Genomic DNA, 275,599 nt, shown 5'->3' with positions numbered 1-275,599 from the left:
TTTACTTCCATCTTCTCACGTGTTCTATGGGAATGTTTTGATTTTCTAGCAGGACATCGTTCAAAGCATTCACAGGCCTGGTTTCGGGACCCAAAATATGACATTATTAGATTGGCCAAGATATAGCCCTGACCTAAATCCAATAGAAAATGTTTTGGGACTTATGAAGGAAAGTGTCAATAAGACAAATCTGACAAATATTGCTGAAATGAAAGAAGAGGTGGTCCGATATTGGGACAGCATGGACCACGACTTTCTAACTTCTTTGATCAGAAGTATGCCCCGCCGCATTGAAGCCTGCATTGCTGCCCATGGTGACTTGACAAAGTACTAACTGTTCACCTGTCTTTGAATCTGGAGTTATTTTCTGCTAATATTCACATTTAATACGTGAGTAATGAGTGAAAAAAGAAAAAAAATACTTCATCTTAAATTCTCAATACATATGCCAGTGAGACACAGTAACGAGTGTGGCCACCTTGTGCATCGATGCAGGTCTGAGGATACTAAACGTCGTTCTGGGGGAAATCGTTCCATATCCGAGGAAGGATTTGGCGGAGCATTGCAGCATTGTTGGAGTATTCCGATGACGTAGTAAACGTCATCCCAGACGCGTTCATTGGGTGACAAATCGCAGGATCTTGAGGAATACCGTGATACATGAACATTGTCCTGACTAAGACACTGTTGTACAACTCGAGCACAGCCACTCATGGCTGATCTGCTGCAAAATCTCGTCTCGGTACCCCACAGCATTCAAGTTCCCCCAAATCACAACAATTGGCGGCAGGTGTTATCCCACCCCATAACGCCCCATGTTCGAACAACCCTCTTCAAGAACACATGGCCAGATTCATCTGAGTAGGCAAAGGGATACCTATTTTCGGTTCAGCAAAATCCCATCTGATAGGACATGTGTCAATTCATTGTTTAGTTGCATGGGCAGCTATCCACGACGTTCACAATCAGCTATGTCACATTTCATGACAACAACTGATGTAGTTCTGGTATTTCAGGCCTATCGCGGCTTACGTTATAAGGACTGAATGAACATTATTCAAATGATGTTCGCATCAAGTCCGATGTTTTGCCTTGTCAAGAGCTCTGCTCTTCAGTGACTTATAATCACCAGATGACGTTTTACAGCTGACATTTCACATGTGATCTATTTATAAAAGGTGTAAATGATATGAGCGTAAACTTGTGTCTCAACATCACGGCTAATAGGATGCAAGATGTCGTCCAAACCTCTTTGTTGTTTAGTAATGGGCATTTCTTCGTGAGATAACACATTTAACTAACTAATGCCATACTAACGTATATTGTTTCATGCGTGTGGGGTGTTAATGCCAGTGAGTATCTTGCTGCTCATTCAGCATAAAAACATGTCATACAATTTCGACAATATTTTGGCCTATACTTTACATATTGGGGCATATGTACTCACTTTAGCCTTCCTATTGATGCAAAAACGACATATTGTCCCTTACGACTGCAATCGATAAGGGACATAACTCTATGGGGTTCGCATGAAATTACGATCTACCGGTAGAGGGCGCGAGAGTCGATGTATTGTAACGTTGCATTACTTCATTCGAATATTTTAATGTAACATTGAAATCTAAATACGTAATTTGGGGGAATAAATTATTTTGTAGCTTCCCTGAGGGCTGATAGTTAGCATTATTGAGAGAAATGCATTATTTATGTTTAGAGAAGTGTGGTGTAATATAGTGCCTTTAACGTTATTCTGCATTAATCCTTATCGACTGATGAAATATTCTTTGTCTAAATTAAGTTCACGCATCTATAGGGCATCAATACTTTAAATTTATTCCTGTTTACAGATAGAAAATCGTATGTTTGTAGGGTCCAATGGCGCCCTGCAATTTGCCTCCTACTACCAGGACCACATGGTTCTACAGAGAGGTCCTCAGCGGGCCGTCATCTGGGGACATGCCAACAAGATATGGGACACTGTCACAGTTGCCATCGCTGGCCATGGCTCGGTCACAGGAACTGTCACCAAAGATGCTGCAGGACATGGGACGTGGAAGGTCAAGCTCCCCGCTATGACGTCCAAAGGTCCTTTCACTGTGTCCGCTACTTCGAGTGAGGGGTCAGTGACCATCAAGGATGTCCTCTTCGGTGATGTTTGGCTCTGTGGTGGTCAAAGTAACATGGAGTTTCAACTTAGATATGTCAGTAATATATTTATAATGGTTACGCTCATAATCGCTTTACTCTAAACACATTCTATTGTAAATTCACAATGTAATATTTTCACCAATCTTCAGTGTCGGTAGTTTATTTCTTTTATTGACAGTTTGAAAACCACACTGATTTGCCACCGATATATAATACGTACAAATATATTACAATGACACTACCATATCATTAAAGAAATGGTAAAGGACACAAGTTTGGTGCAACTAGCCTGCTGGAGGCCACTCCAAGTGCCCAGGGCCTTCGGGAAGAGGTATATGGTCAGGGCACGGTCGTTTGTCAGAGTATAGAGATACAGTACTAGTTAAATGAAATTGACAATACTTTTCTTTTCAAAAATATATGTGTACTTCCATGACATTGCGTTCTTCGCTTCAATGTTCTTCTTGTTCTTCAGGTGTTAAATTCCACTGCCGAAATACAAGCTGCACTGAAGTATACTGACATCCGGATCATGCGAATAGGTAACGCTCAGTCGACAACACCTCATTCAGAAGTTGTACCCAATGGAATATCTCTAAAGTGGACGCAGCCAACCAAAGGTATTCTAACATAAGCAATACAGTAAAGGTTAAAGCCTAATATGAATTTGAAAATACTTGATTCTCGTGGTTTCAAATTCCAGTAACCACCTGTGACTGCAACATCCCCATTTGACGAAGGCATATATTAATGGAAAAGTGTTTCAGTCCGCATCAGTATCTATAGGACTCTCTAAGTATTGAAATGTACAATTATAGGCAACAACGATCAGTATCCTGGTGACACTGGGAAAATACACTTGTCTAATATATATGGTGGCTGATTAGGGCCATCGCTTTCTCGTCTTAAAATTCGGAGGCGAGAAAGCGAGAAAGCAATATCACGAGACGAGAAAGCGATAACACGAGACGAGAAAGCGATAGCACGAAAGCGATGGCCCTAATCAGCCACCATAAATATAGTGTATTTCAAATTCTAGGCAGATAAGAGTGGTTAAAATCTGGCCGTTTTACTACTCTTATACTAACACATGAAACCTAAAAACTAATTGGCTTCAATAAACCTACCGGTAACGTACCGTTACAGTACGTATGTCTGATAATTAAATGCTCCATCTGAATTGTGTACATGGAAACTGCATACTCTAATATTTGAATGACAAAAACATCGCTTACACTACACAGGTGCTATAACGTATTTCTCTGCTGTGTGCTGGTTCTACGGCGAGTACCTGTACCCTGACAGAAAGTATCCTATTGGTTTGATCGAGTCCAACTGGGGAGGTACGCCCATCGAATCCTGGTCCTCTCCCGACGCCCTATCGGCATGTTCCCATCACACAAAGCGGTAATAATTGCGTTCCGTAGACTATTTTATAATTTATCTAACATTCATATCAATCTGTTATGCTATTATGAATGCGATAGGTGTATCAGATATAGTACGTGACCACACATACCAATCCCCAAGTTGTTTTCCAGGGGTCCAACCGCACACTCTGTTCTTTGGAACCCAATGATCAGGCCTCTACTTGGTCTTACCATATATGGAGTCATATGGTACCAAGGTATAAATCTTAAAACTGTCTCTATATGTTATTGTAGGATATCCAGCTATCCTTAATGCCCCAAAGCTAATGTTAATGCTGGATCAATGTTCATTTACCATCTAATTCCTACCAATGTTCACTTATGTCCTCGCTTTATGCGACATGTAAACCCAGATATCTACTTTCAGGTACATTATATATTAATATGTTTGGTGTAACATTTCTGTTCCAGGTGAAAATAACGCTTGGCAGCCTGAAACGTATTCATGTAAGTTCCAGGCACTGATCAACGACTGGCGACAAAAGTTTCACACGTCTTCTTTGGGGGAAACGAGCGCTACCTTCCCATTTGGTTTCGTTCAGGTGCGTCATTACAAACTGTGTATGTTTGCTTCAATAAATTTACAGTCAAACCAGTGAGTGAGTGAGTGAGTTTAGTTTTACGCCGCTTTTAGAAATATTCCAGCAACATCACGGCGGGGGACACTAGTAATGGACTTCACACATTGTGCCCATGCGGGAATCGAACCCGGGTCTTCGGGATGACGAGCGAACGCTTTAACCACTAGGCTACTCCACCGACCCTCAGTCAAACCAGAAAATTTTTATGCTCCACAGTGAAAGCCAATCTCCCCATATGTACATTGTTGAACTTTATAACTATATAAACTTCTTTATTGCAATGAGTGCGAGGTTTCGGTGTAGGTGCTAACACCGTTATCAAGCAAGTGATGACGTCGCACTCATTGCAGTAAATAAGTTGAATATGCATAGAACTTGGTTTTCCTTCATCACTTGCTTCAGAACTAACTTCATACCTTGGAACACATTAATGTAGATAGGCTAAGACTCACGTTTTGTCGTTAGAGATGACTCACGGGATCGGGTGTTCGGATTCGCTGACTTGGTTGATTTATGTCATCGTATCCTAGTTAAATCGATGCTTCTGCTGTCAGTCACAGGATTGTCCTGTCCAGACTCGATCGTTTATATGCCGTCATCATTAAGCTGGACTACTTACGAGTGTGGCTTTAAGCCATAAATAGGCTATATTTCAGAGTTACTGCTTTGTAGTTGGCAGGGTATCGTCAGAGCGCTACAATGATCGGAGGGTTTCCTGGACTGAGATGGGCCCAAACAGCAAACCATGGCACTGTTCCTAATCAAGATCTGAAGAATGTCTTCATGGCGGTCGCTATGGATCTACCTGACTACAGTTCGCCAAAAGGATCGTACGTCACAGGTTTAGCTTTCTATTATGCGTCACTGATGAAAAGTTAAATCCAGAGCATTGTTCTTAAAAAACAACAAACGTGTTCATCATTCAAAAGGATAACTGAAATGACTTGTTTAAAGTCCCACAAAATATTAATATTGCTGTTCACATTATTTATTTACTTCATATGCAGTGTTTCTGATCAATGTATGCATTTATTTACACTATGATAGCATTCATCCCCGGTACAAGCAAGATGTTGCTAAGCGACTGGTTCAGGCTGCACGAGCAGTAGCCTACAACGAGCAATGGGTGCACTACCAGGGTCCTTTTCCCAAGACTGTAACAGAAAATGGAGCACAACACACAATGAACGTCATCTACAACTATGGTCCCATAAGAGTCAACTCGAACAATGGATTTGAGGTGGGTTTACTTCATCAAAAATCTCCATAGTAATTCAAATCTGCCAATAGTCTTTCTGGAACTAACAATCGATTCCCTAAAACCTCAAATTTCAAATTTCAATGACCTCAGTATTACACAAAGCCCGTCTATGTTAGAAGATTAAGTTCCATGTACAACTGACTAAAATCTCTCAATATGAGAGTACTTGTAAAATTACAAGTGACATCAAATTTATTAAAAATTTAGTATTCAAATGTATGAAGCCTTATGCAAACAGATGTGTTCAATTTACTTTTTCACATACATAATAATATTATAAAGAACGTTAGAATGCAGCAGATGTTAATGGAATCACAGATTGACCATCCCTGCCAAATGTTTGCACTTTTCATTTTACTCCACCAAAATCTCAAGAGCATCTGAACTGACTAAGTCTGATTACTCTGAATCTGTAGGTCTGTTGTTCGACTGATGCAACATGTGGTCCTCAAGATACATGGGTGGCCGCAACGATCCAGTCCCACCAAGACAACGAGGTGATTCTCTCCACAAGATCTTGTAGCCACAAGGTCGTGGGTGTGAGGTACGCCTGGAGAGAGAGTCCCTGTGACTACAAGAAGTGCGCCATATATGGAAGGGATACGTCCCTTCCGGCTCCCCCATTCTTACACACCAATACGTTTGGGCCTGGACAAATCATTGGCAAATAAATCTTATAATGTGCTGAATGAGTTTGTTCCTTCAACCAAGCCGGTTATTCGTCTGGATGTGTTTATTGAAACACATGAAGTGAAAGGAGGTCCAGCTCAACAGCACGGCATTTCCTTCGAGCGGCCCTTCCTGCTCGCTGTCATACCTGTACATGCACTTCGGAATACCAGACAGTATCGAAAGAGAGAGAAAGAAAGAAGAAAACTTGTTTATTACAGTGTGTCATACCCTGGTATAGAGTCCGGCCTCTTTAGGCCTATGAGACACAAAGAGACAAGAATAAAACTCATGATAGCATTAAAATGGCACTCATCTAGTCAAAACACATACTGTAACAACAACCATACAGTGGCACAAACAACCCCCATGTATACACAGTTACTGATCTGTACATGATACCATACTTCATAACACCCCTCATAGGAACAGCTTCTTACATTCCTTCACATTCAATGTCATCCACATGCATCCAAGTGCCACCACACCAACTTACCTCCCCCCATTCATTCAACAGTCAGACTGCTTAACAAATAAAATACATAAATAATAGTATTAAAATGTGTGTGTGTGCGCGCACGCACGCACGCACGCACGCACGCACGCACGCACGCACGCACGCACACGCACACACACACACACACACACACACACACACACACACACACTGACCCCATCTACTCCGTAACCCTTGCATGTCAGTCTTCCCCCAAACATATACGATGAACAACACTAGACAGACCGAAGACAATCGTATTTTCCTTGAACATGCGACGTGTGATTACAAGCACGGCCCAAGGGATAACCGAGCCAGTCTTACTCTAAGGCTGTACTGAGTGCTGAGCCAATGGGTATATAGTAATTCTATCCTTTAAAGAGGCAAATCTTGATACGCGGACAGTACATAGGGACACCAGTCTAGCTATCCTTCATGAAATGTTAATCAACACGGTACAAAGTGTGAAATATAGCACCTAGTGCTGTTATACGATGCTGCCCATTATGTGGGGGTAAAATCAAGTTAATCTGTGAACCATGCAGCGTTACAACATGGATATCCTACTTCGGTACGGGACTTTGTACCGACTTTGCCGGATCTCTGTTAGGCCGAGGTATATTAACAACACAGAAGTTATAACTGTGACATGACTCATCCTGGTCTACAAAATGGTGTGCAGTCTGTTAAAGTAGCAATAACAATAAAAATATACCAAGGTTACGTGGATGAAGGGGAAATGTGGAACCATAATGTATACTCCCCACCAGAAGTTTAGACTCACTCAGACCACTCAATATATCTCAAAGCAAAATCGTAATTGTGTAAGATAATCATAACAAATCACAAAATCAATCTTTTATCCGTTTTAATCCATGTTCAAAAGAAAGTCAGGGTCGACCATTATTAAAGCAGGATGGCATATTGGCCGATACCATGAAAAGTGTAATCTCAAAAGTCAATATCGGGTATGTCCACCCCTGGCTCTCACGCAGGCATTGCATCGACGTCGCATGCCACGAATCAATAACCCAATCTGTCTCTGGGAGATGTTTTGCCACTCCTCTAACAATGCGTAAACACGACGTCCAAGCACATCCCATACGTGCTCAATCGGGTTCATATCGGGCGACAATGCTGGCCAATCCATTCGATGAATTCCATTCTGTTGCAAACAAGCCGTCACGATGTGAGCTCTGTTAGGCCGGGCATTATCGTCTTGAAAAATCACGCGACCAGGCATAGCCCTTAGGAACGGAGGAATGGGAGTGATGATTTCGTCCCGATATCTCTGTCCGGTCAGATTTCCCTCCACTACCAACAAATCTGTGCTGCCATTCATGGTGATACCTCCCCAAACCATAACGGATCCACCTCCAAACCGATCGTGCTCCACAACTGCAACATCAGCGTAACGCTCTCCCTGACGTCTGTACACAGGGAATCGGCCATCATTGAAATGCTGGTTAAACCTCGAATCATCCGAAAAGGGTACCCAAGCCAATCTGTGCGGACCCCAGCGCAAATGTTCATTTGCCCAAATCAGTCTGGCCTGGCGGTGGTGTGGTGTAAGAGGGGGTCTTACAGTCGGACGACGTGCACGCAATTCGTAGTGACGTAATCGGCGGCGTATCGTTGATACAGATACACGCCTTCCTGTAGTTTGTTGGAATTCACCGTTGACTGCTGTAGCTGTGATGTGTCTCCTCCTGAGAACAATCAAACGGATGTATCAGTCATTGTGTTGTGATGTCACCCTGGGCCTACCCGATCTGGGGCGATCTGGGACAGAGTCAGTCAGTTGGAAGCGTAACCAGAGGTAGGATATTGCCTTTTGGGATACCCCAAGACGTCTAGCAACATACCGCTGTGATCGTCCATTTTGTAGCAGTGCCATGGCTTGATGCCGTTGATCATTACTGTGACTTTTGCCTCTACCCATGCTTACAACGAAGATGAATTTCTCCATTAACATCGGGGAAGCAACTGCAAACCTTTTTGAAGATGATTTGCATGAGGATCATGCATCACATTGCTGAAAAGCATGCGCAATCTCGTGCATGTGAAGAGCTGCGTTTTGATGTAAAGTTTTGTTAAGAATTCGAAAATTATTACTTTTTTTTCGTGCTTTATTCAACTCATAACAAAAATCTTTTCAACGTTGCGAAGATGGTTTACAGTGAAGCAGTTCATGTGTAAACAGTGCCGTTAAACAGTGTTAAATATCATGCACAATCGAGTTTGGAACCGTTGACTGAAGTTAGTGGCTATGTTTACACTAGTGAGTCTAAACTTTTGATGGGTAGTATATATTGTCACATGTCGATTTCCAAGTTGAAACAAGATCGAAGTTGAACTAAATCTACTCGAAACAATTCAGTGGGAATAAAAAACTAACAAAGAAAGGTTATGCAATTAAGCGTAGTTTTATTTAATCATGTTGTTATGTAGGTTTACAAATAAATACATATAACTGCAAAGAAAACTGACAAAAGCAGTATAGTATGAGTGAGTGAGTCTGGTTTTACGCCGCTTTTAGCAATATTCCAGCAATATCACTGCGGGGACACTAGAAATGGACTTCCATTTGGGAAATCCATGTCATGTTTGTCCAGTATTTCATCATATATTGTATATGTATATGAAGTATGCAGTCTGGTTTAACATTGGTTGGTTGGTTTGTTGTTTTACGCCGCACTCAGCAATATTCCATCTATATGGCGGCGGTAATTAATCGAGTCTGGACCAGATAATCCAGTGATCAACATCATGAGCATCAATTTACTCAGTTGGGAACCGATGACATGTGTCAACCAAGTCTGCGAGCCTGACCACCAGATCCCGTTAGTCGCCTCTTATGACAAGCATGGTTTACTGAAGATCAATATTCTAACCCGGATCTTCACGGGTCTCTGGTATAACAATTTAACACGATAAAATATTCCCTTCGATAAATGCGCACAAAAAGAAACGTTTCTTTTCTTTTCTCGTGATACAAATAAATTATTAAGTATTTTCAGCTTTCAAACATCCTCTGACTACGGAAGGGGGACCTCATGAAATATAATTTATCTTGAGCGCACAAGTTAGTATATTGAGCGCACAAGTTAGTATCTTGAGCGCACAAGTTAGTATCTTGAGCGCACAAGTTAGTATCTTGAGCGCACAAGTTAATATCTTGAGCGCACAAGTTAGTTATCTTGAGTGCACAGGTTAATATATTGAGCGCTCAAGTTAGTATCTTGAGCACACAAGTTAGTTATCTTGAGTGCACAAGTTAGTATCTTGAGCGCACAAGTTAGTATCTTGAGCGCACACGTTAGTATGTTGAGCGCTCAACTTAGTATATATTGAGATACACTGCTTCATAAGCAGTTCATGTGGAAGCAAGGAGGAGCGGAAACGCGAACTGATTCATGCTTATTTCAGTCTTGGGTTCCAATACAAACACATAACACATCTTCTTGTCAAAACTCAGGGTATAGTATAGTACGCCACTTGAAAGCGTATTCTGAGGTGTATGTCCCTCTCGTACCAGATACCAGATTTGCTGATGTTACAGTGAATGAGTGAATACGGTTTACACCGCTTTTAGCAATATTCCAGCAATATCACGGTGGGGAACACGAGAAATGGGCTGCACACATTGTACCCAGCTTGGGGAATCAAACCCAGGCGTGACGAGCGGACGCTTTAACCACGAGGCTACCCAACCGCCGCGCTGATGTTACATACTTTATTGCGGACGACTTCGACGATCTGAACAAAGACATGGTTATCGTTGATGCATCAAAAATGTATTCAATGCGGTTTAATCGTGAAACAGGATACTGTACGGTCGTTGTTGGACCCGAATGGTGTTGAATTTCGCTCAGGACACTGTCTTCATCGACGTCTTTATTCTTCAACTTCCTGTGTTGTTAAAACATGTTAAATAAACTACAACACACATACGTATACATAAGGGATTGATACGGAAGAAGTGAAACGGGGAACACGGTATTTTAGTAAGAAATAAAGTCGGTATATATGCTATACGTGCACATACTAATGGATCAAATAAATCAGGCGGGTTTTAAATGATATTGTACAGAGTTAAACTGCCATTGTACCCACGTTAGGAAACATTACTGATACATGCAAACCAAGACTACAGACTATAGTTCCCTGAAAGTGGTCGACTTTACTTCCAATACATCCGACATTAGTTTTATAATTAAGATAATTAAGTATAACACTCAATGTTTACATTTTTCATGGTCATGTAATGCTATATATACATAATAAAGCCGTAGCAAAAAACAAGTTATCCAAGTGTTCATAATTCTATGTACCAATATAAGAAGCAAGTAAAACCACTATTCATCCCTGCAATAAACTCCTACTCATGTTTATGTTTTAATTCTTATTATGACATTACACATACCTAGGCCTGCTTTATGTAATAAAGCAAAAAGTGGTAAAATCAGATACAAAGAATAGTATTGACAAGCATAAAGACGATGAACGTTTACATGATAAACATTATCAATGTTCATGATACATTTGCATACTTTTACATAGTCTCATCATAAACACCTATTGTTATCTCCGACTTTGCATCGTTTGAAATCTTCCAAAAGGATATAAGTTTGTACATTTTAGCCAGCAGTCAAGCAAATGTGCGTTCCATTAATGCCATTAGATGCTAAACACAGAGTTGAGCGCTCAAGATATTAACTTGTGCGCACAAGATACTAACTTGTGAGCTCAAGAGATATTAACTTGAGCGCTCAAGATAACTTAACTTGTGCGCTCAAGATACTAACTTGTGCGCTCAAGATAATTAACTTGTGCGCTCAAGATATTAACTTGTGCGCTCAAGATATTAACTTGTGCGCTCAAGATATTAACTTGTGCGCTCAAGATATTAACTTGTGCGCTCAAGATACTAACTTAACTGCGCTCAAGATAACTAACTTGAGCGCTCAAGATATTAACTTCTGCGCTCAAGATACTAACTTGTGCGCTCAAGATAACTAACTTGTGCGCTCAAGATAAACTTGTGCGCTCAAGATATTAGCTTGCGCTCAAGAACTTCTGCGCTCAAGATACTAACTTGTGCGCTCAAGATAACTAACTTGTGCGCTCAAGATAAGTAACTTATGCGCTCAAGATATTAACTTGTGCGCTCAAGATACTAACTTGTGAGCTCAAGATAACTAACTTGTGCGCTCAAGATATTAACTTGAGCGCTCAAGATACTAACTTGTGCGCTCAAGATAACTAACTTGAGCGCTCAAGATATTAACTTGTGCGCTCAAGATAATTTTATTTTATGAGGTCCCTTCAGCGCTTCCGTATCTGACAGTATGAAAAAAGTAGAAATTAAATGTTTTGATTCGAAATATTTTCTGTCGCAAGAGAGCGAGTTCTCGGCGCTAAGTCGAGGAAGAATTACCTCCCTTCGTAAAGCAAACTCACCACGTTGCGCTTCAACTCGCATGACTCTGCAGAATAACATTGATTGACACACAAATAGGTCGTCTTCCTACAGTGGACAGTCATATGGTGGAAGTTCACGTGGTGGTCCACAGATTTGTTCTATGTGTGTTGCTCTATGCACACGCTATCAACACTGCAACCGACAGGGTTAGTATTCACTATTTATCCGAGTTAACACGGGGTCAAAGTTTGCCGTATTCGATCGCATGTGAACGTATAACTGGGAACAGGTGTTCTGTACGAGCATATGTAAACGGGCGCAGGTACGGTTGAGGTCGCCAGTTAAATACCCGTATATACTTCAAGTGTGCATATGTATGTTTGATTATATATAATTTGATAACAGTAAGTGTTATCATACAGTCCTGTCATCTGGTGTTACCGTATTACCTCTGTTGGATGTACTGGCCTCTATTAACACAAGCCGCTGACCTGGCCTCTGGTTCAGGGGCAACTCACTTACTTACTAAATCCAGATTATGCTAAGCGTCTATATGCAGGTCAGTCTGGATATCAATCACCAAGATATCACAGATATAAAAGGGGGCGATGGGAAAGTCTAGTGGTTAAGGCGTTCGCTCGTCACGTCGAAGACCCGGGTTCGATTCCCCACATGGGTACAATGTGTGAAGCCCATTCCTGGTGTCCCCCGCCGTGATATTGCTGGAATATTGCTAAAAGTGGCGTAAAACTAAACTCACTCACTCACTCTCAGATATAAAAGTTTTTTACACAACAGCTAACTGTGTTCATGGAAGGAACGTTTCAAAGTGTGTCCAATACTATTCTACTAGCTATACATCATCCGTGCACTTGGGCCCAGTGGATCTGTACCTGAACTGTTCTGTTATAAATGCATGAAAATTGTTCTATTTCTCGTCTTTGTAAATACTTACTTGAATGGTTCTTAACAATTGGTGTTATTGCTATCTAATAAGGTTAATCAAATGTGTTAATGATCTAGCCCTCAATCAGTTACGGCTTGCTGCACACAGGTGCCACACAGGGAATCAATCGATTGATTTGCCAAGAGCCACAGAGGGCATAAACCGCTGAAACCAGTATAAAATGTGTAGGCGTCCTGGATGTTATCGCTTATCTACACCTGGAGATGCCAGGAAAGACGAGAATGCTTGTCAGCATTCCCCTGTTGGTCGGTCGGTGCTCGTGCTATCAACCACTACCTGTTTTTCTAGACCTGAATATCTACCGGCCTTCGCGATAGAGCTGGAACATCGTGGCTCGACAGGAGATAAACTTTGTGCTTCATTGTGGTATGGACATTTCTGGCTACATAGTGAGGTGAGGTGAAATTGGGTTTTACGTCGTACTTGAGAATATTTCTCTCATATGACGACGTGCATGCGTGTGTATGTGTATGTGCGGCTGCTTGTACTAGCCTAGACCTCAGCTGGTTTTATAGTGCTAGCCCACTGAGATACCATGCCGCAGTGAAGCATGAATACCCCACTCAGACACATTATACTTACTCCGAGCCGACCAGTCCTTGTTGTACCCATTAATGCCGAGCGTCAGGCAGGGACCAACAAGTACCATATTTTAACGTCTTTTGGTATGACTCGGTCGGGGATCGAACCCGCGACCTTCCGCTCTCCGGGCGGACGCTCTAACCACTACACCACGGAGGCGGTCTGGCTACATAGTAATACGTCACTCATCATTTACTTCCTGTTTCTCCGCATAACTTGTATCAGAGGTAATGCGGAAAATATATAAGAACTCTATCCGATGCATTATTGAAAAGTTGCAGTTTCCATGTAAAGGCTCCTATTTTCACTTTATTCCCATCCTTGTTATGCTCGGTATAGCCCAGTTACACACGGATGCGCGTGCTAGCTGATGTGTACAGTATACAGAGGTAACTGACCAGTCCGTACCACAATGATACGGTGTAGGACACTATTCACCCACATGGCGAAACAGGTAAAACAGGTGTGTAGATGATAAGACAATACTTGTTTAGTGTTTACGGTAAAACACAAGCGTCATTATACAACCAAAATAGGTATTTTATGCCACGGATTCCGGCAGTTAAATATTGGTCCCAAGGAACCTATGCTTGTCGTGAAAGGCGTCAAGGTGGAACGGGTGGTTAGACAAGGTGATGTGCTGAATACACCATGGTGACAGGTAAAGGCGATATGTATGAAGTGTGGTTTATTCTGATGGTGATCTTTGTCGGCATGCGTAATCGTAATGAATTCTCCCTCAGGCAATGTTGTCGGGTTGCTGTGTTAAACTAGGTACGCTTTACTGCCCTGGCGTCACGGGGTGTATTTTATTTTCTTACTTGCACAACTGTTCTGAAACACTGGCGTACAGAACTCTCGTTTTACTGGTTAAATACAGCGTTTGTTATAAATGTTACTGTTCAACCTTACACAATACTATATATGATAAATGTAGTCTACTGTATTTCCTGTAATAAGACCTCGATGGCTTTTTAATTTCACTGAGCCGCTTTAATATTTCGTGTCTTACCTCTTGCGTCTCTACAACGAATTGGATCCCCGTGTGCCCAACACTCTTTTTGATGAGGCGACTACATGTGTCGGATGGCCGGTCCCGGTGCTGTGGTTGATTGATCATAATATCCATCTCTTATGTCTTGTGTGTGTTCAAACGCGTTCGTTTACACACTGCCATGATAAAGGTACATGTCTGAAAGTTCACATCCCAAAAGGACGCGCTGTTCCACATTTTGTTCTTTTGAACCTCAATAACTCATTAACTGTTTATGAATGAGTCCTATGTAGTCGGCTCTTATCACTTATGTAGTGTGTGTCTCCATTTTCACCCGAAACCAACGATGATGCAACTGAGACTAAGAACAGAGAACGGGAGACCAACAGTAGCTAGTATCAGGGACCAAAGGTTCATACGATAGGGTCCAGTGACTGTTAGAGCCGGGGACCAAATGTAGCCATAACCAGGGATCGAGAATATCTAGAACCGGAGACAGCTTTTATAAGGCATCAAATCGATGTAATTACCTGGTATTGCAGATGATGCGAGCAGCTCAGTTTGAGAAGGGTGGTCCCGAAAATCTGTACGTTGCAGAGGTAGCCAGGCCTGCTCTCGGTGAGAGACAGGTTCTTATCAAGGTGCATGCCTCCGCCATCAACAGAGCCGATACATTGCAGGTGAGTGACAGTTATGACAGGTATCTGGAATCACTATGTAGCAAATCTTAATATTTTGTGTCTCTGAAATTGTCAAAATCCCATTATAGGGCCCGTAAGTCTCGCGAGGCGCTACTTCCGGTGATATGCATTCAAGAACCAGTTCTGTTGACAGATATGCACGTGGTATTCATGCAACATAGTCCAAGTGTTTTTGTAGCCTGTTGCATGTCACAGTTTTCTAAGTCAGACAGCTTGTGTCGAGTATGATTAGCCAGGACATGCCCCTTGTAACAGTGCTGTCGCCTTTGCCGTAAAACGGAAGTACTAAAGTCTCGCAAAGTGCCGTGACGTACTACCCTTATTCTCGAACCTTAAGGTAATAGATGCAGATGTATAATGAATACCTGTATGCACGCGACTTGACTGAAGTTCAGAGATTCACATTGAAAGACTGGACATTCAGACGAATGGGTTATTTTTACCATACCCATCTTCATCCATAAGCGTTCGCGAGCAATGTTAGAGGAGTTGTATGCCAGATTTGTGGTCATTGGTAGTAACACGTAATGCCCATAGCGGCAAGACGTGACCAGTACCCATGTGAAGCTCTGAACATATCAATCAATCCTTGTTTGGGTACATTCCCAAGGCCATTCAGAAATATACATTTGGAGAAGAAGTAAACTAAATTGATATTTGCTTTCGATATTGTTTCAATTTAAGAATGCTTTTGACATGATTCCTCAGAGAAAGGGTCTGTACCCACCCCCTCCGGGCGAGAGTGACATTTTGGGTCTAGAGGCCGCAGGGGTCGTGGATTCTCTTGGACCAGGATGTTCTGAGAAATGGAAGATCGGCGATAGAGTTATGTCCCTTTTGTCAGGTACGATCCAGCCATTATTTTGTCATAGTGATTCGTTCTATATTATGATCACACATATAACGTTAATAACAGGAAACTGCATTATTATCGTGGAATACTTTCTTAATCAATTATTTCGTCGCAGTTTTGTCTAAAGGTTGTCAGAGCACTCCTTACTAATACAGAGGAAGGTGGTATTGGGTAACCAAGGACCAAGATCGTGACTGTTAAATATACGATATATATGAAACGCCATGCGACTAAATCACTACGAAAACAAACTATAACAATCATCTGTAAACATCCTGTGTTCAGGGGGAGGTAACTCTGAGTACGTGGCCACTCCCGAGCAGCTCCTCATGGCAATACCGGAAGGGATGGACTACATTCAGGCCGCAGCGATCCCTGAGGTTTGGCTGACTGCTTACCAGCTGCTGCACTTTGTGGGTAAGACTCTGATAAGTACATATCTCAGACGACCACTTCTTCTACTTCGTTGGTAATGCGTTCTGATGTAGAATCAAGTGTGTTTGACAACACAACTGTTCCTTCACATTTGCTGATTTGGAAGCACATCTGTCTATGCAAACATGCCGTCTCCAACAGACGAGATTCTGATCAAATTCATGGCCTAAATAATCTATAAAAGATCCCAGACAACCTACTATAAATATAAACCGACAAATTTTGCACCTTCTTGGGATCGTTGCAGTTGCACAATAATAACGCAGTGCTTTTAGGGGAGACCTCTTAATATTGTACCTGGTCAATGCATGACTTCTTATGGCGCTTTCTTCTCCAACAGGCAAGGTCCAGTCGGGGGAGACAGTGTTGATTCACGGGGGAGCCAGTGGAGTGGGAACGGCTGCCGTACAGCTGGTATCCCTGGCTGGTGCCAAGTCCATAGTGACAGCAGGGTCAGAAGCCAAGATCGCGACTGCCGTATCCCTTGGGGCCTCACAGGGGTTCAACTACAAAGAGGGAGACTTCAGTCAGAAAGTTCGAGATGCAACAAACGGTTTGGACTATTAGCTCTACGGTTTTCGTATCGATAATTTAAGTCAATGAATGGGTCATTACATGTAACGTTTTAGAAAACTAGCAGCTCCTTTTGCGCCTGAGACCGGTCCACAGATTCTACCACAGGGGCGCATCTAGGATTCTTTAAGGGATGATCTGTTTAAGTAGGATCTTTACAAAATGGATGGTTCAGAAGGGCATTTCAAATTCTGAATTATTGCCGTTAGTGGGAGGGACGGCAAAGCCGACAGTCAGATGTAATATGTAGTCTTCTCTAAGTAACATAAAGTAACTCGTGATTTCCGGATGGCAATGGCCTTTTATCCCAGTGAGTGAAACATTTAATGAGTGAGTGAGTTTAGTTTTACGTCGCACTCAGCAATATTCCAGCTATATGGCGGTGGTCTGTAAATATTCGAGTCTGGACCAGACAATCCAGGGATCAACAGAATGAGCATCCATCTACGCAATTGTACGATGACATGTGTCAACCAAGTCAGCAAGCCTGATCCCCCGATCCCGTTAGTCGCCTCTTACGACAAGCATGGGTTACTGAAGATCAATTCTAACCCGGATCTTCACGGGACAATAATGTCACTGGTTGCCTATCTCTACATTCGATTGTCACGTGCAGGGAATCTAAACAATAGGTCCCAAGTACCTCACTCTTGTGTGAAGCGGATTTCATGAGGATTTGGTGGTCAAGTGCTTCAGTTTCCGGTTTAACCTGGCCCTTCAGTTTCCGGTTTAACCTGGCCCTTCAGTTATACCTGTTGATAACAGGGGCGTCAGTCAACATTCAATCACTATTTCATTTGTTTTTTCATTTCTAACCATCGACTCAGTGACTCATATCCGTCTGTACAATGCGAAACATAATGAATGGATTACATTTTAGATGGTAGTAGCATTTACATTTTTCATTTTAGCACATGTTCTTCATCCACAGGCAAGGGAGTTGACGTCATCCTTGACTGTGTGGGCGGGTCCTACTACGAACAGAACATGAACGTCATCGCCGTGGATGGACGATGGGTGCTGTATGGGTTGATGGGTAAGGATGGAGGAATGCTGAGTAACCACCAGGGCATGAAGATGGGGAGGCAGCAACATGGTTCAACAACAAATATATAATACAGGGCATGCACATCTGCAGGAGGCAACACTGCATCAGGATCTGAACACATAACAATTCTATCCAGCTCCATGAATGAAGGGAAGTCGTAATGTATTAATGACATCAAATAACGGGCAGATCATCTGAAGATCCGGGTTAGAATTGGTATTCAGCAACCCATGCTTGTCGTCAGTGGCGACTAACGGGATCGGGTGGTCACTGACAGGGTCGCTGACTTGGTTGACACACGTCATCGTATCACAATTGTGTAGATCGATGCTCAATCTGTTGATCAGTGGATTATCTGGTCCATGCTCGATTATTTACAGACCGACACCATATAGCTGGAATATTGCTGAGTGCTGCCTTGAACAACAAACCGACTAACCTACTAACTAACATTGATCCAACATTCCTGCCAGCCATATATCATGAGTAACGTCCCTTTGAACAAATCCGTCCAAATTCGTAACTCAACTGCGGAGAGGGATCGATACTCATGATGTCGATCATTGGATTGTCCGATCCAGACATTACCGAGTGCGGCGTTAAGCAACAAATAAAAACAAAGCTAAAATATAAAAATAATTAAACCACAACTTATGAGCTTTTTAAAGTTTATATATTATCTTGTTGCATTTGTAGTCCCTTCAAAATTAAAAACCTAAGAATACAGTCTCTATCAATATGCTCAATTGGTCCAGGGATATTTTGGTAAAAAGAACAGGACAGATGCTAAGTGACAGAAACGGTTGTTAAAACTCCCACGCATATGTTGCAGTAATTATAGAATGCATTTTCTGTTGTCAGGGGGAGGCAATATCAGCGGGGACGTGTTCGCAAAACTGCTGCGTAAGCGAGTGTCTGTTACAGGGACAACCCTCCGTGCTCGATCTCTTGAGGTAGGAAATCTAATACAGGCAACACAAAAGTCATCTTCTATGACAGTCCTCTACACGACAGTCAAACACTATAGTCATCTCCTATGACAGTCCTCTACACGACCTTCAAAAGCTATAGTCATCTTCTATGACAGTCCTCAACACTGACAGTCAAACACTATAGTCATCTTCAATGACAGTCAAACACTATAGTCATGTTGTATGACAGTCCTCTACACTGACAGTCAAAAGCTATAGTCATCTTCAATGACAGTCAAACACTATAGTCATGTTGTATGACGATGTTGTATGACAGTCCTCTACACTGACAGTCAAACACTATAGTCATGTTGTATGACGATGTTGTATGACAATCCTCTACACTGACAGTCAAACACTGTAGTCATCTTCAATGACGGTCCTCTACACTGACAGTCAGACACCGCCAGCGGTCTTCACTGACAGTCCTCTCTGTTGACAGTCAAACACGGACGAGTCGTATTCACTGAAAGTCCTCTCTGTTGACAGTCAAACACGGACGAGTCGTATTCACTGACAGTCCTCTCTACTGACAGTAATCTCCTCGGACAGTCAAACACTGACAATCCTATCTGACTGTTACCGCCAACCTTGCTACTGTCGTATCATTAACAATCTATCTTATTTGCAAATTATTAAAAGTGACCTAAGCAAATATGTTGCTTTTTAATATGTCCCACTTAGCTGATATTGTGTCATTTCAGGGTTGCTTTCAAAACCTGTCCTCTCTGTGGGGATTTTGATGACTTGCTATGCTAGTTAGAATCGGCCAGAATGGATAATCCATGGATCATCAGATCCTGTTTGCGTGAACCGTTGTTAATGCTTACTGTAACTGGTCTGTTTGGCCCAGACCCGTTTCATTTACTTGTATTTCTTGGGTTGTTTTTCAGTACAAGACCAAGCTCGTTGGAAGCTTCATGCAAGACGTGCTTCATCATTTCATCTCAGGCAAGGTGAAGCCGATTGTATTCACAACATTCCCACTGGAGAAGATCGGAGATGCCCACAAAATGATGGAGGAAAATAAGAATACAGGGAAAATAGTCATAGAGGTTAATCAAGATCGGGATAAGAAAGATGAACTGTGATTAGTCCGATATATGTAACGATTATTGTTTGCCACTGTATTTACATGTTCAGAAAATAATTAGCATTGATGTAGGAAATTAGAAAATATATTTGTAAACAATATCGCCATGATATGATTGATAGAATATATTCAAGAGGATTTGTATACATTTTACATTGTGCATGTATATATAGATACATGAATATATTATATTTGATATCTTGAATAAACATGATACAAGACTAATGCTATTTCATTCAGCATTTCATGCCGGCCTGTGACTGATACATCTGGACCAGGTAATCCAGTGCTTGATATTATCAACTTCCACTCCCGATCCATTAGGTGGCATCAGTCATCACTATAGGCTGGTATTGACTCATCTTAGTCCTGTTTTCTGGAGGGATAGTGGCGGTGGGGTAGCCTTGTGGTGAAAGCCTTGCTCGTCACGCTGGACACCGGGTTCCATTCCCCACATAGGTACAATATGTGAAGCCAATTGATGGTGTTCCTCGCCGTGGTATTGCTGGAATATTGCTAAAAGTGGCGTTAAACCATACTCTATTATTCAGGAATGAATCAATATTTCAAACCAAGGACAGTTGTGCCGATGATAAACTACTCGTCTACAATATACGTACATGTTTAGTACAAGCAGCGGTGTTTCTATCAGTGGGGCACTATTTGTACAAGAACAGGGATCCACCTATTATCAGCATGGAATTATATGTCATCCATTATGTTGGAATCGGCCTTCTGAATTTACAAAATGATAAATCAAGTCCTAAGTTTGGACAAACGACGGTTTTTTTAAATGTGTGTGTCAGGACACTTTGTTTAGAATGCTGAATAAAACTCATAAAAGAAAATATACCGAAGGCATGGTTAAACACTTATCAATATGATTTATTTTTTGCCTCATGCATATTGTGCTTGTATGTTTACCAACACATTCAGAAAGAAGCATTTCTCTGTACAAACAAACTTGAAAAGTGTCATCACATTGCTGATACTACCTTCAGGGGCGGTGGAGTAGCCTAGTGGTTAAAGCGTTCGCTCGTCACGCCGAAGACCGGGGTTCGATTCCTTACATTGGTACACTGTGTGAAGCCCATTTCTGGTGTCCCCGCCGTGAAATTGTTGAAATATTTCTAAAAGCGGCATAAAACCATACTCACTCACTCATTTTACTTCCTTCATGTGAATTCATTGGCTTTCCTTTTGCTTCATTAAATTGATAACGGTGTTACAAACTGTACCAAACGATGGACCAGTCAATCCTCCAGTTTTGACCATTGTGTCAGTAACCTAGCGTGATTCCGGGTAGGGTTAAGATCTACAACAATCCATGCTGGTGGTAGGAGGAGACTGAATGGATGGAGTCAGTGGCTCAGTGACTTGTTTCACTGCGTGTCATTGTAACCCGATGGCGTGGGTCGCTGCTCACAGTATCGACCACTGGATTGTCTGGTCAAGACTCAAATACTTTCAGGCCAATATCATATAGCTAGAATATACCTGGGTGTGTTACAACAAACAAGCACGCATGCACGATCATTATGTTAATTCCAGAGATCCCGTTTTCAGCCTGAAAATATATGCATAAAATCTACACTTTCACTATTTTATCAACGGAAGAAATAAAACTGATTCAAAGAAGACATTTCTCCGAACATCAGATCACCACGATGATAGTTAAACTTCACATGTACAAAGCACAAAAAACATGACTAGGATCCCTGTCTGCGATAAGGAATACATTTGTGAAAATGTTCACTGGGGTAATTTAGGTACGTTGGAAAACCAGACTTCGTCTGGGGCATTGTGGTCTTGGTGCATAGCTAAATATTATTAAAGATATTTCTGCAAATTGCACAGTGTGTAATCAGCTAGATAACGTGGCTCATTATTTACTGCATTGCCAAAAATATGTAAAACAACGTAAGGCGATGGTGGAATCTCTTACATCTATCAATATTGACATCTCATTGAATGGACTGTTGTGCTCAAGGAATATCACTCGCAATGATATCCAGAATGTCATTCTTGATTATATACATTAAAGCATGTGGCAGCACTACTACTAGGGCTGCGCAATATAACCGGTTTACCGGTATTTACCGGTTCAGACATGAAAACGATACGTATTGCAATACGCTGATCGAAAACCGGTATTTTGACTTGCATTCAGAAAACTTCGTAACACTCGGAAATCTTCGGATATTTCCTTGTTTCATTTGTGCCAATTATTATTCACATTTTTATTTTTAATCATGAATACAAGTTGTCATAAAAGCTTAATCAAGCACAGTGATTTTGCTCTGTATTTGCTCTATAAATCAAGCATTACTTACTACTACTATTTCTGTTAAATATTTACCCGTGAAGATCCGGGTTAGAATTAGTCTTCAGTAATCCATGCTTGTCGTAAGAGGCGACTTATAGGATCGCGGTCAGGCTCGCTGTCTTAGTTGACAGATGTCATCGTTTCCCACTCAATGCTCATGCTGTTGATCAGTGGATTTTCTGGTCCAGACTTGATTATTTACAGACCGCCGCCATATAGCTGGAATATTGCTGAGTGCGGCGTAAAACTTAACTCACTCACTCACTATTTTTTATTCTTTACATCCTCGGGGTTAACGATATCCAGTCTATCAGATGTTGTGAAACTCATAAATGGAATCTAAGGAGAAGGTGTAATGGGTGATAGAGTACTTCACTCGAATCATGGCTTTACCCAGTCAGGGGTTCTAATTCACTACATCCTGAGAAAGACACAACCTTAACAAGAAAATGTCAAAGAGAGAAGAAATGCCGACTGTCAGACAATAACCTGGGACTCGGCTTGGGGGAAGTAACTGGTGCAGTACACGTCTGATCCCGCTTCGTTGTAAATAAAGAAACACTCCCTGGGAAACAGAAAAACCTTTTGATCAGCTGCCAAATTGTTTGAGTTGTTGATAAATGCCGAGTTAGAGAACTACGCGGACGATTCAACAACACATGCCGTGTATTTCGTCAGTGGATAATTTGCTTGTTTGAGATCTCAGCACACAGTGAAAAAGCTAACAGCTTTGTACATTGCATGGTGGTGCAATTTGTGTTGGATCCATTTGACGAAGTACAAGTTGAAGGGATACAGACTCCGTCGCTAAACACAAAAAACATTATTTAGGTTCCACATCTTGGGCTACTCCACAGCTTGAGGTCGTGATGTGTCGTCTTAGATGTGTCTTCAGCATCCCATGCTTATCGTAAGAGGCGAAAAATGGGATCGGTTGGTCAGGCTTCCTGACTTGGTTGACAAATGTCATCGTATCCCAATCGTATTTCATGCTGTTGATCACTGGATTGTCTGGTCCAGATTCGATTATTTACAGACCGCCGCCATATCGCTTGAATATTGCTGAGTGCGGCGTTAAACAACAAGCAAACATGTACATTCTCTGAACATAAATCACGATATTTAGGTAACATGGGTAGACCACTTTTATGAAAGTAAATGAGTGAGTTTAGTTTTACGCCGCTTTTAGAAATATTCCAGCAATAACACGGCGGGGGATACCAGAAATGGGCTTCACACATTGTACCCATATGGAGAATCGAACCCGGGTCTTCGGCGTGACGAAAGAACGCTTTAACCACCAGACCACCCCACCGCCCCTTTTCTGAAAGGGTGTGGTGCAGTTCATAAAATTCTACGTGTGTGTAATGTAAATTTTAAAACAAAAAAAAATGTATCAGATAATCAAGACGCCATCAGCTGCTGTATTACGAATACGTGTTACTCAACGTTACATCAAATCCTATAGTCTTAAACAAAGAGATACTCGGAAATAGCTTAATGTTTCCAAACTTGTAAGAGATATTAGTTTCTGTTATAAGTTGTTTAGGGAAAACATTAGGTATGGCAGCAAAAGTTATAACCGCTTACGATCTTAACGAACGATAGGGCTGAGGTGGGAAGCTTCCTCCTTGAGGGTTTTGAGATCAGAAAAGATCAGTGAAGCACCCTGAAAGGCTTCCACTTGGCGGGACTGGTGTGTTTTCAGAACACACTGCGTTTCTTAACTAGGGGCGGTGGGGTAGCATAGTGGTTAAAGCGTTCGCTCGTCACGCCGAAGACCCGGATTCGAGTCCCCACATGGCATGGGTACAATGTGTGAAGCCCATTTCTGGTGTCCCCAGCCGTGATATTGCTGGAATATTGCTAAAAGCGGTGTAAAACCATATTCACTCGTAACACTCAACAAACTAAGAGAAAGGTTCGGTCACGTGATATGCAAATTTTCTTGTGGCAGGGGTGTCATGCTATGATAGTGTGTGATAGTGTTTGCAAGCGCCTTGTGATATTTGTTCATGTGCGAATGCAGACAGAAAGTGATCGTAAATTAATGCCACGCTTGTCTAAAAACTTAGGCTTCTTTTGATACTATACCAGTAAGCGTGTTGGCATGGAAACTAGCTACCGAGTCGTGCTAATTTGTAGAACAGTAATAGCAGTTGTAATCGGACTTGGATGGGAAACACAATGCATCCCTTGTGTGTATTCACACGGTGTAGACCTGTAGCTTCAAACTTGACACGTGCTGAAGATACGTAAACACTTGAGTGAGAGTAACGCATAACATCCCATGGATGAGGGAGGGAGAAAAACGGAGGCATATCATGTTCTCTGTGTAGTACGTTTTACACGAGTCAGCTGTAGACTTGCCAGATTGTTTCTTCTCAGGATAGCGGTAGCGAATGAGTCTTACCGTAGTTGTCATTAATAACATAATATCAAGATGAGTTGATGTATCGGGGGAAAGGATGTGTTGGCAGTAAATAAGGAATTCGTTTAATTCATTAATTAGGTTCATATTAACCAGCCCACGGGAATGAATACGATTTCGGTTCCGTCAACAATTTCCAAAATGTTATAAATATATCGACAGCGGACACCTATGATTGGTCAGGAAGTCTTTGAAGAGTAACCTGTTAACACATGTTGTGTTACGCCGCAGGTGATACCATTTTAAAACCTACTACAACAACCTGTTATAAGGAACATACGCAAGGGTTCACTCCCTCAGGTTTTCGTAACACAACACAAAATTCGATCCTAAAGTTAGCCGCGGCTTGAGCAGTGGAATCTAGACGGGGAGATGTAAGAAAAAAGGACCTGAGACATCAGTCAAATACCTTCCACATAGCTGGAATATTGCAGAGTGCGGCGTTAAACAGCAACAAAAAAAGGAAGAAAAAACCCATGATGTTTGATGATAGCCACCTGTGTGACAACACAATGTAAATTAACCAGTTTGCAACAAGCACCGTGCAACAAGCACCGTGCAACAAGCACCGTGCACAAGAGAAAGGTTTTGCTGCTTCCATCATTATTCTCAAATTATCGCGCTTGCAATTTCATTAAAGTCGTGAAATCAAATCTTTGAGCTCGCTACTGCTTCACAAACATCTGGGGACATCCCATTGGAAGTCAGAACGACGTTTAGAGGACTTTGAGAACCATTGAAATGACTAACTGGATTCGGCTTGAAAGGGTCTTCATCGACCCATGTGTTTCACAAGAGGCAACTATGCTTGTCGTAAGTGGCGATTAAGGGGATCGGGTGGTGAGGCTGCAGTGATCGGGTGGTGAGGCTGCAGTGATCGGGTGGTGAGGCTGCAGTGATCGGGTGGTGAGGCTGCAGAGTTGGTTCATATATGTCCTGGCATCCTAACGGCGTAGATCTATACTCATGACGTCATTCACTAGACTGTCTTTCCCGACTCGACTATTTACATATTGCAGTCATACAGCTGGAATATTGAGTCAGGCGTTAAACAACAATGAAAACTACCTAATAGGAAGTCGCCAACGAGAAGGCAGCATTCCCGAGCTTTGGTGACTTCATGCCAGGCTATGCTTTACGAACGCTAAGTTCTCGATTTAAAATTTAGGAACTGGACATAAGAAAATGTTAGGATGTCCAGCAGTTGGCCATCATTGTATTTTAGTACTTCCCAGGGGCTATGGAAAGTCTCTTCCGTTTAAATGGATATCCAACATTTATGAGGATTTGCCATAAAGTAACAGAATCGAACCCGTCCTTTAGCGACCCGAACTAATGCATTGACGACATGCCTACACTGTAATATCGCTGAACAATATATCTAACACGTTGGAACGTTAGTATTCCTTCCAGTGAACTGACATTTTATATATTAACTCGTACATTTGATAGGCTGCGTATCACTTCAAACAAATCGACCAAAATCCAAGAGGAGAGAACTCCATGACATCTGTCAGATGGCCGACATGATATAAGTCACTTTATGAATTACTTTAGTTTGTGTGTTTCAAACCTAGGTCTCATTCAGGTTTCAGGGGCTCGTTCATGCTAAGCCACCGTGGTAAAGGCATTTCACAAACTAAATAGTTGGCAGCTGGTACACATTTTCTTTTACGGTTCTCTTTCTTTGAGGTAATGTTTCTCCTCGCGTACGACAGAGCATAATTCACAGAGCAACATCACTAGTGTTAGAGATTGCTCCAAGTATACCTTAGAGTATACGTTATTTTTTAGCTATTGGGTAGCCTAGTGGTTAAAGCGTTCGCTCGTCACGCCGAAGACCTGGGTTCGATTACACATATGGGTACAATGTGTGAAGCTCATTTCTGGTGTCCCCCGCCGTGATATTGCTGGAATATTGCTAAAAGCAGCGTAAAACTAAACTCACTCACTCTTGCATACATGGGGAATATAGTGACAGGAACCTGTGAAAGCGCGACCACACTTCAGGACGTCGCAGTTGGCTCTGAGTATTACCACACGCAGATGTACGGCACGTTAGGAATAGAAACCAACATTTGCATATCGTTAAGGTTCGCATGCGAGAACAATTATTTTTGTAATTATAAAAAGTACGTATATTTTTCCTCCTATTTCAAGCTTGAGCCTAAACTGTTAACATTGGAGCATACTTTCAGGGTAGAGTTTCTTGAAAGACTCTATCGAATGGCGATGTTTGTTTGACTTTGCTCGTGTGGATAACCTCAAAGCGAATGTTTTGTCACGAAGTCTGTTGGAGGTAATCACAAGCTTGACTTAACACGCAACGTGATAGCCCTCATGTCAGAAGCAAGATCTGACAGTTTCCTACACATCGTGCTGTGACAATTGCCTCTATCGTAGACATCGAGTGCAGTCCGAGCTTTCACGTCAGTTGGTTTTTCGGCTTCATGAGAATCAAAGCATAGAGGACGACGTTAATGTCTATTTCTGTTATTCAAGAACCACGTCATTATGAGCAGGTGAGGTGAGGTGAAATGTGGGTTTAACGTCGTGCTTGAGAATATTTCGCTCATATGACGACCATTATCAGCAGTACCCATACACATACATGATAGGCCAGTGCGGACTCGCAGTTGCGCCCCTTGGCAAACACAGGATCTGGTTCCGAAACTCGCATTTGCCTCGAAGCCTTGTTGTGTTACCTAGAAACGTGATCTGGACAAAGATAAGATTCCAACTCTATGTAACTGGTTTCGTGCCCCGCCAAATGATTCAACTCAGCGGCGTCCTGGGAATACCAGCACTGCCTTATCCCACCCTCATCCCTTCAGGACATATTCATGCTCCAGGTTTGGCAACTTTTACTGATTCCCCATGTCTGCATCAAGGGATACATGCAACCACACCAGTGTTACAACACTGACGGGGCGGTGGGGCAGCCTAGTGGTTAAAGCGTTCGCTCGTCACGCCGAAGACCCGGGTTCGATTCCCTATATGGGTACAATGTGTGAAGCCCATTTCTGGTGTCCCCAGCCGTGATATTGCTGGAATATTTCTAAAAGCAGCGTAAAAATAAAATCACTCAATTTTGCATACATGGTGAAAATAGTGACAGGAAACTGTGCACGTGAGTTCAAATTCCAGATTTGCGTTTATGATGTTTCTCAGTTTTTAAGCAACATGATCGTGCTAAGCTAGAGATTTTCTCCAACAAAGAGCTGACACACACTGGCAGAAGTGATAATGTTCAAAGCAGCTCCACACACAGCTCGCTCTCTCGCTCACAAAAATTACATTCTTGGGGCCTGTTTCACGAAGCGATAGTAGGGCTACGATGTCGTAAACCAATGTTAAAGTATGGGAGTTACGATCACCTTAGCGCTACAAGCGCTTTGTGAAATGGGGCCCAGGTATCTGTACACCTTCAGCCTTGGCTTCCGGTCCACAATAAGACTAACATCTATTCTCTGAAATGAACATCTTTTACAGAAAAAAATAGTTCATAGTAAAAGAATAAAATATAGAGAAAAGGAGCCCTGCTAGAGTTGCGCTTTCTTGGATATACTTGCTTCAGGGTCTGTATGACAGACTAGTCTACACAGCGAACGTAGGGCTACGACTGTGGTAGGGGCATGTTAAAGTGGGGGAGCCACAACCGTCCTACGGCTGGTTTGTAGGATGGGGCACAGCTCTCTCCAGTTATGAGGGATGGTGTTACCACTGTGTCAGACAATGCCGAACGCAATCCCACAATCAGGAACTAATCACTGCTCTTCTCACAGATTCAGTCAGAAACTTTGTTCTCTGTGTTCCTTTCTCATCATTTAAAAAACATTTGGTCTTCACCTTGAATTAGTGTTAGATCTGTATGCGCCTGAAGATATTCAGGGAGATCTGCCAACGTTCGTGACATGGCATTTTGTCTGCGCTCACCAAAACAACCCACCAAATCAGCTAATAGGAGAAGAAGAATTTAACATTCAGACACACACCCAGGGCATATTGTAACCCAGATTAATTATGGTGGATATCGGAGTAGTAAACCTCCGTGTTATCCTAGTTTGATAATGAACTTTACATTTCTGCGACCGGCTTGTTCCGATCTGTGTTTGAATAATTATTTTGTGATCGGGTGGTCAGGCTCGCTGACTTGGTTGACACATGTCATCGGTTCCCAATTGTGCAGATCTATGCTCCTGCTGTTGATCACTGGATTGTCTGGTCCAGACTCGATTATTTACAGAGCGCCGCCATATAGCTGGAATATTGCTGAGTGCGGCGTAAAACTAAACTCACTCACTCACCTTGAACACCTGAGGCGGTTTTACAGCGATCACGTTCAACAGCAAAAGCAGTTCCTCAAGAACTGACACTTCGAAGCATATGTTTTCTCTTCCAAAATGATCTCAGAAAACTAGAAAATATTCTCTGGCAGACAGCTTTATAATTAGATCAAGCGAAAACTCAACATAGATTTTATTCTTCTCAATGCTCACTTTATACTAATTATGTATTTGCATCGCCATACTCATCCTGCTCGCTTGGTCCATGCACTGAGAGCGAGCCAGGTCGAGGTGTCGTGTGAGGTTAGTTCACCTGTATATTCTCACAGGGAATAGCTGATAGCAGAATGCATGCACCGAATGCAAATATTGGTACACAGCGGAACAAATCACGTCCTGATCACGTCTAGCAGTTGACGCGCTACGTCAACAGAACGGAATGTCGGAATGCACAGTGGGCCCTGGTGCAGCTGGTCGTAATTCGGTGATGACATACGGACACAACTGTCGCCTACGTTGAGACACATTTTCATTCCCCGCACTCAACTCCGGATACAACTTGCAAAACAACGCTTTTAAGATCCGCCTTTCTTCGTACACATAAACAATAAATTTTGTCTCCACGACAAGGAGCTACAGTTAAGTTAGCCATATCCTGCTTCTGTGAGCCCACGTAGGTATTCTGAGTCAGACTGATTCCATGTTAACCATTGGTGCTGACGGAATGTCACCGTACCCTGGCTTAACGTATAAATGAATCCTTTGTTTCGCCCACACTTATTGACAGGGCGTTGTTAGGTGTGGTGTAAAACCTTACTCTCTCAGATGTTAGTGACGAGTGAGTATGGTTTTACGCCGCTTTAAGCAATATTCCAGCAACATCACGACGGGGGACAACAGAAATGGGCTTCACACATTCTACCCATGTGGGGAATCGAACTCGTGACGAATGGTTTAACCACTAAGCTACGCCACCGCTCCTCAGATGTTAGACTTGGTGTGGAGGGTCCAGGCCCCGATTTCTCGAAACAAACTTAAGTATGAGTTTCGACTTAAGTTAGAATTTTTACTCAAATTTGAGTCCCAAATTTGAGTCCCTGGATGAACTGAAATCGATACTAAACTAAAATTTCAGTTTTGTGAACAGAATAGTTAATTTGTTTGTGCCTTTTTATTTTATAAATGCAGCTGAGTTAAAATTTCAGCTGTTTCAAATTGTCAAAGTCAGTTTGAAATTTGTTACAAAAATTAAGTTTGTTTCGAGAAATCTTAATACATTTTGGATCGGAGGATATGTTGCGAGGGTGCCCAGGTGATCTTTTCTCAGGCTATCACCCACTATACTGTGTTTGGTCCGGGTTCGAATATTCAGTCGCAGCATAGTTATGATAGTGCTGATTGTTGCGAAACACATGGACCCGTTCGTGGTAAGGTCAAGAATAGGAACCAGTGGTTGATCGCAGGATCTACTGGGGAACCTCTTTGAGAGGCATTTCAACCATCAACAGACTCAGCAACCTGGCACTTGCTTGATAACGGTGTTAGAACCTACACCGACACGTCGCTCTCACAGCAATAAAGAAGTTGTTCATCCAAATATTGTTATCCTTCCTCTACTGGGGAAAACTGACAAAATTAACATATGCATTCGTCCTCAAGTCTAAAAAACGTAAAGTCAAAACACGGCTCTGTACGATTATTTTGAGGGCAGATTTTGCGAAATACAAATAGTTTACTTGTTCACATTAGAGTAAGTCCCATTTGGAGTCCGGTATAGTAATTGTCCAACCTTTCTACTTACACTTGTCGCAAATAGTGATCAAAATGGATCAGACTCAACGGCGAGGTTGAGGTTTTCATTAACCACGATTAATGTGAACTACTCTTGATATCAGTCACTGGCTGGTCTGATCCAGGCTTGGTTATTTAGTGGCCGCTGTGATGTAACACATATGCTGTAAACTCCCGCGTACATCACCTGTCCCACTCACACTGTCCCAATAAAACTGTAACTGCAGACAAACTCCAAACTGTCTCCGGCTCTACCATGCTTTCCGTTTGACGTAACGGTTAAATCTGTTTTCCTTTACATAAAGGTCATGCATAACACTAGGCCCTTTCGAACAAATTGTGCTTTTCATCACCTACCCCAGCTTTTGACAATTCCTAAGCATGCCAAATCAGTTCCGATTCAACCTTCGGAAGAGATTATCCATTGTCTTTATCCAATAAACGTCTGGATTTTAGCATTCTGGCGATTTTTAGGACCTTTTTTACATCAATGTATTCAAAATATTTTAATGTGGCCTTGTGTATATAACCAAGGGGGCGTAAGTTTTTAAACCCATTCATACTCCTCTAAGTGATCTGCGTATGTATTTGCTCCAGTGTTAAATGTCATGATATAAGAACAAGCCCAAGTCCAGAAGAGCTATAAAACAGCTCCCGAGGCCGAGGATGCGCAAGCTGTGAGGTTACGAACAGACTGACTGTATACCTGTGGTACTACTCCAGGGGACTGAGTGCAGCTCCCGTAGTGGTTATTTTGGCCCACTTGCCTCCACTGATTGCTGATTACCGTCGATAAATGTTTTGACTGCTGTAACAGAATCCTTACCAACATCCTGTGACAGGTTATCACATTCTGTTTGGTTGGTCGGTTGTGGAGAAAAACAAAGGTAGTTAATTTTAGCTCTATTAACGGTACCTGAGATAGAGATTCTACTTTTTGTTGTGAATTTTAGCAAAGAAATATCTGTATATATTACACTAAGGTTGGCGCATGATGAATCTTAGACATATTTAGCTTCAGTAACGCAGTCGACAAAAACTTGAAGCTTATTATTTGATCATTAGATGAATATGTGTGTCCTAATCTTCCAATATTCTTTTGCAAAATAATTGTTTGTTGCATTGCTGACTGAAATAGTCACACGTTTACTATGCGGCAAATACCAATTATTGTGCAGTGCAGTGAATGGACGAGGGTGTAGCGCATGTCTGTGTGTGTGTTCCATTACAGGAATCAGTGCAATTCCACACAGAAACAGCTGACCGCATAGATATTTCCCCCGACACAAGTAAGCAACATCTCCTACATTTTATATACCGTGATACATCGTGTCAGTCTGGAGAAAGACCAAGTTGGACCCGTGTAACTACTGCAGCATGCTCGACAAGCCCCAGCCGTTCGCATCAAGCGGTGCGTGAGACATTTGGGCCGCGGTTTCCGAGTGGTTCCGGAACTATCAGAAGTATCTTCGGAAGTCTGCGGGCTATCGCCAAACCTTCAGACATAAGTCGGGATCGTGGTTCGGAAACCGCGAGATAGCCAACTTACATTAGACATCATCTGTCGGCCACAGTCCGTGTCTGCAGTGGACAGTGGTGACATCTTGGAACTGGACTGTCCAAATCATGGCTGGACAGAAGAAAGTTCTCCAGCAGGTAAAGTAGTCTTTTTATTTATTTTTGTTTATTTGCATTGATAAACCATATGCGGGGGTATTTTTTATAATTTGCAGTTGTGGGTTGTACATTTTTGCTCATATATATCCATAATATGATCTTAAAAATATAATGTTAATCTTTTCTGTAGTAAAAGCGAATAAAAGCGAAATGCCTATTTTTCGAAATTTAAAAATGGAATATTTTGGCGCAATACAATAAAATGAATATTTTAAAACAGCAATCATACACTATACACAATTATTTCCAGCATTCTTAATTAAATAAACCTTTAAATACATATTTTATGATGTGGCAAAATACATTAAATTATTTGTTTGTTTTCGAAGCTTTGTATGCTTACATTTCATCTGTAATTATTCACTTAGAATCAACAATGATAAATTGAAGTATGGACTGTGTATCAAAATGCCACGAGGACTTCTGGATGTATTTTTACGTAGTCATATATTGGGCCTGATACACCCAAAACCTGATCAACATCTCATGAGTCACGTTACACACCTGACATGAATGTATCTATTACAATAACCCTGTGATCTGGGAGGCTACGAACGTTCAACACACACAGAGAAAATATCTACAACAAAGCCACAATATGCTAACTTCATTTATCATATCGGTTTCTTCGCGTACAACCATCACTGTTCTCAAGCCGAACAAATTACGTTCAAGGACAGAAATAAAGGGTGTGTTTTTTTCCAGCTGCTAATATATCGTAGCTACAGGTGTCGGGCGTGAGCGGGGGCATTCGCTGAGTAGAATAGAGCGCTTGCCATGCGGGTCTCAGAAACATAACAACCGATTGTTGTTATGAGTGCTGACAAGCTGAAATATCAACTATTTCGTTTATTTCTCTTGTCATTTTGACAGCAGGGGACGTGGGTCTTGTTTTAGCAACGTTTCAGATTCTTTGTTTCCGCAGTCTGCACGTAATCGTTGTTTATGTACACTACGTGTAGTCTGTCATTGAGTGTGCGAATAGTAATGGTTAAAAATGTGGAAACGTAAAATCCTTATGTAATATACGTCACGAAAGTGTTCTCTCTCGATCACTTTGTAGCCGATGCCACTATTCACTACCGTAGACCTGTTTGCTATTTGGGAATTTTGTATTTTCAATCCACATAACTCTGTGAAGGAAATGTTTCCAGTTTTATAGTCGTACATTTACGGATAACCCATCCATATGTGTGATGAGTTACTCAGTGTCGTGTTTAACGAGGTCTCGTTGTTCTGGGTATCTCTCCTCCCCAACACACTCGTTTGTGCTGTGAAACTGTGAAATTGATCCAACAAGTGAACCTTTCGAATGAAAAATTCTGCAAAAGTTCATGAACACTAAATATCTTGCTGAGAAAACCAACAATATCGCTTAATTGCAACGCTGCATAGTTTTAGAACGTACTCAGATATCAGCGATCAAGGGCATTGTTGAGAACTTCAGCACATTCCAGGTTATTTATTGAAAGGATATCTCACTTAATGTATGGAATTTTCTATTAAGTAAGGAATAAGAAATAGTCATACTTTGGAATTACTTCGATTAGTTTCTGTTACGGCTGTTCAGAAGACCGGCAAGGTACATGCGTTAATTGGGGATAAATGAATGGTTACCATTTCAGTGGTGGGGAAACCTACAGCGAAGCTGTTTGAAAGGTGGAAGTAATTATGTTTCAAACCTCATGACCCCATTATCCTACACAGTGTAATGCTTGGGTGGAGATTATTATGGAATAAGTTACTTGCAACTGGTTTGTCAGCATAGACGATGAATCTTCAGAACTGACTGTCCGTGCGTTATTACACTGTAACAGCTACATGGTAGGGCGCATGTCAGTTTTTACATATTAGTATTATACTAATATTAGCAAGAAACTAGTCGATGGGCGACATTAGGGGTATACTTTCAGCTCTCTGTTGGTCAACATTAAGGAGATATCTGGAGATCTTTGTAGACAGCTCTCTGTAGGTCAACATTATGGAGATATCTGGAGATCTTTGTAGTCAGCTCTATGGGTCAACATTAAGGAGATATCTGGAGATCTTTGTAGTCAGCTCTCTGTAGGTCAACATTAAGGAGATATCTGGAGATCTTTGTAGTCAGCTCTCTGTAGGTCAACATTAAGGAGATATCTGGAGATCTTTATAGTTAGTTCTCAGTAGGTCATCATTTAGGAGATATCTGGAGATCTTTGTAGTCAGCTCTCTGTAGGTCAACATTAAGGAGATATCTGGAGATCTTTATAGTTAGCTCTCTGTTGGTCATCATTAAGGAGATATCTGGAGATCTTTGTAGTCAGCTCTCTGTAGGTCAACATTATGGAGATATCTGGAGATCTTTTTAGTCAGCTCTCTGTAGGTCAACATTAAGGAGATATCTAGAGATCTTTTTAGTCAGCTCTCTGTAGGTCAACATTAGGGAGATATCTGGAGATCTTTGAAGTACTGAATCTGAGTTCCACTGCTGTAACACTTTTGTGGTTGCATATAATCCCTTGATGAAGACATGGGGAATCAGTAAAACTTGCCAAACCTGCAGCATGAATATGTCCCGAAGGGATGAGGGTGGGATAAGGGATGCTATTCTCAGGACCCCCGATACACGTATTCGCCAGGATGACTGAAGTCTCAAGCGCCACAAGCGGCTGTGCAGAGCTGGGTCATTTGGCGGTGCACGAAGCCAGTTACATTGAGTTGGAATCTTATATTTGTCCAGATCACGTTTCTAGGTAACACAACAAGGTTCAGTTTCGAGGCAAATGTGAGTTTCGGAACCAGATCCTGTGTTTGCCAAGGGGCGCAACTGCCAGTCTGTACTCACCTATATGTCTGCCGTGTGTATGGGTACTCCTTATAATGGCGTGGTTCCTATATGAAAGAAATTGACATTAACGTCGTCCTCTATGCTTTGATTCTCATGGAAAAAAGAAAAAGAAAGGTCTGCACTCGATGTCTACGATAGAGGCAATTGTCACAGCACGATGTGTAGGAAACTGTCAGATCTTGCTTCTGACATGAGGGCTATCACGTTGCGTGTTAAGTCAAGCTTGTGATTACCTCCAACAGACTTCGTGACAAAATATTCGCTTTGAAGTTAATCACAAAGTCAAACAAACATCGCCATTCGATAGTGAGTCTTTCAAGAAACTCTACTCTGAAAGTATGCTCCAATGTTAACAGTTTAGGCTCAAGCTTGAAATAGGAGGAAAATATACGTACTTTTTATAATTACAAAATAATTGTTCTCGCATGCGAACCTTAACGATATGCAAATATTGGTTTCTATTCCTAACGTGCCGTACATCTGCGTGTGGTAATACTCAGAGCCAACTGCGACGTCCTGAAGTGTGGTCGCGGGGCCACTTGAAAATAGTCTAACTTGTCAACATCCGCATAGCTTACATTCTGTGTACTACGGTTCCAGTTGTTGTCTGCATGAGCATCGATCAACAAGCCTTTAAGCTGTACTATGGTTGGCATCAAGCGACACATGTTATCGCTGGACGTTAACGCTTGGATTGGTTTGGTTCTTGTTTAACGCCGCACTCAGCAATATTCCATCTTTGGCGGCGGTCTGTAAATAGTCGCGAGTCTGGACCAGACAGTCCAGTGATCAACATCATGAGCGTCGATCTACGCAATTGGGATACGATGACATGTGTAATGACCCGTTAGTTTAATGGAGATTTGGTAGCAGACTGGGTAGCATCAACGTAGTCCCCCAGACCTAGTATGTCTGTCGTAGGGGTAGACTCAAGTAGAACTATCTCACAACCCCTGAACCATATTACTTTCCTCCCGCTCAACACATTCACGATGAAAACCCTGAAAGAAGCAAGTCTAGAGTTTCCCCAGCTTTTGAATCTCCCAGCTGACTGGGGCTCTTTTTCAGTTTAAATGTATCAGTTTGTATATTATATATTAATATATATTTTCAGAAACTAAGCATGAGTGTAGTGGAATGAACGTGGTGACCTTATTTGACAATGTGTGCCATGCTACCCAGTGTCCATCTTTGACAGACCTCCATTACACACTCATATACTTACTCATCTCTATAAGGGGCTGTGGGGTAGCCTAGTGGTTAAAGCGTTGGCTCGTCACGCCGAAGACCCAGGTTCGATTCCCCGCATGGGTACAGTGTGTGAAGCCTATTTCTGGTGTCCCCCGCCGTGATGTTGTTGAAATATTGCTAAAAGCGGCGTAAACACTCAAATCCATAAAATCCTTGTCTTCCCACTGGAATGGAAACGCAGCTAGTCGAGTACAAAACAAAACAGCGGGTAATGTCAGCCACGACCCAACATCGAGATACGACCACACACACATCCATCTACATGACACGGATCTTCCCCATAAGTACTATATTGTACTGTCTGTTCAGTACTATTTAAGTCCGGCTTCGTGTCACACCGATCCCCAAATACCCTACTGTTACTTCAAGCACAGAATACGTACCCTAAGGAATTACAGCTGCAGATCTTCATAGTTAGAATGAGCTCAGTATGTAAGCATTTAGAACTATCTAACACATACCTTACCCTCAGAATCTACAACCTGCCAGATATACAAACACACTGTTCAAGGGAACCATAGCGCGACAGTTTCACTTATAAGCTCTATACTACTTGGATATTGTGTTTGGTGGTTTTCATTTTAGGCGTGTCGTTGAAACACTTATGTTTTGAATCATTAGCTAATCTCCAGCAATAGACTATTTATTCTACCTCAAACAAAAATAAACAAGCGCAAAACGAGATACAATGTTGCCACTTCCGAGCAAAGGTTGAGCATATGGTTGTTATGTGTTGTGTATGTTGACCATATGCTGCAGGCGAGTACAACCGCCGGGGAGGCTGGCATGGCGGTCGTGATGGAGATGTGAAGTCTCCCTAGTCGTTCTATCTGACGTTCAGATTTACATACAAGACTCTTAATAACTGCTTCTGATCAACTAAAATGTGTTTTAATAATCAGAAATATCTAAATGCACGACATACAGAATGAAGGCAAATGTTTATTACACTGATCAGTGTCCAGATAAACAGAATGTATACAGATGATATTTAGATATAGTAACTTAGGATCTATGTGATGCATTTATCAAATTAAGAGAATTCAGTCAATATTCATAATTTTCTTGTTGTATCTGACAAAGTTTCAAGGAAAATAAACTCCTAATTCTATTTATTGAATCGCAGGACTATATTTCATGGCGTGTAATTTCGCTTGATCGAAACATTTAAGTTTGTCTTAATAGAGCCCATGGACTTCTTGATCTAATGAGAGTGAGTGAGTGAGTTTAGTTTTACGCTGCTTTTAGCAATATTCCAGCAATATCACGGCGGGTGACACCAGAAATAAGCTTCACACATTGTACCCATTTGGGAAATCGAACCCGTATCTTCGGCATGACGAGCGAACGCTTGAACCTCTGGACTACCCCACCGTTCCTCCAGTGACAGATGCGTTTCTTGGTTGTATCTTCAATATTAGATAATATAAGGAAGCTCCTAAGAAGTCGCGTGAATTGTTCCCTATCATATCATCCCTTACACACGCGCCTTGCGTTTGTCCAAAGGGAGAGCAGGCTCGCTGACTTGGTTGACACATGTCATCGGTTCCCAATTGCGCAGATCGATGCTCATGCTGTTGATCACTGGATTGTCTGGTCCAGATTCGATTATTTACAGACCGCTGCAATATAGCTGGAATATTGCTGAGTGCGGCGTAAAACTAAACTCACTCACTCACTCACTCCAATGGGACAGACATTTGGGCTTCGTATGGCAGTTTTGTTAGTTCAATGACCTCTCTCCGCGGCAAGTGCCCCTATCCTGAAGTGAACAATGGCAAGGATGCTACTCAGACCCGAGAGAGGGCCAGATGGGACTGCTCCGTCCATGGGCAGCGGACATATCCTGTGTGATAAGCTGGGTGTAACATTGAGTATGAACAAAGTTATACAACTGCAGTACAGGGTCACAACATAGGTTTACATGAACACTGGATATATATTGATGTTTATCTTAAACCCATTGTTATTCTGAATCGTGAATACCGACGGAGTGACCAGCATGTTATCTTTTGAATTATTTTTAAACATTTACTCTCTAAACAAAGGACACCAATATTCAATGGTATTTGTGGAGAACCTTGTATCTCAGGATGTACAAACTTCAAAATTAATCATGAATAACTATGTAAGATTAATGGAAGTGAATAAATCATTACTTTAAACTTTGATGTTTACGTTATAGTAAAGTGGGGTGAAAAGACAGAAGACTGATCATACTGGCGTCTAAAGATTTTTATAAGACGCAGAATGATTCGTCTGTCAATGTTCTTTCTCTGAAAGGCCATCTAGCACGTCCAGTCCCAGGCATCGTTATTCGTCTCCAGTCATTTTTTTAATATATGTTTCAAGAATATATTTCGTTAATTTACTAACCCACAATGAGAAACAGAACACTCGAAAGCTCATCTTCTCTGTCGTAATTCATTCTTGTAACCTTATAACATATATTCTCATCCCATAATATCTATAACTGACGGGTACTGTTCAGGCAGGTCTTCATACGTGAAGTGTCACTCTTCCAGTTTCTATGACAAACCTGGATAACTGAATGGTCAAGGAGCAACTAATGTCTCAACACTGATGCGGACATACGTTTGGTTCTATGATAGCCAGTTACCTACTCTGTCGGGGCGGTGAGGTAGCCTAATGGCCTCCTTTCACAAAGCACTAAGGTGATCGTAAGTCACTTAGGTAACCTTAGTGCAATGTTAAAGGATGGGAGTTAAGGTTAACCTTAGTAAAGGTTGCTTCGTGAAAGGAGCAGCTGGGGCTCCTAAGTGACGTACGATGATATTAGTGCTTTGTGATAGGAGGCCCTGGGTTCGATTCCTCACATGGGTACAATGTGTGATGCCCATTTCTGGTGTCCCCCCAACGTGATATTTCTGGAAAAGTGCTAAAAACGGCTTAAAGCTTACTCACTCACTCACATACTCTGTCGACTGTGTGTTAGTGTATTCTGTAGCTACTTCCGCACAATGACCACTAAGAACACAATGTAGTAAAAATGAAGTTTTTAGAACTCACACTTCTATTCATGAATGTTGGAATTTGGTATATCTTGTATATATTTTGTGATATTTTTTGTTGTTTCTGAGATGTTTTTCTTTAATTCCAAAGCATCACACGTCATTTGTTATCAATGCTACTGAAAAAGTACAATGAAAGAACAATTTGATGACGTCACAATAGTATCCGACATCTCCAGTCTTTCACTGTTATATTATCTTCCAGCTTCTAGCTGCTCTGGCTGTTGCTTGTATCGTCGACCACACTGGAGGTAGGTTCAGTATTGTTATTGTTCAAAACAATCAGACAAGTAAAGGCAACATGGATTGGCTACAATGTTTTGACCTCTTTCAGTAACATTCAAATCATACGACGGTAGGGGACACCGTTAACACGTTGTGAGGGAATCCGTGGTACCCCACAGGCGCTTAAATACGTCATAGTACCAGGGCATGTGTACTATTTTAGTGACATATGAAAGAAAGAAAAAATGTAAGAAGATTCACTGGGGTTTTGCGCATGTATATATGCATAAATATGAAAAATTATGTTAAATAAACACTCTTTATTTTACAAAAAAAGGTTGATTTAAATCTTCATCTTAAGCCTGTTCCTGAAGGGAGCTATGTGAAGTTATTCCCTACATATGAAGGTCACTGTAAGTATCGCCGGTGTTGTTTCAGGTAGTGCAAGTTACCGCACTCAGGACGCCAGTGAGGGTCAGGCTGGTTATGTCCAGGCTCAGGGTGCTGGCGAAACACACGGTATGGGTCAGAAGTCACACGCCAGTGAGAGTCAACAATCACACTCTGGTATGGAGTCCCGGTCCCAGGGGCTGAAGCAGTCCAGTCAATCCTACAGTTCTTCATACAGCAGCGGAAGAAGTTCCAGCAGCCAATCCTACAGTTCATCTAGCAAGCAAACACATGGTGATGCCATGAGGAAATCCAGTTCCGCCTTGGAAGGCCAAGGTCAGCCAGACCGCGGTGAAGGTCAAGGGGGTTTAAGAGGTCTATCCAGCGCTTCTGGAGCCGGGCAATACAGCTCAAGGGGTCATGGGAGTTCCAGCAGACAGTCGCATAGTTATAGTGGTCAAACTCAAGGCGGTTCTACGGGAAACTCCTCAAGCTCAGGGGGTCAGAGTAGTTCCAGAAGACAATCGTATAGCAATGGAGGTCAAACTCAAGCCGGTTCTATGGGCAAATCCTACAGTTATGGAGATCAAGTTGAAGGAGGTACCATGGGAAAATCATATCGCTCTGGCGGCCAAATTCAAGGCGGTACCAGAAATCCATCGATGGGCAATCGGGCTCCACTGGGAAGTCATACGGCTCTGGGATCACAGTTGAGCGTCAGGTTCATGGAGGTTCCCGTGCTGGGTCACAACTGGTCAAAAAGAGCGATGGACAGTCTTTGTTATTTAAGTTGGAGTATACAGACGAGCAGAGAATTCAGCATCTCAACAGCCAGCGTGAAGCAGCCAGGAGAACTGGAGGAGGGTACAGTGTAGGGACTGGGGGCACACTGGAAGAGGCTAGACGGCAGGTGGAGGAAGAGAGAAGAAGAAAGGCAGAGGAAGAGAGGAGACAAGCTGAGGAGGACAGGAGGAGACAAGATGGGCAAGAGAACAGACAAACTGAGGAAGAGAGGAGGAGACAGGTTGAAGAAGAAAGAAGACAGGTAGAGGAAGAGCGGCGAAGACAGGTTGAGGAAGAGAGGCGTAGACAGGTTGAGGAAGAGAGGAGGAGGCTTGTAGAAGAGCGGAGAATGGAAAGAGAGAAGGAAGAAAGAATGCGCGTGGAAGAGGAGAGAAGGAGAGAGGAAGCTAGGGTAAGGATGTGATAAAATATCGTGTTAGGAGCATGTATCTCAGATTCCCTCAGCAATATAGTCATGCACCAATATAGCATGCACCGTCCATTAAATGTTAATGTACAGTAATCCACTGCTGCCCTTTTAAGCAAAATTCGTATGACGTACAGCATTACACAGATAAACACCATATTCCAGTGAACTCCAGTGACTGCTTCTGTAAATGATGATACTTGCTTACGATCTAAAACGGCTCTAAATTCATGAAACACTTCATTTTTCGAGCATCATTAGTGAGTGTTGCTGTATTAGCAATACTGATATACCGCGGCGGGATGTAAATATTAACACCTTAGGCCAGCAAAGTAAGGGTTGACAACGTGAGCAATAAACCCATGTTAGTGAACTTAGAGTGTTTACGAAGGGCGATCAAAAAGTATGTAGAGTCCCCAAGAAAACGATACAAATGCAGTTATTATTATGTAATATTTTTCAACATATTATCTGTCAAGCTCAATCCATTTGGTTTGTTCCAGTCTCACGATCCCCGTTTTGTTTGACCTTTTAGCTTGGTACCCTCAAAAAACGCAAACCTACAATAAATGCATAAAAAACTTCAGGAAACAAAATATGCAAGAAATATTTTGTGTGTTTGAGATTGATAGAAGTCCCCTAGAATCACACCTAGATATTAAAGTTCATAAAAAACCAATTTGAAATTACAATCGCTTGTTAAAGCGACTCCCGCCTTCATGTTGACTGAAAGAGCTTGTTTTGTAGACACTATCCATCCCCTTTCAGATGACGTTATGATAAGGACATAACTTATTCTAATGTTTTCACTTATTCATACATGATGCCAAGGGTTTAAACTAAACACTGAATGGTCACACAAGTGTCAGCTCACAATATATTGTAAACAGTACCAGCTTGAATATCTGGACACAATGTTTTAGGAAGATTGAAATGGGGGTGTCCTTAAAAAAACAGCCCTCGACTAAATGTAATTTAAGCAATCCAAATCTTTGACTGTTGATTATGACGGGAAGTCATCCAATTCTATACTGAACATATTTGATATGATATACTCTGAGGGCATCCCATTATCCAAGAGGTACCACATGACAGGTCGTTTTGCATTTTCTGCAGTTTTTGTTAGAAATATTATACCCCAATATGTTGTGATGACTAATATCTCGTTAACCAAATTACCCACATATGTGAAATTTTGGATATGACTTTGCTAAAGATTCCTTCAAAATAAAATGGAAGCTTTTCAAACATTGGACATCGAGAATACAGTTAGTACCTTTTGATCGACCCACGTACTCCACAGATGTTCTTGGGTTAATAGGCCACACAGTCTAGTACGCGTACTCGCGCCCTCATGAAAGTAAGATTGTTACTAATTGTAGTGAAACAGGGTGTATGTGGGGATGAGTTTTGGCAATAGTTTATGATAAATGTAGCTTCCTTAATTGTTTCTTGCCATTCATGCTAACATACGTAATGTCATACAGGTGCAAGCTAGGCGACAACAGGTCGACCGCCGAGACGGTGACGAGTCTGAGGCGGAAGAGAGACGTCTCATACAAGAGAGACAAAGAGCTGAGGAACAGAGGAGGATTGCTGACCGTCAGGAACAGGAGAGGATCGAGGAGGAAAGAGCTCAGAGGCAGAGAGAACTCGAGATGCGACGGGTGTCAGGTGAACCAGGCCGTCAAACCAACGTGACTCGAAGGCCAAGGCCAAGGCCAACGCCTGTCGCGAGATCATCTGGTGCACGACGTGATAGTTTAGTCAGAAGTCGTGAGTAAATTCTTTACTTCTTCAGTTTATTTATCAACTACCTGCGACTAGATTCTTAAATAAGAACATTACATTACTAAATAAGCTCATAACTGAGCTAGGCGAGAAAGTAGTATGATAATTTGACCAAGATATGTAATTTCAGGTATCTATGATCTGGTTATGATCAATAACTATTAATGTGCCAATTCCTTCCACATATGGACCGACCTGAACTTGACATAAGGACGCCAGTGAGATCGCTTTATCTGTTTCTAAATTTTGCACATCACTAACTAATTAATGTCCGATGCAATTCCTTATTTTGTTTGTACCATGTGTTTCTATGATTGCCATGTCTTGTAGGGAATCGAAACGGGGCGTGACGACCGAACGCTTTAATCACTGAATACCTACAACGCCTGATTCGCTATAACACAGCGGCCAGTAAATATGCTGGAGTCTGATCCAGCCCCTATTCACTATATTGCGTGCTGAAGACTCAGTTAAAGACACCTTTGAGAGGCATTCAGACATCTCCCTCTTATAGCGTGGATAAAGCTGAGTGCGGCTTTAAACAACAAACTAGCAAAAAAAGAAAGCTTTGCTATGCTGTACCAAACGTCAACCAGGTCCTCGTTGTCCTGGGCCCTGTTTCACAAAGCTCTCGTAAGCCTAAGATCTAGTAACTTTTCTCGTAGCATTCGTACTCCCTATGTTACAGTATAGGAGGTACGAATGCTACGAGAAAAGTTACGAGATCTTAGGCTTACGAGAGCTTTGTGAAACGGGGCCCAGGACAACGAGGACCTGGTTGACGTTTGGTACAGCATAGCAAAGCTTTCCTTTTTTGCTAGTTTGTTGTTTAAAGCCGCACTCAGCTTTATCCACGCTATAAGAGGGAGATGTCTGAATGCCTCTCAAAGGAGTCTTTAACTGAGTCTTCAGCACACAATATAGTGATTCATGTCCTGAGTATCGATCTACCAGATTGGGATAGAATTGCATCAATTAAATAGGCATGCCTATCACTCGTCCCCGTTAGTCACTTCTTCTGCCAAGCTTTGGTTGCTGAATCCTATCTTACCTTCACAGGTTTCTCGTTTTTAGCTCTTGGAATAAGCAACAGGATCGATCGACTTATTCGTCTGTATCGTCAGCATTTTGGGATTACATATAGTTGGTGGGGTACAGTAGTGGTATTGACCTTGTTAAAGCCTTCGCTCATCACGCCGGAGACCCGGGTTCGAATCCCCACATGTGCACTTGCGTTGTCCCCCGCAATGATATTGCTGGATTATTGCTAATGGCGGCGTTAAACATCTTCTCACTAACCCACATACAGGCGTACTCGACCTATGGCATACCTTTAGACATGTTCAAGGTTACCCGTTCGTCCCTGTTGTACAGAAAGTTCCAAAAAGAAAAGACCTACAACGCAGACTCAAAACACAAAGGACCTTTCTCAGGCTTGTCACTGTGCAAATAGTTTACTGGTTCGCACTGTATGTCAAAGTCTGTTTTCTTTACATCAATGTTACCAGTTAGCTAATTATGGAAATAGGCAAACTATGTTGACATGCTGCAATGTGCGATACAAAGATGTAATCATTTCTTTTCATCACACAAACGTAAAAAAAGGACTGGTGAAGTGGGCGTTATTGAAATTCCTTCCAATGAGTGTTCCAATTAGCTTAAACATTAGCTTACAGCCATGGGTGTAGCGGCCATAAAGTTTCCGAGTCACGTGCTTGGACTAAACAGGATAACCCCATCAGCAAATTAACCCAAGGTAACTTTACTAAATTAGAAATAAACAAATCAGATCACCAATCACGTGTGATGCCACCTCAAATCATGAAACTATTGTCCAGATACTGTCATAGCCCAGAAGAGTTGTCCTGACATGCGGCTCGCCTCTACGTATCCTTGCCCAACCCAACCTTTGCCTCTATTTGTAAGTGTTAGGGTCAGACCCTTCACAGGACATCCTGCTTTCAGTCGGGCTCCTCAGGTCCGACATGTACCGGAAGTTGTTAAAATTCGCCTTATCGTTATAGAAGAACAAATTTGAATCTATTGCGAGTTTTCAATTTCGGTAGTGAAGCGATATTGCCTTGGTGTGGTGTTTTAGGCATGCCACGCTTTGGTTTGTGAAACATTCAGGCAACTTGGGACATTAACGTATCCTCATTCAGCCGTACAAGCCATTTTGTCTCTTCATTGAGATGGTGTTTGGAAGGCATATTTTAGCATGAGCTTAGGACAGCGCTAGCATCAGTGCGAGTTCTCTTGTGGACGAACGCGCTTCGCAATTTGTGTGCACGTGCATCACGTGGTGCCCATGCAAGATCAGAAATTGATGTGATGTTGTGTTTAAAGATGGTGTGCCACAGTATTGTAAATGTACGCCTCAACCACAGCTTCATTGTTATAATTAGTTCCCTCTTTCGTCGGCAGCATATTGTTACGTAACAAAATATGACCACCTTGTTTTAATTTTTTTCAATCACTGGAATCACTGATGGTTCAGCTTAAGAGTATACCCCCAGTAACCCATGCAGGTCGAACTAAAGAACTAGACAGGTCCGTTGGTTGACTGGTTGATTGCCACCGTGTGAGACGTTGTCAGTTATATCAACCACTGGTTTATGACTGTATTTGCAAGACGTTCCGAGGTCACCTCTTAAAATCATCACCATCAGACACACCCCACACTGTAGATGTTGTCTACACCAGGCAAGACGTGCCTGTAGGTGACGTTGGAGCAAAATTGGACGTATTGCAGTCCGTTGAGTCCGAATTTTGTGCTCCATCAGTCGGTTCCGTACTGTCCTGGAACTGATTGGACGTGAGCCAGGAATGGTCCGAGCAGTCAAACTGGCAGTCTGGAATCGATTCCTTAGATGGGTCAGTCGAATGTGGTTGTTTTGCTGATGTGACGTCACGCGTGGACGGCCGGTCCGAGGCAAATCTCTCCTGCTCCCATTATGTTGAAAACGTCTCCATAGAGATGAGATCGTGTTCCAATGGACACTGATTTTCTGATAATCGTGGCATGACGCGCAGTTTGTGCTGAAAATAACATGTTTTCCACAACATATAGAGGCTAGAGAATAATCAACCTTTCTTCAATTTTCAATATATGTACATGAATTTCAGGTGTCAATAAGCATGCACAAAGTGAGTGAGTGAGTGAGTGCCGCGCGATACGTGACATCAAATTTCATGCAAAGTGCTTTGCTACATGTATATTTAGGACTATTTTGATAATTTTTCAAATAATTTATTTTAAGCAATTTTATCTTGTGCACAGTTACTTTTTTCCGTTAGTATATATTACTGGTTTTGGGGCAATGAATTTGTTCAGAGGGTGTGTAATACGCACATACAACAGGATGTCAGTAGGTTGCAGATTAAAGTCGTAACAGCCTCTGTAGTGAAGTGCGCCTCACAGAGGGAACATATGGTTCTCAACGCACAGGTGCGTTTCAGTATTACTTCAAAAGTAAACATTACAAATTTCTTTTGGTTTCTTTGGAATTCCTATTTGTTTATTTGATTCCCCCAAATAAATACTGGAAAAAGATTCAATTGCATCCTTCACCTTTCAATCTTTTGTTTGAAATTCGCTGAGGGATGATTCACTCTTCAGCTATAGGAAGAAAGATCACAGTTATCACATACATCTGTTCGTGTTGCTATCATGTTTGTTGTTCAGCATTGTGGGGAAATAACACTGCCCGCACGAAGGCCCTGTCAACAAAGACATCGGCATTGAGATGACACCGGTTCATGAGCCATTACTGTTTCTCGTGACTTTACCCAAGTGTTCAAGAATAGGGAGATTTTGATGTTAGTAGACAATGACGATAAGACCAGGTTCCAGTGCGTAACACACACTAGATTCTTCTTAAAACATTTTCAGCGAGTTATAGACTGTGCATTTCAGAGTCTGTTAATTTTGATGATAGAATATACTTTAGTGTCGCACTTCATTTACATGTTGCTAATGTGGATGTGGAATTTCTTTCCAAGTCACTGATATCATTTTAACATTTAAGGACTAATCCAAAATAGATCCTTTAAGTCCAGTTTTGTACTCTGAGGAATGATAAGAGCGTCGTGGTAGGAGCGCCGAAAAGTGGGTATGGGGTGGTCGGATACCAGTTACTTGGCTGCTTGGCGCACCCATCTGGCATTTCATCCCATACATTGAAACTGCTTCCTTTGGGTTTTCAGGTTGCACTGATTGTCAGGTTGGGAACGAGACGTTCCGAGGTCACTCCAGGTTTGAATACACGGAGAACTGCCAGAAGTACCGATGTATCTGCCACTGCGACGGCTCCCACGACTGTCCGGCTCACTACACCGTCAACGTCTGTGACCAGGGTGAAGACAAGGAGCGGCGGCGTGAATCAACCTGCAAGACTTGTGACGCCAAGGGAAAGATCGTCAAGGGCAACAACTACTTTGATCTTCAAGATGGCTGCATCCTCCATAAAAACTGTAAGTGCTTCTGCGATGGGAGGTGGGAGTGTTCCGCCAACAGGACTGAGAACACCTGCGTCAAGAAAGTCGGAGAAGGCAGTTGCGGAGAGTGTGAGGTTTATGGTAGCTTCCATCCAGGCAACTCCAGGTTTAAGTATGAGGAAGGGTGTTTTGAGTATAACTGTGACTGCAGCTGCAATGGGTCTTGGTCCTGTCCACCTGACAGAACAAGAGACATCTGTCAGAAGGGATGTGGAGAGTGTGAAATACGAGGCGAATTCTTCGAAGGCAACACCTACTTCAACCACGAAAAAGGATGCCTTGAGTACACCTGCTTCTGTCATTGTAACGGATCATGGAACTGCTCTGGAGATAGAATAAAGAATATCTGTAAGCCGACTGAACAGCCTGACAAATGTAGTCAGTGCCAAGTATCAGAGACAAATTCTTATCCTGGCAATTCCACTTTCCAGTTAAGGAAGAAGTGCATCAGCTACGAGTGTTCATGTAAGTGTGATGGAAGCTGGGATTGCCCTGGAGTGCTAGCAAGGAACATCTGCAGGGGGGAAAGACCAGGAGGGTGCAAGAGCTGCCAGGTGTCTGATGAAGAATTCTACCCAGGAGATTCAGACTTTGATATGAGAAAGGGGTGCATTCACTACAAATGCAATTGCAATTGTGACGGAAGTTGGAGCTGCCCAGGGGAGAAAGCTAGGGATGTTTGTAAAGGAGAAGTTCCCGGTGGGTGCAAAAGCTGCAAACTGTCAGAAACAGAATTCTACAGGGGTGAATCTGACTTTCAGATGAGGAGGGACTGTATTCACTACAGCTGCCACTGCAACTGTGACGGAAGCTGGAACTGTCCCGGAGCAGCTGCGAGAAATGTCTGCCGTGGTGAGATTCCCGGTGGATGCAGAAGTTGCCAATTATCGGATGGGAAAGTATATCGAGGGAAAACCAACTTCCGTCAAACAAGTGGTTGTGTTGTTAAGGACTGCAGATGTTCATGTAATGGAACGGTTGAATGTGATGAAGAAACTGCTGCTAACGTCTGTACAACTCCAGCTCCAACAAGGCCACGACAGAGGACTGTCCGACCCAGACAAAACATAGACAACTGTCAGAAGTGTATTGTGGAGGGTACTGACTATGAGGCCAACTCCAATTTCAAACTGAAGAGGGGTTGTTACGTCTACCCATGTCAGTGCAATTGTAATGGTAGATGGGGCTGTAACAGAGATGGTGCTACTGATGTATGCGCTGGTAAATCAGCAGCCCAAGGAGGGTCACGCATAGGGCAAAGCAGCTGTCAGAGATGTATTGTGCAGGGCAGAACATATCCAGGTGAAACTGACTTCCGTCTCCGGAGAGGCTGCATCTCGTATAAGTGTAAATGTGCCTGTGATGGGCGCTGGGAATGTCCTGCTGGCAAAGCATCAAACTTCTGCCCAGGATCAAGGGAACCAACTGTTGGGTGTAAGCGGTGTGAAGTGGATGGGCAAAGCTACTCTGTAGACAGTAACTTTGATATGAGACGAGGCTGTGTCCGGTACAAGTGCAAGTGTAGATGTGATGGCTCCTATGGCTGTCACGTCACGCAAGATAGCGCTTGTACTATTGGAGAACGCCCTGCTACCTGTGGTAACTGTGAAATCGGTGGATTCGTCTACCCAGGCAACATGGGCTTCGTTATCAGAGATGGCTGTATGCAGAAGGAGTGCAACTGTTACTGCAATGGGTCATACATTTGTCCTGATGAAAACAGAGTAGACATTTGTCGGAATAAACAGGCTTCACGGCTTCTGAGGGATGGCACATTCACAAGCACTGGAAATCTGGGTGAAACGTTTGGAAGTGGAACTCAAGTGTTTAATCAAGGCGGCCAGCAGTACACTGTAACAAGAAGAAATCAGTTTAGGGGTGGTCAAACTGGCAAGGTTGGACAAGTCGGCCAAGTTGACCGATCTGGAAAACATATCCGGACTCATGGAACCCAGTTTCAGATTCCTGGCGGACCAATGTTCCCACAAGGAGGAAGGCCCTACGTTTTGAGAGGAAGCATCCCACTGGGTGGACCTATTTCTCCCGGTCAGATCGTCACTCGTGGAGGTCAGCAGTATGTCCTCAGGGGTATGAGACAGTTTTTGGTACCAGGTAGAGGTCAGTTTACACCCATGGGAGCTATACCAAATCCAGCACAAAGAAACTTTTATCAACAGATTATAAATCCTGCATTACGGGGTCAAGGGAACCCAGGAATGGGTGCTTCCCTGGGAGGTGCCACTGGTCAGTATTCACAAGCCCAATACGGTTTAACAGGGCCACGTCCAGACGCTGCTGGGAGTCTTCATGGTGGTGTACCCACATACAATGTAAGAACATCTGATGCCACGGGCGGTTCCAGGACTGTACACACTGCTAGAACCCATGGCAACCAAGGGGTGCTGGCAGAATGGCATATGGATCGGCAGTGTTCCAAGTCAAGGCTCCATACGCCCCTGGTAAACGTACAAGACATGTAGGGCAGGTAGCTGTGAACCCTAGACCAGGTTGCAATAACTGTTCGGTTGAGAGGCAGAATCACAGAGGGGGCTCCACATTTCAAATCACTAAGGACTGCGTTCAGTTCAATTGTAGCTGCGAGTGCAGTGGATCCTGGACATGTTCAGGGGAATTCTCCACTGGCTGCAATTCAACCGAGCCGAGCAGAAAACCCCAAGGAGACGATGCCGGGACTTGCAAGAGGTGCTCCCTAAAGGGCAGTACATATCCTGGTGACAGTACCTTCCAGCTGGTTCAAGACTGCTCAGAATACACCTGTACATGCACATGCTCGGGAAAGTGGTACTGTCCAGTACAGAAGCCAAGAAACATATGTGACAGGCCCCGAGGCGAACTGCGACAGAGGACAGCTTCTTGTCAGCTTTGTGACGTCAGAGGGACGGACTATCCACCTCACTCTGAGTTCTTGTTGAAGGAAGGCTGTGTGCAGTACAAATGCACATGCAACTGTGACGGTACCTGGGTTTGTCCACCTGCAAATTCCGTGAACGTATGTCAAGAGGACAGAGAGGAGGAAAGAAGAGAACGTGAAGAGGCAGCCAGAAAACAGAGATACACAACCAGGCTTCCCAAAGCTGGGGAAACGTATTCACCACTAACGTTCCAGTGGGCCAGGGACCCAAGACCAGATACTCTAACACAAGGAACGGCATTTCTTACAAACAGACCTCCTGCCAGAGCTGTGTTGTCAAGGGCAAGTCTTACATCCCTGAAAACGAGTTCAAATTCCGTGAAGGGTGCACCCAGTACAAGTGTCAGTGCTTCTGCAATGGTACATGGGACTGCCCAGCACAGGACACCATCAACCTCTGTCGCTCCCCTGATTACAGAATCGACGGATGCAAACAATGTGAAGTAAAGAATGAAACGTATCCTGGGGGCAGTCCATTCCGCTATAGGGAGGGGTGCTGGGAGTTCAACTGCTTCTGTGGCTGCAATGGGGAATGGAGCTGCCCAGCTAACCGTACTACTGACATGTGCAAGCGCTCAGGGTCAGTGTCCTCCAAATGTAAACCTTGCATGATAGACGGCAAAGTGATCAGGTCTAAGAGCAACTTCAACATGAGACGAGGCTGTTCCGAGTTCCTCTGCGAGTGCAACTGTGATGGGAGCTGGACCTGCCCCAAGGACCGGTCTCTCAACATCTGTGAAGGAGAAGGAAAAACACCAAGTCCACATTACAAACTGAAAGGTAAGGCAGAGATTCATTTGCAACCGACATGGGCACATGAAATAGGTCCTACTGAAAAAAAGAAAGAATTTTGTAGAGGAAAGGGCCGTGATGATTCCGATAATGTCAAGGCCTCTTGGACCTGTCTTTTTAATAGCTGTGTCGGGAATAACGAATTACAAATAATGTTTGTAAGAACAACACCGTACATATCGGAACCATTTTCATAAGGCTGCAGAGTCTAAGCGTCTGTCATATTTATAAAGGTTATGTTTCATATATGTGTGGTTCTTTCTGTTCGTGTTCGATTCACTACATGGGCACAACGTGTAAAGCCCATTTCTGGTGTGACCCGCCGTGATATTGCTGGAATATTGCTAACAGGCGGCGTCAAACCCAACTCACGCACTCTTCCTGTCCTTGGAGCATGTGCCTGGTCTCCCTGGCAATGCAGAGTTGCGTACCTCAGGCGTGCCAAGAACTTGTGTTTGGTACCAGGGTTTTCCTATATGTGTCGAGCTTGTTCAGCACCATACCCATGATGGTTGGTTTTACCAAAATGATAAATGTCAAAGATATCCATCACTCTTAGGTTCCCTCCCACATAGAGCTGACCCGCTATCATGTAACTGAAACTATGATGGAAGGTTAGGTTGAGTCAGCTGAACCAAACTCACTCACTCGTATTCTTTTAGGTTGTACTGTCGGCAACCGGACGTTCTTCAGCCGACTGTTCGCGTATACAGAGAACTGTGTCCGCTACATGTGCATCTGCTACGACAGTGGTGCCTGGAAGTGTCCCGCACAGAAGAGCAAGAGAGTGTGCTGATCGTCACAGATTAAAGATGCGATAAACGTCATATAACATCGGTGCATCAGGTCGTCATGCACAAGGGACATTTCCTCCGTTAAAGCACGGTGATATCATTCTACAACGGCAATGTAAAAGTTGCATCTTTGGTTCACTTTTTTGTTTGAACATCATTTCCCTGTTGTAAATAATTCAACCAAAATCATATCACTTTTACGCCTGTCATTAAAATTCGGTTGTTATCTTTTTTTAACTTCGGAAACACACTTTACTTCGTAACAAATGACGGTCAAAGTATTGTTGTCTACACAGGGGCTTGTAACGCTAGAAACTGCCATCAAGGTATACACTGTTATATAAAAGAATCCTTTTATATAGTAACTACCCCGTTAGTAACAGTAGATACATTGGTCGCAGTTTTTAGCGTTACAAGCCCCCGTGGTTGTCTATACCACCGAACATGTCAAATGGCCATATATGTAACATGAATATTTTGTCTGAACATGGTCATCTAAACTTTCATTGTTGCCTTCAGCCAAAAGACGGGTGCTCTCGACAAACTGATCCCTAAGAGATTGAATGAAGGGTGCTTAAAATCACTACAAAAACAATAGAATATTCTATCAATTTTTCTTCTGCCTAAGCATGGGGTATAAATATCTGTGTTATTTTGTTATTCTGTCGTATTCTTGAATATGTTATAGTTGTACACTCTATATCCAAAATAGCCGTCGCCCTTATTTTCAAATGTTATATATAGCTGCGTGGTCCTGGTGAGAATAGACACAAAATGCAATATTTCCCTGCTTACGTGCCGACTAATAGATCATCCTGGTGGTGGTGTTTCCAAAAAGTTATGCCCTGTTTTGGTCTCTAACGGAAATACCAGACAAGTCCAATGATTAGCCACCCAACGTTGTACAAAACCTATTTTAATTCAAAGGCTTGAATATCAATTTATCCAAAATTTATTAACAAATTGATTTCATAAAGAAAACTGGAAATCATTTGCGTCTATCGATGTACATTTGTATATATTAGTATACTCGACACACGCACCGGCGTATATCAATTTATATATGTGGTGGGATAGTAGGGACAGTATATTTTGTTGACCTTGGATCTGTATAAGTTCATACGTCCAGGATGAACCTTTGTCATCTATAAGCGTAACGTGCCCTCTGCATATGGAACAGTGTTCTCTCCCTAAGGACGAATGATGGGATATTATCTGGGCAAAATGTCTATGAGGGATAGACTTAAGGGTATTTAATCAGCCATCAAACTGTTCAACTGCTCCATGGTGGTACTTCTGTTGGAAGCGGGTCAGTGACGTCCCTCCACGCAGTATACATCGACAACATACACATCGCTCTGTTGTAAATGAAAGAACATCCAGTGATTACCTATTGCATTTAACGAACGTGGGGTACACACAATACACACGTCTGTGAAGTTATCGTCTGCAAATCATTTATGGGGATACATGCCAATGTATGGGTGCACAGCGAGTGATCAGATGCCGACACGAAACTTCAGCTGTGCCTTAACACACGGCTAAAGAAATATAAGAGTGTGATTACAGTAAAGGTTGCGTTTGAATGTGAAATAATTAATGTTTACATTTCTGCATGCTCTACAAATGTCATATCAACGAGTTTTTTATGTTTGTAACGTCTTGGATATTGTTGATTTTATAATAAATTACCAACCATTTCTTCCAATGTGTGCTTTTTTATCTTGTTTACAAACATTGAAATATTCGCTTGAGATTAATCAGTCAATCAACAACATTACCTGGTGTATTACCTCACATTCGCGTGAGTATGATTCCACTCCGTGGTATACAATCAGGTGTGGGGGGCACTGTGAGAGTGGGAGGTGGTGTGGCTGTAATATCACATCTATAATCACCCTGACAAAACCAGTGATCAAGGAACCCTGTGGGTATTCCTGGTCACAACTGGTCCCAATCTATCTGTGCCCATCCTACAACACAACTTCATGGGTGGCGAGGTCTGACTTAGTGACATAGTTGATAATCCAACAGCTTTGTCTGTACCTGTATGCCTGGTCCACCCTGGATTACTTACAGGTCGTGGTCCTTTTGCTGAAATAATGCTGAATGTGGCGTCCACCAACAAACAAATGCAAAACAATGGTGTCATACGTAGGAGAGAATTGTGTCATTCCAGCTCACAATTAAGCTATTGGTTGAACTTTCCACAGCAGGGGAGTTAACTGAGTAAAGAAGTCTCATTTTCCAATGAACTTCAATAGTAAGTTAATTCCCTTGCCTACAGTGATAGTTGGTGAATTCCACTTTGAACAGTATTTCAGTTATATTGAAACGTGGAAAACCCACAAAATACAAACGTTTCAATCTAGAACTAAAACCCCAAACAAGCAGACCATGGAATAGAAGAAAGTTGCAACATAGTTGTAGTGCTTTGACTCCAAGGCTACCAAAGCAAGATGTCGGTTTTCTTCACTGTGTAGTGGACAGTCACAAATAGAAGCCAGTCATTCAGACCACCCATGTATGTAAGGAGGTAGCTCAGTGGTCAAAGCATGGATTCATAATGCCAAAGACCAGGTTTGACTCCCAACATAGGTGCACAATATCAAGCTGAAAGCTGCAAAGAGTATTGCAAGCATGGATGATAAGATGTGGGGAGAAGTCATGATGACAGCAACATCACACAACTTATAGTAAGTGAGTATGGTTTTACGCTGCTTTTAGCAACAGTGAGTGAGTGAGTAGCCGCTAGGCTACCCAACAACCCAACACACGTTATAACAAAAACTGTAATGTTACAAATCCAGATATCCAAGCTGCAGATACAGAAACATTACAAACACCAATATTATACAAAAATACTTTATAACATTGTAAACATCCAACCTGGATGAAGTGACAACAAGATCACACAGAAACATAAGAAACCCAAAAATTATACCAATATACTTTATTAAATTGTAAACACCCAAAATGGATGAATACAACGAGATTACCCATAAACATTACAAACACCAATGTTATACCAAAATACTTCATGTAATTGTAAACATCCAACCTGGATATATACAGGAGATAACCCAAGCAGCAACAACCACACATTGCTGTTTACCACATCAATAGTAACAATAATATACTTCATGTATGTACCTTATGAAACAGGACATTGGAAACAGATATTCCTGGGGTTTGTAGGAAACAATGGATTACATTTTCTGTAGGAATGTAAAAATACATAAAGCATATAGCAATAAGAATGAAAGGAGCTTCAACACAACAGGATTATTTCAATAACCTGGTAATAACAAATTCAATATGGCTGCCCTGATGCATCAAAATGGGATGGGAACAGCAGTTACTAGTAGGTTGTAGAACCTCCATCGATCATATTAAAATCATTTCACCTTCTTAAAAATACATGCACCCAAATTAGGAGGTTCAGAAATGCACTTCATAAAAAAGCTGTTGAAAATGCAAAAAATGTACAATAACAGGGTTATTTCAAAATAGTGAAACATTAAACCATGTAAAGAAACATATGTAAGTCCTCACACCACAAACCTGCTGCATGTCAAATTTACAATAACACTCATACAATCATACTCGCTATCTCTGATAAATCTCCACTAGCAACCTGGATGCACCTACTGCTCGACCCGATAATTGCATTACCTCCCTTTGCTGGGTCCGCCTTCTCACAGCAGCCAATCAGGTAAGCCTTATCAGCCGAGCTTGCCAGTGCCAACAAAGATGGTGGCCGCAGCCGGGAAGGTTAGCTTGCTGTGCTCCTCAGATTTAGAGAAAAAATCATACAGACAAATTGACAGGTCTGAAACCTTCAAAAATATACATGTGTATGCAAGAACTCTTCTACCTCTTTCAGGGTACCTCTGCAACAATTGTGTTGCCAAGTTTAATCGGTTAGATAAAGAAGCGGGAGTGAGTTATGATAGAAGACTTGTGATTGGTCCTCTCAACTTCCCAGCATCTCTCAGCTTCCCAGCGTAGACACCTGATTGGATAAAAATACAGCAAACAGAGGTAATATGAGTCTTGGATGCATCCTGGGTACTAATGCAGTTTTATGAAAACTTATACCCTGGAGATTATCAAGGATGGCATAAAGTGAGTAGTGAGTAAAAGCAAGAACTGATAGGACAAAATCAGCAGAGAGCTATAAAGAGACTACTTGCTAAGTAGGATACGTATGGGAATTTCTTCTGATTATATGCACTGTGACATGATTGATAATGTTACCAGGGCCTAGATTTCGCTACGATTGTCGTAACTTAATGTAAATGTATGGCGCTTACGACTATCTTAGCTCTAAGAGAGCTTCGAAAATCTAGGCCCTGGCCTCTAGATTAATATGGACACCCAACTACTCAGTGAAGATACTATGGTTCAGTAAAGTCACATAAAAATTAATATAGTCAGTTATAAGAAATTCTGTGATCAGAATCGAAAATATAAGCCTCATCAGTAAAATGATGATAAATCAATTAACATCTGATTCAACACAGTGTAAAGATAACAGAACTGCACCTCAAAAATGCTGTTGTAATTCAGATCCAATTGCTCCATCCCCAACACATGGGATTAGGGACGTACAGACATCTAACTTCAGCATGTTAAGCATATCAAATACATTCAATAGCTCCATCCCCATCACTATCACATGGGATGGGGGACATACAGACATCTAACTTCAGCATGTTAAGCATATCAAATACATTCAATAGCTCCATCCCCATCACATGGGATGGGGGACATACAGACATCTAACTTCAGCATGTTAAGCATATCAAATACATTCAATAGCTTCACCCCCATCACTTGGGATGGGGGACATACAGACATCTAACTTCAGCATGTTAAGCATATCAAATACATTCAATAGCTTCACCCCATCACTTGGGATGGGGGACATACAGACATCTAACTTCAGCATGTTAAGCATATCAAATACATTCAATAGCTTCACCCCCATCACATGGGATGGGGACATACAGACATCTAACTTCAGCATGTTAAGCATATCAAATACATTCAATAGCTTCACCCCCATCACTTGGGATGGGGGACATACAGACATCTAACTTCAGCATGTTAAGCATATCAAATACATTCAATAGCTTCACCCCATCACTTGGGATGGGGGACATACAGACATCTAACTTCAGCATGTTAAGCATATCAAATACATTCAATAGCTTCACCCCCATCACTTGGGATGGGGGACATACAGACATCTAACTTCAGCATGTTAAGCATATCAAGTACATTCAATAGCTTCACCCCCATCACTTGGGATGGGGGACATACAGACATGTAACTTCAGCAGTATACCAAGTTTATTCTACAGGTATCAAATATCACAAGGGTGGAATGTTGCATTAAGAAAGTATATGCCAGATTGTCGACGCATAACACAAAAATCATGTGATATTTCCTGACTGCTTTTACCACCAAGGTATCACAACTAGATTTGACATCACAAACAATGATGTACAGTGTATCGAGGTAACTCATTGTTTCTTCATTCCTCGTACAATCTAGGTATTAATTTGCTTGCTACAAACTCACACAGTTGGCTGGCTGGTATGGAGTTTGATTCAGCCTTACTTGCCACAATTAACTTCCAATTACCTTCCATCAGATCTGCTTGTGGTTGCAAGATAGGTCTATTATCCAACATTAATATTTCACCACAAATAACTTCCTGGAACTTGAGGAATGGAACAACATTGTTTTGATAGGAAAAAATGGTTACTTGAGTCAAAAGTACCTCTTACAGAGTTTAAAAAGCTCAAATTGCTCGCCTGTGAAAATATCAGTCAAATGTTGCTCTATTATGAACTTTAACAAGTCCCTACAGTATTCTGATGAGGTGTAGTGGGGCTAGTTAATACGTTTATACAGCGTGAAAATAGTAAGGTCTGCTCTGTTCCTGTAGCTGGTCAGCCTTTAGACTGGTAACACAGTAATGTGTCACAAAGAAGGACACTGAAGTGAGTGAGTGAGTTAAGTTTTACGCAGCACTCAGCAACATTCCAGCTGTATGAAAGCTGTAAATAATCGAGCCTGGACCAGACAATCCAGTGATCAACAGCATGAGCATCGATCTATGCAATTGGGAACCGATGACATGTGTCAACCAAGTAAGTGAGCCTGACCACCCTATCCTGTTAGTCGCCTCATACAACAAGCATGGTTTACTGAAGATCAATTCTAACCCGGATCTTCACAGATGAAGGACACTGAAATAGTCAGACAAGATGTGCTACTGGGAGTGAATAGCGTGCCACTTGGACTACATGATGTATTGCCAGGAGTAACATAACATGCATTTGATAACCGTAACATGTGTCAAAAGGAAAATCGATAATTAGCAGTAGCATACAAATAACAGTCTATCGCAATCGATAGCACTAAACACCTACCACATGAATATGAAAACATGTTGCTGGAATGTGATGTGATTGAGTGCTCAAGGAATAGCTGGCAAAGAGATAATATAAACAGTAATAAAGAATGTAGACATACCTGTAGATATTCTGGAGGATAAGATAGTATTTATCAACAAGATAACAACTCAGACCTTATCCATGAACTTGATGCCAGTGTTTGAAATAAACACTTGCCCATAGGCCTGTGGTATGTAGATTTAATGTTGGGCCTGTAGTTTGAAATTTGTATGGGTCCTTATGGACTGCAGTAAATTTTCTTGAAGTATTTGTCTCTGTGAGCTGCAGGGTGTCATAAAATACCGTCTGGGCTTGCAGCCCTCTCAAGTCTGTAGGTCCTTAAGTTAGGCTGGCAAAGGATATTTCAAACACTGCACACTTCCAACTAGACATGGAGTCAGTCTACAAAATAGTGTTTAAAGCCTATCTGACTGTGTAAATTCTTTAATTGTGAATGACAGTCGGTGTGTTCCAGTCTATGACATGAACTGTCCCGGCCACTCCGCTCATCTCCCGGTACACCAGGAAGGGAGGTCCAGGGAGGAGAGGGTTTTCAGCCGAGTACACCGTGCAGGTCTTGAAGGCACAGGGGGACTCCCTCCAACTGTATCTGAGTCCCAGGATAGTCTGCCCCTCCCCACACACTAGGGAGAACAGTGTGATGCTAGTAGGGAGGGCAGACAGGATGGGGGTGGGGGTCCAGAATGTAATGCTGGATTTGTTTACAGTGCAGAGAACCTGAAATATAATCATGTGAAACAAGTTTTAGCCTGCACTTTCACCTTCTGATGATGGTTGAACATCTTGTTAACATCAGGTATACACCTATCTATTTGCCAATTTACCAGGTCTTTCCAGAAACAACCTTAGTTCTTAAAGTGTTGACACAGGACAAGCCTCAGATCAAAGAGCAGCATTTGTTTTTTCTAAAAAAACATTCCATGCTTTATATGGACTAGTAACTATTATGGAAATGACCCACTGATCTAGACACCTACTTCAAATCCGACCATATTGTTGTACTTGATCTTCTCTGTGTACATCAGGGTGAGGTTTGTCGTGCCTTCTTGTATCTGTGCTGGTAGAGGTCCCTGAGTTCCCTCCCCTTGCTGGTTGTAGGCGACACTCATCCCACTGACGGCCAGCCTGGCAACAACATCCTGTTTGTCTCGGGGGTGGATGCTAGAAAAACACACAAAACACATTAGCACCAAACACTAACAGCTCTTATAGTGGAAACTATCATTACAAGATGGCACTCCATCCATGTTTCATGAAAAATATTCAACCATCAAATGATGCCTTACAGATAGAGTGAGTGAGTGAATATTGCTTCACTCGGAACTCAGCACTAGACAGTTTTGCAGTAATTTGCAGTGAGACCTTACTGAGAGAACAACAAAACAACACTGTCAGATTTGTAAGCATATACTTTTATCGACAACATTGAATTTTAGGCCAACAATTTTGTAAACCAACTAGCAAAATATGAAATGCCTGATTGTCCTTACCTTCCATAGGGAGAGGCAAAGTCTGGGAGATCCATGGCAACAGACATAAAGACATTCTGCATCCTGGGATTGGGCACATAGCCGTAGTCAGCTGTCTGGTGCCACCGGATCTCCGGGAACGCCGGGTCCACACTGTCAGGTCTGTAGGCAGCCAACTGGAACCAAGCAATGGTAATTACGTCATAGTATATGTAAATACACTTAGACAAGTATTGTTGAAAAAGGCTCCCACATTGTTGAGCTAAGGTCTCCTAGAGTTCTCCTGTTGGTCTAGTTGTGACGCTGGGCGGTGACTGCAGGTTTAGATGATCCACTAGTGACTTAGAGATCAAAGTCTCCAAGAAAACATTACTCTGAGAAATGGTATTAAAATAAAATATTCTTCTTCTTTCAAGATTTGTTTTTTAATGAACTATTTCAATATGGACACATTTCAAACAGACTGATGTAAGTTCAAGTATAAGAGTGCAAGTGTACCTGAACAAAGCCAAAAGGAAACACAGGATCAGTTTCTCCATCGGATGCGTTGTGGAACTTCTGTCTCCAGTCATCTATCATGCTGGGGAATGTACAGTTGTACTTGTGGAGGTTCTTGACTTCGTTTGATTCACCTACACAGAGATTACAAGGAACATATTTGAAAGAAAAGAAGTGCCACAGGGAGACAATATTCCAGTTACCGAAGGTGGTCTGAGAATAATCAACTCTGGATCACAAAATCCAGTGACTGATGCAATCAACAGCATCATCAGCATATGATGACGTGTTATCAGACACAAGCATTATGGCTAACGTGGAATGTAGGTCGGGTGATAGTCCATTCACAGGAACATGATGAAGACAGATAGACAGATAATAAACAATTCCTAAGTTATGATCTATGAATGCTTTTAAATAATGTGTGTACCGCACATTGTCTATACATCAAGCATCCTTGAAAAAGTCACATAGGGTTTACTGCGTTTTCACATTTTGCGCCTGTCACATTAACTTTTCTACGATTGTTCTGCATTTGAATTACAGAGACTTCGGAAATGTCAGCTGCTTGTTCCATGTGTTTTAGTGCATACTAAAACCTCAGAGTCTCAGCAGAGACTGGCATACAGCATTCGTTTCCTGGTTCGATGCCATCACTATCATCTTCCACATGTTCCACATCTGTATTTTGGGATGTCATTGATTCCTCAATTAGTTCTTTGTCCCCCTGCTTCCCAAAACAGGAAGATCGTCGTCGATTGCATTATACAATTCCAGTTTCGAGATTGTTGATAGGGGCATTCTTTGCTGCATATTCCCCGTACTTCATTAGTGCATCAGTTACGTCTTCTGGGTGAAATCCAAGGAAGTCGTCATCAGTGAAAGCTTCAAAGAGCACCTTGCTCCAGCACTTTTCGATCGATCGCTGCGAAACACTTTGCCATGCCATGTGGGAGGTCATGATAGCATCTTTCACCGACGCGGTCCTAAGGAAATCCACGGGAGTGAGTCCAGATGTAATAGCACTATTCACTAGCCCTCTCCTGTATGATGTCTATGATCCACTGGTTGAAGGAGAGAGGGAGTATTCTTTGGGAGGACTGCTCAAATTTTTCCATCATGAGATATTAGCATGGTCATAGGTGGGTGGGTGGGGCAGTCGTCCATCAGGAGTATAGCCTTTTTATCTAGTCGCAATGATTGTAAGTACTCTGACTGCAAGGATGAAACCATTCCTGGAAGATAACTGCAGTCATCCAGGCATTCATTGAGGCCGTGTAGACAGCAAATGAGGTGAATCGGTTAACATCGTGGAGACAATAATAAGGGGCTTCAGCTTGCGCTTTCCTGTTTTATTACTTGTCAGCAAAAGGTCACACGTTGTTTGGCCATCTTGAACCAGCTGGACGTTTATCTTCTGGCATGGCCAAGGTTCTATCTTATAATACTGCCCAGTCTCGTCACAGTTATAAATTTGTTCCGGGCCCAGGCCTTCTGACTCTATCAAACTCCGCAGTTCAGCCGGATAATTGCTTGCTGCTTCCTGGTCGGCAGATCGAAAATGACTTTTGCCATGACGGTGTTGGAAGAGCCATAGCCATCCAGAGCTGATCTTGAACGAGTCTTTAGATCCATGAATATGTCCTAAAAACTTCAGTGTTTGAATCTCCATAATCTGTCCAAATACAGGTGTGTAAACCACAAAAACAGAGCTTTGTCCAGCGTCGTATCATATGCCATCTGAGCCTTCTTCAAGCTAAGACACACAAACTTTTATAACGACAATTATTCCAGCACTCACTTCTCCTACTTTGAAAGTAATTACAGTTTAATTTAAACTGTTACAAAGTGCTTTGTTTCAGGCTGTCTGAGCTGAGAATGTGTTTTTTTAATTCTTCAGGTGATTCTGATTTGTTTCCACTTATTGTCTGGAATCCACTCCGGCTGACACAGAGCATGCATGCACCACGTTGTTACGCCAATGACAACACCTGGCATGTTTGATGTTCAAATTAGTTTTGAAAGTTCAAAAAGCTGATCTCAGAAAAAGCTGATCAACAGAGAATGCAGCAATATATAAGGTAGATGTTTGTTTAACAATTAAGGATCAATTGATGATCCCAATTAGATGTGGAGAACACGCATTGTAATAGATGGATCATTAGGTCATCACTGTACACTCATTACACAACATGTAATTACATGAACTTTTGGGGAACCATGCTTTACCCTGCGGTTTAAACAAATCCGCAGTATCGCGAAGAGAGTTATTGCAAGGGATGCCTGTATTTGTGACTAAGAATGTGAAGTATGGCTTAACGGTTCCAATCCTGAAAATTCTGCAAAATACAGATAACCCTGATCTTAATCTTGTTCATAATAATCAAATACCCTGATAAACCATTTCTTTGTTCTGAGCGGGAATGTACTGTGATATAACCTTCACCAGTACTGACTCTAGAAATACATGTGACTACCGTATCTGAGATTATTGTAGTTGGCATTTTAACTTGCTTTCGCAGAAATCTTTTAAGACCTAAATTATAGCATAGGGTCATTTACCTTGATACCAGATAGCTCCATATATGGTCATATTGAGGAGAGGGAAGACCATTCCATTCCACAGAACAGAGGAGGCGCTGGGTCCTCCAAAGCCTGTTGCTGGATCAAATCCTAGTTGATGGTCACTGAAATCCTGTACACTGGTAAAAAATACATAGAAAACATACAAAAATGGACAAAGAAGTGGATTTAACACAGCTCCAATATCATAGCTCCAATGTCCTAAGTTAATAAACTATGAAAACTTAAATAACCTTCTGCATGATGTTTGACGCATGAATGATAAATGAAAGATAAATTGCACAGAAAATGACAGCTCACGCTGTGAACAGCACCAGTCATCGTGTTTGCAGCTCTACAACGTTGCTGTTGTAACTCCCATGTCCAGACAACTGATCAGGCCAAAATGGCTGATGTTGAAAACACTCAAAAATGTGTGCCAGTTTGACAAATATAAGTTAGTTCTTAGGAATAAACACACTAACAAAATGGACAGACACTTCCATCTAATGAATAACCAAAGTCAAACAGATATGACTGGGGTGTAATTCACTGATCTAATGGGTCAAACACAAGGTGACCAAAACCAACGTGAATGTGATCAAATAGCTGACAGAGCTGTCAAAATATCTCTATGTGATGAGGATGTGAAAGGATAAAACATTCAAACTTTGTTGTCTAACACCACACAAAGTAATATTCCAGCTATAGTATACGACAGTGGTCTGTAAAACATTAAGTCTTGACCAGACAATAAAGAGATCTACACCTCTGAGTGAGTGAGTTTAGTTTTACCCCGCTTTTAGCAATATTCCAGCAATATCACGGCAGGGGACACCAGAAATGAGCTTCACACATTGTACCCATGTTGGGAATCGAACCCAGGTCTTTGACTATGATGAGCGAACGCATTAACTACACAACCAGATTTTCATGGCTATGTTCACAGGCAACATTATCCAACATCTGGCATTTTCCTCTGCTGCCAGTTTCTTTGATACAAAATATACAGGACACGCTCAGTATTACGTACTCATCTGTTTCTTCGTGCAATCCACACTTCGCCAAAGCATCTGTAGATGACCACGCCTCCACCGGTGTCCCTCCCCAAGAGGTGTCGATCAGGCCGATGGGGTAGCCCAGCTTCTTGTACAGGGTTTTACCAAACAGCCAGCACACAGCAGAGAAGTACTTCCAAGGTTTCCCACCAACTGATGCTGTTCAAACCAACTTATAGTATAGGATATTTATATAGCGCACACACCCACGCATCTAGTACATCCCTCGATCATTGGATGTCAATCTCAACGGCACATCGTTATTATCAATGTCAACTCTGTGAGGATCATACAACTCTTGCAGCCACTATGTGCACCACGTTAGAGTGGCTTTACCATCCTTACAAGGTACCCATTCACAGCTGGGTGATACGTTCGTAGCCCAAAGAATTCTTAACTTTGATTGTAGCCAATGTATTACAATTGGGCTTAAGAAGTTTGTAGGGATACGAACGCTTCTAGAATAGATAGCCTGGTCATCTACCAATGGATTTGTGAGTTCTTTTAAGTGCACAGGGTTGTGTACTGTACACTAGGGGTTGTGACAACACTGAAAGAGCCTGCACACAAAGTTGACTCCAAGGTTTTTACACCCGGTCACAGGTGGGCTCGATCCTGGATAACTAGCCTGGCGCCCTAAGGCAGCTCGCCCACCACAACCCCATTAGAGTGCATCTCTAATGTGCTAACATTCAGCTTGAAAAGGCACTAATAACTTCTGTACAGGTTCTATTGTTACTGCTTAGACATGTCCTCTCCTGAGAACAGAGCTGTGAACCAGTGAAAGCAATCTTATAATTCACTAATTTACAGTTGCACTGACAATTTTACTTTGTTCTCTCCAGTCAACAAACTACCAAGAATCACCTTAACCAAATGCATAGCCATTTCCCACGAAACACAAGTACCACAAAAGGTAGCCGTGAACACAGTTATCAATTATTCTTATTTCATTATTTGTCCTCTTGACTCCTGCAGGCAAAAACTGATAAAAAATAATTAATACATCAGACCTTATCTGTTCATTAAGTGTAGATGTATGAAAAGGTTATTCAATTACAAACAAGCATTGTCACTAAGGTGACATAATCCCACGCCGCAAATTATCAAATCAAACTTATAAAGTAATGAAAGTTTAAGTTAAATGTCAACAAAAACATGACCAGTCAACCTCCCTTTAAAGTCTTGCTCTTTAGGTGTTCAAACACACACATATTTTCAAGACTGACTTTGACATGAATGTCATAGTGTATGAAATATGCAAAAATAGTACTTAAGAAATTGCTTTTTGAAAAACATTTAAGGGAAGTCTTGAAAGTCTTTGAAGAAGATCCAGTGAACTGTTTTTGAAATATCTTGCTGACAATTCAGGTTGACATGCTCAAATCTTCAAAGTGTTTCTGTGACCTTGAAAATTAAGTGAAGGTCACCAAAATCGACTGGGCCCTGCGCCTTACCTAGATAAAGCTTTGTATTGAATATGAAGAAAATCCAGATAGCTTAACATGCAGGTTCACATGAGATCATCAAAGCTTAAAACTATGCGAAGGTCCTCAAAATCGATTGGGCCCTGCGCCTTACCTAGATAAAGCTTTGAATTGAATATGAAGAAAATCCAGAGAGTGGTTCTTGAGATAGCTTAACATGCAGGTTTACATGCTGAAATCATCAAAGTGTCGCCATGACCTTGAAAATTATGTGAAGGTCATCAAAATCGACTGGGCCCTGCGCCTTCCCTAGATAAAGCTTTGTATTGAATATGAAGAAAATCCAGTGAACGGTTCTTGAGATAGCTTAACATGCAGGTAAAACGTTTAATACCCCTTATGACCTTGAAATTAAGGTCAAGCTCACCAAACCTGACTTAAACCTTTCTGATACTGTGATGTAATTAGGTTCCAATAATGAAAAGAATCTAGTGAACGGTTCTTAAGATATTCCAATTCGTACGGACGGACGGACGGACGGAGGGACGGAGCCTAATACTATATCCCTCGCTTCGCGCTAAACGCGCGGCGGGGGATAATAAAAGTATTTACTAAAGAGTCAGCAGGGAAGGGCATTGTAACTATATATCATCATATCACAACTCATGTTGGAACCCGTGAAGATCCGGGTTAGAATTGGTCTTCAGTAACCCATGCTTGTCGTACGAGGCGACTAACGGGATCGAATGGTCAGGCTCGCTGACTGGGTTGATACTTGTCATCGTATCCCAATTGCGTAGATCGATGCTCATGCTGTTGATCCCTGGATTGTCTGGTCCAGACTCAATTATTTACAGAATATGAAATATTGCTAAATGCGGCATAAAACTCAACTCACTCACTCACTCTCATGTTGGCGGCCTTGTGGTTAAAGCGTTCACTCATCATGCCAAAGACCAAGGTTCGATTCCCAACATGGCTACTATGTGTGAAGCCCATGTCTGGTGTCACTCACTCAATCACATGTAGCACTTCAAAGCATAATTGGGGCGGTGGGGTAGCCTAGTGGTTAAAGCGTTGGTTCGTCACGCCGAGGACCCGGGTTCGAATCCCCACATGGGTACAATGTGTGAAGCCCATTTCTGGTGTTCCCCGCCGTGATGTTGCTGGAATATTGCTAAAAGCGGCGTAAAACCAAACTGAGTCAAAGCATAATTACACTTGACAGCCTGTATAATTAGGATAAGAGTGGGCCATTTAGTAAAAGTCAGCTAAAAATACCTCACTGAAACACATCAAATAGACTAACGCTTAGTCTCTGAATACAATATTTTTCAAGCAATGGGCACCAGGAAATCTTGTAATTGGTCCAGTTCATTGTGTACCAATACAAGCTGAGTTCTCAGCTGCAGCTGCTAGCTGCCCTCTTTCCTCAAGCTCCACACATCATTCCAATACGTAATAGTTCTCTGTAGCTGTAGGGAGCTATATACCTGATTGGTTGGTTGGTTTGTTGTTTAATGCAATATTCCTGCTATATGGCAGCAATCTGTAAATAATCGAGTCTGGACCAGAGAATCCACAGATCAACAGCATGAGCTTTGATCTACGCAACTGGGATATGATGACATGTGTCAACCAACTCAGCAAGCCTGACCACCTGGTCCCGTAAGTCAACATCATACGACAAGCATAGGTTGCTGAAGACCAATTCTAACCCGGATATTCTCGGGTCTATAACCCTGAAGGCATATGTCACATTTACACATATGAAGCAGTAGTGCTTATACAAGCACTGATAAAAAGGGATAGATTAATATTTATACGAACATTTGTCAGCAACAGCCCACTGTTCCCAGATGCCGTGGAGGTCAGGGATGGGGAGTGATGAAATAACATCGCCAACGGTAAACAAACGGATGTTGGGGTAGTTGCCGGCGTCAGCGATTTCCTCACTTGCATTGAATCCCTGAATCAAGACAGCAGTGTTGTGTAAACTTAAGAGTGGATTCAAATATATGAGAGGAAATTATTTTCAAACTATATGGGTTTGTGTTAAACTTGCCCAAAGCTTGGTTAATGTGAATTATATAAAATCAGTAGGGAGGTAGTTAAATTCCAAGTACAGTTCTGAGCTTCAAATCTCAAGGTTAGGAACTGTGGCAACTACAAGCAAAAGGAAGCACCATTGAGCAGTGATATATGTTTGTATTGGGTGTCAATTTTTCTGTTTAAACCTGAATCAGGGACAGAAACTAAATTTGACGATAGATGGTGGTGAAATATATGAATATAATGAAGGCAAATCGTTTTGGAAAGCTGACATCGGGCACAATACTCCATGTATCTTTGATTTTGATTCAACAGTCACATTCACTCAGGATTCGACTTAGATAACCAGCTATGGAGATTTGACAGATTATCATAGCAGTAATAAATCTGAGTATAATATTTGAATGTCATCTTTCTCCCACACATACTTGGATCATAGTAAACTGCATGTTGGACTGCCCTGAGCACACCCAAACATCTCCAAACATCACGTCAGTCAGTGTGATCGTCTTCTCGCTGGATATGGCAGTGATCGTGAAGGGCCCAGCACTTGACTCTGCAGGGAGTTTTAGTTTCCACACCCCATAGTTGTAGAGTGGGTCCAGGTACACCTTGGTTGTGTAAATCCCTCTCTCGCTGACTTTGATGATGATTCTCTCACCAATGTTGGCGGCGTAACCCCAGATGGTTGCTCTCTTCGGTGCCTTCTGTAGAACCATGTGGCTGGAGAAGTAGGAGGCGAAGGCAAAGGACTTGGTAAGGCCTGGAAGTCGGGACGCTGCTCTCTGCTGTTCTTGGGATGCTGAAATTTGTAACTCATAAATATTCTATGGTTTTACTTGCCATTTCCTTCTCTGTCTATGCAAAAAGTCCCCTTAACCCTACTATATACTCCCAACAAGCTGACAGCATATAGAGATCCAGGGCTCCAGATAAGGGCCGTATCGGCGTATGTATGGATAAAACACATGCACGATACGGTAGGAAATAATTTAGAAAACGCAGCAGATACGCACCACAGCAATGGTGTACGGTCTTAGAATCATTTATAGACGTATTTATCTGAAAAAGTATTGTATTGTTGTTTATTGACCTGTTTACACAAGAATAGCAATGTTGTGGTGCATATATGAAACGAAACACAAGATTACTGATACTCCATTAAATACCATTCAGTACTCTAAATGTACACTTAAGTTTTTCCAGTACTCCTATATTGAAAAAATAAGGAGTACGTACTCCAGATGTTGAAAAATTATCTGGAGCCCTGGACATCAAAAGACAACTAATCACCACTTTAAACTAAAAATTGAAAAGGGAAATTGCATTTCAGTATTAACAAAGATCTTCGAACATTCTTTGAAAATAAAAGATTTTATGGTTTCTGAGGTTAGTTTATTCTCCTGCTATGGTGGCCATTTTGAACTTTTTGTAATTGAGTAATTATTGCTGAATCCTGTATTAAACATATTGATACTGATATACACATTACAAACAATTGTTTTTCAGATCAGTGCTAACAGACAGACAGACAATGAAGGATGACAGGGGTGGACTGCAGAGTATGTGGTTTACCGTTTAGTAAGGAATAAACTGATCATATTCTGTTTTTACAAAATCAAATTTTCACATCACCATCTCTTAGTTCTAAGAATGTAATCTGTAAATATTTGTGCGTTTGTGTTGAAGACTATTTCTAGACCCTGTATATCATCATGATCAGACAACAGGGTCATTCATTCAAGAACCTCTAAATTACAGGACCAAAATAAACTCATTCTTCTTTAGCACAGAGCAAAAATCTCACTAAAACAAACTTGAACTAAAGTTTGAACATAATGAATGCAAAGATGCAATGAGAGGCACCAAAAAACAACTGCTTGGCTCCCTTCAGAGAATTAACTTATCTAGCTTGGTATTTCACACACACAAATATCTGTTTCTGAAAGAATAAAATAGTATGTCTTGAGGCAAATATTGTCCTTTCATAAAAGAATACGTTCTTTAACTTTTGTTATTAAGCACAGCTAAAACCTTTCAGGTACAGACTGAAAAAGGTTGGATTGGTGACAACTGAAGAACTATTTTTCACATTGTACAATGTGGGTCAACAAAACATCTCACTGTGGTATGCTTTGTTAATTAGGAGATAAACATACTGATTAAAAATCTTAATAACGCGGTTATGGTAGAATGGAGATAAACATACTGAGTTCGAAAATCAGAGGTATACAATGTGATTATATACCTCTCAAGGGATACGGAGAAAATGGACACCAGCGAAAACAGACCCCCAAAAAATTGAGAAAACGTCCACCGCACTGGAGAGAACAGCCACCAAACCTAGAGAAAATGGCATCTGTGCCTATAGAAAACGGCCAACACAGTTGCAGATCAAACGAGATTATGTGATTAAATATATCCTAAATAATAGAGATTTTACTTCATTGCGGATAAACTTTTAAAAATTGATTGTTTTTGTTTCGATATCCACAGCGGTTTAACCTTTGAAGATTGATGGGTTGTTTCGAGAGTTACGATGAACAAACCAGTTGATTGATTGTAGATTTTACAGGCAAGATTAGTTGATGATAGAGAGTAAAAAGATAACAAGGCAGTGTTTATATTTACGAACGGATTTGTAGAATATTTAATTACATCAAATATGAATAAAAAAGTCTGTTTTAACTAATTCTGACGTGAGAGTGAGAAAACAGGTTGACAAAAGAATTAATAGATCATCTTATCTAATATTTTCACCGACAACCACTGAGCAATGATAACATCTTCTCGTGTTTATTCAATAATCAACTGTTGACGGGTGAAGGCGCAAGCCCGAACTAATCCTTTCTGGTCGCCTGCCGCTACTGTTTAAAGAGGTGATGATAGACATGCTTGGTCATGATCAGCCAGCCAGCGACCACTTATATCTCTTTAAGAAATACATGAAATACTATTATTTGATAGATAATGTTCTTATTTATTCTGTTTATCTCTTCAGTACACGTATCATCATATTTATTATCAATAACAACAAACTATGTAAAAAAATTATAGTATTATAATATATATATTGCATTTTTCATAGCCAAACAAATGAAGAGTGGTTTGACGAGCATTCTACGGCAAACAGTATAATATAAAAATACAACTTGTAGATGCACAACCAAAACTTTGCCATGACTATGTTATCATTGTGGTTGCCTTCTTATTATGATATTGATTTAGAGATGATCAAAAGCAAAATAAAATACATGTAGTTTTCTGTTATATCTCTTGGCCCAGAGGCCAATTTCTCTAGTAGTGGTGGCCGTTTTCTCCAGGGTGGTGAGCGATTTGCCATTTTCGCTGGGGTCCGTTTTCACTATAACGCACCTCTGAATGACTTTTATTAACCAATAACAATCCAGTATTTACTGAAGTCATGGTAAAATTAGGAGATAAACATACTCTGTTGGAAAATCAGAGGTATATAACGAAATTAAGATAGCTCTTAAATTTGACTTAAAACTGAAAGCATAGTGTGAGGTTTCAAATCCTGATTTATGAACCAGAACAGCTGATAGAGATGAGTATTCAATAACACCAGCAAATTTCCTTTATCTGCCCTAGTACCATCATTCTGGTAACTGGATAAACATTCATGAATGCATGCAATACCTTCTGGCCACCACCACACAGTGCATTGGCGGATCCCTTTGGCGGATTTGTTCGAAACTAAACAAGCTCCAACGTCTTTTATACCTCAAAGTATTGCAATTTTAAACAAATTTTGAATGTCCAGTTATCATCTTATTCATTCAATTATTTTTAAGCACATATATTTATCTCTTTCCATGTTTTAAGAAATTTCATGTTTTATGTTGACATTCATTTCTATTATTGTCAAGCTCTGTGATCCAAAACGAATTCCTTTTAAGGTACTAAAGTATTGCCTGTCTGTCTGTCAGTTGGCAAAATCGATCTACGTACCATTACATTCTGAGAATACATAAAGAGAACTTATTCTGTACGTAAATATTTATATGCACAGATAATAATAATAATAAAATAACTTACACACGATTTCTCCCAATTCTTTTGACATCTGTTCTATATACTGTCCTGAAGCTGACCATGATGACAAAATAAAAACACATCCAAGAAACAGGTTTTTAACGTACGACATTGTGAGCTTCGAACCGTGTTGTTATACTCCAGACAGAGCCTAGTTACACTGAAGCAGCTACCCAGCTGTCAATCAAGGCTTCGGCAACCACACCACAATACTTGGGTTTACTTTGCATAACACGAACAGATTGTTTCACTATTAAGGCAGCTGACGTAGCAGATCAGTTCCTTTGTGCTTGGTACAAAGTCACATGTTCTCTTCAAGTATGAGTATCACCATTAACACAGATAATTGTCATCTCGTGACACCGAATGTTGCCTCCCCTGTTGGTCTGGTGTATTTCGACGACTGCTCTTGTTTGAAAACACATGTTCTTCGTTTTCGAGCGTGTCCTCAAAAGTTAGTATGGAATCAACACATTGTTAACCTGCAAATCACTTGTTCATGTAAGGATGTCTTCTTCAAATCATAGTACATGTTCTTGTAATAAACGGTATCAACATCACATTTATTAATATATATACGCTGTTCAAAAACTTATAAAGTTGTATAGGAGCTTATATATGTATGACAGATTTACGTTTACCAGAAAAACTGGGGTTGTAGTCGAATGGGCCGAAGGACAAAAGGGCCGAAAAAAAAGTCAAATAGGTGAAGAAGGCTGCCACACAAGACCTGTTCAAGTCTGCCAGGTCCATAGCTGAGGATGTTATTGATATTGTTATGATATTATGTTTTAATGCTATATATGTTTTCAAAAAATGAAACACATTTGTAAACTGTTTTTATGTTCGGCCCATATGACTAATAATAAGGCCCTTTTGACATTTTTCCACGGTCCATTTGACTTTCACCACGGCCCATTTGACTTGGCACTTATCGGCCCTCTTGTCCTTCGGCCCATTTGACTAGATCCGGAAAACTGTATATTAATCTGACGAATGTTTCATGTTAAAACTGATTCGGCTTCATAGGCGGATCCAGGGGGGATGGGGGTTCAGGGGTGAAAAACTTTGTGCCGAAAGTTTGTTAAATGACCATTCAAACCCGGGTGAAAATTAAATGTGCAACCCTCCTTTTCTCAATAGTGTGCATCCTCCCCTTCTCAGAAAGCTGTATCCGCCCCTGGGCTTCAAACCTTGTGTTGTGTACAGAATATTGGTTGTGTTATTACATAGTTTTTCATACGACCAAAATGTACGTATGAACAAGACTGGCATGACTTTCTTGAACATTGTCCTTTATCACTGAACAAAATACTTTCCATTTTGAAAGTGACATAAAATATATTGTTTTAAACATATTTTATTCACTGAGAAAAGAATTAGGAACAAGTTCTCCAACTTAGAATACCCTCTCCTTGGTATGTACATAGGTAATTTAAATTTCCGCAAATAAAGATGACAGATAGTGGACAAGAAAGTAGAATAAGTAAAAAGAGATAGAGCTTATACAAAATAATATCAAAATGCTATGCAAATCGTTTTGTCTCACAAATGAACGATTGCCTTAACTTGAATACTTTTGCATTTTCACATGATGATAGGTCTGCACTTCCTTCTAACACAAGTTTAAGGTCGACTGAAATACCTGCTGATGAACAAATGCGCTTAACTGATAACATGAAGTTAACTCTTTGTTGTTTGTACAATGGACATTCAAACAGATAATGATACGAGTTCTCAATAAATCACCACATATACAAATAGGATCAGCTTTCATTCCAACTCTGTACAAATCAAAGTTCAAACAACTAACAAAATAACGCAACTAGGTATGATTATTATTTAATTTTCTTTTACCACACGAATAATACTGAGGTGCACATGCATGGTTATCAGTTATACATGATTTAAAAGTTGAAACACTTTTTGAATTACGAATGATAGTTGGTAAATTGTTCCAAGAGCATATTGTAGAAGGAAAGAAGGATTTATTACGGTTAATACGTTTCGTCGAGTTACCCAAGTTTCGATGTTGTCTACACAAATGCTACATAAAAACAGATAGTTATAAAAGTTCAGAAGACAGGATTTGTGAAGTATGTAACTGTGGATATGTAGAAAGCTACTATCACGTTTTGTATATTTGTGAAACTTAAGCAGATTTGCGTCAGATTTAACTTAACAAGAAATACTTTGTAGATCAAAAGTACACACAACAGAACTATAACGCAGTTATTTCCGCTGGTAACTTTGAAACTGTTGTGCATTTGTAACTTAAGGTTTTTTTCCTAACAGGCAGACACAATAGCAAGAACTAGATTAAGGAATACCTGCAGCGTGCCTCTTAATCGGTGCAAGGACATGAACTGCCGAGCAACACAAGAATTTACACTTGAAATTCTATTGACCAAATACGTAGAAAACGTATCAAAACGTTACTTCACTGAAACACCTCAAACTAAGACATATCTACTGGGCCTGACCTATTTGTATCACCATCGAATACCTTTTTCTTGTTAATATTTCTTTCACCTGTTTCTTAAGTCTGTTTGAATGCAGCCATCAACAAACTTTCTTAGCCCGCCAGTTTGTTTCAACTACCATTAAATCGAGGTGCGTCTTATTCAGTTAAATTTTCGGTTTAATATTTTTTTTAAAGGAATAATAACTGAAAAATTTTACCTCATAATTCAGTTCTCAACACAGTTCACCCACTTCTTATTCCTAGTCCAATCACTACTGTCCCATTAATCAAACGTAAACGATTGCACCAACAAACACTTTCGTTGTTTTAAGACAGTTGTATAACATGGTTCACTGTTCCCGGTAGAAAAGAATTATTATATGGTCAAAATTTTTTTTATGTCTCTCATAATTCTATTTTGAATGATTCTGTACCCGTTTATAAATGAATTGTATGTACAGTTGTGTGTATATTTAGCTTTGTACAGAAGTGAGACGTTAATAAACTATTGTCTGTCTGTCTGGTTAATTTAGATGGGTTATAGAGACAACCCCACATTGCAAAATTGGCCCCCAGGTACTATAATGAAAATGGCCACTAATTTCAAAGAAAATGGTCCCACATTTGCGAGAAAATCAGCCCAAATAAATTCAATGGTTTAACTGGGCTCGTTGGTCCTTGTGAACCTTCTCCGGAATAACAGAATTGATCAAGTCATTAAAGAGTTCCATGGGTAATCACTATGCATACGGATTCTAAGATTCTCAAGTACATTAACGGGACCAAATTAACATGTATGTATTAAGACCCGTGTATCTTACGTGTCCGTGTCAGTTACGTTCTCAAAATATTCATGGTTGTCCCACGTAACTGATACACATTGAATGAATTCAGGCCCGGTATTATGCACGAGCTTTATTCGATACGGGAGAAGAATATTAAGTATTCGAAGAATCCAGCTTAACTCATGATATACTATGTCAGGATTTGTCGGAAGACCATTTTGATTTGGACAGGCGTCAATCTTATAATATATCATTTTCTTTTTTAATAGAAAACACCCCAGAATATCAGAATGATTATAGTCAGAACAATTTCCCTCAATTTTTAACAACTTTATTCCCTCAGCAGAATATATTATGGGCATGTTCAAACATACCAAGAACAAATATTGTATGGTGAATGTTATTACATATATCTTTCACCTGTTTCTTAAGTCTGTTATTCAATGAGAAACAATTCCTATCGGACCGCTTTTTTCCGATCCTCTTAAAAATTACAGTTTGTCATTATCCGTAAAGATGGTATTCTACAAACTCTGCCTGTCGAATGAGGCCCTTCAACTAGGCTCCGTCTCTACACGTTACAAATTAGACGCACCGTTGGAATCCGGCAAGTACATTTTATTTACAATGTTGGGTTTTATTTTTTATTTTTATTTTCATAATATTCTACTGAAAGTAAATGCGAACATTTCCATAGTGTAGAAAATCTTTCAGTAAAAAGCTATTTCCGGTGTTGCTAGGGCAACAGTTGCTGAGTTCAACACCCGGCTCTTACGATTCTTGTGTACAGAAGCGTATCGTTGCCATCAAAGTTGTTTTTTCAACAGATTCCATCGACTATTTTGAGTTTGAGTACCTACTTGCTACTGCAGATAGGTTTGTAGATGGTATTTTGTACATAAGCAGTTTGTTTTCTCCCGAAATGCTTTCAGATTTGCCATTCTTGGCACAGTAAACAAAATGGGCCCCCCTTGACAACCAGCAAATATTTAACAATTTGAGGCCTATATTGAAGTCAATTCTCTTTAGATTAGTGCTGAATTGTACATTCTTTAACTTTCCTGTTTGTTTCCACGAAGGTTATGATCAATTCAGTTCATACAAGAGAAACCACGGCTGTTCTGACGCCCCAAACTCACCTAAATTCTGATCATGTTAGATGAACGTCCCCCACTCTATAGTATTACGACTACTGTAGTATGGCTAACCTAAGTCCGTAGCTCAAGACCAATTTAAATTACTTCATGTACTGTAAGATTTGCTAATTAAGGTTAACATTAACACAAATATCTACTGAAAATGGCGAAGGGTAGGGTAAAACGCCCGTGATTTCTGCAAGTGAAAAGTCTACTGTAGATCCATGAAAATGTTTTCAAGTGACATTTTTTGACAGGCAGGCAAATGGTTTTTGTGCAGACTGTAAACCACACTGCGATATTTACCAGTCCCTATTGATTTGTGTGTTTTGAGGAATTGAGAATGATGTTTTTTCACGCACTAATCATTGAACAAAAGACCAAATTGAATAATTTGTGCAATTTTAGTCTGCAAATCTCAGCTAGTAATTCCATATCAAAACACAAAACTCCACAAACATGATTTCGGGGAAGGCAGGAAGTATTGGGTTCATTGATTTTAGTGTGATCTTCTCTCCATTATCATTATTATTTGCACATTATTTGACAAAGAATGTATTGAATATAAAATAGAAGTGTTCTATTCAAGTAATCAATAATTCAAGTAAAATTATATAAAGGACTAGAGATATTTTCTTTGTGGACTACCACTGTGAACACAACAGATAGCTACTTCTTAACATAAATATACTCATGCCAATAATGGTTGTCACCACCCTCCCCACCCCAACCCCACCCCACACCCTGTCTCCAATTAAAAAAATTGAAGGGGGTGACAACCATTATTGGCATGACTATATTTAAGACGAGACCAAAAAAATCTGAAAATATGCTCAAAACATAAAATCAACTATGTATATATAATAAATCCTATATGAAAAGTAACTTCATGTATATATTGTTGACAGGTTTCTGACCAGTTTGGAGTATTATCTAGATTCTACAGTATATCCTGTGTTTCACTTTGATCTGGTGTAAAGATCAACTGAAGAGGTATTCTGATCTTAACAACAGACATTACGACTGGGTTAGAATTCCAAACCATTACTAGCCCGAATCCAGAAAAAATGCCCCTGTAAAGTTAACACAATGGGGAAATTAGAATGAGTTCACAGGAATCTGTACTGGCATTGGGCTAGTGTTTAAGTTCCAACCCTGAATATGAACATTTCCCATGTCAAATATAAGTACACCAGCTTTTACATTCATCAAGGCAGGGTTACTGACTGTCTTTCACTCTGTCCTACAGATGCTTTTCAAATTAGACATATAGTAGAATATGTTTGATAAAAAATCATGAAAATTGCCAAACACCATTTGTATCTAGTAATGTCCCTGTATAAAGACCCAATGCAAAGCATTCATATAAACAAGACTAGCAATACCAGTATATCTTCCATTTTGTGAAAGGAATCTAACTATGTCCATAATTGATACTTCAGAAGCACAAGATGCTGCGTCCCAATGAGAGTTGGGTGAATCTGGTTGACCCCACCTGCCCTGACACTTATGCTGTCCTCCCCTCCAGTCCTCGCACCACAAGCCCATCACGTCCAACCCCTAGATCCTCAAGCGAGGATATGTATTTTCAGGATGATGGTATTATCAGTCCAACTGTTGGTGTCTTTTATTCAGAATATCCTAAATTTCAGTCTTGCTCCACTGACACTAATAATTATACTTCTTTGGGTTTTGTAGTGAGCAGACCTATATTGCCCGACCCAAGTGACATGTCCCTCCCAGGTGGCTCAAGTGCAGGCACATTCCTCAACCTAAGTGACATGTCCTTCCCCAGTAGCACCAGTGCAGGCATATTCCCCAGCCCAAGTGGTATGTCACACCCAGCAGGTACCAGTACATTTGCAGACCCAAGTGATATGTCCATCCCAGGTAACACAAGTGCAGGGACGTTCCTCAACCTAAGTGATATGACCATCCCAGGTAGCACCAGTGTAGGCATGTTCCTTAGCCCAAGTGGTATGTCCCACCCAGCAGGTTCCAGTGCAAGTACATTTGCTGGCCCAAGTGATATGTGTCTCCCTCCCAGCACCAGTGCAGGTATAACCTCAGTCAGCAGGGAATTTATATCTTCACTCTCACCACCTCATTTCATGTCTGTTACTGTCTGCAATGAATCAAGTTTCAGTCACATCTCAGTTGGCGGACATTTCTATGTTTCCACTTGCAGATTTTTTTCCCACAGCAGTGAATGCAGCCTAGATCAAGGAACACTCAGCGAGACATCACTGGATAGAGATCTTGAAGAATGTGTTTTCAGGCCTCTGCCAATTTGTAGTGATTGCAGCCTAGATCAAGGAACACTCAGCGAGACATCACTGGATAGAGATCTTGAAGAATGTGTTTTCAGGCCTCTGCCAATTTGTAGTGATTGCAGCCTAGATCAAGGAACACTCAGCGAGACATCACTGGATAGAGATCTTGAAGAATGTGTTTTCAGGCCTCTGCCAATTTGTAGTGATTGCAGCCTAGATCAAAGAACACTCGGCGAGACATCACTGGATAGAGATCTTGAAGAATGTGTTTTCAGGCCTCTGCCAATTTGTAGTGATTGCAGCCTAGATCAAGGAACACTCAGCGAGACATCACTGGATAGAGATCTTGAAGAATGTGTTTTCAGGCCTCTGCCAATTTGTAGTGATTGCAGCCTAGATCAAGGAACACTCAGCGAGACATCACTGGATAGAGATCTTGAAGAATGTGTTTTCAGGCCTCTGCCAATTTGTAGTGATTGCAGCCTAGATCAAGACATCACTGGATAGAGATCTTGAAGAATGTGTTTTCAGGCCTCTGCCAATTTGTAGTGACAGCCTAGATCAAAACACTGCCGGACACTCGATGAGATCTTGAATCACTGGATAGAGATCTTGAAGAATGTGTTTTCAGGCCTCTGCCAATTTGTAGTGATTGCAACCTAGATCAAAGAACACTCGGCGAGACATCACTGGATAGAGATCTTGAAGAATGTGTTTTCAGGCCTCTGCCAATTTGTAGTGATTGCAGCCTAGATCAAGGAACACTCAGCGAGACATCACTGGATAGAGATCTTGAAGAATGTGTTTTCAGGCCCTCTCAAGCCAATTTGTAGTGATTGCAGCCTAGATCAAGGAACACTCAGCTGGACATCACTGGATAGAGATCTTGAAGAATGTGTTTTCAGGCCTCTGCCAATTTGTAGTGACTGCAGCCTGATCAAGCCACTCAGCGAGACATCACTGGATAGAGATCTTGAAGAATGTGTTTTTCAGGCCTCTGCCAATTTGTAGACAGCCTCATCAAGGAACACTCATACATCACTGGATAGAGATCTTGAAGAATGTGTTTTCAGGCCTGTTTTTTGTAGTGATTGCAGCCTCTCAAGGAACAATCAGCTGGACATCACTGCAGCCTTGAGATCAAGGAACAGGCCTCTGCTTTGACATGCAGCCTGATCAAGGAACACTCAGCTGGACATCACTGATAGAAAGAATGTTTTCAGGCCTCTGCCAATTTGTAGTGATTGCAGCCTAGATCAAGGAACACTCATCGAGACCTCATTGGATAGCGATCTTGATGGATGTGTTTTCAGGCCTCTGCCAATTTGTAGTGATTGCAGCCTAGATCAAGGAACACTCAGCCAGACATCACTGAAGAGAAGACTTGATGAATCCAGCAACATGCCTGTTTCCATTTCCTGTGAATGCAGCCTAGATCAAGAAACACTCAGCCAGACCTCCCTGGATACACATCTTGATGAATCCATGAACATGCCTGTTTCCATTTCCTGTGAATGCAGCCTCGATCAATCATCAATCAGCGAGACATCACTGAAGAGAAGACTTGATGAATCCAGCAACATGCCTGTTTCCACTTCCTGTGAATGCAGCCTCGATCAAGGAACAATCAACCAGACTTCACTGAAGAGAAGACTTGATGAATCCAGCAACATGCCTGCTTCCATTTCCAGTGAATGCAGCCTAGATCAAGAAACACTCAGCCAGACCTCCCTGGATACACATCTTGATGAATCCACCTCTGGGGATCTTTCAGAATGCAGTCTTGCTGATCAACCAACACTCAGCCAGACGTCACTAGGCGGAGATTTAGATTCTACCATCTTCAGACCTATTTCTATGAGCAGTAAATACAGCCTGTCCGAAGTCATCAGCGAGACATCAATTGATGAAGATTTCTGTGAATCCATCCTCATAGCCTATTCCTTTCAGCTGTAAATCCTGTCAACAGACATCAGCCAGCATGAATGAACGTTTTTGAAATACCTCAATTTGTAGAGAGTTTTATGACTCAACATGTTTATAACAGCAGAAAAACACATTACTATACATGTATTTACCACAATAAACAAAACTACAAAATGTAGTGGGGATTTTTTTGTGGGGCTTTATATGTATTTGTATTGGCATGTTGGGAATAAAGTCCACTGACCAGCCCTTTCATCTAAATGCTCTTCTGACATTTCTATAATATGGCCGGTTTCCACATTTCAGGGTTCTTTCAGACTTCTACATCCTGATTTCTTGCATTACTTTTTCCTGGAGTAATAGTGAACTTAATGCAGGAACATTTTTGCTTCAACTCAAATCCTTTTGCACATCATACCAAAATATAATTCAGGTGTCATAACTCTGTCCAGCAACAATAATCCATCATCAAGTTCCAGCCTAAACTCCATCTGCTCTGGTGACCCCTTCCCCACTCAAGAATCAATGTGAGCACCATATCTCTTTATATTTACCATGCACCAGTTATACAAACAAATATTTCAGGTTTTCCAGCTGTGTCAACTAATCAACTCATGTTTCTTCTCTCTTCACATACTGTACCTCCTCAACACATTTCAGTGTTGCTCAAGACTGGCGACACACCTCTTCCTCCTCCCCAGTGAGCAGCTTTCCACTGCCTGGTCCATCTTGTCAAACTTATGTGACAATCTTTCAGTGTGAATGATATCTGTCATGAGATGTGACAATCTCTCAGTGTAATGATCTCTGTCATGAGATGTGACAATCTCTCAGTGTAATGATCTCTGTCATGAGATGTGACAATCTCTCAGTGTAATGATCTCTGTCATGAGATGTGACAATCTCTCAGTGTAATGATCTCTGTCATGAGATGTGACAATCTCTCAGTGTGATGATCTCTGTCATGAGATGTGACAATCTCAGTGTGATGATGATCAATCTGTCATGAGATGTGACAATCTTTCAGTGTGAATGATCTCTGTCATGAGATGTGACAATCTCTCAGTGTAATGATCTCTGTCATGAGATGTGACAATCTCTCAGTGTGATGATCTCTGTCATGAGATGTGACAATCTCTCAGTGTGAATGATCTCTGTCATGAGATGTGACAATCTTTCAGTGTGAATGATCTCTGTCATGAGATGTGACAATCTCTCAGTGTAATGATCTCTGTCATGAGATGTGACAATCTCAGTGTGATGACCTCTGTCATGAGATGTGACAATCTCTCAGTGTGATGATCTCTGTCATAAGATGTGACAATCTTTCAGTGTGAATTATATCTGTCATGAGATGTGACAATCTCTCAGTGTGATGACCTCCGTCATGATATGTGACAATCTCTCAGTGTGATGATCTCTGTCATGAGATGTGACAATCTCTCAGTGTGATGATCTCTGTCATGAGATGTGACAATCTCTCAGTGTAATGATCTCTGTCATGAGATGTGACAATCTCTCAGTGTGATGATCTCTGTCATGAGATGTGACAATCTCTCAGTGTAATGATCTCTGTCATGAGATGTGACAATCTTTCAGTGTGAATGATCTCTGTCATGAGATGTGACAATCTCTCAGTGTAATGATCTCTGTCATGAGATGTGACAATCTCTCAGTGTGATGATCTCTGTCATGAGATGTGACAATCTCTCAGTGTGATGATCTCTGTCATGAGATGTGACAATCTTTCAGTGTGAATGATATCTGTCATGAGATGTGACAATCTCTCAGTGTGATGACCTCTGTCATGAGATGTGACAATCTCTCAGTGTGATGATCTCTGTCATGAGATGTGACAATCTTTCAGTGTGAATGATATCTGTCATGAGATGTGACAATCTCTCAGTGTAATGATCTCTGTCATGAGATGTGACAATCTTTCAGTGTGATGATCTCTGTCATGAGATGTGACAATCTCTCAGTGTGATGATCTCTGTCATGAGATGTGACAATCTCTCAGTGTGATGATCTCTGTCATGAGACGTGATAATCTTTCAGTGTGACTATCTATGTCATGAGATGTGACAAGCCATTAGACCAAACCATGCCTGATGATCTTGTCTATATTGGCTTGTATTTAGTTGTCAGCCACATTCAGGGGACCTGGAACCTACCACCTACACAAAAAGATATTTTCGAGAATTGACTCAAACTGACTTGCTTTGTTTGAAGCACTGATTATGTGCTGACTGGCTAAGTATCACAATAAGGTGATTTTGAAACTGGCTTTACTTCCTTCAGTACTGAAGAAACCTATTGTATTCAACGGGACTTGAAGGGAGGGTTGGCAAGGAACTGTTGGACAAGGGTCAAGACTGGCGGAACGGTTTCTCTGCATCTGGCAAAGGATTGCATAACCACTGCCCAGCCACAAGTGAGGGTTTGTGCATCTGTCTCCCTAACTTGCACTCCTGCTTGGCTGATCTGATTCTGTAATCACTAATCAGTAACAACATGTTATTGTTGGTGCAAAGTGGAATGAAGTGGAAGGACGCACAAACAATCATAGATGGTGGGCTCCAACCACATGGCCAGGACATGGCCACATAACTTGTTGCTGAAGGGCACCAGTGTGGATGGAGCCAAGATTTTATTGTTGGTGCAAAGTGGATTGAATTGGAAAGACGCACTCACAATCCAAGATGTTGGGCTCCAACCACATGGCCAGAACATGGCCACATAATTGTTGCTGAAGGGCACCAGTCTGGATGGAGGCAAGATGCAACCAACTGCCATGTATATATATTGGCCTAAAAGCACCATGTCCCCATCAGTGGTAGCTGCAAAAAATTGCAACAGTAGATGCAATTTTGGCCATTCAGTGGTAGCATGCCACAATGTTTTTGCAATAGTATTTGCAATTTTAGCCAGGCGGTGGTATTTGCAATGGTAGTTGCGGTCTCTAGTTATAGCAAGGTAGTGTCCACTGAGACAATTAATGCTCTTGCAACAGCATTTGGCCAGGCAGTGGTAGTTTCTACCTATGCTGCCTTTGCTGGTAAGCAGTAGTTGCCTCAGTTGACCATTAGTATCTGCTACCGTATATTACCGTAGATAACCGTTTGTTAAGCTTGAAGACATCCTTGCTGAGTGGATATTGGAAAAGAGACAACTTGGCTTAATTGTCACAAGGAATATGATTCGTCACCGAGCACTGACCGTGTACAAGGCAAAGAAGGAAGAATTAAGCTTGTCCTCACCATTTAAGGCATCGTCAACTTGGTGCTCAGGTTTCATAGACAGGAGAAATCTGGCCCTAAGGGTCAGAGAGAACATATTGCTCAGAAACTTCCAGATCAAGTGAACACTAAAGTGTATTTATTCCACGCATTTGTGATCAAGGAACGAAAGGCAATCAGCTATGATCTATCGCAAATTTGATATGCCTGGTTCATAGACCGTGGATGTAAAGGGAGCTAAGATGATATCGATGAAAACAACGGGAAATGAAAAACAACATTTCGCCGTAGTGCTTGCATGTATGGCAGACGAGACAAAACTGAATTCCATGATTGTTTTCAAATGGAAAACAATACCGAAGGAGAAATTTCCGACAGGGGTTATTGTGTCAGTGACCCGTGAAGATGCCGGTTAGAACTGATCTTCAGTAACCCGTGCTTGTTGTAAGAGGTGACTAACGGGATCGGGTGGTCAGGGTCCCTTACTTGGTTGACACATGTCATTGGTTCCCAGTTGCGCAGATCGATGCTCATGCTGTTGATCACTGGATTGTCTGGTCCAGACTCTATTACTTACAGACCGCCGCCATATAGCTGGAATATTGCTGAGTGTGGCGTAAAACTAAACTCACTCACTCACTATTGTGTCAGTACATCCCAAGGGATGGACAGGTGAGACATCAGTATATAGATGGATTGAGGATGTGTGGTCTGTGAGACCAGGTGGTATCCAAGGATGCAAGTCGCTTCTTGTATGTGATATGTTCAGGGCATTTGTGCCTGTCAGTGTAAAAACTTGGTGGAAAAGAAGACGCACCAGGCCGTTATACCAGGTGGATGCACATTGCTTCTACAACCACTACATGTGTCATTGAACAAGCCTTTCAAATTGAACGTTCAGAAAAAGTGGTCAGAATGGATGGTGGATGGCGGACACACCTTCACTAAATCGACGCTATGAGGAGAGCTCCACTTCATGAGGTGGCAAGATGGGTCAAAGAATCATGGGGTGAAATCCCATCGGACATGGTCGTGAACTCATTTCTCAAGTGTGGCAGTTCGAATACAATGGACGGCTCGCAGGACAAGAAGTTGTTCGAGGAATTCATAACATATGAATCAAGAAATGTAGAAGAAGATGTCCTTGCCTGTGAGAATCTTCAGGACTACTACGATGATGAGACCAATTAATTGGCATGGCAAACACTGGCTGGCGAAGACATGACACAGAATTTGAAGGGATTACTGCTGAGGACTTATAAATTACATCGCTTGACCACAATCAAACATGCTCTGCCCTCATGTATAGATGTACATGGAATCTTCATGGAATGTACATGTTATTATGTTTTACAGATTAAGGTTCGGGTGATCCTGGCAGTCAGGCTGGTAAGGCTCATCATCAGCTCAGGGCCTTGCCCCTTCTACACACAGCCCAGACAGAGAATGGGACTTCTCCCAGGAAACGCTGCCTAGTCGAACCCACCAAGAACTTTCTGGAGAATATGTAGACTCCCCAACACTGCAGTCTTCTGCATTACCCAGAGTGTCAGAAGGGCTGTGCTCCCGGTGGAGAACCCGGGCACTCTCCTGATCTCTCTTTGAGATCAGGAGGTACCAAATCAAGGGCACTGAGAACAATGGGGAGTCTGACGACAGTGTACTTGGGATGCAAGCGAGACATTTCAAAGGCAAGGTCCGCTTATTTAGAATGCTTTTCCTGAATCTTACCAATCACGTTGCTGTCAAAAGGGACATAAAGTTGATATAATGAAATAAATGAATTCATTGGCTTTATCAAAAAGATAAAGATCAGGTTCGTTGGCTGGAATTCTTCTGAAGCTGTATTATTTTTATTTATATTATTATTATGCATTATTGTCAACACAGACAAAATAATATAATGTTTTGAATCAAAATTGACTTCAGTTTTATTTACTGTGGGTACATCTTCTCATGGGTTCATATTTCTATATGCACCAATTTCACAAAATGGTGTCTCGTTGTTGATACATACATACAGTGATCGTTGGGATATAAAAAGGAAAATAAACACAGAATAGAATAATGGTCAGTATAATCTATATTAAATACTATTCTCACCAAACATACTTACATTTTACATCCAAGACAGTAACTGCCAGATGTCTTGTGGTCTGAGTTAAGGGTCAGCATGTGTAAGAAACATACCATTTTGACACTGATTTTAAGGGTCAAGTTAGGGGGTCGACTTATGGGGTTGGCTTATCTACGGTAATATACGGTAATGAACTTTTGCAGAAGCAGTTGGTTGCTTTTTAACTAGTGGCTTAGGAGACAACTAGTAACTACACACCCTTATTTCGGCGGATATTTTTTGTAGCTTTTAGCAGAGGTGAAGGCCAACTTTTGTAAAATTCTTCTTTCTGGTTAGTAATAATTAATGATGTCATTAAATTGGTTTTACTGCACACCTTCACGTTTATTTAGAAAGTAACTGATAAAAAAAGAAATAAGTTTTTCAAGTCTGCAGATATGGCCTGTCATGTTTTCTACACTAATCGCTCTCTTGGTGTTAATGTCATAGTGACCTTCTAGAGGTAAACAGAACATGTGTAATCTACAGTGAAACCTGTCTAAACCGGCACCCCATGGGACCGAAATAGAAAGGCGGTTTAGACAGGGTGCCGGATTAGACAGTGACGATCATTTTCCAACATAATAGTGCTGCCATTTACACTTGTCAGTCTCTCAATCTAGCGTCCCGAGAGGAGTGTATTGGATTAAGCGACCTTGATTGGACTGCTCATACCCATGCCAGCTTTAAGCGTTTGATTCACCGTGCAATCACTACTTCCTGATTACCTAGCTGCCAAGAGGATTAATTAGTGTATTGGATTATTGGTCCTTGATTGGACTGCTCATACCCATGTCGGTTTAGACAGTGTTAATTACAGTTAAAATTGCTTGTTGGGACCGGAAAGTCATGCCGGAATACGGAATAGACAGGTGCCAGATTAGACAATGTTTTAATTATCATAATATCGTTGTAAAATGGCGGGACCAAAATTTTATCCCGGTTTTCACAGTGTGCCGGATTAGACAGGTGCCGGTGTTGGCAGGTTTCACTGTATATGGTATCACAACAATGTTTAGACTGCATGTTGTCTGTTCTTATTTCTATTGATATGTTTTGGTGGAGAAGGCGTGGCTGTATGGGGAGGTGGAGGCCAATTTTAGATTTTAATGATAATAATTGTTTTGTCTTTAAATTAATGACATTTTGTTCTATAATATTAACATTCAAAATGCATCTATGTTTCTGAAAACATTTTTATGAGCTTATAAAATAAATTTAATTTTAGGCACCGATTTGTCTTCTGTGTTTATTCCAATAGTCAGTCAGTGAGCGAGTGAGAGAGTGACCTGAGTTTAACTCTGCTTTAACCAGTGTTTCAGTCATGCCGCAATGTGTCTGCTCTAAGTCTGAGACTATTGTTGAGGTTTCCTTCAATTCAAATGCATGACCTGTTATAGTTGAACAGTAACAAAAGTGAAATTTGAACCTATGGTAGGCGGAGACTGGCATGACTAACACCACTGGGCTATACACAAGTTTGTCTCTGGACAGAGAATCAGGCAGAATAATTAGATATAATTAGCCAATAACACAACTGGTTATAATTTCCATTAGCAGTGAATTAAAAGTACAGTGTCCAGATGACAGAAACCTGTGAAATGATCTATCAGAGAATGATGACACACTAACAGCACACTGAGAACCTAACAACCTTATCATGTCATTCAGTTGGCTAGAGGCGAAGTACAAAATCACCATTGTCATAATAATTTGTCGATTCTCATTCAGCAGTTCATCAAATTTCAAAGTCGCAGAACCATTTCATGCTGAAAATAGGTAGGACTGCTGTAAGATGTTTTGTTGTGGATACACGACAGATCGATTGTTTCAGGTGTGATACACATTGATGGAGGTAAGGTGACACACACTCAGTAAGGCCTGAAGACTGTACCAGGCTGATCATGAGTTTGAAGTGTTATCCACATGGAAGTATGATAACACACACTCAGTAAGGCCTGAAGACTGTACCAGGCTGATCATGAGTTTGAAGTGTTATCCACATGGAAGTGTGATAACACACACTCAGTAAGGCCTGAAGACTGTACCAGGCTGAGCATGAGGTTGAAGTGTTATCCACATGGAAGTGTGATAACACACACTCAGTAAGGCCTGAAGACTGTACCAGGCTGATCATGAGTTTGAAGTGTTATCCACATGGAAGTGTGATGACACACACTCAGTAAGGCCTGAAGACTGTACCAGGCTGATCATGACTTTGAAGTGTTATCCACATGGAAGTGTGATGACACACACTCAGTAAGGCCTGAAGACTGTACCAGGCTGATCATGAGTTTGAAGTGTTATCCACATGGAAGTGTGATAACACACACTCAGTAAGGCCTGAAGACTGTACCAGGCTGATCATGACTTTGAAGTGTTATCCACATGGAAGTGTGATAACACACACTCAGTAAGGCCTGAAGACTGTACCAGGCTGATCATGAGGTTGAAGTGTTATCCACATGGAAGTGTGATAACACTCACTCAGTAAGGCCTGAAGACTGTACCAGGCTGAGCATGAGGTTGAAGTGTTATCCACATGGAAGTATGATAACACACACTCAGTAAGGCCTGAAGACTGTACCAGGCTGATCATGAGTTTGAAGTGTTATCCACATGGAAGTGTGATAACACACACTCAGTAAGGCCTGAAGACTGTACCAGGCTGATCATGAGTTTGAAGTGTTATCCACATGGAAGTATGATAACACACACTCAGTAAGGCCTGAAGACTGTACCAGGCTGATCATGAGTTTGAAGTGTTATCCACATGGAAGTATGATAACACACACTCAGTAAGGCCTGAAGACTGTACCAGGCTGATCATGAGTTTGAAGTGTTATCCACATGGAAGTGTGATAACACACACTCAGTAAGGCCTGAAGACTGTACCAGGCTGATCATGAGTTTGAAGTGTTATTCACATGGAAGTATGATAACACACACTCAGTAAGGCCTGAAGACTGTACCAGGCTGATCATGAGGTTGAAGTGTTATCCACATGGAAGTATGATAACACACACTCAGTAAGGCCTGAAGACTGTACCAGGCTGATCATGACTTTGAAGTGTTATCCACATGGAAGTGTGATGACACACACTCAGTAAGGCCTGAAGACTGTACCAGGCTGAGCATGAGGTTGAAGTGTTATCCACATGGAAGTGTGATGACACACACTCAGTAAGGCCTGAAGACTGTACCAGGCTGATCATGACTTTGAAGTGTTATCCACATGGAAGTGTGATGACACACACTCAGTAAGGCCTGAAGACTGTACCAGGCTGATCATGAGTTTGAAGTGTTATCCATGGAAGTGTGATAACACACACTCAGTAAGGCCTGAAGACTGTACCAGGCTGATCATGACTTTGAAGTGTTATCCACATGGAAGTGTGATAACACACACTCAGTAAGGCCTGAAGACTGTACCAGGCTGATCATGAGGGATTGAAGTGTTATCCACATGGAAGTGTGATAACACTCACTCAATGGAGGCCTGAAGACTGTACCAGGCTGAGCATGAGGTTGAAGTGTTATCCACATGGAAGTATGATAACACACACTCAGTAAGGCCTGAAGACTGTACCAGGCTGATCATGAGTTTGAAGTGTTATCCCACATGGAAGTATGATAACACACACTCAGTAAGGCCTGAAGACTGTACCAGGCTGATCATGAGTTTGAAGTGTTATCCACATGGAAGTATGATAACACACACTCAGTAAGGCCTGAAGACTGTACCAGGCTGATCATGAGTTTGAAGTGTTATCCACATGGAAGTATGATAACACACACTCAGTAAGGCCTGAAGACTGTACCAGGCTGATCATGAGTTTGAAGTGTTATCCACATGGAAGTGTGATAACACACACTCAGTAAGAGCCTGAAGACTGTACCAGGCTGATCATGAGTTTGAAGTGTTATTCACATGGAAGTATGATAACACACACCTCAGTAAGCCTAAAGACTGTACCAGGCTGATCATGAGTTTGAAGTGTTATCCACATGGAAGTGTGATAATACTTGCATGATAAGGCCTGAAGACTGTACCAGGCTGATCATGAGGTTGAAGTGTTATCCACATGGAAGTGTGATAACACACACACTCAGTAAGGCCTGAAGACTGTACCAGGCTGATCATGAGTTTGAAGTGTTATCCACATGGAAGTGTGATAACACTCACTCAGTAAGGCCTGAAGACTGTACCAGGCTGAGCATGAGTTTGAAGTGTTATCCACATGGAAGTGTGATAACACACACTCTGTAAGGCCTGAAGACTGTACCAGGCTGAGCATGAGTTTGAAGTGTTATCCACATGGAAGTGTGATAACACACACACTCTGTAAGGCCTGAAGACTGTACCAGGCTGATCATGAGGTTGAAGTGTTATCCACATGGAAGTGTGATAACACACACTCTGTAAGGCCTGAAGACTGTACCAGGCTGATCATGAGGTTGAAGTGTTATCCACATGGAAGTGTGATAACACACACTCTGTAAGGCCTGAAGACTGTACCAGGCTGAGCATGAGTTTGAAGTGTTATCCACATGGAAGTGTGATAACACACACTCTGTAAGGCCTGAAGACTGTACCAGGCTGATCATGAGGTTGAAGTGTTATCCACATGGAAGTGTGATAACACACACTCTGTAAGGCCTGAAGACTGTACCAGGCTGATCATGAGGTTGAAGTGTTATCCACATGGAAGTGTGATAACACACACTCTGTAAGGCCTGAAGACTGTACCAGGCTGATCATGAGTTTGAAGTGTTATCCACATGGAAGTGTGATAACACACACTCTGTAAGGCCTGAAGACTGTACCAGGCTGATCATGAGGTTGAAGTGTTATCCACATGGAAGTGTGATAACACACACTCTGTAAGGCCTGAAGACTGTACCAGGCTGATCATTATTGTAAATCCGTGAACATCCAGGTCAACATACTCAGCATAACTTCTGAAGTGTTAGGAGTGTACAGCTCTCAAAAACCCTCTGTGCTGTTTTCCAAGATATTGCAGAAAATTAGAGCCACAACAAGTTAACTCTGACTTTGGCTTGTGGAACTCAGAAGTCTGGCAGACACTCAAATTGCCAGACTGGCAGAACCTCCTCATCGGCCTGCAGTCAACTGCTTCACTTGCTACCAAGCTGGTTACATCTTCATTCTAGGTCCTTCTTAGAGGAGTCCTAAGCACCAAGGGTTATTTTTCAAAGCTGCAAAGGCCTTAACTCACCAACCCCCAACCTGAGGTTTATATGAAATTAATGAATAGAAGCTCTTTCAAAGCTTCATTTTTCTAAAAACTGTACCAAGAAGACAATCTTCTTATTGACTTTGGGAAGGCTGCCTGTCAGTCAACTCCATGCTGTTGGCATCCCAAGGGTTCACTTTGAGCATGGTGCATAGGGATCCATTCATCAGGAGCTGTGATGGATTTTCAAGACTAAAAATAATGCTTACGACAGCCTGATAGAACTTTCTCCTTTTCACCTTTGTCTTTGGTTGTACTGTAGATGCTGACGGTGAAGACATTTCTTTGTGTCCTCATGATATTTTTCCTGCTTTTCCAAGAATCTCCATGAAAACCAGAAACGACATTCTATTCCGCTTTCACAGATGTCTATATCAAAAGTTAGTCATAATACCATATCTCTATGATTGCATGCAAGACTGCTGGACAGCCAGGTTGATCCACCCCAAGCCAACAATCCACATAAGATTAGAGAAGTTCTTTCCGTGAGGATTCTTCCCAGCAACTCTTCTGTTCAAGCTATCATGGCGCTGTAGTTCAGGAAATCCAACAGTTTTCACCAACCATACCATGCAAGAAGTAGGGTTCCAAACCAAATTCGTAACAACAGACAGAAGTGCTGAACCAAGAATCAAAATCGAGACACTGATATAAACCAACTGGAGGTGGTGCTGGCAAATACATATCTGATGAAATTTAATAAACAGAGGTGCTCAACGAAGAATCATAATCGAGACATAAAAATGTCGGCTTCAAACCGATGACAAGTGTACCCGGCATCATATTATGGATGCAACACTACACATATGAATGTTTTTCCTGAAGCGGGAGTGACCGAGAAGGAAAATATCAATAAGACTTACTTATATGTTTGTTTCTCCAGTCCACGCATGACCAAACTATCTGTAGATGACCAAGCCTCCACCAGTGTCACTTGCCAGCTCATGTCCATTAGGCCAATGGATTATCCCAGCTTCTTGTACAGGGTTTTACCAAACAGTAGAGAAGTACTTCCAAGGCCTTCCACTGACTGATGCTATTCTCAAATAGAAGGACAAGATATATTGTGTGGCATATACATTACAACACTGAACTAAACTCCATAAATACTGTCATATGAAAATAATGTTATTTCTGCCACAATAATTTAGCAATATGTTTCTAAAAATAATGCAATAAAGCTCACCTGGATATGAAACAACAAGTTTCTCAGTCTTGCTATTTAAGGTGAAATAGCAAACAATGTCACATTTGTCATGAGTGAATTGTAACAGCCCCAGAATCTATGAGTATGGGCAAAGTGCAAAGGTCTGAGCACTAAGATTTTAAATTATAACAAACAAAAAAACAACATTTATTTGGAACCTCACTGCTAAGTACATGTACACCAAATTCAATTACATTTTGAACAAATGTGTCTGAGTAATGGCCTTTATGAGTTTTCAACCATCTTGAAATTAGATGTGAACCTCTTCAACAAATTGAGGTGTCACCATTGGTAAACTATCAGCTTCATTTATCAAGACATTTCATAGGTGGCAGACACCTGCCAAGGCTTTCAGTCAGGTGAGCTAAAGGAAGACAGTTCATGGGGCAAATGAAAAATGTGAACATGAGGTAACAATTGTTTAAACACTCACATAAAAAGTACCTACCTCCCAGTTCCTAAATAAAAACTCTTATTTCCATATACATGGACAGTTGGTATTTTCGCATTTAATACTGTGAACTGCCACCAAAGTGCAGTTTGGAAGACTTAGTGAATTTGGTAAAATGTCAATTTGAAGAGTATTCCAATTATATCACATTGTGACATCTCGATGTGGGAGAAAAGTTCAAAGTGATGTTGTTCTTAGATGTGGGTCATGTTGGTGAAACCCTTGGGAAGCACTGGCATGGCGCTGGCAAACCTCGAAACATACTCAGGGCAACACAGGAGGAGAACAGACAGGTTTCTTGAACACATTTATAACACAACATGTTAAATAGAGGACAATAATGGTCATCTGTACCAACTTTTGCCAGCGATGGTCCACTGCTCCAAGATACCATTGAGATCAGGGATGGGGAAGGAAGCTGGGACATCAGCGACGGTGAACAACCGGATGTTGGGGTAGTTGCCAGCGTGGCCAGTTCCTCACTAGCATTGAAGCCCTGAATCAAGACAGGGGTACATGTGAAGTCCTGGTAAAGGGATTCAACTCATAATATACGGAATATATCTGTTTGAAGATGGCTTAATTACAACATGATACCATATCTATACTCAAAGAAAGGAATGTCACATTGTTGTACCAGTAACTGAGCAAATGTTCTGTACTCACAGGATTCTACCTGCAACATAACCAGCCCACCCATAAAGGGAGACTAATTCAAGCAACTAAAATTCAAATTACTCAAACACCACTTATCTCCTACTTCAATTTTATGATGTATCTCAATATACATCATGATCAGACGACAGGGTCATTGTATTATTTAGGAACCTCTTAGTTAGAGAACCAAAACAGACTCAATCTATCATTTTGTGTCTATTATAGGAAACGCACAAAAATGAACTGATATAATTTGAACATCATCAATAACAGACTTCATAATGAATTCTTGGTTTGAACCTGAAACTAATCGGTCATCCATGCATATTACATTGGAACACAACCTGAAAAAGAATTCGAGGATCATAAATCATTATCAAACATCAACATATCACTTGAAGTAGTTGATAAATAGTTGTATGAATGTTAGTTAAATATTTAAAAACTATTGAATGGTGGCACATATTGTGAATGTGCTGAACACCCTCTTATGTTATCTGTTTAAAAGGTGCATTTAGAACTAAACATAACATAACTGCAGCTAACATTAACAAGATATTCACATCAGTGTCATGTAATGTTGAAGCCACAACCCTACTTTGGCAACAAATGTTAATGAATTACTCTTTTTATATGGTATAGCTGGATTAGTATGGATGTCACTCTTTTTATATGGTATAGCTGGATTAGTATGGATGTCACTCTTTTTATATGGTATAGCTGGATTAGTATGGATGTCACTCTTTTTATATGGTATAGCTGGATTAGTATGGATGTCACTCTTTTTATATGGTATAGCTGGATTAGTATGGATGTCACTCTTTTTATATGGTATAGCTGGATTAGTATGGATGTCACTCTTTTTATATGGTATAGCTGGATTAGTATGGATGTCACAAGAGGCGGCAGATGCAACATTATTCTTCAATGTATTCAAACAAGTGATGAAGGATAATTTTTCACAAGATTTGCATAATTTACGATTTTATCCTTCCTTCAAATTCTGTCTTGATTGTGAAATATGCTTGAAGTTGAAAAACATTTACAACCTACATTACACAATGGCATTAAGTACCAGAAAATGTTAGAGTGACTGAATACAGATTTGCATAGATGCCTGCAGTGTGCTGTAGATGATCTTGCAGTTCTTGTGAAGTGTCCACTGTGTTTAATCTCTTTTTTAGTTTAGAAAAAAAAATCCCATTTACTATCTAAAATCATCTGTAGAAAGAAGTCTTGCTTAAAGAAATAGAGTAGATATCAGTGTCTCATTTGAAATGAAATAAAGGACATTTTGGTTGACTTCTATAGTTCATGAGTGAGTGAGTGGGTTAATATTTAATGTCACATCAGCAATATTTCAGCCATATGGCGACAAGAACATATTTGACATTGAAATGTAATATGTGTATATTATAAAAACCTGTCTGCAAAGGACAGTAAAACAACTAGAATATCACAATTACAACTTAAACTAGTGTGGAAATCTAAAACTAATAGCACCATTTGGACAATACAATATAAAAACTGGCTATAGATCGCCAACAACTGAAGGTAGATCACCATACCAGGGACCATGGGGACTTACAGTACTTTTGCTACCTGCATGGACCCTAGCTGGATATATATACCATCCCTGCAGCCGCTGGCGTGTGAAGTCAAATTTAGCCTAAATTAAAATGACAAAATTACTACATTTAAAACACCTGGCAAATTTAAATTTCCTTTGAATGTTTCGGGACTTACGTACCCTCTCAGGAGGACAATAATTTTACGCTACTTCAACCAACACCCCCACCCCACCCCCACCCCTTGAGGGTACAGCCACTAACAATCTCAGTTACTAATCTAAACTACCAATATTAAAATATGTATCTACAGTACAACCAGAAATTATTGAGAATTTAAAGATTGTGATTTGTTTTATTTTTTTCACTCATTACTCACGTATAAAATGTGAATATTAGCAGAACATAACTCCAGATTCAAAGACAGGTGAACAGTTAGTATTTTGTCAAGTTACCATGGGCAGCAATGCAGGCTTCAATGCCGGGGGGCATACTACTGATCAAAGAAGTTAGAAAGTCGTGGTCCATGTAGTCCCAATATCGGACCACCTCTTCTTTCATTTCAGCAATATTTGTCACTTTCCTTCATAAGTCCCCAAACATTTTCTATGGGATTTAGGTGAGGGCTATAGTTTTGCCAATCTAATAATGTCATATTTTGGGTCCGAAACCAGGCCTGTGAATGCTTTGAACGATGTTTTGGGTCGTCCTGCTGGAAAATCCAAACATTTCCATAGAACACGTGAGAAGATGGAAGTAAATGCCCCTCGAGAATATCTGTGTACCGCTCACTGTTCATATTCCCTTCAAATACACAGAGGGGCGTTGCCCCTAACACAGATATGCCACCCCACACGTTAAGTTTCGGACTGTACTTTGGGCACTGATACAAAGGTTTTTCAGTTTGTTTGGTCCAGAATTTCATTGTATTAGGAAACAGCCACACAGAACTTTCATCTGAGAAAATCACATTGTCCGAGTTAAAATGTCTATGCTGTAAGCACCAGTTCAACCTTCGCTCCTTTTGTTCAGGTTTCATGATCGGTGATGGAATTCCTCAACTTTTCTGCCAACCCATTGCATGCAGCCCAGTTCTAATTGTCTCCTTACAGACAGTTCCTCTATCAATCATATCCAGCCTTGTTTTCTAAACTCCTTCTTTTGATTTTAGAAACAAGAATACCAAGCCGCCTCCTGTCACCGACAGTCAATTTTCTGGGCCTACCTGCGCCTCCCTGGTGCTCAATGCCATATCCATTTGCAATATTTTTCAAAACACGATAAACAGTGGACAAAGGGATGCCTGTTCTACTTGAAATCACTTTAGCTGATCTGATGTCCCTGTTATAATACTCTAAAATCAACTTCCTCTTCTCTAAATCATCCATACTGAGGATCACTGAAAATGTCGTCTGCTAGCAAGTAAACAAAGGGGGATAACACTTCACAACTTCCGGGATTAACGGAGTTGTCTCTCTTGAATGAAACCAAGCACTTGATAGCTGGTCAAGGTTGTTTATACTAGAAATCCAATTAAACATATTCCTAAAATTCTCAATAATTTCTTGTCATACTATATTTACAAATCATTTACAAATCTAATTCTTTTAAAAATGCAATTAAATCAGAACTGATATTGTTAAAAACATTCTTCATGGTTCGTGATTTGAAATTGTTATCCCTTGTGATGGAGTACTCAACACAGTCAAACAAGACATGCTTGACCGTGATTCGTTCATCACAAGGGATGCAAAACGGAGGATCCTCACCTTTCAATAGGTATTCATGAGTATATCTTGTGTGGCCAAAACGACATCGTCGTGTGATGACCTCTTCAAATCTGGACTGACAACCCAAGTAAGTATAACCAATATAAGGTTTTATTGCATGAAATTTATTAATACCTACTTGAGTGTCCCACTTCTTCTGCATCAGGTCACGGATATAAGATCTGATGTTAGATTTATAATCAGAGTATGGAATAAGAAGTGGTGTCACAGATCTGTTGAATGCTGCCTTGGCAGCAAGATCGGCCATTGTGTTCCCGGAAATGCCAACGTGGCTGGGTAACCAACAGAAGACGATGTATTGGCCAGTAGCATGATCATTCAATAATTTCTATTAAAAGTGGATGTTTACAAGAAAGATTTTTAATCGCCTGAAGGCAAGAAAAGGAGTCAGAAAAGATTATATATTGTTTATATTTAGGGTGTGTATTAATATATTTTAAGGCTGTCAATATGGCATTAGCTTCCGCTGTGAAAATAGAACTGTTATCAGGCATGCGAGAAGATATTGTTCTGGACCCAATGACAGTGGCACAAGCTACAGCGACACCATCCTTGGATCCATCTGTAAATAAGGATTTATATGTATTATATTTATTTCTTAATTGAATAAATTCTTGTTTATACTGTAATTCATTTGTTTCTGATTTTTTAAATGTGGTTAATTTTAGGTCAACTTGGGGCCTAACCAATTGCCAATGAGGAGAAGAAAGAAGACGGGAAGGAGCTATATTTTCCAGCTCCATGCCGGCAGCAGAAATGAATGGTTTAATTCTGTGCCCAAGAGGCGGAACAAGAGAAGCTTTTTGTTGTATAAATCCTCATAGAGGGGATTAAAGACACAGTTATATGCAGGGTTAGATTTGTTAGAGTACAGTTTAGTAATATACTGTAAAGAGTTATATACGGCGTTGTGCAAGAGATGGTTCATCTGCCTCAACGTAGAGACTGTCAACAGGAGAAGTTCGAAAAGACCCAAGACAAAGTCTTAGGCCTTGGTGGTGGACAGAATCAAGAAGTTTTAAGTTGCTTTTGCAGGCTCCACCATATACAATGGAGCCATAATCAAGCTTCGAACGGACCAGTGATCTATATAGATGCAGGAGGGTAGATTGATCCCCTCCTCACTTAGAATTGGAAACGACTTTTAATAAATCGAGTGTCGTCAGGCATGTATCTTTAAGGGATTTAATATGCGGTAGAAAAGTTAAATGGGAGTCGAAAATTAGACCCACGAACTTGGCCTTTTTGTCTGTAGTTCATGTTAGTCAACGCTACTGTATGTATCCTAGCTACTGAAGAGAATATTTGCCACCACGTATATGTCAAAAACGTTATTTACTGTTTCCATGGGATACGTGGCTTGCCTGGAGTGGGCAGATATGAAGATGGAGTTGGAATACCGCTCATCTTCGTCGCCAGCGTGTCGAATGGGATGAAGAATAGGGGAAATCTTAACATTTTGCTAATGAAAGTGAGCACATAGCTGCAGAGACGCCATGTTGGAAAATCAGGAGTTATTCCCCTTCGCCCAAGGGTGCGCATAACAAAAAATCCTGAGTTTTCTCCCTTAGACCATTGCCTAACCTATGCAAAAGTGAGACTGACTGACCAAAGACGTATATACACGTATATACGTCTTTGGACTGACTGACTGAGTTTGGTTTTACGCCGCTTTTAGCAATATTCCAGCAATATCACGGCGGGGGACACCAGAAATGGGCTTCAATTATTGTACTCATGTGGGGATTCGAACCCGGGTCTTCGGCGTGACGAGCCAACGCTTTAACCACTACGCTACCCCACCGCCCCTGCAGAAGAGAGAACATTTGATATATATATAACTCTATCATCCCGGAGGAAATTTTTTTTGGCATCAAAAACGGCCTCAAAATGAATATATGTACAAAATTCACAAAAAATATACACGATTACATGCGCAAAATGAATGTTGATGATTCCATACAATTAACCACATAGGTAGAGAGGCTGAGTTAGTAGTTGTCCCATGACTGACGACTATTCAAAAAACACTTGATGCATTAATAACACGAATACTGGATGGTATGAAGGACTGTCGAGCTCTGTTTGTTTTAAGCGAAGGTAATCGAAAGCGGCTTCCAAATGGTGACACAAAATATGTGAACTATCAATTCTAATTCTAGTTGCCTGTTTGACAATCTGGCGCTCATAGATAAAGAGAATATACTCGAAAGACTCTCCAGTAATTTTGCTGGCAGTATTAACAATTTTGAAAAGTTTGTTTCTGTTGTGAGCAAACAGACGTACCCCATACCAACATAAATAGTTTAGGTTACCACACTTTGAATAAAGGTTTGACAAAAAACGGTCATTATGGTTTTGTCAATAGAAAGGTTTCTTAAGCGGCGAAGAAAATCAAGTCGCTGTTGGCCTTTTTTTTGAAAATGTGATCGATGTGTTTTGAAAACGAAAGTTTTGAATCTAATTAAAAATAACACCGATCGCGAGATATGTGTAATGGTTCACTCTTTCAACTTCTGCTTTATCACTTATAAGAGGATGTAAAACATAAGAACTGATATTAGTATCACCTGTGTATGTCTATTTACCGACAATTTTTGTTTACCGACAATTTCTGTTTACCGACTAAAGCAGGACAGTATGTGTTACCAGCATCATTCATTGCACGTTACCGACATCCAGACTTTAAGTTACCGACATCCTCGCGCCATTTTAAAAATGCCTCATCTTCAACACATAGACATTAATAAGCAAATTCAGTGCATTCAATGTATTCACACCCACAGGGGCTTGTCACGCTTAGAAACAGCGTTAGAAAGACATATAGGTATATAGACCCTACCCTAGTACTGCTTGTCACGCTTAGAAACAGCGTTAGAAAGACATATAGGTATATAGACCCTACCCTAGTACTACTAGGGTAGGGTCTATACTCAAGAACGAGGATACACGGCTAGAAAACTGTGAAATATGTTTATAAGTAGACGAGTTATCCACGTCCCTCGTATGGAAACAATGTAAAAAATCGACGTAATATCTCGTCCATCGAATTCAGAGGCTACAGCTGAAAAAAGAATCTGCTCGTATGCAAGGGTTGTGGATGACAGGACGTAATATCACGTCCTTAAGATATATATGCAGCTGTGAAAATTTTTCGTCGTATGGAAAGAGTTAACCCATTTGATAATGTTGCTATTGACAGTTTACTCATCAAAGGTGTGGTTGGATGGTACTGAAGGCGGAAGAAAAATATTTTTAAAATCTTTACATAATTGTTACAAGTCTCCAGATGAGAGTAAATATTTTTGCAAGAAGGTTAATGTTGCGTCCTACGTTTCATGCTAGAGGATCTAGCAAAGGACTTACATTATCAAGTAACAATATTTTGATAACCCGTGCTAAACACTTCATCGCTATCGATGTCAAAGCAACTGGCGACCTATAATATGGCATATGAGTAATCACGATGTACCGTTCCCTAATCATAATGATTACTCGTAAAATATCGAAAAACTTAGAAAAAATTCCATGGTAGAAACACTTCAAAGAAACAAACTATACTGTGACCCACCTGGCAGGCAGACAGGGTGACCGTCATGTAACGCACGGGCAGTACATGTCAGAGACCGTCTCAAAATATCAAGTATCACTGCTGGTCGAGGACTCGAGCGGAATTACAACAGGGGCAACTCGGCTGACGGTAACGCCGTCCCGCAGACGGTATTCGTCCTCGATTTTGACAACACTGTCTTCAACCGTTTGCCACACTTCTGGGGTAATTCTCGCAAAAAGAAGTACAAACTCTTTCACGTCTGAAAGCGTGAATGTGGAATTTTGCGAGCAATAAAATTCTTACAGTTACCCCATATCAGCTTGATGGGATTGAGCTCACAGTGCCGCACTGGTGTACGCAGAACTGTATGTGGCCTTGTTTTGCAGCTAGTTCGTGAGTGATGTACTGGATTGGCTTTTTGTGCTGCCGGATTTATTCCATGAGCTGGGGCTTTGTTTCTGATTGCCTGTAAGGCACGTTACAGGAAATGAGAAAATCCTGCAACTGAGCCTTGAGATTGCTCATGGTGGGTGTGATGGTACCAGGGACACGCAGGTTATGGTAACTGGCGTTATCCAAAATGATAACGCTTGGTTCGTCCAGCTGCGGTAAAAGCTGATGTTCGAACAAATCCAAAAATACCTGCCCATTCATTCCGCTATGGTAATCACCATCAGATTTCTTGGCCTCTAAAACAAAGTCACAACCCCCAATCAGTCCCTTGCTACGGGTACCAGCATGCAAGATGATCAGGCGTCTACCTTTGCCTGATGGTGACAATTAGAACAATCTGAAGGAAGCCACATCCGATCGGTTGAGTGATTTTTATTACACCAGGTTTCATCAAGGTATATAATTTGAAACCCCCAAATTGCGGTATTCTTCAACTGTTCTGAGATAAGCTGATCGCCTGGACAGGATTGAGTACATTTCTCTAAACACAGCTCTGTTATCTCCCCTTTTGGTGTACCTGAACCCCATTTCTACCAGAGCTACAATAAGTGCTGTTTTCGAGACATTTATTGTATCTTTGATCTTATCTTGTATCTTAGCACACGTCGGTGGGATTTTGCGTTCATACAGTTTATAAACTGCACGGCGTATGACACCCTTATCAAAGCTATCCAGTTTGTGTTTCCTATCTGGTTTTGATTTTGACACGACCCCTGAGGTAACTGATTTGTTTACAACTTTGTAAACCTGACCATATGTCAAATGAAGGGCTTTACACATTCTATAGTAAAACCTGTCATAGCTGACGAGAGGTTTCTCCCTTTGTTTCTCCAGTATGAAATACTGGTATAAATTTGGAATTAATTGTTCTTATTAATTATTAAGTTGCATGTTGTCAGTTCAATGCTCATACACGAAGTGAAACTTCTATGGGTGAACAAAATTATCTATGCGATTTGAATTAAGACTACTACAAGAGTTCCATCTTTTTCACATATAGATGTTAAAAAAAACACAACTTTATACAATCATTTATGTAATTCAATTAGTTGAGGCTATATGAATAATTATAGTCTGTATTTCAAAACTACAGTTTATACTTAGAATATTTACGATTGTTGTTAAAACGTCAATATTTCCTCTTGTGAAGTCACCCCTCAAGTGCATTTTTTTCATCTGAGCTTTAATATCCAACGAGGTAGATTCGTACAAGTATCATATATGTGCTTTTATCTTGTGTCAAATTCATCATATTGATATTGAAGCCAAAAAGCATTTTCCAAGCATTTCTGGCCTTACTTTAATATCATATCATATTGCGTCACGATTATGTAACAAAATGTGTTTATGAACAAAACAGGCATGTCACATCAACATGTGGTAATAAAACATCGTCACTGTATGAATATTTTCCCCTTTGAACTGGACATAAGGTATGATGAAAAGGATTCGTCGAGCGTTATTCCAGTTTCGATGTTTTCCCATACATGAAACATAGAAACAGATCATTATAATTAAGAAACATTTTTTACAGTATTTTACTATGGATGTGTTGAAAATGAGTATTATTTAAATAGTTGTGAATCTTATGCATATTTGGGTCAATTTTTTTCTTTTTCTTCACAAGAAATACTGTGTACATCACACTCAACAGAAACAAAAGACTAATTGCTGTTGATAACGCTGAAATTGTTAGACATTTCACAATGTTTGTACTTCATGTTATATTAGAGTTGAAGTATATACATCATGTACATCAGGTAATGCTTAGTTGTATTGTATTTTGTAACCTGAGCTGCAGAGTTCCATGACTTACACCCATGCGCTGGTGCGTCGTATTCAGATAAATTATGTATGTATATATATATTATCATTATTTTTTCTGAAAAAAAGGGAAGAGAAATTTGTCCTTTCAGCTTCTAATTCAGGTCTTCACACCAGGTCAGTTGTATAACGCAGTTTACTGTTCCCTGTTAAAGTTTCTGTTATAGAAAACATTCCATCTTTGAATATTGTCCCCAGACCAGATACTGTAAAGAAAATCGAGACTAATTTCAGTAAAAATTGTCCCAAATTTGGGTGATAATCAATCCAAATGAATTCAAGGGTTTAAACGGGTACGTCTTTTCGTTAATCCACCGGAAGCATTAGCCTGTCCGGAATAATAGAATTGATCAAGTCATTAACTTTGAGGTCAAGTCGTAATCATTTTGGTCAATACATACGAATTCTAAGCGGTAGACAAATACATTAACACGTGTGTCTTAAGTCCTTGAACTTCATGTGGCCGTCTCAATTATTTTCTAAATTCACTCAAACTATTCGTGGTTGTCCCACATAACATAAAATAACGAAAATATCAGAATGATTATGATCAGAAGAATGTCCATGTTTACATTCTTTGTAGTTGTATTGGCACATCCCCAGAACAAATAATTTGTGGTATATATAATTACATCACATGTCTTTCATAATATTTATTTCTTCTTATTTTTTCTTTTTGATAATTAATTAGAAACATTCATGTCGGACCACGTATTTCTGATCGCCATTAATTTTTAATAACAAAGAGGTCATTAAACTAGGCTCCGTCTCTACATGTCATAAAGTTGACGCAGCGTCGGGATCGGGCAAATATATTTTATTTTCAGTGTACGGTTTTAGTTTTATTGTGGCGATTTTATAATATACTGAGGGAAGGTAAAATCACATTTCCATATTGTAAATACTAAAAATCGTTCACTTAAAATCTATTTCCGGTGTTGCTAGGGCAACAGTTGCTGAGTTCAACACCCGGCTCTTACGATTCTTCGTTCACAGAAGCGTATCGTTGCTATCAAAGTTGTTTTTTCAACAGATTTCATCGACCATTTTGAGTTCAAGTGCCTTCTTGCTACTGCAGACAGGTTTGTAGATGGTATTTTGTATGAAAACAGTTTGTTTTCCCCCGAAATGCTTTCAGATTTGTCTTTCTTGGCACAGTAAACAAAATGGGCCACCCTTGACAACCAGCAAATATTTAACAATTTGAGGCCTATATTGAAGTCTATTCTCCTTAGATCAGTGCTGAATCCTTGACAACCAGCAAAAACCTTACAATCTGAGGCCTATTGAGAATTGTTTTACTCTTTAGATTAGTGTTTCTTTAACGCTCCCGATTGTTCCACAAAAATATAAGTATTTCAGTTCATATTGGAGCCACCAAGTCGGTTTTGACGCCCCAAACTGACCTAAATTTGATCATGTTATGAACGTCCCAACTCTAATACGACAAAAGCTATCCAACATTCGTAGCTCAAGACGAATCAAATAACTCTCTGTATTGTACCCGTAAGCTTTGCTAAGCAAGGTAGATCTATACATTAACACAACGATCTACTGAAAATGGTGGCGTGAAGGCTAAAACGGCCGTGATTTCTGCTAGTGAAAACGTCTACTGGAAATCCATAGAAATTTTAAGTGACATTTTCGGACAAACAGGCAAATATTTTGGTGCAGACTGTAAACCACATTACGATATTTCCCAGCCCCTATATATTTGTGTGTTTTAAGGAATTGAGAATGATGTCTGAGACAGTCTCACCAAACATTAATAACTGAAAGTAAGATCAGGCAGGAATAATTTCTGCAAATTTGCTCTGCTAATCTCAACTAATAATTCCATACCATAACACGAAACTACACTAAATGATTTCTGGGAATAATTGTAGACAGAAGACTGGAAATATTGGGTTCATTGATTTTATTGTGATCCTCTATATGTTATTATATTGGTATTATATATTACAAACAGCCAAAGAATGTATTGAATATATATCACAAGTGTTCAAGATAAGGTTATGCTCTCTTCTGGACTCAAGGCATATCTTTGTGGCCTACCACTGTTAACATTAGGTAGATAGCAACCCCTTAACCTATTTATTGCAGACTAGAAAAAATCATCCCTCTTTATTAATTAAACCCTACTATTAATACTGATATAAAATGAAGATGTTATGAAAAGTAACTTCATGTATATATTGTTGACAGGTTTCTGACCAGTTTGGAGTATTACCTAGATTCTACAGTATATCCTGTGTTTCACTTTGATCTGGTGTAAAGATCAACTGAAGAGGTACATGTATTCTGATCTTAACAACATACATTATGACTGGGTTAGAACTCCAAACCATTACTAGCCCGAGTCCAGATAAAATGCCCCTGTAAGGTTAACACAATGGGGAAATTGTGGAAAATTGTAATAGTCCACAGGAATCTGTGCTGGCACTGGGCTAGTGGTCTAGTGTTTTCAGTTCCGACCCTGAATATGAACATTCCCCATGTCAAATACAAGTACACTAGCTGTTACATTCATTTCAGATTGGTTCATTTACAGGATACTGACTGATTGTTGTTTACTCTGTCCAACAGATGGTTTTCAAATTAGACATATAGAAGAATATGTTTGATCAAAAGTTGCTGAAATCATGAAGTTGCCTAATGCCATTTGTCACTAGCAATGTCCCAGTATAAGGACGCAATGTAATGCATTCATATAAACAAGTCTACCAATGCCAGTATATCTTCTATTTTATGAAAGGAATTTAAATATATCCATAATTGATACTTCAGAAGCACAAGATGCTGCGTCCCAATGAGAGTTGGGTGAATCTGGTTGACCCCACCTGCCCTGACACTTATGCTGTCCTCCCCTCCAGTCCTCGCACCACAAGCCCATGTCCAACCCCTAGATCCTCAGTCTTCCGCACTAGCTTCCTTGAACAGTGCGAACAACCTATGCCATTCCCATCTTCTATCTCAAGCGAGGATCTGTATTATCAGGATGATGGTATTATCAGTCCAACTGTTGGTGTCTTTTATTCAGAATATCCTAAATTTGAGTCTTACTCTACTGACACTAATGATTATACTTCTTTGGGTTTTGTAGTGAGCAGACCTATATTGCCCGACCCAAGTGATATGTCCCTCCCAGGTGGCTCAAGTGCAGGCACGTTCCTCAACCTAAGTGACATGTCCTTCCCCAGTAGCACCAGTGCAGGCGTATTCCCCAGCCCAAGTGGTATGTCCCACCCACCAGGTACCAGTACATTTGCAGACCCAAGTGATATGTCCCTCCCCGGTAGCACCCGTGTAGGCATGTTCCTCAGCCCAAGTGGTATGTCCCACCCAGCAGGTACCAGTGCAAGTACGTTTACTGGCCCAAGTGATATGTGTCTCCCTCCAAGCACCAGTGCAGGTTTATGCCAAACCTCAGTCAGCAGGGAGCTTGTATCTTCACTCTCACCACCTTATTTAATGTCTGTTACTGTCTACAGTGAGTCAAGTCTCTGCCACACCTCAGTTGGCAGACATTTCTCTGATTCCGCTTGCAGACTTTTTCCCTACAGCAGTGAATGCAGCCTAGATCAAGGAACACTCGGCGAGACATCACTGGATAGAGATCTTGATGGATGTGTTTTCAGGCCTCTACCAATTTGTAGTGACTGCAGCCTAGATCAAGGAACCATCAGCCAGACCTCACTGAAGAGAAGACTTGATGAATCTGTGAACATGCCTGTTTCCATTTACAGTGATTGCAGCCTAGAGGAAGGAACACTCAGCCAGACCTCATTAGATAGCGATCTTGATGGATGTGTTTTCAGGCCTCTGCCAATTTGTAGTGATTGCAGCCTAGACGAAGGAACACTCAGCCAGACCACATTGGATAGCGATCTTGATGGATGTGTTTTCAGGCCTCTGCAAATTTGTAGTGATTGCAGCCTAGACGAAGGAACACTCAGCCAAACCTCATTAGATAGCGATCTTGATGGATGTGTTTTCAGGCCTCTGCAGATTTGTAGTGATTGCAGCCTAGATCAAGCATCAATCAGCGAGACCTCACTGAAGAGAAGACTTGATGAATCCAGCAACATGCCTGTTTCCATTTCCAGTGAATGCAGCCTAGATCAAGAAACACTCAGCCAGACCTCCCTGGATACACATCTTGATGAATCCACCTCTGGGGATCTTTCAGAATGCAGTCTTGCTAATCAACCAACACTCAGCCAGACGTCATTAGGCAGAGATTTAGATTCTACCATCTTCAGACCTATTTCTATGAGCAGTAAATACAGCCTGTCTGAAGTCATCAGCGAGACATCTGTTGATGAAGATTTCTGTGAATCTATCCTCATAGCTTATTCCTTTCAGCTGTAAATCTTGTTTCCAGACATCAGCCAGAATGAATAAAATGTTTTTAAATATCTTTGTTTATAGAGAATTTTATGTCTTAACAAATTATAACAGCAGAAAAACACATTGCTATGTATTTATATAAATAAACAAGACTACAAAATTGGGAATTTTGTTTGTGAATTATTTGTATTGGCATGTTTGGAATGAAGACCACTGACCAACCCTTTCAACATTTCTAAATGCTGTTCTGACATTTCTATAATATGGGCCGGTTTCCACACTTCAGGGTACTTTTGGACTTCTACACCCAGATTTCGTGCATTACTTACTTCCAGGGTAACATTGAACTTTGCAGGAACTTTCCTGCCATGAACCTTGGTTTCAACTGAGATAATATTTTCACATTAGACCAAAATATAATTCAGGTGTCTTAGCTCCAGCAACAATAATCCAACATCAAGCTCCAGCCTAAACCCATGTTCTTTGGTGACCCCTCAATGGATGTTTCACGAACTCCATGTGAGCTCCATGTGGCTGTCCTCCAACAGTGATCTGGCTGTAGCCAAAACTTTACCTCTTTTACTGACTCTTTTACTGCTCTATTCTTTTCAGAAACTCCCAAACAGTCATCTGCTCTTCCAAATACAATCCATTCACCAATCAAAATATAACAAATATTTCAGGTTTTCCAGCTGTGTCAATTTATTAACTCCTGTTAAAATCCTCTCTTCACTACTGTGACTTCTCAACTCATTTCACTTTTGATCAAGACTGGCACCACACCTGTTCAGAACTGACTTGCTTAGTTTTATTTACCATTTATGCATTTCATGTAATAGTATAAAATGTATTTGAGCATTGTTTCTTTGCATTTTTATGTTTGTGTCTGGCAAAGAATTATGCAAAGGATTGCAAAACCACTGCCCAGGCCAAAGTGAGGTTTTGTGCACTTTTTCTCCCTAATTTTCATCAGTAGGCAGTCGAATACCTTCACCTTCTGTGTATTCTCAAGAGCATGTTTCTTAATCAAGTTGATGGCATCAGTTGCAATGTACAGGATAACTTGACATCACTTTCAAAAGACGATATGCCAATGTCATCACATTTTCTACTGTCCACAATTACCTCTCCTTTAAAAGGCTTAGGCATACAAAAACATGAATACTCCTGGCTATTCTTCTCTTTCTACATTCTTTGTGTAGAAGTCAGATTGTGACAATTCTACATCCTACTTCCCTCAAATTTCATGACATGCAACTAGAATTTAAATATTCTATCCAGGGCAGTTACTATTTGCCTATTTTACAAATTGGATGGTGGGCTCGAACCACATGGCCAGGACATGGCAGTACCTGTTGCTGAAGGGCACCAGTCTTGATGACCCAAGAAGCTGTTGTTGGTGCAAGGTGGAAAGACATGGAAGGACACGGGACACAGTAATAGATGGTGGGTGCCAGCTACATGGCCAGGACATGGCAGTACCTGTTGCTGAAGGGCACCAGTCTGGATGGACCCAAGAAGCTGTTGTTGGTTCAAAGTGGAATGAAGTGGAAGGACACACACACAATAATAGATGGTGGGCTCGAACCACATGGCCAGGACATGACAGTACTTGTTTTGCTGAAGGGCTCCAGTCTGGATGTACCCAAGAAGCTATTGTTAGTGCAAAGTGGAACGAAGTGGATGGATCTCGACACAGTCCCAGTTGGCAGGTGCCAGCTACATGGCCAGGACATGGTCACATACTTGTTGCTGAAGGGAACCAGTCTGGATGAATCCAAGATGTTATTCTTGGTACAAAGTGGAATGAAGTGGATGGACCAGAACACAATCCCAATCACTTCATCTCATCTGATGTAAGAATTATCATTTCCATAATGCTGCCTAATTGCTACTGCCATGATGCCAAGCACGAAGGAACAGATATAACATTAGCAGAACATTAACAATAGGCTAGACAACAGCATAGATCTTGGTACAGGACAGGACGTGATAACCTGGGAGTATGTCCACCTCAGAAAAAAATTACTATTTTTCAGACAATTTGATGTCATACAATATGCAGGTGGCAAAGGCAAGTTATTTTCCGTGCTTTAGGCAAGCTGGACGGTTATGCTGTTTCTGCATTTTGCATGGGTGTGCTTGTTCGTTATCACTTTAGAGCTGTCTGTGCTAGTTCCTTTTCGACTAAAACCTAATCATGGTTACCAGGTGCCCTCATTCATTGCTTTTCAATCATGGAATCACATAATACAAATACAGTTCACCTTGGGCAAGCATCTGCCACCTATTTATTTGCCTGAAAGTGGTAGATACCATATCCCCCATCAGCAGTAGTTGCCACAATGCTTTTGCAACGATAGTTGCAATTTTGGCCAGACAGTGGAAGTTGCCACAATGCTTTTGTAACAGTATTTGCATCTTTGGGGAGGCAGAGGTAGATGCCACAATGCTTTTGCAACGATAGTTGCAATTTTGGCCAGGTAGTGGTAGCATCATACTAGCATGCCACAATATGTTCGTTTCACCTTTTAGCAGAGGGGAAGGCCACCTTTTGTTAAAAATATATTTTCTAGTTGGTAATAAATAATGATCTGTGATTGAATTGGCTCTTAATGCCTTAACCTTAACAGCCATAATGAACCTCTGGTGTTCAGTTAGAAAGTAAATGGTAAAAATAAAATAAGTTTAAAAGTGTGCAGATACGGCCTGTCATGTTCACTGCAACCCTCTCTTTCTTATTGTTAATGTGTTAGTTTGTTTGAAACATGACCTTCTAGAGGTAAACAGAACACGTGTGATCTACATGGTAAGTATGACAACAATGTTCAGACTGCCTGTTGTCTGTTTGAACTGCTAGTAATAACCCTGGTTATTCTTATTTCTATTGATATGTTTTGGTGGAGAAGGCGTGGCTGTATGGGGAGGTGGAGGCCACTTTTAGTTTTTAATGATAATAATTGTTTTGTCTTTAAATTAATGACATTTTGTTCCATAATATTAACATTCAAAATGCATCTATGTTTTGGAAAACATTTTTATCAGCTTATAAAATAAAATAAATTTTAGGTGCCGATTTGTCTTATGTGTTTATTCCAATAGTCAGTGAGTGAGCGAGTGAGAGAGTGACTTGAGTTTAACTCTGCTTTAACCAGTGTTTCAGTCATGCCGCAGTGTGTCTGATCTAAGTGAGAAAGGCTTGTTGAGGTTTCCCACTATTACAGTTCTGAGGTCTGTACAACATCCATAGTGTGAAGTGTTATCTACATGGAGCCAGGAGGTATGACTACATGATCAGTAAGTTCCATAACACTGTACCAGACTGTGAAGTGTAATCCAGATGGAGGTTTGACGTACAGTCAGTAAGATCTGAAGCCTGGACCAGTTGATAGTGTCAGTCTGTCAGTTATGGGTGCTGGGGACCCACATTGCCATGATCTGAAGCCTGGACCAGTTGATAGTGTCAGTCTGTCAGTTATGGGTGCTGGAGACACGCATTGCCATGATCTGAAGCCTGGACCAGTTGATAGTGTCAGTCTGTCAGTTATGGGTGCTGGGGACCCACATTGCCATGATCTGAAGCCTGGATCAGTTGATTGTGTCAGTCTGTCAGTTATGGGTGCTGGGGACCCACATTGCCATGATTTCATCAGCACATTATTTTCATTTGAACATATTGTCATAGCCTGCTCAGACCACTTTGGGGAACTGGCACCACATATGTATTAACCACTGCAGGGATAAATATTCCATTTACGACTATGCATACACAACTCATAAATGTACAAGAAGTGAGTGAGAATGTTTTTCAATATGCTGCAGTTAGCAGTGTACCAGTTTTATAATGGCAGCCTGTACAAGTCAGGGCCCTGTTTCAGAAAGCTCTCATAACGCCACAAGTCAATGTTGCAGTATAAAAAGTATGAATGCTACAAGAAAAGTTAGCTTTGGGAAACGGGGCCCTTGTTTGTAAACCAGAGGCTGGACACATGAGCAAAGATCCATGCCATCTAGGTACAACCATGTACAATGAACCAAATCACAACCTGTCCACCAAATTGAAATTATAGAGTGAGTGAGTTTGGTTTTACGCGGCTTTTAGCATTATTCAAGCAATATCACAGTGGGGGAAAGTATAGAGAAAGAAGGATGTAATGTATACTGGGTTCTTGCTCTTGAGGTAATCAATAAATTATAAACACAGTATATTTATGAAACTCTTTGTCATCCTGACAGTCACTAGTTTCATCATCAATGTCGTGTAAGTGGCGTTGAGATTCAGCTGATGATTTCACAATCTTCAGGCTACACATATAACTTTTGAGACATTAATCTTACATCTTTTATTGTGTGGGTCTGTTAATAAGTTCACATTTTAAATAAAAACTATGGTAAGAGAACAGAATACGACTCAAATATGTAATTTCATAACAGTGTAATAGTTTCCTTTGATGGGCACAAGGTGTATAAGCATTTTGTATAAGTATAAGTATTTTGTATAAGTATAAGCATTTTGTATAAGTATAAGCATTTTGCTTCAGGTACACATCATTAAAACACCCTCCACAGATGTCTGTAACATGTAAGGCACTATATAGATGAGTGATCACATGAAAACCACATACAACTGCAGGCACTACTGTCTATTATCAGATTAGATCACCTTTGTTCACACATCTACACCCAATACAAAACACACTGACATGCACAATGTTGACGGGTAGTACACGCAAGGTGTAATGTCAAAACAATTTCAATTTGTGCTCAAACTTTTGTTAATTTATATAAATACATATCAAATTTCTGCCCCAAAAAGAGCAAGTTAACCCTAAAAAAACTATTTAAAAATGAAAACAAAATACTACCCAAGTAAATGAAAACAACTCATCCAAATGTGAAATGGCATGGGAAAATATTTACCTTTCAATTCTGCTGAAGTACAAAAATCTGTCAATGGTGTGATTAGGTCAAGTTCATGAAACCTCCATTTAAATGCAAGCCTGCAAACAAGCTGTTTTTATGCCTAGTCATGAGGTAGGATATAATCCTGCATCTCTGATGAAATTGAAAGAGAATCAAAATGTGGTGGGCATCATGACTAAAATGTTTTGTTTGTTGTGATCACAGGAATTTGAGACAAATGAGACAAAGTTATACACAATAGTACACAATAAGACAAAATACATCCAGCTGTCAGTACCGTTTAAAAGGGAAAAGCAGGAACACACACACATTGATAAACAATATGTAATATGTAAACATCAATAAGAAAATAACTATCTGGAATGTTCATGAAAATCTGTCCCATCTATATATATATATATGATGTAAAAATCATTGCAAAAACCTGAGATTATATATTACTTGGAGCAACATTCAAGCAGTATCACATCAAAAAATGGGCTTGACACCCAATACCAATACTGGGAATCAAACCTAGGAATTCTGTGAGACGAATGAAGGTTTCAACCACTGAACTACCCAACTGCCCTCTACATATTTGGGACCCGTGAAGATCCAGGTTAGAATTGGTCTTCAGAAACCCATGCTTGTCGTAAGAGGCGACTAACGGAATCAGGTGGTCAGGCTTGCTGACTTGGTCGACAAATGTCATTGTATCCTAATTTTGTAGATCGTTGCTCATACTGTTGATCACTGGATTGTCTGGTCCACACTTAATTGTTTACAGACCGCCGCCATATAGCTGTAATATTGCTGAGTGCAGTGTTAAACAACCAACCACCAACCAATCTACACATTCGGATATCTTGTAGAGAGGAGCTAACATTATAAAATTGATAACTGGAAACAGGGTTTCTTACTGTCATGCACAAGCCCTATTCTTCAGCTTGAACCATTATGCACTATAAGTTCAAGTGATATGTGAATACCAGTGCACAAACTACAATGAGAAATATAACAAAGATATTCAGCTTTTTTCAACATACACATCTTATCCTCCAATTATGTACATCTCACTTGTGAAGATTCACCACATATGTATATGCCTTCTTTGTTCATGATACAGGATATATTATACAAGATACCCAGGTTACAGTATACAAGATACCCATGATACAGGATACATTATACAAGATACCCATGATACAGGATACATTATACAAGATACATTATGCATGGTACAGGATACATTATACAAGATACCCATGGTACAGGATACATTATACAAGATACCCATGGCACAGGATACATTATACAAGATACCCATGGTACAGGATACATTATACAAGATACCCATGGTACAAGATACATTATACAAGATACCCTTGGCACACTGTACACCATGATACGGTGTACATTATACTGTACATCACCAAATGTGCACTGTGCATTATACAAAATTTGTGTGTCTGTGTGTCGATCTGTTTGTTTGTATATGTCTGTCTTCATAATTCTTTAATTGTGAATGGCAGTCGGTGTGTTCCAGTCTATGACATGAACTGTCCCGGCCACTCCGGTCATCTCCCGGTACACCAGGAAGGGAGACTGTTTAGTGAATGACAGATGGTGTGTTCCAGTCTATGACATGAACTGTCCCGGCCACTCCGGTCATCTCCCGGTACACCAGGAAGGGAGACTGTTTAGTGAATGACAGTCGGTGTGTTCCAGTCTATGACATGAACTGTCCCGGCCACTCCGGTCATCTCCCGGTACACCAGGAAGGGAGGTCCAGGGAGGAGAGGGTTTTCAGCCGAGTACACCGTACAGGTCTTGAAGGCACAGGGGGACTCACTCCAGCTGTATCTGAGCCCCAGGATATTCTGCCCCTCCCCACACACCAGGGAGAACAGTGTGATGCTAGTAGAGAGGCCAGACAAGATGGGGGTGGGGGTCCAGAATGTAATGCTGGAGTTGTTTACAGTGCAGAGAACCTGAAATTAATAAGAATAGAATATAACATCAAGCAAAATATACACAGCACAATCAGAACACTTGAACACCAGCAGTCATCTGACATATCCGAGAACAAACTTTACCTTTTGCAGCTGTCATATAATTTTTCTTACTTATTGTGATTCAGATACCAACTGAGGATTGACAGCATAAAGATGTCAAAGGTAATGATAACAAGATGGTTTCACTTACTATCAAAACAACTTCATCAAAGAAACAATCACATCAGGAAAGTGTTTTATCTCTGGCTTTCATGGCAGAGCACTTCACTCAGAATTAAACTGATTCATAGACAATTGATCTATCATTAAGTGATTATTTAAAAATGAGACAACATTAAAAATATCTTTGGTCCTGTTTCACAATGTTATGATAGTGCTACAACTGCCGAAGCTCACATATTTTAACAGTTGTAGTGAGATTGTTTTGAGGCCGATCCTCAGATAAAACAAGCATTGTCACTAAGGTGACATAATCCCCTGTCGCAAATTATCAAATTAAAAAGTAATGAAAGTGAAGGTCGTAGTTAAAGATGAAGTTAAATGTCAACAAAAACAGATATCTTGCTCTGTAGTTGTTCAAACACATAAATATTTTCAAGACTCATTTTAACCTTGACATAAATGTCAAGGTGCATGAAATATGTAAAAATAGTAATAAAGAATTTTTTATCAAAAAACATTCAAGAGAAGTATTGAAAGTCTATGAAGCAAAATCCAGTGAACCGTTTTTTGAGATATCTCGCTGACAAGCTTAACAGGCAGGTTAACATGCTGAAATCTTCAAAGTGTCTCCATGACCTTGAAAATCCCGTGGAGGTCACCAAAATCAACTGGGCCCTGCGCCTTCCCTAGATGAAGCATGGTGTTTAATATGAAGAAAATCCAGTGAACGGTTCTTGAGATATTTTGCTGACACGGGTAAAATATTTAAGTTCCCTTGTGACCTTGAAATGAAGGTCAAGGTCACCAAACCTGACTGGGATCTTTCACATACTGTGATGAACCTAGGTACCAAATATGAAAAGAATCTAGTCAACGGTTCTTAGGATATTCCAATTCATACAGACAGACAGACAGACAGCCAGACATACCAACGGATGGAGCCTAAGACTATATTCCCCGCTGTGTGTTTAGCTTGATCTAGGCACTTACTTCAAACCCAACCAGGTTGTTGTACTTGATCTTCTCTGTGTACATCAGGGTGAGGTTTGTCGTGCCTTCTTGTATATGTGCTGGTAGCGGCCCCTGAGTTACCTCCTCTTGCTGGTTGTAGGCGATACTCATCCCACTGATGGCCAGCCTGGCAACAACATCCTGTTTGTCTCGGGGGTGGATGCTGGAACAAAGATGACCCGCATTGACATATATGTCTGAGATATTCCATGAAAACATTAACTGCACTTCAACCAGGAACCTGAAAGTCATATGTCCCTAAATTATAATTCTGGCACGTGACTGCTGAAAACACATCTGGAATGCAGTATACATTCAATGTTTATAACCATCATCCTCAGCCAATGAACTGCTTGAACATATCTTGCCTCAAACACCTTAAAAACACATCATATCAATACAAGGGGTTCTACATTAAAACTGACTGACTGAGTATGGTTTCTGAGAAGACCTCTACCAATATGATCAGAATATGCAAAAGACATACAGTCATGACAGGCTGTACCAAACAATCGCGATTCCAGTGCAAGATTTACTTCTACAATTTCAGTTTCATCCTTCATTTTCAGAAGAAGACAGACAGACTATGTGCCATGCCTTTAGTTCATTGTGATCTTCCATCCTGGGGAACTAAAACAAACGTAACTTAATCCGACTTCACCTCCACAATCAGGGTGTTCTCAACAAGCTCAAAACTGAAATTCAAGTATCTGAACTGTGTTCACTTAGTGTAGGCTAGCTCAAATAACCGAACTGAGTTCACCAGGATCCGGTTGTATCATTGCTTCATTAACTAATGTCAACATTAAATCCTAATGATACATTAAATCCTTAATGCATCATTAGTTAATGGCATCATTAAAAACGGTTGTATCAAACACTTATTAGCGTATCATTATCTAATGACGTCATAATGTAAATATTTTCATTAAATGCGTGGATTCCCCTAAATATTTCCCACAATTCCGCGACATAAACATGTAAGTGTTACTCTTGGTCGTCTGTCAAAATGGCATCTTTACGGCTAAACCCTCGGAACAAAATCAATAATTTCAAGTGCAGTGAAGAAACACATCTCAATAATTCTGAAATGGCGCCGATAAACCTAGAATCGGTTGGGATGTTTTGGAAAATACATGAACACGATTGCCGAAGTGAGCTTTCTGCCATATTGGATAGTGTTTACAAAATCAAGTTTCACCAAGGCCGTTGATAGGACAAGTATATATTTCATATTCAGTTGTGACAAATGCATCGGTGAATTCCTCATACATTGTAGAATCAACTTACAAATGGTCTGTGTCACTAAAACCAAGTGTCTAGACAAAAACTAAACATATTGGGTGTGAAAACGGAACGTTGTGCTCATAACACAGCGCTTGCTAGAAATGTAAACAAATCAAAAATCAGATTTTACGCTGTGCAGCATTTTCTCAATGTTATAGACATCAGTTTGTCTACTCGTAGCATGCATGAGCTCAATAGTTTAAGAATATGCACGGAAAGAGTATCATAGCAAGAACTAGAACATTAAATACGGATACAATACAGTAATTTGATATATTCATATGAAATTCTCTGCAGCGTGACACCATGCCAGACGCAAAATCACGGAGAACGACATAGACAATTATCGGCATTTCTGGCTTTTTCAATGAAAGCAATCAAATGTACGTGATACATTCTATAGCTTAATTGGCTATAGAAATGTCATTTTAACGCATCGTTACACACGATTGATTCTGAGATCCAGTGAACCATTTTTGAGCTAGCTGAGGGTAAACCCCCCCAATCCCATGCATTCATTGAGCTCACCTGCCATAGGGAGAGGCAAAGTCTGGGAGATCCATGGCAACAGACATGAAGACATTCTTCATCCTGGGGTTGGGCACATAGCCGTAGTCAGCTGTCTGGTGCCACCGGATCTCAGAGAACCCCGGGTCCACACTGTCAGGTCTGTAGGCAGCCAACTGGAACCAAGCAATGGTAATTACATGTACCTCATAGTATACATAAATACACTTGAGCAAGTAGTGTTGCAAAAAGGCACACACATTGTTGAGCACAGGTCTCCTAGAGTTCTCCTGTTGGTCATCTGGTTGTGAAGTTGGGCAGTGATTGCAGTTCAAATGACCCACAAGCGACGTAGAGATCAAAGTCTCCTAGAGTTCTCCTGTTGGTCTAGTTGTGAGGCTGGGCGGTGACTGCAGGTTTAGATGACCTACAAGCGACGTAGAGATCAAAGTCTCCCAGAAAACATTACTGTGAGACATGGTATTGGAATAAAATATTCTTCTTTCAACATTTGTTTTCAAATGAACTATTTCAATACGGACACATTTCAAACAGACTGATGTAAGTTCAAGTATAAGAGTGCAAGTGTACCTGAACAAAGCCAAAAGGAAACACAGGATCAGTTTCTCCATCGGATGCGTTGTGGAACTTCTGTCTCCAGTCATCTATCATGCTGGGGAACGTACAGTTGTACTTGTGGACATTGGTAACCGTGTTGGCCTCACCTGGAGAATAGAATTTCCTATGGATTAAAAAAGATCTGAAATGAAGCAGGGTCACTAAAAACATTGAATAGCTGGGGGTGTAGTGGGAGTTTAGTGTGTGTTTGTTCTTCCAAATTTATTGCACTTCAGAATTTTTTTTTAAAAACAAACATTTTCAGTAAGCATTAGTAGAGAATATATCCAAAACATCCCAGTATTCTCCCAGTTGATGTTCATAAGCTAAAACACAGGTGCAGGGGCAGATTAAGAAGAAGCCTCAACAGACGGAATAGAAAGTTTAAGATTATACTGAAGAAGACTTACATCTACATTTATGGATGATCTGAACATTATGAGAAACTCTGCACGTTCAAACAGACTTAAACTGATGGTCTCAAAATCTTGAAGTTTTACAAAATGTTAGATAAGGCAAAATGTGCAAAATCACTTCACAGGAACGCAGATGCATATGGAAAATGTCATGTGCCAGGATTCAGCAACATACAAAACACTTGGCATGTTCAGGATGCTCGAATCACATTCGACAGTCTATGGAATCACATTATACACATGATCATAGTTACCTTGATACCAGATAGCTCCATATATGGTCATATTGAGGAGAGGGAAGACCATTCCATTCCAGAGATTGGAGGCTGAGTCTGGTCCATCCAAAGGATTTTCAGGATCAACTTCCATATTCAGCCAAGGAAGGTCCTCAGTTCTGTTAATGATAAGATCAGTCAGTAATTATCTCAGCCATCTTTCAAAACATCAACAGTTGTATATGGTTTGATCACTATACAACTTCCCTGAATTTATTTATAAGAAGTATACATGATTTGCTGTGGAAACTTTCAAGAATCACAAGCCAAACGAAGGTCTTACATTAGATACAAAAACCTTCAGCAACATTTCACATGTAATATTAGCAATGCATTTAAGTATGCTTTAAATGACCTCATCATCTTCAAACCATCAGATTTGTTTATTTCTTGTGACTGACATTACAGGCATCGACCTATCCAATTGGGATACAATGACCTGTGTCAACCAAGTCAGCGAGCCCAACCACCTGATCCTGTTAGTCGCCTATTACGACAAACATGGGTTGCTGAAGACAGAATCTAATTCAGATGTTCATGGGTTAAAATCATCATAACTATCACCATCAGCATAACCATCACCATCTCATCATAATATAAACAAGTGTGATGTAAGTCTGCAGTGTTGTATATTCAAGAGCATGTACTAATCCACACTGTGTGGGGGGAAAACCCAAAATGATATATATAGCAAGTTGAAGAGCTGAACCACAAATGAGACACATACTGCAATGTTTTATATTCAAGAGCATGTACTAATCCACACTGTGTGGGGGGAAAACCCAAAATGATATATATAGCAAGTTGAAGAGCTGAACCACAACTGAGACACATACTGCAATGTTATATATTCAAGAGCATGTACTAATCCACACTGTGTGGGGGGAAAACCCAAAATGATATATATAGCAAGTTGAAGAGCTGAACCACAACTGAGACACATACTGCAATGTTATATATTCAAGAGCATGTACTAATCCACACTGTGTGGGGGGAAAACCCAAAATGATATATATAGCAAGTGGAAGAGCTGAACCACAAATGAGACACATACTGCAATGTTTATATTCAAGAGCATGTACTAATCCACACTGTGTGTGGGGAAAACCCAAAATGATATATATAGCAAGTTGAAGAGCTGAACCTCAACTGGGACACATACTGCAATGTTATATATTCAAGAGCATGTACTAATCCACACTGTGTGTGGGAAAACCCAAAATGATATATATAGCAAGTTGAAGAGCTGAACCACAACTGAGACACATACTGCAATGTTATATATTCAAAGAGCATGTACTAATCCACACTGTGTGTGGGAAAACCTAACATGATTTATATAGCAAGTTGAAGAGCTGAACCACAACTGAGACACATACTGCAATGTTATATATTCAAGAGCATGTACTAATCCACACTGTGTGGGGAGAAAACCTAACATGATATATATAGCAAGTGGAAGAGCTGAACCACAAATGAGACACATACTGCAATGTTATATATTCAAGAGCATGTACTAATCCACACTGTGTGGGGGGAAAACCCAAAATGATATATATAGCAAGTTGAAGAGCTGAACCACAACTGAGACACATACTGCAATGTTATATATTCAAGAGCATGTACTAATCCACACTGTGTGTGGGGAAAACACAAAATGATATACAGTCAGACCTCGTTAATACGAACACTTTGGTTTTATAAAAAAAAACGTTCGGAAAAAGAAACGTTCGTACTGCTGAAACCACAGTATATGCACCGAGTTACTTCCCCTTGATATCTTTCCTAACTATCGAGACTCTGAGGTCATAGATGAAGCCTATTTTTATGAAGGAAATTATAATCCTACTGTTGATAAATATGAAGTTTATTTTTATAATGTTATTCAAAAACTATGGCGATTTTTTTCCATTTGTGACATGTCATAACATGCCAGTGCCTTTTTCTTTTATATTTTCATTGTTACGTCATCAGAAAATTATTATAAAAAGATTTCTTAAATAATATGTATGGTTGCCTATTTCCCGATATCAGTGGCTTTCCGCTCGGTAACATGACATAACAACGGAAAACACCTCCGTTTTCGAGCGTCGTTATGAATAACATGGGAGGCGAATCGTTTGATGTCGAGGTATCGTTCGAAAGCTCTGAACATCAACAACATCACTGAACCCTTGCCGAGTATTTTTCACAGTTGTAAGAAGCGATTTTATTGGATAAAAATTGGTTTCTAAAGGCGCTTTTCGCTACAGTCTGCTATAAGGGTGCGTGATTGGTCAAAATCAGACCGTTGACCTAAGGCAGCCAATCATATCACGGGCAATGGATATCGTCCTCGTAAAACCGAAAACTTTTAGATCTAGGCGAAAGTTTTGGGTAAAATAATGCTATTTTGAACATATTAAGCAAGAAATTGCTACCTATTAGTTTATTCAATTTACATCGTTACTTTGCTCTTTGACAATGTTACTGTGGACCCGCTGCGAAGCATGTGTCCGAGAATCGTTGTTTTCAATAACATTGCGAAAAATAGTTTATAATTTTAATTTGGTACCGAAGCATATATTTCTGGATTGAAGTCTTTCCCAAAACAGCTTGTTCGTCGAAATTTCCCTATCACTTATGATAAAGGGATCAAAGGGATGAGTCGCTTAGTCGCTAAACAAACAACGTGTCACTTTGGGTGGACAAGTCAGCAGCGCGGTCAACTTCAATCGTTCGGATTAACGCAGCTGTTTACAACTTAATTAGTCCAATCCGTTCCGACTGACCAGCGTTCGGAGGCGGAAACTGAATCATCGGACTAACGAGTTGTCAATTATATACAATATATAGGGAGATGATTTGGTGCTCGGTGAGTAGCGTTCGGAAGTCGGTGGATTCGGATTAACGAGGACCGGATTACCGCTGCCTGACTGTATATAGCAAGTTGAAGAGCTGAACCACAACTGAGACACATACTGCAATGTTATATATTCAAGAGCATGTACTAATCCACACTGTGTGGGGGAAAACCCTAATGATATATATAGCAAGTGGAAGTGCTGAACCACAACTGAGACACATACATCGGATCCAAACCAGTAAACGGACATGTGGAATCAAGAATCACAGCTGAAACACATACATGTTGGGTCCAAACCAGTAAACGGATATGCTGGAGTGAATGAGAGAAGGAAAGAATTGATAAGACTAACTCGTATGTTTCTTCGTCCAGTCCACACTTGGCCAAAGCATCGGTAGATGACCACGCCTCCACCGGTGTCCCTCCCCAAGTGGTGTCGATCAGGCCGATGGGGTAGCCCAGCTTCTTGTACAGGGTTTTACCAAACAGCCAGCACACAGCAGAGAAGTACTTCCAAGGCTTCCCACCAACTGATGCTGTTTTCAAATAGAAGGACATGGGTTATAGAATAGTTTAGATATTACAGCACTGCAGTGAGGATTTGACTTAATACTGTCACAGGAAGTTATGGCATTACTTCTTCTGGCATCACTATACAATACCTATCTGAAAATAGTGCACTATTTGACACCTGGTTATATAGGAAACAAGTTCTAAAACATTTGAACATGTATCTCATGTACCCTCCTATCAACTATACCAGTAGCAGGCGGTGGGGTAGCCTAGTGGTCAAAGCATTCGCTCGTCATGCTGAAGGCCTGGGTTCGATTCCCCACATGGGTACAATGTGTGAACCCCATTTCTCATGTCCCCTGCCGTGATATTGCTAGAATATCGCTAAAAGTGGCGTAAAACTAAACTCACTCACTACACCTGTAGCTAAATCTATTGACTGACTGACTAATGACCATAAATAGTTCCACAGGTAACATTTTGAAAATTCTGATTTGAACCTCATAAGCAAATACTGGCATTATCACCGATTCATCATCACTGGTCAAATGGTTTCTCGGGTGATGATTTTAAGTGTGAGAAAGTGTGGATAATTTGACCAATTTATGTACAAAGTTCTAGGGACAAATCAACATCAATGTTTTTATCTAATTGAACCTTAACATTTATTTTCAGCCCTACTGCTAACTATGTGTATCGAATTCCAATATATTTTGAACAGATATGGGTTGGTAATACCCATGAAAAAGGTTTCAACCCTCCAAAAATCAGACTTGAATTAAACAAACATGGAAAATCCCTTCCGTGCAGACTCTAAATACAAAAATAATACGGTCTGCCAACTGAGATCAGTGTCACAAAGAAGATGGACCAAATGACTTTGGTGGAAGGTTGTACATCAAGCTGTGTGAGATGGACCATGGCAAAAAAGAACTTACTGATGAAGCTCTTTGAACATGTTGAAGTTTACCAATCTGGTGAAACCCATGGGCGCACGTAGGGCGCTGACAAACCGCGAAACATGATGAGGGCATTTCAGGAGGAGAACCTACAGTCACAGGTTTCCTGGACACATAAATAACACAACATGTCTCAGTTAAAAAAAATAAAATAACGATCATCTATACAAACTTTTGCTAGCGACCGCCCACTGTTCCCAGATGCCATGGAGGTCTGGAATGGGGAAGGAAGCTGGGACATCGGCGACAGTGAACAGCCGGATGTTGGGGTAGTTGCCAGCATCGGCCAGTTCCTCACTAGCATTGAAGCCCTGAATCAAGACAGCAGTACATGTGAAGTCCTATTAGAGTGATAATACACTGAACATACTTGTTTGAAGATGGCTTAATTACAGCATGGTATAGTACTTAAACACTTCTGCAAATATTCTGCACACACAGAAGTTTGCCAGCATCATAACTAGTAGCTGACATCAATCAGTAACAGTGGGTGTATAAACCATTAAACCATGAATAACAGTAGGTGTTTAAACCATGAATAACAGGTGTATAAACCATTAAACCATGAATAACAGGAGGTATTTAAAAACCATTAAACCATGAATAACAGGTGTATAAACCATTAAACCATGAATAACATTAGGTGTTTAACCCATGAATAACAGGTGTATAAACCATTAAACCATGAATAACAGTAGGTGTATAAACCATTAAACCATGAATAACAGTAGGTGTTTAACCCATGAATAACAGGTGTATAAACCATTAAACCATGAATAACAGTTGGTGTATAAACCATTAAACCATGAATAACAGTAGGTGTTTAAACCATGAATAACAGTAGGTATTTAAACCATGCATAACAGTAGGTGTTTAAACCATGAATAACAGGTGTATAAACCATTAAACCATGAATAACAGGAGGTGTTTAAACCATGAATAACAGTAGGTGTATAAACCATTAAACCATGAATAACAGTAGGTGTATAAACCATTAAACCATGAATAACAGGTGTATAAACCATTAAACCATGAATAACATTAGGTGTATAAACCACTAAACCAAAGATTCAGTGCAATCAAAAAATGAAACTGAGTACAAAAGAGAAATGTTTCACAAACTGGAGATGACAGAAAGTCACTTGTCTATTTAGGTTTATGTTGTTCAGTGGTTTGGCTTGCACAAGGGTGGTAACTGCGGACAGATGGTATGAGGCAAATAAGCAGCTGCTTCAGCCAACCCAAAGGGGTTTTCAGTTCTTTGAAGAGTTTTCCTTGGGGGACATATATGTTTTTTATGCTGTTGAAAATGTACTGTGAAAGTTGAAACAATGTTTTAATACAAATATTGTAGAATAAAAAATACTCTTTATTCTTTATTTGTTACACAGCCTCCAACCACCCAGAGTTATTTCCTACCTCTTCTGAAAAAAACTGAAAGTACGCATCGCCATGTCTGGAAACTGATGTATGATTGTTGTGTTTCACGCTGTGATTCTAAATTTGTAAAGCAACACATTGCATCTGCATGTATGATACATTGTATATGTCTTTATGAAAGTGTAATGTATAAAATGTTCATTTAAAACCAAAGGTGCTGAGCGGTCTAGGCATCTGACTTTGTGTGCAGGCCATTAGGTGCCTGACTCTGAGGGTGTGAGTTCAAATCCCTGATGGGGCTCAACTCAAAAAGTACTAGAATTTGTACTTTACTAAGAAAGTGTAATCCCAAATATAACACATGTTACATAAAACCAAAGCAGTTAGAAACAACTATGTTGTTGTGGGGTGTACATGTTATTACCGTTTTTTAGATTATTTCGCAAAGTGAATTTGTTTCGTGACATGGGGTTGTCCATACATGACAGGATGTAAGTAATCAGCTTCATCCTGCTTCATATGGCATACAGATAGTATGTATCACACCTCGAAACTTGACTGTTTACATGTACTTGCTTGTCACAGAATAAAGCAGTGAATGAGAAACTCGCAGAACTGGCTGAGTATTGACATTGAAATTAACATAAACATTGCAGAAACAGATACATATTTACTAATTTAGCAACAGCTACAACAAAGTGGGACTTTTCACAGGCAAATTACAACAGCTTTGATTTAAATTTCTCAATTGTTTGCTTAATGCGGTGCATGTCAATCCGTGGTATAAAGATCAACTAAACTACACAGAAACACTAATGTCTAAGTTTCTAGAACTAGGCACAAATCTAAAGGCATCGTCCACCTTTGACACATGTTTAACTTGACAGAACTTTTCACATTTCCACATTTTCATGCTCTGCAGGGACATGTTTGTAAGGGTAACCTCTTGCTTATGCAGATTTTAAAGGAGTTAATTTTATTAAAATCTAAATATTTTAGATATTTAAATACTTACCTTACCATAGGTCTTATGCATATTACCTCAAGCTTCGCTTAAAAGAGATCAGACAGTCGTTGATTTGCTATTCTCTAGAATGGCTGCCTCAAGTATTGACAAGTGTACAGGAACGGAAGTGACGTGATCTCCCCTCCCGCGCAAGCCCGGTGTATCCAAAAATCACTTTTACCAGGTCCGAAGAGCCCAGAGAGGGGAGGAGCATCCAGCATTGGGAGGGAGTTACCGCCCTATGGTAAAGTAAGTATTTATATATCTAAAATATTTAGATTTTAATACATTTTTAACTTACCTTACCATAGGTCTTATGCATATGGATTCGACAGTAGGACGACGGTGACGGGCTCCAGAGGACCGTCCCACGAAGAAAAAACAAGACCACATGCCAAGGGAAACCAAGGAAAACTAACTGAATCGGCAAACTGTCGCAGGAAGCACCTGGAACAAGAAACAGATAGTAACCCAAGGAAACCCTAAGGAAAACAATACACCCAGGGCGTAAGTTATCCTTAAGACCAGAAGGTAAGGAGAAGTAGTTACCTAATGGGCAACCACCAGTGGACCAAAGGATTGAAGACCTTCAAAATCCTCGACGGCCAAAGCCCGCAGGTAGTGGCTAGCGAAGACAGTAGAGCACTTCCAGAAGCATCCCTCCATGATGGCTGGAACGGTGCAGTTCCTATGGACAGCCATGGTGGACGCCAGGGCCCTAATCTCATGCAGGTTATTGGCTGTAGGATGAGGCAGATCTAGTGCATCGTAGGCGGCCAGGATGGTTGTACGTAGCCAGAGCGCAATAGTAATTCTATTAACTTCACCTTTTGCCGCAGAGGAAGACGGGATGAACAGCCTCTTGCGAGACTGCCTCCTGGATGATGATTTGGCAATATACATCTTAAGAGCCCTCACAGGACAAAGCAGCTGTTCCTCAGCATCGTGGCGTGCTAAAATGGAAGACAATGGAGGAATAGAGAACATTCTGTCTGGTTCTCCTGGCAGCTGGTTCTTAGCCACGAAATCCCAAAGCAGTCCCAGATGAACAAGACCATGCCGCGACTGCTCAAAACGCACCCTGGTGACATCCAATGTGTGGATCTCACTGACCCTAGCCGCCGTGGCCAGGGCCAAGAGAAAAGCTGTCTTTCTGGAGAGGTTCTCGAATGAAGCAGTGTCCAAGTGCTCGTAAGGCGGACCTCTCAGATGCCGGAGAACAATGTTAAGGTCCCAAGCAGGAGGACAAAACTTTGCCTTCTGGTCCTCCAGCTTGAAAGCTTTGAGTACGGCGATGAGCTCCGGCACCTTGAAAATCTTTTTGTCTCACTTGACCGCCAAAACAGAGTTAAGAGCCGATAAATAAGTTCCTATAGTGTTGCCCTTGAAATGCCGAGACTTTCAACGGGTCCTTGGACTTTTGTGCACAAAACTTCTCAAAGGAAGTCAACTTATCATAGAGTGATCTTGTGGAGACTCAATGAGCACAAGCAATAACCTTGGCTACACCCGTGGAGAAGCCCTTGGCCTTCAGCGCCTTTTGCAGATGATCCAACCGTACAGATGAAATCGAGTCGGATCGGGATACAGCTGTCGACTGTGCGGATGCCTGAGCAGGTGAGGCCACTCTGGTAACTGTTGCGGACTTCTTTCGGCGAGACGGCGCAGATCTGGGAACCAGGTTCTGGTTGGCCACCAAGGCGCAACCAAAAGCAGATGAATCGTCTCTGTCTGCTTGACCTTTGCTATCACTGCTGGTGGAAAGACGTATGCGTCCAGACCCTCCCACGACAAGGACATGGCGTTGACTGCCCATGCCACCAGATCTGGAACCGGAGACACGTACAACGGAAGCTGTTTGTTGAACCGAGTTGCAAACAGGTCGATCAGAGGGCGGCCGTGACTGGCACATAGAAGGTTGAATGCTTTTGGATGTAGCATCGACTCTGTTGCCGACGGCTTGCCTGGCCTTGAGAGAGTGACTGCTAGGACGTTCTTGCACCCTGGGATGTACCGGGCTCTGGCTCTGATGCCACTGTTGTCCAGGAGACTGGCCAAGAAGGTCTGCTCCAACAACTGCTTGGACCTGGTCGTTCCCTGGTTACGAATCAACCACACCACCGTAGAATTGTCCGACGCTAAAAGGAGTCTGGTGTTCCGCAGCAGAGGCGTCCAGTGTCAAACCGCTAGAATGACTGCTTGGAGCTCCAAGTTGTTGATATGCCAGCCTAGCTCGGCGTCGGACCACAGCCCCAAGGTGGTCTGGTCTTTGAGGTGTGCACCCCAACCCTGAAGAGACGCATCTACGAAAAGTTTGTGATCGTGAACAAACTCTGTCAAGGAGACTCCTACGCAGATGTTCGACTCTACTGTCCACCAGCGGAGGTAAGTGTGGAGATGCAGAGGCAGAAGGAACCTAGACTGGAGGTCGTCTGCCTGGATGTAAGGCAAGAGTAAGCGCTGTAACGGCCGGAGCATCAGACACGGAAGCACTTTCCACTGGTACTATATAGTGGTAGTGGGACCCGTTGAAAATAAACCTCATGTACTTCCTGTGACGATGGTAAATGGGCACATGCAGGTAGGCATCCTGGAGGTCGAGGCTGGCCGGCCAGACCCTGGGCTCAAGCTTGGCACGAAGCTGTTCCAGGGACACCATCCGGAAGTGAGGCGGCTCCGAAAGGAAAAGGTGGTTGAAAACTGCCATTGTGAATCATTTTCACTGAGTCTTTCTTGGGAACCAGGAAGATGGGTGAGTAGAACCCTGGGGACTGTTGGGGGTCCAGCACTGTCTCTATAGCTTCTTTGTCTAACAGGGTCTGAATGTAGTCTGCTAGCAGTAACTGTTGGTCTGGAGCATACACGCGTGACTGGGGCGTTGTAGTCAGAAGCGGCGACACGGCGATTGGCAGCCTGTAACCGGTCTTGAGAATGTTGGTCACAAACAGATCTTCTAGGACTGTCCAATTGGGCCAGAAGATCCCCAATCTCCTGCCTACTGGAGTAGGATGAACTGGCACGGCTGGGGGCGGGAGGTCCCAGTCGTGTTGGTTCCTAGCTTCAGCGACCTGATTAAGGGCACTTCCCCCTACCCCTGCCTGGTGTCGAAGGGGGCTCCTTTCAGCGCCGTCGGACCTGCCACGGCCACATCCTCGTCCTCTGCCGTAGACGACTTGCCACGAAAGGCCGAACTCAGAGCTTCGAAAGTAGACAGGGACACCTCAGTATTAGTAAGCTCCGTGTGTTCCTTATGGACCTCCGGAATCCGGTCATCAAAGAGGAAGCGAGACGCGAAAGGGGCTCTCAACAGCTTTCTTTTGAACTCCTCCTGCCAAGAGCAAAGCTCAAGGAACCCCATCCGCCGAACAACAATGGTCATGGCCAACGCCGTCCGAAGGTGTGCCAGTAAATCATGTAACACCTTACCCTGCCATTGGAACAGGGACGGTAAGGAGGTGGTAAGGAGTTCTGTCCTCGACGCATTGTCTTCAGTCAAGTCCCAAGCTGCAGCCGGAGTTGCAGAGGCCAACACCGAAACAGGTTTCAACATCCTCTTGAGCTCTGCGTCAATAGCCAACATCTTAGAGTCCTGCACTCAGTAAGAAGACTGTGGAGAACCCGATAAACGTTTGAGCGATTCATCATGAGCCGTGCCTCCATCAGCGAAATCCAGGGTATGTATCTTGTAGTCCCCGAGTAGTGCGCGACTTAGGAGCCTTAATAGTAGTATTGAGAGACAGTTTAGCAAAGTCGGCATCCAAAGAGGCCACAGCATCGGCTACCATCGAGTGAGGCGGGAAGAGTAACTCGGGAAAAGACCTAATAGCGCTCGGGTCGTCAGAGCCTGAAGAGGGAGAAGGACAATCTGGCAGTCTGTCGGCAATCCAGTCAAACACAGCAGATAGGGGGAGGTAAGTACCCCCGTCATCTTCCTCTTGTTACATCTCTTCGTTATAATCGGGAGAAAAATAGTGCTCCTCAGCTTCCTCCCAGGACACGGTAGGAGCATTAGACCGTTGGCCAGAAGCAGCAGGCGTGGGGCGCTCAGATGCCAGCTGAGAAACAGCACTAAAGGAAACTGTAGGGGAACGTGGTCATCGCGGCGAAAATTAGGCGACCTTGAACAGGACCGATGGCAGCGCCTCCCACGAGTCGGTGACCTTGAACGCCTCTCCCTATCATTGGGATGTCTGGGAGAACGAGACCTGGAATCAGACCGACAATGGCGACGACTAGTATCAGAACTATGACGAGGACTTCTAGAACGATGGTGCTGTCGAGGAGACCTAGAGTGAGACCGCTTAGAACGACGGCAGCGCTCAGCAACTGGTGTCAGGAATGCTCTTCCAATAACTGACGCTGTAAATCTTCCTCTCAGGACAACGTAGACAGAGGTGTCTTCTTGGGGATACGGTAGTCTGACAACGGCGTTGGCGTCGGCGTCGGTTGATCCAACAATCCAGCAACGTCAGAGCTAGGTGCCACGGTTGTCGGCGCTGGAACTGCACTAGGCAACGCAGAAGTCGGCGCTGGGACAGCGCTAGGTAATGAGGGTGTCGGCGCTAGCTTGGGTTTCAACTGCTGCAGGCAAAAGGAGCGTCCTTAGAAGCTTCTGTACCTCTGGATGAGATAAGGCATCCGGCTGTTATAAGTCCACTAAGGCGCCAGACGGGCGCTGGGCATCAGCATACGCAGCGCAAGTGTAGACGTCTGTTCTGCTAAGGGAGAGGAGCGTCCGTCCGGCGTCCGTGGAAGAGAAGATCTGGACCCCAATGGAGAAGCAGGTGAAGACATCTTCCTCTTACGCTGCGACAACCGTTTCTTCTTGGCGGCAGTATAAGCCTTAAAATCGGCGACGGACAACGGAGTACAAAAAAGACAGCGCTCAGCAAGTGAACAGGCCACAGTAGCGCAGTCAGGGCACCAAAACTGCAGGGTCATGCTCACAAAGGCTGTAACACATGAAAAAAAAAGTGAAAACGTAAATACTACGTAAACACACAGAAAAAAAAACCTGCAGAGAAAATGGAGACACCCCTGCAGCAAGAAAGGGCACGCCCAAGCAGGCGGAACAGTAGAGTAAACAACCAAGATGGCTGCCTCCCCTGAGCCGAAAAAGAGCGTGAAAAACAAGCACAAATTCACTTAGGCAATAATATCAAGATAAACAAAACCAAGCATGAACATTATGGTGAAAAAGACATAGAAGAATACAAAACACCAAACATGCCCAGTGGAGCGACACTCACAACGTGGGAACACAACCCACACGGAAGTGAGAAACACGAGGCAGCCAGGTAAGTGAAGTTTACTTTAATTATGTTCTTCACCCACACAGAGAAGAATATGGGATATAGAAATCATACATACCGAAAACACACAAGAACTTTAATATCTGAAAGTATCAGAGAGTCGCAAACTAGCAAAATCAAAAAACGTCTGTCACGCAGTAAGCTTGAAGTAACAGTGATAGACCGTGCTTGCGTGGGAGGGGAGATCACGTCACTTCCGTTCCTGTACACTCGTTGATACTTGAGGCAGCCATTCTAGAGAATAGCGAATCAACGACAGTCTGATCTCTTTTAAGAGGAGCTTGGGGTAATATGCATTAGACCTATGGTAAGGTAAGTTCAAATTTAATAACTCAGTGTTGGAATAATTTAACGGATCTTCGACCAACTTCTCCACATCTTACTCTCTTCTGATAATCAAAAACCCAATTTGAGAAAAATACTGGTAATATGCATTCAAGGTTTTATATTTATCATTTTGCCTTTGAAAGGAAAAAAGTTCCAATCATCATCCATAACGTAGTTCATTTTATCTAAGAAATGCTGACCTCATGTTGAATTATGTTGCAAAAATTTCATTGTTGTGATTTCAGACATGTAGATGAGGACTGATGTACAGTTACCACGGTTATTTTCCTCACTGCCACACACATACCTGGATCATAGTAAACTGCATGTTGGACTGCCCTGAGCACACCCAAACATCTCCAAACATCACGTCAGTCAGTGTGATCGTCTTCTCGCTGGATATGGCAGTGATCGTGAAGGGTCCAGCACTTGACTCTGCAGGGAGTTTTAGTTTCCACACCCCATAGTTGTAGAGTTGGTCCAGGTACACCTTGGTTGTGTATGTCCCTCTCTCGCTGACTTTGATGATGATTTTCTCACCGATGTTGGGGGCGTAACCCCAGATAGTCGCTCTCTTTGGCGCTTTCTGAAGAACCATGTGGCTGGAGTAGTAGGAGGCGAAGGCAAAGGACTTGGTAAGGCCTGGAAGTCGGGACGCTGCTCTCTGCTGCTCTTGGGATGCTAAAAAATAAATTGATATCCCTGCCATAATATTGCTGGAATATTTCTGAAAGTGACAAAAACCCTACTCACTCACTCATTCACTGACATGTTAGTACGATAGATGTGGCCAAGACGATGCATCCAGGGTATGGTGGAGATTGATTGTAACGTATCACTGACCAGACAATGTTTCTCTGATGCCCTGTGCCATGGCTGTCAAAACCTTTATTTACAAATCTTACTATTTCTTTAATATGTTTGCTATCAAATCTCTCTTCAAATCTTACGGTTAGCTTGGGTCACTTGTATTAGGGCCCTCATGTCTTCAGTCTTAAACCTTTGGAATAATGTTTTGGGTACCTTTCTGTGATAGGTCAGGAGAAGGCCCTGATCTTTGTTATGGACATGATGGAGGTTTGATGATACTTTTCATGATTAGTATTTCAGTATCACAGTTTGTGACTTCAGTCACTATTCTAAACCCTTAGTCTGTTACATGCAGTGTAATGGGTATGCAAGATATCGATGACCTCCTGATCAGATATGAAGGGGAGTAACTCTACTCCGCTAGCGAACAGTTATCGCTGCGTAACAGTTATCGCCAAGACATCAGTAACACACGTGCACAGTTCCGGTCAATTACAATTCCGGTATTTTTTCCTCGGTATTTGACAACAATAAAGGACAGCAAAAGAAAATTCTTCACAGTAAAAGTAACGTACAAGAAAAACTAAAAATAAAGTTATGAACCCTGTAATTATTTTTGGTTAACCTAGTTGGGGGGATGTCAACGATCTATATAATATCAAGTTCAAGTTCACAAGTCATTAATTGTTCCATTCTCTATCAATCTACTGTAAAAGAAACACTCAAACAGTCACACAATCAATTATTCGAGGTTACTGTATGATATAGATATCCCACCGTAACATGAATTCGGCGTTCTCCTGTTTTCGGCGATCGTACTTCTCGCGTGATTTCGCCCGAACGCGCGCGAGGTCAGGGGTCAGTATGCAAATTTCCTGAAAGGAGGTCACGTCAACTTGCTCCGTGAAAAAAGTTTTCAATAATGGAAATCAGGAAGGTAAGAATAACAAAAAAATAGCAGTACCTAAATAATAACATGAATTTTCTTAATACTTTATTTTACCTCATTATAAAGCTGTGTAAATAAGGTAAATGAGCCAACTATCAATCTTTGTTTGCATCGTCTGCTAGCCGATGATATTTGTCAACATTATATCACGTGACTTGTGACGTAAGATGCCGCTCGATTAAAAAACTACGGAAACATTTTCGGGCCATCCTTATCCAATTTCTCCATAACGTTAAACAATTTCTGATAGGTTTTCTTGTATCCTTTCAGACAAATATCACTGACTGTCGGTCCGTATAGGTCCAATTACACCAGAGATGATCTAGATAATGCTTACAGACTAGTGGTAGAAGAAAATGTGTCCGCACAGAGAGCAGCAGCCAGGTGGGGGGTTCCGGTTTCTACCCTTAAGGATCGTTTGTTGGGCAATATCAGCGTAGATACTGTAAAGTCGGGTCCCATGCCTCTGTTCTCACAAGAAGAATCCTTTTTAGCGAGCCATATTAGAGTTATGGGGGAGATTGGCTATGGTTATACGCGTCAGGAGACCATTTATCTTGCAAGCGATTACGCTGTCAATCAAGGACACAGAGACAGAGATCATCCTTTAAGTCTCCGATGGCTGTACAGTTTCTTAGATAGATGGCCAGAACTTAAAGTACAGAAACAGAGGAAACTTGAAGCAGCGAGGGCGAGATCAGCCACCAAAGAAAACATCAGTCGGTATTTCACAGAACTCTCCAACGTCATGCAAAAGTACAACTTTCAAAGTTCACCCCAGGCAATTTTTAATATCGATGAAAAGGGACTATCAACTGATGTAACACCACCCAAAATCGCCGCCGGATACATTGCAAACCACAGGCCGTGACATCTGGGAAATCACAAACGGTAACAATGATTGCCGCTGTTAACGCAGCTGGTGGCAGCGTTCCCCCTTACTTTGTATTTCCTGGACATCGTATGAGAGATGAGCTGTTATCAGGAGCTACACCCGGTACTGGAGGCACAGTTTCAGAGACAGGGTGGTCTAATACGGAAGGATTCAGCACGTATATGAAAACGCACCTGGTCCGACACTTGCCATCACGCAGCGCCGACTCTCCCGTTCTCATCCTCTATGACGGACACAAGAGTCAAGTTTCCCTTGGATCGATAGAATGGGCACGGGAAAATCACATCGTCCTATTTGTTCTTCCCCTTCATACAAGCCACCTCCTACAGCCACTGGACATAGGATGTTACGGGCCTTTTGAGACGACATGGATACGATCATGTCATTCATTCTTAAGAGTGAACTCTGGAAAAGCTATCGGAAAGCATGATATATGCAGCATAGCATGTCGTGTTTTCAACTCAACATTAACTCCTGTTAACATTTTGTCATCTTTCACAAAATCAGGAATCTTCCCCCTCAACCCCGAAGTGATTGATCACTTGGCTGTAATGCCGGCCCGATCTTTCTCTAGACCAACACCCGCGGTTTCAAGTTCAACAGGTACGCTCGTACAGGACACCGACGACAGACTGGATACTGCAAGGACATTCTTGGAATGTCGGGGTGGAGAAGTTTTGAGAAATGTTCAAACATACAAGCCAAGGAACACCATCAGTAAAATCGCTATGGGAAAGTCATCACAGATCAGGCAGTTGTTGACAGGATAGCCGAGCACAAGAAACAGCATCCAGAGAAACGGAAGGCTGATAAGGAAGTCGGCAAGGGGAAGAAGAAGTCAAGCGGCACTACATCGTTGTCCACATCGTCCCTGTTGTCTAAAGGGAATTCTGCCCAGAATAAGTCAAAAGGGAAAGGACCTGCACGCAAGAAACGCAACGCTCCCCCCATCAACAACCTTCTCAGACAGTTTTCCGACAGTGCAACTAATGACGCACGGTTTGCTGTGTGTGCGAAAATTTACACCGATGCATTGCATCGTTGTGACTCAATCACGTTTGTGAAATGGGCACAGTGTGACAAATGTGGTCACTGGGTTCACCTTGTCTTTGTACAAGTGTCACCGCTTTACGCACACATGCAGCATTTTTCTGTCCCCACTGTGATCACAGCCCAGTGGAAGAGTGAACTGCATTCATAAACTGTCATCAACAGTGTATATAACCTGTTTGGATTTCATCGTTATCTGTGCTTGAAATTGTTGAACTGACATTTTATTTTAACTCTTAAAGATTGACAAGTGACTAGAAGACACGAATTTGCCTTGATGAATTATATCCACATTGGAACACCATAGATATTCTGTGTATAACGTTATCGCCGAAAACTGGTGACGTAATGATCAAGTTGCCAAATATAGAACGTTACGGTCATGGCGGCCTTGCTCAACCGACGAAGCCGAGAGAATCAAAAAAAAGTAAGAGGAAACACCTTGGCTAACGTACTTTGTCTTGAATGTAAAATATTTTTATTACGATAGCATGGTTACATATGTACCGCGAATCGCTGTTACGTCGCCGAAAACAGGTGAAACTGGGATATTATTTCACAAATGGCTTGAGAAATTCTGAAACGGCGATAACTGTTACAGTTAGTTGTGAGAAAACTAAGTATATTTATTCTGTTTCATTAATTTAACAAACAGCAGAGTAATATTGGAAATACCGCTAAAATATGGCTATACCTGTTCGGCAGCCAGTGTATTGATTCCCTCCCTTCTGCATACGAGATAAATCTACTCTCCAGGAACTGGAATAAGTGCACTCAAGTTTGTATACACCTAACTTATATTTCCGAATGTATCTGAAATAACACAGACAAAAGTAGTCAATATTTTATCGTCAGCTGTCCTGGAAGGAGGGCTGGTGAATGGGTATCAAACCTAAGGATTATAAACGGGTGTTTGATGTTATGAAACGATATCAAGGATACTTACATATCATGTTTTCTTCAAAATCTTTTGCCATCTCCACCACATACTGTGCTGACACTGACCAACATGTAACAACGACGACTCCAACCACAAAGAGACTTCTGAGGAACGACATTGTCAACAATGCACGACGACGATCCGGCGAAACGAAAGCTGAGAATCAATGCTCTTTCAACCGTGCACTTTGTGGAAAACGAATTTAAAGCCACTGTCGTGACCTAGCCTCAGTGCCTGTCGTGTAAACAAGTACGCCTCCAACACACGATCCAGATCAGTCACCCTTAAATGAGTCCACTCAGGGGATTGAATTGCTTCGTGCATGAAACAATGACAGTTTATGTCACATGCTATGATTACTTACTCTGCATCGCGACGACACCGATCGCTAACAATCGACAACTCGTGACAGCAGTTTTACTAGTGTTTCGTAACGAGGATGATTTAGAGTGACCTCCCCTTTTGAGAGTATTTCTGCGATTGCTCCTGCTCTGAAACCATGTTCTTAAGAACGTGTTTATGTATTAGATGTGTTTATCAGGCGTGGCCTTTTTATGTCGTATTTAGCAATAGCGCTACAATACAATAATGGAGCACCAAAAGGTAATATGACCTGAAAAAACCAGAGGTTAAAAAATAACTTGAATAATAATTATAATGTGTCCCCCTATATAGCGCCAAACTCCGCACTAGGTATGCTCATAACGCTAACAATGAATAGCACAGTACATTATTAGTTTATTACCCCGGAAAACCTAAACTGCCTGTTAGGCTCTAGAAGGTAATAGTCACATGAATTATCCCACCGGGTACCCATTTTCTGCTGGGTGAACAGGGGCAATTTTGAACAGACTCACTTGCCTAAGGTGAGACCACATGCATCACATGTGCTTGGTTGTGGGGCAGGACAGAAGTCCTAGAATCTCTCAGTAGTCAAGCTGCCAAACACGGTCACCCATCAAAGAACTCTCCGCACTCAACGTTGCTTAACTTCACCTGGCCCCGGGATCATGAAAAAATCTTAAGTCTAAAATTAGCTTAGCACAAAAAAATCTTAAGTCTAAATTTTTTTGCTTAGCTAAGATTTTAGATAAGACTGGATCATGAAACTGTCTCAGCCAAATCTTAGCTAAGACTAAGACTAAGACAGTTACCATGGCAATTTTAGAATGATGTAATCATGTCCGGTCACTCTTAAATAATTGAGGAGAATAGTTTAGTAGCAGGCACCTGCTGAAATGTTCCAAACAAGTCAACTGACGCTTTTATCCCTGCCGCGGTGACTTTTAGTGTCTTTAAGGTTGGGATGTTTTCTAAATACACCAACACGAACGCCTAAATGCGCTTTCTGCCATATTGCATTGGATAGTGTTTTCAAAATCACGTTTCGCGAAGGCCGGTATTGAGACGCCTATTACATCACGTATATTTCCTATTCAACTGTGACAAATACATCACTGAATTCCTCATACATTTTAGTATCAAATAAGAAATGGTCTTTGTTACTAAAACCAAGTGTCTAGGTGATATGAAACGAACGCTGTGTGCGAAAGACAGCACTTGTTGAAATGTAACAAAGAAACATTGAGACTTTACACTGTGTACAGCATTTTCTCAAATTTCAGACACCCATTCGTCTATTCGTAGCATGCATAGGCTCAATACTTTTAGAACATACATGGAAATAGTATCGTAGCAAAAAATAATAGATACAATACAGTAATGTGATATGTTTATACGAAATTGTCAAAGTTTCTGTGCAGCGTAACGCCATGACTGACGGAAAATCTCGCAGAACAACAACGGTAATGATCGGCATATCTGGCTTCTTCTCTTACTTACAATGAAAACGATAAAACATGTAACAATACACAGATAGTCAGAATCATTCTGATTACTCACATCACACATTTATGTACAAACGATCCCCGAATCAAAGGAAAGGTCCTCGCAAAATCCTGTATACACATGTCACCGAAGCCGCCATTTTGTAAGAAATCGGTCAACGGTTGTGATGTCATATACGTCAACATTGTTGTTACATATTTGGCAATTTCTTTGAGGTGAAGGTCGGTTGAATAAGAGTAAACACAATCGCCATGTTCCACCGATTACACTTTCAGTGTATATTTTGAGTATCTTTCAGATATTTTTTCATGAAACTAATTTCATTATCTACATTTAGCCTTGTTCTATATCATATCCTTGGATATAGGGTATACGGTTTTCATTCTTTCAAGGGTTTTGTTTGTTTGAATAATATTTACATAAGAAATTGATATACTGAGTGTAGTACACCATATTTTAAACCCTAAACAAGTATTAAAAGAACAAACGAAGGCGTAACTGCAACATGTACTTAAATAGTTCATGTATCATGTGCAATATTCGCCATTCGGACCAATATTACAGTTGCATATGAACAGGTTATGAATAGCGATTTAACTTTCATGACCCCGGGGCCAGGGGTTGTGAAATATTCTTTTTAATTTACGTCAAATTGATGCCAAACAGGTGCGTGTGTTGTTCATATTAAGATACAAAGTCAAACCGTCTAATTGTGGATCTGTTCAGGACATTATTTAAATGGTAAAATCAGTCATTTCTGTCGCAAGTGTTAAATTCAGACATAGAAACCGAAACCTTTTACACAATTCATGGAAATTATGTGAGATATACTGATCAGCATACCAGTGTCGTTTTTTTCCGACGTCGCAAAATACATAAAACAAGCAATGACGTCAACTACAATTTTGTAATCTTTTCAGTAATTTCATTATATTTGAAGATATGGCTAGTACTCAGTAAATAATGATGCAAAATCCGTCAAAATACATCTACACAAACAGGAGAATATGTGAATTTAAGAACTAATTTACATATCGGATAGGGCCATCCAAATCGCTTTTACGTGCTTTCTCATGTAGTACATTGTCATCTTTTCTTATAACTTGTGAAACTACTAAAACGTATCCGCTCACATTGGGGAACTTTGTATTGGAATACATGTAGTTTGGTTCACGGTGAACAAAACATAAGGAAAATATAGCGTCCGTATCCACAACGAATTCTCTCCAAGTGATATGAGTTACATTGACCTAGTGTTAAGCATAGCGGAGTTATGCCCCCTTATCTTTATACGCGTATGACCTCTCTGTCGTCCTTTGACGTCATAGGAGGAAATCCATTTTTGACATTTATTGCGAGTCATTTTTAATGTTGAGCGTATAACGTTATGCATAAGCAAATAAACACATTTCATATATACTTCTGTCGTTCAGATATCAGGCTGTAATTTATTCGCTCACACTTTCTGTAAAGATGCCAAATTAAAAAAATCGTAGCACAGTGCTTTTACCGGTGCACGATCAAAAGCGGAGAAATTTACTGTTTTTGAATGCATAGCAAAATTTTGGACATCATTTAGCACTGTTTATTTCTCAAACCGCCGAGGTATTTGCATTTATACTTATACCAACGGATAGGAAATTTAATATTCCACATTTCTGTGTTATTTTATAGCTGTACGCAGATCCAGGACCACGCGAGCGCAAATCTCGCGCACCGTTCACTTTTCAAACCTTATGAAATTGTGCGCCTGAAAAAAAAACCTCGGCATCAAAAAGGACTTAAGACTGGTAGGTAGAAGTCTCAGGATTTAAGACAAAAAATGATCTCAGTCTTAACTTTTAAAACTAAAAAATGTACGTGATCCCCGATTTAAGACAATTTTTTGGACTTAAGATCAAAATGACAGACTTAAGCAAATTTTAGACTTAAGTCACTTTCATGACCCCGGGGCCAGGCTCAGCTATATGCAAAGGACCACACACCATCACTTATTATGAAAGTATAAGACGCATATACAAAGACATAGATATAATACTCTCCGTTAAGCTGTATAGAAAGGTATAAAAGATATTATTACCCACGTGGTACTTCGTAAAGGGGTTTCATAACAAAGTGTTCTGACACATATGTGTCATAACACCTTCGATTGATTTGATTGGCTAATACGTGAACTTTGACATTACCGGTACTACTTTCATCACTCATTCCATTCATGATTTTCATTCAGAAGTTTTCACACATTCTGAAAGCATGTAAAACGAGAACACTTCTATGAAATTAAATAAAATTTATTTTTTAGTGTAGTTACAAGCACAGGTGTTCAGTCCTTTAATAACTAAAATTTCTGTTCATAAAAACGAAAATAAAACAATCTAAATAAGTAAACAAATACGTCTGCTAGGACTATCGGGAGTGTAAACAAATATGGCGTCGCCCGTAAAAGTTAATGACTTGGTCAAAATTGACGGACAACTGGTTGGAAGAGTTGTGAATATTATCAGGCCATTGAATACATTCAACGTGTATGTTGTCAGGACAGCACAGGGAGAAAAGCAAGTACCTAGATACAGACTGAAAGTGTTGCCCGAGACTGTTTCGTTGGTCCCTCCCCCAAATTTGCCGATTGGCGATTATTGTGATCTGTCACAAGAACTGATTAATGAACTCTTTAGAGAGATGAGAATGATGTAGATCTTGGCCTAGATGCTAATTTCGACACAAATGATGAAGTATGGAATAAAGAAATTGATGACTTTCTGACCAAAAATGAAAATGAAAACACGGCAAAGAAAACAAAATATGACTTGAAAACGGTCTCATTTTATTTCCAAAATGTTCTGCAGGAACACAGATCTCTTGAAAAAATCCCCACTCGAACTGAATCAATTACTTTGCAAATTTTTCATGGATGCCAAAAAGCAAACGGGGACGAGTATGAGCCATCGTCACTCCGCGGATTTCGATCAAGTTTGGACCGCCATTTGAAGAGATTGAAATATCAAAATCAATTCTACTTGACCCCGAATTTGCTCGATCTAGGGAGGTGTTTACGTGTAAATTAAAGCACGTGAAGGCGGAAGGGAAGGGAACTTACCTAAAGCCGCCGAGGCCGTGTCACAATCCGAAATAAACAAACTTTGGGAAGTGGGTCAACTCGGAGAGGGTCTCCCGATGCTATTCTTAACACATTGTGGTGGAATAATACCATGTTTTTTGGCTTAAGATCTGTCCGTCCACACAGAAATATGCTCTGGGGAGATGTCTCACTTCGAGTTGACAGTGAGGGTCAGGAGTATCTTGAGTACTGCGAGCGACAAACCAAGACCCGCACCGGTGCTAATCCGAACGACACAAGACGGATTCCCCCGAGAGTATGGGCTGTACCGAGTGACCCTGCCAGATGTCCGGTAGCACTGTACAAGAAGTATCGTAGCCTCCGTCCTCAGAATTTCTCTTCAAATGATCATCCATTCTACTTAGCTTCACACACAAAGGGTGTCCCTCGTGATGGCGAATCTTGGTTTAAGCGACAGCCAGTGGGGAAAAATAAACTTGGAAACATCATGAAATCCATGGCACAACACGCACACTTGTCAAGTGACAAACGCTTGACTAATCACAGTGCGAGAAAAACCATGTTGCAAACTCTCAGTGAACATAACTTTGCACCTACACACATAATGCAGCTTTCAGGCCATAAAAATGTTGCTTCTGTGAATTCATATGCCAAAGTTTCTAATACACAACATCAAAGATGAGCGGCACCTTGGTATCTCGATCACTGCCACTGTCAGCCGCGTCCACTTGTCCTCTCGCACAAAACGTGTGTTCTACTGCCACTGCCATGCCTCCCGTGGTTTCTCATCTAGAGGTTGATAACACTTCTCACAGTCAGAACACAATCGGCTTGAAATCCTCTTCATTCGAGGTTGTAGGCAGTGTGTTTTCAGGCCCAATTCACGGTGGAGTATTCAACATAAACATCGAATCTCGACAAGTGGGAATTCCAGGCCGAGACGAGCCAATGTCCTCCGCCAAGCGTCGCCGTATTATCTACAGTGACTCGTCCTCCGATGAAGAATAGCGTGTAAGCAATGACAACGACACTAACCACAACTATTTGAGACATACAGTTCCCTGTTATTTACATTTGGCTTCTTCAGTTGTGTGTGTCGCTCCTAATGCGTAACTTTTATCTGCTTGTTTGTGAACAATTTTCAACACGACTATCCCGACAGTGATGGCCGACTGACGTTCAGGCGATATTTAGGTCACGTAGTTAAATTGAAAAGGTTTACAGTTTACAAGTGTTTTGATGAATTACATTATTGTATTTGAAAGCAAAACCTCTAATGAAAAGAATTAAATTTTGATTACGACTTGATTCCGTCATAATTTATTTATTATCTAGACTAGTTAAAGGAACTACATTGCCTCTACGCAGCATACGTTTCCCTGGAGTGAAACGGTCGACATTCAATCACCAATATGATATATTAATCCGCGCAGTGCGGTTCTATATAGGAAAGCAAGATATTGCTTTATTTTAACAATATTTTCATTTTAGAACGTGGGTAATAAATGGGATACAAAACTCGTTCCCCTTTCATATCAAGTTTATGTCCCTCGTGAAATAATTTTGCTTTGTCACTCGCTAAAGCTCGTGACAAAACAAAATTATTCACTCGGGACATAAACTAAACTTGATATGAAAGCTCGTTTGATATCCTATAAAGATCTTGAGAGAATGATACCTTGGACGTGGCTATCCATTGTTACCAACCGATTCACACATTAGTGACGTCACGTAACTGATATCTCTGCTTGTCTGTTGTTTGATGCCGCATTCTACAACATTCGAGGCATTCATCTGATCTATATTTTTGTGGTATTTTGGCAATACTGTTTGCATCTGATCTATATTTTTGTGGTATTTTGGCAATACTGTTTGCATCTGATCTATATTTTTGTGGTATTTTGGCAATACTGTTTCAAATGTCTCACCTGTTGGAAGAAATGTTGGAAGCACGTATAAAACTGTATATTTACAATGGTAAGATTCTGAAGGTTTCCGTGTCATTCTGTATTATTTCAAAGGGTTTCAGTGTTTAGCCTAAACTCATAAACAGTGCTCGCAAATAGTTACTGTGAAACTTTGTATGCACATTAAGTTCTGCCTTCTTTTTATTTTTGTTTTATGCGTTTCCAAAGCAACGGATCGGACTGTTAACAATGACATTGTGAGTATTGTGAGTCGTGCACCGAAAAAATGCCACATAACACGGGTATTGATGTCTCTACACAGAAGCCCGGATCCATTTCAAGATCTTGTGTTTTGCGAAACACTATTTGAATGATACAGCATCGAGCTATCAGAACAGATCTCTCCATACCAGCCTTCACGATGTCTAAGGTCTGAAAACCAACGCCTACTTGCAGTACCAAACTCAAGACTAAAATCCTACGGCAACAGATCGTTTCAAGTAGCAGCACCTCAGTTATGGAACTCACTACCTCAGAACATTAAAGAATACAAAGACATTATTATCATTAACGTGTTACATTGGAAGTCTTTTCTTTAATCCCATTAAAGCATTTACTCCGATGAGTACATTAATCCGCTACTACCCTGAGTGATATATGTTAAAGTTAAAAGATCCCGCTACAACAATTACGAAATGCTGCCTAACGACCACCAATACTGTTCAAACATGTACACAAGCAGTGATATACCTGGAATATTGTTAAACCAAACTCACTCACTCACTGAAACACCAATAATACGTGATGAAGGAGTAGTTTGTTAGTTGTTTAACGCCACCACCGTAATATCCCATATATCTATGAATAATCGAGTTTGGACAAGACAATCCAGTGATCAACAGCATGAGCATGATCTTCGCTGACCACCCGACCCCGTTAGTCGCCTCTTGAGACAAGCATGGGTTGCTGAAGATCAGTTCTAACACAGATCTTCACGGGTAGGAGTGTAGGAGCATCAAATGTAGCAGAATGTGAAGGCTGGGCATACAATTTCAAAAACATATCACAAAGATCCTTAACTGTTTTCTTCAGTAAACTCGTCACGCCGAAGACCCAGGTTCGAATCCCCACATGGGTACAATGTGTGAAGCTCATTTCTGGTGTCCCCCGCCGTGATATTGCTGGAATATTGCTAAAACCGGTGTAAAACCAAACTCAGTCAGTCAGTCAGTCTTCAGTAAACTATAAAACGATGCCTGTTTATACATTTTGCTATTTCAGACCTTTTCAGAAGTTCTCTCTTCTCTAGCAGAAAATAAGTCTGGACTTGAAGTTTGAACGTTAACAGGTTTTGTTTCATGAGTATAACCCTAAGTTTCAATATTGCTTTAAGACCTGTAAACGTAACCAATTTACAGACCTTTTCGCCTACATACCAAACCAGTAAGTTGCAATTGTCTTTATACTTTAATCATAAGGCAACACCACAGCCCCAATGTTATATTCAGAATAAGGTCTATCGGTGACTTTGTGTGCTTGTAATTTGGTGCCTCGCTCTGAGACTGTGGGTTCGAATGCCTAATGGACACAATCCCAAAAGTACTAGAATTTGTATTTTACGAAAAAAGTGTGACCCTTCCTTATATTTTATCCTGCAAACGCACTTTGGTGGCGAAATTAACTGTTAGTGTAGACAAAGTGCCTTAAATTATAAACAGTATTGATAGGAAATAAATTCACCCATGTCTGATACACAGATGAAATACAATTAACTATTAAAGCTACACACTAATAATCATGTTTATTACAATCAGTTTATACATCTGTATCATATATACTCGTATATTGCATCCAACAAATGTTAACAAGACCACTTGAAGATGTCCAAGATATTTTTATAGATTAAACTTCTTTTTAATTTCCCTCACAACGATTAAAAAGAAGTTTAATCCATAAAATTATCTTGGACATCAATGTACAACTTCTAAATGCCACTGAAAGACATCACTTGAAGATGTTCACAACAAGAAATGCCATCAGGTCATTGGCACTGTCAACATTATACACACAAAATATTCCAACCATATATCACATGAGCTCATGATTTGCTAAACATGTATTCATTAATTTTCTTGCAAGATAACATGATTCAGGAATAGATATAACACCTCATAACATTCACCATCATGAAGGAATGCAAAGTATTCAAACATCACATCTGTGGTATGTTATTTGTAGTAACAACTGGAAATATATGTACCAAATATAAACAATATAGCCCTGAGATGCAAGTGGAGATTTTTTATGAAATGGCAGACTCATAGCTCAATGTGAGGATGAGGGGATGTTTTATGCTGAAGTCAGCAATACTCATAGCTCAATGTTTGTACTGAAGCCTGAGCAAGGTGAACCAGTGGTTGATAACATGAGCAATGACAAATGCCACTGGGTCATGATGACAAACCACCAGCCAGGCTATGCAATGTATATTCCAATTCTCTTCAGTCAACCAGGCTTGGGTCCTGGGGATGTTTTCTTACCCTGAATCCCCTACCAGCATAGTGAGTTTAGTTTTATGCCACACTCAGCAATATTCCAGCTATATGGCAGCAGTCTGTGAATAATTGAGTCTGGACTAGACAATCCAGTGATCAACAGCATGACCATCAGTCTACACAATTTGCAGACGATGACGTGTCAACCAAGTCAGCGGGCCTGACCAACCGATCCCGTTAAGACACGCAAGGGTTGCTTGGTAGAAATGTTGTGTTTGCGTGATCATTGTACTTGTCTGATGCAAAAGCAACAGCTCATATGGCACATTTACCTGCACAACAATTATTTTGACCAGGTATTTCAATTTTCACATGAATAAAAACATAACCAATGCTCTATGACAGTCCCTCAAATTTGCTAAGAAAAACTTGCCCCTGTTCAATTGGAATCAAACCAACTTTGCTGCCTCCAGCCACTGCCCAGTAGGAAACATAAATCTGACATTCTTATTGGGTAAACAAATAATTATTTATAGAATCATTACTGTAGTCTCTATGCATTACTATATTCATCATGTATTAATTGCAAATAGCAGTTGGTGTGTTCCAGTCTATGACATGAACTGTCCCGGCCACTCGGTCATCTCCCGGTACACTCTGTTTAGTGAATCATCTCCAGTCTATGACATGAACTGTCCCGGCCACTCCGGTCATCTCCCGGTACACCAGGAAGGGAGACTGTTTAGTGAATGACAGTCGGTGTGTTCCAGTCTATGACATGAACTGTCCCGGCCACTCCGGTCATCTCCCGGTACACCAGGAAGGGAGGTCCAGGGAGGAGAGGGTTTTCAGCCGAGTACACCGTGCAGGTCTTGAAGGCACAGGGGGACTCCCTCCAGCTGTATCTGAGTCCCAGGATAGTCTGCCCCTCCCCACACACAGTGGAGGACAAAGCAATGCTGGTTGATAGGGAGGAGACGACTGGAGCGTCGGTCCAGTAGGGGGGTTGTGGTGGAGGTGGCCCATTTAACTTTGACTTGACACTGCACAAAGCCTGAAAGAGTTTATTAGGGCATTAATGACAGTTTGAAGTAATCAGCATCACCTTTAAAAACATTTCTTCAAAAATGCCATGTCTAAACTTTCCCAATGCCAAAGAACAGTTTCAAATGCAATTATTGAACAAGTTTTTCAGGCCTTTGGTCCAGAATAGTCGAGAATACTCGAGGTTAGAACTGGTCTTCAGTAACCCATGCTTGTCGTAGGAGGCAAATAACGGGATCGGTTGGTCAGGCTCGCTGACATGTCATTGTATCCCAATTGTCGTTGATCGATGGTAATGCTGTAGATCACTGGATTGTCTGGTCCAAACTCGATTATTTACAGACTGCCGCCATATAGCTGGGCTCAGTAGTCCAGGTATATTCTGGTACGTCAGCTGAATGTGGGAGGAAAGCCTAAAGTAATGCACATCGTGAGTGAGTGAGTATAGGTTTATGCGCTTTTAGCAATATTCCAGCAATATCATGACGGAGGACAGCAGAAACTGGCTTCACACATTGTGCTCATGTGGGGATTTGAACCCAGGTCTGTGGTGTGACGAGTGAACGCCTTAAAAATAATCACTTCTTCACCTTTTCACTTCTTCACCTTTGGTGAAGAAGCCTAAACTGTTCCAAGAACAAATGATTCTTTTGCTGAGAAAGGGTTGAATTTTACCAAGAATGTTTTTGTGCCTTTTTGCAAGTTAATCAATATTTCAACAGCTTATGATTTCAAATTTTTGGTTTACAAATGATTTAATTTCCTTGAAAATATATTACTCAAATAAGTTATTAAGCATCTTATAACTTCTGATTCATTTACATTTAGTTTACACTAATGACCTTTGATCACCTTACCCACCCAAACCTCTTAGTCATGTGTGTAACAATGTACAGTTTACCTCAAATCCATCCAGATTACGGTATAGTAAAGGTTGTTTGTAAGTAAGGTTGAGAGTGTTTGTCCCTTCAGTTATTGTCATGGGCCTCGGACCGTCTGCCAATAAGTCCCGATTGTATGCCACCCTCAGACCTCCAACAAGCAGACGCTTGCCCACATCTGTTTTGTCTCGAAAATGGACGCTGTAATGAGCATGCAGATTTTGTCACAGAAACAAGTTGTCCTGAAGAACTGTAGGTTCTTAAGGAATAAGGCTGGAACATCAGACTTACAATCAATTAGTTTCTGGAAATGGCAAATTTAATTAAGTATTGCAGTAGAGCTAAAATGATAAAGGCTGACTTTTTAATGATCTATAATAAACTATCAGTCCAAGATGAATTTCTATTTCATTTATATTAAACGTTACCCACAATTCCTGAGAAGATGAGCATGGAACATCGAGGGCATGATGAGGCTGGACTTTAATACTCACGGCCACCAGGGGGAGATAAAGTCTGCCAGATCCATGGCAACAGCCATGAATGTTTTCTCCATCTTAGGATTCGGAACATAGCCGTAGTCTGCGGTCTGGTGCCAGCGTATCTCTGGGAAGCCAGATGTGGGAGGATTGGGATTCATGGGACCCAGCTGTGGAAGTGATATGACAATTAGGTTTATAGGAACAGCCTGCTGTATCATCACAGGGGGAAATAGGACAGGGTTCCACAAACTGAATACATGGAGTGAGTGAATTTAGTTTTATGCCACACTTAGCAATATTCCAGCTATATGGCGGCGGTCTGCAAATAATCGATTCTGGACCACACAATCCAGTGATCAACAGCATAAGCATCGATCTACACAATTGGGATGCGATGGCATGCGTCAACCAAGTCAACGATCCCGTTAGTCGCCTCTTACGACAAGCATAGGTTACTGAAGACCAATTCTAACCCAGAACTTCATGGGTTTGTACCCATGGAAGATACTTGTAATTGCTAGTGTTTCAAAGCCAGGTTTTTTGCATGAAAGTCATAAGTTTGTATTGAGGACGTGTCCTAGTATCAGTTTTTTTGCCGCACATCTCAAACATTTACAGGAATTCTTTTAACGGCAAAGTCAACTCACTTGTGGAAATCTGAGAGGGTGTGCTATGGTGAACGCCTCTTTCAATGGACACCTTATATTTCCTCCAACTATGTTTTTGTACACCCTTTGACTTCTGTATATATATTGTACACAGATTTATGTTCTCAGTCCTTGATGATCGCACAGAGCTGAAAGTTACCTGAACAAATCCAAAAGGGAAGAGTTTGTCAGTCTGTCCTAGTGATCCCTGGTTGAACTTGAGTCTCCAGTCTGAGATCATTGCAGGGAAGGTGCAGTTGTACTTGTGGGTGTTGGCGCCAGGCATGGCATTGTTCTCTCCTGTATGGGGAGGAACAGAGAATTCTTTAGATTTCTCTTCAATAAAGTGTAAGATAACCCACTACAATATGACTGATGAACATGCTGAAACAATATGGTAAACCATATACACCCAACACACCGTAGGGAACTACAGCAGGAGATACACCTCAATATGGAAATTTAATAGTTGCAGCTAGCAGCGCTGACTTTTATTTATCAACCTGAATTCCATCCAACCTCCCAAAAACTCAAACAACATTGTGTTGAACAACAGTGTGTCAAACATTAAGTTGTCTGGTAGAAAATGTTTGGTCCCTTCAAATATATTCTATATTCATCAATTTTCAGTTATGTCGAATCACAGACATCTATAAGTACTTATGTAGGTTCCTTCAACTTTGATACAACAGTGTTAGACTGTACTCACATAAAACCTTTTTCTTTTGTTGGCTTGTTCTTTAACGCCGCACTCAGCAATATTCCAGCTATATGGCAGCCATCTGGACCAGACAATGCAGTGATCAACAGCATGAGCATTGATCTATGCAACTGGGATGATGACATGTGTCAACCAAGTCAGAGAGCCTGACCACCTGATCCCAATAGTCGCTTCTTTCGACAAGCATGTGTTCCTGAAGACCAATTTTGAATCAGATCTTCACAGGTCTCTTGCTCCTAATATAATATGTCTATGACACACTCTCAACTAATAGTCTGTATCCATGTATCCAACTAGGTTTATTTATGCTATGGCTATACTGATATCCCTGAAGTTGATCTGACATGATGACTGTACCTTGGTACCAGATGGCTCCATATATGGTCATGTTGAGTAGAGGGTGGATCATACAGTTCCACAGCTGGGTGGGGGTGAGCTGGTTCCGGTAGCCGGGTGTGTACCTCTCACTCTCATCACTGCAGGGGGGCAGACAATAGTAACTACACAACTGGATATGAAGCATGCATCTGTCTGAATGACTAGGATAAGGCCATAGTATTCATTACTGTCAGGGACCCAAATGAGAAATATCTTGTATTTATAGAGAATGCAATTTACTGCCAAAGACATCCATTATGTAAACCATACAAGTTATATGTTCTGCAATTGCACAATCACCCGGTCACCGGGTGTAAAAACCTTGGAGTCAACTTTGTGTGCAGATTCTTCAGTGTTGTCACAACCCCTAGTGTACAGTACACAACCCTGTGCACTTAAAAGAACCCACAAATCCGTTGGTATATGACCAGATGGTGGCCACATGAATACGTGCAAACACCTAGTTGCAGGTACAGCAACATGCAGTGAACTTGGACAATGTGTCCCAGTCCACCCAACTTGTAAATGGGTACCTCGTTAGGATGTGAAAGCCACAATAACTGGGTGCGCCTTGTGGCTGCAAGAGTTGCATACTCCCCAGGGTGTTGAGATTGATAACACGATGTGCCTTTGAGATTGACATCCAATGATTGAGGGGAAAAAATACCAGCGCCTTGAGCAAGCACTAGTTGCCTGGATATGTGCGCTAAATATTGTATAATAATAATATGAACCTGTTCACTTTAACAAATGTATTTTCAGGATCTAAAAAATTCAAAAAGCATAGGTACCCGGTAAGACTGTTTTTTTCAAGTCTTTCATCCAAGTTTATTTATGATGAGATGTCAAAACAAAGCATTGACATGTATGGCAAAATAACTCAAGTTTGGTTGGCATTTTCACTCATTTATTCTAAGCATTTCAGTATTTCAAAATTGTGCATGTTGAACAAGGCTGTCAGTAATTTGATGATGTCTTTAGATTTTCCTATCAATATTAAAGTATTACATAAGTCTAAAATCCTATCTAACCCTGACCTAGCTACAGTAGAAATATTTCTGCAAATATAGACGTACATGTACATGAACGAGTCCACAATCTCTGTAGAGGAAATTCCACACTGTGCTAAGGCATCTCTTGAAGACCAGGCCTCAACGGGTGTTCCGCCGTACGACGTGTCAACCAATCCAATCGGATATCCCAGTTCCTGGTAGAGATACTTGCCGTACAGCCAACACACAGCGGAGAAATACACGCCAGTACCATCAGCTAGTGTCCCTGATGACAGACACCATCTGTCCTTACTCCAATGATTTTCGAGGTGATCTAAATAGGACCTATCCAGTTGTCCCGCACAACTGCTTTTAAGCGTCACTTCAATTTCATCATCGTGTAAAAATATCAGTCTTTACCATGATGGATGAATCAACATTAACACAGTCATACATAATTATTCCAAAACTATGTGTTCATTTGAACCTGTTACTGACAATTGTTGCTGAATTTCTACTTTAAATATGGTGTCATAAGATCAAGCAGTAATTATCATGTATATGCAGACATGAACATATTTTATAAGGGAAAACTTCTTACTCTTGTTTGGTAGGACCCAGCCCTCATTGATGGAGAGCAGGTCAAGTGTTTCTACAGGATAATACTCAAGGGAGACATCAAACAGACGGATGTGGGGATAGTTGACTGCATCAGCCAGTTCAGCAGAGCCATTGAACATCTGAAGACACACACATGCAGTGTCGACATTACTCAGATGTCTGGCAAAGTAGCAACTCTGCTATAGTACCATCTTGTAGCCAAACATAACTAGCCAGCCATTGTACGTTGTGTAGTTTTACCTGTGCATGAACTTGTATTGCTTGACATATTATGTTTCAATGCGGATTACCAATTGTTTAAAATTTGGAATTCTGAACTGACATATCTTAGGATGTTGTAATAAAGAGCATGAAATTTAGTTGCAAGCTGCCATATCATGGCATAAAATAGTTTTTTCATTTTGTTCCTAAAGCAAAAAACTTAATTTCTTTGGTTCCAGCTCAAAACATGAAGAACCTCTATTTGATATTTGGGAAGAATTACAAAAAGCAGATACTTATCACAAGCAACACCAGGGATTTACAGGACACGAATTCCTGTGTCTTATACGCATAAAAATTGACAATGGACAAATGAAATTTACTAGCGCATCCACAGGGATGCAGAAAAAGTCCAAATACTTGTGTAAAAATTCCAATCAAGTAACAATAAGTTATCACTAAGTTGGCTACTAGCTGAGTTATGGTATCATTTGCAGTTTCATTACTGTAACAATTAAAGTGTTGATCATGATACACAATACAATAACAGTATTAGTAATAATATTTACATGTCTCAGACCCCATTTTGCTGTCCAGGACCCTGAAAATTATAAGTATGAGTCCCAGGGTCCCTCAAATACAGGACTCAAGGTAACTCCCTGCAGCACTTAACAGGAGCACACCTTATCAACTGTAAACTGCATGTTGGACTGGCCTGAGCAGATCCACACATCCCCAAACAGGACATCCGTCAAGGTGATCGTCTCCGTAGCTGATGAGGCTGTGATTGTAAACGGTCCTGGCTGGGACACAGGGGGCAAGGTCACCTTCCAGATGCCGACACCGTAGGTGCTGTCTTTGTAAACCCTTCCTGAGACTGTCTCCTGACCTTCCACCTTGACCTTGATGACCTCTCTGATGTTCGGGGAGTACCCCCAGATGATGGCCTGTTTCGGTGCCCTTTGTAGAACCATGTGATTCCCATAGTAGGAGGCGAAGAAGATGCTAGGATCTGCAGTTGATGACTTGTTGGCTGAAAAAAAGATATAGTTGAAGTAATGCATAATTATATTCAGAGCTATATTGGGCCTGTGCTATGTTTTGGATTAAACCAGGGGTGGAAATAACTTTAATATTGCTAGTGTACACCGGTGGTGGCACATGTAAAATCACTTGCCCTGATAATTTTTCCTCTATACCGGCCGATTTTCTTGTTGATTTTTTAAATAAATAACATAATTAACATTGGAAAGTCAACTGGACATTGGTACAGCGTGATATACAAATTTGCTTGCCCGACTGGAAAAACATTGGACTCGGACGTCGGGCAATGGGTTATTTCCACCCCTGTAAACCATTGTTTATTTGTTGTTTGTTTTGACATCAGCACTATTTCAGTTGCTTTACTGCAGTTTGTAAATAATCACGCCTGGTATTGATATCAGGAGCAAAGAGTTGTTGGTTTGTTGTTTAACGCTGCACAACATTACAGCTGTATGGCGGCAGTCATGGGCATTTCTTTGTTTCAATAGTATTACAGCTGTAGGATGTTGTTTGTTAAAAAGTCGAGACTTGACCAGACAATATAATGATTGCGATACATGTGTTTATGAATCACTATGAAACCGAGATGATACCAGGTGTTCACGAAAAGTTGATTTTTGGTTAGTTGGTGTGTAGTTTAATGCCATACTCAGCAATATTCCAGCTATATGTCGTCAGTCTGTAAATAATTGAGTCTCGACCAGACAACCCAGTGATCAACAGCATGAGCATCGATCTATGCAATTGGGATATGATGACATGTGTCAACCAAGTCAGCGAGCCTGACCACTTGATCCCATTAGTCACCTCTTACGACAAGTATGGGTTGCTGAAGACCAATTCTAACCCGGATCTTCACGGGTCCACGAGCTGCGCCGTGTGGGTACAACACGACAGGCTATCACCCAAGTCAGCACACATGCAGAGATTGGCCACCCAATTAACTGAATCACTTTGCACAACAAATGAAATAACGCAGAAACTGAAAACAACTCCATCTTCACTGGCACTATTATAACATTTTCATAAATACCAATTAACAATATCTAATCAATAGCTATATAGACCTACTTGTTTACTATATTACATTTCTTTCTGGTTGCTAAATAGACTTTATGTCATATAGTATAATAGGAGCAGTATGTTGCACAAAGTCCAAGGTTACTTGCAACAATATTGAAATGTTCGTATTTCATTTCCTAATCTTAGAACACTGTTTTCATAGGAATGGATACCTTATAAATAGTAAAAACTGTAACTAAAAAGAAAGCACTAAATGAAATAATATGTGAGTGTTTGTGAGTTAATCCTATGGTAATCACTTGCAAACAATGATAAAATATAGTATTTACAGGTTGTACTTCAACATGATAATGACAGCTATGGATGTGTCATGGTGATCCGGTGGCATACCTTGAGACTGCAGTGTGTGAGAGTGTGATTGTATATCTAACTCCCCAAACCTAATACATTATACAGAGCATGGCTAAGTAAGACTTACACTCACACAAGGCACTGCAGCCTCTATAGGTTTGTCCACGTTAACTATTTCCAATTATAACTCATGCTGTTAATCACGGGATTGTTTGGTCCAGACTCGATTGTTTACAGCCCGCCACCATAGATACAGCTGAGTGCGTCGTAAAAGTAAACTCATTCACTCCAATTATAAAATCAGGGTTTGTCTTATTTACCTTTGCTCCAAACTTCATGTTGAAAGATCCGATTAGTGTGTCTACTTTGTGTAGTGGAGGCTGTCCATAGCGACAGGATTACAAGTGACAGGTTGAAACTAATGAATGTAATACATGAATTCATCTCGCTGGATCCGTTGGCGTTGCTCGGTGTGCCCGGAATCAAATTATGGCTTCAAACGAGAAACGTTTGACAACTCGTGAGTGTCAGCTAGATCTGTGCATTTATCTGACAACAGGGATGTTATTTGTGCATAAAATGTAACACATAAACAACGCCGACCCTGTCCACGGGGATCAAAATCATTCACATCATGTGACGAGCACGACGATTACAAAAGTAAACAAACTAGAGTTACTCCCCTTCACATCTGATCAGGGCCAGGGGGTAATCGATATCTTGCATGCCCATATATAGTCTACACTGCATGTGTGTGCTAGTGTGTCTGCGCGCTTGCGATACTGTGATTAAAATTGTTGTTTGTTTTTGTTGTTGTTGCTTTTTTTTTATAATAGTGTTTGAATGTTTAATTAAATATAGTATGACCAAAAATTATTGAGAATTTTAGGAATATGTTTAATTGGATTTCTAGATAAACAACCTTGACCAGCTATCAAGTGCTTGGTTTCATTCAAGAGAGACAACTCCGTTAATCCTTTTTCATTAGTTTGTGAAGAGTTATCCCCCTTTGTTTACTTGCTGGCAGACGACATTTTCAGTGATCCTCAGTATGGATGATTTAGAGAAGAGGAAGCTGATTTTAGAGTATTATAACAAGGACATCAGATCAGCTAAAGTGATTTCAAGTAGAACAGGCATCCCTTTGTCCACTGTTTATCGTGTTTTGAAAAATATTGCAATTGGATATGGCATTGAGCACCAGGGAGGCGCAGGTAGGCCCAGAAAATTGACTGTCGGTGACAGGAGGCGGCTTGGTATTCTTGTTTCTAAAAACAAACGAAGGAGTTTAGAAAACTTAAGGCTGGATATGATTGATAGAGGACATGTGGCTGTCTGTAAGGAGACAATTAGAACTGAGCTGCATGCAATGGGTTGGCAGAAAAGTCGAGCAATTCCATCACCGATCATGAAATCTGAACAAAAGGAGCGAAGGTTGAACTGGTACGTGCTTACAGCATAGAAAATTTAACTGGGACAATGTGATTATCTCAGATGAAAGTTCTTTGTGGCTGTTTTCTAATACACTGAAATTCTGGACCAAACAAACTGAAAAACCTTTGTATCAGCGCAGTCCGAAATTTAAAGTGTGGGGTGGCATATCTGTGTTAGTGGCAACGCCCCTCTGTGTATTTGAAGGGAATATGAACAGTGAGCGGTACACAGACATTCTCGAGGGACATTTACTTCCATCTGCTCACGTGTTCTATGGAAATGTTTGGATTTTCCAGCAGGACAACGACCCAAAACATCGTTCAAAGCATTCACAGGCCTGGTTTCGGACCCAAAATATGACATTATTAGATTGGCCAAGATATAGCCCTGACCTAAATCCAATAGAAAATGTTTTGGGACTTATGAAGGAAAGTGTCAATAAGAAAAATCTCACAAATATTGCTGAAATGAAAGAAGAGGGGGTCCGATATTTGGACAGCATGGACCACGACTTTCTAACTTCTTTGATCAGTAGTATGCCCCGCCGCATTGAAGCCTGCATTGCTGCCCATGGTGACTTGACAAAATGCTAACTGTTCACCTGTCTTTGAATCTGGAGTTATGTTCCGCTAATATTCACATTTAATACTTGAGTAATGAGTGAAAAAAATACAAAATTTACAATCTTTAAATTCTCAATAATTTATGGCTGTACTGTATATATACTCATGCCAATAATGGTTGTCACCCCTTCTTCTTTTTAATATGAGAGGGGTGGGGGGTGTGTGTGGGGGGTTGGGGTGCGTGGGAGGGAGTGACAACTATTATTGGCATGAGTATACTACAGTACTTATATATTCTGGCCTGCACATTCATATTAATATATATTCAAAGCCTACATAGTGGTTAACGCGTTCGCTCGTCACGCCGAAGACCCGGGTTCGATTCCCCAAATGAGTACAGTGTGTGAAGCGTGATATAAATGAAATATTGCCAAAGGCGGCGTAAAACCAAAGTCACTCACTCCCTGACAATGACATTTCCACAATTCATTTAACCAACATGTATTCCTTACACATTTCATACCTTTTTTTTATTATACATTTCTAAAATTCACGTAAAAAACTCTTTCATTCTACATTTCAAACACTCATTCAGTTTACATTTCGAACATTTATTTATTAGTTGAATGAATAATCAACCAGTTAACTCGGGGAGCAACCTGTGATGTTTGTCCTCAAGTAGCCCTCAGTGCTGGATTTGGGTCTTAAAAGGGCTCTCTTTTACGTACAATTATACAAGTAACTAATTTAGGTAATAAAGTGAAGACTGACTGTGGCATATTATTGTTTAATTATTTAAACTATTACATTCGGTTAATGTATTTATCTAATCATGATGTTTTATGAAACACACATCAAACAAGGTCAATGTCATATATACATTGTATTTTCATTGTGTGTACGGATTCCCTATTCTGAGACATGTTCCTTGACTTGATAAGCAACCTTCTATTTATCTTTTTTTCTGCACCACCTTTTTCTTGACAGTTATTTAAGGACTGTTACTATGTGTTCGAACTTTCGGCCGAAATCGGTTACAAAGGACGATTTTTCAAACATCAGCAGAGAATGAAACTACGAGCAAGTACCGTGGGACATGGGGATCTGTACGCCGTTGGGATTCCATATCAGGACGATCCTTAGTGACTCGAGAGGATGAGGAGTCCGTTACTTGGCGATGTCGCTCATAACATAATTGCTCGATTTTCTAAGAAGCACTTGCCCGTATGTGCATATGTGCATTAACAAAGCACCACCTGAATCCAAGATAATTTTTAACAATTGGTTCAATCAGGCGATCATACCCCAGCATACCGGAACGCGCGGGTAAAGCGCTTGCTCAAAAGCTATGGGTCGCATGTTCCAGTGATGAGTAGGCGCCAAGTGCATTGGGGTATACATTTATAAATTATAAATGTCATAACTGCAGTTTGTGGACTACAGTTTTCCGGACTGATTTTATAAGACGACAGCACTAAATTAAACTGAATTCACCTTTCTTGACATGGTGGGTGAGTGAATTTAGTTAACGCCGCTTGTAGCAATATTCCAGCAATATCACGGAGGGGGACACCAGAAATGGGATTCACACATTGTGCAAATATGGGGAATTAAACCCGGGTCTTCGGCGTCACGAGCAAACGCTTTAACCACTGGGCTATCCCACCGCCCCTGACATGGCAAGACGTAGACTATCAGAAAATATACGATGGCAGGTTACTGGTACGCATGACACAAGGATGTCCCGTCGCAACATTGGTGTTGAACTTCAATTGGTAGTTATGGATGTCAAGCGAGGAAGAGAAGTTGATATCCATAAATTTTAGGCATTTCCGTGTATCATTTCTATATGCCATTCCAGAAACGCTTGTGTGTTTGTAAGGAGCATGTTCTTCTAAATGCAAACAGCACACAGTAACTGTTACGTAATCAGGGGATCACAAAATAATTTAACGCTTATGCAATGCCACGACTCCGCAGCTATAACAGTGATGGTCCAAAACAAAGTTGGCAGACGAATTATCATGACATATGTTCAACAAAAGAAAATATGTCTTTGAAGGAGTTATCAGCAGACAACGCTCTATACTTGCCACCCATCGGTCGGTCATATTCAACAACCATACTCAGTTGGTGCAGGAATCGATAACTACCACATTAACAGCTCGGACCATTCCTGGTTCGAGATCAGTTTGTTGGCAAAACTGTTCGCAACCAGCTGAGGAAACACAACGTTCGGATCCTGACTAACGCTTAGTATCTGAATACATAATGTTTTTATTAGAAACAAATAATCCCTTTTAACTAAGAAGGAGCCCCATTCAAGGTGGGCAGGGCGAAATGTACTGTAGTTCAGTGACTGTGAGACAGACTAAGTCCGACCCCGATGTCCTGCGATACGCCTTAGATTGCTTCCACCTCACTGTCATGCATAGAAAGGGGCGGTGGGGTAGCCTAGTGGTTAAAGCGTTGGCTCGTCACGCCGAAGACCCGGGTTCGAATCCCCACATGGGTACAATGTGTGAAGCTTATTTCTGGTGTCCCCCGCCGTGATTTTGCTGGAATATTGCTAAACTCAGCGTCATGCATAGCATAGCTTGGTGTAGACAATATCTGAAGTCCAAGGGACAAGACAGTGACCACATCCTGGTCACAGATCAGTCCCGGTTTCATCATGACAGCTCTGATGGTCATGCAAGGGTCTACAGGATAATGTTTCATGCTGGCAGCATTCAAAGTCATCACAACATGGTATCCCTTCTTATGGAGTGAGTGAGTTTAGTTTTACAAGGCACTCAACAATATTCAGCTATATGGCGGCGGTCTGTAAATAATCGGATCTGGGCCAGACAATCCAGTAATCGACATAATGAGCATCGTCCTTCGCAACTGGGATACCATGACATGTGTTAACCCAATCCCCTTAGTCGCCTCTTATGACAAGCGTTGATTAGTGAAGAACAATTCTAACCCGGATCTTCACGGGTCCCCATCTTATGGAAGAACATAAGCATCATTGTTAATGGCAATTATGACCTATAGGCTACCGTGACGAGGTCGTTGGAGATCATGGTCTACCACTCGAGAAGAAGCTGGGACGTAAGGTCACGGTGCATGAGGTTGATACCCACCTATAGGTTGCACATGTTGTAACAGCACGCCTAGGACAGGACCAGAACCAGTCAGCTGCACTGGTCCAGGTGGGACAATGCTTGGCTGACATTTAGAACAACACCCGCCACTGGATTTTGTCAGTGAACCTTTTATGATGAAACATTGGTAAGAAGAAGGAACAACTATAGTTTAAATATTTTCAATAACTCTTACATCTCCTTATATGAAGCATATGTACTACATGAATACTGTATGTGTATATGTATATGTGTTTTTTATATTAAAACATTTTTGACACATTTAAAAAATATAGATTTTTACTGAAATGGGACTGTGCACAAAATGAACATAAATATGTATACAAAATAAATCAGAATAGCATTGGTCAGATACATCCTGAAATATAATACTTTCTGTAAAAAGTAATAATTGTTGAATTGTTTTATGCATGGGTTAACCATGGGTAAACAAATTTGTTATGTATATAACTTCATTCGATGCTATAAAACATGACTAAATACATTTGAGACCATTTTATAGAACTATTAGTATAAGTTAGTATTAGAGGTGATCTGCAAACATTAAATCTCCAAATATTTCTGATTGGTCGCAGGAAAATATTGCTTATATATTGATCCTACTTCAACTTGAGTAGTCAGCTCTTCAAACTCTGGCAGATTTCCTAATTTGTGTTAACTAATTTCATATTTTTGCAGATGGAGTTATTTCCCTTTACAAAATTGAAGACCATTAGCTGCTAAGGACATTCCAATACTTGAACATCTGGGAAGTCAAGAAGTGAGGTCATTTCAAAGAACGGCAGACAGATTGATAAAGTTTTTCACATAAATTGGTCCAGCCACCCTGGCCATCTTCTGGACCATTCGGAAGGGAAGTCCAGTCAGAGTGTTCCTGTATGAACTGTCAGCTGGGTCATCTGGTACACCAGGAAGGGAAGTCCAGTCAGAGTGTTCCTGTATGAACTGTCAGCTGGGTCATCTGGTACACCAGGAAGGGAAGTCCAGTCAGAGTGTTCCTGTATGAACTGTCAGCTGGGTCATCTGGTACACCAGGAAGGGAGACTGTTTAGTGAATGACAGTCGGTGTGTTCCAGTCTATGACATGAACTGTCCCGGCCACTCCGGTCATCTTGTTGTATGCCAGGAAGGGAGGTCCAGGGAGGAGAGGGTTTTCAGCCGAGTATACTGTGCAGGTCTTGAAGGCACAGGGGGACTCCCTCCAGCTGTATCTGAGCCCCAGGATAGTCTGCCCCTCCCCACACACCAGGGAGTACAGTGTGATGCTTCTGGGGAGGGCAGACAAGATGGGGTTGGGGGTCCAGATTGTGTTGTTAGTGCTCGGCACAGAGCACAGTACCTGAAACATACCCTCTTTATGTGAAACAAAGTACCTCAGTTCACATGAAGCATTGCATCTCTCTTCATAACAACCCACTTTCAATTATATACAGTGAGACCCGGATACCCGGACCCAAAATATCCGGAAACCTAGATTTCCTGTCAATTTTCATAAAAAAACAATCTCTTAGTTATAAAAGTGACTGTCTATAATGGATATGCGGTTTCGTTCCCGGACGGTAAACTTTACAAACCAGCCAGCTAAATAAACACAAAATTGACTCACTTATCTGCATGAAGCTTTTATCTTCCGCTGACCGTGTGAAGTGAAGTGAATTGTAATTGGCAAATCAAGATGACCATATTGCTTTGTAAGTGATTTTAAACCAGAAGTGTATGCTCACTACCGTTTCAACACCTAAGCCTGGATGACAGAAATCCAGATCTCCGTATATTCAGTTATCCGCACAATTTACGCAAAAACGAATGTGTTCGGATATCCGGGGTCTCACTGTCTACAAATACCATTTGAAAATATGCCAGTCATTCAATGCCCTGCTCAATTGCTATTACATGAACTTATGTCATTTTGACAGTCAAGCCGTTAAGATATTTCTGAAATAGTTACTTGTAGTAATATTTCGTTCTCAAATAAGTGTCATGCAGACCACAGAAAATCAATGTTTAATTAAGTTTTTAGAATTCCTACAGAGATCAGATCTTCATAATAAAACCATGGAACTGAAATGATCAGCTGAACATCTTGCCAACAGTGATTCCACACTCACCTCAAATCCTTCCAGATTACGGTACAGGATTTTTTCCTGATAAGTCAGGATAAGCTGGGTTGAGTTCTCTACAACTGTGGTAGGTAGAGGGCCAGCAGATAGCACCTCCTTACCATAGGCTACTCTCAGTCCACTCAGGTACAGTCTCCTAGCAACGTCAGGCTTGTCTCGAATATGGACCCTGGGAAATAGAACCGAAATGGTACATGTAGGAAAACTTCTTTATTGCAATGAGTGCGACATTTCGGTGTAGGTACTAACACCCTTATCAAGCAAGTGTTAGTTGACTGTCCATTGAACTTGGTTTTCCTTCATCTTTACAATTTCTAAAATGCCTCTCAAAGAAGTTATGGTACATGTATTTTAAAATACTGCCAGATTTAATGTTCAAATTGTGAGACTCAGGAACAGATTAAGTTTTTATCGTACAGAGAAAAATACACGCGTTCCAGTCAAGTGAGACAAAATGTTTTAATGTATCTCACAGGGCCTCCTTCTATGAATGTCCTTTGTTTTACAAGAGATACATGATGGACACTGAAGTACACAATTCTGGAGTGGAGATTGGAGTTAGCTTGGGCACAGTGATATCAATCAAAGTGTACACACGATCCATATGGAGATCCAAAGTCTGCCAGATCCATGGCAACAGCCATAAATGTTTTCTCCATCTTAGGATTTGGGACATAGCCATAGTCAGCGGTCTGATGCCAGCGGATCTCAGCATACCCAGATTGTACAGAAGGCTTGGGGTCCTTGGGTCCAAGCTATATTGTAAGAGGTAGGTTGAGGTTATTCCAGTGCAAATCTATATTGCGATAATTCAAAATACAGATATAAAGCCGGAATATACTTTTATGCCATTGATGCTGGGACAATCTACCTCCTGCTGTGGCATAACACACTGCTGGGACAATCTACCTCCTGCTGCCTTGTGTTAACAAAGGGGTGCCATTCATACACTGTCTTACTGGCATAACACACTGCTGGGACAATCTACCTCTTGCTGTGGCATAACACACTGCTGGGACAATCTACCTCTTGCTGTGGCATAACACACTGCTGTGTGACTCAAGTCAAAATATAGAAGAATATGTGGTATCAAGCCAATAGATACAATAAACAAAGACATTTCTTCAGCAACAGTTATGAGCTCCAAATAATGCTACTTGAATTTAATGTTGCACCATATTTTAGACATACCAATCAACAGGAACTGCCTTGTACAACAAGTTGGACAGAACAAGTTACAACATATTTTGATATGGCTGCCCTATGATCAAATTTAGACATTAATAAGTGAGCATTAAAATGACACAATATCTAGGCAATATTCAGCTATACAGGATTGAAAATCTGACAACATCCCATGAATATTTGTGGAGAACTACCTGAACAAATCCAAAAGGGAAGAGTTTGTCAGTCTGTCCCAGTGATCCCTGGTTGAACTTGAGTCTCCAGTCTGAGATCATTGCAGGGAAGGTGCAGTTGTACTTGTGGGTGTTGGAGTGAGGTATGGCATTGTTCTCTCCTGCATATTGGGAGACAACATGTCAGAGTTCCCCCTTGGTAATGTGACAGGTGAGAGTAGGAGATTACTGGTGTGAGGGTAAGAGATCAGTGGGGTGAGGGTGGGAGATCAGTGGGGTGAGGGTGGGAGATCATGGGTGTGAGGGTGAGAGATCAGTGGGTGAGGGTGGGAGATCAGTGGGGGTGAGGAGATCAGTGTGGGGGATGGGAGGGAAATCAGTGGGGTGAGGGGGAGATCAGTGGGTGAGGGTGGGAGATCAGTGGGGTGAGGGTGGGAGGTCAGGGTGGGAGATGGGTGTGAGGGTGGGAGATCAGTGGGGTGAGGGTGGGAGATCAGTGGGGTGAGGGTGGGAGATCAGTGGGGTGGGAGAGGGTGAGGGTGGAAGATCAGTGGGGTGAGGGTGGGAGTGAGGGTGGTGGGAGATCAGTGGGGTGAGGGGTGGGGTGAGAGAGATCAGTGGGGTGAGGGTGGAAGATGGGTGGGTGAGAGGGTGGGAGATCAGTGGGGTGAGGTGGGAGATCAGGGTGGAGTGGGAAGATCAGTGGGGTGAGGTGGGAGATCAGTGGAGATCAGTGAGGGGGTGGGAGATCAGTGGGGTGAGGGTGGGAGATCAGTGGGTGAGGGTGGGAGATCAGTGGGGTGAGGGTGGGAGAGATCAGTGGGGTGAGGGTGGGAGATCAGTGGGGTGAGGGGTGGGGAGATCAGTGGGGTGAGGGTGGGAGATCAGTGGGGTGAGGGTGGGAGAGATCCAGTGGGGTGAGGGTGGGAGATCAGTGGGTGTGTGAGGTGGGAGATCAGTGGGGTGAGAGGTGGGGAGATCAGTGGGGTGAGGGTGGGGAGATCAGTGGGGTGGGAGGTGGAGGTGAGATCAGTGGGGGTGAGGGTGGGAGATCAGTGGGGTGAGGGGGTGGAGAGATCAGTGGGTGAGGGTGGGAGATCAGTGGGGTGAGGGTGGAGAGATCAGTGGGTGTGGGGTGGGAGATCAGTGGGGTGAGGGTGGGAGAGATCAGAGGGTGGAGGGGGGTGGTGGGAGATCAGTGGGGTGTGGGAGATCAGTGGGGTGAGGGTGGGAGATCAGTGGGGTGAGGGTGGAGATCAGTGGGTGAGCGGTGGGAGATCAGTGGGAGATCAGTGGGTGGGCCGAGGGTGGAGAGATCAGTGGGGTGAGGGTGGGAGATCAGTGGGGTGGGTGGGAGATCAGTGGGTGTGAGGGTGGGGGTGGGGAGATCAGTGGGGTGAGGTGGGAGATCAGTGGGGTGAGGGTGGGAGAGATCGAGTGGAGTGAGGTGGGAGATCAGTGGGGTGAGGGTGGGAGATCAGGTGGAGAGGGTGGAAGATCAGTGGGTGAGGGGTGGGAGATCAGTGGGGTGAGGGTGGGGAGATCAGTGGGGTGAGGTGGGAGATCAGGGGTGGAGGGTGGGAGATCAGTGGGTGGGGTGGGAGATCAGTGGAGTGAGGGTGGGAGATCAGTGGGGTGAGGGTGGGAGATCAGTGGGGTGGAGAGGGTGGGAGATCAGAGGGTGTGAGGGTGGGAGATCAGTGGGGTGAGGGATCAGTGGGTGAGGAGGGAGATCAAGTGGGTGGGGTGGAGATCAGTGAGGTGAGGGTGGGAGATCAGTGGGTGTGAGGGTGGGAGATCCAGTGGAGGTAAGGGTGGGAGATCAGTGGTGGTGTGAGGGTGGGAGATCAGTGGGGTGAGGGGTGGGAGATCAGTGGAGGTGGGGTGGGAGATCAGTGGGTGAGGGTGGGAGATCAGTGGGGTGAGGGTGGTGGAGGTGGGGTGGGTGGGAGATCAGTGGGGTGAGGGTGGGAGATCGGTGGGGTGAGGGTGGGAGATCAGTGGGTTGAGGGTGGGAGATCAGTGGAGTGAGGGTGGGAGATCAGTGGGGTGGTGGGAGAGGTGGGTGGGGTGGGAGATCAGTGGAGGGAGGGGTGGGAGGATCAGGTGGTGGGAGATCAGTGGGTGGGGTGGGAGGGTGGGAGATCAGTGGGGGGGGTGAGGGTGGGAGATCCAGTGGGTGGCGGGGTGGGAGATCAGTGGGGTGGTGGGAGATCAGTGGGTGGGAGATCAGTGGGGTGAGGTGGGAGAGTGGAGGGTGGGATCAGTGGGGTGAGGGTGGAGATCAGTGGTGGGGTGGGAGATCAGTGGGGGAGAGGTGGGGAGATCAGTGGGGTGAGGTCACAGAGGGTGGGGAGATCAGTGGAGGTGGAGATGGTTGGTGGGAGATCAGTGGGGTGGAGATCAGTGGGGTGAGAGGGAGGGGATCAGTGGGGTGAGGGTGGGAGATCAGTGGGTGAGGGTGGAAGAGATCAGTGGGATGAGGTGGGGAGATCAGTGGAGTGAGGGTGGGAGATCAGTGGGGTGAGGGTGGGGAGATCAGTGGGTGAGGGTGTGAGGTGAGGGTGGGGAGATCAGTGGGTTGAGGGTGGGAGATCAGTGGGGTGGGTGGTTGGGAGATCAGTGGGGTGAGATCAGTGGGGTGAGAGATCAGTGGGGTGAGGGTGGGAGATCAGTGGGGTGGGAGTGGGAGATCAGGTGGGGGTGGGTGAGGAGGAGATCAGTAGGGTGAGGTTGGGGATCACAGAATTGGTGAGTGGTGGGAGATCAATGGGAGTTGGGCAGATGGGAGATCAGTGGGTGTGAGGGTGGGAGATCAGTGGGTTGAGGGTGGGAGAGCTCAGTGGGGTGACGGTGGGAGATCAGTGGGGTGAGGGTGGGATCACTGGTAGAAAGGGGGAGTTTACTGGGATCATCTGAAATTTAGGTTCTGTTGTGAATGGTTCCAGGGGTACTCATCACTACAACAGGTTACATTCCATGCAAGCTGAGCTTAACTGTACATACCTTGGTACCAGATGACTCCATATATGGTCATGTTAAGTAGCGGGTGGATCATACAGTTCCAGAGCTGGGTGGGTGTGTGGGAATTGGTGTAGCCAGGCAGGGTCTTCTCAAACTCATATCTGTTAACATACATCAAGTTTATAACATGCATGAGAGCGGTGCAAAACTCGGACAGTAACCTGGGCAAATACCACTAGGTTAGAAAAGAAAACTTATATGGTACTTTGATGCATACTAATCATCTATTTGATGTTGGAGCATGTGTCATTGAGACTGTACATGACCGAGACTGTACATTCTATGTAGATTGCAATACACCCCACTGGATGACCGAGACTGTACATTCTATGTAGATTGCAATACACCCCACTGTATGACCGAGACTGTACAAACTATGTAGATTGCAATACACCCCACTGGATGACCGAGACTGTACATTCTATGTAGACTGCAATACACCCCACTGGATGACCGAGACTGTACATTCTATGTAGATTGCAATACACCCCACTGGATGACCGAGACTGTACATTCTATGTAGATTGCAATACACCCCACTGGATGACCGAGACTGTACATTCTATGTAGATTGCAATACACCCCACTGGATGACCGAGACTGTACATTCTATGTAGATTGCAATACACCCCACTGGATGACCGAGACTGTACATTCTATGTAGATTGCAATACACCCCACTGGATGACCGAGACTGTACATTCTATGTAGATTGCAATACACCCCACTGGATGACCTAGACTGTACATTCTATGTAGATTGCAATACACCCCCACTGGATGACCGAGACTGTACATTCTATGTAGATTGCAATACACCCCACTGGAAGACCGAGACTGTACATTCTATGTAGATTGCAATACACCCCACTGGATGACCGAGACTGTACATTCTATGTAGATTGCAATACACCCCACTGGATGACCGAGACTGTACATTCTATGTAGATTGCAATACACCCCACTGGATGACCGAGACTGTACATTCTATGTAGATTGCAATACACCCCACTGGATGACCACCACTTGCTGTCCTGGCTATATCACTGTATGGTATCTAGGGATGTAACCATGGTGACGACTGACACAACCATACATCACAACAGTCCCAGTAGCAATACTCTTATGGCAAATTATGTAGGGGACTAGGTTGTATTATATGTGTCACAGTCAAGTGACACATGATGAGAGATTCATCACATGTCACTAGACACATCATCTTTCAGTTTTCCTATTTATTACATACCTCATGTCTTGTTGACAGCGGCTTATGACAACAGATTATCCAAAACAATAAAAACACAAAATATAAATTCTCCTGTCTATACGCACTGACCTTTTCAAATGTAGATTTTTGCAGGCAATCATGATATTGCAGGGTCCAAAATACCCCATATATTAGCGTGCCATGGCACAGTAAATATTGAAATGGCACAGATAAAATAGGTTCTTGGTGCCCTTCAGGCATGCCTGAAGTTTTAGAGACATAACTCACCTTTGGTCATTTAATCCCCAAAACAAAACACTTACGCAAATGACAAACAGGCAAAACCATTTATTGACTTTATCGCCCAGGAAATCACTGGAATTATGATGGATGATATAAAAAAATGTGGTTGTTCTTCCATTTAGAGTGATGGGAGTACTGATAGTTCGGTTATTGAAGTGGTAATTGTGTATGACTGATATACTGAACCAGTAAACCTGTCACAGAATTCTTAGCCATTAAAGGTGTTGGGAAAGTAGAACAAATGAAGGTTAGGAAAGCCATCTTAAACAGAAGACATATCAGTGACATAACAGAAAACAGGTTCAAATGATCATCATCATTGCTACAGTCATTTATTCTGAAAAACATGTGGGCACACTTGATTTCTGAAAGGCACATTTAAAATCTTGCCTGGTGCCCTAAGGCTCACTTAGAAAAAAAAGGATTTCTATCCCTGATAATTTAAACAAGATTTAAAAATGATAATAAACTCAATAAAATACTTGAAATAGTCAAAGTAGGGAGACAGATTACTGTAGACGCTCTGGGAAAAGGTATTGCACAGAAGATGACTGACTTGCTTAAAACCAACTTGTGCATGCATCAACACAGGCCTGTGCCACCATCCACACAGGCCTGTGCCACCATCAACACAGGCCTGTGCCACCATCCACACAGGCCTGTGCCACCATCCACACAGGCCTGTGCCACCATCCACACAGGCCTGTGCCACATATGGTACATACATTAAGATGTTTCAGCACCATTCCAGCCATGTGCTATAAATAACCAACTCTTCACCAGACAAGCCAGTGATTGATATAGTGATCAGCGATGCACGTCATGAGATACCAAGCAGTCACACAAGTCAGTGAGCTTGACCACCACATCCAATAGGTCATCTCGTAATTATAACTGACTGTAATCTGTAAGCCAATGGTGCTACGTACATGTATGAATCCACAATGTCTGTGGGAGATATTCCGCACTGTGCTAAGGCATCTGTTGAAGACCAGGCCTCGATTGGTGTGCCGCCATAGGATGTGTCGATCAGTCCAACTGGATACCCGAATTCCTGGTACATGAGCCTGCCATACAGCCAGCAGACAGCTGAGAAGTAAACTGACCCAGTGTGGTCAACCAGGCTCTCTGTAAGTAGAGCCCACAGCAGTCAGACAAGGAACACCATGTACTTGCTTCTGTGTTGAACCATCTATCGAAAATACAACTTGCAGATTTGTGTAACACATGTCTAGTAGTGTAGGCATACCTTATGTAGCCCTCTGACAATTGCAAACTGGCATGGCTCCCATGGCCCTACGGGTACACAAGTATGTGATCAAGAATACCGTTAATCAGACTTCCATGTTTGTGGAACACTAAATAGCGCTGGGTTAGGTCGCTGACCTTGTCTTCTCGCAGTTAGGTGCCTCACTCTCTGAGGGCGTGGATTTGAATCCTGGATTTTACCAATATTGGGAATCAAACTCAGGCCTTTGGGTTGGTGAGCCACTAGGCTACCCCTGTCAGCATCGATATTCAACCACTGGACCTATTGTGAAGCCATGTACTGGGTACTGGGTCACTTGATCCACTTGGTTAATCCTGGTCTGCTCCAACATTGAAGGCAATACTCACTCCTACTGGGCAGGGACCATCCTTCATTGACAGCCAGTAGGTCCAGGGTTTCATTGGGGTTGAACTTGAGAGCAACACTGAAAAGTCGGATGTTGGTGAAGTTGGATGCTGCAGCTATTTCAGCTGTTGCATTGAACATCTGAAAGATGAAAACTGAGACTTATCGCTGAACACTGTTTTATACCTTTTCTGGTTGTAATTACAGTGAAACCTGCCAACACCAGCACCTGTGTAATCCAGCACACTGTCAAAACCGGCATTTTACAACAATGTTATGACCATTATAACATTGTCTAATCTAGCACCTGTCTATTCTGTATTCCGGCACGACTATCCAGTCCCAACAAGCAATTCTAACTGTAACTAACACTGTCTAAACCAGCATGGGTATATGAGCAGGACCCATAATCCAATACACTTATTATCCTCTTGGCACGCTAGATAATCAGAAAGTAGTGATTGCGCGATGAATCAAGCTGGCATGGGTATGAGCAGACCAATCAAGGTCCCTTAATCCAATACACTCCTCTCGGCACACTAGATTGAGAGATTGTCCCGTGTAAATGGCAGCCATGTTGGAAAATGATCGTCACTGTCTAATCCGGCACCCTGTCTAAAGCCGGCATTTTATTTCAGTCCCATGGGGTGCCAGTTTAGACAGGTTTCACTGTATACAACCCATTTTGCATAGCTGGGTGCCAGGTGAGTACAAGGTGAGTACATCTATTAATTATTCATGTAAATACTATGTCGACCTATTGACACAATGGGTATTGCCTCCACCATACTGACATCACAGGTGATTCGTGTTGGATTTATGTCCAGCCTGGAGCTGTGAACATTCTAAACATGGTTTTCAAAACCCCTCTCAACATCAAATTCAAAAGTGGATAATTATTCATGCTTAAAAGCTTTGTGAGGGTTTATGCATTATCTTACTGTCACTGAAAAATATCACTGTGACTCACTTAAACATTCAGTTTCACAAACACAGTCATGGAACACTGATCATTGTAACTGACCCTTGTGTCTAAAACTAATGAACATATACCCTGTTGACAGTAAACTGCATGTTGGACTGGCCTGAGCAGATCCACACATCCCCAAACAGGACATCCGTCAAGGTGATCATCTCCGTAGCTGATGAGGCTTTGATTGTAAACGGTCCTGGCAGGGACACAGGGGGCAAGGTCACCTTCCAGATGCCGACACCGTAGATGCTGTCTTTGTAAACCCTTCCTGAGACTGTCTCCTGACCTTCCACCTTGACCTTGATGACCTCTCTGATGTTCGGGGAGTACCCCCAGATGATGGCCTGTCTCGGTGCCCTTTGTAGAACCATGTGATTCCCATAGTAGGAGGCGAATGTAAAGTTAGAGGGATAGGTTTGTGGGGTAACTACAAAACAAAGAAATATAAAACATCAGTGCTAGAGAATAACCAGTCTAAATTATCAGCTGTAACAGATTCCACTAGGCATAACAAAACGAAATGCTGATGATATTTATATTAATTGATCACTGAACACCAGGTGTTCGAAAAATAGGTCCTGCTCTTCTGGCACGCCAGGAACTCAAACAATTTTCATAAAAATTAAGCATTGTACCCATCATTCTACCACCCTTTTCTCTCTGCAGTAATTTTAAATATGAAATGCTTATTATCATTATCATTAAGCAGGAAATTTTCTAGGATTTCAAACTAAATCTTCAAGCTGGACAAATTGGGAGAAAATTGTTATTTTGTGCAATCCAGGGCCTAGATTTTCCAAGCTCTCTTAGTGCTAAAATAGTTGAAAGTTAATGTTAATGTATGGCACTTACAACTATCTTAGCCCTAAGAGAGCTTCTTTACTTACTTTAATACTAGGATACTTTAACACTGCAATAATAAAAACATCACTTTCTCTTTATTGTGTCATGTTATCAGTAAAAAACAAATCACCATTACAAAGCTGCATTATTTACATGTCCATACTGTAATTATAATCTTCAATCTTAATAACACATATTCTAGTCCTGAAACTAGATATTGGTTCTTGAGATTCTAGACGTGAATCCTGACTGATACAAACAATACTGCATAGAATTATAATTATTGCTCCCACCAAAATGCATATTTTAATACTACCTCAATTGACATAAGTTTGGACCTTCCCCTAATATCACCGTATAACCCCAATATAGTGTTTGACATTACAATCTATATGAAAATACAGTGAGAAAGGCTAAAAAAACCTTTTACTTATATGTCTGTCATTTTTCTGATTTGCTCAGATTTGAGAGAGATTGTGAACAGTAGTACAAAAGACATATTTCCCCCTACATGTTTCAACTTTATCTTCAGGGGGAATTTAAATTTATCCATGAAGAAAAAGTTGAAATATGTTGGAGGGAAACTTGTGTTATGTTATTATTTTGAAACTGGGATTCAAACTTAAGATACTGAGATTCACCACCATATATTTGTAGAAGCCATGCCCTGAGAACTAAGTCACCCCCAAAACTGAGGAATGGTATCATGTCACGAACTAATATGACTACAAGACTGATATGCATGATCAATGTGGTATATGTTTTTAGTTTTTTACACATCATAATAAGACAGCAATAATTTATCAACTTCTTCTTTTACTAGATAATTGGTGTTATGTGGTTCAGTACATAACCTGCACATTTAACAAGCAATACAGTACATTATAGAGTTTCAGTCACCATAGTCACCATAATTCACACTCTCATGACTATTATACATATCATACCAAGTAAGTCTAAAAGTTTGTGAGGCAGCACTTATTGGAGCAAAGCTGTTATTAACATGATTGGTGTGAAAACGCTATTTTATTATAAATATCATATGTTGTGAATAAATTAGCAGTTATACATGCTTGCCTGATCACATATAGTACAATTTATGTTTATAATATCTTTTGAAAATGATTAACAAAAACACACAGAGGAAATATTCTAATAATGTTGGGGGATAAAATAAAAACAATGTTTGAAGAAAGAATGACTGAAGAAATGTATTATACAGACTTGCCAAAATATTTTATGGTCTCTGATTAGTGACGTAAACATTGTTGCAAGTTCATGACGGTGATGTTGCACATAGTAGATACTCTGTATCATTATCATTGCATAACATCATTACAAAACTGAAAAAGTTTATTTATTTCCCAACACCGGAACCCTATCCTGGTAGTCTACCTTCGTTTGGAAATCCATTCTGAAACATTGCGTAAATTTCATCTTGACGCTCATCTACAGAGTGAGCAGCGGCCCGCAACAACAGCGATAGAAACATGCACTGTAGGAAGGCCATCGACCCCACCTTCCTTGATAAACCTGTTCTCGCTACCGTTGTGATGTATCCTGGCATCATCATCTCTGCTACATATGAACAGCGCAACAGGTGGATGCGGAAGCCTTGTTCTAAGTAATCTCGCAATGACACCTCTGCATGCGACAATAGCATACAAGTCAAGATTCCGTTAATACTTCTCACTCGCCTAAATGGATGTAGGTCGAGACTGAACAATCAAAACTTAAAACTCAAACCTCGTGATCATTGTATTGTTATTGATGTGAGGGTGGGTAAGTTAGAGTTACCCCCCTTACTAAAATCTGTCACATAAAACCCATATAGTTGGACAGTATGCTAATATGTGAGAGAGGTATGTCCCACGAAGAAATATATCTCCTATAGAGATTCTTTCGGTAGTCTGCTTTGAAAGTTATTTCTATAGAATCCCTGCCAAGTCTTGAATATCTACATTTTGAAAGAGCTCAATGACCTCTTCTGCTAAAACCGCTTTTCATGGGGAGTGAGTGAGTGAGTTTAGTTTTACGCCGCTTTTAGCAACATTCCAGCAATATCACGGTTGGATACTGTTTAATACACACGTATATATACCAAACGGGATGGGAGTTTGGCCATACATAATTTCATTATTAGCCAGTTGGAACTAACCTGGATTATTACTGTGTAGAAATGTTTTTATCATTACAGCGTACCCGCTCCTTTCGCACCAGACAGAGGCAACGCAAAGCTAGAAATGTTACCACGGTTCCATGGTGAGAAATGCGCAGTAAGCTGCCCACGTGCATCATGTCATCGTGGTCTAGGTATAGTTCTTTACAACTTATAGACAATTCTTAAACAATCTTCTTTACAACCTCTTTTAGCTTCCTCTCTTTGCCGAATGTACGAAAGTAAATCATCTTAATCGCATTGTTTTTTATAATCATAATTTCATACTATGTTTCATTTTAATATGTATCATATTGTGTATACCTTTTATCTACTGAATGTTTATAACCAAATCTATATTCTAATCAATGTGTCTCATAAGCCATTTATTGGCTGGGCCTACACTCTTAATGGTATAATGTTTTAATATTGTATGTATTTGTCTAGTTGTTTGGTGTGACGCACAAATAAACATTTCTTCTTCTTCTTCTCTTCACTTGTAGGCTGAGTGGACTCATTCATGACCTCCAAGCAAAGCCAAGACATCCAAATCAAACCATGTGTAAAGACATATTTTATTTCACTATTTTGACATTAGATTTATCATCAATGATATGTTTGACAAACGGTGGGGCCGGGTAGCCACTTTCTTTGTTGTAGACTGCACACTGTTTAAAGGGACACGGCGACTCTCGCCAGGCATAACGTATGGCAGACACCATCATGTCCTTAGGCTGGAGACATATCTGGCTGTAGTTGAAGGTCACTGACGTGTCGTCATGTGACACCATTGGAAGATGGAACCACGTGATGTTTTCCGAGACTTCAGCGAGAGCGGAACTCTTGTCTAGGGTAATGCATGATACCTGAACCACAGAAAGAGAATTAAGGAATTTTGAAAACGTCCCAGAAATTGCTGCTCTGAAAGGGAATATTAGCCATGAAAGTTGCCATACGTTTAAATTAAGAATATGATATTTATCCTGACATAGCATGAAGTGAAAGCGACAAAACCTTTTCTCAAAAAAAGTGTTCTCTGCTATTCTGCGCCATACCATTAATTTCGGCAGATGTTCATGTCAATAATTTGGTCTGTAGACACAAGGCAGAGGATACGCATGCATTGTTGCAGAGAGGTAATATATGCTTATGTGAAAAACTGTTAATGAAGAGTGCCATGGATTCTAATACACGATACATACCAATTACAACACCGCTCTTTGTCATTTTATATCAGTGTAGCTTGCTCTATAACATGTCACTAAGAAGGCACCTTACATCTAAAGAGACCACTATTGCTGTCTAATGCAGAATTTCACGAATAGGCTAATTATACACCTCGTCAGTACAATGTTAGTTCTTAGATTACTTTCACGGCATCATGAAAACCACTGGCCACTGCTGGAGACTGGAATGCCAATCAGCTGAAGTTTATTCTTCACAGACTAGGCACTTTCTGTTTCGCTTGTGACGAAACATGTCCCTCTTTATTATTCTAATAAATTATGCGTTGCTGCACTGCATTTCATAGAACATGATAGCTTTTGGCGTTGGTTTGGGGAAGAAAGTTGGGACTGTACATCCCAAGGAGTGGAACTTGAAGACCCGATGATGAGAAATGAACTGTTAGCAAAGGAGACGACTTGGTATTGAAGGGCGGTCTTAAGGATCGCAGAAATCCAGAAAGAGTGTTTAGAGAAGGAAACGGCGCAGTGCAATGTTTTCCCGCACCCAAAGGGGATGGTACTTGCTTTAGGGTATCTAGCAACGTGTGGCCATGGACTGCTGCTCGATCTATTTTGCCAGCTCTGACCCATCTTCAGAAGACAAGTGGAGTGTGAACCTCTCCGTAAATTACTACAGTACTGTCGGAAATAGAAAAAAACACTGTTTTTTCGAATCAATATCTACAATTTATGTAGTTAATATGTGAAAGTGTGAAATATATGTTAAACTAAGTTCGGCCTAACTACAGTCTCAGTGGTAGAGATATAGGAAACGTAGAAAAGGACTTTACTGAGGAGAGATTAGTGCAGAAATGAGCAATGAGTTGTTTTTATTTTTAAGTCCAAAGCGACTTATTTGGAACAGACCATGACTTTATGCAAATTAGTGTGCGATGATACTTTATTGCAAAGGACACTTTTTAAATATTAATTGAAAAAATAAACTCATCTTCATTATAAACGATAGCTGACGTAAACAATAATAACTTTAATATTGAAACTATTAAGGATGTAGCTACCATGGAGTCTCACTATCACTATAAAAAGAAACAGGTAGGAGGGGTCGTCTCAAACGGTATGTCAGGACGGGTGTCGCAGACGGTGGTTGGGGTCGGACTGGGTGATAGAGATATCAGCTGAGATAAGATAATCCTTTAGGGAGAAATAGACTGGGGAAGCAAACGGCATGTCATAACACTTTACAAATAATATCCAGTCCTGTCGATCATCGGGTGGTCATGCCACCTATATATTTTGATACATTTAATACGAAGGCCGATTAAGCTTTTCTATGGGTATCATACTCTTTTACATATCTCAACATAAACTTTGTGAAAGAAAGACACGTAAGATGTCAATCAATAAATGAGACATATTCAACACACATGAGAAAGCATAAAATATCTTTGAGATGACCCATTGTGCCCGTAGGCAGCACGTGCATTACATGCCAGGTGAGTCGATACCTGGCTGAGCGACCTACTACCATCTATAGTCTCACCTATGGTTTTCAGCAGCTATTGGTATTATTTCTAAGTTTTGCCCAATTTTACGAGTAAACATGCTTTCCTGGATATCCTATTACGCATTCCACTGAACGCCCAGTTAGGCCGATGTGGGTTATTTCGACATAATATGCTATTTGCAATTGTGTAAATTTTAGGGATACAGAGTAACAGTCAAAAACAGGTTTTTTTTCTATTTCCGACAGTACTTTAGTACCATAAATTTAGAGAATAACAATGGAATTTAAGTCCTTAAGTCTACTTTATCTCACTCGAATGATTTGTTGGACATAGGCAAGTTACCATTTGATTACCTGTGAAAATACATAATTCAAGGTAAGCATGTTATTGTACATATATTTATGTACTTATTATAATGAACACTGCCAACAAGTAAAAATATACCAATGTAAATGAAAGAGGTCTGTGTCACCAAAGGTATCTTGTCCTGAAACAGAAATGTTCACTGAAACTCACCTCAAAGCCAGTTGTGGATCTTATATCCAGAACAGTTTGTTTATTATCGTAGTCAATCTCTATAGTGCCGTCAGCCACCCAGATTGTGATCAATGAAGGTAGAGGACCGTTGAATTTGGAGAACTCAGTTTGGTTATAGGCCACAGCAAGTCCAGCTGTACAAAGTCGCATAGACACATCCTCTTTGTCCCGGGGATGGATACTGAAAGTACATACACGATAAAATGCACATGTTCCAAAGAATAATGTAGTTGTTATCATAGTACGAGAACATGCAAAGATATTCTGATATACCCTGTGTATGGAGAGGTAAAGTCAGGCAGGTCCATGGCCACCGCCATGAAGGTGTTGTTCATCCTGTCGTTAGGGACATAGCCGTAGTCAGCTGTCTGGTGCCACCGAATGTCTGTGAAGCCGGTAGTAATGGTGTCATTGTCTCTCCATGGAGCAAGCTGCAGACAAACATCAGAATTGTGTCTCAAACAAATATCCTAATACAAATTCAGAAGTTCATGACGCAAAGCGAAAAAAGTTCCAAGTGTCCAAATACAGAATGGAAGGGACGAAATATGTTTCCCAAAATTTGGTCAAACGCATTACAATAATCAAAGCTCTTTTAATGAATTAAACTATATGAACAAATTTGTATATCTTCAGAGATTGACCATTTAAATCATTAGTACATTGAGTAGTAATAGAGGGGGGTTTGCCGCAGATGCGGCTTAGAGTCTCATTTTTATGAAATAAGTTCCCCAGCCCCCTTTAAAAACGGCGATGGTCTATCGAGAGGCATCCTTCGATGTGCCGTCAGCCTAGACTCAAAGTTCCGAGCACTGAAGTATTAGACGGCTCGCCAGTGTGATGGTTAGAATGTTGGACACGTAATCGAGCGTTCGAGTCGGGGGTAGCGACGGAAACTTTGCAAGTCTGAGTCGAGGTGTACTGGGAAATCTGTGTCGGGTCATTCCTCCTCGGAGGAGGACTGACCTGGGAAATCTGTGTCGGGTCATTCCTCCTCGGAGGAGGACTGACCTGGGAAATCTGTGTCGGGTCATTCCTCCTCGGAGGAGGAGGACTGACCTGTCACTTGACTATCTTATGTTGATTGTGGATTCTAAGCCAAACCAAGATGGCGACCGAGCTGAGCAACGGGGTATGGGCTGGGTTTATCCTGACCAACAACCCATTTAAATTTTTTTTAAACGTAGCCATTATATTCAGCGACGACTTTATGAAAACTATGTCATGATGACATCTACGAAGCAGTTGAACGTGAATCGTTTACGTTCTTGGTCAGGAAGGCTTGAATGATCTGTTGTAGGCCTTGTTCTATGAGCTTTTTTTCTCGTCTTCGCTGAAGTCAGTGGTTTTCCGAGTCTTGGTTCGAATCTCTTCCTTCATGCAGTGGTACTTGGCGAGTTCGGCTAAAATCAGGCGGAATTCTTCTTCAGAGATTTTACTGTCCGTAAGCGTAAAACTAAACTCTCAGTCAATCAGTCAGTCTGACAAAACATCCACTTGCACAGTTTGAGATCGATTGGGTCATTGGATGAAGAGATATTTACAAAAAAACTGGGTCCACATGCATTTCATGCCAAACTATATGTATTTTGAGACATTTAATACGAAGGCCAATTTAAGCTTTTCTATGGGTATCATACTCTTTTACATATCTCAACATAAACTTTGTGAAAGAAAGGCACGTAAGATGTCAATCAATAAATGAGACATATTCAACACACATGAGAAAGCATAAAATATCTTTGGGATGACCCATTGTGCCCGTAGGCAGCACATGCATTTCATGCCAGATGAGTGGATACCTGGCTGAGCGACCTACTACCATCTATAGTCTGTTCTATTGTTTTCAGCAGCTGTTGGTATTATTTCTAATTTTTGCCCAAGTTTACGAGTAAACATGCTTTCCTGGATATCCTATTACGCATTTCACTGAACGCCCAGTTAGGCCGATGTGGGTTATTTCGACATAATATGCTATTTGCAATTGTGTAAATTTTAGGGATACAGAGTAACAGTAAAAAAAACAGGATTTGTTTCTATTTCCAACAGTACTTTAGTACCATAAATTTAGAGAATAACAATGGAATTTAAGTCCTTTAAGTCTACTTTATCTCACTCGAATGATTTGTTGGACATAGGCAAGCTACCAGTTGATTACCTGTGAAAATACATAATTCAAGGTAAGTATGTTATTGTACATATATTTATGTACTTATTATAATGAACACTGCCAACAATTAAAACTATATCAATGTAAATGAAAGAGGTCTGTGTCACCAAAGGTATCTTGTCCTGAAACAGAAATGTTCACCGAAACTCACCTCAAAGCCAGTTGTGGATCTTATATCCAGAACAGTTTGTTTATTATCGTAGTCTATCTCTATAGTGCCGTCAGCCACCCAGATTGTGATCAATGAAGGTAGAGGACCGTTGAATTTGGAGAACTCAGTTTGGTTATAGGCCACAGCAAGTCCAGCTGTACAAAGTCGCATAGACACATCCTGTTTGTCCCGGGGATGGATACTGAAAGTACGTACACAAGAAAATGCACATTTTCCAAAGACGATTACCTACATCCTGCTTGTCCCTGGGATGGATACTGAAAGTACATACAACAGTATAAAATGGACATTTCCGAAGGATTGAATATTAGTTTGAAATTCCTTTGTCAGAATACATTGATATACCAGTACTGTACAAAAATATACTGTCATACCCTGTGAATGGAGAGGTAAAGTCCGGCAGGTCCAAGGCCACCGCCATGAAGGTGTTGTTCATTCTGTCGTTAGGGACGAAGCCGTAGTCAGCTGTCTGGTGCCACCGAATATCTGTGAAGCCTGTAGTAATGGTGTCATTGTCTCTCCATGGAGCAAGCTGCAGACAAACATCAGAATTGTGTCTCAAAGAAATATTCTAATACAAATTCAGAGGTTCATGACGCAAAGCGAAAAAAGTTCCAAGTGTCCAAATACAGAATGGAAGGGACGAAATATGTTTCCAAAAATTTGGTCAAACGCATTACAATAATCAGAGCTGGGAAACTTCTGCTAAAGTTAGAATGTTCTTTTAGTGAATTAAACTATATGAACAAATGTGTATATCTTTAGAGATTGACCACTTAAATGATTAGTACATTGAGTAGTAATAGAGGTGGGGGGTGCCGCGGATGCGGCTTAGAGGCTTATTCTTATGAAATAAGTTCCCCAGCCCCCCTTCTTAAAAACGGCGATGGTCTATCGAGAGGCATCCTTCGATGTGCCGTCAGCCTAGACTCAAAGTTTCGAGCACTGAAGTATCAGCCAGCTCGCCAGTGTGATGGTTAGAATGTTTGACTCGTAATCGAGTGTTTGTAGTTCGAGTCGGGGGTAGCGACGAAACATTTGCAAGTCTGAGTCGAGGTGTACTGGGAAATCAGTGTCGGGTGATTCTTCCTCGGAGGAGGACTGACCTGGGAAATTTGTCGCCACGATGGCGACCGAGCTTAGCAACGGGGTATGGGCTGGATTTATCCTGACCAACAAACCCATTTAATTTTTTTTTAAACGCAGCCGTTATATTCAGCGACGACTTTATGAAAACTACGTCATGATGACATCTACGAAGCAGTTGAACGTGAATCTTTTACGTTCTTGGTCAGGAAGGCTTGAATGATCTGTTGTCCGCCTTGTTCTATGAGCTTTTTTTTCTCGTCTTCGCTGAAGTCGGCGGTTTTCCGACTCTTGGTTCGAATCTCTTCCTTCATGCGGTGGTACTGGCGAGTTCAGCTAAAATCAGGCGGAATTCTTCTTCGGATATTTTACTGTCCGTAAGCACCAACGAGACGCCATCGTTGATCGTGTTCAGTTTGGCTTTGGCCAGAACCCTGATCTCGTCGTGTTTTAAGGCCTTCCGTTAAAGACGACGTGAAATGAATTTAAGGGCTACTCCCGCCAGCCCCGATACCCCGACGGCTATTTTCAACTCGAAGACGATGGGTGGGGCCACGATGGTCGACAACAAGCCGATGCCGGCACCCCCGAGTCCAATGCCGGCGACCACGAGGCCCGTGTCCACTCTGCTGACGCATTGACTGCCTGATGGTACTTTTTTGTGCAATCTGAGCTGATTTTTATGGCAATCGTGCCAGCATATGTCTACCCCAGCCAGAAGTCCCACCCGTTGTCCGGAGACATTTCCAAGAACAACATCGATATGAAGGGTAGAACCTGGTATCACAGTGATCCACGAGTCTGGGACTTCACTATATCGTTTTAAATCGAGCCATTTCGCTGTGTCTTCCGAGTGAGGGACTAGCATATAACCCGTTTGATCTGGTAATGGTGATGCATACATTCCCTTTTTTATGAAACAGAATAAAATTCCCCAGTAGAAACCCATTGTTTTTGATTTCGAGGATATTATGATCCTGATCCATGACGAGATAGGGGTAGGTCAGGACGATATTGATGATCCAGTTCAATTCGACGATGACTTCTCGACGTTGGTACACGTTGTTTTGTAAGTGCAGGACGTACAAGGCGTTTTCCGTACCGAGTTCGTCGAATCCTAGCGTGTCCCCGAGATCGGAGAACATGATGGTGGCTTGCGGAGTCACGTTTGTCATGATATATTAGAGAAATTTTAATTAGTTTTCGGATAATGTTTCGGCCGTGCATTTAAAACCCATCAGATGTATGTTATCGTGCAGGAAAATGTTCGAGAGCGATATCGGATTTTCCACGGTGACGTTGACTCACTGCTGGTGAACGCATCCATGCCCACCAGTACGTAAACGGAGAAAACATGGTATTGGTGTTGCTGGGTCCACTGGAGTTTGATGCCTTTGACGATTACGACGTTCCCAACCCGTGGTTCGCCGAGGTAGACTTGGATGATCAGCGTGGATTGCGCCTGCAGATTTTGCAGGATGTCGACCATGCTGTCGAATTCCGACACTAACTGCAACGTCGCGTTTGACGTCCTGGTTTTACTCGATAGGATGTGAGCTATGGGTTGCGACAGCATGTTGACGATGACACTGCGTCGATCACATCGTCATTCTATGCCGGACGTTGCGGGTGAACAAGACGTACACCGAGAGAGCGTGGGTGATGACGGACCTGGACGTGCACAGGATGGATCCTGGAATGCGTCTGCAGGACTGGTTGACTGCTTATCACGGTATATTGAAAGGGGAGTCGTCGCTGTTCCTCCTGGACGACTGCAGCACCAACAAGGACATGGTCAATAAACGAGACATGCTGTCTTACCTGCCCTTCTCGGGCCGGCACACGAAACACAGCATTTGGATGCTGACGCAAAAATGTAACTCGGTGCTCAAAGACTTAAAGGTCACATGCAACGTAAAACACAACTTTGCAGATTCTGATACCTTTTGGTATGGACTTACCGAAACAAATCGTCAAAAATGCAAATTCAACTTATAAAGTTGAAAAATAATGCGATGAAAAAACGCGCAAAATCGGAGGTCAAACGTTTCACTAATTTTCACCCGACTTTCCGGGGGAACACTTGTTTCAACAGCTGGGCTGCACTCATAGCACGTGCGCAGTAAAATAGGTTTGCGCAGCTTTGAAGCGGGTTGTCCGGTGAATACTCGGTGAAGGCTTTGGTGTGAGCTATTTTTCTAATGTTTTGTTGATATCTCACAGGCGCGAGCTTTTTATATGTTATGACAGTAAATTAACTGTTTATATAATTTCATTCGTCTATTTCACCACACGTTCTTCTTACCGAGTCACTTTCTCGGTTCGATACTTAAAAGCAAAGTCATTATTTAGAGTTGACAGAATTTCTAACTGTGATATAGATATGTCGTTGTCACAGACAAAACTCAATGTCTTGTTTTATTGACACCTGTGTGTCTGCCTGCCTGTCTGCTAATGACAATATTCAATACACAGCTGCTATCACTGACCAATCAGGCTATACACCATAAACAACATGCATTGATTTATGGCCCGAGTTCGGTCTCTGTCACATTATGTAATTACACAGACAGGCAGGTGTGATACTTGTACACATGACATGTTATGATGTCTGTTGATTGCAAAATGTTATACACAAAAAATGAGCATGTATTTACAAAACCCAACATCTCTATATATACACACACAATGAGCCGTGAGGGCATCTGCAAATGAACCAGCCGTTACACTTGAGTGCACACCCACCCGCTCTGACTGGGTTCGGTATCCCGGCTGCTTCGTTTCTTCGGAAGTAAATCCAAGTACAAAATATTGCACTTTTGATTTGCGATTGTACACTTATAATTTTGTTTATATGTTTTTTCATAACCAGCAATGTATATTATATGTCATGAATAAGTGATAATTGTGTTTTAATTATGTTTGATGTTTTGGTTGCATGTGACCTTTAAGGGAGCAGACGCGATGGGTGGCCCTGTTTCACTGCAAGGACTGGGATTCGTTTGAGGAATGCTTAAAAGAAAGCGACGTGATTCCGAGCAAACAAGAACGCGACCGCGTGATAAAACAGCTCGTCGAAACGAAACACGACAAACTCCTATTAAAAACGGACCAACCGGTAGCATATAAAATTCGCTAGCTTAAGCAAACTGATGCAACAATCTAGCAAACTTAAGCAAACTTCTAGCACAAAAAAAATTAAGCCACATTATATAGCTCGCATGTTCGAAATTTTTGTGGTGTGCCACTTGACTTTTCTATCGCTGTGCTTCGCGTGCGTGGGATTTTATGTTATTATATTTAAAAATAGTTTGTTATATTATAAGATGGAGTGCAACGAACTGCTCGAGCAAATGATGGAGAATAAACACGACACCAAGCGGGAGAGACTGTTGGCGCTGGAGGTCCGTGGCAAAGCCAAACAATACTTCGGCGGGGACCTCACTCACTGCAAATTAAAAAAATGTCCGCCGAAGACATCGACAAGTTGTACGCGACTCGGTGCCGAAATAACGAAAACCATAGGATCAACCATGATGCAAATCCACGTGCATCCCGTTGTATTTCCTTCCCATTCCACCCGAACATCGCCCGTACATGTGGGAAGACCTCGAGAAAGATACGTCCATCGACCACGCTTTGAGCACCGTCAGCTGTGAAATGTTTCATCGATACGGGATGCTGCTGGCTCCTCTGACCGCGGCCATCATCACAGCGAAGCATTGCCAATTTAAAGAAAAAAATATAAACCATACTATACAAGATGGAGGAACAACAACCGACAGAACCTGTCCCAGAACAACCACCAACGACGGAGGAGGAACCGATTAAGACCGTCACCCAAAAAACGAATCCCCCAAAAGTAGCCGCCGGTCGCAAAGGCGGGCTAGCGAAACAGCAAAAAAAAAACCGTGAATGGGTCCCGTACGCCATAGCGGCGGCATGCATCACCGTCACGACCGCATGGCTGTACAAATTCAAACCGGCAGCAGCAACACCGGCAGCTCCTTAAATAGAAGTAAATCCTCATATTATGTTATGATTTAATTTATGTTATGATTTATATATACACACCATGTCTAACCCTGATGGAAAAATGTTCGTCAACCACGCGTATCACGCCGCCGGGATCAGCGGACTGGCCATAGGCTACGCTCGATTGAACAATATGATCACCAAACAACCGGCACCCAAACTCGATTTCAACCTGCAACGTCCAATGCGGCCGAAATCGAATCGACAACGCCATGCATCAATACTACCTGCTTACCGGCAAACGATTGGAACCTCTCGGCGGTGAACCCACCCTCTCCCAGTATTACACCCCTCCCAAGGCACAGCAAGACCGGGAGCTGATTTTTGTGGATTAGCTGCCACCGTATGGATCGCCAAACAATTAGACTAAAATATTTATTTATGTGTATAAAATATATTTACATGTGTATAAAGATGGGACGACCTGCACCGTTTCAGTGTCAGTACGTGCTTCTCGGAAAAAACGAAACCTGCGGCAGGAAATGCACCACCGCCTATTGCGGCATCCACATGATGTCCATCGTCTACATGGAGACATGGATTTGAAGTGAAAAAGCCACCAAACGTGCACTAAGTATTGAAGCGGAAGTGGAATGACGGGTTTCAGACATCCTTTGCGCTACTATAGACGGAGCCCGGTTTAAGAGGAGGATGAAAAAATCTCAGAATAGACCCGTTAAACCGAGCACTCGGCTATCAGGTCCTCTCTGGCTCAGTCGAACGACTGCTTGGTACGATCAAGGTTCAGAGATGCGCGAATCTCTGACAGAGTTTTGAAGCCTACCGTTCCGACAAAAAAAAAGACACGGAGCTCTCAGGGAGAGCGCAGTGGACCACAACCCCACGGGAGAAATGCCAGTGCACCACAAACATCATCAGACCAGGGACCAGGCGGGTCTCTGGTCAAAATACCAATTTCTCCCTCCAGGGGTTGTGGGGCCACAGAGGGCTTTTGCTGTTTTTATATTTGAACTTGCACATCGAAAGATGGTTCTCGCTATTTTTTTATAAGGGGGGCTGGGAGGCTTAGTTCCCACAAATAAGCCTCTAAGCCGCATCTGCACACACAACACACACACACACACACACACACACACACACACACACAAACACACACACACAAACACAAACACAAACACATCCTCTATTACTACTCATTGACATCAGTACTTTCCAGTAATGGTTATGTCATACTGAGGATCATATTTACTGTTTGTGTGTTACCTATCTTATTCTGTCAGGGGAATTTGTAGCAGAAATGTTCCTTTGCTGTAGTTAATATTAACAAATTGCTTTGAAATATATGTGGCATTGCATCGTCAAGGTGAGTAAGAGTAAGAGTGAATTTAGTTCAATGCTGCTTTTAGCAATATTCCAGCAATATCACGGTGGGGGATACCAGAAATGATCTTCAAATATTGTACCCATGTAGGAAATTGAACCCGGGTCTTCGGCGTGACAAGCGAATGCTTTAACCACTTGGCTACCCCACCGCCCCGCATCGCCAAGGATTGTTGTGGCGTTTGTAGTAGCAGTAGTGATGAATCATACCTGTACAAAACCAAAAGGAAACACTGGGTCTGTTTGTCCTCCTGATGCTTGATGAAACCTGTCTCTCCAGTCATCTATCATGGCGGGGAACGTACAGTTGTACTGGTTCATTGTTGGAGATCCGGCATTGGCTTCACCTGGGCACAGAACAGTGGTACACATATTAAATTGTTTACCATTTCGTTCGTTCTTTCAGAGTCATCTTCCACTATGATCTGGTTCACTGTTTGGTCTACAGGTGGTATGTTTCTCCTTTGATTCACCCATTACAGCTGCAAATATTGAAATAAGCCCATCTTAAATCAAAATGTCGGACAGGGACTCAAGACGTCGCGCTAGGTCAGGTTTGGTTATACTCTACTGTTATATCTGTACTTACAATGGTTGCAACACGTTTTTCTTTCAACTAGGTTTACATACTCCTGTTACATCTTCCTCTCTACTGTTGCACCGAGAGTCAACATTTTATTTATTTTGATTTATTATCAAATGCATTTTCGAGGTAAAATGTTTAACTTATAAATGTGATTGGTTGCTACTCGCACTTCCGAGTACAGAAATATTTTCTGGGAAATTAAAGAGTTCTGTTTGAAAGGCTTAAATCAGGGTTGCCCACACAGATTCTGGTCTATCTCTACATTTACATGGTTTTCAAGAAGAAGAACGGCGGGAACACTTGTCAGCTCAGTTTCGTACATGCCTATTTCCTACCTAGGAAACTAAAGAATGATATGTGTTTGGTGTAAACTGGTTCTATAGACAAATGTTGGTTTATCTTAGCCAATCTCTCCGTTTTCATGATACACCGGATGCTGAGGTGAATATGTGGACCTATCTTACTTGACACATAATTGTCGTTTTCTGATTGGCTGAGCGCTCTTCTATTATTTTCAGTGTTCCCCGCTTACAAGCGAGTAACATTTTTATGATGATTTAAGAGAATATTTTAAATTATGCCCTCCCCACCCCCACCCCCACCATAAACTTATGAACGGTCCCTTAACATGTAATATTTTGAGAATAAATTTCATGAACGGTCCCACCAACATGTTTAATACTTTTCAGAATAATGTTTCAATAAAAACGGACAGAGACGGCACCAAGTCCAATCTTAACTACTTTTACCTTGATACCAGAGGGCTCCATATACGGTCATGTTGACGAAGGGTCGCATCATGGCGTTCCACAGAACAGAAGCAGCATTAGGGTTCACACTCGACATCTTCCTAGCCTCGCTCACACCACATTTCTTGAGGACATTGGGAGCTGACCACGCCTCCACTCGGGTTCCTCCGTATGATGATGCTATGAGGCCGATGGGGTATTTGAGATGCGACGACAGGTACTTAACATATAACCAACATACTGCCGAAAAGCCCGACACATCTGAACCGGCAACAGTATCTTGACAGCAAGAAAACGATGTTTTAGCCAAATATTATTTGGAACTTTGGAGCAAAAACCTAAGACATTATCTTCTGATTAAGAAATCTGTATGGCAATCACTGTTGGCATGGTATGGCGAACCTCGTCATAAGCCTATCTAATTACATTTTGAATGTGATGTGTAACCATAAGGCGATAAGGATAACACTGTTTTAAATAATCGCGAAGACAGCTGCAAAATAGAACTGTTGAAACGATACTTTTAGAGCAATGATATGTTTAGAGGTGCTGACGCATAACGATTGCTAATAAAGCTGAACACTGAAGCTGATGGTTCTACCTGCACTAGGAACAGACCAAGGTTGGCTGATGTTCAGCAGATCATATTCTTCTACCGGAGAACCTCCAAGGGCAACTGTAAACACCCGGATGTTGGGATAGTTAACGGCTTCCGCCTCCTCTTCCGTGGCATTGAAGGCCTGCATGAATAAACCACACCAGGAGATAAACGGTATTGATTGTGAGTGAAAGTATTTTATATATTCAATGTCAGTTTCTCACTAGTTTACGGTGCCAACAAGTTATCGTGATAAACAATATCTAGCAATATTCCTGTTTTATTCGCTAAGAGTGTGACATATCAGTACTTTATGAACCTTTACAGCGGAATGTCTCCAACATCACGAACCTCTGATGCAACTTACCATAGAAAGTGTAAACTGCATGTTGCTCTGACCCGAACATATCCAGACATCCCCAAACAACACATCTGTTAGATTGATGCTGCCCTCGCTAGATGTCGCTGTGATGTTGTAAGGGCCCCCGGCATCAATGGCAGGAAGTTGAACTGACCACACAGGAGTTGATGGGATAGGTCCAATAAAGGATGTTGTATTCACCTGACCCTTACCACTAATGGTCAATGTGATTGTCTCCCCTTCCTTTGAAGCATAACCCCATATAGTTGTCCTTTGGGGAGCCTTTTGAAGAACCATGTGGTCACCATAGTAACTGGCAAAGGAAAAAGGTTTGACTGCTGTTGTCCCTGAAATAGATATATGATAAAACTTGAAGTAATATCAGACAAGGTTGTCAAAACGTATGCCGCAACATAACCTACCCTGACACAATCCTTGGTAGGTCAGTTCATTCAAAGCAACCGTACTTATCTAAGGCATATCCCAATATTGATTAAAGTCATCATTTCCACAGCTTAACATCGACTTATGATAAAATAAGATAAGATACGATAATGCTTTATTGCCCGAAAGGGAATTTTGTGTACATCAGAGTTCAGAGACATAAGAAAACAACATTTAAGACACGAGCAGCAACAATGTCATTGAATGCATAGTAAACAACATTATTTATAAGACAAACATCTACCAATAAATATACTAAGAGAATAATGTTTAAGACTTGTTTAAGAAGGATATGCTAACTGGTATAAAAGAGTGTTTACTTCTCTTTGACTTTACATTTAGTAAAAGATACCTACAGCCAGATAGTAAAAGTGCATAACAAGGGTTTAAAACATGGGTTGGGTCTTGTAAGATTCTGACAGAAAAATTTAAAACTGATGACATGTACAGGTTGTCTAAAGTATCAAAATTACAACAAGCAATTTTTCCTGCAACTTTAACAATCCTCTTTAAAGTATAAAAGTGGAGCTTGGACTATTTTTTTCTGTTCGATACTGATGTTTTAGTTCATCTTAGCGTGTTTCCTGGCAGCGAGAATGAATGCAGGACAGGAATTAAAACGTCAACTACAGGGAATGACCAGTCTCGATTTTATACTGAAGCTGATTTTATTGGACGTAATATGACCACATTGTGTTGAAAATTGCATGAATGGAGCCCTGAAAATATTAATCAGTACTAGTACTAAATATCGTCCAAGCAGTCCCACGTAGACTGCCTTCACGTTTCTAAGAGTAAGAGCAAAGCTGTTTTCTAGAATGTTTTCTACAATGTCCTACTTTGAATTTTTAAATGTTCGATTCTGAAGGTGATGAGATGTTTCTTTGATGTAAGAACAAACCTACCTTCTACAGAAACCACTAGAACAACCAGGAGAACGATCCAACCAGCTCGTCCCATTTCTGCCGATGATACTGAACTGTTTCAAAGGGCAAGGACGCATACTATTTATAGGGGATATTGCCTTCCTACCCGTATCTTATCTGTAACCTAGAAACAAAGTGTGTTACCTACCTATAGCTACGTATATGGGTGTTACCAAAGTAAAAGTAAAAAAGTATGAAACTGCATCACCTTAGGAAAAGCAAGATATATGGATGTCAACTTCTTTATTGTGTATAACACGACTTTTCTGAGTGTATAATTGCTCCTTCAACAGGTGATGATTATTTTGTTTGATATCATGAGCAAGCATACACTCCGAAACGTCGTGTTATTCACAAAAGAGAAGCTGACATCCACAAATCATGCTTTTTTTTATGAATTCCATCAAATGCCCTTCAAATATTTGATCACCTTAGTTTACCTGATACAGGTGAAGTACTGTTTAAAGTGGTGTTAAACCCAAGTAGACACATGTGTTGAACCAGTCATTAACTCTGCAAGGTCAATAAGAGATTGGAGCAGCATTCGATGAGAGCAATGTTCATGTTTACAAACTGATATAACGAGAGGAAATGGGAAAGGTAATTGGCAGGAACTGTCAAAACCCTCAGACTACTGTTGGTGTTTTATCACTCTCTCAGAACACATTGACTTGTAATTAGATACGGTTATTGTACAGTGAAGGTACCAACGAGAAAACCTACCGTGAAATCGATGACATCACCATAGGCGGATCCAGAGGGGGGTTGGGGTTGGGATGCGTCCCCCTCCCTCCTTTTATCCAGAGGGTTTGTTAAATGACCATTGAGCCTCGGGCGGGAATGAAGTGTGCCCTCCCCTTTTTCTCAATAGCGTAGCGTCACACTTCCATAAAATGTAAAAATAAAAATAATGGTAGAAAAGACTATATAAAAAACGTTTCCGTTGATCCTGCCCCTGATCACTTTATAAAATGCCAGATGCTGGGTTTGCTTCAAATGACGTGACTCTCTCGCGAGATGATGAATGTTTGTGGTCAGAAGCCTCGGAGCCCTGCGTTGTGAAACCTTTGTGAGACACAGTTCATTCCTTAACCACAGTCTCAACAGTATTGGCTACATGGCGTGTGGTGATAGTGGTCACGTGTTTCAGCAACACTTTCCTAAGTGGTGACAGTTAACGGTTTCTCGATCTTGGACCATGTTGGCGGCACTCCCTTCCCTCTGGAACTCCGCTGGATAGATGCTGCAAGGAGCCTCATATCACCCCTAGACTACTTGAAGCTATTTTATGGCAGCGCAGGAGCCACGTTCCAGCAAAGATTACAGTCACTTTGATGCCTGCAGAAATATTACATTCTTATGTCCTGATTCAAATGCAGCCTACAAACACAAGCATTAACCACAATTCATGCAAATTGTTGAAAGGGTCCTTTACATGATTTATGGTGGACTCAGATATATACAGTCAAATCCCGATGAGTCGAATCGGTGGGGACCAAGTAATACATTCGACTTATCGATGAATTCGAGACATAAGTATGTCTATGAGGGTAGAAAAAAAGTTGATCCAGTCCTAATTCCTCCACCTAAGCATTTGTTTATCTAATGATTTCCCTATCACTTATAGGGGCACCTTATCAGTTCCAGTCTGATTAGCACAGGCAGTGATTTCCGTAAAATCACTAATCTGCCTTTTGAACTCACCCGTCAATGGTGGAAAGGTGTGAGCCGCGCTGGTTTGTTAATTGGATCAGTTTGCTACACCAATCAACTTCTCGTTGACTGACTTCGGCTTATGTATACACGATTGCTGTTGTTTGAATCTCATGGGACCAAAGTTCCTTCTCGAGTCATCGTGTGTATTTATGAGACGAATTCGTGTAACCGAAAATCAAATGATGACAACTATAACAGGGAATGGTCGGGACCGACAGGTACTTCGAGTTATGCATAATATTCGAGACACCGGCATTCGACTCATCGGGATTTGACTGTATTACGAGGCACTCTTCATCTAAGCCTTATCAACCAAAACATATGTCAACATATTTTTTCTTATAATACATTTTATTTCACAATTTTAACATTTGCCATATCATCAACAAAAGTTTCGATAAACGGTGGCGCAGGATAGCCACTCTGGCTGTTGTAGACTGCACACTGTTTAAAGGGACATGGTGACTCTCTCCAGCATAGCGTATAGCAGACACAACCTTGTTTTCAGATTCCAGACATATTTGGCTGTAGTTGAGGGTCACTGATGTGTTGTCATGTGACGTAATAGGCAAGGGGAACCACTCTGACGCATCCGTGGACGGAGAGGAACTGTTTCTGCATGTCACCTAAGTTATATAGACGCAAACGTACATTTATAGATGATCACCAGATCACTTTGCCGACTGCAATGTATTGTAAATCATATTATCTGGTATTAAAACAGCCCGTGTATCGACTGATTCACAGCAGGTGGATATTAATCTCAACTTTCTTTTCTCAACCATATGATCCTCCTACTTGTAAACCAACTATATCTCCAAACATCCAGTCAGATTCATCCTTGACCTGGACACTGAGAATATTCCTAACGTTTAGTTATGTACATATATCAAAGTGGAAGTTTACCGGGCAAAACTAATTTCAAAATACATCAAAATGTCGCTGGACATTGTATATCAAAACCCCTTGTTGCTTAGTCAGTAGCGAGGTTGGATACATCACATTTCTAAGCTTTCTAGCTGGTTACAGGTTCAATCCCCGGTCCAGCATTGGCTCAGCTGAAATGTGTTGACCAAGCCCAAACTGAAATAGTAGTTGTCACTGACCTCAAAGCCTGTTGTTGATCTGATATCAAGGGGTTTGTAAAACTCTATCGCCATGGTTCTTTGTTCGGTGTAGATTATGAACAGACCAGGGATTGGTCCGTCGAGTACAGAAAACTGACTTTGGTTGTAGGCCACAGCAAGTCCAGCTGTACACAGACGCATAGACACATCCTCTTTGTCACGGGGATGGACACTGAAAGTACATACAACAGTGTGAACTGCACGTTTCTTAAAGACACTAACGATAATTGCAAGACTTTAAACAAGTAAAACGATATACCCTGTGTATGGAGAGGTAAAGTCAGGCAGATCCATGGCCACCGCCATGAAGGTGTTCTTCATCCTGTCGTTGGGGACGTAGCCGTAGTCAGCTGTCTGGTGCCACCGAATATCTGTGAAGCCTGTAGTAATGGTGTCATTGTCCCTCCATGGAGCAAGCTGCATACAAACATATCAGACGTTATATCCCCATAATTCACATTAAAATCTTCATCACGTCCAACCAGTGGCTAAAATGAACTGTTCATGTATACAATGGCAGTAATTTAAAAGAACACCTGATGAATATACAACAATAATGTGTGAATGTCTCAACCTCCTATGTGTTACAAGGAAATGTTTGACCTTCTAAAAAAATACAGATAAATGGGACAAAACCAAATAATCATAAGATATCGCTAGATATGTCTATTGCCCGATTCCAACTATTCTTTTACTTCTAGTTCTGGTTCGTAAAGCAATGGAGGGGACTTATAGATGGCTATATGACCATATCTGAACATTATTAGATCATAGACGACAGAAATATCAGTTATAATAACATGTTGAAGTTCACACAGACTGACCGTCTGTTGTCTTTGTTAGGATATATGTAACTGTGAACGCTGAGCTTAACAGCACATAGATCAAAACTGTTATGACCTGTCACCACCCTCAAGTATCTTGTACAATATTAATGTATCTCACCTGTACAAATCCAAAAGGAAAGACTGGGTCTGTTTGTCCTCCTGATGCTTGATGAAACCTGTCTCTCCAGTCATCTATCATGGCGGGGAACGTACAGTTGTACTGGTTCATTGTTGGAGACCGAGCATTGGCTTCACCTGGTCACAGAATATTGAAATATTCGCAAACGGTAAAACACACACTAATTCATTGTTCGGTCTATAGGTATTCCATTGACTCTTTTGGGTCATCGACCACGTTGCTCTGTGATCCACTGGCTTCTCCTGGACACAGAAGAGTGATATACTGATTCATTGTGTCCTGTTGGACTATTGATTCATTCCATATAGTTACTCTATAGTTCTTTGCCTGGTCTTCACGTGGTCCATGGTTTCTCTTCATTGCGACCGATAGTGACATGGTCACATGGATTCAGGTTTTTCATATCTGGGTGCTACAACCTTGACGTTGGTATGTTCTTGTATCAGGTGGCCTCCTGGATTCAGAGTCCAGGTTACTCTCCTGTAGTATAAGCCCTGACAGTGATCTATCCAAAACACACTCACCTCCTTCTCTTTAAATAATATCCTCGATTCCATGAACACATTGGATCAACATATGCATATTCATTTCTTCTCTGTAAGGTAGCAATGAGATGTGAAATGGAAATTTTTAACATGTATTCCTTCAACCGTATAAAAATCTAATTAATTTATGTTAAAAAATCTGTTTTGTACCTTGATACCAGAGGGCTCCATATATGGTCATGTTGACGAAGGGTCGCATCATGGCATTCCACAGAACAGAAGCAGCATTAGGGTTCACACTCGACACTTCCTTAGCCTCGCTTACACCACATTTCTTGAGGACATTGGGAGCTGACCACGCTTCCACTCGGGTTCCTCCGTATGATGATGCTATGAGGCCGATGGGGTATTTGAGATGCGACGACAGGTACTTGCCATATAACCAACATACTCCCGAAAAGTAAGACCAGTCCGGACCGCCAATAGTAGCTTGATAGCAGGAAAATACTGTTTTAGACATTTACTTTGCAATTTGTAGGTTAAAAACACAAAGATGGTTTGAATGGACATTGGCGTATCAATCTGTGCCAAGGTTTTAGCACGCCAGTCAGGTCAACCTTTATTTCTTTTGTAGTGGAGGCCATAGACCATCTCGTGCCAAGGTTTGAAAACAACACAGAGTGACCACACTAGCTACAGATCGGAACGCCCCACTCGTGGCCATAGCGTTTTGTGGCAGGAACACCAGCATTGAAACTACATCTTCAGAACATGTGACCGTGAACGTGCTTCGTGTCATCCTTGTATCAATCAAAGTGCACGAAATATGCACAGTTATTTGAACACAGTAAAAGTTTTCAATGTTAGTCTATACTTACCTATTTTGACAATCACAGTATAAAGCTCAAGGAAGCTTGTGATGGACAATGTCCACAGAATATCATTGTGTATGAGGTGTGCAACCTGAATAGTCAGTTTATGGGAGGAATATTATGTTTCATATATAATAAGTGAAATCATGCAAGAATGGATCTCGTGACACCCTTTAAGACAACAGCAAAGGTAACCTATTAAAACAATATGTTTCGGGCAATGATATGTTTAGAAAGGTGCTGACAGATAACGACTTCTAATGAAGATGAACACTGAAGCCGCTGCTTCTACCTGCACTCGGAACAGACCAAGGTTGGCTGATGTTCAGCAGATCATATTCCTCTACCGGAGACCCTCCCAGAGCAACGGTAAACACCCGGATGTTGGGATAGTTGGCGGCTTCTGCCACCTCTTTCGTAGCATTGAAGGCCTGCATGGATGATACCAAAATCAGGAGATACACCACTGTGTTACCACTTTAAAGATTCCAAACACAGATTTCACACAGTTTTAAATTGTATTGATTGTGACTTTCAAATATTCAATATAAGATTTTCACTGGTTTCAAGTGACAACCACTATAAACAATAAACAATAATAAGCAATCTTCGGACATTGATATCTCATTCCTCATGGGTTTGTCAGATCAGTCTCAAACATCACGAACCTCTGATGCAACTTACCATGGAAAGTGTAAACTGCATGTTGCTCTGACCCGAGCATATCCAGACATCCCCAAACAACACATCTGTTAGATTGATGCTGCCCTCGCTAGATGTCGCTGTGATGTTGTAAGGGCCCCCGGCATCAATGGCAGGAAGTTGAACTGACCACACAGGAGTTGATAGGATAGGGCCTATAAAGGACGTTGTAGTCACCTGACCATTACCACTAATGGTCAATGTGATTGTCTCCCCTTCCTTTGCAGCATAGCCCCATATAGTTGTCCTTTGGGGAGCCTTTTGAAGAACCATGTGGTCACCATAGTAACTGGCAAAGGAAAAAGGTTTAACCGCCCCTGTCCCTGAAATGGATGAATGATAAAATGTTACGTGATTGTTTGATTTGGCCTGAACGAAGGAGGTGTAACAGAGAAGTATGTCAATAAAACAAATCACTTTTAACACCCGCTACATTACTTGCCGTTCTACACATGTAAACAACATCCTGGGGTCTATATCTACGGCTTAACATCGACCGATTTTCATTGAGTTTGGATTATCCTCCGAAACAGATTCCATCTGGTGAAAAAGGCAATCGTAAAACTTTTCGGAATGGATCATTTAAAATCAAGAAATTCAAACATAATTCAGGGCTGACATCCTTTAGGTTCCAAAAGTTTTAATGTTTCATTTGTAGTGGCATGTATAAGAGCCTTCATCTTTCAAAGCAGTGCATTCATACATTGAAACCGGAAATTGCTCAATCGCGTTTGTGCGGTTGCTCACCCAGACGTGTTAATAATGATGGTAAACCTACCATCTGCTGTATGAGCTGCCGGTACAACCCAACTGATGGCAATCAGGAGAACTAGCCAGGCAGTCCGTTCCATTTCTGTGGCCTCTCCAAAGTCAGAACCTGTGTATTTATAGAAGGCATTATCTTCGTATATCTTATCTCTAACCCAGTAAACCAAATGTATTATCTCTTGAAACAGTAGCTTCTCCAGAGAAGAAAACCTCATTATTATGCACGTGGTACCTAGTTATCGTAAACATTTGTCAACAAGAAAGGTCATTATTTGTCAAATGAAATACAGTGGGGACATAGCGAACCATCAGTCCAGTGGTGTTGGGAAGACCTCCTTTGAATACCTAGGATCTGCTACACGAGGAGCCAAATCCAAAATTTTCCAGTATTCACTATCATACCTAAGGATATTCATGGTACCAGAGTATAGAGGTCCATAACCCGAGTCACGTCAACTTACGTACTGTGATACAGATGATTCACTTTACAAGATGGTGTTTCCCAACTATCTGTCCATTACTGAAAGTAAGGAAATAGTATATACACCTAGCCTAGGTATTACAGAATATATCTTACCATCTACCGTCAATACCAATGTATTTTGTTTATCATTTGTCAACACCTTCTGTAATTATCTGGGTCAGTGGCGTTTCATGAAATAAACAACCATTCACATTCACACTCATCTATAAACCCAGCATACTCTACCCAAGCAGGTACACTACTCAAGGTTTGCAAATGTTTTGATCATATAAAAAAATAATACACCGAAATGTTTTTTGAAATATCACTGTGCATAAATTTTAAGATAAACTGACAGTCATGACGCCATGCGTACCATGTGTACATGGTTTCTGTGTGTGGATGTTACGTGGCAGAACTGTTGCACATCATTATCGTGGAGCACAGCAACATTTGCCTCTGATGAATGGTACAGCTGAATGCATTTAAGCCATAAGATTGGATGTACTATACCACTTGCAAAAAGGGCTCAGAAATGTCGAGCCACCCTTCGTATATGAAGTAATAGCAATAACATATATCAACATTTTATTCATTTGAAATCAAATTTGGACATGGCATATATAATACAATGGACGAAGGTGGAGCAGGATAGCCATAATGCTTTCGCAAATACTATACTGTTTGAAGGGACTCTTTGCAAGCATACCGCTTCTCGCTGAGCCGACAAAAGAGACAGGTATGTCTGTCGGGATTGAAGATGACGTCAATTGGGCAGGCCAGGGCTGGCCTCAAGAACGTTATACAGATGTGCCAGACACTGTCCAGATTTCAAATATTGAGGTGCCTCAGACGGGCGTAGATAATCAAAACGATTTCAGAATTCCTACCAAGTCGGACATGGAGGCTCAATCAATTTTGGTTGGGGTCAGTCGAGCTCCAAGGACCAATCTTCATGATGGACACAATGACAGGTGTGAGCTGCAGAGTGGCATTCTGGATGTGTACGTGGACCTTGGGTTGGTGGTAAACTGCAGATCGCTCTCTTACGAAGCCCTGTCCAAAAACTCTACAGGAAACCGACAATGATCTTACTGAAAAGTGGGCTACCACCCAGACCCATATACATGCTACTGAATGTAGAATTGTTCTGGTTGTTTAATTTTCTGTATCTCATTACGTCATCCAATTTCTCGTAATTTCACTATTTCTCGTAATTCTAATTATACGATTTTGCCTTATTTTCTTATTTATATAATACTGCAAATATTTTTTTCATTAACAAGAAAAACTCGTTTCGAATATTCCAAGAAATACACTTATGATTAAAACAACAAGAAATTACAATTTCTACAAAATATTTGGCACCATTAGGCTTCCGTATAGAGTAGCTGCCAAGATCTGAGCGGTACTATGCTGAATTGATTTGTTTGCTAATATTGTTCAGCGTAGATCTCCGTGAGGTGCACACATTTCTGACGACTCAGGATCCCACTGTTGTAGAATGCTTCCTGTTCCTCCACGGCATAAATTACATCAACATCATTTCCACATTGCTTGGTAGAGAGTCCGTTCTTCAAGTTTGAGAAGAGACGGCATTCGGGCGGTGTCGGCTATGTTGAATGTGGAGCACTTTAGTAAGGTCAAAGTCACAGTCATGCATTGTAGCCACGGTGACAACAGACCTATGCAACGATGCATTTCCCTGGTAGTATCACTCACCTTAGTAAAATTTGCATATATATACTTATATATATACACACAATTTATACTCTCACGAATTACCTGAACAGATTAGCGGGCATTAATGTTCTGACATTCATGGAGGTAGTCCAACAGTAAGATTTGTTGGAACCCGTGAAATCGATGGCATCACTTTGCCAATTGATAGAAGAGACTTTTACTTCATCAAAGAGACTGATAAAGGTGAACCCGGAACACACCAGAACATCATCACCAGATAGGAGAAACTTGTGTCACGCCTAGTTCATTTCTCAGCAAGTTCTCAATGCATTGGCCATGCGTTGTGTGGTGAGTCGCGATCATCTATATTCTATCTACTTTTCCCCTTGTGGTGGCAGGTAATGATCTTGTTCATCTTCAGGGCGCTCCTTCCACTTGGAGCTCCTCTGCCATGTTCTTGATAGTGACAGAGGAAGGACCGTTTAATACTCCTTAAACCCTCTCAGTTTGAGAAGCTTCATGACGCGTGAGACTAGTATCAACAGAGAATACAATCTAGGCACTTTGAGGCCTGCAGAAATATGTTATACCTGATTGTGTTCTGAATCAAACGCAGTCTGTAAGCTGGGCACGTGTTACACGCAATGCATGCAAACTGTGAAGGGTGTACTATACTTGATTTATTGTGAGCTCAGAAACTTTGAGCCTCTCATCACATATGTATAAGTAACAAACAAACATATGTCAGCCTTTCATTCCTTGCATATTTTATTGTACAATTTTAACATTTGGCATACCATGGAGAATACGTTGGATAAAAGGTGGCGCAGGGTAGCCCCCGTTAATGTTGTGGACTGCACACTGTTTAAAGGGACATGGTGACTCTCTCCAAGCATAGCGTATTGTAGAGATCACCTTGTTTTCAGACTGCAGACATATTTGGCTGAAGTTGAAGGTCACTGATTCGTATCCGTGTGACGCAATAGGCAAGGGGAACCACACTGAGTCTTCGGTCGGAGATGAAATATTTCTGCATGTCACCTGAAGGTATACAGACGCAGACTTAAATGTATGAACTATCACCAGAATCACTTCTCACTGCAATACATTGTAAATCTAAACATCTTTACTTAAACAGCTGACTTATGGATTCACAATATGCGGATACTAACATCAACTTTCTGTTGTCTGAAACTTCACCTCTTGTACAGTGTTAATCTGCCGCTGTTTGAAAACTGAACGTTCCGACACGCTGCCAGTTTACGTGTGTGAATTATTGTGTGAAAAGAACACTAGCATTGGTCAGGTCACGCCAAAATCGCACACACCATCATCTCCAAACATCCAGTCAGATCTACTCTCCATCTGGACCCTCACGAAGGTCAGAAACGTCCGTTGGCGCATCATCTGTAGCTGCCCCCCTAGGTGCTCTCCAGGGAGTCGTTATACACCCAACCATGCTTCAGTGTTTGGATGGAATTCAACAACTCTTCCAACTTTGTTTTGGCCCTATAGCTTCTGGACGACATTGACAAAATTAAAAACATTCAAAATATAATTTGTACTAAATAGACAGCAGTGGTCTCTGACCTCAAAGCCGTTTGTTGATCTAATGTCGAGGGCTGCGTCATAGTCTATCTCCATTGTTCTTTGGTTTTGGGAGACTAGGAAATATTGAGGAAAAGGTCCGTCGCTAAAAGTAAACTGACTTTGGTTGTAGGCCACCGCAAGTGCAGCTGTACACAGACGATGACCTATATCCTGCTTGTCCCTGGGATGGATACTGAAAGTACATACAACAGTATAAAATGGACATTTCCGAAGGATTGAATATTAGTTTGAAATTCTTTTGTCAGAATACATTGATATACAATACAAGTACTGTACAAAAATATACTGTCATACCCTGTGAATGGAGAGGTAAAGTCAGGCAGATCCATGGCCACCGCCATGAAGGTGTTGTTCATTCTGTCGTTAGGGACGAAGCCGAAGTCAGCTGTCTGGTGCCACCGAATGTCTGTGAAGCCTGTAGTAATGGTGTCATTGTCTCTCCAGGGAGCAAGCTGCAGACAATTCAGAATTTATCTCCAGATTTTAGGGTAAAATCTCATGCAGACAATGAATAGAATTAATTGTTCATTTATACAACAGAAGGGCCTATAATATTGTCCGAACTTACAAATAATGAATACTGTGAATATTGATCAATTTGATTTATTGTCTTTTCATTGAACAAGGTTTATAAACATATTTAGATATCTTGAAAATTAGAAATATGTAGGAATCTTTCCAGGATAACCAAATTTAAGGGAACTTGTTCACATTTTGTGTGAATGTATAATTCTCAAAACCAGCGATGAAATATGCAAGGATAATGTGTCAATACCTGTACGTATCGACCGTTTGCGTGTTATAAGGAATAGTTTGACCTACATTCTAAGCAATCATAAAAACGACCAAAACATTTCCATAGTCTCTTGGTCATAACACATCTTTGCGGAAAACTTAGTCCATTGTTCCGATTATATCATGAGGATGTGTTTATAAAGCACTGTCGCATAATGATGATATCATATATTTGAAAAATAGAACACGGGAACATATATGAATACAAGCCCAATAAAGAAATTGCATGGGACAAGTTAAATGTGGAAATGTCGTCCATCTGTCTACCAAAGTACTTTTTCAAAGCTTTGCTCACGCCTTGCATTTTGTGACGTTGATCACGTTACTGGAACATTACTTGAACGTTGACGATAATGAAGTCATTGAAGTCATGTATATTGTAAAAATAATTGTGAACATTTTTATCACTCAATCTTTAGGCATTGATCAAAATTTATAACTGTTAAGGCTGTTTTACTGCCCGCTTACATTCCTGGTTCAGGCAAGTAAATCAGGGGAAGGGAGCTGACATTAAGTGCTATATTGCTTTTATTGAACAATTTTATCAAATCGACAACAGGCATTTTCAGTTATCTTAACATACCAAACATCACATGGACGGGTTGTCTGATGTCTATTATGTAAATAGGATGCTTTGCATGCTTAGAGTAATAGAACACCTATCACCACTGCAACATGTTATGTTTTGTCATGCTATTAACGCTGCGCTTCAAGCATTGTTGTGGTGTTTGTGATAGTAGTATTGAATCTTACCTGTACAAAACCAAAAGGAAAGACTTGGTATGTTTGTCCTAATGATGCTTGATGGAATCTGTCTCTCCAGTCGACAATCATGGCGGGGAATGTACAGTTGTACTGGTTCATTGTTGGAGACCCAGCATTGGCTTCACCTGGTCACAGAATATTGAGATACATAAATGTGACACAGTATTCAGGTTCATTGTTTGGTCTACACGTTTATTACCCACGTGGTAATACGTATGGGTAGTTGCATACTAATCTCGTACGTCACACGAGTGTCGTATCGCGTTCACCTGTGTCGTAACGACTTGACCTGAGATTCTAACGATTTGATTGGATAACCGATGACCTCTCAATTAGGTCACGTTGTGACGGAACTACTTTTTCATTCATAACAAACACGTGAATTCATTCATTCTACAACTTAAATGCATTGTGGGAATGTAATCATTGCGAACGTTGCCGTATCGCTGTTTAATTTTGAGTCGAACTGAGACATTATATCCGTCGAAAAACATAAACGCAATGTTTCCACAAGTGATGTTAGCCGAGTGAAGCAACTGCAAACTAAAAAACGGGGTACTAGGAGTAGTTTAATGTAGGCGGCTGTACAAGGCGATGACAACTGACATGCATCGTGACGTCGGTTACCAAGGGGGCAGACGAGCAAGGCGTAGTCATTACAGTGTCACGTCATGCAAAAAGTGTACTACAGAACAACATTCTTCCGCAACCTCTTTATGAAACCGGTTTCGGTTTGAAACCATAAAAATAACAAAAATACGCTATTTTGTCAGTTTAAAGCATGTAAGACGTGGGTGATGAATAAAATACCACACGAGGTCTCATAACATACGAATTATACGAAACTCGTGACCTTCCTATGGTTTCTGACCTCGCTTTCGCTCGGTCAGATACCATAGGAAGGACACTCGTTTCGTATAATTCGTATGTTATGAGACCTCGTGTAGTATTCTCTATGGTCCGCTGTGAGTCATCCACCTCGTCCTTGTCTCTGACATGACAATGTATACGCACTTGTTTTAGTTCAGTGAATGTATAAGATAGTATGGTACTGGGCTTAATTGGTTGTGGGGGAAATATTCAACTCGTAAACTTATTGGTGACCTTTGAATATGCCCCTCTTAAAAGCGATGAAGCGATGAAGGAATTATTCCTCGATTCCAAACTTTGTTGATTAAGTACATCTGACATATTTTGGTGCGTATCCAGACTCTACGATTTATATCCATTATATCAAAATAGCATTCCCTACATGGGTACAATGTGTGAGGCCCATTCCTGGTGTCCCCCGCCGTGATATTGCTGGAACATTGCCAACATGCAGCGTAAAACTATACTCAGTCACACAAAATAGAATTGTGATCTCATTGAAGTACGTTGTCATTCTCAGATGTACACACTTGCGGCCAATTGTGACACCATCACGTTCAAAAACTCACTTTTCGTTATATTCGGAAACCTGGTTGTCTTCTCGCATTCTGTTTAGAATCTTATGTCTGTACTATGCGTCATATCAACGACCATTCCAAGAGCACCATACGCTATTGATAGATACATTTTCCCCGATAAATGTTTCAGTGATCGATTCATTATTCAGCTGCCTCAACATGTCAGTGGTCTGCTGTTACAATTCCGAGGAGAGGAATATTTTTGTTTTATCTTGAATTAAGCTCCCCATTTTCTCGAATGCACGATACACTGCATGCTGAGGTCAGTGTGGGCACATTCATTTGAGAAGTGTCTTTTTAGTCAGTAAGAATGTTACCTGTACTCAGACTCAGCGCTTCAAATATCATTTTGGCAAGACATTGTTTCACTAAAATAGATGGATAACCGGGTGTAATGCGAACTTATGCTTACCTTGATACCAAAGGACTCCATATATGGTCATGTTGAGGAACGGTCGTATCATGGCATTCCACAAGACAGAGGCAGCATTTGGATCAACACCAGAAACATCAGTAGAATCGCTTACATTGGCTACATCGCTGACACCACATTTCCTGAGTACATTGGGTAGCTGACCACGCCTCCACTCGTGTTCCTCCGTATGACGCCGATATGAGGCCGATTGGCCATTCGAGGTATGTCGACACGTACTTGGCGTATAGCCAACAGACTGCCGAGAAGTACGACCAATCCGGACCACCAATTGTAGCTTGATGTTAGGAAATATGTTATGATGGATAAAAGTACACCAAAATATAGCGTAAATGGTGAGTGAGTTTAGTTTTACGCCGCACTCAGCAATATTCCAGCTATATGGTGGCGGTCTGTAAATAATCAAGTATGGACCAAACAATCCAGTGATCGACATCATGAGCATCGTTCTACTCAATTCGGACACGGTGACATGTGTCAACCAAGACAGCGAGTCTGATCAGCCGATCCCGTTAGTCACCTCTTAAGACAAGCATGGGTTACCAAAAATCAATTCTAACCCGGATCTTCACGTGTCTAACGTAAATGGACATAATTAACCTGTAATACTACACAATAATAATATCAATGTAAACACGTTGGTGGAACTTTTATAGTCAAATGCTTTTTAGATTTCACAATAAGGGATCTCTTTAAACCTGTTGCATCTGTAAGAGAGCAGCAATGTTGACCTCTGGAAACACACTTTGAAGCAACCGGTTGATATTGAGTGCTGACAAATAATGATTGTGCATGACTGGGTGACAATGTCAAAGCTGATCACTCTACCTGCACTAGGAACAGACCATGGTTGACTGATGTTCAGCAGATCATATTCCCCCACCGCAGACCCACCCTCACCAACTGTAAACACCCGGATGTAGGGATAGTTAACAGCATCTGCTGCCTCCTTCGTTGCATCGAAAGCCTGCGCAGAGTGTATTCAGTTAAACATAATGCTCTGTTGAACCATGATCAAGGATATTATAAATGGACGAAATATCAGATATCATCAACTACAAGCATAGCTGAAGTTCTTGACGTATCGTCAGCAGAGACATTCATTAAGTTGCTCTATTTGTGAAGTCAGAATCTTTCGATTGGCTGCATGTCAAAGACCAGGTTTGCGTTTTGTTCTTTGATATCCATTCCATATTTTGAAAACACGAAACATTGTAGTGAGTGAGTGAGTTTAGTTTTACGCCGCACTCAGCAATATTCCAGTTATATGGCGGCGGTCTGTAAATAATCGAGTCTGGACCAGACAATCCAGTGATCAACAGGGTGAGCATCGATCTGCGCAATTGGGACCCCATGACATGTGTCAACCAAGTCAGAGGGCCTGACCACCCCATCCCGTTAGTCGCCTCTTACGAAACATTGTAAATCAATACGACTACTGAATGTTCAATTGACTATTCAATATCTAATACAACCTACCATGGAAAGTGTAAACTGCATGTTGCTCTCACCCGAGCATATCCAGACATCCCCAAACAACACATCTGTTAGGTTGATGCTGCCCTCGCTAGATGTCGCTGTGATGTTGTAAGGGCCCAAAAAATCGATGGCAGGAAGTTGTACTGACCACACAGGGGTTGATGGGACAGGTCCAAAAAAGGATGTTGTATTCACCTGTCCCTTACCGCTAACGCTTACAGTGATTGTCTCCCCTTGTTTAGCAGCATAGCCCCATATTGTAGCTTTCTTTGGCGCTTGTTGAAGAACCATGTGGTCACCATAGTAACTTGCAAAGGCAAAGGGTTTCGCTTTTATGGCCTCTACAATAAAATACCAATGTGTTTGTTGTTCAGCAAAACCAAAAATATATTTCTCTTTGGGTGCTTTTTGAGAGACACGTGGTTTCCATGGTAACTTGCAAAAGAGAATGCTTTAATCACTATGTTCCCTGAACTACAATGTAGATCAAACTTCCAGATAAGCGAGGAGATAATGAATATGTGTCCGTGTCGCATAGTGACCCAAGCAGACAACATTGTCAGTACAGCAAACACCTGCGTGATTACACTGTGATTTCAAGGCATTAAAACACTGGGTGGTGTAAAAATCTGGAATGTGAAGCGAAATGAGAATTGATTTTTCTGTGAGCTTTGAGTTATGAGTAATTGAGTTCTGTTCACTGGAAATATGGCAATAACTTATTTTCACATTATTAGTCGTTATCAACAGTGATCACTGTTTAATTTGCTCATTAAATTGACTGACTTAGAATTTACTTAGTTATGTTCACTAGAATTGTTTCACATTTAATGATTGAATGTTAATGATGACTGATTAATTTGCTCACCCAAACTATTCTGCTGCCCAGGAACTAACCATTTTGGCCTGTAGAGTGATATGGACATAATACAGTGAGACACCGCTATGTCGAATGTGAAGGGACCCAAGTATATACTTCGACACAAAATGTAAAATGATTACCAAACAAGGAATAGACTGTTTTCACTTGGAGACAGACTTAAATTCGACACATTAAAGTTCGACACAAATGTGTTTGACTATGACAACTTCTCCTGTTTCAGTAACTGGGATTAAAGTATGACCAGAAATAGAGCTGATGCATGCCACAATTCAAACATCAGCTGAAGAGCAGTTTCTCTACAGAAGCCCAACATTCGTGTCATGCTGGTATCCATGGGCGAAAGTGGGAATTTCTAATATCACTGGATGCACAGATTCTTAATATGAATTTATCATGAGATCCGATAAAGGTGTCTGAACAAACATAATCTCTAGAACACATACCTGCTCCTGCAACGTGAACGGTTACGGTAACCAGGAGAAATGTCGAGACAGTTGGCCCCATGTATGCCGGACTGTTTGAGTAATGGCTGTACAATACAATCAGGACACAGTCTACCTCTATCATATCTCTACTGTCTATGTTAAACTACTTGTACTTAAAAATATTATTTTTAAGAAAATATTCCTTCGTATGGTTAAGAATGTGAAGTATTATTGTCAATATTTTTAGTCAAGAGGGTCAGAGTTATGGGGCCGTGAATTGTTGTTTGCGACAGAATAATAATGCAGTACGTGCGTCAAAACATTCTTGTATTCTGAAAGCAGAACCGAGACAAACGGAAACCTTGTGAACTTTCCAATAGTCAACTTCCGTTCATGCCGAGAAATACTCCAGCATCTACATTTATTTACATGTTTTTAGGATAAATGAGAAAACTCATTCAACGAAGATTTCATACATTTCTTCATGGATCACATGCGGAGGATGCTGTACAATTTGTCGCATTATTGTCAGAATTATGGCTGATGCAGTTCCCTATTTTGAACTTGCCAAGTAGTATGCACAATAGGGGTACGGCATCGGGTCCTTCCAAAGGCTTAATTTTCCAAATTAAGCCTTTGTTAAGTCCCTAATCCCGTTCCGCTAATGTGTATACTTCTGGTTGATGTGCATGTAAAACTTCACGAAAATCGGTGTAACGGTTTCTGAAATATTGCCTTTTGAGCGAGCATGGGGTCTGTCTGGCGAAAGGCTAACTATCCAACGTATTAACGTATTTGTTATAAAGTAGCGAGGCGAGTAATATGATAAACTTGTGTTACTTTGCACATCACACGATTCAGGTATTTTAAATCATTTAGCGAAGTTTTTGTTCCTTGCATTTAAACAATGTAACACTTACCTTAACAAAACTGGTACAACCCATTAAGTGTATGTTTATTGACCTTGTACGGTGTTATGGCGCTACAGAATTCAACTTGCATGATATGACTTATGTAACTGTATAATGGGCCGGTGGCCCCTTTATTGAATAAACCAATTACTCACTCAATGGAAAAGTAGGCCTTTTTAGATTGAAGGGCTAACGTTCCACAAGCCTTTAGGCCAGGCAAGTCTTGATGAGAAGATTATACCTATATATTTATCCAAGTTAACGTGTGAGCCCCATTTGCAACAATACGTTTTTAACAAATTAAGTTTATTCTGCAAACCAATAACAGAGTCATCTCATGATCTTTCATCACCCAGAACAGGATGGAGTGTGGCACTAGTTCTTAAACCTTTACCACTTGGGTAGAACAGAGATAACCCCCACTCAGATTGACTCATAAGACATCAGTAACAGTTAACTGTAGTTAGACCAGTCGGCTGCAGGCCATTCTGGGTTGTACAGTTAGGAGAATCGTGGGCAGTGAACCAGAAAGGCCCAACTAAACTACAACTCAAATCGTTCAACTACCTGCAGGAATTTCGTAAGAAGAAGAGGCATTTGCGTATTATAAGCACAAACGGGTGACAACTCCGGAAAAACCATTTAAATTATAGTCTCTGACACGAGTTAGGATTAAGAAATTTTACTCCATGTTGATATTCCGTTGAAGTAGGAAGTAGGAAGCAGCAGACATCAACACCACAACACTGTGTTCCATGTAAAGCAAGACTACTCTTCAATATCTATGTTGACGCAACCTACCTCGGAAACTGTACACTGCATGTTGCTCTGACCCGAGCATATCAGACATCCCCAAGCAGGACATCTGTTAGGTTGATGCTGCACTCGCTAGATGTTGCTGTGATGTTGTAAGGGCCCCCAGCATCAATGGCAGGAAGTTGAACTGACCACACAGTAGTTGATGGGATAGGTCCAATAAAGGATGCTGTAGTCACCTGCCCCTTACCACTAACGCTTAAAGTGATTGTCTCCCCTTCCTTTGCAGCATAGCCCCAGATGTTTGTTTTTTTGGGGAGCCTTTTAAAGAACCATGTGGTCACCATAGTAACTGGCAAAGGCAACTGGCTTTTGCGCCGTGGCCCCTGAAGAGGATTAGAGAAGTATGAAGAGAATGCAGTAGAATACATCTCTGTGCTAAATCAAGAAGTACATGTACATGTTTGATAGGATTTTACGTCGCGTTCAAGAGTGCTCGATGTCTGCCTGCTTCCACAAACTACCAATTTGAAATAATGAGGTACAATAACAATTTAGCCATCACTTACTAATAACAAAAAGACAATGCTCTTAGATCTTTTCCTAATTTTGAATGGTTGCTGCCAGACATCATGTATTTTACCTCTTCCAGAATATGCTGCTAATGCTGTCACATAGACGAATGTCCAAATGAATTTCCATACAACTGATTCCATTTCAGCCGCCATCTACAAGACTGCACGACGTACACGGTGCCTTATCTCCTTTAGATTTAACTTTGTCCTTATGATCTCAGATAGGTGTTGTCGGGTGACAATTTCTTCCAGAAAGTTAAAAATAGTCACGAGAATTAGCTAATGTGCTTCTGTTGACTGTTCTGTTAGATATGACAAAACTACTTAATAAAAAACTAATGTCTAGAAATGTAAATGATCGGTATTTCAGTAACGACGTCGTCTGAAATTTAAAGTCGCTGACGCTCAGATCCAAGACAATGTATGAAATGAATAGCATTTATTTTGGAGCGGCGGAAACTCGATTTTCTATTACGACATGTAAGCAAAATAACAGATTACCACAAATCTATGCAATGACAGAGACGTGGACAGTGGTCCCGGACTTTCTGAGTTCCAGTCTGATCGAAGTATGTTCGTTGAAGACAGGACGTCTATGGGTGATCTAAGTATCAAAGCAGGGGCTGATTTGTTCAGGTGACTTGATGAATGAGAGACTCGATCTATACTACAATTGCATGTTGTACCTCGCTCCGCCGTCTAAACGTAGCATCATGAACGTATATCAAGCTTATTTAGACACACATTTCCACGGAATCCTTCAAACACTGTGTCGAAGTTGAAGTCAATACTTCAGGTGTCAGAGGCTCAACATAAACGGAACTGATGAAAAAAGAAGGAACACACAGTGCCTAAACTGTGATCATTGAGAAATCATTAGGTTCGACACAACGGTGAGATCAAAATAGTCTAAGCATAATTCAGATGTAAAAAATAGGCACACAGAAATGTATAGAGCGATTTAGAAAAAGGAAGCTGTGAGCAATAGGGCAAAGATATTGTCTTGATAGTGTTGACCTGGACCCTACCGTGGACAATATGGAGCACATTTCCAGTCATTGTGATACTATATATATTATTGACTCTCCCCTAAATGAATCATGCTGCTTTATGTTAACGTTTATATTATTATAATCTCGAAATCTCCATACTCGGTCATGGAAGTCGAGAATGAACCTGGCTTCAGAAGAAAAAGTGACATTAGCCCAACGTCGATAGGTCTATGATCACCGAGTGCTGACGTTCCCTAAAGTTAACATGGAGTTGTTAACCTTTTTTAAGGAAGGCTCATCTTCATCACCAAGATGACATCACTGATGTCTCAAGATGGTACTCAAAATCAAACATTATATGTATTTTGTATCCGATTTATTTCAGAATTGTAATACTTCTCATCTTATTGCCTAACAAATCGAATGAATGGTGGCCCAGGGTAGCCACTATCCTTGTTGTAGACGGCACACTGTTTAAAGGGACACGGCGACTCTCGCCAGGCATAACGTATGGCAGACACCACCATTTCTCTAGACCGAAGACATAGTTGGCTGTAGTTGAGAGTCACTGACGTGTTGTCATGTGACGTCATAGGCAAGGGGAACCACACTGAATTGTCATCTGGTCCTGATGAACTGTTGGCGGGGACACATGTCACCTGAAGGCGAACAAAAACAATAGACAGGCGAACAGAACTGAATCACTAAGTATTACAAGATCCAAACAGTTTGTCCTTCCTAAACAAGCATGTGTTGATATGAACATTGTCAAACTTGTGAACATGAGGTAAAATGTTTCGCAAAGGCCGTGTATGGCGATTGCCAGTCTGAATATCAAAACATAAGCCAATCATTGACCCAGGTTGATTATCGTAGGGCATACAGATCAATACAGAATAAACGTGTGGCAAGAAAAAGTCACGGACTTGATCGAAAAAGGAGTTAAATGATGTCTTGATGTTGGAAATTTCCTTCGCTCACAATCGCCATACTTGATCATTAGCAAACAAAACCTTGCAAACTTTGATAGACAAAAATGCCAGTTACGTTGTGAACTATTGGAAACTGTCTGAAACTGTTCATAACCTCATTACACACTTTCACTGTATCTAAGGTGATGCTGGTAACGTGCGTTACCAACATCACAACATGGCGGCAGACAAGATCGCTTGGCGATTATTCCCTTCGAATAAGCAGTCTTCCACGTGTATACAATCAACATTAGTTAGCACACTGATAAACTTTGATGGTGCGAATACACTGAATGCACTGAATTTGCTTATAAATGTCTATGTGTTGAAGAATATGCATTTTTAAAATGGCGCGAGGATGTCGGTAACTCAAAGTCTGGATGTCGGTAACGTACAATGAATGATGCTGGTAACACATACTGTCCTGCTTTAGTCGGTAAACAGAAATTGTCGGTAAATAGAAATACAAAGGAGATACTAATAGGGTTGAGTATTGCCAAAATTTCCGTATTGTGAAAGTGTACACCTGGGTTAAGGTAATGAAATTATTGTTTCCTTTCTTTTGAAACAATGCCACTGGTCACTGTCAGGGCTAAGATGTGATTGTACAAGAGATCAATTGAAAATGTTTCCAAATTGAAGACTTCACTCTAAAGTTTGCAACTCGAGAAAAAGCGTCTGCAGCGGCGTCCCCCATTTTGGTTTGTTTATCAACGAATGCCGGTACCAATCTATATGCTTTAAAAGTCACGCAAATGCAATTATATGGCCAATAAACACTCTCAAAACTATTAATGTATAATAATATTAAGGATATACATCATCAGGAAAATTACCGATGATGGTCACGGAAATTACCGATCGTATCGGGTGAACCGGTTCGCTAAAAAGTGTACCGCAATATATTGTATTGTGAAGTTCGAATTGCAATATACCGGTTAACCGGTATTATCGCCCACCCCTAGATACTAATATCAGTTCTTATGTTTTACACAGATGTGTACTGCTGCTACATTAACAGTATGGGCGACTTTTTCTGTGCACTGGAGAGTTGTTGCTTGCCTTGAAGCAGGGTGTGTTTAATCACACTATTTATGTGGCGTTTCGTTGAACTTGAACGGATTTAGATGTGTGTGCCCATTGTCCATTACGCTGAGAGCTCTTTCTCTGTCCCTCCTCAATTCGGACATATTTGACATGTTGATTTCGTTGCAATGTTGACGTTTAAAGTACATTTTACAGCGTGCGTTTATTGGGTAGGGCTGAATTTATAAAGTTATATGGTCTGTCAACCTAACTTTAGGGACTGCATATTTTGCCAGTATTTCTTTGGTTATTTGTTTCAGTGTAAAAGTGTTGACATATACCTTCATGTTTCTCCGTGACCTCAGGACCCTATTATTAATAAACACACCGGTGCACAGAAAAAGTCGCTCATACTGTTAATGTATCTACGCAGCAGTACACATCTGTGTAAAACATAAGAACTGATATTAGTATCTCCTGTGTATGTCTATTTACCGACAATTTCTGTTTACCGACTAAAGCAGGACAGTATGTGTTACCAGCATCATTCATTGCACGTTACCGACATCCAGACTTTGAGTTACCGACATCCTCGCGCCATTTTAAAAATGCTTATTTTTCAACACATAGACATTAATAAGCAAATTCAGTGCATTCAATGCATTCGCACCATCAAAGTTTATCAGTGTGCTAACTAATGTTGATTGTATACACGTGGAAGACTGCTTATTCGAAGGGAATAATCGCCAAGCGATCTTGTCTGCCGCCATGTTGTGATGTTGGTAACGTGCGTTACCAGCATCACCTTAGATACAGTGACTTTCCATAACTTTCACACCTGCAAGCTAAGAACCAATATCTTTTGTCGTCGTTTTCCTACAACAGATTCTATATCAATGTTAATGTTTCTGCATAAACATTGCCTTTAGAGAGGACATGTCTAAACATTTTGTGTACCTTTAAGTTCATTTGGAAAATACATAGACATATTAAATAATGACAGAATTTTACATATTTGCCATAAACTGATGGCATAATACTCTCACCACTTTAACCGATGTGATATATACCGCCACTCATGTTTGTCACTTAATGATAAATGCATGCTATGTTACTAAGGATTCCCCTTCGTTATGCTGTGCATTAAATACTCACGACGTGAGGAACCATCTCCCCTCTGACAAAACACTCTTCAACAAAAATCAGATCGTCTCAAAGGATATAGAAGCAAGAAAGTAACAACTGCTTTGTTGAGTAAAACTTTTAAACATATGAAGTAGCAATGGCCACTGACCTCAAAGCCTGATTTCGATCTAATTTCCAGAACCTTGTCATATGTTATCTGTACGGTTCCATCTTCCCCCACAGTAACACTAGAAGGGTAGGGGCCATTGAGGGTGGAGTACTGAGTTTGGTTGTAGGCCACAGCAAGTCCAGCTGTACACAGACGCATAGACACATCCTGCTTGTCCCGGGGATGGATACTGAAAGTATATGGAACACCACACAGTATTTTTTCTGATTGTTACATGTAAAGTCCCATTCCTAGAAGATATGGCCAAAGAAACTTCCACAAGGACTGGCAGGGACGAGTCAAAATTGCCTGTGGGTTTGCTTACAGAGAATGAAGTAACGGTTGTAAAATAATGTTGATTATATGTTGTTTTGCATTTCTCCTTTTTAAAAACGTGCTATACTGGGTTTAAACTATTTCTGATACATTTGCCAAGGAGACGAGAAATCCGGCAGGTCCATGGCCACCGACATGAAGGTGTTCTTCATTCTGTCGTTAGGGACATAGCCATAGTCAGCTGTCTGGTGCCACCGAATGTCTGTGTAGCCTGTAGTAATGGTGTCATTGTCTCTAAATGGAGCAAGCTGAGGAAGAAGGAACGAGTGAGTGAATACACATTTCACATGGACATTACGTTTAACAATGCATTTATCGAGAGTGTCTTATACAGGATTTTACACACGCAAGAGCGTTGACATCATAATATGATGTCATTCTTAGATACAATAGTCATAAACGGTTTGTAATTAGGTTTCTCTAACATGTTACATACATGATTATTTTTAGACAGTGGCGCGAGTTGTTGTCCTTTTTTACGCTACCCTTATCGGAAGACGTCACTTGATTTATTAGTCTACCTGGTCACTACAGTCATATGCAAAAAAATAAATAGAAAAGCGGTGTTAATGCCGGTTCATTTGATTGTGATACACGATTTTCCCCTTAAGTAACGGTTTCAAAGTTTGTTTTCAGACGCCATGCTTGCAAGAAAAAGTAAACTGCGTTAGATCAGAGAACAGACTACAAGCAGCAGAGTTTGATTTTGGTCTAGATCCCTTATAACAAATTCTTGCACGAAAGCCAATAGACAAGTGCCACCCAAAATATAATATTTCTTATGAATGATAGCGGAGCACAGTGTCTGTTTAGCAATATGTTTTAAGCATGGCATAACTTCATGATAAATCATTTCATGTGTTATAAATGGCGAAGGGCATTCACTTTGTTCCAGCGTACAATTTATTGAAAGACGGTTAAATGAGGCCTTTCTGAGGAAATATTACTCAGCATTGCCAACATTGACCCGAAGTGGGCCCAGTGGTTTCTCTGACTGGGAATTATATTAAGCGTCGATGCTTGGAAACATACATTCTTCTTGTTACATTCATGTCATGATGTACAAAAATATATGGAAGACAAAGAAGATACCCTAACCTGTACAAATCCAAACGGGAACAGTGGGTCGCTTTCACCAAGGGAGCCGTCATGGAATCTGTCTCTCCAGTCATCAATCATGGCGGGGAACGTACAGTTGTACTGGTTCATTGTCTTGGATGGTGCAGCATTGGACTCACCTGGAACACATATTTATAGGACTCTTTTAGAAACAGAGCCGATTGTAGTGGACGGTGCATATGAAACTGCCCATGTGTTTCTTGCATATGCTGTAGTTGAGATTTAGTTAATTTAAAGACATGAATATACACCTTTCAAAAAGGAAACTTATAGGCTAACCTTGATAACTTTGAAATCGTTTTTCTCTGACCTTGATACCATATGGCTCCATATATGGTCATGTTCAGGAACGGTCGTATCATGGCATTCCACAAGACAGAGGCAGCATTTGGATCAACACCAGAAACATCACTACCATCGTTTATGTCGGCTACATCGGTTACACCACATTTCTTGAGAACATTGGGAGCTGACCACGCCTCCACTCGGGTTCCTTCGTATGATGATGCTATGAGGCCGATGGGGTATTTGAGATGCGACGACAGGTACTTGCCATATAACCAACACACTGCCGAAAAGTACGACCAAGGGGAGCCACCAATGCTATCTTGATGAAGCAAGATGACGAGAGAGAAATAAATAAGTGTTTGAACTTAGGAGACATAATCTAGGAACAACAGAAGAGAACTCGACAGATGTAAAATATTGACATCAATTGGAAATACGAATATGACGGCCTCAAAGGGATCACAATCACGTGTTTTAGTTCGTCATGACTGTAGTTCGTTACGACCAAAAACAGTTCGTTATGTCCACCAGAGGTCGTAAAAAACGTTTTCGTTAGGAACGTGGTAAAAAAATGTCACAGATGAATGTGTTGTGAGCATCAAGAGAACGTTTAAATAATGTTGATATATTGAGTATGCGTAAGAAATCTCAATGTCATTTGTGTACCTGCATTAGGAACAGACCAGGGTTCACTGATACCCAACAAGTCATATTCTTCAAAAGGCGACCCTCCCAGGGCAACTGTAAATACCCGGATGTTGGGATGGTTAGATGCATCGAACTCCTCTTCCGTGGCGTTCAAAGCCTGTCAGAAGCAACTGATTTACACAACAGCTACAACCACCTAGAGCTGATCCACACTCACAAGACATCAGTAATAGTTAGCTGTAGCTAGAGTCATCGGTTACAGGTCAGTCTGATTTAGGGGTTTGGAGAACAAGGGCTATGGCAAATTAATATAAAATTAATATGACCCAACTGTAAACTATTACTCGAATCGTTGATTCATGTTTCAGAACTACCTGCAGTAATTTCATAAGTAAAAGAAAGACTTGTTGATTATAAGCACAAAGGGATAGCAACTCTGTCTCAGGATCGGAGACCAACACAGCTCACACGTTCACAACATTATGCTTTCGTTGTTAGTACTTGTTACAACGTTATTCTGTCGACTCCCATTTACGTTGTCACAACGTTGTGGCCTGACGTTTTGATACGTCATTTTTACGTCTCTATCAGGTTAAGTTATTTGATGCTAAGGTTTATTACGTTGTCTTTAACCTTCTATTTAACGGTAATAGTTGACTAGTTTCCCCAGGAGTTAACAGTACTAGGAAACAAAGCAGAAATTCACTTCAACGTTTATTCGTCAATTTGCATGTTGTTTTAGTCGTGTGTTTTCTGAAGCTGTAGCTGAATAGTGAAGAAAGAATCTCAAAGTGAAAAGTTTTACAGAAAACTCTGTGACACCAAGTTATACGAAACGTTGTTATAACGTTGTTATGACGTTGTGAGGAGCCCAAAGCATAACGTTTCCTCAACGTAAATTTATAACGTTGGTATTACGTTGTGACATAACGTTGTAAAATGACGTAATACTAATGTTGTGACAACAGTGTGTCATGACATTACCAATCCACAACGTTGCGAAAACGTTGTGTGTTAGATGGGAGGATGTCTCCATTATGACCAGGAATTTAGTCCATGTTGATATTTCGTTGAAGTAGGAAGCAGGCAGACTGCAGTCCATGTAAATCAAGACTACTATTCGATATCTATGTTGATGCAACTTACCATGGAAACTGTAAACTGCATGTTGCTCTGACCCGAACATATCCAGACATCCCCAAACAACACGTCTGTTAGGTTGATGCTGCCCTCGCTAGATGTCGCTGTTATGTTGTAAGGGCCCCCAGCATCAATGGCAGGAAGTTGAACTGACCACACAGGAGTTGATGGTATAGGTCCAATAAAAGACGTTGTAGTCACCTGACCCTTACCGCTAATGCTTAAAGTGATTGACTCCCCTTCCTTTGCAGCATAGCCCCAAATGTTCGTCTTTTGAGGAGCTTTTTGAAGAACCATGTGGTTACCATAGTAACTGGCAAAGGCAAATGGCTTTTGCGCCGTGGTCCCTGAAACAAAAATCTCAGATATTTGAAGAGGAAAAGAGATGTGAAGGACAATACATCTGTATGGTAAATCAAGACATCTGAATCTACCAACAGATGGGCTGTTTAACAGGGTTTACAATGCTCTAGTGGGCCGGTACATTCATTGTTCCATGTACCAGTACTGCATACATGTATTTTAATCCAACAACTCAGCATTTGTATTTCTAGTTAATGCGGGGGCACAGTTGTAATTTTTAAAATGAATTCAAAGTTAAAATGGTTGTTGTTATACATCCTTCATACGATACAGACTTAATAATATGAAACCTTTGAAGTCACAGTGTGTTGTCAAACATGTTGTATATGATGCAGTCACAGAAGGCTCTATAAAACATTAAATATTACCTCTTCCTGAATATGCTGCTAATGCTGTCACATAAATTAAGGTCCAAATGAATTTCCGTACAACTGATTCCATTTCAGCCGCCATCTACAAGACTACACGAGCTACACGGTGTGATCGATCGCTGCCTTATCTCCTTCAGCCTGAACTTTGTCCTTATCATCGCAGATAAGTGTTGTAGGGTGACACTTCCTTTCAGAAAGTTAAAAAATAGAATTATAGTTCTTCGACCATCGACTGTTCTGTTGAATATGGCAAATATACTGAATAACAAACTAATGTGGAGACCACATCCAGAATTTACCTGATAGTAAACGAACGGTATTTCAGTAACGATGCTGTGTGAAATTTATAGTCGTGGTCGCTCAGATCCAAGACAATGCATGGAATCAAAAGCATATATTTAGGAGCAGTGGTAACTCGATTGACTATAACGATAGACAAGCAAAATAATTTTATAACATAAATTATAAGCAATGACAGAAACGAGGATACCGGTTTTATACGTATTTATTTCCCGTCTTGCCGAAATAAGTTCGTTGAGGATAAGGTGCCTATGGGTGATGTAAATATCCAAGCAGGGGCTAATTTGTTCAGGTGATGTGATAGGTGAGAGTCTCGTACGGCATTTGCATCAAGAATGTCGTACCTTCCCCCCCGTTTACTGGGATCACGCTAGTGGGTTAACAGCAGAGCTGGTAGGTATTTGCCGAACAGCTTATTGGATACGGAGTGGGGGTTATTCTGCTGACATTTAAAACCACTGTAGTCACTTGAAACAAAATAAGTGTGGCTTTGTGGTAACTGAAAAAATACTTGGGCTGATCACTTCAGACAATACTACCTAACTCCCACAGCTTATCATTGCCAAGTTTCAACCCAGTGATTATCCATCTGACCATGTCCTTGCAAACTGCCAGCATCAGTCGCAAGTGAAAGTTGAGTTCATAACACAACCCTCACCCAGTTGTGCCTCTGGCACCTGAAGTATTGACTCCAACTTCGACACAGTGTTTGACTGTAGGATTCCGTGGAAATATGTGTCTCCAGAAGCTTAAAATACGTCCATTTTTCTGACATGAAAAACTGCGGATGTAAATCATATGCCCAGACATGAAATCTGTGTTTTCGCACAATAAACATATAATCGATTTGCTTAGTAATCTCTCAAGACGTATTTTATATTTTTTAAACAAAGCTTGATAACTGACTGATTGAAATATAGTCATCCTACGGCCTTTGCAAAAATACGCCAGCTACATGTTGATCATGATCTTGGGAAACAGACAATGTTTTACAGTGTACAGTGTAATAATTCTGAATTTAGATGTGGTCAATAATTCTGACCAGAACGTTTAGGATGTCTGGTCATATGAATGAAATCTGTACCAGAACGTCTCACGGAATGAAATCTGTACCAGAACGTCTCACGGAATGAAATCTGTACCAGAACGTCTCACGGAATGAAATCTGTACCAGAACGTCTCACGGAATGAAATCTGTACCAGAACGTCTCACGGCATGAAATCTGTACCAGAACGTCTCACGGAATGATATCTGTACCAGAACGTCTCACGCAATGACAACAAAGTTGTAAATCACAACTCAAGCCTGTCTTCATTCCTTTTACAGGGTCCGTAAATACCATTTGGAGATGTTAAGTCCAGGAATTCGTGATTTGGGTTTTGCACAGCAAATGCAGTGTCGTGGCACTTAACATTTCCAAATGGTATTTACGGACCCTGTAAAAGGAATGTATACAGGCTTGAATTGTGATTCACACGAAGTCCACGAGTTCGTGAGTTTGGTTTTGCACCGTACAACTGCATCTGAGTTATTACAGTGTACACTGTGAAATGTTCAACAGTGAATTTGTCTGATTCTCACCTATGTTTGCATTTGGCGTAATCTTGAAAAATCTCTCGATATATTACCAAGAAAATCGAACGCGTTTATTGCATGAAAAAAATGGATTTCATCTCTGGGCATTTGATTTAAATCCTCATTCAACATATGCCGAAATGCACATAATTAGCATAATCGGTGAGTACAAAATACTCCTGATTCGTTTGTATTTTCTGTACGGTAAATTTAAGGGTATCTACTTGCAAAAAAATCATTTCAGAAAGATCGACGTATTGCAAGCTTTTTTTAAGACATATATGTCCCCAGAATCCTACAGTCGAAGTTGAAGTAAACATTTCATAAGCGAAACTGATGCATAAAGGGACCCGTAGAGACCGAACTTTTGCTTCAAGACATCCAAGATTGACACAACGTTTACAATTTCAAAAGATTATCAAAGTCTTAGCACAATTCAGATGCAGTTCTCACAGGCCTATGTTTAAAGTTGGCAGTATATAATTAACATTGTTTGGTTAACGTCTTTAAAAGAATGGCTCATCTTCATTACCAAGATGGCCTTACGGATGTCTCAAGATGATACTCAAAATCAAACATAACATTTATTTTGTATCCGTTTTATTTCAGAATTTTAATACTTCTCATCTTATTGCCTAACAAATCGAATGAATGGTGGCCCAGGGTAGCCACTATCCTTGTTGTAGACCGCACACTGTTTAAAGGGACACGGCGACTCTCGCCAGGCATAACGTATGGCAGACACCACCATGTCTCTAGACCGAAGACATAGTTGGCTGTAGTTAAGGGTAACTGATGTGTTATCATGTGACGTCATAGGCAAGGGGAACCACACTGAATTGTCATGTGGTCCTGATGAACTGTTGGCGGGGACACATGTCACCTGAAGGCAAAGAAAAACAATAAACAGAATCATAAGGTCTTGGATTAGAACAGTTTATCCTTCACCTTTCGCGAGCTGATTTGAGCGATTGTCACTTTAAATATCTAAACATTTGCAGTCATTGACCCAAGTTTATTTTCAGGGTATACAGATCAAAACAGAACAAACACGTGGTAACAAAATCTTCGTAAGTCACGGATTTGCTCGAAAAATGAGTTAAATGGTCTCTGGAGTTTGAGGAAATGCACTTCTCCGCTCATATATATTTGCTACACTTGATCATTAGCAAGAAAAACCTTGCAAAATTTAATTGGAAGAGGGGTCAGTTAAGTTTTGAATAACTAAAAGCTGTCGGATACTGCATATAACATTATTACACATCTTTCCATGATTTCAAAATATCTTAACTCGGAGTTTTCATACAACAGATTCTATTTCGATCTAAATGTGTGTGCATAGATATTGCCTTTGGAGTCGAAATGTCTAAAACCTTTAAGATCATTTGAACAATACACGGTCATATTAAATAATTAAATAATGATACATATTTGCAATAAACTGACAACGTAACCGATATAATGTATACTGCCACTCATCTTTGTCACCAGAAATACATGCTATTTTACTAAAGATTCCATTTCATTATACAGTGCACAAAAACTCACGCTATCTACCCCTGGAAAAACCTACGACCAGCGACATAAGAACTAAAGAAAATCTCAACGGAAATAGAAGAAAGAACATAACAATTGTTTTGTTGACACAACTTTTAAACATAGCAGTAGCAATGGCCACTGACCTCAAAGCCTGATTTCGATCTAATTTCCAGAACCTTGTCATATGTTATCTGTACGGATTCTTCCTGCGCCAAGATAGTAAAACTAGAAGGGTAGGGACCACTGAGGGTGGAGTATTGAGTTTGGTTGTAGGCCACAGCAAGTCCAGCTGTACACAGACGCATAGACACATCCTGCTTGTCCCGGGGATGGATACTGAAAGTACATGTTTGTTACATGTAAAGTCTCATTCCCAAGAGATATGTGTAAAGAGACTTCCAGAAAGATTGGCAGGGACAAATCAAAGACCAAAGTCATTTTGGTTTTAAATTATTCTGAAAAACCCGTGAAGATCAGGATCGTAAGAGGCTACTAACGGGATCAGGTGGTCAGGTTCACTGACTTGGTTGACAAATGTCATCGTAACCATATTGCGTAGATCGATGTTCATGATGTTGATCACTGGATTGTCTGGTCCGGACTCGATTATTTACAGACCGCCGTCAGAGTGTGGCTTTAAACAACAAACAAACTATTTCTGATACCTTTGCCAAGGAGACGAGAAATCCGGCAGGTCCATGGCCACTGCCATGAAGGTGTTCTTCATCCGTGCGTTAGGGACGAAGCCGTAGTCAGCTGTCTGGTGCCACCGAATGTCTGTGAAACCTGTTGTAATGACGTCAGTGTTTCTCCATGGAGCAAGCTGCAAACAATTCAGAATTTATCCCCATATTTCAGGGTAAAATCACATACAGAAAATGGAAGGAAGGAGTGAGTGAGTGAATACACATTCACGTGGACATTATGTTTAATATTACATTTAGCGAGTGGTGTCTGATACAGAATATTTACCACGACACACAAAGGCGTTAGCCTCATATAATATAATTCTTAAACACTAGTCACAAACGCTTTATAATTCCGTTTCATGATCCTATTACCAATCCACCAGTCACCCCGTTATAGTCCTGTGTTACATGGAAGCTACCCTTGTCCGAAGATGTCACTTTGTTTATCAGTCCCAACGTTACAAACTGCAGTCAGATGTTCCACGCAGCAATAAATTAAAGGGAAATAAGGAGTAAATGTCGGACACCTTCTGCCCATTTGGTAAGTGTGATGCACGATCTGCTGTACATTCGAGAAAATACCATAAGATGCAGAGGTGTGTTGGCAGCTTGGTTTTGCAAATCATTTCACCATCCAATGGCCATGTCAGACACTGCCTATCACTATTGTGAACACTTAATTGGATAGTGCTAACACTCTCAGAAATTATCCAAATCCCCTTTGATAAATTCTGACTGAAAAGCCAACAAACAATTCCGACCCTGTATTTCTTTGTAAACAAAGGATGTATAATTTGCATATCATTTGAGTCTCTGAATGGCATTTAGAAGTGATACATATAAAGGCAAGAATTTATGGATTTCAGCTTCTGTATTGTCAAAATAAAGAAGTTGACATCCATAAAATTCTTGCCTTCATATCATTTTAAGTAAATGACCAAAATGGTCACTTTCCGATAAGCGTTGTAACATAACAGGTGATATCGGTACACACAGATGTATGACTGAAAATATTTCTTATGAATGTATGAGTGTGTTATTAATGTAAGGGACAGGTTGTTTTCTTCATTTAACATTTCTTACCAATTTACACTTGTAACATCACGATAAATCATCTCATGTTTAAAAGCGGTGAAGGGCATTCATTTTATTCCTGTGCGGAACTATACAGTTCATCAGAAAGACGGTTAAACTGGACCTTTCTGATCGGATAAGAGGAAATATTTCCGGTATTGCCAACATTTAACTCTAATTCTTTTGTCGGGAATTATGAGGGTGGATGCCTGGAAAAAAACATTCATTTCCTGATGTACAATTCCTAGAAGATAGCATCATTGCATAAATATGAAGACAAAGGAATAGCCTAACCTGTACAAATCCAAACGGGAACAGTGGATCGGTTTGACCAAGGGAGCCGTCATGGAACCTGTCTCTCCAGTCATCAATCATGGCGGGGAACGTACAGTTGTACTGGTTCATTGTTGTGGGTGGTGTCGCATTGGACTCGCCTGGAACACATATTGTTAGGACTGTTTTAGGAATAGAGTTGGTTGTCATCGACGGTGTGTTTCTTGCATGTGTTACACATGAGATTAAGCCAGTTCAAAGACACACGTATACACTCTTGTGTTGAACTGAGGAGGGTATACCGATCCCATACACCAGATATGGTGCTGTGTGTGACTGTTAGTTTGTGGGCACTGGCAGATAGAGGTGTGTACATCCATACTGTTACTATGACGATGTAGCGATTGGAAGTATTCAGTCGCACCATTCCCTCTTCCAATTAGAGGGGAAAAATTTGACGACCTGCTGATTTACGTTTGATCTTTTATAGTTATTGTCACTACTCATGATTGCTCATTACATTGTGGTACATGTTACAAACAACATTAAATGCAAAATATTGTATGTGTATTGAATGCTGCATGACACACAGATCGACTCATCTCGTTTACGTTTCTATTTTGAAAATTTCTGCTCTTGAACTCGATTTTGAGGTTTAGCATTTTGGAGGATAAATATATCTAAAAAAGACAGGTTTGATGTCGTTTAACCTTGAGTGAGTGAGTGAGTGAGTTTAGTTTTACGCCGCACTCAGCAATATTCCAGCTTTATGGCGGCGGTCTGTAAATAATCGAGTCTGGACCAGACAATCCAGTGATCAACAGCCTGAGCATCGATCCGATGGGAACCGATGACATGTGTCAACCAAGTCAGCGAGCCTGACCACCCGATCCCGTTAGTCGCCTCTTACGACAAGCATGGTTTACTGAAGATCAATATTCTAACCCGGACCTTCACCTTGATACCATATGGCTCCATATATGGTCATGTTCAGGAACGGTCGTATCATGGCGTTCCACAAAACAGAAGCAGCATTTGGATCAACACCAGAAACATCTGTAGCATCGTTTACGTCGGCTACATCGGTTATATCACATTTCTTGAGAACACTGGGAGCTGACCACGCCTCCACTCGGGTTCCTCCGTATGATGATGCTATGAGGCCGATGGGGTATTTGAGATGCGACGACAGGTACTTGCCATATAACCAACAGACTGCCGAAAAGTACGACCAAGGGGAGCCACCAATGCTGTCTTGATGAAGCAAGATGAAAAGAGAGAGAAAATAAAAATTGAACTTCGGAGATATACTCGTCAGAATGATGGAGGAATAATCGACGAGCAACAGAGAAGAACACGATTCGTGTAAAATATTGACATTTATTAGAAATACGATTATGACGACCTCAAGGGACCAGATGTTTTAGTTCGTTATAACCGTAGCTCGTTGTACGTTTTTCGACCAAAAAATCCCAGTTCGTTATGTCCGTCATATTGTTATTGTTCGTTGTAAACGTTATAAATCATGTCACAGAAGCATCATGTTGTGAGCATCAAGAGAACGTTTAAATAATGTTGATATATTGAGTAAGCGTAAGAAATCTCAATGTCATGTGTGTACCTGCACTAGGAACAGACCAGGGTTCACTGATACCCAACAGATCATATTCATCAAAAGGAGACCCTCCCAGGGCAACTGTAAATACCCGGATGTTGGGATGGTTAGCTGCATCTAACTCTTCTTCCGAGGCATTAAGACCCTGGAGAAGCAATATAAACAACTGATTTAGAACCGAAACTCTAAGAGAGGGGTGAAAGAGTTGTATTTGGGTCACTTAGAACAGGAGAGTGAGCTAATAGTGTGATTGGAGCCCAAAATGACACTAGTTCTTTTAAAAAACCTTTAACACTTGGGTAGAACATATTAGAGATGACCCCCACTCAGAAGACATCAGTAACAGTTAGCTGTAGTTAGACCAGTTGGCTGCAGGCCATTCTGGGTTTTACGCTTAGGAGAACTGTTGGTTGTGACAGCACCACAAGACCCAACTAAACTATAACTCGAATCGTTCGTTCATGTTTCAGAATTAACTGCAGGAATTTCATTAGAAGAAGAGACACTTGCTAATTATAAGCACACACGGTGCTTATGTGAGTAGGAAGCAGCCAGACATCAACACCGCAACACCGTGTTCCATTTAAAGCAAGACTACTCTATGTTGAGGCAACTTACCATGGAGACTGTAAACTGCATGTTGCTCTGACCTGAACATATCCAGACATCCCCAAACAACACATCTGTTAGGTTGATGCTGCCCTCGCTAGATGTCGCTGTGATGTTGTAAGGGCCCCCGGCATCAATGGCAGGAAGTTGAACTGACCACACAGGCATTGATACCATAGGTCCTATAAAGGACGTTGTAGTCACCTGACCCTTACCGCTAATGCTCAATGTGATTGTCTCCCCTTCCTTTGCAGCATAGCCCCATATAGTTGTCCTTTGGGGAGCCTTTTGAAGAACCATGTGGTTACCATAGTAACTGGCAAAGGCAAATGGCTTTTGCGCCGTGGTCCCTGGGGATCATAGAGGTATAAGGAGAATTCAGAAGAACAGATTTATATAGTAAACCGAGAAAACTGAAGCTACTGGTAAATGGGTCGTTTAATTGGTTTTGACGTATGGATGTACACACCTCTATCTGCCTGTGCCGGTTTTGAAATAATGAGGCACAATAACAATTTAATCATCACTCAACAAAAAGGCAATGCTCTTAGTTCCTTTACCAATTTACAATGCTCTATCATTCCTGTACATACTTCATAAATATTAATTTTAACACATTCATTTGATGTTCGTATTTCTTATTTTGTTGGCTAAATTGTATTTCTTGAACTGAATCCAAAGTTAAAATGGTTGTTGCCAGACATCACGTATACGACACAGCCTAAATAATATCGAAGGCTTGAAATCAAAGAGTGTTCTATGACAGAAATATTACCTCTTCCAGAATATGCTGCTAATGCTGTCACATAAATGACCGTCCAAATGAATTTCCATACAACTGATTCCATTTCAGCCGCCATCTACAAGACAACACGAGGTACACGGTGTTATCGATTGCTGCCTTATCTCCTCCAGCTTGAACTTTGTCCTTTTGATCTCAGATAAGAGTTGTAGGGTGACAATTTCTTTCAGAAAGTTAAAGATAGTTAAGAGAATGAGCTAAAGTTCTTCTTTTGCCTGTTATGTTAGATATGACAAAAATCCCCAAAATTACAAATTAATGTGGAGAAATGTAAATGATCGGTATTTCAGTAACGACGTTGTTTGAAATATACAGTCGTTGACGTTCAGATCCAAGACAACGCGTGAAATCAATAGCATTTATTTTGGGGCAGCGAAAACTCGATTTTCTATAACGTATAAATAAGCAAAAGAACAGGTTAACACAAATGCTTGCAATGACAGACACGAGGACAGTGGTCCCGGGCTCTCTGAGTTCCAGTCTGGTGGAAATATGTTCGGTGGGGATAGGACGCCTGTGGGTGATATAGGTATCAAAGCAGGGGCTGATTTGTTCAGGTGATTTGATAGGTGAGAAACTCGTCTCATACGACAATTGCAAGTGAGAGATCCTTTCCATACAGCAATTGCATCAAGAATGTCGTACCTCGCCCCCTGTCCAAACGGACTGTGTATCGGGACCACGCACATCGGATAACAGCAGAGCTGGTGGTTATTCTGCTGACATTTAAAACATTGCAGTCGTTGGAAACAGAATAAGTGTGGCTTTGTGGTAAATGAGAAATAATTGGGCTGGTCACGGCGACAATACTAGCTAAATTCTACAGCTTGTCACTGCTAACTTACAACCTAGTGATTATCCATCTGACCATGTCCTTGCCAACTGCCAGCATCAGCCTCAAGTGAAAGTTGATCCGATAACACAACCCTCACCCAGTTATAAAAACAAAGTCCAGGGTGCCGTTCCACTAACCGATCTTACCTAAGATCAATCTTAGCAAGTTACGCCAATTTTACAATCGTCTTAGCTAAAAGTTACACCCGTTCCACTACCCGATTTTAGGCCGATCGTAGCCGGTACCGATCTTACGATCCGATCCAAGCTTAGATCGAGACTCTTTCGTGCGAGAGATAGAGGAATGCGAGGCACGAGTTATCTCCCTTTGCATAGTCTAGCAAATGATGGAAGTAGTTTACGAACCAACTGAGTGAGTGAGTGAGTTTAGATTTACGCCGCACTCAGCAATAGTCCAGCTATATGGCGGCGGTCTGTAAATAATCGAGTCTGGACCAGACAATCCAGTGATCAACAGCCTGAGCATCGATCTGCGCAAATGGGAACCGATGACATGTGTCAACCAAGTCAGCGAGCCTGACCACCCGATCCCGTTAGTGGCCTCTTAAGACAAGCATGGGTTATTGAAGTTCAATATTCTAACCCGGGCCTTCATGGGTATTTTTCCAACCAAGTGTAAACGTGGACAAAAAACCCTAGAGCAAAATATTAGGGTAGTGAGCACCTTGGTTTCAGGTGCAAGTGCTTGTGAACGCTGGGTATCAGGCATAATATAATAATAATAAATGCATATTTATAATCCGCCTATTCCACATCCTGGGGCATGCTCAAAGCGCTATGTACAGATAATTTACACGAGAGTATTTACAGCCGAGATTATAAGTAAACTCTGTCAAAAAAGAAACGCAACCCCTGTCCTCAGATATGAAAAATTCGTTTGAATGAAGTTACTGCTTCCAAACTAAATGTTATTCGAATGTATTGAAATGATACACGTAATTAATGAAGATTACCATCCAAACAACTGCATTTGTACGCATAAGTGTATTTTATTGCTTATTCCGTCACAACGCATGAAATGACCCTCATGGTGACTTCGCACAAAAAAAACCACATGCAAATCATGAAAATGGCAGTTAATGTAGGGGTGTATAAAAAGCCCATGTGCTTTCGTATTATATTCATTCATTTGTCGCATGAAAAAGCTGTGTGAAAAATGCCACGATTGAGTGCTGCCGACCGAAATATCGCCATTGGTCGTGTTCAAGCCGGAGAAAGTTTTGGAACTGTTGCACGGCACCTAAATGTTCACAAAACAACGATATCCCGACTTTGGAGCCGCTACAACAACTTCAATTTGACCAACGATCGCCCGAGAAGTGGAAGGCCAAGAATCACGACCCCCCTTCAAGATCGGTACATCCGGGTCCATCACCTGCGTAATCGGCATGCCCTACCAACCGTGACTGCCACACAAATACCAGGTTTGAGGAGAGTGTCAGCTCAAACGATTAGGAACCGTCTGAAAGAAGCGGGTTTACGTGCCTGTAGACCAGTTGTTGGACCTGTACTACGCCCCTACATCTCCGCCGACGACTCAGGTGGTGCAACAACGTAAGGATATGGACTTTACAAAACTGGAGGCGCATCTGGTTTTCTGATGAATCCCGTTTTCTTTGCAACATCACGACGGAAGAAAACGTGTGTATAGGAGACGTCATGAACGTTTTGCGCCCATCTGCGTCCGACAGGGGACAGATTTGGCGGAGAAAGCGTTATGGTTTGGGGATCCATCTCATACAACCAGAAATCAGACTTGGTGATCGTTGAAGGAACCTGACAGCCCAACGTTACATCAACCACGTATTACAGCCTCACCTTCTCCCGATTATTGACCAACAGACACAGATTTTTCAACCAGACAACGCCCGGCCTCATACTGCACGTGCAACAATGAACTTTCTGCAGAATTCCAACGTCAATGTCTTGCCATAGCCCTCTAAATCACCAGACCTCAACCTATTGAACACCTGTGGGATACTCTGGGTCGACGCGTACGTCAACGTCAGCCGCCGCCACAGACGCTGCAACAACTCGGCGTTGCACTGCAGGAGGAGTGGAAGCCATTCCCAGGAAAGAATCCGGCGTCTTATCCGTTCTTGTCCAAGGAGATGCCGTGCAGTGATTGCAGCTCGTGGTGCTCATACGAGATACTGAGAAAGACGCCCCCCTGGTGACAAACTGGTGTCTGTGAGATGACTTTTGAAATGACAATTTTAAACATGCCCATCTTGGTTATTATTCTGCCAAATTTCAGACTTCTGTCTTAAATAATAAAAATGCTGTGTCGTCTTAAAACTTCAGATCAAAATCTCTAAAATACAGGGGTTGCGTTTCTTTTTTGACAGAGTTTACTATACTGAGAACAGGTTTTAAGTCTGGACTTAAAAATGTCAATTGTGTCAGAGCTTTTAATATGTGCCTGAACCTTGTCAATCAGAATAAACAAGGCGTGACGAGGCATCCTCTATAACGTATGTAGAATCTGTCAGTGGTCTTGAATAACACGCGGCCGCCCTTTAGAATATTCCCCACCAAATAAGCGCACATGAAATCAAACATATTTGTATCTTTTTGTTTCAGAACATTGTTCACTTCACGGCTGTCGTTATTCTTAACCATGACGTTGCAATATTGTTGTACAAATGTGTTACACCGACTCGCTCGGTTGTGTTCCCATGACGACAGTGGTCAGACTGGCCTGACATTTGTAAGGCTTCAGTGCAGTGTTTGTTTATATCACAGAAATATACAAATTCATTTCATGGGGGATTTTAGGGGACGCTCACGGTGAAATGCTCGCTCTTATATTTCATATAGAATAGGAAAGCCACCATTTTGGTTTCTCTACGATTGATTTTAGCTATCCTAAGTTGGTCATGAGCAACTTAGACTTTGAATCTTAACTTGACGATTGACTTAGGTAAGATTGGTTAGTGGAACGGTACGCCGATCGTAACGTCACGCTAAGATTGGGATTTTAGGGGTTTACGATTGGCATAGGGCTAAGATCGGTTAGTGGAACGGCACCCAGGAATTCGTGAATTTTGCACAGCAATTGCAGTGTCGTGGCACATAACATTTCCAAATGGTATTTACGGACCCGGTAAAAGGAATGTATACAGGCCGGAATCGTGATTTACAACTTTGTTTTTATTGCGTGAGACGTTCTGGTACAGATTTCATTCCGTGAGACGTTCTGGTACAGATTTCATTCATATGACCACATCTGAATTCAGAATTATTACACTGTACACTGTAAAACATTGTCTGTTTCCCAAGATCGTGATCAAAATGTAGCTGGGGTATGTTGGCGTATTTTTGCATAGACTGTAGGATGACTATATTTCAATCAGTCAGTTATCCAGCTTTGTTTAAAAAAGAACGTCTTGAGAGATTACTAAGCAAATCGATTAAACTTTGATTGTGCGAAAACATAGATTTCATGTCTGGGCATATGGTTTACATCCGCAGTTTTTCATTTCAGAAACATGGACGTATTTTAAGCTTCTGGAGACATATTTCAACGGAATCCTACAGTCAAACACTGTGTCGAAGTTGAAGTCAATACTTCAGGTGTCAGAGGCTCGACACAACCGAAAATGATGCAAAAATACGGAACACATAGGGACCAAACTTGAGAGATCATTAGGTTCGACACATTCAAATTCGACACAACGGTCAGATTAAAATAGCCTCAACACAATTCAGATGCAACTCTCACAGACGTATGTCTAAAGTAGTTACTTACTTAGGCCTGGCACTCCTCGTCTTGTCTTGCATTTGGTGTCGACTGCGGGCGAGTAAGGCAAAGTCATCGGCAACGTCCGGGTCATCCATCTCTGTAATGTTGTCTGTCATGTCTAAAGTAGTTACACAGATGTATAAGTAGAGAAAAGGAAGCTGTGAGCAATAAACGTCATTAAAGATGGATTTCGTTTTTGTACGTTTTTTCAAATATACGACTGTCTAAGAAGTGGATAAATATAACTACCGTTACAGTACATCCCACCCCACACAAATGTATATTGATCGTGTCAGCAACTGGTAATTCTATGCATGAAAGATCTTCCAGTGTTCATTTGCGATGTTGTGTCTAATGTCATAAAACTGTCATCACAGGTGCCACATTCATTTAACATATATGACATTTTACACAATATGGTTATATGTATCTTTGATAGATGGTGATGCTGGGTATCTACTTTCTTTGTTGTAGATCGTGCATCGTTAGCATATTAGACCACGGACATACATGGCTGTAGTTGACGGTCTCTTTATGCGATCGGAAGCGGGAACCAGCTGATATCTTCAGAGACTGTAGGTGTACGTACGGATATATGTTTGCACGCAGTCTGGAAAAGATATTTAGAAAATATAGCTTTTGAAATTAAAAAGTCTGCAAAAATAATTTGTTTTGACAATATATGGCTGCCATGGATCGCATATTGCAAATTAGTTTCAAGCCCAAGAATGCATACCATGCCAAGAAAGTAGGCAATGTTGGGAATCATCAAGACCATCTGATCAATGTGACACCAGCAAATAGAAATGATCTGATCATATCTGCTTGGGGCAGACCTAGTGGGTTCAAATGGTTGATGAGATTAGATGGTAGTGCACAAGGTGGACGGAAGCTCTCGAGGGTCAAGTTGGAAACGTGCATTTTGCTGTTGAACGGACCACACAGGGGTTGATGGGAGAGGTCCAATAAAGGACGTTATAGTCACCTGTCCCTTACCACTCATGCTCACTGTGATTGCCTCCCCTTGTTTTGCAGCATATCCCCAAACTTCAGCGTTCATAGACATAGACACTCCTACCAAGATTATCTTGAAACTATATTTTTGGTACTAAAGATTCACTCTGACACCATACTATTGACTGGATTATCCTTCAAAGCTTCAATAAACCTGTTCATTCTCTGACACGTGTTTCCGTGTATATAGGCAACAAAACACATGGTTTCACTTACTTGTTCAATAATGGTGCAGTAGCAGCCAAATAGAACCATATAAACCTGCAGTGGGCATTCCCCTCCACGAAACACCAGCGTAGATATCTATGTGAAGTTTGTTTTGAGCAGAGGAAAAACATTCCACAGACTGTAAAACTGCTGTATCATCTCCTGGATATTTGGCACAGATAACCTGCACCCAAAACTTTATATGTACGCTACATATTGCATAACTCCCTGCTGTAAGTACTTAGATCAGTGTATCTATACTGACTCACTGTATTGCCTTCCTGAGAGTTGACCTAAACCCTATGTGTTCCAGAACAATTTGTTGATTATTCATTGACCCTGTGTGGATCTCTTCTCACGTCACAACAGAGTTCGTTACAGGTTATACTTAAGCCAACAAGGGATGAGTCAATTCGCCATCGAAACCATCCAGGAAATGACCACCATCATAGTTATAAGCATAATTTGTTTCTACATGTTGACATACATTACAATACATTCGATTTCACCTTCATTTCTCCTGGAACATGCTTGCTGGAATTGTGTTCACTATACTTAAATCATGTTCATATAAACTGTCTGTTAGAGAAATGTACATGTACAAGATTTAATCATATTATCGGAAAATGTTATATCTTGTTATAGGCAGTCAATCTGATATTTCAGTATTTTGAACAACCATTACGGTATGAGAACGGTCGTTATCTCTTGGTCGCCATCTGGCGTCAGTTGACTTCGTTGTAGACATGAAAAAATACGTGTTATTCTTTTTGTTGGCTTTTCCAGCATGCATTGGACGTACTGGTGCTTGTAAGTATTTATGTTATGATACAATGGAGAGATATTATGGCTTATGTTTATTTTAGTTAGTCAAAGAATATTGTGCCGAGCGCCGCTTGGAAAAGTATTTTGGACATTATTATCGCAGTGCGAAACTTGTGAGTAAAGCCTGGTGAGCTGCTGACGGTTTACCATTTCGGTGGAACTGTCAGAGCGACTGATCTAAGACAACCTCACTCCGAGGTCACATACGGACTGATGTCATTAACCGAGACGATTCCATGACATTTGAAACAATCAGTCATTGTTGATATCATTGGCAAAGAGTCACCGAATCAGGACACCAGGAATGTTTGGAGAATTGCAGTCGTAGTTAGAGTTGGTATTTAGTAATCTATTTTCACAGGGGCCAATTTAGGACAACCATTGTCCAAATGAACATTTAATATCATGAGTAATTTCCAAGTAACCATGACATGTATATGTCTCAATCACTTAACTGCCATTGTTTAAAGGACGCTAATCCCGTAGTTTATCCCCACTGTATTAAACATTGACTGTCAGCAATACCGAATGACAAATGACACCCATTAATTACTGTTGTTAATCCATTTGAGACAACCTTGGGTATGTAGTCCCTGCTCCAAAGACAAACACAAGGACAGTATTAGCATAGAGATAGCGAGGGTTTGGCCAGATGCCTTGTGGCTTCAACCCATCAACCACTTCCACTACCTGCCGATTTTGCGCACAGTGTTTCATAAAGCAAATATTAACCACATAACCTTAACCATAGACTTACGCTTAGTCTCTGAATATATATAATTTTGTTATAACACATAAACCCATTTAGATTGAAAACGAGCCCAGGGAGACCAGAGACTCAGAACCTGGGGTAATCTAGACTTGCTTCATATAGGGCTTTAGCACTGCCGGGATTGCTTGGCTGTAGGGAAAATAATGTGGTTCATGGACTGTGAGACAGACTACCTTAACCATTGCTCACTTACTCACCGATGACCATAAATCGATCCTTTGCATAAAGGATTATGCAATAGTTATCAATCTCACTGCGCGTTGTTCAAACCCACGAGCATCGTATAATGTTGACAAACCTATACGTATAATTATCAGGAACAATGATTCGAACATGCCAGTATTGGTTTCAAATAAGCCTTGGGAAGTCAACTCAAACCGTGTCCTGTAATCATCTGCAATCAACATTAAAGCAAGGTGATGTAGACAAGTCCAAAACTAATTTGAATCATGACATTATGAAATTTACGGTGTTGCAAAACAAATATATTTCATATACGTATTTCTTTACTTACATGCATCAGAATCTTTGCGCTAATTTGCGCTACCCCTTCACTGTAGTTTCCTCTTCCATTGATCCCTTGATTGTCTTGCAACATGTTACATTGTGAACAGGCATATGCCCTCACTTGATTGTCTTGCAACATGTTACATTGTGAACAGGCATTATGCCCTCACTTGATTGTCTCGCAACATGTTGCATTGTGCACAGGCATTATGCATTCACTTGATTGTCTTGCAACATGTTGCATTGTGAACAGGCATTATGCCCTCACTTGATTGTCTTGCAGCATGTTACATTGTGAACAGGCATTATGCCCTCACTTGATTGTCTCGCAACATGTTGCATTGTGAACAGGCATTATGCATTCACTTGATTGTCTTGCAACATGTTGCATTGTGAACAGGCATTATGCATTCACTTGATTGTCTTGCAACATGTTGCATTGTGAACAGGCATTATGCAGTCCCTTGATTGTCTTGCAAAACATGTTGCATTGTAAACAGGCATTGTGCATTCACTTGATTGTCTTGCAACATGTTGCATTGTGAACAGGCATTGTGCATTCACTTGATTGTCTTGCATCATGTTGCATTGTGAACAGGCATTGTGCATTCATGTTGCATTGTAAACTTGCATTCACTTGATTGTCTTGCAACATGTTGCATTGTGAACAGGCATGATTCATTCCCTTGATTCTCTTGTTTGTCTTGTTTGCTTTCATGTTGCCGTCTTGTGAGAGAAGTACTGGTGCGTCAAGAAAACCGTGCTATCTTACTAACTGTGTAAATGGAGGGTGTTACCGATAGGGCTAAACCTTTTCGTGATCATCTGATATCATCACTGATTTTAACAATTCCAACCCTCAGATTTTCACACCTATTTTATGCAATGTGGAATCTAAAGATTTATCTTCCATTGATTTTTTTAATATGTCAGATATGTTGCATATTTTAAACAATCGTCATAAAATGAAGTCATTTTTTCTGAGGTAGTATCGGAACGGTATCCTCACCGAAACTTGAGTTTCGCCAGTTACTATGGCGACCACATGGTTTTGCAAAAGGCCCCCAAGAGAGCCAATATCTGGGGTTATGCATCCACGTACTCGGATACTGTGCGCATCTCTCTTGATGGAACACCACTCGGAACGACAAGTAGTAGGATAGGCCCTTCGCCTGGGACCAGTGTTTGGTCATTCCAACTTCCGGAAACGGCGGCCGGTGGACCCCATACACTAACTGCAGAAACCAGTCAAGAAAAGATAACCCTGTCTGATGTAATGTTCGGCGATGTGTGGATCTGTTCAGGGCAGAGCAACATGCAGTTTACGTTGAATATGGTAAGATGGATTAGCCAAGCAAGAGAATGCCATGTCCGGAAAATTGTCAGCCAAACACAGGAAAAAGACGATCACTTAAGAGCAAATTGATTTAGGTCCGCCATAATGGCGACAGGCTAGTTCTTTTTTGAAAAAAATATTCTTAAATACCTACAGTAAAACTTCCTACATTCGAGTGTGTATGTCTTCATTTTTTAAGCATATGCGTTAACTGTATAGTAAAACATATAATAAAACATTTGAGTCAGTATTTAAAACTTATGTGATTGTACGGCGTATTGTTTGATGACATTGTCATTCTATAATCGCCCGATGGCCCTTACGGGAAAACACTAGTTCCACTCGCTGGTATATTTGAAGCAGCTCAATCATATGCATATACATTTCCATTGTGAACCCGACACACTTCACGTGCTACTTGACAGGCTTTCAATGCTTCTGAAGAGATGGCTGACGCCGTGAACTATCCCAATATCCGAGTGTTCACTGTAACGCTTGGTGGCTCGAGTACTCCTCAGTACGACTTGCTGTCTGTGGAGGAGGCGTGGACCTTACCATCTAATGGCAAGTAATGCTGTAACCTCTTAACAACATACGGTTATTATGAATCTGGATAAATTAGAACGCTTATATAACTGTTAATTGTGTTTTTATCACCACAGTGCGTTTCATGTATATTCTTCATCTCACAATGGCCGTTGAATTACTTCACATTGCTAGGATTATGTTGTATGTTTGCAGACAGCCTTGGCCATTCCCCTTGGTCGTACTTCTCTGCTGTGTGCTGGTTGTATGGAAAATACCTTTCCTCCACTCTGAACTATCCCGTTGGTCTCCTAGCAACGTCTTATGGTGGGACACGTGTAGAGCTGTGGTCGTCTCCGGATGCTCTTAAACAGTGTAACATGGACGGCGACCCGCTCAGGTTGGTCATGAGTGAGTGAGTTTAGTTTTACGCCACTCTCAGCAATATTCGAGCTGTATGGCGGCGGTCTGTTAATAATTCAGACTGGACCAGATAATCCAGTGATCTACAACATGAGCATCGATCTGCGCAAATGGGATCCGATTACATGTGTCAACCAGGTCAGCAAGCCTGACCACCCACCGCTTCTTACGACAAGCATGGGTTGCTGAAGACCAGTTCTTCACGTGTCAGGTTGGTCATGACATGGAAGTGTCATCAGACATCACATTGCCGTACAGTTTGTACTATACATTCTGTGCGGCTCATGGAGATAGCAACGATATACCGATAACAGATACTACCAGTCTCATGTTAGTGGAACAGTTACTGCTGGATAGTGTAAACTGGATAGTAAACTTGAAAATTCGATGTCACTCATGTTAGACGGGTCATGGTAGATGCACAGATCTCATTCAACATATCATTAAAGAATTCAATTTCATCACCATATCCCTAGACATAAATGGTTACGTTGAAACATACACAATATAAGTTTGTGATAGCAGGGTCGGTACAAATGCAAGGAAAGACATTGATGCCATGGGTTTCTCTTCACTTTGGAACGCAATGGTCCGACCGCTGGTCAACATGACAATATACGGTACCATTTGGTATCAAGGTGAGTTAACAGCAGCTCAGAACTGTTTCAGCACAAGGTTCTATTATATTGTGACCATTTATTTATTTATTTATTTATTAATTTGTTTGTTTGTTTGTTTGTTTTGATAAAATGTGAATGTTAGTCTTTTTAAACGTTATAGAACCGGATGTGCAGGCACACGTGGGTTCAGTAAAATGAAAATACATTCGACACATACTGTCTCTTTCAGTCTGAAACAGACGGGTGTCCTGAATCTTTAGGTTGAAGTCATATAAATGATTACTAACCTACTGTACTTGTCAGTATTTGTCTTCAGCAGACTCAAAAAGCCAATATTTCAGGAGAATCAAATCGCCATGACAACACCGGTGTGGCTATCTATGACTGTACTTTCCCCGCCATGATCGACGATTGGAGACTGAAGTTCTCTCTAGGATCGGAATCTCAGACATCAGATATGTTTCCATTTGGCTTTGTCCAGGTAATCTTTGATAGCATACATACCGTAATGACGGGATAAACGTGATGTTGGTTTATGTGACCCAACTGTAGATTTAGCTGCACCACATTTCAAAAGGATATAGGTTTATCTGTCTGTAAATGGTCCGCTGTCTGAGAACGAAACGGGGTTACCGGAAGTTACAAGTCTAGCAATATGACGTTAGTTGTCTCTTTTACTTTAAACATCCAGCTTGCTCCATGGGAAAACAATGACACCATTACTACAGGCTTCACAGACATTCGGTGGCACCAGACAGCTGACTACGGCTTCGTCCCTAACGACAGGATGAAGAACACTTTCATGGCGGTGGCCATGGACCTGCCGGATTTCTCGTCTCCGTATACAGGGTTAATATACACTTTGTTTGCAATAACATTTGGATGCAGCATTTCGAAATTTAAAAAAAATAGGTATGTCTCAAAAATATAGATGAGAGATCAATATTCTGCAAGGACAATGTACAGATTATATGTGTTTGAAAGAAATGCGATACTGAACATATGTGTGTCTCTAAGACCTGCCAGGTTTCAATTCTCGCCATTATCAACATGTCTCTAGGTGTGTGTGCACAAAACCAAGTTCGTGATTCTACAAAGTGGTAAGCCTTTGTTACTTCATAGTATCGCTTCCGGTGTTCCTCCCTCAAGTTATCCAGTCCTACAGTGACGAAAACTTCATTGCATCATCTTTAAAACCAACAGCTAACTTAACTGTAACATTCAGAACTCTGATATATCATTCACATTAATGTTTCGTAGTTTATGTTCTTAAAAGAGTATGTTAACACTCACTATGCCCGCTATTTTCAAATGACTTGGGTGCTTACGTGTATTGATATAAAATTTATTTAATGGTAGAACTGTTGTGTTTCCGGCTCACAACTCGAGTTGTGAGTTGGGACTCTCCATCCGAGTCCTCTATGGTGATCGACTGAATAGGGGCTCACCTATGTAAGATAGCGTTATTCAATATCCGGTTCCACGGATCACTGCTCATGCTTATATCGATGGTGTTCCCAGTCCAAATTAGACCAATACAGATCATTGTTTCTACCTAGAATATTGCTGCCTGTTCTGGTAGACAGCATTCGCACATCCGTAAAAGAACTTTTATATGAAACCTAATTCGGATATTATATTCCAACATGATTAGTTTTAGACAATAACTCACTGATGGCTACGTATACTTGAATCACTTTCTAATCAGTATTCACCCCCGAGACAAGCAGGACGTGGCGCGGAGGCTGTACACAGAGGGCCTGGCTGTCGCCTACAACCAAACGGAGATGGTTAACCTACGGGGACCGTTCCCTGCAGGGTTCCGTATACCAACAGGGGACAACAGAACTCTGGCCATAACCTACAATAATCAACCAATGGGAATAGAAATAAGATCGAATGATGGGTTCGAGGTAAGTGTAATATTTCAACCAAACATTCAGTTATAATGAATAATATAGTTATAATATACCAACCGGAGAGCGGAAACAAGTGTACGAACTGACGTTTAAAGCTGCTACTTATTGTTACCTCATGGTACATGGGCATTAATGGGATAAAACAGTGAGTGAAAATGTACCGTCGCATTAGTAATTGTTTCTGCCATATAGAGACTAGGTTTACACATATACACAAATACATAACTACACAAAGTTTTCAAATACGCATTTTAACATCACAGTATTATATATTTACAATTTATAGAAGACAGGCTGTAAGAATATTATTTACAATATAAATAGTAGCTATAACAGAACTATTTACAATCTACAACACAGACCAAATGTCCAAATAGTAAACTAGCAAAAAGAAATGTACATAAAATTTATTTGCACTCAGGACGTAGTCACAATTGTACAATCGACTGTGCTATTAGCACAGACTTCTTATGGATGTGAAAAAGGTTTTGTCGCATCTATTATGGTACAGATCGGTTTGTTTCAAGTAAATCATCACAATATGACAGTTCATATGGACTCGGATTATTATGTTGTGTGTGAGAAAGGTGTCCATGCTAAACAGTATGGTATCTCCGTGTGCTGACACTACATTGCTGTCGTGTATTTAGCAGAAAAATTCAATCTCAAGTTTTTGTAACTCGATGTATCTATTGACAGTTGGACTACAAATTAATTAATTAAGGTGATATTGCTTAGTTTCCTACTTAGGATATCTTGTCTGTAGTTACGTGGTTAAATTTCTTCAGAGAGTTTATTGCTGGCTTGTCATGATTTTAAAAAGATCACGAGTTGTAATAATACAATATTAAGACTAAGCAGTAAAATATATGTTGTTGTTTTTAAATAATTTCATGTTCTCTTTGAACATGCACTTTGTATTATCAGTTTACACATTTAAGAAATCCATTTCATCACACATTCAGACAGCATTTGTCTTGTCAGGTGTGTTGCATTCAAACTCCGACAACTGATACTTCGACCTACTGTGCCCTGTCTGACGATGTGTGGCGTCCTGCTCCTATTCGGACGTCAGACAGGAGGTCTGTGACTCTCTACTACGGCCAGGCATGCGACTCTAAGGAGAAGCCCTCCATTGGCGCTATACGTTATGCGTGGAGGGAATCGCCATGTCAGTTCAAAAAGTGTGCTGTATACAACAAGCTCAGTGGTTATCCAGCTCCTCCCTTCGTCAGATATATTGTGTAGACTTTGTTATAGAAATACAATCATTTCCCGAAAACTGTTCTACGTGTTATCAAGACTTGAGTAGAGAATTATGCATCATCACTCTCCATTTGTAAATGAATAAATTATTATTCAATATATGAGTTGTCTCTCTTCAATCCATATTGCACCACAATAAAGTGTATATTCAGTGCATCGAATACTCACTTTAAAACATGTGAATATTCATTCCTATCTAGTTCCTCTGTTAACCAGCTTAAATTTTGATCATATATTTCCAATATTTTCTTGCTTTTTATTGATTCCGGGTTACAACTAGTTCTTGACATTCTTGTATGATTGTACAGGCGACTATTGGGTCAGAGTGGTCTGGTGGCTTGATACCGTTCCAGTCATGTCATCTTTCCAGAACTTTTCTGGCACTCTGTTTACTAGGGGTGGGTCTTGCAGAGAATTTTCATATTGCGATATATTGCGATGCAAAAGCATATATTGCGATATATATTTCAATATATTGCAAGAAGTATTTTTTAACAAAACACTACTTATATTCGAGTTAATGCTTAGTTCATTAAGCATGAACACAACAAAATCACTATGCTTGATTAAGCTTTAATAAAAACTTTCAATCATGACAAAATAAAAATGTAAATAATATTTGGCACAAATGAAACAAGGAAATATCCGAGGATTTTCGAGTGTTACGAAGTTTTCCGAATGCAAGTCAAAATACCGGTTTTCGATCAGCGTATCGCAATACTAATCGTTCTCATGTCTGAACCGGTAAATACCTGTAAACCAGTTATTTTGCGCAGCCCTACTGTTTACACTCAATCACTGGTTTGTCTGGTCTAGATTCGATATTTCAGGAAACTGTCAAGTAGTGTAATACTGCTGTCTACGGCGTTAAATAGCAAGCAGCGACATGTGGCACACTGTATGTTACACAATCTGCAGTGAGCGACGAAGCACGAGTTTAAGTATATAAACGATTATATCTTAGAGATTATCATCACAGATCAGATCTATGTAGGATGTACGTAGTGAGTGAGTGAGTTTAGTTTTAGGCCGCTCTTAGCAATATTCCAGTAATGTCATGGCGGGTGGAAACCATAAATGGGTTTTTGGTATAACTGTGGTGTGTGCCTATGTCTACATAGAAAGTAGTCCATACATCGAACATATACTCAGCAGCAAAAAGAAACGTCAGTACGAAATAACAATTAGATGTAATCAAATCATTACAGAAATTGACATAATCAGTGGATCAAAAACATTTTGTGTGTACAATATCGTGACACATCAATGAATAACTCAGCAGAACTCAAGACAGTAAGTGAGCGTTTGCAGTCCATTCAGACTCTTGACTTCAGTATCTAGTGTGACCACCACGAGCGGCAATAACTGCAGCGCAGCGTCAATGCATGTGCACCAATTGATTGATGAAGGCCATTGGCACCTTGAACCACACTCTGAGAAAGGTCTGGCGCAATACATCGGCTGTGTTCGGCCTTGGTATGACATCATTCAGTCTCCTCCGAATTTCATCCCAAAGATGTTCAATTTGGTTTAAATCAGGACTAAGGGCTGGCCACTGCATAATGTTGACACCGTTGTGCTGTAGGAAGTCCCGTGTAGGTCTGGCAGTATGAGCCTGGGCGTTATCATGCTGGAAAATGTTGTTCTGGTGACGTACTAAATGTGGTATGACGTGGGGTCTGAGAGCTTGGTCTATGTAGCGGGCCGCAGTGATGCCGCCTCCTCTCACTGGACCAAGGTTCTGGAACACCACAGGACCCACTCTCTGGTTCAGGCCTATTCCACCCCATACCATGATGCTTGCACCTCCCCATGAGTTTGGTCTGAGTAACGCTAGCCACGTCGTCGCCATATTCTTGTTCTGCCATCTGCAGTTGATGCGCAGTACCGACTCTCATCTGTGAACAGAACAGTTCTCCATTGCCTGTATCGCCAGTTTTGGTGTTGTAGGGCAAACTGGAGACGTTCACGCCGATGACGATGGATGAGGATAGGTCCACGGTAAGGTCTGAGGCAATGGAGGTTCCCGCTGTTAAGACGTCGGCGTACTGTATCAGTACTGATTGGTCTTCCGTGTGTTCCCACTGTCTGGCGTACTGTTTCGGATGCCTGCATGAAGGGATTCTGTACATGCTGTCGCACAACATGGCGGTCTTGTCGTCTTGTGGTCACCCTTGGTTGCCAGTACGGGAGCGATCATTTGTGGTGTTGGTGGCCCGGAAACGTTGCTGCATCCTGTAGATGTGAACGTTGACCTGAAAGTGATTGGCAACGGCTTGTGCAGTGTGGCCAGCTTCAAGTCTTCCTAGCGCCTAGTTCCTCTGAGCTGTCGTGAGTCGCGGCATCCCGCTGACGTTGTTATGTGAATGTTTCAACCAGGTTTGGGGTGCATTTTATAGGGCTGGTCCTTGTGAACAGCACGTACAGCATTAGTTGCATGAAAAACATGGAGAACACCGTACCATCTCCGAGATCAGGTTGCGTTTTTTTACCATTTCCTGGGTTCCATTCTGAGTTTGGGAAGGAATGTCTTTGCTCAGGTAAAGTTGGAGATGTTGTCAAAAATATACAATCAAAACATGAAATGAGTTCACAGTTATCCGCGTACGTCATGCCAAGGCTTACAGAAAATCAGCGTCTCCGCGCCATTGGTATGCTGGATCCTGGAATGGCACAAAATGAAGTGGCAAGACATTTTGGTGTGCATCGAAACACGATCTCATCTCTATGGAGACGTTTTCAACATAATAGGAACACGAGCGATTTGCGTCGGACTGACCTTCAGCAAGACAACCACATTTGGCTGACACATCTAAGGAATCGATTCTAGACGGTCAGTTTGACTGCTCGGATCATTCCTTTCGTCCAATCGGTTCCAGAACTGTGACGCGTGCGTTGTTCAACGTCGACGGTTTGATGGCGGAAGCGTTATGGTATAGGGAAGCATCATATCTCATGGTCGGACACAACTTGTCATTGCCAGTGGCAATCTGACAGGTCTGCGATACAGGGATGAGATCATTGGGCCTCATGTGCAGCCGTTCATTCAAGGACAGAGACGTAACTACACGCTTCAGCAAGATAATGCCCGTCCACATGTCACTAGTTGTGACAGATTTCCTGAGTCAGCAGAACATTCCGGTACTCCCCTGGCCAGATGTTTCTCTGGACCTGTCCCCTATCGAGCACGCTTGGGATGAAATGGAGCGACGTTTACGTCAAGCCCAGAATCAGCCATTGGCGTTAGCTGAATTTGTTCAGACATGGAATAACATTTCCCAAGCTTTCTTCAATGGCATAGTGTCGCGTAGTGTCGTCTAGGCGTCGTCGTTGTCAAGCCTGTATCAACGTCAATGGTGGACACACCCAACGTTGAATTTGTGAACTGACTTTTGACTTCACATCTTCGAGGGCGTGTCACGATGCTTAGTGTCAGATCATACATATTTCGATATCTTCCTGTCAACAGTTAAGCATTGATTAAGGAAAACACCACTAAACATGTTATTATCCTTTTGCATTAAAACTGGCATAACATCAAATAATGCACAGTTACCTTATTCCAGTAGTATACATACATGCTAATAACTAATAGATCTAGGAGTTCTGTAATATGAGCAGCACATTAAACACTACCCTCACATTTCTAAATATAAATAACCACTTTTCGAGAGAAAGGTAAAATTACTCGGTATCAGCTGCGTAACAGTTCGTAGGAATATTTCATGTTGCATTCACTTTGAGAAACATTTTTGCGATCGGCGATCTGGTAGTTTGTTTAACTACATTGACGCAAACTGAATTTCCCTACGTGTTGACACGGTTGATATAATGCCATGTAGTGCAGGTTGACAATAAATGAGAAGAAAAGAAATATAAGGTTAACACTCAATGCATCTGTAATTCTCTCAAAATCCGAAATGTCGGGGTGGAGGTGGGGGAGAGATACACTTAGTGTAGTAATTCACACATGATGTACCGCAGTCTCGGATCTTGCGACACCCACATCATGCGAGTATCCAGAAGAAACACGTCAAGGCGCTTCTAGAAAATAGTGTCTATATTTGTGTGTATGGTCAACAAGTTTGTGATATTTGAAAGCAGGAGAGCACAACAGACTAAAGTGGGCGTCTCGCCTTGCATTTCTTATTTCATTGGATTTACAAAAATATGAAAATACGTGCCAGGCATTTTTCACTACGTCATTCATGAACACGCTCGACGATAACGTTATGAAAGCCTGACCGTCAACGTTTGTTTCGCCTTATGGCGTCTGTCTGTTTTGCCATTTACCGAGAAGACAGCAGCTATGTCGGACAACCCAAGTGACCCGAATGTCCCTGTTCGTCAAGTCCTATCTCTGTCGAGGCGCCCAGGCTGGGTTATGGACAAAATGTCCTCAGCGTATGTAGTAAATATGGCTGTGGATTGTAGGTTGTTTAGATATCCCATGATATGTCCAGTGTTTTTGCCCACGAGAAATGTCATTTCTATGTGATTTTCCATGAGAGTCTGCAACCACAAATCCATTTTTCAACCAGCAAACTATATAGTTCTAGTCCATGTAGAAGGGGTGCCTGAAGGGGACCGTGGAAACTGGTTTGGGTGTCTTCTCATCGACCGGTGTGCAGTGTCTCCAGGTCTTGTAAACAACCTTCCAGAGAACACGGCAGCTATCGAAAGGTAGGTCCACTTTTGAGCCGATTCTAGCATCTGCCGCACCTTGTGGATATCCAGACGCGTCTCTTCTTATTCCTCCTCTATTTCCTCATGGAGTTCTTCTTCTTCTTCGTCGTCGTCCAGCCTAGCTAGACAAGATGTCGACCAACATCTTCGCGTTTTGCTCTAAACGAGCCGACAACATCGTCGCAGTTTGCTCCACACGAGCCGACAACATCGTCGCAGTTTGCTCAACACGAGCCGACAACGTCGTCGCAGTTTGCCCCACACGAGCCGAACAACATCGTCCCAGTTCGTTCCACACGAGCCGACAATGTCGTTGCAGTTTGCTCCACACGAGCCGACAACATCTTCTCGTTTTCCTCCACACGAGCCGACAACATCTTCTCGTTTTCCTCCACACGAGCCGACAACATCGTTGCGGTTTGCTCCACACGAGCCGACAACATCGTTGCAGTTTGCTCCACACGAGCCGACAACATCGTTGCGGTTTGCTCCACACGAAACATCGTGACAACATCGTCGCAGTTTGCTCCACACGACAACATCGTTCGCGTACAACATCATCGCGGTTTGCTCCACACGAGCCGACAACATCGTTGCAGTTTGTTCCACACGAGCCGACAACATCGTTGCGGTTTGCTCCACACGAGCCGACAACATCCAGTTTGCTCCACACGAGCCGACAACATCGTTGCGGTTTGCTCCACACGAGCCGACAACATCGTTGCGGTTTGCTCCACACGAGCCGTACAACATCATCGCGGTTTGCTCCACACGAGCCGACAACATCGTTGCGGTTTGCTCCACACGAGCAGACAACATCGTCGCAGTTTGCTCCACACGAGCCGACAACATCGTTGCAGTTTGCTCCACATGAGCCGACAACATCGTTGCAGTTTGATCCACACGAGCCAACAACATCGTTACAGTTTGCTCCCACACGAGCCGACAACATCGTCGCGGTTTGCTCCATGACACGAGCCGACAACATCGTTTTGCTCCACACGCAGTTTGCTCCACACGAGCCACAACATCGTTGCGGTTTGCTGTTCACATGAGCCGACAACATCGAGCCGACAACATTACGTTGCGGTTTTGCTCCACACGAGCCGACAACATCGTTTGCTCCACACGAGCCTCCACACAACATCGTTGCCGACAACATCGTGTTATCGCTTTTGCTCCACACGAGCCGACAACATCGATCATTGCTCGTGCAGTTTGCTCCACACGAGCCGACAACATCGTTACGGTTTACTCCACATGAGCCGACAACATCTTCTCGTTTTCCTCCACACGAGCCGACAACATCTTCTCATTTTCCTCCACACGAGCCGACAACATCGTTGCGGTTTGCTCCACACGAGCCGACAACATCGTTACGGTTTGCTCCACATGAGCCGGCAACATCATTGCGGTTTGCTCCACATGTGCCGACAACATCTTTTCGTTTTCCTCCACACGAGCCGACAACATCTTCTCATTTTCCTCCACACGAGCCGACAACATCGTTGCAGCAGTTTGCTCCACACGAGCCGACAACATCGTTGCGGTTTCCTACACACGAGCCGACAACATTGTTGCTGTTTGCTCCACACGAGCCGACAACATCGTTGCGGTTTGCTCCACACGAGCCGACAACATCGTTGCGGTTTGCTCCACACGAGCCGACAACATGGTGGCAGTTTGCTCCACACGAGCCGACAACATCGTCGCAGTTTCCTACACACGAGCCGACAACATCGTCGCGTTTTGCTCCACACGAGCCGACAACATCGTTGTGGTTTGCTCCACACGAGCCGACAACATCGTTGCAGTTTGCTCCACACTAGCCGACAACATCGTCGCAGTTTCCTACACACGAGCCGACAACATCGTTGCAGTTTGCTCCACACGAGCCATGAGCCTCCCCAAGCGGTCGTAGAAGTCCTCGATGGTTGGCGATGTCGGAGCTATCTCGCCGGCGGGCAAGAGGGTCGAAGGTTCTGCAGCAGGCTCTTGCCATAGCTCGTGCAGCCTTGTGGACCCGATACCGAAGCGCTTTTTGACCTCTCTTGCTGTGAGCACACCACGAAGGGAGCATATTTCTTGGATCTGGTCCGAAGACAAATCTCTTTTTGGTGGCATGGTTGTATTTTTTCCTGGGTATATATATCCCATACATGTCAATGTCTATATGGAAATCAGATACAGATACATACAGATTTTATTAGTGACTTTAAGAGACTCAGGAAGATTAACATTTAAATTCATATGGTATACAACCAATTAGAGAAACAACAATCATATGGTATACAACCAATTAGAGAAACAACAATCATATGGTATACAACCAATTAGAGAAACAACATTCATATGGTATACAACCAGTTAGAGAAACAACAATCATATGGTATACAACCAATTAGAGAAACAACAATCATATGGTATACAACCAATTAGAGAAACAACAATCATATGGTATGCAACCAATTAGAGAAACAACATTCATATGGTATGCAACATGGCTACTGTCAGAGAACTAAAAGCTCTCGTGAAAAGTCGTGGACTGACCTTCCTGTACATTACACATGTTAAAAGACCGTAAAAGAGCTAAAATCTCTCGTGAAACATTATTCTTGTATGGGAGAAACCATACTGCTCACCTTGCTGGAACACACCGAGCCGGTCGAAATACGGTTCGTGCTGACAGACCACGCCATGGGTAACTATTTGAGGCTGGCGGATGGTAGTGAATTCTAATATCGATGTCAACGACGTTAAACCCCTCATAGCTAGAAAGATCAACGAGGAGTTGGACGATTTAAAAAGTATTAAATATCAGCTCACTATTAAAATGTCGCTTAACAACCAGCAGACAGATGGTAGTACCGAGTACATCGAACCGAGTACATCAAACCTTATTTCAGGCAAGCAGGAGGTTATCACCAAATCCGACTATCCCTTCGACCATCGATACCCCGTTACAAAAAATACAAGAATCATTAGAAAAATATACCCACATGGGCTCTGGATGGGTGGTGGATCGTATTGATACCATCTATGTGGATATAGCGAACTACATGCCGTTCAAAGGCGGATCGTACCTCCCGGTACCCAAGCATTTCAGGGGAAAAAGGCCATCATTAACCCAGAAACCAAAGGGGATAATGTTAATAATTATTGTGCGGTGGTGTTGCCTTATTTAAAACCCCACACCGGAGGAATCTTGACTCGATTTCACGGGTGTAGAACGCCTCACACCCATCTCCTCCTGGATGAGATTCGAAAAGCAAAACAATTTAGTCGTCAACGTGTTCAGACACGAGGGGGATAGGGTTATTGTGCACAGGAAAAGCCCTGTCCTAGATAAAACCGTCGCAGGCTGTTGTACAACCAATCCTCACAAAGCGAAGAAGTATTTTTGTGAGAGATGTCTGCACGGGTACAGTCACACTGAACTACTAGAGGCGCAGGAAGAAGACTGTCGAGGTGTTGGAACGGTGGCTATAATTCCAAAGTACTCCAAAGCTCAGAGAAATTTCATATCATGACATTACACACAATCCCCAGTGTAATCTTCTGGAGAAAGACCAAGGTTAGAAAGCAACTGTTGTCATTGATCGAATTATTTAAAAGATATCTTGGGTTCCAATTCCAAATGTGATTTTATTCAGATTTAATCCTCTGAAGAATCAACTGTCATCAAAAGAGTGAACTGTGTGACTAGTACTAAGTCGATGTCGACCTCAGTGAATGTGGAGAAGATACATCAAAGTTCAGAAAAAGAAATTTTTCCAAGCAGCGTTAAACCGATTTCCTAACTCACTCGTATGTGACAGAAATAACTACCCCAAGCACTCGTACATTGGATTTATTCTGTCGTTACGTCAAAATGGTGATACTGATTTTAATATTATTGTGCAAGATATCGTCTCGAAAATGCATTAGGAAAATGTAATGAACATTAATTTCGAAATATCACAAAAGTGAACACGTTTAAACACAAAAGCCCCAACATAACATCACAAGTGACATAAAACATGAATGATTGTAGAAATCAATAGTTTATAGAAACAACAAATAAAAGGCGATTGGAACAGCAGTATAATTCAGTCGTCTATATATAACTGAAATGGCAGCTTAACTTAAGTATAATTGAGCTATCGGTCAAAATCTGGTGTCTAGGAAGAAGTGCGATAGTAGCATATTTGATGTGATTAGGAATACCTTCAAGTAACAAGTGCGAAAGTTGCATTCGGAATAGCCGAGATATTAGTATGATTCAGGCGATTAGCAGTAACTAAGATAGCAGAAAAAAAACAGGCGCCTAGTAATAAGTGGGATACCAGCATACTAGAGGAGATCAAGAACAACTGAGATATCTGTATTATTAAGAGGTCTTGAAATAAGTGAGATAGCAGCATATTTGAGGCAACTGGGAATACCTGTACTATTAGCAGTATTATTTAAGAGTATTGTAATAAGTGAAGTAGTAGCGTAATTGAGGAGACTAGTGATAGATGAAATTACCACAAAGGGATCTGCCCTTCAGGTATGATAATCATGGTTTCAAACACAGAACTGTTCAAGCTTGCACTTTCAACGTCTATAAAATATATATATGACAGTTATATTCACACTTTCCAATCGAAGAATTTCCCAGACGTATCAAATTGTATCCCGACACCTGTCAACTCCAAAGAAGAGCTCCTGGTATGGATTTCAACACATGTACACACTTTTCTGTCGAGAATTCTTCAACCATCTGGTTATAATGTAGTGTTCTACATTTGCTGCTGCTCATGCTCATAAACACTCATGCATATACAAGAGCCAGGAGACTGCCAATGCCGAAACACATGAAGCATACAAAGAAAATACAATCTAGCATCCTGTCCAGAGGCACCTTCCTGGTCGTAACAGTGTCAGCGTCTCGAGTTCCTTGTCCAGAAGGGACACAGTCAGTGTTGTCCTGAGGCGTGACCTTCACCTGTCTGCATCCTTGGGGGTCTCCGCTGTCCTGGACATTCTGGCGGCGGTGGTGGACATTTTGGACCAAGATGGTGGCAGCGATGGCGAGAAAGCCTTGGATCTGGACCATAACGAGGTACATGGAGAGGTTGGAAACAGAATCAGAAGTTGAGGGTGTGGAGTTGTGGATTAGACTGAGGAACAGGGCATTTGACACAAACACGGTCATGACAAAGCCCATCTTCTCCCCCGAGCTAGCCGGCAACAAAAAGACGAAGCTGTTGAGGACAGACTGAAGACACATTGGGAAAACCAGGTTCAAGACGTGGAACAAGTACTTCCTGGACAGATGTATGTAGAATGTGGCTAGCTCGTAACTTTCTGTTTCTGCATAAGTTGTTTTAGCCGATGTAATGTTTACAGTCTCCCATTCCCCATTGGTTTGCAGGTTCAAGCCGTCACCGCCAATAGTGATTTCTGGTTTTAGGGTGATCTTGTATCCCACTCCTGAAGAAAACAACATTGGACAGATCTGACTGTCAAAAGGGTATTTTCTCAGATCTGTTTTGCACAGGACAGATACTGTCATCGCATTCTGCCAGAAAAGACGACCATCATATGTTAATGTGACAGGCATTGACGTCTGCAAGGGGCCATCACCCGAGGCCTTATTCGCCAGAATCACAGTAGGTGTCCATAGTTCCTGCACTGCAAGTTCCACTCGATCTATACCTGAGTAATCCGAGGGATTCCACTTCAGAGAGTTGTCCGTCCAGACAAGGGTTACAAAGAACCCCAATTTCAGAATTTGGTTGGCATCATCTAGATCATGCACTTGCACCGGCCCAAGTGTGATAGTCACATAAGGAACATGTGTCCGTGAGACGATCGGTGGTCCTTTCGCATCAAGACGAGACTTCAATGTCTCCAGACTCTGTCTCCAGTCATCTAGATTCCCGAAGACAATTGGTGACACTAGGGAGGCAGCCGCAAAGACGAACATCAGCCTAACACAGCTCATCGTCACACCTGGCCACCTGGCTGTGTAACTAACGAAGACAGAAGTAGATGTTGCTAGATACGTTATATACAGTTCCACTGCGCAGATTCATACGTTGACCTATGCCTGAATCCGACTTTTAATGGGAGTGAATACGTCCACACACATATTACAGCGGAAATACAGTCTCCAATTACTGACAATGAATTCTCGAACATGAAGCCTAAAATATAAGCCATAGCTTATCAGCACATCATGCCGCGCTGGACGGAATCTAATATGTACAAAAACTAGCTTCAGCGTTAATCGGTATCGACATTATATGGTGAGACCAGTGCAATTCGTGCGACTGGGTGGCAGACAGATTGTCTATCTGGCAGGTATGGTAAATACCCTTAATGCACATAAATGGAATACAAACTAAGAGGATTGCTGCAACACTGGCTCTGGCCATGTCGCCATTCTAGCTAATCGACCTGAAGGTAAATTGGAAAATTGGATAAAATATCAACAATAAAGTATGTACACTGTTATGACGACTTTCTGCGATTCACGGCCTGTTTTTTTTAACAAGAAAACTAACTCACGTCTGTATCTCAGAACTCAGAAACTTTACATTTTCAGAGACTAAGCGTTTGTCTAAACAGTAGTGGGGAGGTGTGGGTGGGGGTCGGGTTGATGAATGCGTAAATCTAACATACTGAACCCCAACTTTATTTATTTCTTTAAATTTGTAAATGGAAAAGTAAGCCTTAAAACGTTGTTCTGTACGGGTTTGAGAAATAATCGATCTTGGAGTGAGTTCATGTATGTTTCAGTTGAGACCACATAACCACACCACAGGTGAGAGTGTAATCCAACACCCGTTCCATGATTAGACAGGGTGTTACACTGTTCAATATATTCTACTGTACATGCAATCCCCGACATGTGCCCTTCGGTCGAGCAAATGAACACCGAATGTGTCATATCAGTTTAATATTATTTTACACGCCGATTGAGTTTGGAAGAGTTAATCGGTGAAACATTTCCCAACATAAACTTGCTACTGACAACTATCACGAAGGGCAATACACGTATAACATGATGGACAAGATGTTGCCACCTACACACGAGTGGGGTACTTGGACCATCTCTACAGTGTTTGTGGGAGGTGTGGAAAAATATATCCACTTACAGCGCTGCCCCTGAAGGAAATATACTGGAAAATACCCTACATTCACATGTTGTTTATCAGCGTAAGGTAAATTGTCATGTCAACGGAATGGCATGAGATTGTGGACCTAAAGTTCAATGTAAACATGCACACCTCTTTGCCATTATTCTCTTAGTTATTCGATTTCAGTTCTGATTTGTTAATGCAGTACGCTAATAAACATCTTCAGTCACCATGGCAACTCAAAAAATATACTTAAGAAAAACCGGAATGGGAAGGGCCTGGCACGAGGACGCGTGCTTTAACTATAATAGTTCAGGGCGAAAGTGTATTTTATTACACTATACATGGTGGTAGAGCGAACTGTATTTCTTTTCTAAGATGCCAAATTTAATACTGTCTAAGGATAATTACGATGAATTTAAGGCAGAAAACAAACAACGGTGTCGGTGACCTGAAGTAAGAATCCTCGCACAGGGCTAACTGGCGCGCTGTTCTATTGATGTGTCTGCCCCCCTACGTTAAGACGAACGTTACCACAAAAAACAAATGATAACAGTTTAATGACGGTTTACGTTCGGATTAAATATCTTCTCTGAATTATTTTAATTACATCTGTCATTAACGTATACCATATGGGGCAATATGAACGTCGCATTTCTACTACCAACGTAAGTTTAGATCCGTACATCCAGATGAAGCTGAATAGTCAAGCGACATTCCACGATTGCATTGTGGGAATGTAAACATTGCGAACGTTACCGTGTCGCTGAAAACTTGTGAGTCGAATTGACACATTTTAACCGTCGTAAAACATAAACGTAATGTTTCCACCAGTGATGTCAGCTGCGTGAAGCAACTGCAAACCAAGAAACGGGATGCAACGCGGTAGTTTCTACTGTAGGAGGCCGTACAGAGAGAATACTACACTCGGTCTCATTACATACGAATTACACGAAACTCGTGACCTTCCTATGGTTTCTGACCTCGGTCAGAAACCATAGGAAGAACACTTGTTTCGTATAATTCGTATGTTATGAGACCTCGTGTAGTATTTTATTTATTACCCACGTCTTACATGCATTAAATTGACAAAATAACGTATTTTTGTTATTGTTTTGGTTTCAATCCGAAACCGGTTTCATAAAGAGGTTGCGGAAGAATATTGTTCTGTAGTCACTTTTGCATGACATCACACTGTATTGACGTCACTACGCCATTCTCGTCTGCTCCCTTTGTAACCGACGTCACGATGCACGTCAGTTGTCATCGCCTCGTACAGCCTCGTACAGTAAACTAACATCACTGGTGGAAACATTGCCTTTATGTTTTGCGACGGATATAATGTCTCAGTTCGATTCACAATTAAACAGCGATACGGCAACGTTCGCAATGTTCACATTCCCACAATGCATATAAGTTGTAGAATGAATGATTTCACGTGGTTGTTATGAATGAAAAAGTAGTTCCGTCACAACGTGACCTAATTGAGAGGTCATCTGTTATCCAATCAAATCGTTAGAATCTCAGGCCAAGTCGTTATGACACAGGATGTAAAGCACTAAAACTATACTTCGGTCAAGTTGGGATCTCTGTGTGCTCATTAGAGTACCAACATTTTGGATAAGAGACTGTATGGAGATGCACATCATTACACGTTCTGAAATTATCAATTTAACGTGAATATTTTCACTCGTCATTGACAGAGGTTGTGACATGTTTTTGCTAGCCATCTAACGTGCGCGAAATACACAATTCATCAAATCGGGAAGCGCACGTACAATTTCTCCAAATCATCGATAGCCTGCTGACGTGCGCGAAATACGCATCGTGTCGGGAATCGCACGTAAGATCTCCAACTCATCGATAGCCTTCTCTTTGTTAGGTCCAGCACAGTCATTTTATTCCTTGTGGACGAGCACCCTCATGGTCTAGTGGATAGAACGCCTGCTTGGACAGCGGCACTTCAATGGTTCGATCCCTGGCACCATCAAACTAACTGACGTAAAACGATTGATAAACTTGTTCTTATCCTAGTTGTAGTTCGAAATAAGAGGATAAATAGGAATTGGTGTGACCGAAGCCAGTATGCTGAGTGTGAGTGGCGTGTCCAAACTACGGCATGGTATATCAGTAGGGTTAGATGAGTAATCTACTGATATCTCAGTCCGGTTTAGAACTAACAACACACACACACACACACACACACACACACACACACACACACACACACACACACACACACACACACACACACACACACACAGAGAGAAAGATATAGACATGCACACACATAAACACACGTACACACTAATATGTGCTCAATAATCTTGAGAACAAAGCTTAACGTCATTTCACCCCACCTCGTCATCTTGGTTCAAAAACCTCAGTCAGATGTTCACGACAGGCTCCACAACGTCGAGGAATAATCGGGGTTACCTTCTATGATTTAAAACCATTAAATCACAGTAACCACCTGTGGTTAGAAATAGATTATGCAGAACCTCAAACATGAAAGTAATCATTTATACAAATACTTTAACATTAAATACTCTGTACCTTTATTTAGGTAGATATTATCATTTTTCGGTAATTTGCATAGTTCCAGTTCCGGTTAAACTGTGTAACTGGATCAATATTTACATCTGTTGTGCTACTGTTTCAGCATCCTATTGTTTACGATTCAGATGCACCATTAGATACACACAAAACATTGACACGGTGTATTAAATATATAATACAACACAGACAACGATGAAAGATCAATGTTTACTGCTGAGCGAAGTAACAAAATAAGACAGAAAGTACCATACTTATAACTGCTGTGTTCTCTTCATTGTTTTCAGCATTATACATAGCCATCTGTTCTCGCCCATCAGTGGCGTGGAATCTTCTTATACACTTTTGAATCTATGAAACTTTGAATTATGTTATTGGTATCGGTATTTTCTCCTTCGCTCCTCCCGGGCTCACAACATCACTTGCTTCCAACTGTTGCCTACTTGCGTCAAGTTGGGATGGGATATCTGTGTAATCATCCGAGTACCAACATTTTGGATAAGAGACAGTATGGAGATGCACATGGTGTTATTGTCTCCACCATAACACCTTCTTAAACTATCGATTTTACGCGAACATTTTCAAACTTCATTGGAAGAGGTTGTAACATGTTTTCGCAAGTCAAAACATTGATTACACAACAGTCTCGTTTACTGCTGACTCGGTTCCGTCCTACTGCGCAACTTAGTACAATAACCAGTCCAGAATGTTGAGACCAGCTCATTCAACTGGATATATAAATATCAATCAGTATCATTTGACACATCTAATCACTTGTATATTGCAACACTACGCTCCTTCTAATCCTTGCAAACACATCGTACAGCGTGCTCTGACAAACGGAAATCTGGAAATCGTGGAAATCTCAAAACGAGGCTTGACCGCTAGAAAAGTCTGACGGTCTGGAACGGACTTGATATTATATCAATCACAATAAGCGCAAATACCACATAACAGGTGTAACCAGTGAGCCAGATGAATTGTGAATCATTGTACGACCTCTTCAAACAGGGGCAGTCTTTGACGTCTTAGTTAACGACATACTGCCTAAACCTCGACATAAAATATAGAAATACGAGATTTTTTAACTGAAAAAAAATAAAATTTGTAAACAACATTGTCTTATGAAACAAGGAATTGGAATTTAGTGTAACCATAGTTGTTTGTAGTGTCTCTTTTCACACGAGAACATTCCTTAGAATAAGGAGAGGGTATTCTAAGTGAGAGAACTTGTTCCTAATCCTTTTCTCTGTGAATAAAATATGTTTAAAACAAAAACAAACAAATTCGGATCGGCTGAAAAATAGGGCATTCTCTGAATTGGTTAATGAGACTCATGTTTCGGTTTCATAGCCTTCTCACGCGAAATACACATCATGTCGGGAAGCGCACGTAAGATCTCCTACTCATCGATAGCCTTCTCTTTGTCAGGTCCAGTTACCAAGTTTTTCTTGTCGACGAGCACCTCATGGTCTAGTGGATTGAACGTTTGCTTGGAGAGCGGCAATTCAATGGTTCGATCCCTGGCAACGTCAAACTAACTGACGTGAATAAATTGATAAACTTGTTCTTATCCACATTGAAGCTCCAAATTAAGAAGATAAACAAGAAATGGCCATTATACTGTGTGTGTGTGAGAGAGAGAGAGAGAGAGAGAGAGAGAGAGAGAGAGAGAGAGAGAGAGAGAGAGAGAGAGAGAGAGAGAGAGAGAGAGAGAGAGAGAGAGAGAGAGAGAGAGAGAGAGAGGCACATATTTAAACCATTAAATGGCAGTAGACACGGTGAAGTTTAACATTGTTTCATATATACATTATATCAGGTGTAGATTATGCACCACATCAAACAGGAAATTAGTCATTTATACGAAACAGAACATCAGATACCATGTACCCTTTGGAACAAAGTATTCTCATGTTTGTGTACTTTGTATAGTTCCAGTTGTCATAACAGTGTTACTGATCAGATTTAAGGTACAGATGCACCTTAGATACATGTATATACAAAACCTTGATACGGTGATTCAAATAAATAATGCAACACAGACAACAATGATAGATCAATGTTTACTGCTGAGTGAAGTGACAAAATAAGACAGAAAATGACAAATACTGATAAATGTCTGCATTGATTTCAGCATCATGCATACATAGTCATCTGTTCTCACACATCTATGGCTTCAAATCTTCTTGTAACATTTTGAATAGATGAAACTTTAAACTACGTTATCAAAATAGCGGTTTTCTTCTTGTTCAGGCAACCTTGATGACCTCGTAATTGCCAAGGTACAAGAACAAGGTCACCGCCAGTGTAAATCAAGATATCTCGCTCTGACCCAGCTTCTTGAACCTTGGACTTTGGTAGCTCCACCTTGATTGCCCATGACGCCCTCATCATCATGCCCGGTAACGTCGAACATTACCATCCCAGTTGTTCCAGGCTATTTTCGTGCGTCCTTCAGAAGGAGCCAGACTTGTTCCGTAAACACCTACAAAAAATTTCACTGGAATGAGTAAAAATTACAACACAGCAAAACAAGAGTACCGAAGTGTGGGAGCTTACATAGTAGAAGTGACTTTGGAATGGGGTTTGTAGAATTTATAGGCATACAAGTGAGCATGCATGGTTGCCAACGTCTTTATTAAGTGGAACACAACGTTTTGCTCACTCCTTCATCAGGTGATTGAACGCCAAGATGGAGAGAACGTATGTATGTATATGTAAGAAGAAGAGGAATAACATACCACCTTTGTTATCTTATGACCTATGTCGTTCTTAGATGTACATGACTTGCAAGCAAAATGCTCAAACGTTTATAAGAATCCGCCATTTTCTGCTTTGACTTCATGCTTGTCTGACAGCGAAAAATGTCAAAATGTTTCCAAAATAATGTTTGACACGACAAAAAATGTTTTCTATACAGTGCAACTGCTCATCATGTATCAAGATGTAACACATTAAGACATCAGAACTGTACAGATGACATGCTGGTCACCAGTATAACGACACCAACTGATTGGTCTGTCGTAACAGGCGACTAATGAGATCAGGTCGTCAGGCTCGATGGCACAGTTGATGGATGTCATCGGATCCCAATTACATAAATCGATGTTCATGATGTCAATCACTGGGTTATCTGGTTCAGACCCGATTATTCAGAGATCGCCGTCATGTAGTTGATTGCCACCTTATCAGACACACAAACAACATGCATGTTCTTTTATATGTATCAGAAATTTGGGTTTTGACTTATTTTCATCGTATGGAAAAGGTACAAACTACATTTTTAAAACAATTTCTAAATCTAGGTAAATTTGCTTCTAATAAGGCTATATACGGGGAAATTGGTAGATGTAATATGTTTGTGTTCAGCAGAATAAGAGCAGTTAAATATTGGTTAAAGTTGGTAAAAATGCATTACTAAAGGTACCCAAAACAGTGTTCTCTTTTTTTGAAATCACAAGATCAAATGGGTAAAGTTAACTGGATGTCTAATGTTCGACTATTACCCTTTTCTACTGGATTTTCCTATGTATGGATTGCCCTAGGGGTTGACAATGAAGACTGTTTTATATCTCTTTTCAAACAGCGTCATTCAAGAGTGGTCTATGTCCATTAGTACTAGATATTTAGAATATTATGCCTCTCATAAGTCGGTGCTAGAACCAGAATCATATATCTTAAATTTTCACGATAAATCATTGATAAGAGCTTTATGCAAATTAAGAATTGGTTTTCATGATTTCTGTGTAAATATGGTAAACCACGTAAACATGGTATTTCTACAGAATGTAAAAATGATTTGATCTGTTCTAATTGTACTACAGGCTCTATAGAGGATGAGTTCCATGCCATGTTTGTATCCACCAAGTATCTAAGTTTGCGAAAGAAGTATATGCCATTTCATTCAAACACTGTATTAGACAAACATCCACGTTCAAATTGGTTAAATTCTAAGAATATTATGATTGTTCAGTATGTAGCAATTTATCTCAAACATGATTTCTCTTTGCGTAGCCATAAATGTAACCATGAATGTAACCATATGTTCACGTGACTTGCATAGTATTTTGTAACATCAACAATTGTAATGTAGGCCTTAAGGCCAGAATTACCGAGTAAACTGAATCTGAATCTGAATCTGATGCTTAGCTTGATTTACAGAACATGTGTGTCTTTACCTGATTGTGTGGTAAAATATGTAGGCATAGTTTTGTTATTTGGGACACACCTGGCCCATACAGGGCATCGTTTGCTCCATCACTTTGGCGTATTCTGTTCTCCCTGACGATAGCGTCCTTCCCCGGCCCGTCCGTGTAGTGGTAAAATGTAATGGTTGCCATGTCTTAGCTCCTGAAACACAGAAAATATCAATCCTTCATTACTCATTTCCTCAACAGACAATAACACAACTGAAGTCATGTATTCTAAAAAATGCTTTTTTCATAGATTCTAAAAGAAAATGCATATGTATATCAACACACCCTTCCTTGTCGATGAGCAAATGCTTTGTGTTGAAGTCGCTGGCTTGAACGAAGTATGGTGACAAACAGAAAGTGGAAATACGAATGATCCCTTACAGTTTCTACGAAACGCGCCCAATGCAATCCATAATACATGAGTCATACAAGTACACGCCCACAACATGTAATAGGATGACGTGGCCGAATTCAACGCTATATACGGTATGTATCATGAGATTGTGTGCGTCCAGTTTCGTTTTTCCTTTAGTGGAATGAATACAATGTCAACCTGACATTGTTGGTACAGCTGTCCTTCTCAGACGGGCGAGATCTTCTGTCACTGTGTGTGATAAGATTTTACTAAATTGTCTGCTTTTGGAAGACTTCTCACTTAATCTTCCTTCATAAATATACCATACTGACCGAAACTGTGCTTCATATGGTAGTTTCAATAAAATAAAAGTTAGTCTGTATTGGATGTTTGCCGGGAGCGGGACACTCATATACAGGGATTTTGGAGGAGAACAGAAATAGAGATTGTTTAGCTGTATTGCATATAACGGTATACAATGCCTGCCGTGACTTCATGAAAACCAACATCTTCGCTAAAGTTTCAAAGTAGTTTAATGTCACATCGCTTCTAATGTGGGTACAAGGGACTACATGTTCATCATGACACCTCTGATATTGGTACAAGGGACTACATGATCATCATGACACCTCTAATGTTGGTACAACGTACTACATGTTCATCATGACACTTCTAAGGTTGGAACATGATGCTACATGTTCATCATGACACCTCTAATGTTGGTACACAATACTACATGTCCATCATGACACCTCTAATGTTGGTACCTGATGCTACATGTTCATCATGCCACTTCTCACGTTGGTGCACAATACCACATGTTCATCATGACACCTCTCATGTTAGTACATGATGCTACATGTTCATCATGACAGCTCTAATGGTGGTACAAGGTACTACATGTTCATCATGACAGCTCTGATATTGGTACAAGATACTTCACATTCATCACGACACCTTTAATGTTCGTACAAGGACTACATGCTCATCATGACACCTCTAATGGTGGTACAAGATACTACACGTTCATCACGACACCTCTAATGTTAGTACAAGGACTACATGTTCATCACGACACCTCTAATGTTCGTACAAGGACTACATGTTCATCATGACAGCTCTAATGGTGGTACAAGATACTACACGATCATCACGACACCTCTAATGTTCGTACAAGGACTACATGTTCATCACGACACCTCTAATGTTCGTACAAGGACTACATGTTCATCATGACAGCTCTAATGGTGGTACAATAAACTACATGTTCATCATGACAGCTCTAATGGTGGTACAAGATACTACATGTTCATCACGACACCTCTAATGTTCGTACAAGGACTACCTGTTCATCACGACACCTCTAATGTTCGTACAAGGACTACATGTTCATCACGACACCTCTAATGTTCGTACAAGGACTACATGTTCATCATGACAACTCTCATGTTCGTACAAGGACTACATGTTCATCACGACACCTCTAATGTTCGTACAAGGACTACATGTTCATCATGACAACTCTAATGTTCGTACAAGGACTACATGTTCATCACGACACCTCTAATGTTCGTACAAGATACTACATATTCATCATGACAGCTCTAATGGTGGTACAAGATACTACACGTTCATCACGACACCTCTAATGTTCGTACAAGGACTACATGTTCATCACGACACCTCTAATGTTCGTACAAGGACTACATGTTCATCATGACAGCTCTAATGGTGGTACAAGATACTACATGTTCATCACGACACCTCTAATGTTCGTACAAGGACTACATGTTCATCACGACACCTCTAATGTTCGTACAAGGACTACATGTTCATCATGACAGCTCTAATGGTTGTACAAGATACTACATGTTCATCATGACACCTCTAATGGTGGTACAAGACACTACACGTTCATCACGACACCTCTAATGTTCGTACAAGGACTGCACATTCATCACGACACCTCTAATGTTCGTACAAGGACTACATGTTCATCATGACAGCTCTAATGGTGGTACAAGATAATACATGTTCATCACGACACCTCTAATGTTCGTACAAGGACTACATGTTCATCACGACACCTCTAATGTTCGTACAAGGACTACATGTTCATCATGACAGCTCTAATGTTCGTACAAGGACTACATGTTCATCACGACACCTCTAATGTTCGTACAAGGACTACATGTTCATCACGACATCTCTAAAGTGCGTACAAGGACTACATGTTCATCACGACACCTCTAATGTTCGTACAAGATACGACATATTCATCATGACAGCTCTAATGGTGGTACAAGATACTACACGTTCATCATGACACCTCTAATGTTCGTACAAGGACTACATGTTCATCATGACACCTCTAATGTTCGTACAAGGACTACATGTTCATCATGACAACTCTAATGGTGGTACAAGATACTACATGTTCATCACGACACCTCTAATGTTCGTACAAGGACTACATGTTCATCACGACACCTCTTATGTTCGTACAAGGACTACATGTTCATCACGACACCTCTAATGTTCGTACAAGATACTACATGTTCATCACGACACCTCTAATGGTGGTACATGATACTACATGTTCATCATGACAGCTCTAATGGTGGTACAAGATACTACACGTTCATCACGACACCTCTAATGTTCGTAGAAGGACTACACGTTCATCACGACACCTCTAATGTTCGTACAAGGACTACACGTTCATCATAACACCTCTAATATTCGTACAAGGACTACATGTTCATCATGACAGCTCTAATGGTGGTACAAGATACTACATGTTCATCATGACAGCTCTAATGGTGGTACAAGATACTACATGTTCATCATGACAGCTCTGATGTTGGTACAAGGACTACATGTTCATCATGACACCTCTAATGGTGGTACAAGATACTACATGTTCATCATGACAGCTCTGATGTTGGTACAAGGACTACATGTTCATCATGACAGCTCTAATGGTGGTACAAGATACTACACGTTCATCACGACACCTCTAATGTTCGTACAAGGACTACATGTTCATCATGACAGCTCTAATGGTGGTACAAGATAATACATGTTCATCATGATAGCTCTGATGTTGGGACAAGGACTACATGTTCATCATGACAGCTCTAATGGTGGTACAAGATACTACATGTTCATCATGACAGCTCTGATGTAGGTACAAGGACTACATGTTCATCATGAGAGCTCTAATGGCGGTACAAGATACTACATGTTCATCATGACACCTCTGATGTTGGTACAGAAAGGAAGTGAAGTGGGGTTTGGTTGTAGATCAATCCCGAGAAGAACTCATCCTTGTTATTGAGTCATTCCATTCATTTCCTATCAAATACACCAGTCAGGCAGTCACTACAAAACTTTCTTTTTTTCTGGTTTAAGCTGTTTTTTGTCAATACGCTGTCAATATAATTACGTAGCAGGTTACGTTTGCGATTTCCAAACATCTAAGACATTAGCTAAGTTGTGACAGTGTAAAGTTCGGTAAAATTTTAAACGATTCCAGAAAAATCTCCTTAATTTGATATGTGATCAAATTAAAACCAAAACTGATACTTTCTTCATTGCCAGAGTTAAATGTGCAATGGAATATCCCCTCTTCTGGGGAATGAACCGCTTGGTCGGTCATCACCAGACACCAGATTCTCGGGACCATTTCTGGTGTTGCTGGCGTCACAGGGAGTCTAGGACAGAGCTTCAAAGCTATCTCTGCAACTCTTAAACTTTGCTCCTTACTTCTGGCATTTGAAGTGACACCCTTCCCCAAAGTTGTACTTATATCTTTATGTATGGGTGTCAGTGTTAAGTAAGCCCTTTGTCTGCAAGCATCTGATCACTGTATGTTCCTTAAGAATGCCGGTTACCTAAAAGTAACACACTCCTGCTTATTTTACTTATTTGTCACAACCAAACAATTTGCTAAGCTATGTCGGTTTTTTTATGGATGTACCATGTAATGTCCACATGAAACGACTTCTGCTCAGAACTCATCAGACAGCCCTTGAAGATATGTGATCACGAGGCTTACAAAATAGCATACAGCCATTGTACATATGAGCGTCAAATATATTCAACCACACACATTAAGGGCTACTGTTAGTTTACCACACACAGTAATGTATTTGCAGTAATATATGTTGTCCTAAATGTGAATTCCATACAATTGCTCTGTACACAATGGGCACTCATTTCCTTAATCACTGTGAATTTAAGCACAGTGAGATAAAGTAATTTTTATTCAACACGATCCTGCCCAGTTCACACAGGACCAAAAGCCGGATAGTAAACCATTGAAATAAACGTAAATACAGTAGGAAATACATGCCATGACCTGATTTACGTATGTTTTCAGATATTTCCTAACTTCGGGCATATATTTCATATGAATCTATACCTTTGAAACATATGCTCATCGTACATTTTCGTATGCACATGCACCTCGTTCATGTATGCCCTGACCGGATTGTCAGGGATTTCCAAACATGAATTGCAAAACAGATACCCCAGTAAATACATGATCATACAGTATTTCCAATGCATTCCTTTGAATTTCAATGGGTGCTGAAATTTCCGATCTCGTTCTAAGTTTCCTCGGGTTGGAAACATGTGAATTTACTTAGGTGGGGAAACACATGTAAATTTTCAAATTTGCAAATATTTACACACCTTAGATATTTATGTATCATACCGGATTTCAGGGGTATGTATATGAACGGTTTATACACCTTCATCTTACCTGTACTCAAGCAAGATGATCATATGTTTCCATCATGTGAATTACTTGGTTCATGTAATTTCATTTTCACACATTTTAGTACGTTTGAAATCAACGTTCACATGACCTCAATATTCTTATCACCAAAAGAGCCTGACAAAGAAAGCAGTATTACGCAAGTTCACACGCCTTATCAAGCTGCACTCGCTCTAGCTACCAGTATCAGTTACGCCTTGTCTGTGGTGTTGGCAAATCTTGTGAGGTGCATGTTTCGAGGGATTAAAAGGTTCAGTGGTGAACAAAGGGCGATGCGTTGCCCCTTTGTCCTCGCAAGTGTCCCTAGCTGTCCCAATAGAATAGCACTTTGTCGCTCTTGGAGCACAGCCAAATATGCTACACGAACCAACTCGTAATTTCTTAAGTCTGTTCAGCTCGCGCATCACTACTGTAAAATATTTTGTGGCAGTACATAATTGGAATATTATTGCACTGCACGTGACCTTCCTTAATAGTCTCACAGTGCCTGAACAATGTTATTTCTCCATTCGCTCAGCCTTTGCTGAAATAACGCTATACATAAACTTAAAGTTGTCCACATTTGTTTCACTAACGCAAAAGTATACGATAACAAACAATGCCATATCAAATTATATATTCTGTGAGACATGAAATGAAAAATTGCTTTTATCGTGTAGCGATTATGACCGGATAGCACAGGCGGGTGCGTTCTCTGAGTATATCATAGGCATGTTGGATCTTCGTGCCTTTTGTGAAATTCGTCTATATTGTCCTGTTTAAATTGACGATCCATAACTCAGATTACGAGTAAATATCACGTAAGTAATTGTGATGTCGCATTGTTGTAAATTTCCCTGTCGGAGAAGTCATTCTCACAAGATATATATTCCCCTGTTTGGAGAAGATCTATGGCTATTACGCCCCAGTGTTGCTAAACATCTTGTAGGCCTTTAGTCTGATACAGACGCAGACCTCGCATGTTCAAGTTCAGATCTGACAGGGGCTGAAAATATCATTTCGACATGAACACAATATCTCAGTGTTTTCCTAAGTAAGTGGAGTGCTTTCTACAACATTGGAAATAACTGTATCGTTGTCCTTCTGATATTCCCGGGGCGGCGGGGTAGCCTAGTGGTTAAAGCGTTCCCTCGTCACGCCGAAGACCCGGGTTCGACTCACTCACTCACTCTGATATTCCCCCGAACGGAAGCTCTACCCATGTAGGGTACAATGTGTAATTTACAGAATTGTAGGGAATAGTCTTAAGACTTTTCTACTTTGACCACGATTCTTTGAACTTGTAAAAGTCGTTGGAGAAGACCAAAAGAGAAAAGGGTAGTGCGCGATGTATCTGACGGACGTATATGGAGAACGTTCGAAGGACTTTATAAATACAATAATAGAAATACCGGTTATGTTTAAAACGTACCCTCAATCTGATAGCCAGAGGGATAATTGTGAAAAGATCGCAGTATGTATCATCATAAAAGGGCCAAGATAAAAGTACATGTCATTCATCCCACATTACATCCCTTTAATAGACACGGGACATCGTTGTTACAGGTAGGGCAAACACTTTTTCTAAAGGTATCTGCCGGTTTCACGCTACATACATGTGTTCAGATTATCGAGAAAACTAGCGACGCAAGTTCTCCTCCATCACACCAGAGACCATACAATCTATCATATGGCCTTTGTCACACATATAATTGTATAGATACCCAGTGTTTATTGATAGCGATGAAGCAGCTTATCAAAATTTACGGCCGACAGTATCATCTGCATTACTCTCACAGGGTTGTCATGGTAACGATAATTTGGCATACTATTTATTGTGTTATTCTTTAATCTGCGATTAGAATTTAAATCAGTTTTGACGTGAGCATGTTAAGAAAAGAGAAGCTGTAAAACGAAATGTATTGTGATAGAACCTTTGGCCTATTGTGATAGGCCTTTGTAAAAGCGAGTTTCAAGCCACCTACATAAAAACCTGTTTTCATGATAAATATCTGCTAATCCTTGGCACGATTCCTACCATATCATGGGCATGTGTTTGTGAATCATAATCAAATAGTTATGATACAAGGCGTCCATTGCGCGTCAACAACACATGCAAACAGGGGCGTAGCTACCATTATAAAAAACAGCTCGAGCTTACACATGATCTTTGCTAAAAAATAATTTGTCTTCTAATTCTTGCCAAAAATACCTACAAACACTTTCCATTTAAAAAGTGGAAATAACTCTTTGAATCATACTGACTACAGTATTCTTTGATTAAAGCATTACATGTACAGTAAACAGGTTATTCTTCACATCATAACTTTCGGTGATGATTGTTTTTCCATCGACATGTATGAGGATGTTTTGTTACAATCATGATTATATGTGAATCGTCACTGAAATGGAGTTGTTTATTTTTCATTTGTTTATCATTTATTTTAGTAAAAACACCAAATACTCGATGTATGGTATTGTATCAATGCAGCAGACATGTGTAAACTATGTCCAAACATATTTGTATATGAGGAAATCACATTTCAATTTCGACAATATTTTGAAGCCATTGAAATCATCAAACGTCAAACGATAAATCTTCAAGTCTCATAAAAAATGAAAGTTGGGCAAGCCCTCAATACCACCTATAATATAAATCTTTGCAGCCCATAGGGCTTACACGAAAAATATGGCTTGCTACGCGCCTGGCAAACGCACGAAATTGCAATACGGGCCTCTGAGCACTGATTCTCCGTGACCTGGAGACGCATGTGACTGAGCGTATGTTGGGACGTCGTCTGTCATACAGACCCTGAAGCAAATATAACCAAGCCCACGCAAGTCTACAAAATGTGGCAAGGCTAGATTTCCACAGCTTCAGGAGAAAGTCTCAGGGCTCTTTTTCATTATATTATATATTGTTTTATACTATGACCTTTTGCTGTAAAATATGTTCATATCAGAGACTAGTTGTTAATCTAGTTCTGACGGGTAGAAGACAAAAGACAAAATGGATACTAGTGCTGTTACTATTTTTTAATTATATATAAACATTCGTCCTTGTCTCGGGATGAATGTTTATTTTCCACCAAATGTACATTCGGAGGATATCGAAATCTAGGTTAAGCTATTTGAATCATATTTGCAATTAAAACACCCAAACAATGGTTTGTTGTTCAAATTTTGGTTTTCCATATCTTGTCCCAGTCTGTATCACAGTCACAGAACGATATTTTTCCTCTTCCGTCTCTAGCAAAAATCACTGCAGGGTTCGGGTTATGGAGTGCCATACCAAACACCCACAGCTGGCGGGACCAACATCTCCAGTAACATTTACATCTGCCAACGCTTAATTCGCAAGTGGTGAGGCAATAAGCTAATGAGGCTAAGGGTTTGTGAAATATCTATGATGCCTTATATGAAGTCTATCATCTAAGCAAGTCTAGCTATGTATGGCGTTGTCACTGCTTGAAGAATGGCTCCTTTAGAATTTTATTTGGTAAATACATGTCATTGTATTAGTATTTCCATCATATTGGAAAATACATAGACCAACGCTTAGTGTCTGAATATATATAATTTTGATAGTGACAAACAAACTTATTTAAAATGAAAAGGATCCCCAGGGAGACACGAGATTCAGTCCGGCCAGCCATGACAGTTAGATATGTTTACTTTGTAACCCGACACCCAAAGAGAGTTAGGTTTCTTGCAGATGTTAACAGAGCCTGGACCTGAGGAGATCTCGACTTGTTTCATTTAACATTGCAGAGAGGGCTTGGCAGTAAGGGAAATAATGTGGTTCAGGGACTGTGAGACAGACTAAGCAGTAAGGAAAATAATGTGGTTCAGGGACTATGGCAACCTACACTTCATTGTGACTATGATTAAAGCATCATTTTAAAACACAAGGGTTATTTCCTTTGCGTTAACTGACAGGCTTTCGGTGTCAAATTATTTGGAACCCCGGCCAAATGTGATGTTATGCTGTCTGGAACTATGGCCTTTTTGCAATGCTTTGGTTGCACATAATGATAAGTGATTGTTGTACATATGATCTTTTTGAAGGATAATCTCAGCTGACTAATACTTTGCACGTGTTTCCCCCCACTCTTTCCATACCCGTAAAAGTTAATTTTCCATATATATGTCTGTAAGAAAATACTGTAAAGTAATGGGATTGCTGAATTTGGCCACCTGAGGTAGTGACCACAGCACTCTGGTTATACTGCATTCAGAGAGGACAGAGCTTGGCAAGATGCCAATAAATATGCTTGTCATTTAAACCTTTATCTGATGTTTGTGGAATGTGATTTTATAATTGAAGATGCTTCCTGCACAGGTAGCCCCAATATAGATGTTGTTAGTCTGTGAATCTTCCAAATTACTTCGTCTCTTTTTTTCAATTGAAATTAAGATCTTTGCCTTATATCAAAATAATATAGTTTCAGACTTAATGTGCTTATGTCGGGAATCAAACACCGGTTTTTGACCTGACAGGCGAACGCTTTAACCACGAGCGTACCCCATGCATCATTCCTTGATACTGTTAAAGATTATACATTGGTACATGTATTATACATTCAAGATTGAACCCAGTTTTGTCCCCATATATCCTTCAGTTTTTATGTTAGTGACATGATCTGCACACTGATAATTTAAAAAGAGGAATATAAATAATGATTGTTTGCGATCTTTATCCAATTTAGTTTTCCATTTATCTAGTAATTTTCAGTTTCTATTTCCTGGAAATTCTGTACGAAGGTACTTTTAACAGTTTCACCCAATAACAGTAAAGCATACAGATAATACGTTTCGGTACTTTGATAGAATAATAAGTACACATTATATTTCATGATATTGAGATACCAAAATGATTAACATAATTACATAATGTATAACAAATTAGACAGCAAAAAGCAAAAGCAAAGAAGAAAACGCATGAGCAACATAAATGCTGGCAGGTTGTAAGATTTCAATAATTATCGAAACTGCTTAGTTATGAGCTAGTTGCAATCACTACAATTTTCTATAGTCTACCCAAGAGATGGAAACAAAATAGGTTTATTATGAAAATTATGAGCTAATTGCAATCACTGCAATTTTCTCTAGTCTACCCAAGAGATGGAAACAAAATATGTCTACAGTATATTCCGTCGGGTAACTGAAATTTGAGAAAGCGTCCGTAATACCTGTATTCCGAATCAAAAAGAGGTCATACCAAGTATGTGCATGTTCACACATTTACAACAGTAATTTACACCGGGAATCATTAATACATTGTAATCATCTTTTTGAAAGTATAGATCAGGAAATTTGTTCAGTTATGATCAGTCGGATAACTCACACAAGTGAGCACTAAAATTAGGGAACTACCGGTTCATGTCTGCGTGAACACATCTGTCTGTGTTTTATTGTAATTAGCAGTGTCTCCTTGTATAGCATATATAAGAAGTGTACCTAAGGTCAGTTATATAAACTGTTATGTAATTTCCATTAGAAAAAGTATAAACGATATTACCTACTGGTCAGAAAGACTTATCAGTACCCCAACACCGACCCACCGCCAACACCCCACCCTAGGCCTTTTCCCATGCCACACCCTCTCCCTCGCACGCACACACTCGCACACACACACACACACACACACACACACACACACACACACACACACACACACACACACACACACACTCGCACGCACGCACGCACACACACACACGCACGCGCACGCGCGCACACACACACACACACACACATCGCTCTGGCCCATAGACCCGATATTTGAACCTTTTAAACAGACACCATGTGTATGTCAAGAAAGACACGCACGTTATTAGTGGTGTTCAGTCATGGGTATCACATCACCATGTGTTTCTAATTATCTCAGTACATTATGGCGTGCTCGGACGCGCTAACGAACCCTATGTGACAGTTACATTACAGAACCATTGAAATACATGTTAAAGTAGTGCTAATCATGTAACACTATATTTACCAATTTCCAACCATTTACGCATGTACGAAATATATGACAAATCTAACCCTGGTCATACGAGATTTCAAGGGTATTGAAATGCATGTCCTACAATCACAGCATTGTGTGTGGTCTTATACTTTATACAAGATCTGGAATTTTGGTGATACCTGTTCAGTTCAATGAGGACTTGAAAAACTTGAATTATTTCTATATGAATTATGTTATTCCAGAATTATTTAAGCATGTGTGAATTCACTGATCACTTTTCTTCTTAGTTCGAGCACACTTGCATCTTAATCATCAATGCATCATTACATTCTATGTTAGTGTTATTGATAATAAATTATTAGACATGTTGGTTAGAGACATGTTAAATAATATTTCATTCAGGAGAAGCAAATATTTCACATGAAATACAATTACGAAATTTATTAAGGCTTTGTTATCTTTTTATTTTTAAAAACTTTAATAAAACTTCATTGAGATCAGTTGACACTTATAACAGTAGGTCATGTTCAACAATACATGGAAGTCATGGTGGCTGAGAGGGATAGGCGTCTGACTTTGTGTGCTGACGATTAGGTGCCTACTCTGAGAGTGTGGGTTCGAATCCCAGATGGGACTCAACCCAACCAAAGTACAAGAATCTGTACTTTACTAAGAGAGTGTAATCCCAAATATATGGTAAATACATGGGAGACAACTCTTCAAAAAAAGCTCAAAACATTTCAATATGTTCATGACAACAGAATCATGTAAGTCATAAATATGGCAATATTCTTATAACAACAGTTACTTTACAAGTGGTTTGTCAAAATTGCATAACTGAGCACAAACTTGTTCACTTTGATTAATAAGCTTCTTGCATTCCAGTAGAAAAATACCTTGTAAAAATTTAAAGTTCTTGAGGCGACCAATTGCCCCTTCAACATGTATTCGAGCATGGGCTATTCTCCTCGTTTTCTGAACAGCTGCCTTGCTTAACTGCTTACCATGCGCGAAGGCGGTATGTTTATTGTACATCCACTTAATGCTAAGAGATCCGTAACCAAAAACCCCTGTCAGCCATTATGTCATCACCATAGTTTAAGTTATCAAGGAAACCTGATTCGTTAACAATGCGCCTATCTGACACTGAACCAGACCACAGTGGAGAGATGTAAGTAAATGCACCTGTTGGGGAAATAGCAACCAGACATTATTAGAAGGTATTGTGATGTTTGTACTGTGACCAGGTCACTCTCTGACCAGATGGCAATGAGGGTTTCTGTACAAAACATTATGTACAATCTATAATGGCAATATTCTTTTTGAAATATCTAAATGCCTTTGGGAGGTGAAGTTGAACCTGCAGTCTGATTAGTCACTTAACAACAAAACTGAGCTCCCTTGATATAAACTCAGTGTATGTCCGGAAGTAACGGCTAACTGTCGATGATGATATGCCAAACAGATCACTCAAATGGTCGACATCCAGGCCACGTCAAAGGCGCACAGGTGTTAGGAAGGAAGCTGTGAAGGTGGAAAGTCCCCTGGGGTGATGGTCATCTTTATTTTTGGCATTCTCCTGAAAAGTAAATATGTATCGGTTAACATGGTCAAGTGGATCTGTTCATTAATTAATGTATTTCACAGTGGCTGGTACTAGGAAGTCAATGATAATTTGCAAGTGACCATTAAGAAAAACGATGCTCTTTACAGCATTGCCTGTGAAAGGGTTAACAAATGGCATATTGATCAGTGACTAAGTAACATTCAGTGTATATGTTTCAATAGATAGTATGTAGGTGGTTATTAATAAAAGCAATATTAAAGCAATAAACAAAACATACTGTTGTTTCTTCCCCTTTCCACAGTGTTAACCTCTCAGCTTTGGACTGTAGGAATCTGTGCAGGAACAACAGAAGCTGGATGGATGTAATACCTGAAATAGTTTTTAACATTGATCAAATTACTATTTTAAAACACACATTAAGGTCTATATCATGCAAAATATATTATCACTAAATAAAAGATAAAATTCATGTTTTTAATATAGATTTGAAACATATATTATTTACCTGTGTAGAATTTGCATGATCTGTCACTTCTGAGAATATCACCCATGAATAGTTTTCTCTACAGAAGTTTAGGTTGTTTGAGCTGATCATCACTGTAGCCGGCCAGATCATCATGCAAGATGTCAGTCTGAGTAGCTGCATCAGAATAGGAAACCTGTTTTCTTACATCTGCAAAATAAAACATGTTTGTTAAAAACAAAACTGGGAATATGATAAATGGTCCAAAAACAAACACTAGACAACATCTTATAATTTCATAATTGCAAACTTGTTCAGACAATAAACAGTGCTAAAAACCCAACCGGATTTCATTAACTAAACATTTCATTTAAAAGCTTTGTCTGTAATATAATCAATGGATATACCTTCATTATCAACATTCGTATCTTGCTCTTCAGAACCCTTAGTTATTTCATTTTCCTTATCAATGTCCGCATTGAGTACCTGCAAAAAAAATCATTAATTAATATTTTATGAACATCATAAATTATTATAAATCATTTAAAATTTAGTTATTTATTTGTTAATTTATTTATTTGTTTATGTGTTCTTTCACTTTAATTCATTTCATTCCCATTGATTGGTTAATTGATTCAGCATCGGAACTATGCATACCTGGAGTTGTGAACGACTTCTTTTCTTCTCTGGCGACAAGCTCACACGGCCTTAAGTGGTGGTCTTGACTTCTTCGTGTTGAAGATTCTCAGTTCCACACCTCTAGCGGTAGTTGGTATAGGGCCAGGATTTTCGCCTGTAGGACCATGTCCACCAACAAAGTGTTTGGAACATACGTAAGTATCTTGGGTGATCCTGTGACGGCCGAAATCCCCACCGCGGGAACACGCTCTGATCCAACGGTCACACATCTCGGGCTTTGATGTGGGCTTTGGAATTTAATAAAAAACACATCTGCCATATGTGGTTTATGGTAGAAACGTGAGTCACTATTACAAGTGCCATAAGCGCAATCGTTTTACCCCATATTGATGATATTGCACTTTGAACTTGACGAGGCTCACTCAAGGGCACGGTTGACAGCCGCCATTTTGTCCCAAAGCTTGACCTGTACCACGTGATCAGCAGCTAGATCACATGACTTGAGGAAATTCCACTACTGAACACCCGTTCCAAAATAAGACATGGTATTACACTGTTGAGTTCATTTTACTTTACATACAATCCACGGCATGTACCCTTCGGTCGAGCAATTAAGACTGACTGTGTCATATCAGTTTACATGCCGATTGTGGAAGATAATTATCGGCGAAGTGTTTGGAAAGGAGGATCAACCATTACCCAACTTAAACTTGCTACTGACAGCTCTCACGAAGGGCAATACTCGTATCAGCTGGAGGACAAGATATTGTCACTAGTGGGGATACGTGGACCATGTATAGTGTTTGTGGGAGGTGCTCAAAAATATATCCACTTACATCGCTGCTCCTGCACGCAATATACTGGAAAACACCCTTGATATGTATTAACATCACATTTGTTCAGTACATCAAAAGAGTCATTGTTCAACAGTACAAATTCAATTTACTTGTTGTTTATCAATGCAAGCTAAATTGTCATGACAACGGAATGGCATACACGTACCTGACATTGTAATATAAACATGCAAACCTCTGTGCCATTATTCTCTGCAGTTATTCGATTTCAGTTCTGATTTGTTAATGCAGTACGCTGATAAACATCTTCAATGACCATGACAACTCAAAAATGCACATCGACAATAACGTAACAGAGAGAGTGTATCTATCAAACAACTAATGTTACATGATGTCCAGTACAGGAAGTGGTCGATCCTGGTTTAGGATGCCAAAGTAAGATAAACAATATCTTTGGAGATTGGCCTTCGGTTTGCTATGCGAATATGTGTAAATATTCGGGTTGACACACAAGTGAGTACAAAGACATAGGTGCGTGTAGAGCGGTTGTTAGTTGAAGTACCGTGATACTTACAACATCACAGGCCTTTAGGATGTCAAACACTTCGTGTGATCATCCGATTATCAATTTAACGTGAATATGTTCATACTTCATTGATAAAGGTTGTATCATGCTTTCACGTGCGCGAAATACACAAGTCATCAAGTTGGGAAGTGCACGTAATATCTCCAAATCATCGATAGCTTTCTCACGTGCGCGAAATACACATCATGTCGGGAAGCGCACATAAGATCTCCAACTCATCATTGATAGCCTTCTCTTTCCCAGGTCCAGTCACCAAAATATTCCTTGTGGACGAGCACCTCATGGTCTAGTGGATTGAACGTTTGCTTGGAGAGCGGCACTTCAATGGTTCGATCCCTGGCAACGTCAAACTAACTGACGTGAATAGATTGATTAACTTGTTCTTATCCTAGTTGTAGTTTCAAATAAGAGGATAACAAGAAATGGTCATTATACCGTGTGTGAGTGGCCTGTCCAGGGTAAACTGTGGCATGGTATCTCAGTAGGATTAGATGAGTCATCTACGGATATATCAGTCCGGGTCATGTTAACAGCATACACACGCACGAACGCACACATACACAGCCGCGCAAATAAGAATAACATACACATGCATGCACACACATACAAAGACATGGTGCAAGTACGTACACACATGCAAACGAACATGCACGTGGGCGGTGGGGTAGCCTAATAGCTCGTCACGCCGAAGACCCGGGTTCGAATCCCCACATGGGCAGAATGTGTGAAGCCCATTTCTGGTGTCTCCCGCCGTGATATTGCTGGAATATTGCTAAAAGCGGCGTAAAACCAAACTCAGTGAGTGCACGCACGTAACCACTCCTATATGAGCTCAATAATCTTGAGAACAAAGCTTAACCCTATTTCCCCCACCTCGTCATCTTGGTTCAAAACCTTCAGCCAGATGTTCACGACAGGCTCCACAACGTAGAGGAAAAATCGGGGTTGCCTTCTATGATTTAAAACCATTAAATGGCAGTAACCACGATGTCGTTTAACAATGTTTCATAAATGCTAAATATCAGGTGTATAGATTATGCCGAACATCAAACATGAAAGCAGTTACTTATACAAATACTTTAACATGAAATACCCTATACCGTTTTTCAGTTAGATATTCTCATGTTTTGATAATTTGCATAGTTCCAGTTCCGGTTAAACTGTGTAACTGGATCAATAATTACATCTGTTTTGCTACTGTTTCAGTTTCCTATTGTTTACGATCCAGATGCACCATTAAATATACACAAAACATTGACACGGTGTATCAAATATATAATACAACACAGACAACAACAATAGATCGAAGCAACAAAATAAGACAGAAAGGGACACACTGGTGACTGTTGTGTTCTCATCATTGACGACATGTCCTGATTCCAGCATAATACATAGCCATCTGTTCTCAGCCATCAGTGGCTTGGAATCTTCTTATGAAATTTTTAACACATGAAACTTTAAATTATGTAAATAATATTCTGGTTTTCTCCTTCGCTCCTTGTTCAACTTTGATGACCTGGTAAACGCCAAGTGGAAGATCACCGGCAGTGTAAATCAAGATATCTCGATTTGTCGGAACTACTGTAACCATGGTCTTAAGTAGGTCCACCCTGATTGCCCACGATGCCTTCATCAGCGTGCCAGGCGTGAGGATACTATCCCAGTTGTTCCGTATACACCTACAAAGAATAGCACTGAAATGAGTAAAACATTTTCTAAGATGCCTAACGGTTAGAACAATCGAAAATACATTATTAGACAATAAAGGTATTGGTGCTTGATTGGCATTTTAGAAGATGATATTTGATGAACATAGAGATTTTTTCTGGGTTACATTTTCTTTTTATTCTCGAGTACAACGTTTCAGGGCCAGAACAAGCCCTGAAACGTTGTACTCGAGAATAAAAAGAAGATGTAACCCAGAAAAAATGTCTATGTTCAATAAAGGTATAGTTTTTTGATGACGTAACAATTGAATGACGTTATCCCGTCACTGCGCCATTCTAGTGTGCCACCTCGTAATCGAACCATTTTACATTACATCACAATGTAAGCGACGTCACGATATATGCCAGTTGTCATCGCCTCGTACGGCCTCCTACAGTAAACTACTCTGTTGCATCCCGTTTCTAGGTTTGCAGTTGCTTCACGCAGCTAACATCACTGGTGGAAACATTACGTTTATGTTTTACGACGGTTAAAATGTGTCAATTCGACTCACAAGTTTTCAGCGACACGGTAACGTTTGCAATGTTTACATTCCCACAATGCAATCGTGGAATGTCGCTTGACTATTCAGCTTCATCTGGATGTACTGATCTAAACTTACGTTGGTAGTAGAAATGCGACGTTCATATTGCCCCATATGGTTTACGTTAATGACAGATGTAATTAAAATAATTCAGAGAAGATATTTAATCCGAACGTAAACCGTCATTAAACTGTTATCATCTGTTTTCTTCTGGTAACGTTCGTCTTAACGTAGGGGGGCAGACACATCAATAGAACAGCGCGCCAGTTAGCCCTGTGCGAGGATTCTTAATTTAGGTCACCGACACTGTCGTTTGTTTTCTGCCTTAAATTAATCGTAATTATTCTTAGAAAGTATTAAATTTGGCATCTTAGAAAAGAAATACAGTTCGCTCTACCACCATGTATAGTGTAATAAAGCACACTTTCGGCGTCCTCGTGCTTTAACTATAGTAGTTCACGGGGAAAGTGTGCTTTATTACACTATACATGGTGGTAGAGCGAACTGTATTTCTTAAACAACACTGCAAATGTGTACCGAAGTGTGGGAGATTATATAATAGACTTTGACATGAGTTTTGTAGAATTTATACGCATACGAGAGGGAATGCATGGATGTCAACTTCTTTATCATGGGGAACACAACGTATTGGAGTATCCGCTCACTCCTTCAACAGGTTACTGAATGCCAAGATGGAGAGAGTATATGTATGTACTTATCTTACCTCACACATAAATGTCGTTTTCTGATTGGCTGAGCGCTCTTCTATTAGTTTCAATGTACCCCGCTGTCAATGGCAATTCATTTGGTACTTCGTGGGAGTAATTCTTTATCTCGAATTACGTTGAATCACGTATGATGTACGGAAATTACCGATGTTTTGCGAATGCAAATCGATGGAAGGGAGATAACTCTAATCTGTTTTTTTGTCTGCAAAATCTAGCGATGGCTACAAAAATATTTGTACCCGTGCTTCAAACAATTCAAAATTAACATTAAGGTGTTCGGTAAGATAAATACGTTGTTCACTGGTCCCTCGGGGCCCATGGGTTGATGTACCCTCAATGTTTCTTTATGTTCACCACACCCTTCGGGCTCAGGGAATATAAACAAACATCAAGGGTACATCAACCCATGCCCCCCTCGTGACCAGTGAACAACTTATAACGTAAAAACTACAAGAGTAATAACATACCACCTTTGTTATCTTATGACCTATGTCGTTCTTAGATGTACATGACTTGCAATCAAAAAGCTCAAAGGTTTATAAGAATCCGCCATGTTCTCCTACAACTTCATACTTGTCCGACTGTTATTAAATGTTAAAATGTTTCCAAAATAATGTTTGACATGACATGAAACGTTTTCTATACAGTGCAACTGCTCATCATGTATCAAGACGTAACACATTAAGATATCAGAACTGTACAGATGGCATGCTGATCACCAGTATAACGACACCAACTGACTGACCGGGTTAAAATTGGTCTTCATTAGCCGAAGCTTGTCGTAACAGGCGACTAATGAGATCGGGTCGTCAGGCTCGTTGACTTATTTGATGGATGTCATCGTATCCCAATTACATAAATCGATGTTCATGATGTCAATCACTGGGTTATCTGGTTCAGATCCGATCATTCAGAGATCGCCGTCATGTAGCTGATTGCGACCTTAACTAACATACAAACAACATGTTTAGCTTGATTTACAGAAAGTATGTTTGTTTACTGCATTGTGTGGTAAAATATGTAGGCATATATTTTTTTTATTTGTGACCCAACTGTCCCATACCGGGCATCCTTAACTCCATTACTTTGGCGTATTCGGTTCTATCGGACGATAGCGTCTTTCCCCGGCCCGTCCGTGTAGTGGTAAAAGGAAATCATTGCCTCTATGTTTTAGCTTCTGAAACACAGAAAGTATCATTCCTTCGTTTAGTCCTTTCCTCAACAACATGTATTCTTAAGGCATGCCTTATATGTTCCAAAAGAGAATGCATATGTATTTCAACACACCAAGAACGTTCCCTTCCTTGTCGATCGGCAAATGCTTTGTGTTAAATTCGCTGGCTTGAACGATTTATAGTGACAAACAGAAAGTGAAAATAAGAATGATCCCCTTACAATTTCTTCGAAACGTGCCCAATGCAATCCATAAAACATGCGTCATACAAGTACGAATTCAACGATTTATATGTATCATAATATTGTGTGCATCCATTTTCATTTTTCCTTTCGTGGAATGAATACAATGTAAACCCGACATTGTCGGTACAGCTGTCCTC

The 275,599-nt window shown here is 41.1% G+C and overlaps 13 protein-coding genes, 7 long non-coding RNA genes and 1 pseudogene across 24 annotated transcripts; 8 read left to right on the top strand and 13 right to left on the bottom strand.

Annotated features, from left to right (window-relative positions):
• The first annotated feature begins 3,688 nt into the window (after positions 1–3,688).
• LOC124282701 lies at positions 3,689–4,973 on the top strand. The gene is made up of 3 exons (XR_006900224.1): positions 3,689–3,775; positions 3,990–4,120; positions 4,832–4,973. It is a non-coding gene; the product is annotated as an uncharacterized LOC124282701 (long non-coding RNA).
• A 7,052-nt stretch (positions 4,974–12,025) lies between these two features.
• Positions 12,026–20,303, top strand: LOC124282692 (quinone oxidoreductase PIG3-like). The gene is made up of 8 exons (XM_046718715.1): positions 12,026–12,216; positions 15,096–15,233; positions 15,963–16,098; positions 16,393–16,524; positions 16,883–17,095; positions 18,047–18,151; positions 19,025–19,116; positions 20,028–20,303. Exons 1-8 carry the CDS (start codon positions 12,133–12,135, stop codon positions 20,223–20,225), a joined length of 1,098 nt encoding a protein of 365 aa, XP_046574671.1. The 5' UTR covers positions 12,026–12,132; the 3' UTR covers positions 20,226–20,303.
• A 12,204-nt stretch (positions 20,304–32,507) lies between these two features.
• Positions 32,508–54,187, top strand: LOC124282691. The gene is given in 8 exon segments (XM_046718714.1): positions 32,508–32,717; positions 40,054–40,099; positions 40,512–41,658; positions 43,161–43,449; positions 47,671–50,433; positions 50,436–51,028; positions 51,031–51,673; positions 52,348–54,187. Coding segments are annotated over 6 exon segments (4,485 nt in total). The 5' UTR covers positions 32,508–32,717; positions 40,054–40,099; positions 40,512–41,595; the 3' UTR covers positions 52,482–54,187.
• Positions 38,591–41,338, top strand: LOC124282657 (hornerin-like). The gene is made up of 3 exons (XM_046718684.1): positions 38,591–38,680; positions 40,054–40,099; positions 40,512–41,338. The coding sequence occupies exons 1-3, from the start codon at positions 38,591–38,593 to the stop codon at positions 41,336–41,338; spliced, it is 963 nt and encodes a 320-aa protein (XP_046574640.1).
• Positions 54,188–55,330: 1,143 nt separating the features above from the next.
• LOC124282690 lies at positions 55,331–58,606 on the bottom strand. The gene is made up of 2 exons (XR_006900223.1): positions 58,212–58,606; positions 55,331–58,063 (listed from the first exon to the last, which is right to left on the bottom strand). It is a non-coding gene; the product is annotated as an uncharacterized LOC124282690 (long non-coding RNA).
• Positions 58,607–58,638: 32 nt separating this feature from the next.
• On the bottom strand, positions 58,639–72,466 carry LOC124282687 (sialate O-acetylesterase-like). The gene is made up of 9 exons (XM_046718712.1): positions 72,096–72,466; positions 68,465–68,838; positions 67,815–67,953; positions 64,533–64,716; positions 63,500–63,639; positions 60,938–61,071; positions 60,461–60,615; positions 59,948–60,131; positions 58,639–59,687 (listed from the first exon to the last, which is right to left on the bottom strand). The coding sequence occupies exons 1-9, from the start codon at positions 72,202–72,204 to the stop codon at positions 59,394–59,396; spliced, it is 1,713 nt and encodes a 570-aa protein (XP_046574668.1). The 5' UTR covers positions 72,205–72,466; the 3' UTR covers positions 58,639–59,393.
• Positions 66,118–76,512, top strand: LOC124282688. The gene is made up of 3 exons (XR_006900221.1): positions 66,118–66,207; positions 66,363–66,369; positions 76,501–76,512. It is a non-coding gene; the product is annotated as an uncharacterized LOC124282688 (long non-coding RNA).
• A 35,048-nt stretch (positions 76,513–111,560) lies between these two features.
• LOC124282686 (sialate O-acetylesterase-like) lies at positions 111,561–135,762 on the bottom strand. 2 transcript variants are annotated; one of them, XM_046718711.1, is made up of 10 exons: positions 135,328–135,762; positions 130,985–131,358; positions 122,825–122,963; positions 121,533–121,716; positions 118,315–118,454; positions 117,618–117,751; positions 117,048–117,202; positions 115,212–115,395; positions 113,823–114,035; positions 111,561–113,731 (listed from the first exon to the last, which is right to left on the bottom strand). In XM_046718711.1, exons 1-10 carry the CDS (start codon positions 135,437–135,439, stop codon positions 113,654–113,656), a joined length of 1,713 nt encoding a protein of 570 aa, XP_046574667.1. In that variant the 5' UTR covers positions 135,440–135,762; the 3' UTR covers positions 111,561–113,653. The 2 variants fall into 2 exon arrangements, with proteins under 2 accessions (XP_046574667.1, XP_046574666.1); XM_046718710.1 differs by having other exon boundaries at positions 111,561–114,035; positions 135,328–135,761.
• LOC124282689 lies at positions 123,273–124,222 on the top strand. Its single transcript, XR_006900222.1, has 3 exons — positions 123,273–123,317; positions 123,348–123,471; positions 123,522–124,222. It is a non-coding gene; the product is annotated as an uncharacterized LOC124282689 (long non-coding RNA).
• Positions 135,763–143,941: 8,179 nt separating the features above from the next.
• On the bottom strand, positions 143,942–153,694 carry LOC124282683 (sialate O-acetylesterase-like). Its single transcript, XM_046718709.1, has 10 exons — positions 153,356–153,694; positions 151,301–151,650; positions 150,397–150,535; positions 149,880–150,081; positions 148,783–148,901; positions 147,865–148,004; positions 147,070–147,224; positions 146,596–146,776; positions 145,343–145,704; positions 143,942–145,273 (listed from the first exon to the last, which is right to left on the bottom strand). The coding sequence occupies exons 1-9, from the start codon at positions 153,477–153,479 to the stop codon at positions 145,393–145,395; spliced, it is 1,722 nt and encodes a 573-aa protein (XP_046574665.1). The 5' UTR covers positions 153,480–153,694; the 3' UTR covers positions 143,942–145,273; positions 145,343–145,392.
• A 4,580-nt stretch (positions 153,695–158,274) lies between these two features.
• Positions 158,275–171,396, bottom strand: LOC124282682 (sialate O-acetylesterase-like). The gene is made up of 9 exons (XM_046718708.1): positions 171,022–171,396; positions 168,864–169,210; positions 167,813–167,951; positions 167,125–167,323; positions 164,669–164,787; positions 161,684–161,823; positions 160,902–161,059; positions 160,293–160,473; positions 158,275–159,523 (listed from the first exon to the last, which is right to left on the bottom strand). Exons 1-9 carry the CDS (start codon positions 171,287–171,289, stop codon positions 159,233–159,235), a joined length of 1,842 nt encoding a protein of 613 aa, XP_046574664.1. The 5' UTR covers positions 171,290–171,396; the 3' UTR covers positions 158,275–159,232.
• Positions 162,856–163,445, top strand: LOC124282684. The gene is made up of 4 exons (XR_006900220.1): positions 162,856–162,911; positions 163,110–163,143; positions 163,272–163,367; positions 163,424–163,445. It is a non-coding gene; the product is annotated as an uncharacterized LOC124282684 (long non-coding RNA).
• A 945-nt stretch (positions 171,397–172,341) lies between the features above and the next one.
• On the bottom strand, positions 172,342–187,529 carry LOC124282679 (sialate O-acetylesterase-like). Of its 2 annotated transcripts, none has more exons than XM_046718705.1 (8): positions 187,461–187,529; positions 186,118–186,458; positions 185,754–185,892; positions 185,153–185,431; positions 184,028–184,164; positions 177,730–177,887; positions 177,335–177,536; positions 172,342–172,650 (listed from the first exon to the last, which is right to left on the bottom strand). In XM_046718705.1, the coding sequence occupies exons 1-8, from the start codon at positions 187,513–187,515 to the stop codon at positions 172,360–172,362; spliced, it is 1,602 nt and encodes a 533-aa protein (XP_046574661.1). In that variant the 5' UTR covers positions 187,516–187,529; the 3' UTR covers positions 172,342–172,359. The 2 variants fall into 2 exon arrangements, with proteins under 2 accessions (XP_046574661.1, XP_046574662.1); XM_046718706.1 differs by lacking the exons at positions 177,335–177,536; positions 177,730–177,887 and adding exons at positions 174,993–175,194; positions 175,287–175,444.
• A 2,000-nt stretch (positions 187,530–189,529) lies between these two features.
• On the bottom strand, positions 189,530–194,221 carry LOC124282680 (sialate O-acetylesterase-like). The gene is made up of 8 exons (XM_046718707.1): positions 194,128–194,221; positions 193,332–193,672; positions 192,940–193,078; positions 191,986–192,264; positions 191,270–191,406; positions 190,584–190,741; positions 190,304–190,496; positions 189,530–189,823 (listed from the first exon to the last, which is right to left on the bottom strand). The coding sequence occupies exons 1-8, from the start codon at positions 194,198–194,200 to the stop codon at positions 189,554–189,556; spliced, it is 1,590 nt and encodes a 529-aa protein (XP_046574663.1). The 5' UTR covers positions 194,201–194,221; the 3' UTR covers positions 189,530–189,553.
• Positions 194,222–197,009: 2,788 nt separating this feature from the next.
• LOC124282681 lies at positions 197,010–204,230 on the bottom strand (annotated as a pseudogene).
• Positions 204,231–207,699: 3,469 nt separating this feature from the next.
• LOC124282656 (sialate O-acetylesterase-like) lies at positions 207,700–214,185 on the bottom strand. The gene is made up of 7 exons (XM_046718683.1): positions 214,165–214,185; positions 213,037–213,175; positions 212,393–212,689; positions 212,062–212,201; positions 211,054–211,211; positions 210,628–210,817; positions 207,700–207,995 (listed from the first exon to the last, which is right to left on the bottom strand). The coding sequence occupies exons 1-7, from the start codon at positions 214,183–214,185 to the stop codon at positions 207,741–207,743; spliced, it is 1,200 nt and encodes a 399-aa protein (XP_046574639.1). The 3' UTR covers positions 207,700–207,740.
• Positions 214,186–217,353: 3,168 nt separating this feature from the next.
• On the bottom strand, positions 217,354–228,020 carry LOC124282678 (sialate O-acetylesterase-like). Of its 2 annotated transcripts, none has more exons than XM_046718702.1 (9): positions 227,976–228,020; positions 223,343–223,427; positions 222,577–222,917; positions 221,965–222,103; positions 221,301–221,597; positions 220,365–220,504; positions 218,973–219,130; positions 218,451–218,643; positions 217,354–217,651 (listed from the first exon to the last, which is right to left on the bottom strand). In XM_046718702.1, the coding sequence occupies exons 2-9, from the start codon at positions 223,425–223,427 to the stop codon at positions 217,397–217,399; spliced, it is 1,608 nt and encodes a 535-aa protein (XP_046574658.1). In that variant the 5' UTR covers positions 227,976–228,020; the 3' UTR covers positions 217,354–217,396. The 2 variants fall into 2 exon arrangements, with proteins under 2 accessions (XP_046574658.1, XP_046574660.1); XM_046718704.1 differs by lacking the exon at positions 227,976–228,020 and adding an exon at positions 224,015–224,075.
• An 815-nt stretch (positions 228,021–228,835) lies between these two features.
• Positions 228,836–237,420, top strand: LOC124282655 (sialate O-acetylesterase-like). The gene is made up of 9 exons (XM_046718682.1): positions 228,836–228,875; positions 232,284–232,630; positions 233,056–233,194; positions 233,372–233,555; positions 234,122–234,216; positions 234,540–234,679; positions 234,890–235,047; positions 235,907–236,111; positions 237,102–237,420. The coding sequence occupies exons 1-9, from the start codon at positions 228,836–228,838 to the stop codon at positions 237,363–237,365; spliced, it is 1,572 nt and encodes a 523-aa protein (XP_046574638.1). The 3' UTR covers positions 237,366–237,420.
• A 9,444-nt stretch (positions 237,421–246,864) lies between these two features.
• On the bottom strand, positions 246,865–248,126 carry LOC124282654 (neuronal acetylcholine receptor subunit alpha-3-like). The gene has a single exon (XM_046718681.1). The coding sequence runs from the start codon at positions 248,038–248,040 to the stop codon at positions 246,865–246,867; it is 1,176 nt and encodes a 391-aa protein (XP_046574637.1). The 5' UTR covers positions 248,041–248,126.
• A 5,655-nt stretch (positions 248,127–253,781) lies between these two features.
• On the bottom strand, positions 253,782–275,376 carry LOC124282675. 2 transcript variants are annotated; one of them, XR_006900217.1, is made up of 3 exons: positions 275,331–275,376; positions 255,963–256,084; positions 253,782–254,219 (listed from the first exon to the last, which is right to left on the bottom strand). It is a non-coding gene; the product is annotated as an uncharacterized LOC124282675 (long non-coding RNA). The 2 variants fall into 2 exon arrangements; XR_006900216.1 differs by lacking the exon at positions 275,331–275,376 and adding an exon at positions 256,216–256,360.
• LOC124282676 lies at positions 268,427–269,217 on the bottom strand. Its single transcript, XR_006900218.1, has 3 exons — positions 269,088–269,217; positions 268,860–268,951; positions 268,427–268,594 (listed from the first exon to the last, which is right to left on the bottom strand). It is a non-coding gene; the product is annotated as an uncharacterized LOC124282676 (long non-coding RNA).
• Positions 275,377–275,599: the final 223 nt, after the last annotated feature.

Source organism: Haliotis rubra, unplaced genomic scaffold (genome assembly GCF_003918875.1).
Source record: "Haliotis rubra isolate DU_JTF1 unplaced genomic scaffold, ASM391887v1 Scf300, whole genome shotgun sequence".
Lineage (NCBI taxonomy): Eukaryota > Metazoa > Mollusca > Gastropoda > Lepetellida > Haliotidae > Haliotis > Haliotis rubra.
Note: the sequence above shows the minus strand (reverse complement) of the source record. Positions and strands in the feature narration are given on the sequence as shown.

Excerpts from the sequence above, each read along its gene's own strand:
- LOC124282692 (XM_046718715.1), top strand. The coding sequence starts at position 12,133 with ATGGTGGAAGTTCACGTGGTGGTCCACAGATTTGTTCTATGTGTGTTG. Across the intron at positions 12,217-15,095 it reads TCAACACTGCAACCGACAGG|ATGATGCGAGCAGCTCAGTT; the intron begins GTTAGTATTCAC and ends CTGGTATTGCAG. Across the intron at positions 16,525-16,882 it reads CCAGCTGCTGCACTTTGTGG|GCAAGGTCCAGTCGGGGGAG; the intron begins GTAAGACTCTGA and ends CTTCTCCAACAG.
- LOC124282657 (XM_046718684.1), top strand. The coding sequence starts at position 38,591 with ATGGCAAGGATGCTACTCAGACCCGAGAGAGGGCCAGATGGGACTGCT. Across the intron at positions 38,681-40,053 it reads TCCTGTGTGATAAGCTGGGT|CTTCTAGCTGCTCTGGCTGT; the intron begins GTAACATTGAGT and ends ATTATCTTCCAG. Across the intron at positions 40,100-40,511 it reads TATCGTCGACCACACTGGAG|GTAGTGCAAGTTACCGCACT; the intron begins GTAGGTTCAGTA and ends GTGTTGTTTCAG.
- LOC124282687 (XM_046718712.1), bottom strand. The coding sequence starts at position 72,204 with ATGTCGTACGTTAAAAACCTGTTTCTTGGATGTGTTTTTATTTTGTCA. Across the intron at positions 67,954-68,464 it reads TGCAGTTTACTATGATCCAA|GGATTCAATGCAAGTGAGGA; the intron begins GTATGTGTGGGA and ends GTCTTGATTCAG. Across the intron at positions 59,688-59,947 it reads ACAATATGGTCGGATTTGAA|GTTCTCTGCACTGTAAACAA; the intron begins GTAGGTGTCTAG and ends ATTATATTTCAG.
- LOC124282686 (XM_046718711.1), bottom strand. The coding sequence starts at position 135,439 with ATGTCGTTCCTCAGAAGTCTCTTTGTGGTTGGAGTCGTCGTTGTTACA. Across the intron at positions 118,455-121,532 it reads CTGGACGAAGAAACATACGA|AACTGAGGACCTTCCTTGGC; the intron begins GTTAGTCTTATC and ends TATCATTAACAG. Across the intron at positions 114,036-115,211 it reads ACAACCTGGTTGGGTTTGAA|GTTCTCTGCACTGTAAACAA; the intron begins GTAAGTGCCTAG and ends TATTAATTTCAG.
- LOC124282683 (XM_046718709.1), bottom strand. The coding sequence starts at position 153,479 with ATGAATTCATGTATTACATTCATTAGTTTCAACCTGTCACTTGTAATC. Across the intron at positions 151,651-153,355 it reads ACATGAAGTTTGGAGCAAAG|CCAACAAGTCATCAACTGCA; the intron begins GTAAATAAGACA and ends TCTTTTTTTCAG. Across the intron at positions 145,705-146,595 it reads GTAATCTGGATGGATTTGAG|GCTTTGTGCAGTGTCAAGTC; the intron begins GTAAACTGTACA and ends AAACTCTTTCAG.
- LOC124282682 (XM_046718708.1), bottom strand. The coding sequence starts at position 171,289 with ATGCTATTGTCGCATGCAGAGGTGTCATTGCGAGATTACTTAGAACAA. Across the intron at positions 169,211-171,021 it reads GAATGGATTTCCAAACGAAG|TTACCCCACAAACCTATCCC; the intron begins GTAGACTACCAG and ends TTTGTTTTGTAG. Across the intron at positions 167,324-167,812 it reads ATGGTCCCTGCCCAGTAGGA|AGAGCCTGGTTGACCACACT; the intron begins GTGAGTATTGCC and ends CTCTACTTACAG.
- LOC124282679 (XM_046718705.1), bottom strand. The coding sequence starts at position 187,515 with ATGGGACGAGCTGGTTGGATCGTTCTCCTGGTTGTTCTAGTGGTTTCT. Across the intron at positions 185,432-185,753 it reads TTGGTCTGTTCCTAGTGCAG|ATACTGTTGCCGGTTCAGAT; the intron begins GTAGAACCATCA and ends CTTGCTGTCAAG. Across the intron at positions 172,651-177,334 it reads GATCCACAACTGGCTTTGAG|GTATCATGCATTACCCTAGA; the intron begins GTGAGTTTCGGT and ends TCTGTGGTTCAG.
- LOC124282680 (XM_046718707.1), bottom strand. The coding sequence starts at position 194,200 with ATGGAACGGACTGCCTGGCTAGTTCTCCTGATTGCCATCAGTTGGGTT. Across the intron at positions 192,265-192,939 it reads TTGGTCTGTTCCGAGTGCAG|CTACTATTGGCGGTCCGGAC; the intron begins GTAGAAGCAGCG and ends CCTGCTATCAAG. Across the intron at positions 191,407-191,985 it reads TGGAGCCCTCTGGTATCAAG|GTGAAGCCAATGCTCGGTCT; the intron begins GTACAAAACAGA and ends TTCTGTGACCAG.
- LOC124282656 (XM_046718683.1), bottom strand. The coding sequence starts at position 214,185 with ATGCAGTTTACAGTTTCCATG. Across the intron at positions 211,212-212,061 it reads TCCCGTTTGGATTTGTACAG|CTTGCTCCATTTAGAGACAA; the intron begins GTTAGGGTATCT and ends CTTCTTCCTCAG. Across the intron at positions 207,996-210,627 it reads GATCGAAATCAGGCTTTGAG|GTGACATGTGTCCCCGCCAA; the intron begins GTCAGTGGCCAT and ends GTTCGCCTTCAG.
- LOC124282678 (XM_046718702.1), bottom strand. The coding sequence starts at position 223,427 with ATGGCGGCTGAAATGGAATCAGTTGTATGGAAATTCATTTGGACGGTC. Across the intron at positions 222,918-223,342 it reads AGCAGCATATTCTGGAAGAG|GGACCACGGCGCAAAAGCCA; the intron begins GTAATATTTCTG and ends TATGATCCCCAG. Across the intron at positions 219,131-220,364 it reads TCCCGTTTGGATTTGTACAG|CTTGCTCCATGGAGAAACAC; the intron begins GTTAGGCTATTC and ends AATTGTTTGCAG.
- LOC124282655 (XM_046718682.1), top strand. The coding sequence starts at position 228,836 with ATGGTAGTGCACAAGGTGGACGGAAGCTCTCGAGGGTCAA. Across the intron at positions 228,876-232,283 it reads CGGAAGCTCTCGAGGGTCAA|TATCGGAACGGTATCCTCAC; the intron begins GTTGGAAACGTG and ends TTTCTGAGGTAG. Across the intron at positions 233,195-233,371 it reads GTGGACCTTACCATCTAATG|ACAGCCTTGGCCATTCCCCT; the intron begins GCAAGTAATGCT and ends GTATGTTTGCAG.
- LOC124282654 (XM_046718681.1), bottom strand. The coding sequence starts at position 248,040 with ATGAGCTGTGTTAGGCTGATGTTCGTCTTTGCGGCTGCCTCCCTAGTG.